This window comes from Hemitrygon akajei, chromosome 3 (genome assembly GCF_048418815.1).
Source record: "Hemitrygon akajei chromosome 3, sHemAka1.3, whole genome shotgun sequence".
Lineage (NCBI taxonomy): Eukaryota > Metazoa > Chordata > Chondrichthyes > Myliobatiformes > Dasyatidae > Hemitrygon > Hemitrygon akajei.
Genome location: NC_133126.1, coordinates 194,602,511 through 194,808,809, shown reverse-complemented (window position 1 = coordinate 194,808,809; position 206,299 = coordinate 194,602,511). Strand labels below are relative to the sequence as shown.

General features: G+C 43.6%; 2 protein-coding genes across 5 annotated transcripts; one reads left to right on the top strand and one right to left on the bottom strand.

Moving 5' to 3' along the window:
• The first annotated feature begins 12,871 nt into the window (after positions 1-12,871).
• Positions 12,872-35,634, top strand: gpr160 (G protein-coupled receptor 160). Of its 3 annotated transcripts, none has more exons than XM_073038965.1 (3): positions 12,872-12,990; positions 13,688-13,765; positions 34,344-35,634. In XM_073038965.1, exon 3 carries the CDS (start codon positions 34,448-34,450, stop codon positions 35,381-35,383), a length of 936 nt encoding a protein of 311 aa, XP_072895066.1. In that variant the 5' UTR covers positions 12,872-12,990; positions 13,688-13,765; positions 34,344-34,447; the 3' UTR covers positions 35,384-35,634. The 3 variants fall into 3 exon arrangements, with proteins under 3 accessions (XP_072895066.1, XP_072895065.1, XP_072895067.1); XM_073038964.1 differs by having other exon boundaries at positions 13,688-13,849; XM_073038966.1 differs by lacking the exons at positions 12,872-12,990; positions 13,688-13,765 and adding an exon at positions 18,419-18,571.
• A 6,369-nt stretch (positions 35,635-42,003) lies between these two features.
• Positions 42,004-205,523, bottom strand: LOC140725772 (polyhomeotic-like protein 3). 2 transcript variants are annotated; one of them, XM_073041658.1, is made up of 16 exons: positions 205,410-205,523; positions 205,198-205,271; positions 161,624-161,803; positions 141,796-141,954; positions 136,226-136,288; positions 130,677-130,835; positions 127,053-127,142; positions 122,088-122,364; positions 114,002-114,597; positions 103,727-103,883; positions 93,988-94,238; positions 80,560-80,728; positions 75,811-75,925; positions 68,086-68,236; positions 58,574-58,802; positions 42,004-54,893 (listed from the first exon to the last, which is right to left on the bottom strand). In XM_073041658.1, the coding sequence occupies exons 3-16, from the start codon at positions 161,738-161,740 to the stop codon at positions 54,739-54,741; spliced, it is 2,688 nt and encodes an 895-aa protein (XP_072897759.1). In that variant the 5' UTR covers positions 161,741-161,803; positions 205,198-205,271; positions 205,410-205,523; the 3' UTR covers positions 42,004-54,738. The 2 variants fall into 2 exon arrangements, with proteins under 2 accessions (XP_072897759.1, XP_072897760.1); XM_073041659.1 differs by having other exon boundaries at positions 205,238-205,271.
• Between the last annotated feature and the right edge of the window lie 776 nt (positions 205,524-206,299).

Sequence of the window (206,299 nt, the reverse complement as noted above, 5' to 3'; positions counted from 1 at the left end):
TTGCAATGGTGTCGACCTTCTCGAAAGTATATGCTAGGATTACAAAGCAAATGTTTACATTGCATTTGTAAATTTAGACCGTCTCCACACAGAGAAAACTTTTTTGTTTTTATTTGCAATATAGTGCTATCCTAACGTTATTCATTGTCAACAGAGCTAAGTGGAAGCTCTGACAAATAAAGCTAACTAGAAGGAATAAGAAGGCCAACGCTGCCTCATGAACAGAATCAGGTTTATTATCACCGGCATGTGACGTGAAATTTGTTGACTTAGCATACATTTATTAACATACAAAGAGCACAGAACAGCACATCACAATGTATACTGCAAATGCTGGTTGGTCTGCAGATCTACTGCACAGTACTGTCAGCTCAGGATGTATTGACATTTCAACTTCTTCCAAGATCAACCAAATGCATCCCTCCCACAAAACCCTCTGTTTTTCTATTATCCATGTGCCTATCCAAGAGTCTCATAAATGCCCCAATGTCTGTGCCTCTACCACCGCCCCTGACAGTGTGTTCCACCCATTAACCATTCTCTGTGTTAAAACCTGCCTCTGACATCTCTTCGATATTTTTGTCCAATAAATATCTTTATTTGTCCAATAAACAGCCATAAAATTATGCCTTCTCACATTAGCAATTTCCATCCGAGGAAAAGGTCTCTGGCTGTCTACTCTGTCTATAATTCTTATCAAGTCACATCTCATCCTCATTCCCTCCAAAGAAAAAAGCCCTAGCTCACCAAACCTAAACTCATAAGACATGGTCTCTAATCCAGGCCGCATCCTGGTAAATGTCCTTTGCATCATCTTCCACATTCTTTCCAATAATGACACAAAATTTATCATCAAACATTCCCACCATCTTGGCCATCCCACCTTTTCAAGGTTTTGAATAGACAGGAGAGACAGAAGCCTGAAGTTCCACACCACAAGGTTCAAAAAAGTCACTTCCCTTCAAACATTCAGTTCTTGAACCAACTCTAATCATTAATGTTGACTGTCCATTTCCCCCCTCAGATGTTGCCTGGTCCACTGAGTTCCTCCAGCTGTGTGTGTGTTGCTCCAGACGTCCAGCACCAGCTATCTCTCAACACTCTTTCTTCTAACTGGTTTCCTTCTTGAATAACTTTGTATGATTTATGTTTAATCCATATCTTTCTTTGAATGTTACTTACATGATGCTATGTCTACTGCTGCAAGTAAGCTTTTCATTGCACCAGCGCATACACAGACTTGTGCAGATGACAATAAGCTTAAGAGGACTAGAATATGAAAGTAAGGGCGTAATGTTGATACTTTATAAAGCATTGGTGAGGTCTCACTTGGAGTATTGTGAGCAGGTTTGGGCCCCTTATCTGAGAAAGGATGTGCTGAAAATGGAGAGGAGATTAACAAAAATGATTCCAGGATTGAATGGCTTGCCATATGCTGAGCTTTTGATGGCTCTGGGCCTGTATTCACTAGAATTCAGAAGAATGAGGGGTGACCTCATTGAAACCTATCAAATGGTGAAAGACCCTGATGGAGTGGGTGTGGAGAGGATGTTTCCTATGGTGGCAGAGTCTAAGACCAGAGGACACAGCCTCAGAATAGAGGGGCGTCCTTTTAGAACAGAGATGACAAAGAATTTCTTTAGCCAGGAATGGTGAATCTGTGGAATTCTTTGCCACAGGCAGCTGTGAAGGCCAAGTCTTTATGTATATTTAAAGTAGAGGTTGATAGATTCTTGATTGGTCAGGGCATGAAGGGATACAGGGAGAAAGCAGGTGATTGGGGTAGTGGGGAAAATTAGATCAACAACGATAAAATGGTGAAACAGACTCGATGGGCCAAATAGCCTAATTCTGCTCCTATATCTTATGGTCTTAACTTTGAATTTACAACTGTGGAGGTAAAGGCTGACATATCATCATGTTAAGTGGATGGTGGTTGTTGTGCATCATGTCCGACAATGACAGGAAACTTGTGCGGAAGTTGAAAAGCTATTGCACTGAGGCAGTTCCACTCCCTTGACCTCTGAAGTCCGGATGCAGTGGTACGAACAAACATCGCTAATTGAGGTCTTGCTTGGTTGCAGTGGATGACCATGCATCTTCTGTACCCTGTGCCTCGTCATGCCCTTCGCTCTCGACGGAGTGTCGCAGTGACACCTTGTGGCTGTTGGATCTCACTGTCGATTCCATCCACCCAGTCTGCCGGAGCTGACTTCGCTTTCTCGGATAGACATGTCCCTGTCTCAACAGGGTATGAGGCTCAACGGCTGCCCTTGCCTATCAAAATAGTGTACTGGGGTGTGGCCACTGTTGCATGCAAACAGCTACTCCAAAGTTCAAAATAATTTTTTATTATCAAGTTACAAGTTATATTATTATCAGATACGATAGGGTCTTTTAAGAGGCTTTTATATAGGTACGTGGAGCTTAGTAAAATAGAGGGCTATAGGTAAGCCTAGTAATTTCTGAGGTAGGGACATGATCGGCACAACTTTGTGGGCCAACGGACCTGTATTGTGCTGTAGGTTTTCGATGTTTCTATGTTCTTTGTTTTAAGCTACATATATATCACCATATACATCCCTGAGATTCATTTTCCTGCGGGCATACTCAGCAAATCTATAGAATAGTAACTATAACACGATCAATTGAATTATCTCATTGAAAGGTTTTGAATGTTGAAAGGCCTAGACAGAGTAAATGTGGAAAGGCCATGGTGGGAGAGTCTAGGACAAGAGGGCACAGCCTCAGGATAGAGGAGCGTCCATTTAAAACAGAGATGCGGAGAAATTCCTTTAACCAGACCGTAGTGAATTTGTGGAAATTATTACCACAGGTAGCTGTGGAGGCCAGGTCATTGGGTCTATTTAAGGCAGAGATTGAAAGGTTCTTGGTTGGACATAGCATCATAGGTTATGAGGAGAAGGCTGGGGAATGGGGTTGAGGAGGGGAGAAAAAAGATCAGCCATGGCTGAATGCAGAGCAGACTCAAGGGGCCAAATGGCCTTGTTTTTCTCCTATGTCTTATGGTCTTTATGGTCAATGAAAGATCAACCAGAGGGCAGAAGACAATATACTGTGCAAAAGGAAATGTAAATAAATACAATAAGTAACAAGAACATGAGATAACGAGATGAAGAGTCCTTAAAGTGAGAACATTGGTTGTAGGAACATTTTAATGATGGGGCAAGTGAGTGTACTTATCCCCTTTTATTCGAGAGCCTGATGGCTGAGGCAGTAACTGTTCTTGAACCTGGTGGTGCAAGTCCTGAGGCTTTTGTACTTTCTACCTGATGACAGCAGGAAGAAGAGAGCAGGACCAGGGTGATGGGGATCTCTGATGACGGATGCTGCTCTCCAACAACAGCATTTCATGTAGATGCACTCAATGTTTGGAAAGGCTTTACCCTGCTAAATGGATAGTCAAAGCCGATAAATATACCCTGGCTGTTCAGTAACACTCTTCCCAAAACGGTCTGCACTTCCTTTTTAAAGGATGCTTCTTTAGAATCAGGTGCATTACCCATGGACAATGCCGTCATAAATGTCAGAATCAGATTCAGAATTAGGTTTAATATAACTGGCATACATCATGAAATCTATTGTTTCGTGGCATCAGTACAGTACAATACATAATATCCTGATGCCCTCCATTGGTCCGGGCCAACCATGGATGTTGGCGCCCTAGCTGTCTATGTGATAGGAAAGCCAAAGCAGTAAAATGTGGAGAGCAGGCTGTTGCCCGTGTAGCAGGTTCACCCTCTCCACGCAGCTTATGAATCCCACGGAGCAGCAGAGACCGATACGATTTGGCACAAGCGGCATTACAGGCATTGGCAGTCAGCACTGAATTCAACTTGGGACTGCATTAGAGACTCCAGCTCCAGATTTTTCCCTCAGTGTTTACCCTGAAGCCTTCCCTTGCCTTGCCTTCTGCAAGGCAGCAGAAGTTTGAGATCAGAGTTTTCCTTCCCCTAGATAGCTACCAACCACGACCTTCCTGAAGCAGTAACCCACCTTAGCCCTTTCTGCTTTTAGTAGAAACATATCCACCGTGCTTAGTAACTAAGCCACATGTGAAGGTCAGGAGCTGGACTTGGTTGTTGGAGGCCATTTCAGATGCACGCCATTGAGAGCATTTAATAGGTAATGGGAGCTTATTCCCACTACCTCCCCGGCCATGACCAAGAGTGCAGTGCTGCAGGAGCTCACCGGAGCGACACTCCGGCACCTCTGTTAAAAAAAAGCTCAAAATAAACGAGCGGGAATTTAACAGTGGCCACATATTAAATAGAGGGAATTTTACAGAAGAGGGGTTTGGTGGCTGGTGGGGAAAATACCACTAATAACATTAGGGTATTTGATCGTTTTTGGTGAAATCCTGGAGCTGTGACTGTTTTTTATTTAGGTATTTGTGAAATACCTCCTCTCTCGACCCGTTGTCCCAGCATACCCTGCTGTAGCCTCCCGCCATTTCACAGATCCTCGGTCTCTCTCCAGCACTCGTTTTTAGAGCATTGTTCACCGAGAAAATAAAAATCTTAGATCCGTAAGGTCAGTAAGAATGAATTTAGCATTCATACAATAAAGCTGAAAGGAGTTGAAATTTGTGGAAGTGTTAATGCTGCCCCTACAGTGGCAAAAATGGTCTCTCTGGTTCATGATAAAGTGCTTGCAAAGACTGAGAAAGCATTAAGTGCGTGGCTAAAGGACACGTCACAGAAGCATATCCCTGTTGATGACAAAATTATGCGTGAAAAAGCACTTAGCCTCTATAAGCACTACTGTGAGGGGGTTGAGGAGAGCAAGAGGAAGGAGTTTAAGGCTAGTAAGGGATGGCTGGCTAGCTATGTAAAGCGCTACAGCCTCAAGAACTTAAAGATCATGGGAGAATCGGCATGGCAGATGTACCAAGCCTCCTATTATGGAGCCAATCGAAGTACACACTTGAAGACTCTCAGAAAAAAAATTGTTGATCACTAACTATCAAAAGCTCACGCTACTGCTCTAAGTGTTGAAAATATAGCTAGTGAAGATGTTCTGGGAAAATGATGTGACACCATGAATACTTTGCATCTAAAGGCAACTTGTCAATTTTTCATTCTGCATATTATTTAGCTCAGAATGACAGACCATACTCTGATCACTTTGGCTTATTGGAACTTCAAAAAGAAATGGTATTGACATTGGATTTGGACTACATTCCCGCACTAGTGCTACAGAGATAATCAATCACATAGCCATTAATATGAAAAAGAAAATTTGCCAGCATATCAAGCAGATAAATGACAAATTTTCTGTTCTCATTGATGAATCTACAAGCCTGAGCATTAAGACCGCCCTAATAGTTTATTTGAAATGTGAAAGTGATAAGAAAGTGATGCACCATCAATAACTCTCGGAGACGTGAGTTAAGGTAGGCTTTTATTGGCTGGAAGAAAGCACAAGCAGCAAGCGACCACCACACAATATCCTGGAGACTGAGGAAGGAGCAGTGCCTCCAATCGCCTTTATACAGGGGTCTGTGGGAGGAGCCTCAGTCAGTGGGAGGAGCCACAGGAGCAGTCAGCCGGGGGGGTGCGTGTCCAGACAGGTATATGTAGTTCACCACACCCATTTTATATTTTTAGATCTAATTGAACTGCCTGATCAGAAAGCTGCAACTATTGCTGAGCATCTATTGAACTGTCTCAATAACCATGGGTTTGATGGCTCTTACTTGAAACAAAACCTTGTTGCTAGTGATGGGGCGAGCGTAATGCTTGGTGTCAAATCTGGTGTTGCTACAATTCTCAAGGAACATTACCCTGATGTGATAAATTGGCTCTGTCTTAATCACAGATCAGAACTTGCAGTCGGAGATTCAGTGAGAGAAGTTCATGGAATAAATCATTTTCAATCATTTATGGACAAATTGTACTCTGTTTACAGTAGATCACCTCTAAATCAAAAGGAACTGCCTGAATGTGCCTCTCAACTAGAGCAACAAATTTGCAAAATAGGGCGTGTTCTAGACACCAGGTGGGTAGCTAGCTCATTTCAGTGTCAGTAGCGTGGTAAAATTATGAAGCACTGTGTTTTCATTTTGAAAAAGCAATGAAGGATGAAACAAGATTTGGGAGTGACAGAAAAACCTATGAAGGTCTGTTGAAAAGACTCTCTTCAGAACAGTTTCTAATGGACTCAGCCCTAATGTATGACACGTTGCATGAATTTGGTTTCCTGTCAGAGTGTTTACAGAAACACACTACTATGATTGTTTATACAGACAAACTGATCCAACAGAGCATAAAATCACTGCAAGGACTGAAAGTGCAACCTGGTACAAAAACTCTATAAGCTCAAGAGGCGGTTGAAAAGGGGAAGTTTGGAGAAATTACCTTAACAAGCAACAATAAAATTGTCTCCATTAATTATCTACAGTTCCTTACTAGTCTTATAAACAACTTGCAGCACTGTATGTTCACGGCAACGTCCTTGAAAGGTCCTCAAATTTCTAAACCTCAAAGTATGTATAAATCCCTGCTAAATGAAATGTGTGTCCTTGATAAAGATAACTGGACTGCTGAAATACACCTAATTATGGGAAGCTGCAAGAGGTTTAAGCTTTCTTCTTCCACTGTAATAAATGCCTTCAGAGATTATGTGGAGGATCGTGAATGCCGCATCCCCCCAGTCGTGCAAAAAAGAGATTAAAATAAAATAGTCATGTAGTGATTATGGATTCAATGTCCATTCAGAAATCTGATGGCACAGGGGAAGAAACTGTTTCTGAAACATTGAGTGTGCACCTTCAGGCTCCTGCACTTCCTCCACGAGGGCAGCAATGAGAAAAGGGCATGTCCTGTGTGATGGGGGTCCTTACTGATGGATGCCATCCCAACATGGTGTGCAGATTATTCTTACATGATACTTTGTAAGTTCAGGTGCAAAATCTTTTTAGAATGCTGTCATACACCTGTCATGCTAAGCTAGCAATATGGCCATAAAGCTGTAACTCACCTGCTCACTTGTTCCTCCTCATATATTGTGAACTGATAGTTAGCTTATTATTGTCACATGCATGAGATGCAGCAAAAACTGGTCTTACATTCCATCTCTGCAGATTATTTCATCACAACTACATTGAGGTAGTACAAGGGAAAACAATAACTGAATGCAGAGTAAGGTGTTACAAGTCAACAATATTGCAGGTCAGCAATACGGAGCAAGGCTGTGACAAGGTAGACTGTGAGATCAAGAGTCCATTTTATCTAATAATGGCAGAATAAAAGCTGTCCTTGAGCCTCATGCTCACTGCTTTCTCACTTCTGTTTTCTCTGCCCAGTGAGAGAGAAGAGAAAATGCCTGGGATGGGTGAGATCTTTGTTTAAGCTGGCTTTTTGACCATGGCAGTGAGAGGTATAGACAGAGTTCATGGAGGGAAGGCGGTTTAATAACATGCTGAGCTGTGTCCTCAACTCTCTGCAGTTTCTTCTGATCATTTGCTGTACTAAGCCATGATACATCCAGATAAGATGCTTTCTACTCTGCATCAATAAAAAATTAATAAGGGTCCATAAGACCATAAGATATAGGAGCAGAAGTAGGCCATTCAGCCCATTGAGTCTGCTCCACCATTCAATCATGGGCTGATCCAATTCTTCCAGTCATCCACACTCCCCTGCCTTCTCCCCATACCCTCTGATGCCCTGGCTAATCAAGAACCTATCTATCTCTACCTTAAATGCACCCAATGACATGGCCTCCATAGCTGCTTGTGGCAACAAATTCCACAGATTTACCACCCTCTGACTGAAGTAATTTCTCTACACCTCTGTTCTAAATGGACATTCTTCAATCCTGAAGTCATACCCTCTTGTCCTAGACTTCCCTACCATGGGAAATAACTTTGCCATCTCTAATCTGTTCAGGCTTTTTTAATATTCAGAATGTTTCTATGAGATCCCCCCTCATTCTCCTGAATTCCAAGGAATACAGCCCAAGAGCTGCCAGACGTTCCTCATACGGTAACCCTTTCATTCCTGGAATCATTCTTGTGAACCCTCTCCAATGTCAGTATGTCCTTTCTACAATAAGGAGCCCAAAACTGCACACAATACTCCCAAGTGTGGTCTCACGAGTGTCTTGTAGAGCCTCAACATCACATTTCTGCTCTTATATTCTATACCTCTAGAAATGAATACCAAATTGCATTTGCCTTCTTCACCACCAACTCAACCTGGAGGTTAACCTTTAGGGTATCCTGCACAAGGACTCACAAGTCCCTTTGGATCTCTGCATTTTGAATTCTCTCCCCATCCAAAATAATAGTCTGCCCGTTTTTTCCTTCTGCCAAAGTGTATGACTATACACCTTCCAATATTGTATTTCATTTGCCACTTCTTTTCCCATTCCCCTAAACTATTCCAGTCTTTCTGAAGGCTCTCTGTTTCCTCAACACTACCCACTCCTCCACCTATCTGTGTATGTATCATCGGCAAATTTAGCCACATATCCATTAATCCCATAGTCCAAATCATTGACGTACATTGTAAAAAGCAGTGGTCCCAACACCGACCCCTGTGGAACTCCACTGGTAACCGGCAGCCAGCCAGATTAGGATCCCTTTATTCCCACTCTTTGTTTTCTGCTGATCAGCCAGTGCTGCACCCGCACTAGTAACTTCCCTGTAATTCCATGGGCTCTTATCTTGCTAAGCAGCCTCACGTGCGGCAGCTTGTCAAAGGCCCACTGAAAATCCAAGTACACCACATGTACTGCATCTGCTTGTAATTTCCTCAGAAAATTGCAGTAGGTTAGTCAGGCAGGATTTTCCTTTCAGGAAACCATGCTGGCTTTGGCCTATCTTGTTATATGCCTCCAGGTATTCCATAATCTCATCCCTAACAATCGATTCCAACAACTTCCCAACCACTGATGTCAGGCTAACAGGTCTATAGTTTCCTTTCTGCTGTCTCCCATCCTTCTTAAATAGCGGAGTAACATTTGCAATTTTCCAGTCATCTTTTACAAAGGAGACATACCAAATTTCTTTAGCCTCCTGAAGAAGTAGAAGTGCTGGTGGGATTTTGTAACTGTGGGGTCTAAGTGGTTGAACTAGGACTAGCTATTTCATATTTGCCCATCTCCCTTCCAAACCTGTTTACTGTTTGTATTTGTTTTCTCATTCAGCACTTGTTCCTTGGAACTACATTTTTTTAACCCAAATGGCCATATTCTACACCAGGCGGGGCAGAATATCTGCAGCAAGACTCAACAGAAGGGAGCAAACAGAAATCAGCAGCTCAAAGCTGGGATGATTTTTATGAAAGGTACCAAGGATAATATCACTCAAGTAGAGTTGCTGCCTCACAGTTCATTCCTGATCTCAGATACTGTCTGACTGGAGTTTTGAACTTTTGAGTTTCTCCCATTTCCTCCAAAATCCCAATAACCTGCAAGTTGGCTGCACCCTTGTCCCCCTCCTCTACTCCCTGTACACTCATGACTGCATGGCCAGATTCAAGACTAACTCCATCCACATGTTAACAGATGATATCCCCACAGTGAAATGTATTCCAAGTAACGACAAGTTCAGGAAAGAGATAGAGAGCCTAGTGACATGGTGTTATAGCAATAACCTTTACCTCAATGTAAACAAAAACAAAAGAGCTGGTCATTGACTTTAGGTGGTGGGGGGAAGTGCACGTGCTCTTGTTTACATCAACAGCTTTGAGGTTGAGAGAGTTGAGAGCTTCCTGTTCCCAGGTGTGAACATCACCAATAGCCTGTCCTTGTACAGCCACCACACACAAATGCTGGTGGAATGCAGCAGGCCAGGCAGCATCTATAGGAAGAAGCACTGTTGACGTTTTGGGCCGAGACCTTTCATCAGGACATTTTGATTCACTGTTAAGTAGATTGTGCATCTAACAAGAAATTTGTAAGAAACAAGTATTATGTCTCATTCTTGACTTCCAAAGAACCTTTTGGATCGCAGAAGTATTAGGATCCAAAACCCTCTAAATCTCCCTTTGAGACCGATTGTCAACGTTTGCCGGATAATGCTCCTGGAAGTCAGTTTGGACATTTTGCTACATCACAGGTGCCATAGAAATGGATGTCGGGACACAAAATACTCAGTGGGTCAGGAAGAATGGGTTGGGAGGAAGTTAAGTGGATGTTTCAGACTGAAACCTGGTCAGAAATGTTGACTGATCATCACTGTTACTTCTAAGCTATGCGGGTACATAGCCACACAGTAACTGAATGCTCCCACACACGTAGCCACACAGCTGGAATTTTTATTTGTATAATGTTAATATCATTTTGAAATTATGCTAATACAATTTTGAAATTTATGTTAATATAATTGTAGAATATCCTGTAATTAATTATGTTAATTAATATAATCCATACATTTTCTAAATAATAAATGTAACACAGCCTTTACTTAGAAACATTTTAGTGCTTCAATGTATTTACATTATCGGTGTTCAAAGTTACATCTGTTATAAATTGCAATAGTAAACACAGAATGCAATTCAGTAGGTTATTGTGAGTAAACCACAGCCCACTGAATGGCAACATCATCCACTCAACATCATGGTATGCATATTACATATAAAAATATTTCAAATGCTGCGAAGTTTTCAGACTGTGTAAAAATTTCCTGCTCAGAGCAATGATTGATCTGTGCAGCTGTAAAAAAGAAATTAGAGAGAATATTGTCGGTCATTCCCCTCAGTATATGCTGCCTGACTCGCTGAGCTCCTTCAGGATTTTATGTGTGTTGCTCAAGATTTCCATCATCAAGGGCATATATTCAGTAAAGTGCTGGAAAAGGGCAGGTGGCATCATGAAAGATACCACCCACCCTGCTCATGGACAGTTTGTCCCACGCCCATCCAGGACGAGCATCCATGCCAGGACCACCAGACTCAAAAGCAGTTACTTCCCCAAGTAGTAGGGCTAATCAACACCCCCATGGCTCCCCAACCACCATGACTTTCTCATTTCCTGTCAGTCATCTTCTGTCACTCCTGTGCACTTTATGGACATACAATCAATCGATCTATATATGTAAGTTATCGTATGTATTTATATTTATTGTGTTCTTTATTTTATTTTGGATATTCTTTTGCTGCATCAGATCCAGAGTAACAATTATTTTGTTCTCCTTTACACTTGTGTTCCAGAAATCAGATTAAACAGTCTTGCTCTTCATCTTGATCTTCAGAATCTTTCGTGTCTCTGAAATGGATATTTTTTATTGAAGTGAGTACTGGAATGTTTGAGGTTCCTTGAAACCACAGAAGGCAATCTCTAAATGGAAGTGTTTTGATTCACTGTTAAGTGGATGGTGCATTTCTGAATAGGTAAAGTGTACACATTCAATGGCTGCTTTATTAGATACCTGCTGTGGTTTGTGGTCGTCTGCTGCTGTAGTCCATCCACTTCAAGGTTTCACATGGTGTGAGCTCAGAGATGCTCTCTGCACATCACTGTTGTAACGCGCGGTTATTTGAGTTACTGTCACTTTCCTGTCAGCTTAAACCAGTCTGTCCATTCTCCACTGACCTCTCTCATTAACAAGGCATTTTTCTCACAGAACTTCCAAGCAATGAATATTTTTGTATTTCTCACCATTCTCTGTAAACTCTAGAGACTCTTGTGTGTGATGATCCCACAAGTTCAGCAGTTTCTGAGACACCCAAACCACCCCATCTGGCACCAACAATCATTACATGGTTAAAGTAATCTCAATTACATTTCTTTCTTATTCTGATGTTTGGTCTGAACAACAACAGAACCTCTTGACTACGGGGGTGGGGGGGTGATTGATAAGTTTGTGGCCTAAGGTAGAAGGAGTCAATTTTAGAAAACCTGGCACATTTATTATTCAACATGGTCCCCTCCTACATTTATGCACTTAGTCCAGCGGTTATGGAGCATATGGATCTTGGACCTTCAGAAAGTGTCCACAGCAGGGGTGATCGATAAGTTTGTGTCCTTCTACACAAACTTATCGATATTTGTATATATGGCCCTTGTAGCTAAAGGGATCAGGGGGTATGGAGAGAAAGCAGGTACAGGGTTCTGAGTTGGATGATCAGCCGTGATCATACTGAATGGCGGTGCAGGCTCGAAGGGCTGAATGGCCTACTCCTGCACCTATTTTCTATGTTTCTATGTTTTACCTTAGACCACGAACTTATCAACCACCCCTGATGAGTTATTAACTTCAAACTTGCTGCATAATCACTCAAAGAGTTGAACTGCATGTGCATGTAACAAGACCTGTATAACACATCTCCTTCTACCTTAGGCCACAAACTTATCAATCACCCATCTGTGGACACTTTCTGGAGGTCCAAGATCCATATGCTCCACGACTGCTGGACTATGTGTGTAAATGTAGGAGGGGACTATGTTGAAAAATAAATATGCTAGGTTTTCTAAAATTGACTCCTTCTACCTTGGGCCACGAACATATCAATCACCCCTCGTATATCTGCCTGTTTATGTGCATTGAGTTGCTGCCACATGATTGGCTGATCCGATATTTGTATTAACAAGCAGGTTGAACAGGTGTACCTAACAAAGCGGCCACTGAGTTTATTTATATTCTAATTTACAAAGAGAGTTGGGGAAGGAATTGCTTAACCTTGGAAACCAGTCACACAAGTAAAGCAATTACAAATAATGTGGTACAGTATATTATTTCTCTTATAGCAAACTGGAGAATGTTTGAGTTGTCAGTCGCACCCCTAGCCTGGGGCACTGGCTTAGTTTGAAATGGGCGGAGTGAAAGGACAAGGGAGTAAGTACATAAGGTCCTCTCCATCCCTCTTTTCTAGTTCTTCTTCTTCCTCCCACATTGCCCTCACCTCTTCCTGTCCCATTGAATCGATACCTGCATGTGGCAGCGAGAGGTGGACTTTTGGAAAGAGAGCTTCTGCTTACAGGACGGGAACAACGAACCAGGACGGAACACTCTTAAGTACAGTAAGAGATGCTTAAACCTTAATTAAGACATTCCTTTTCATTGGCGTGATACCATTAGCTCGGCTGGTAGAGCTGCTTCCTCGAAGTGCCAGTGACCTGGCTCCCCACATCCCAAAAATATTCAGAGTGCTATATAAGTTGCCTTCTGTAAATTGCCCCTCATGTACAGGTGACTGTTGAATATTTGAGACAACCAACGTGAGTGTCAGAAGATTTTTTTACAAATACTACAGTAGCTTTGTGCGTAAAACTGGGCGCTTAAGGGCCGGCATTGGCTTGGTGGGCCGAAAGGCTTGTTTCTCTGCTAAGACGCTCTATGATGAGATGGAGCAATGATTTGTTTCAATGATGTTTGTCTGAGTCTTGCAGCTCAGTTACTTCCAATCAGAATAAATTATATTAAGTGTCTGAAGGGCATTGGCACATGGATGGGAATGGTGTAGGACAGTGGATCCCAACCAGGGGTCCATGGATGCCTCAGTTAATGGTAGCAGTCCATGGCATAAAAAAGGTTGGTGTAGAGGGATAGGAGCCCAATGCAGGCAAGTAGGATTAATGAAGATAACTATCACAGTCTCAGCATATATGAGGTGGATCTAGAGGGCCAATTTGTGGGCTGTCTGATCCTATGGTTCTAAACCACTAAATAACATCTTGTATTCAGCCCAAAACATCAACTGTTTACTCTTTTCCATAGATGCGGCCTGACCTGCTGAGTTCCTCCAGTGTTTTGCGAGTGTTGCTTTGGACTTCCAGCATCTGCAGACTTTCTTGTGTATGTACAATGAACCTAACCTTAATCAACAATGAGAAAGAAACTGAGAGTACTGACGTAGTATTGAGAAAGTAACCTACTGTGGTAAGATTAACTATGATTGTCAATGCAAATGATGTACAGTATTTCACAGTCTGTTTCGATGTACATGTGATAAATAAATCTGAATCCAAACCTAAACACCAACTTACATATGAGGAAGCTGAAAGTGCTGTAATTCTGATGTGCTACAGCTAAAGCAACAAAAGGTTAATTTCCCCAAGGACGAAGTATAGTTTAGAATTTCAATGTAACCCTATATTTGCTGATAATGAGTATTGTTTGGCAAGGGACTGAAGCCAAAGAATTTGAAGCGAGGTAGATCACAGCAAAGAATGCCATTCAGTCTTTTGTATTTGTGCCAAGAAATGCGTTTAACCCACTAAACAGCAGGAGCCCTTCAGGTGGAGGAGAGGATTTAACTATTGATATCCCAGTTTGATCACAACTCTCAATCGTAGGCAGTCATTGGGGTCCTGCTTCTGTCTTCTCTCTGTGGATTGGGAGACACTGTGAAGAATTGGTGGGCTTGAAGGTCTGGGAGTGAGCGAGATGATGGAAGAGAATAGGTTTTATTTTTATTTATCTGGAGATCCTACGCAGTAACAGGCTTTTCCGGCCCAACGAGCCCACACTGCCTAATTACACCCATGTGACTAATTAAACTACTAACCCAGAATATGTGGATCCTACAACCCACCAATAGACAACCCCTTAGGAAAATATCTTACTCGATTCGAATGACCACTACCCATATGTCTTTGGAATGCGGGAGGAAACCAGAGCACCTGGAGGAAGCTCACGTCGTCATGGGGAGAATGTACAAACTCCTTACAGATGACATGGGAACTGAACCGGGGTTGCTGGGCTGTAACAGCATTATGCTAACCACTACACTGTCGTGTTGCCGAGTGTTTATGAAACGTTTTTGTGTTCAGGTAGCTTCTTGGCAGGTTACACAGGATCCAGAAGGAGTGTGATAATGCGTACTGTCCCTCATTCTCCTCATTAAATGTCAGGGTATGGAAGCTTTGGAGAGGGTGCAGAACAGATTCAACAGTTCTTTGTCTCAGTTAGACGACATATGCTATATGCAGAGGTTGAACAAATTTGAGTCGTTTTTTTCTGGAGTGTCAAAGGCTGAGGGACTAGATAGAAATTTATGACATTATTAGATCAACCAGGGTGGTGGGGTGGAGAGGCATCTCTATCCAAGGAGGTTTAAGGCACATTTTCCCTCTGCTAGCCTGGGGCAAGGTGTAGCGCCTGCTTAACCCCCTCCTCTACCTCCAATCAGAGTCATGTGAAGCCATGGGAGTAGGTGGTGGATGACTGTATGAGCAGCTGGTGTATATCACAAGTCCTAATTTTGCAAATACTGATGTCAGGCAGACAATCTGTGAAGAGTATTGATAATGGCTGAGATCACCCGGCTTGTAAAGACACTGCCCAAAAGATGGCAATGGAAGACCACTTCTGTAGAAAAATGTGCCAGGAGCAATCATGGTCATGAAAAGACCATGATTGCCCATGTCATACGACATGGCATGTAATGAATGAACAATTTGATCCACAGATAGCTTAGACAGTCGGAGTCTTTATACCTAGGGTAGAAATGTCAAATAGTAGAGGGCGTGCGCTTAAGGTGGGAGGAGAAGAGTTTAAGGGAAGTGCATGGAGTGTGATTTTTTTTCCACAGTTATAGGTGCCTGGAATGGGATGATCAAATTTCAAAGTAAACATGTCACCACATCCAACCCTGACATTGCTTTCTGCAGGATGCGAGGGGTAGTGGTGGAAGCAGCTACGACAGTGGTGTTTAAGAGGCTTTCACTGAGATACATGATTACATGGGGAATGGAGGGATATGGACCAAGTACAGACAGAAGGCATTTAGTTTAATGTGGCAAAATATATGGCATAGGCACCATAATTTGAAAGGCCTGCTCCTCCACTGTACTGTTTTCTGTTCTAGACTCAGTGGCCAACTTTATTAGATACCTCCTGTACCTAATTTAGTGGCTACTGGGTGTGTGTTCATGGTCTTCTGCTGCTGTAGCCCATCCACTTCAAGGTTAGACATGTTGTGCATTCAGAGATGCTCTTCTGCACACCACTGGTGCAATGCATTTTTGTTTGAGTTACTGTTGCCTTCCAGTCAGCTTGAACAAGTCTGGCCATTCTCCTCTGACCTTGCTCATTAACAAGATATTTTCGGCCACAGAACTGCAGCTCGCTGGATGTTTTCTTTTGTCTTTCACACCATGCACTGTAAACTCTGGAGACTGTTGTGGGTGAAAATCCCAAGAGATCAGTAGTTGCTGAAATACTCAAATCACCCCAACTAACACCAACAATCATTCTATGGTCAAAGTCACTTAGATCACATTTCTTCCCCATTTTGATGGTTGGTCTGAACAACAACTGAATTTCCTGACCATACTGCATGCTTTTATACACTGAATTGCAGCTACATGATTGGCAGATTAGATATTTGCACTAATAAATTTGCATACAGGTGTACCTAATAAAGTGGCCACTGAGTGTATAATTTGGCATTGATCACATAGTTAAACTTTGCCTGGTGTGTTTTAAGTGTAGCTGCTAACTTCTCATCCAGGTTGGTCACTATAACTGAAGTAATTCAACCCACACAGAGCAAGATCTCACAAACAGAGTTGAAATCATCATAGCTTCAATGATGTTAATTGTATGGCACTGGACTTATCAACATGGACACACTGCTGATCTTTGATTTCATCGTGTTCAACGTTGTCTCCAGGATGGCACTGGTAACTAATGGTGACATTTTGCAGGCAGCTCGCAAACCTACTAGATACTCTAGTAGATGTACTTCTGAACTGTGATCACTGCAGTCCACAAACTGCAATTTTCCTTTAAGGGATGTACTTTTGAGTCATCTAAATGAACTGGTGTTCTTGCAGTATCCTGGGAGATTCAGCAAGTAATATTTTCAGGAGCGCTGGTACATTGGGGCAGCCATTGCTGGGAGTGGGCAGTGCGGCAAAGCCTGACAGTAGAAGACAAACCAATGCTCAGCTCCATTTCAACACGCAGATTATAGGGTCAAGCGAGATTAGAATCGTCGAGGCTGAGAGTAGAAGATGAGCAGGTGTTCAGTGCTGTCTGCCTGGATATGACTGGTCTCTCTCTATTCTCACTGGGCAAGAGGGGCAAGAGTCTTGGATCCTGCACTGCTGGGTTGGCCTGTGGGCCAATGCTGAACGGGCTCCGCAGCCATGGAATCACCTTCAGGAACTCCGCAGTTCATGTTCCACATGTTATTTATTTACCCTTTTTTAACTGTGCGATTTGTCTTCTTTTGGATATGTGGTGGTTTTTGTTGTGTGTAGCTTTTTGTGAGTTCCATAGTGTTTATTTTGTTTTGTGGCTGACTGCAAGAAGATGAATCTCAAGATTGTAAATGGTATGCATATTTTGATGATACATTTGAACTTTGATGTTTCACTGTTAACATTTTCCTCTTGCTAACCATTTTAAATCTCAGACCCTTTTCAGAGGATGTATTTACTTTTAACCCCAAAAAAAAGCAGCTTATGTTAAAAGTTTCAAAGATTCAAAGTAAGTTTTATTATCAGAGTACATGTATGTCACCACATACAACTCTGAGATTCTTTCTCCTGTGGGCATACTCAGCAAATCAATAGAATAGTGACTATAACAGGATCAGTGAAAGATCAAGAAGAGCATGGATGACAACAAACTGTGCAAATGCAACTGTAAATAAATAGCAATGAATAACAAGTGCATGAAATAACAAGATAAGGAGACCTTAAAGTGAGAGCATTGGCTGTGGGAACATCTCAATAGATAAGTGTAGTTATCCCATTTTGTTCAAGAGGCTGATTATTGAGGAGTAGTAACTGTTCTTGAACTTGATGGTGCGAGTCTTGACACTCTTGTACCTTCTACCAGATGGCAGCAGTGAGAAAAGAGCACGGCCTGGGTGGTGAGGATCTTTGATGATGGATGCTGCTTTCCTATGACAGCATGTAGATGTGCTCAATATTTGGGAGGGCCTTGTCATGATGTACAGGGCTGAATCCGCTGTGCTTTTAGAATCCTCCATTTGGCATTGGTATGAGGCTGTGATGCAGCCAGTCATTACTCCCTCCACTACACATCTATAGTATTTTGTCAAAGTTTTTGATGTCATGCCAAATCTCTGCAGATATCTAAGGAAGCAGAGGTGCTATTGTGCTCTCTTTGTCATACTTAACCCTCGTGGATGAAGAGCTTACCATGACATGATTACACTGCCGGTGAGCAGCGATGAGGATTTATATTCTGCAGCTGTCTACCCACTCTCAGTACCGATGCAGGATTGCAATGCTTAAAGTTGACCCATTGAGTTTCTCGAGCAGATTGTTTGTGCTCCAGGCTCCAGCATCTGCAGCTGCTTGTCTATTAGAGAAGTCTCTATTTCTGTGATTGGCTAGTGATAATGCTTTTAGCAATGCAGCTGCTAATTGGAATGATCCAATTTACAACCAATTGACTCATGAAAACCCATTTTAAAAACTCCCAATACATCTTGTGACTTGCTTGTTGCTTTCATATCAGATCAATAGTGTAGGGAGTTTGCAGCCCTGTGGTAGAGGACAAACAGTTTTTTTTAAAGCCATAACAAACACAGAGTGTGCTCTACGGGAGATTTAATCACCTCCTGTGGAATCACACACTTGTCTGGCAGGACACAGCTGAGAGATCACCACATCCTGCAAGGTTGGTAATTTGCCATTTCAAGTCTCTGTATTGAAGAAAATTCAGGAGGAAGGTCATATGTGCAATCGCAAAATGTATGATGTTTCAGATTTAGTTATTTAATTATCATTAGAAAGTGAAATGTATTGTTTGTATTAACTGAGGATGTGCTGTGGGCAGCGTGCAAGTATCGTCACAGATTCTGGTGCTAACATAGTATGCCCACAATGTTCAGCAGAACATCACAAGCAACAACTTTTCTTATTCTTTAAATAATTATCCTCATAAGTATTGCATTGTGCAAGTACAATGCACTTAACATTGTCAAGGATCCCTCCCATCCATCCAGCAATCTCTTTGACCCCCTACCATCAGGTAGGAGGTACTGTAGTATTAGAGCAAGGATTTTGGGATCAGCTTCTTCCCCCAGGCGTGAACCTACTGAACTCCTCACCATGACCCAGGTCTCATCGCGTATGAAGTGTCAATAGCATCATACTGTATACTGTTGCCAGTCTTCTGGAATATATTTTTGTGGGAATGTTACTTTATGTGTTGTGTATGTGAGTTATATGTATCGTGTTCCATACCTAGGTCTGGAGGAACATTGTTTCATTTGGAGGTATGATCTATGTCAATAAACTTGAACTTGGAGAAACAGGGGACTTACAGATTCAAAGTCAGAGAAGTATCCTTTCTCTCTGCCTCCAATCAACAAACCACCTTTGCATTAATTATCCAACTCGCCTTGGATCCATTGTGCCTTAATATTCAGGACTAGCTACCATGCCGGACCCACATTGACTGTTTATTTCCTTTCGTAGATGCTGCCTGACTTGCTGACTTCCTCCAGCATTTTATGTGTTACCGTGAAGCATCTTGGAGGTATGCCTAGCCTGAAGAAGTTTAAACTTTCTCTTTGGTGGGAGTTCAGTTAAACCCTTTCACACTGCTCCCTCTCTGATCTCTGCTGCTATCCTCCCATCCCCTATTTTTTCCCAGTCCTGATGTAGGGTCTCGGCCCAAAAGGTCGACTATTTATTCCTCTCCTTAGATGCTGACTGACCTGCTGAGTTCCTCCTGCATTTTGTATATGTTACTCTGGATTTCCAGCATCTGTAGAATCTCTTGTCTTTGTGCAGGGCTTTGTCAAGTGCCTTACTAAAGACCGTATAGACAATGTCTAATACCTTGTTCGCATCAGCCTTCTTAGTTGCTTCCTGAAAATCTCCAGCTGGGACTTTGAGGTCAATGAGGTGTAATGGCTTTACTTTGTACATTCCAGTTTACATAGAGTAATGTACATGGTTAACTGACCATGGAATAGAGTTCCTTGCCTATTCATTCTTTTGACAGGTTATTTGCCTGAAACCCGGTGTACTGGAATAAACTTTGTTTTTTGAATAACAGTGTTTGGTTAATCTGTTTATATTAACAACATAGAACAGTACAGGCCCTTCCGCCCATGATGTTGGGCTGACCGTTTAACCTCCTCTAAATTCAATCTGACATTGCCCATACAACTCCATTTATCTTTCACACCATGTGCTTGTTTAGGGTCTCTTAAATGTCCGTAATATATCTGCCTCTACTGCCACCCCTGGCAGTGCATACCGGGCACTTACTATTCTCTGTGTGAAAAAACCCACCTCTGACATCTTCAGGGACAGCCGTAACCCTGGCAGATACTCGGGCAAAACCCTCAACTGTCTGCTGCCAGAGTCATGAATGGCCAGCGTTGTCAGGCCCAGGAGCAAGTTAACCAGGAGATCCCCCAAAATGAGGACGTGACCTGTGTACTCTTTGTGATTCCATCAGATCTTAATTTCTTGTTTCATAACTAGAAGGGATGAGATGGCCTGTTTCTGTGCTGTAATTGTTATATGGTTTATAAAGGATGTTTATAAACATCTGAGTAATCCCAATGGTCCATCGATTTCCCCGGACTTCCTCTCAAAAGCTCTCCCAACCACACTAGAGCCTCCCGACAGGATTCCAGTAGGCCGAGCAGCATCTGTGCTGGACGGAGAGGATTGATACCCTGCTTCGGGTCTGAGGTGGAGAGGGAAATGGCCAGTATTAGGATCATAAAACCATAAGACATAGTCTTGTGGTTTGGAACTTCAAAGCATAAAACTAATTAAAAGAAAGCATGAAGCTGGGAATAACTTGAGTATGGTTAGTTTCTTTGACTTAAGGCAGGCAAATATGTATGACATGATGGCGCATGCCATTCGTATATTCTTAGATATAACCTTCAATTAATTATGTGAACAACAAAGAATTTTTAATCAAATAATATATTTGCAATATTACTGAAATATTAAATAAACTATACTCCTCCTTGCTTAGCTATAAACGCCAACTCAATACAGAATGGCCACACCTAGATGTGTAGCATATAGCTCCTCCAACACTTCAGCTCTAGCTTGTATGGCAGAGCAACTCACAATACCTGCATGAGGCAACCCCCATCAAGGGCAAGTTCATCCCAGCGCCGGTAAATATGGGAGAATGTTCCAGCCATTTTGTCTTGCCACATAGGCCTGAGACAGTGGGGTGGGGTCTTTTCTGGTTTCCCTTTGGATCATTCCTGCCATAATAGGGAAACTTCTGATTTGTATTCAGGAGAATATGTCAAGAGGAGGGTCCTTGTTTGTAAACTTTTCACATGCTGTATTTCCTTTTTCCAGGGTAAACGGGACAATCGATCAGCATTTCCATGATTAGATATCCCCTTGAATTTGATCTGTCATTGTAACCCCAAGAAACAGAGTCCATCTCTGCATTCTCTAAGACCATAAAACCAAAAGATAGAGGAGGAGAATAAAGCCATTTGGCCCAACGAGTCTGCTCCACCATTTAATCATGGCCGATCCACTTTTCTTCTTGGCCCCATTCTCCTGCCTTCTCCCCGAATCACTTCATGCCCTGATCAATCAATAATCTATCAAACTCTGCCTTAAACTCTACCTGAGCTGTTGGGGAGGATTTAAACTAATTTGGCAGGGAGTTGGGAACCAGAGTGAAGGGAATCGGGAAAGGATAGATGGTAAAAAAGCAAACAGTCTGCAGTCAGACTGTCAGGAAGGGCAGGCAGATGACAGGACTTAATTGCAGCCAGCAGGGTGAGTATCAGTGCATTAAGGATACAGTCTCAACGTGTTATATCTCAGTGTACGGAGTATAAGACACAAGGTGGGCACAAACTTGTTGCACTATTACAGATCATCAGGTATGTTGTAGCTAACTCTTCTCTCTGAATCGTGGCTGAAGGATGGTTGTAGTTAGGAGCTGAATATAAAAGGATACACAATGTATCAGAGGGATAGGAAGGTAGGCAGAGGGGGTGGCAAGGCTCTGCTGGTAAAGAATTTCATCAGATCAGTAGAAAGATGTGACATGGGATTGGAAGATGTTCAATCCTTGAGAGTTGAGTTAGAAACTGCAAGTTCTATTCAGACCTCCCAACAGTGGCTGGGATGTGGATCACATATTACCACAGAAAATAGAAAAGGTGTGTCAAAAGGTCAATGTTATGATAGTCATGGGAGATTTTAACGTACAGGTCAATTGGGAAAATCAAATTGGTAATGGATCTCGAGAGTGAGTTTGTTGAATGCCTACAAGATGGCTTTTTAGAGCAGTTTGTCATTGAGCCGCCTACTACTGGATTGGGTGTTTTGTAATAAACCAGGAGTGATTAGAGAGCTTGAGGTAAAAGAACCCTTAGGAGCCAGTGATCACAATATGATTGAGATCAACTTGAAATTTGATGGGGAGAAAGTCTGATGTAGCAGTATTTCAGTGGAATAAAGGAAATTACAGTAGTATGAGAGAGGAGTTGGCCAAAGTAAATTGGAAGGAGATGCTGGCAGGGATGACAGCAGAAAAGCAATGGCTTGAATTTCTGAGAAAAATGAGGAAGGTGCAGGATAGATGTATTCCTAAAACAAAGCAAAAATTAGCGGGAAGATAGGATTGGGAAGCTTTTAAAAACCTACAGTGGCAACTAAAAGAAACATTAGGAGGGAAAAGATGAAATGTGAAAGCAAGCTCGGAAGCAATATCAAAGTGGATGGTAAAAGCATTTTCAAGTATGTTTTAAAAAAGAGATGAGAGTGGGTATAGGACTGCAAGAAAATGAGGCAGGAGAAATAATAATGGAGGACAAGGAGATCACGGGTGAACTAAATGAGTATTTTGCACTGTGGAAGACATTAGCAGTGTGCTAGATGTTGAACAGTGTGCGGGAAGAGAAGTGAATGCAGTTACTATTACAAGGGAGAAGGTGCTCAAAAAGTTGAAAGACCTAAGGGTACATAAAAGTCAACCAGAACAGATGAACTATGCATCCTAGAGATTGTGGAGGCATTAGTAATGATCTCTCAAAAATCTTTGGATTCTGAAATAATGCCAGAGGACTGGAAAATTGAAAATGTCACTTCACTCTTTAAGGAAGGAGGAACGTAGCAAAAAGGAAATTGTAGACCACTTAGCTTGACCTCTGGTTGGAAGATGTTGGAGTCAATTGTTAAGGATGAAGTTTTGGAGCACAGTACTTGGTGACACAGGACAAGGTAGTACAAAGTCAGCATGGTTTCCTTCAGGGAAAATCCTGCCTGATGAGCCTGTTGGAATTTTTTGAGGAGATAACACGTAGGATAGATAAAGTGGATGTTGTATATTTGGACTTTCAGAACACTTCTGACAAGGTGCCACAAATAAGGATTAAGAGCCCATGGAATTACAGGAAAGTTACTGCCATGATTACAACATTGGCTGATTAGTAGGAGGCAGCAAGTGGGAATAAAAGGATCCTTGTCTGGTTGGCCGGCAGTAGGTAGTGGTGTTCTGTAGGGGTCAGTGTCGGGACCACTTCATTTTATGCTGTATATCGATGATTGCTTTGAATAGATGGCTGTGTTGCCAAGTTTGCAGATGATACGAAGATTGGTGGAGAGACAGGTAGTGTTGAAGAAACAGAAAGGCTGTAGATTAAGAGAATGAACAAGAGAGTGGCAAATGAAATACAATGCTGGACAATGTCCTTGTGTGGAACACCCTAAAGGTTAACTTGCAGGTAGAGACAGTGGTGAGAAAGGCAAATGCAATGTTAACATTAATTTCAAGAGTTCTAAAATACAAGAGCAGGGATGTGATGCTAAGGATTTATAAGGCACTGGTGAGGCCTCACATTGAGTATTGTGATTAGTTTTTGGGTTCCTCATCTAAATAAAGGTGTACTGGCATTGGAGAGGGTTCAGAGGAGGTTCAGAAGGATGATTCCAGAATGAACAAGTTATCATGTGAGGAATATTTGATAGCTCTGGGTCTGTACTAGCCGGAATTCAGAAGGATGAAGGGGGATCTCGTTGAAACGTTCCAAATGCTGAAAGCCCTAGACAGAGTAGATGTGGAAAGGAAGTATCACAGGGTGGGAGGAGTCTAGGACAAGAGGCACGGCCTCAGGATAGAGGGGGCGTCCATTTAAAACAGATGTGGAGAAATTTCTTTAGCCAGAGGGTGGTGAATTTGTGGAATCTGTTGTCACAGGCAGCTGTGAAAGCCAGGTCATTGGTTATACTTGAGGCAGAGCTTGACAGGTTCTTGATTGGACATGGTATCAAAGGTTATGGGAAGAAGGCTGGGATATGGGGCTGAGGGGGGAGCCATGATTGAGCAGACTCGATAGGCCAAATGGCCTAATTTTGCTCCTGTGTCGTACGGCTTCATGGTCTAAATATACATAAAGACTTGGCCTCCACAGCTGCCTGTGTAACAAATTCCAAAGATTCAGCAGCCTCTGGCTAAAGAAATTCCTCCTCATTTCTGTTCTAAAAGGACTCCCCTCTATTCTGAGACTATCCTCTGGTCTGTGCTGATGCTATTAGTGGAACACCCTTCTGTGGTTTGAAAATAAATGTTAGTGGTCAACAGCAGTAATGGGGTTAAACTCTGTCCCATAAAAACATGTAGATATGGTCAAGAGGTTCAGTTGTTCCATCTAACCACCAGATTTGGAAGAAATGTAATCTAAATGACTTTGACTTGGAATGATTATTGGTGCTAGTCAGGGTCAGTTGAGTATCTCAGAAACTGCCGATCTCCTGGGATTTTCACGCATGTCTCTAGAGTTTACAGAGAATGGTGTGAAAAACAAAAAGCATCTAGTGAGCCACATACTGCGGGTTAAAATGCCTTGCTAATGAGAGAGATCAGAGGAGAATGGCCAGACTTGCTCAGCTGATTGGAAGGCAACTGTGGCTCAAATAATGATGCATTACAATAGTGGTGTGCAGAGGAGCATCTCTGAATGCACATGTTAAACCTTGAAGTGGATGGGCTACAGTGTAGAAGAACACTAACATATATGCATATATACAGGAGTGTATTTCTCCCTTAACCTATAATCTCTAGATAATTTTACCCAATGTCTGCAATAAAAGCTTGCTTGCATATACACCACCTATACCCTTCATAATTTGTATACCTGTATCATATCTCCCCTCATTCTCCTACGCTCTGGGGAATAAAATCCTAACCTAGTCAATGTTTCCTCATACTTCAGATTGTATCATCAGCATTGCAACAGCACTCCATATTTATTAAAATGTCTGCTCACCGGAAAATTGGATGAAATGTTTTTGAAAGTATAATGATATACTTTCTAATTTAAGTCAAAATAAGATCAGTTGTTTGAAAATTTCCTCCCCGGAATGTTCAATGCTTTGTTCAATAAGACTGAGATTTTGAGACTTATTACATGATGTCATAGGTCAGAGGTCAATTGTAATTTATTTGGATCAACTGTGCACAGTTGGGAATGGTGACATTTAACAAAACCCTAATTGTTATTACTTATATTTGCTTGGACTTTCCAAGTGCCAATTGATTTTGATTGTACTGGATGCAGTTCAGCAAATATTTATACTAGTGATGGGTTTCTGAAAGAACAATTGTCCATCTCCATGGAAACCACACTGTTCACTCAGTTTGAAACATTTCTTGGGACTACTGCAGACACCTCAAGCTTCTGGCAGTGGTAGGTACCTGGAGCTGGTGGAACAGCTCCTCACCACCTCGTTTCCTTGGATAATGTGCCATACTACTCTCCTTTTCCTGAAGGTAATGGAAGGGATCTTTCCAGCCATCCTGTCCCTTAGCTGAGATGCTGAACCTAAAGTCCCCATCTGCCTGAGTAGATCCCCAAAGCCATTCCTTCAAAGTTTTCCCTAATCTCAACCAACTTCACTGAGGAGAAGGACAGAAGCTGTTGCTCTCCTTAGAATCATCAAGTCATAGAAGAATATAGCTCAAGATGCAGGCCCTTTGGCCCCACCAGTTGCTGCTAACCAGAGTCAATTTTCTGCAATCAGCTAATATCTCTTCCCCTCCATGTACCAAGTGCTTCTTAAATGATAGTATTGTATTTGCTTCAACCACTTCCTCCAACAGCTTGTTCCATATACTCACCACCTCTGTGTGAATAAGTTGGCCCTCACCTCCCTTTTAAACCTTTTCCCTCTCTCCCCGAATCTATATGCCCTACTTTGGCCTCCCCTACCATCCACCTTATCCATGATTCTCATAATTTTAAACATTTCCTTAGGGTCACATCACCCCTCATTCTCCTACATTCTAAGCAATAAAAAAACAAGCCGGGCCAATCTCTCCCTATACTGCAGAGAGAAAGCAAGTCTCTCTCAGGCCCTCTAGTCCAAGCAACATCCCTGTAAGTCTTCTCTGCACTCTTTCCAGTTTAACTGTGTCTTTCCCGTAACAGGCATGACATCTAAAACTTTGACAAAGTTCTGTAGATGTGTGGTGGAGATTATATTGACTGGCTGCATCAGCTTGGTCTGGAAACACCAATACCCTTGCGTGGAAAATCCTAGAAAAAGTAATGGATATGTCCCAGTCTTGTTCTAGTAAAGGTCTCCCTACCATTGAGTACATCTACATGAAACAGTGTCGCAGGAAAGCAGCATCAATCATCAGGGACCCCCACCACCCAGACATGCTCCCTTCTCACTGCTGCTATCAGGAAGAAGGTATAGGAGCCTCAGGGCTCACGCCACCAGGTTCAGGGACAGTTACTACCTTTCAACCATCAGGGTCTTGAACCAAAGGGGATATCTTCACTCAACTTCACTTGCCCCATCATTGATATGTTCCCACAACCAATAGACTCATTTTCAAGGATGTTTCATCTCATATTGATATTTATTGCTTATTTATTATTCCTTCCTTTTTGTATTTGCACAGTTTATTGTCTTTTCCACACTGGTTGAACACGCAAGTTGTTGTGGTCTTTCATTGATTCTGTTCTGGTTATTATTCAATGGATTTATTGAGTATGCCCACAAGAAAATGAATCTTATGGTTGTTCTTGGTGACATATATGTACTTTGATAATAAGTTTACTTTGAACTTTGAAATTTGAACAGGACAACTAAAAACTCTACGCGGTACACAAAGTGCAGCCTCACCAATGACTTGTACAACTCCCATGTTCCAACTAGCACTAGCCAAACTGATGAACTCAAATTCAGATTCTGAGGGAGCAGTGTGCTAATTGTCGTCTTCACCAGCCTGTCTGCCTGCTGTGCTGCTTTCAATGAACTGTCCCTTTTGGAATCTTCAGCAACACACTCAAAATGTTCAAGGAACTCAGCAAGTCAGGCAGCATCTATGGAGAGGAATGAATGGTTAACGTTTTGGGCCAAGACCCTTCACTTGGGCTGGACTGGAAGGGTGCACGAGACAGAACTTGAGGTGGGGATAGGGGAAGGAGTACAAGCTGGCAGATGATAGGTGAATCTGGTGAGGGAGAAGGTGGGTAGATGGGGGAAGGGAAATGAAGCAAGAAGTTGTGAGGTGACAGGTGGAACAGATAATGGAGCTGAAGAAGGAGGAATCTGATAAGAGAGGACATAGAACAAAGGGAAGGAGGAAAGGCACCAGAGGGGGGTGATGAGCAGGTGAGAAGAGAAAGGGGAAGGGGTAAGAGAGAGTAGGAGCAGGCAGAAGGGGAGTCAGAATAGGAAAAAGAAAAAGAGAGAAGGGAAGTGGAAAAAATAACTGGAAATGAGATAAATTGATTTTGTGTGTATTACTCAAGGCTTCCAGCATCCACAGAATCTCTTGTTCTTGTATTCTGTGAGATCTTGTGGTGCACAGATTGTCCCCTACAGATGTGCATTTTTGGCGCTCAGCTGCTTGGGGAAATCATGAGTTAATACATTGTGCAAGCTGTTTACGACAAGAACCCTATGTTAAGGTTCTAGAGCCTCCACAACACAGATGTAGTAACACCGCCACCCACAGACATGTCCCAGGACAGCAGTTTATTGTTACCTTTTATCTGGAACATTGTCATGTTCATGATTGTATTGAGGGTGGACCAGTTTTGAAGTTCCAACTCAGAGAAATATAGAGGGATACAGCACAGAGACTGGCCCTTTGGCCATTGTTCATCAACCACCTTCTTGCATTAATCCCGTTCTTAAAAATTCATTCCACATTCCCGTCAATTTTCACTGGATCCCACCCCTCACCAACCAGCAAGAGGCAGTCTACAGCTGCCAACTGACCTACCAGTCCGCATGTCTTTGGGATGTGAGAGGAAACTCATGCAGTCACAGGAAAGAACATGTAAACTCCACATAGGCAGCACCGGAGATCAGGATTGAACTTGATATGGTAGCCTGGTAGTGGATGCCCTACTGTTGATGGTAGCGTAACAGTTAGCACGACACTACAACAGCCTGGGGTTCTATTCCTAACCCGACTGTAAAAAGTTTGTATGCCTTTACCATGAACATGTGGGTTTCCTCTGGGTGCTCTGGTTTCCTCGCACAGTCCAAAAGACGTACTGGTTAGTAGGTTAATTGGTCATTGCAAATTATCCAGAGATTAGGCTAGGGTTAAGTAAGAGAGGTGGGTGTGCAGACTGTCTCATAGTGCTGAAAGGGTCTGTTGTGCACTGTATCTCTGAAAAAAGTGAAGAAAATAAAATTAATAGATAAGTGAGAAAGCCATTTCCCTGAGATGAGAAATCAATAATTGCCCATAGATTTCAAGTCATAGATTCACCCCAGCTCATCCAAGATGCCCATCTAAAATAGTCCTATTTGCCGTCTCAAACTATCCATTTACCAAGTGAATGAGGAGTGACCTTATTCAGGTGCAGAATTTTATGTACCAAGTGCTTCTTAATGACACTATCATACCTCCCTCTACCACTTCCTCTGGAAGCTCATTCCATGGATGTCCCACCCCTTGTGTGAAGAAATTACCCCTCAGGCTTCTCTTAAATCTTTCCTCCTCACCTTCAACCAATACAAGTAACCTCTTTAAGTAAATAGGGAAAAGTATTAGCTGGGTGAGTTGAGAGTAAAACAAAATGCTGCAGGAACTCAGCAGGTCAGGCAGCCTCAATGGAGGGGAATAAACACTCAACATTTCGGGCTGACACATTTCCTTCCCTTGAGTGGTGAGATGGAGATACATCACTACCTAAGGAGGTGTGAGGCTCCTTCTCTCCATTCACCTGCAGGTCACCCTTGGGCAAGGTGTAGAACTTGCTTAGCACCCCTCCCCCCCCCACCCCTGATCAGGGTCATGTGAAGCCATGGGAGTAGGTGGTGGATGGTTGTATGAGCAGCTGATGTATATCACAAGAAGAAGGCAATGGCAAAATCACTTCTGTAGAAATATTCCCCAAGAACAAGCATTGTTATGAGACAGTGATCGCCGACATGCAATACGGCACATAATAATGATGATAATGATGACCCTTCATCAGGAATCTCCCTGAAACATTGACCTCCATAGACACTGACTGGCCTGCTGACTTCCTCCGGAATTTGTGTGTGTTACTGCGGATTTCCAGCATCTGCAGAATCTCTTGAGTTTATACTCAGTTGTGGGGCTCTAGAACTCAGTTCCAGAAAAAGTGTGGGAGAGTGAAGCTGTTACCACAATTAAACAGGACTTGGATGAGCACATGAAGGTCCCTCTGCTGGCTTTGGTTGGCATAGATTCAATGGGCCAAACAATCTTAGTTTACAACTATAATAGTTCAGTAACATTCTATTGCACTTTTTTCCTGAAATGCCAGCAAGAAAATTAATCTCAAGGTACTGTATGTTAAAATATACATACCTTAATTATAAATAAGTATACATATTTAGGAAGAGGTGACATAGGATTGGGAGATGTAAAATTAAAGTTAAGCTATTGCAAGGGTAAGAAGGCCGTGATGGGAATTATTTACAGGCTTCTGAACAGTTGCCACAATGTGGCCTACAAATTACAACAGGAGATAATAAAAGCATGTCAAAAAGGCAATGTTACATTAGTCATTGGGGATTTCAATGTGGAGATGGATTTGGAAAATTTAGTTGATGCTAGACCCCAAGAGAGAATTTGTGGAATGCCTCCAAGATGGCTTTTTTGAGCAGCTTGTGGTTGAGCCCACTAGGGGATCCACAATTCCGGATTGGGTGTTGTGTAATAAACTGGATATGATTAGGGAGCTTAAGGTAATGGGACCCTAAGGTAAGAATGATCATAATATGATAGAATTCACCCTGTAATCAGAGCAGGAGAAGCTAAAGTCAGATGTATCAGTATTACAGTGGAGTAAAGGGAATTGCAGAGGTATGAGAGAGGAGCTAACCAAAATTGATTGGAAGGGGAGACTAGCAGGGATGACCGCAAAACAGCAATCTGGAGTTTCTGGGAGCAATTCAGAAAGCACAGGATAGGGACTGTACATCCCGAAAAAGTATTCTAAAGGCAGGGTGACACAACTGTGGCTGACAAGGGAAGTCAAAACCAACATAAAACCAGAGAGGGCATATAATAGAGCAAAAAATAGTGGGAAGTTAGAGATCGGTAATTTTTTAAAAACCAACAGGAAAAACAAAAAAAAACATGGGGGGGGGGGGGGAACAGGTAAAATATAAAGGCAAGCTAGCCATTAATATCAAAAATAATACCAAAAGTTTTTTAGATATATAAAGAGTAAAAGAGAGGCAAAAGTATCCCGAAAATGATGCTGGTAAGATAGTATGGGGAACAAGGAAGTGGCAGATGATCTGAATAAGCATTTTGCGCAAGTCTTCACTGTGGAAGACTCTGGTAGTATGGCAGAAGTTCAAGAGCATCAAGTGGCAGAAGTGAGTGAAGTTACTATTACTAGGGAGATGGTACTTGGGGAAACTGAAAGGTCTAAAATTGATGCAGTTCCTATAAAAAGTATTCACCCCACACTCTCTCTCCCCCCCAGAGGTTTTCAACCTATACTGTTTTACAGTATTGAATCACAGTGGATTTAATTTGGCTTTTTTTTACATTGATCAACAGAAAAAGACTTTGTCAAAGTGAAAGCAGTAAATTAAATACAAATATAAAAACAAAATAATTGATTGCATAAGTATTCACCCCCTTTAATATGACACACCAAATCGTCACTGGTGCAGCCAATTGGTTTTAGAAATCACAATTAGTTAAATGAAGATCTGTTTTTGGAGACCTATATGCAGTCAAGGTGTTTCAATAGATTGCAGAAGAAATACACGTGTACCTGGAAAGTCCAACTGCTGATGAATCGGTAGCCACACAAAAACTACACCATGAAAATACTCCAAGCAACTCTGCAAAAAGATTACTGAAAAGCACAAGTCAGGAGATGGATACAAGAAAATTTCCGAGTCACTGAATATCATTTGGAGTACAGATAAGTCAATCATCAAGAAATGGAAAAAATATGCAAAAGCTGTAAATCTGCCTATGACAGGCCATCCTCAAAAATTGAGTGATCATGGAAGAAGGGGACTAGTGAGGAAGGACACCAAGAGACCTGTGATAACTCTGGAGAAGTAACAAGCTTCAGTGGCTGAGATGGGAGAGAATGCACATACAATAACTGTTGCCCAGGTGCTCAACAATTGTAGCTTTATGAGGGAGGGCCAAAGAGAAAGCCGCTGTTGAAATAAAAACTCAATGAAATCTCAGCTCGAGTTTCCCAGAAAGTATGTGGAAGACACTGAAACATAGAAAACCTACAGCACAATACAGGCCCTTTGGCCCACAACGCTGTGCCGAACATGTACTTTAGAATTACCTAGGATTGCCCATAGCCCTCTATTTTTCTAAACTCCATGTACCTATCCAGGAGTCTCTTAAAAGACTCTATCGTATCTGCCTCCAATACCATTGCCACGCCATGCACTCACAACTCTCTGCGTAAACAGATCCCTGAGGCACACCGCTGGCGACGACTTCCATGCAGAATATGACCTGTCTACAGCCACTCTTTGCCTTCTGTGTGCAAGCCAATTCTAGATCCACAAAGCAAGGTCCCCTTGGATCACATGCATCCTTACTTTCTCAATAAGCCTTGCATGGGTTACCTTATCAACTGCCTTGCTGAAATCCATATGCACTACATCTACTGCTCTTCCTTCATCAATGTGTTTAGTCACATCCTCAAAAAATTCAAACAGACTTGTAAGGCACGATCTGCCTTTGACAAAGCCATGCTGACTATTCCTAATCATATTATGCCTCTCCAAATGTTCATAAATCCTGCCTCTCAGGATCTTTTCCATCAACTTACCAACCACTGAAGTAAGACTCACTGGTCTATAATTTCCTGAGCTATCTCTACTTCCTTTCTTGAATAAAGAAACAACATCTGCAACCTTCCAATCCTCCGGAACCTCTCCCATCCCCATTGATAATGCAAAGGTAATTGCCAGAGGCTCAGCAATATCCTCCCTCATACAGTAGCCTGGGGTACATCTCATCCGTTCCCGGAGAATTATCCAACTTGATGCTTTCCAAATCTTATCTTATCCTCTTGCTTTTCACATACTTGTAGAAGTCAGCTGGAAGAAGGTTCTATGGTCTGATGAAAATAAAATTCGCATTTTCGGCGCAAGTCAAACACCACACATCATCAAAAATGCACCATCCGTACCGTGAAGCATGGTGGTGGCTACATCGTGCTGTGGGGATGCTTCACTGCAGCCGGCCCTGGAAGGCTTGTGAAGGTAGAAGGTAAAATGAATGCAGCAAAATACAGGGAAATCCTGGAGAAAAGCCTGATGCAGCCTGCAAGGGAACTGTGACTTGGGAGAGATTATTTTTCAGCAAGAAAATAACCCCAAGCATAAAGCCAAAGCTATACAGGAATGGTTTAAAACAACAAAGATGATGTCCTGGAGTGACTATCTCAGAGTCCAGACCTCAATCCATTCAAGAATTTGTGGCAGGACTTGAAAAGAGCTGTTCACTCACAATCCCCACGCAATCTGACAGCTTTATCAGTATTGTAAAGAAGAATGGGGAAAAATTAGTGTTCAGATGAACAAAGCTGATAGAGACCTATCCACACAGACTCAAAGCTGTAATTGCTGCCAAAGGTACATTTACTAAATACTCAGATTTACTCCTGAATCTTCCCCATGAGCGGGTATAGCCGCAAGGCAGCGGAGGTTTGAGATCAGAGTCTTCCTTCTCTTAGATGAGCTACCAACTACAGATAATGGGCCCCATCTGCCCAAAGTGACTGGGTTTTAAGGCACCAGAACCTGCATTTGCCCTTTCTCCTGTCAGTAGACGTGGTTCCACCAGGCTTAGTAGCCAAGCCACACATGAAGGCCAGGAGCTGGACTTGGTTGTCAGAGGCTATTTGAGGTGCACACCATTGGGAGCATTTAATAGGTAGTGGGAGCTTGTCCCCATTACCACCCCAGCTGTAACAACCTTGAGGAACCACAGATAGGATAGACAAAGGAGAATTGGTGGATATTGTGCACTTGGATTTTCAGAAGTCCTTGACAGGGTGCCACACATGAGGCTGCTAAACAAGATAAGAGCCCAGGGAATTAAAGGAAAGACACTAGCATGGATAGAGCATTGACTGATTGGCAGGAGGCAAAGAGTGGGAGGAAAGGGATTGGACATAACAGTATAATTTGAAAAGAGGTGCAAGGGGATATGGAAGTCCTCGTACAGGATTCCCTAAAGGTTCATTTGCAGGTTGAATTGGTGGGGAGGAAGACGAATGCAATGTTAGCATTCATTTCAAGAGGACGAGAATATAAAAGCAAGAATGTAATACTGAAGGCACAAGGTCTCACTTGGAGTATTTGAGCAGTTTTGGGCCCCTTATTTTTGAAAGGATGTGCCGACTTTGGAGAAGTTTCAGAGGAGGTTCACAAGGATGATTCAGGGTATGAAAGGGTTATCATTTGAGCAGTGATTTAAAAGCTCAGGGACTGTAGTTGCTGGAATTTAGAAAAATGAGGAAAGATCTAATAGAAAACAGTTGGATGTTGAAAGGCTGAGATAGAGTGGATGTAAAGAGAATGTTTTCTGTGGTGGTGGGGGGGGGGTCTAGGACTAGTGAGTGCACCTCAAAATAGAAGGATGTCCATTTGGAACAGATGAGGATTTTCTTTCATCTGAGGATGGTAAGTCTGTGGAATTCATTGACACAGGTGGCTGTGGAGTCGAGGTCACTGGGTACATTTAAGGCAGAGATTGATCAGTTCGTGATTAGTCAGGCATGAAAGATTATGGGGAGAAGGCATGACAATGGGTTTAAGAGGGAAATGGATCATCTGTGATGAAATGGCGGGCCAGATGATGGGCTAAATGGCTTGATTCTGCTCCCATGTCTTATGGTCTTGTGGTTTTTGGTGAGAAATTTTCTTGATCATGGAACTTTAAAATCTGAAGGACTAACTTTCTTTGTTTTTCTTTTAACTTCCAGAAGTTCTGACTACAGTGGGGAGTAGATCCCTTTTGAATTGATCCTGGAGAGAGATCGCGAAAATAGATGTTTATGGCAACAACTGTATAAAAGTTGGCTGCAGAATGTATTTATTGCAAACCTTTGATGCTAGGATGATCCTGCTGGTCATTTTATTTGTGAAGGTTGTCCTCAACTGGCTCATTTTAAGTGTAAATCGAAAGGTGCTCCAGAGTCTAATTGGCTATTTCTGTATCTCCTTATCCCTGATGGACTTGGCTTTGTTCACAAGCGTGGTGATGACTTCATTTCTGAATAACTACATCATAATCGGAGTTCAAAATCAGATCTGCCTGCTCCTGCAGTTCTTCTCAGATATCTACCGTGTCTTGCATGTTCCAATCTGTCTCCTAGCCGGTCTTGACTATTTTGTGAACTTGCGCAATCTCTCCAAATCCTTAAATGAATCCCGGACTTTCACATACCTCTTCACTGTGTTCTTATTATGGATTGGAGCCATAGTCTGTGTTTGTATTGACTACAAGGTCCATGTGGCATGGAAAGTGACATTAGACACCCTATTGTACCAATGTGATATTCCTTTCAGTAACCAGAGCCTACTTCTGTCTGTCTTGATCCTTATAATCTTTGTCCTGGTCTCAATTTATTGCTGGTCTGACCTGACATCCCTTGTCAGATCCTTGCATGTGGACTCTTATTTAAAAGAAATAGTGTTGTGGAGCACCAATCCAGCTGCCCAGCTACAGCCTCAGCCAAGCAAGAAACAGGTTCTGGCCAACATCATCCTTTGCTTTTCCCTGACCTGGATGCCATTTATTCTGCTTCAGTTGGCTATTGTTTTGATTTGGGCGCCACTTCCAGCCTATATTGACTTGAATGTTCCTTGGCTTTGCTTCCTAAACAGCTTCCTCATTGGCACTGTCTACTGGCTGAAACACAAGGACATCCCCCCTGATGTTGTTTCTTTGATCCCTGATGGCTTCTGCCACTGGGATTGCTGTAAGCTTCAGGAAGTTCCCTTTGTGTGCAATGAGAACTAGGTCCATGACAACAAGATTCTAACGGCCTGAACAAATGTCATTGCAGTGATCAGTTATTGATTGTTCCTCATTTTCCAGCCTCACAACTGCAGAAGAACATTTGACAATCATCAGTCTGAATTATCTAAAAATTATGTATGAGTTGAATCATTAAATTGAATTTTATTAAATCTCTCATTGTGCAGCTACCAATTTTTTCCCTAAGGATGCTAATCAGTTTGTCATTGTTTCTATCTGTAATTTCCAAGATATCATTTAGGTGGCATTTTAATTAAATTGATTTATTTATTGAGGAAGCCGAAGAGGCCCTTCTGGCCCTTCAAGCCTCACAGCCCAGCAATCGCCTGATTTATCCTAACCTAATCATGAGACAATTTACAATGACCAATTAACCTACCAACTGGTATATCTTTGGACTGTGGGACCTTAAAACTTTAAAATTTAATAAATAAATAAATTTTAAAATGATTTGTGCTCAGTTACTGGGATTATTTTCTGGGGGCATGTGACCACCATTTGCAATAATACTTTGAAATAAAAGGCTGCAGCTGGTTGGCAGTTTGTCGAGGGCAGTTGGGTAAGACAGGAGGAAACGTGGAAGAATTAAAACCAGGAGCTGGGTGGGCAATAGGTGGAACAGTGGGGTTGGGACCCGAGAGAGTGCATCAAATCTGAGAAATCAGTGGAGTCCAAATTCCAGTGTCATCTCCACCTTAATTAACTGTCCTCAACACCATCAGGAGTAGGGAACCCTGAAAATTCAATACCCTCTGAACTGAACTGAAATATACCTTTTGATTCCGTGTTTTGTATTCTGTAATTGTCACTTTTTTTTGCAGTTTGCACAATTTTTTTGCATGTGGGGGAGGGGGGGTTTGATGTTTGATATTTTTTATTGGGTTTGTTCCATGGTTCTTTGACTCGTGACTGTCTGGGGGGAAGACTGGTTTCAGGGTTGTATACTGCATACACTGTGATAACAAAATAATTTGAATCTTTGAAAAAATTTCTACATATCTTGGGTTAAATTAGAACTAGGGATCATGGGTTAAGGGTGAAAGGTGAAATGTTTAAGGAGAACATGAGTGGGAGCCTCTTCACTCAGAGGGTGATGAGAGTGTGGAATGAGCTGCCAGCAAAAATGGCAGACGTAAGTTTGATTTCAACACTTAAGAGAAATTTGGATAGGTACGTGGATGGGAGGGGTATGCACTGCTCAGGAAGTGAAGGTTGATGGAAGTAGGCAGCACAATAGTTTACCATGGACTAGATGGGCCAAAGGGTCTGATTCTGTGCTGTAACGTTCTATGACTCTGACTCAAAATTTTAATGACTGGCCCGTTATCCTGTAGCTCTGTGTGAAACTTTGAGACTTCTGTGAGAGAAGTACATTATTGTCACATGTACTGAGCTACAGTGAAAAGCTTGTCTTGCACACTGTTCATACAGATCAGATCATTACACAGTATGTTGAGCTAGAATAAGGTAAAACAATGACAATGCAGAATAAAGTGTAAAAGCTACCAAGAGAGTGCAGTGCACATAAATGATAAAGTGCAAGATCATAAGGTAAATTCCGAAGCCATGAGTCCATTAATCAGACAAGAGCACTGTTTAAGAGTTTAATAACAGTGGGGTAGAAGCTGTCATTGAGCCACGTGGTGCATGGTTTCAGGTTTCTGTATCTTCGACCTGATGGGAGAAGTGAAAAGAGAAAATGTCCATGATTATGCTGGCTGTTTTACTGAGATAGAAGTATAGAGTGTCCATAAATCCATAAGACCACAAGAAATAGGAGTAGAATTGGCCATTCAACCCACTGAGACTGTTCTGCTATTCCATCATGGGTAATTTATTATCCCTCTCAACCTGATTCTTCTGTCTTCTCTCCATAACCCTTGATGCTGATTAATCAAAAACATATTGAACTCCACTTCAAATATACCCAATGACTCTGCCTCCACAGCTGTCTATTGCAATGAATTCACTACACATAGATATTGAAATTCCTCATTATCTCTGTTCTAGATAGACAGATAGATACTTTATTCATCCCCATGGGGAAATTCAACTTTTTTCCAATGTCCCATACACTTGTTGTAGCAAACCTAATTACATACAATACTTAACTCAGTAAAAAAATGATATGCATCTAAATCACTATCTCAAAAAGCATTAATAATAGCTTTTAAAAAGTTCTTAAGTCCTGGCGGTAGAATTGTAAAGCCTAATGGCATTGGGGAGTATTGACCTCTTCATCCTGTCTGAGGAGCATTGCATCGATAGTAACCTGTCACTGAAACTGCTTCTCTGTCTCTGGATGGTGCTATGTAGAGGATGTTCAGAGTTATCCATAATTGACCGTAGCCTACTCAGCGCCCTTCGCTCAGCTACCGATGTTAAACTCTCCAGTACTTTGCCCACGACAGAGCCCGCCTTCCTTACCAGCTTATTAAGACGTGAGGCGTCCCTCTTCTTAATGCTTCCTCCCCAACATGCCACCACAAAGAAGAGGGCGCTCTCCACAACTGACCTAAAGAACATCTTCAGCATCTCACTACAGACATTGAATGACGCCAACCTTCTAAGGAAGTACAGTCGACTCTGTGCCTTCCTGCACAAGGCATCTGTGTTGGCAGTCCAGTCTAGCTTCTCGTCTAACTGTACTCCCAGATACTTGTAGGTCTTAACCTGCTCCACACATTCTCCATTAATGATCACTGGCTCCATATGAGGCCTAGATCTCCTAAAGTCCACCACCATCTCCTTGGTCTTGGTGATATTGAGACGCAGGTAGTTTGAGTTGCACCATATCACAAAGTCCTAAATGGATGTCCTTCTATTCTGAGGCTGTGCCTTCTGGTCCTAGACTGCCCCACTATATGAAACATCCTCTCCACATCCATTCTATCCAAGCCTTTCAATATTCCATAGGTTTCAAAGATTTTCTCACTCATTCTTTTTAAATTCCAACAAGTACAGGCCCAGAGCCATCAACTGCTCCTCATATTAACCATTTCAGTCCTGGAATCATTCTCACGACCTCCATTAGACAGTCTCTAATGCCAGTACATTATTTTTCTTAAATAAGAGGCCCAGAACTGCTCACAATGTTCCAAGAGTGATTTAACCAATGCTTTCTAAAGCCTCAGCATTGCATCCTTGCTCGATATCCTATGCTAGTGTCTGTAGGGGGGAGGCTGATTTCAATGATGTGCTGAGCTGTGTCCACAATACTCTGCATTTTCTTGTTGTCACGTACAGAGCTGTTGCCATTTCAAGCCATTATGCATCCAGTCAAAATGGTCTCTATGGTACATCATTAAAAATTGGTAAAAGTTGACAGCACCTTGCCAAATTTCCTTAGCTTCCTGAGGAACCAGAAGTGTTAGTCAGCATTCTTGAGCATGCATCAATGTGGTTGGACTAATATCTACTCTGTTAAGTCTTTTCAAGCCTTGTATATTGTGGTGAGCATTCAGTCCATGATCACAGACGAGAAGAGCTTGTTTATCTCAACTGCTGTTTTTATTGTAACAAGCGCATTAACAGACAGAGTCCCATCACTTAGGACCAACTCAGTCACATACAAGCAGGAAAGATGATTATTATACACCCTGGTTACAGTCAGGGTGACCCACAAACACAAGCAAACAACTATATAACCCAAGCTAAAATGTAACATTAACCTGAACATCTCACCATAATTCCACAAATGCATTTTAAAACAAGTTGAAAATAAGTCAAAGTCCGTATGGTTTCTGTAAAGGGAAAACTTGCCCAACAATATTTGTTAGAATTCTTCGAGGAACTAACAAGCAGGGCAGACAAAGGAGAGGCAGTGGATGTCATTTACTTAGTTTTTCAGAAGGCATTTGATATGGTGCCACACGTGAGGCTGTTTAATAAGATAAAATCCCGTGCTGTGACAGCAAATCTACTGGCATGGATAGAGGAAGGAGGCGCGTGTGCTGTGTGGCACTTTGGCCACTTGCAGGGATATGTGTCAGGAGGGATGCGTGGACAGGGAAGCCATGGGAGTAGTGACCCTTGCGGAAAGTGGAGGAGGGGAGGAAGCAAAGATATGTTTGGTGGTAGGATCCCTTTGGAGATGGCAAACGTTGTGGAGAATGATGCAGAGACTCATGGGGGTGGTAAGGACAAGAGGAACTGTTAAGATGGCACCATCACTGTTAAGATGGCGGGAAGATTTCTTCCCCATTCTGATGTTTTGTCTGAACAACAGCATTGCCCTAATTGCTACATTACCATGACACCCATTATGCATGTTGCAGATAGATACAGACATCGGTAAAGCCATACTTGGAATATTGCGTTGATTTGACTCCGCTGCTATAGAAAAATGTTATTAAACTCTAAAGAATACAGAAAAGATTTACCAGGATGTGCCTGGACATGGGGACCTGAGTTACAAGGAGAGGTTGTGTAGGATAGGACTTCACTCCCTGGAACATAGATTGAGGTTGACTTGATAGAGCATGAACAGGATAAAAGCACACAGTCTTTTTCCCAGAGAGGGGGTGTTAAAACACAAGGGCACAGGTTTATGATCAGAGGCAAGAGATTTCAAAGGACCATCAGGATCAGATCCTTCACACAAAGGATGATGTGCATTTGGAATGAGTTGCTTGAAGATGGTACCAGCCAACAATGCTACCATGGGCGACATCCTTCAGATGGTTCACAAAACCTCCTCTTCACTTCTTTTACATCTTTTTCTTTCAAGTATGGTTCTGATACTGTTGAAGCCTGTGATCTACAATTTGATGTGTATTTTCAAGCCAATTGAACAATCTGGCACTTTGTTGTCTCAAAGAGGATTCTGGGAGGTGAGCGGCCTCCTGGAAGCCAAGAAGCTTGGAGATGGGGCACAAGCCCATTAGTGACTCCATTTCTCGCTGATTAAAGTGTAGACAAAGATCGAAAACATCAAGGCAAGTGTGGAAGGTGAGTATATGTTCAGTGCTATCCACCAACCTCTCACTCATTGCTGCCAGAGATGTCTGTGTGTGATGGTTTCTCTCTCCCTCTCGCTCGCTGCTCCTGAAGGAAGGTTCCTGTGTTCAAGTAACCTCTCTCCCTCCCTCAATGCTATCGGAGGATGTTGCCAGAGCAAGGTTTAATCCATACGGCCTGTGGATTGGACTGTCATTCACATTATGATGTGTTTTCTGGGACTCGTTTTCCTTTGTGGTTTTCGGGTGACTTCAAATGAGGACAGCCTGCAGATATTGAACACTGAGCTAAACTGAATATGGACTCTTGTATTTGTTGTATATTCTGTGTTTTCGCTCATTCTTTTTTGTTGCTATTTGGGTGATTTGTTCTTTGTGCCGGGGGGTGGGGGGGGGGGGGTGAGTGGTGGAGGTTGATTGTTTTTCCTTGAACAGATTCCATGCTGTCTGTGGGGAAGACGAGTCTCAGGGTTGTATACTGCATACACACTTTGATTATAAATGTACTTTGAATCAGTGGTTGAGGTGGTCACATTAACATTCAAAAGCCACCTGGGTAAGTACATGGTTAGGTCAAAGTTAGAGGGCTATGGGCTAAATTTAAGCAGATGGGACTAGCTCATTAGGCAAACACAGCTGGTATGAACGAGTTGAGCATGTTTCTGTGCTGTGTGACACTTCACTATTATTGGAGAATTGAATATCTGTTGCTACATTAGTGTACCAGCATCAGAAGGACTGCTGAAATGTGAACTGAATGTTTGGCCTGTTAGGGCATATCCTAGAGTTATGGTGTATAGCAAATATTAATTTCAACAGCAACCAGTCTGCAGATCTGAATGGAGATTGTAGATTGAATTTAAAATGCAGCTCTGAACATCAGTCTTCCTGAAGCTGTAGATTGGGATTGATTGCAAATCAGAAAACACCCATTCACTTGAGATGTCTGCATAATCATGAATGCAGCTAGAGAGACAATGCTGTTTACCATTCAATCTAGGGTGTCTGGAGCATTAGTGTGAAGAGTTAGATGTTTGATAATTATATGTAACTTAAATGAAGCACCTGTCAACCTGAAGAATTTAAGTAAACAATGTCACTGTAATCAATGAGACTGTATTGAGTTACCATTGATCTTAAGTGTATAAAGATGTGATGTACTTTGGGTTTAGGAGGCCTGTTCTTCCAAGAGTGTCTCCAGTATGATGCCAGCTTGCTTGCTGAATAAAGACTGCTATATCACCAGCTTCGGTGTCTCCCGGTTACTTCATTCACACTCACAACAAGAGACTAGGATCAACCTGGTGCTAGTAAACATATGATGGGTCCAATTGCCTCTTCCTATGTATGAATTTTTATGAAGACTTCAAATGACCGGTATCTTTATGTGCATTGTTGAAGATATGAATTAGAGAAGATAGAAAAGATCTTTCATGCCATTTACCTGAAACATTAATTTTGTTCCTCTCTCGACAGACTGAGTGTATCTGGAACTTCCCACTTTTATTTCAGACTTCCAGTACCTACACTGATTTGCTTATTGATTAAAGATTATGGCATATTTTTAAAAACTTTAATAAACCAAACAAAAAACTTTGTCACACATGGGAGATGGGAAAATAATTGGGCAAGACAGCACAAGACTCCTAAGATCATTGCTTTTGACAGCATTTAATCATGAAATCTTCGTCACAGCTGTGGTTCAGCACAGCAACACCCAAGCAGATGCTTAAACAACTATTGCACATTCAACAGATAAAAAATACACCATTGTACAAAACAGTATATTGCAATTATTCATCTGAGGGGAAAAACTGATACATGATTTGGCAGGGATAGCACACAAACCAACTGGGATTACATCATTGAGGGTGGTATTTGGTCGTACCACCTCAAAGCAACAGAAATGAAAGTCAATGCTAACATGTTCCTTTGGCTGCTCCTGCACCAGATATTGGGCAGCTCTGCACTGTTGGTGGTAGGCCAGTATTACGTCTCCAACTCTAAATCAAAATGTCTTCTCAAAACCATCAGAGACAATATTGGCAGCAGCTCGAAGGGCCTACAAGTGTTTAATGGAATTAGAACAATACTATACATTAGAAGAAAAACACTTGTAAATTGCAATAAAGACAGTAAAGCAGTTTCCAAATGTTAAAAAGTTCACTGTTTTTGCATCGGCTCCTGTGATGTAGTGACAGGGCCAACATAATCTTGGAAGGGAGCTGGAACATAATCCATCATATTTGATGTCTCGGCCTATTCCACCCGCACTGTTTTTAAAATGGAAGTGGCTGTATCTGCAATTGGCCCAGGAGAGGAGGAACTGAATGCACGATTTTGAAGAGCTGTCATTTTGACACGTGTGGTGGACAGGGCTTATTAATCCTCTCCTCTTCAGCCCTGTGCTGAGCCACAGTTCAGTAGAGAATAGTGATGCCAAGGCAGGGGCTCTTCACCTTTAGACTAACCAGCAAACAGCACTGGCCCACTCCACCAGAGTCTCAGCATGAAATGTCATGTTTATTCCCCTCCAGAGACACTGCCTGACCTGCTGAGCTCCTCCAGCAGTTTCTGTGTGCTGCTCAAGATTTCCAGCATTTGCAAAACCTCTTAATTTAATTTAGTGATACAGCATGGTAACCGGCCCTTCTGGCCTGACAAGACCACTTCACTTAATTACACCCATGTGACCAATTAATCTACTGAACCTCACATCTTTGGAAGTTGGGAGGAAACTGGTGCACCCAGAGGAGACCCATATGGTAATGGACAAAAGCAGAAACTCCTTGTAGACAGTGGCAGGAATTGAATCCTGGTCACAGACACTGTAAAGCCATACTATACCACCAGGCATCTTGTGTTTATGATTTGCTGCTCCACTGTGAATTTTGTTCAAGATATGTCTACCCTGAAGAAGTTTAAATCTTCTGTTTGAAGGGAGTTCAGTGAGACCCTCGGTCACTTCCCACCAATCACCTGCCTCCTCCTTTCCAGGCCTGATGAAGGGTCTTGGCCTGAATCATCGACTGCTCAGTGTTTCGACCTGTTTCGACCATCATCACATGCATCTAACTTGAAAACCACCACCTTGAGAGTGAACTTCAGAAATACCTTGTCCTTGTCCAGTGATGTGGATGCCACAGACCAGAAAGCTCACTAGTGCCTCTAGCCTCTCAAGGAATAAAGAAAAGTGACCCTCACCAATTTTTATTGAGGCACCATAGAAAGGATCTCATTCAGATGTATCACAGTAAATGCTCTGTCTGAGACTGGAAGAAACTACAGAGAGAGAGAGAGAGTCCTGACGAAGGGTCTCGGCCTGAAACATTGACAGTGCTTCTTCCTATAGATGCTGCCTGGCCTGCTTTGTTCCACCAGCATTTTGTGTGTGTTTTCCCTTCCATGGACCCTGTCTACACTTTTCACTGCCTCAGTAAAGTAGACAGCATAATCAAAGACCCCACCCAGTCCGGACAGTCTGTCTTTTCCCCCTCCCATCAGGTGGAAGAGACAAAAGATCAAAAGCACGTGCCACCAGGCTTAAGGACAGCTTCTATCCCACTGTTAAAAGACAGCTCCCTAGTATATGATAGACTCCTGACCTCACAGTTTACCTCTTTATGCCCTCGTAACTTACTGTCTGCCTGCACTTTCTCTGTAACTGTAACACTTCATTCTACATTCTGTTGTCTAACCGTGTACTAACTGTGTTGTAATAAAATTATCTGCACGGATAGCATCCAAAGCACACTGTGATAGCAATAAGCCAATTTAACACCTGCAATCCACTACATTTTCAGTGTAATTGTACTTAAAGGGATGTTCAGTCTTAAAGAAAAAAACAATAATTTTGAACAAAATTCTTGTGTCACGAGCCACGTGACCCTTATAATGCACCTCCACTGACAAACATCAAGGTATGGAGAAGAGGGTACAGAAAACATTAATTTTCCAAGTGCTCCATTAGTTAATGACATGAAGGAAAAGTTCTCAAACACAGAACAGAACAGCACAGTACAGGGCCTTTGGCCCATTCTAAAGCTTCCATCTTGCACAGCCCTCCATTCCATGTGCCTATCTAAGATTAAATGTCCCTAATATAATTCCTCACCCACCACCCTTAGCAGTGTGTTCCATGCACCCGGCACTGTCTGTGTAAAAAACCTACCTCTGACATCTCTCCTATACTCTCCTCCAATCACTTCATTAGCCATTTCCACCCTGGGAAAATGTCTCTGGTTATCCACTCGATCTATGTCTCATCACCATAAACACCTCTATCATGTCACCTCTCATCACCCTTCGCAAGGTTCTATTTTCAGTTCAGTGAACTGATTTTCTCTCGGACGGGAATTCCCAAACTTTTTTACGCCATGGACCCCTACCATTAACTGTGGGATCACTGGATACGAGGTTGAGAACCTCTGCTCTAGGATAAAACTAATACCTAACCCAGCATGGCATCTGTAACTGACTACTAATTCTTCCTGTTACTCATTCAAACCAATCCTGAACCATTTGTAGGGAATCACACTCACTGTGATGCCCAGACATCAAGGACAGACGGTATGAGGCAGTGATACTCAGCACACTGTCCTGAGTTGACAGAACCAGCCTTTGAATGTCCTGTCAAAATATAAACCCAACTTGATCAGATAAAGATTAAAGATTAGCTCTAATTGTCACATGTACACTGAAACGTACAGGGAAATGTGTCATTTGCTTCAACAACGAACACAATCCAAAATTATGCTGGGGGCTGCTTTCAAGTGTCACCACACTTCTGGCACCAACATAGCATGCTGTTATGCCCGCAGCCCCCTCCTTTGTGAGAATTGCAAGAGCACTCTTGGGTTGGGTCAGGGGACCCAGGGAATGGGAGAGAGACGTACAGTCTGCCTTGTTCCCCGGCGATGCAAAGTAACGCGACATTGGCCATTGTCTCTTGGAGACACATTTGTGGATTGGGGACTATGCTACGTGCAAGCCCTCGGGCAAAGTGGGCTGGGTGACGGGGAGAGATTGCATCATCACCTCAACCTGATTGACATCTACAACCCTGCAAGTCAGGATAAAAGAGGGGCTGTAGGAACAGCCCCCTCAGATGCACCAGAAGAAACGCTAGCGATCCCGTAATAGCGGGAAGCCATTTGAAGGAAGCCACGTGCATTCGGTTCCCTTGCCTGGGGCCGGTGGCTGATACTACAGAAAACAACTTTGAACTAACAACGGGGAACCACCTCCCCCGACTCAACGGATTGGCCTCATCAAAAGACCCGGGCAAGTTTAAGACTGTCTCTCTCTAAAACCCAAAGAGCTGCATCTTGAATGACATTGACTTTATTTTTCCATCGGACAATATAGTACCCCCTAGACAAACGATAGAGCTATTTCTTATTGATGATGATTATTATACCCGCGCTTTTAGATTGAGTATTGATGACATATATTATCTGAATGTTTGTATTAATCTTATTTTTGTGCCTCTTTATAAATAAAGACTTTTAAAAATAGTACCATCAGACTTCAATGGACCTCTTTATCTTTGCTGGTAAGTGACCCAGTTACGGGGTACGTAACAACTTGGGGGCTCATCCGGGATTTGGTACCAAATTGGAGGGCCAGTGAATCGGGTTTGTAAGTCCAAACTTGGATCTGGTACGCGGGTAGCCAGATGGGAAACCAGCAAAGATGGACGTGGATGAATTTATAGGAAACCTGACTAGAGGTTAGAGGCTAGAGGCGGCCACTTGGTAATCAGACTTGGTAAATTTGGCGAAGGGGTTAAACCTCGCAGAGGTGAGGTCGTCAATGAAAAAGCGGGAGGTGCGAAGGGCCATAACTCAGTATTACATTGAGAAGAATGTGTTTGCAGCTGAGGTACTGGAAAATATCCCTGAAAAGGTACCAGCTAGTGGGACGGCTCAGTTAGAGTTGGAGAAATTAAGGTGGGAACATGAAATTAAGCTAAAGCAGCTGGAAGCAGCCGAGAAAGAGAGAGAGAGAGAAAGGGCCGACAAACAAAGGGAGCATGAGCTCCAGCTAAAGGAGTTGGAGGTAAAAAGGGAGCAGGACAGAGCTGAGAAGCAGAGAGAGCATGAACTTCAGTTAAAAGAGCTGGAAGCAGCTGAGAAGGAGAAGGAAAGGGCCGAGAAGGAGAGGGAGGCAGAGAGACAGAGGAAACATGACTTGGAGATGGAGAAGTTAAAGCAAGAGCAACGAGGTCAGGGGTCGGACCGAGAGGAGCGGTTTGATGTTAGTCGGGCGTTGAGGTTAGTACCCCCGTTCGAGGAGACGGATGTTGATAGTTATTTCTTGCTTTTTGAAAAGGTGGCAGTGAATCAGAAGTGGCCCAGACCACAGTGGGTGGCGTTGTTACAAAGTGTGTTAAGAGGGAAGGCACAGCGGGCATCTGCGGCATTGTCCATGGAGGAGGACTAGGAGGAGAGTTATGACAAAGTAAAGGCGGCCATTCTCCGGGGTTACGAGCTAGTACCTGAAGCATATAGACAAAAGTTCAGAAATTTACGGAAAGGGTGGAATTAGATGTATACTGAATTTGCCCATGAGAAGGGGGTGCTCTTGGACTGTTGGTGCACTGCAGAAATAGTGGACGAGGATTATGGGCGTCTCAGGGAGTTAATTTTGATTGAGGAATTTAAAGGTTGTGTTCTGGAGGAGATCCGGATGTATTTTGAATGAGAAGCCGAATAAGTCCATCTCAGAATTTGCTAGATTCGCAGATGAATATGCCCTAACCCACAAGGCAAAGTTTTCCTCAAATAAAAGTTCCCCGAGAGACCGTGGGGACGATTGAGAAAGTCCGCCGGCTGAGGCAGAGGTCCCGCCGGGAGCTAGTGGTAAGGTTGAGGGGGAAAGGCCAGATGGCCAGAGATTTCCGGGCTTGACCTGTTTTAATTGTGGGAAGAGTGGGCATGTTGCGTCTCGGTGCTTTGCTCCGAGGAGGGAGACGGGAAAAGGGAAAGCAGCAGTCCCTATCGGATGTGCCGTGGTAATCAGTAAATCAACAAGAGAGCCCCGGGTAGACAGAGTACGAGAAGGGTCTGAGACTTGTCTGTCACACGGAACCATGTCTTTCAGGAAGGGGGACCCACCAATTCCCGTACGAATCTGGAGAGACACGGGGGCTGAGCTGTCGTTGATCAGCAGTAAGGTACTAGAGTTTGGTCGAAAAATGGGTATGGTAGCGGTGAAGGGAATCAATAAAAGGATAGAAATGGTGCCCTTACATAAGGTCATTATGGATTGTGCGCTGGTGTCTGGACCAGTTGAAATAGGGGTGCCATCAGAATTCCCGAGAACTGACGTGGACGTCCTTCTTGGTAACGATTTAGCCGGGGGTAAGGTTTCGGCAGCCATGACGCTGATAAAACAGCCTGTGAGTGTTGAGGCTCCGCCCCTAGCTTCCAAGAGCTATCCCGCATGCGCGGTCACTCGCAGCCTGTCCAGAGTGGCAGCTGAGAATGAGAGCAGTTTAAATCTGGCCAGTTTCAATTTGGCCGAGACGTTTTTACCGACCCTGTGCCACGAGGGTTTAGAGGGTGGTAGAACGAAGAGTAGTAAAGTGAAAGAGGGTAAGGGAGAGGAGGTAGATCTTCCCTTAGTGAGGAGCAAGGTTCTAGAGGCAGAAAATAAAGATGAGGAACTGTTAATCGAGTGGTTAAGAGGTCCAGAGTTGGACATGGATGATCTGTCTGGTGTGGCAGACCTATTTGACGAAGTTGAACATTCTAAAGGTGTTCCCGACATTGAAATGAGGGCAGTCCTAGATGAAAAGGGTGCCCTTGCCTTGAAGAAGTCTGCTGGGTTGGCAGATGAGGTTGTTTCAGCCCGTGGGGTTGAGTTTACTCCGGAAGGGAGTTGCCCAGAGAGTAACTGGGAGGATCAGGGGAATTTAGAATTTGAAAAGGGTACGGGCATTGAAGGCCTGGAAGAGGTCAATGTCCCGTTTGAGTGTGTCCAAGATGGGGATGCACGTGGTGCTGAACCTAGTAATGGAGCTCAGAAAAAGTCTGAGGTATCTGATTCAGCTGAATGAGACAGCCGTCCTTTTGGGTCAGACAGACTGGGTTCAGTGAAGAAAGGGTTAACCTTGGTAATAAGGGGAAGTGAGAGTTCCCCGGTGTTTGTGCTCGAAGGTGTGGTGAAACTTAATGCGGAGCTCGAAAATGGGGAGATAAATATTATTATTGAAGGAAACGGAAAATTTGGAGTTCCCAAATCGAATGAGGAAATTTTAAACCCGGCAGATCGCTTACAGACTAAGCCGGGAGATAGCGGAGCCCCCCACACTATTGTTATTCCAGAATGGGGTGTGAAGAGGCAGAATTTGAAATGCTGCCTGAGCAAAAGGTTCGAACTGAAAACCATTAGCCTGAAGGGTCCTGACGAGCAGGCTAGCCACCCGTGTAACCTTAAAGAATTGGGTGGAAATTCACAAGATGGTCTAAGTTCGGGACACGGTGTTGAGAGAATAACCCCTATGAAAGAAGCAGGCAGGAGTTTACCTTGCCAAATTACCCAAGTTCCCCACGTAGGAACGCACCAGAATAGGGGCGACAGTAAATGGGGGGGGGGCGGCGCCATTTTTAAATAGCCCAGCCGGTTGCCCGGGATTTCGACAAAGCATGTGAATAATAAAGACAACCCCCTTGGAAGCCTGCCTGTTAAGTTTGAAAACGACCAAAAGACTAGTCTTTACATAAACTTTTGTAAATGCACGTAAGCTAAGATCACAACTCCTTAGTTTCGTTGCTAAAAAAAAAAGCTGGTTATTAAATTGAAGTCTGATGCTACAAGACTTTAGTAAGGTACAAGATGTTAAAATATTAAAGGAAGTGACACTGTAATTGTTAACTGTTTAGGTGCTGAATTGAATGTATCATTGTGTTACTCTGTAGAAAAGAAAAACTTTGGTATTGTGTTCGCTTCCCCAATCCTGTAAGACTCTGTACTACTTCGTTTTAACCGCTGGTAAAAACGCTTTGAAGAGGGGAGGTGTTATGCCCGCAGCCCCCTCCTTTGTGAGAATTGCAAGAGCACTCTTGGGTTGGGTCAGGGGACCCAGGGAATGGGAGAGAGATGTGCAGTCTGCCTCATTCCCCGGCGATGCAAAGTAATGCGACATTGGCCATTGTCTCTTGGAGACACATTTGTGGATTGGGGACTATGCTACGTGCAAGCCCTCGGGCAAAGTGGGCTGGGTGACGGGGAGAGATTGCATCATCACCTCAACCTGATTGACATCTACAACCCTGCAAGTCAGGATAAAAGAGGGGCTGTAGGAACAGCCCCCTCAGACGCACCAGAAGAAACGCTAGCGATCCCGTAATAGCGGGAAGCCATTTGAAGGAAGCCACGTGCATTCGGTTCCCTTGCCTGGGGCCAGTGGCTGATACTACAGAAAATGACTTTGAACTAACAACGGGGAATCACCTCTCCCGACTCAACGGATTGGCCTCATCAAAAGACCCGGGCAAGTTTAAGACTCTCTCTCTCTAAAACCCAAAGAGCTGCATCTTGAATGACATTGACTTTATTTTTCCATCGGACAATATAGTATCCCCTAGACAAACGATAGAGCTATTTCTTATTGATGATTATTATTATACCCGCGCTTTTAGATTGAGTATTGATGACATATATTATCTGAATGTTTGTATTAATCTTATTTTTGTGCCTCTTTATAAATAAAGACTTTTAAAAATAGTACCATCAGACTTCAACGGACCTCTCTATCTTTGCTGGTAAGTGACCCAGTTACGGGGTACGTAACAATGCCCATAACTTACCAATGTCTTTATAACGTGGGAGGAACCCGGAGCACCCAGATGAAACCTACGCAGTCACAGGAAAACAAGCCAAAACCTTGCAGACAGCGGCGGGGAATTGAACCCGGATCGCTAGCGCTGTAAAGCATTATGATAAATGCTCTGCTACTAAACCGCGCCACAGCTACGTACAGAACTGGAACAGGCCCTTTGCACCTCAATTTCTATGGCAACCATGATGTCAATTTGAACTGCACATCTGTTTGCATATATTATATAATCCCTCTACTCCATAAGAGCATTAGACATAGGAGCAGAATTAAGCCATTTGGTCCATCAATATCTGATCATAGCCGATTTATTATCCCTCTCAAACCCATTCTGCTGCCTTCTCCCCATAGCCTTTCACACTGTTACTAATCAAGAACCCATCAGCCTTCACTTTAAATATACCCAAATGACTTGGCCTCCACAGCCATCTATGGCAATGAATTCTACAGATTTGCCAGCCTCTGGCTAAAGAAATTCCTGCTCATCTCTGTTCTGAGGCTGTGCCCTCTGGCTCGAGACTCCCCCAATATATTTCCTGTCTGTCATGAGCCTGTCTAAATGCTTCTTAAACATGGCTTCCACCACTTCCCCTGAATAGCTGTTCCAGACACAACTCTCCATGTAAAAAAAACTTAGTATGCAAACCTCCGTTTAGCTTTCTCCTTCTCACTTTAAAGCTTTGCCTTCTACTGGATGAGATTTCCACTGTGGGAAAAAGGCATTAACGACTGTGCAGCTGGCTCCCATTCCATTTGGATTAGGAACCAAGACCTTGGTACAGATAGGCAACGAGAAGCTTCTGCACATTCAAACAAGGGTAAATGATCTCTGTCCCTCTCAGCTCTAACAACCAAGACAACAAGCAGCTGCTGGTTGTGCCCACTGGGCGTTATGCTCTTTATGTTCTCAAGGAAACGCTACTGAACAGGTGAAGCACAATGCATGTTGCTGTGATGGTTAAATTAAAGCAGAAAGCATGGAACTTACCAGTTAGTGCAACACTATTACAGCTCGGAGCATCAGAGTTTGGAGTTCTTTTCCGGTGCTGTCTTTAACAAGTTTGTACATCCTTTCCCTGAGTTTCTTCTGGTATTCTAGTTTCCTCCCACGTTACAAAGACGCACTGATTAGTAGGTTAATTGGCCATTGTAAACTGTCCTGTGATTAGTCCATAAGATATGGGAGCAGAATGAGGCCATTTGGCTCCTTGAGTCTGCTCCATTTCATCATAACTGATCCCTGTAGGCCCTAATCTCCTGCCTTCCACCTATAACACTTCATGCCCTGACTAATCAAGGACTGATCAACCTTTGCCTTAAATGACTTGGCCTCCACAGCAGACAGCGGCAACAAATTCCGCAGATTCACCAATCCCTAGCTAAATAAATTCCCACTCATCTCCATCCCTCAATCCTGAGGCTCTGATCTCTGGTCTTAGACTCCCCCACCATAGGAAACATCCACTCTTCTGAGGCCTTTCAATGTGACCACTCCAGCTCATTCTTCTGAATTCCAGTGAGTGCAGGCTCAGAGCCATCAAACACTCCTACTATGATAAGCTCTTCTTTCATATGATTAGGCTAGTGTTAAACAGATGGGCTGCTGGGCAGTGTGGCTCACTGGGCAGGTAGGGAGTGTTCTGCACTGTATCGCTAATTAAATAAATAACATGGTTTGTGGACTTGCCTAACCCTGGCTCTGCGGAATGAGAATCTATTATAGAGATGAGTCCAACTTCCATTCCACAGTTAAACACCCGAAGTTTACACATAATTGAAAACATCAAGCTCTAACGATGAAGGAATGAGCTTCTGGAATGAACTGAGAATATATTAAAATTATTAACAGCTACTTCCCTTCAAACGTTCGGTTCTTAAACCAACCAGCACAACCCTAATCAACACAGTTTAACAGCATTATGGCCCCTGTGATCACTCTGTGTTAAAAGGTACCTCCTGTTTGAAATAGTACTCTTTCTTGTAACAGTTGTCAAATTTATGTTTAACTTGTGTTTTTCTGATGCTGATCTGATGCTATGTGCCTGTGATGCTGCTTCAAATAAGTTTTTTATTGTATTTGTGTACACGTGTACTTATCTATGACAATGAACTAGACTTTGACTTTGATGAAGAAGCAAAAAAATAGTTAGGAACCCCAGGACACAAGGCATTGCTCTCATCTCCCCTTCAGGATGGTAACCTACTGACTGGCCTTTTAAAGGGAGGTCATGTTACAATGAAGAAAGTCTTCAGATATTTTGGACCCAGTATGATCCCTGGATAATGAATTGGCCAGGTCAGACTGCATATACAGAAAGGATATCAGTTACAATTTTAGGGCCAGGTCTGGATATTCAGATGAAGAGTCCTTGACCTGAAATGTTGCATGTTTCTCTCTCCATGGATGCTGCCTGACCTGCTGAGTTCAGTTTAGTTTAGAGATACAGCACAGTGAAAGGCTCATCTGGTCCAACAAACTGCACCACCCAGTTACATCCATTTGACCAAGTAACCCACTAACCCAGACATCTTTGGAAAGTGGAAGGAAACAAGAGATGATAGGTTCTTGATTAGTAAGGACATCAAAGAATACCGGGAGAAGGCAGGAGAATGGGTTTGAGAGGGATAATAAATCAGTCGTGATGGAATGGCAGCGTAGACTTGATGGGCCAAATGTCTTAATGTCTTATGGAAACTGGAGCACCTGGAGGAACAGGGAGTCCTCGTAGTCACAGGGAGAATATACAAGCTCCTTATAGACAGAACTGAACCTAAGTCGCTGGCACTGTAATGGTGTTACGCTAACCGCTATGCTATCGTGCCACCTCCCATTTGTCACCAGGTATTGCCAGCATTTTTAGGCTTTACTTTAGATTTTCAGAAGCTAAAGTTTGCTTTGTGGATTTTCAGTAAAGACTTGGCCATCTGGATTTACAATGTTAAGTTGGGGATAAATACAGGCAGATATCTTGGCCTGAAACAATGGTTGTGAGATCTTTTACATCCACTCAAGAGAGCAGACAGAGAGCCAAGCTTGAAGTCTCCTCCTGAACTGTAACCCTTCCACCAGTGCAGCACTCTCCAACATCTCCTGGGAGCATCACCAAAATCTTTGGCACTTGGGAAAAAATAACGCTGAGCCTCGGTAAAGTGTTTGGAAACTTGAGAGGATTAACATCCCATTCTGCGTTGCTGGACACTACTGTTCTCCAAGCCAGGCAACCTGACGTGCCACAGCTAGATCGAAAGAGCAGAATTTGGCCATTCATCCCATCAAATCTGCTCCGTCATGTCTGATTTATTATCCCTCTCAACCCTATTCTCCTGCCTTCTCCCTGTAACCTCTGACACCCTTACTAACCAAGAACCTATAAACCTCAGCTTTAAATATACCCAATGACTTGGCCTCCACACCCAACCTTAGCAATGAATTCCACTACATGCACTATCCCTTGGCTAAAGAAATTCATCCTCATCTCTGTTTGAAAGGGATGTCCCCAAGATACATCAGTAGCGTTGGCCAGGGTTGGGTTCCAAACACCCGAAAATTGTAAGAGGAAAAGGAACGGAGGAAGTCCAGATGGTGGGATCTAGCGTCACATGCTGGCAGGCTGTTTTGTTACTAGGCTCCAATCACCAATGACCACCACAGTCAGCAAGGAAGGAGTCTGAAATTTCTATGAGATCCACTTCTCCCTGTCTGAGTGGAGTTTCCCTTTCACATGCCTCTGAAACTACAACAGAACAATGTGAAATGCACACACAAACATGTGTGCCCATGTACCCACAAACATGCATGTACATGCACTCACGTACTTTGGTGGGAGCCACTTTTGGCTGAGAATAAATAAATCTAGCATTCCCTCCTGATTTACAAATCTACCCTCCTGAACTTGAGTGGGTACAGACCAACTCTGAAGCAAGCCTCAAAGACTTGGTAATTTGTATGGACTAGTTCAGGCCTGGGGAGGTCTTGGTGTTCAGACAGATTTTTTAGAGCCCACTGAAGACAGAACAAGCTATCTAACTGCACTTCTCCCAAGGGTGGTATGGACATGATGGCTCACCAACTCAAGGGGCAACCATGTTTCTTGTCACTCAATGAAATGGAGGAAAACAACAGGAGGTTGTGAACCAAGAAGTTGAACCAGAATGCCTTTTGATTCCAGTCAATAAAAAGCTGATGAACAGCAATGGCTGGAGGAGGAAGGTCCTGTTGGTTGAGATGACATCACAATTGGGTAAATAAAGCCGCTTTGGCAAAACATGGGTAAGAACTGAATCGTTGGGTTTCAGCATTTGGCAAAGGCCTGTCAAGGGTAACTTCCCTTGAAGAGTCATGATGAGTTTGTGAAGATTTTGTATGTGAAGACGAGGAATCCTGAGGTAATATCCTAGGAATCCAACACAAGGTCCTTGCAGGAATATATGGTATACAATCGTACCAAATTCCTTGCCCAGATCTTAATGTGTGTCCTCTTAAAAATCAGCAAAATGGAAGGGTCTAGCAGCTTTTACACTGGAGACAAGGAAGATTAGGACTCTTTCAGCATGTTGATGCGCGCACAGATCTTCAGTGCTGGACCCAACTTGATGTTCATGGCACTCATGAGATGGTCCTCCTTCAGCAGGAGCAGAGCCTGCCCATCAATCTCCTGCGATCGGAATTCTTCCGCAATGTCCTTACAACCTGCACATGGAAACCATACACAAAATGTCAGCAATATTCTCAGTTAAAACAACGATCAAAGGTCAAAGCAACACACATAAAATTCTGGTGGAACTCAGGAAGTCAGGCAGCATCCATGGAATTGAATCAACAGTCAATGTTTTGGGCCGAGACCCTTCATCACGATTGGAAAGGAAGGGGCAAGAAGCCAGAATAAGGTGTGAGGAGGGGAAGGAGAACAAGCTGGCAGATGATAGGTGAAGCCAGCTGAGGGGTTAGGTAGGTATGAGGGGGTCACTCAGAATAAAATGGGTAATTATTTATCATACCAACATACACATGACAATGTCACACTATATTGAATCTGAATGGTGTAAGGTTAAATTTCTGTCACAGTAGCAGCAAAGAAGTAATGCACAGATTGTTATGTTGACAATATAGTCCTTTTTTCCAACTATGTGTACTAAATATATTCAAACATACAAATTGTATCTGCAGTGAAAAGCCAGTATACCAGGTGAATTAACACCAATAAAATTGAGAATTTTAGTTTCCAAATGTCTCTTTATTCCTTTCTTTCAGTTTCAGGTATTCAGAGAAGTGATCAACATGTTGACGTTGTGTGGAGGCTTGCATGCTTTAAAGACTCCATCAGGTGATGCTAACTCAGGGTTACCCATGTTGGAAGAGCTTTGGATGAGATGCCAGACGAATATTGATCCAATCCCAGCCCCGAACGGATAGACTCATGTCTGCCCCTCCCAGGCCACATTTTATCAAGAATTGAGCCAACTTTTCAATATATACTGGCTCAGTCATCACCCAGAATAAAAAGGTCCATGTTCACAGTGCCCAAGTCCGTTGTGTTTGAAAGGTATACTAGACTCTACAAGCTCAACACCCAAAGATAACTTTTCTAACAACAAACCAGCATGAAGATCACTGGAAACTCAGATCAAAATATTATCATTCAATGTTGAAGGCATGTCAATGGTGAAATGTAAATATCTCTCTAAAATTCTGTCAGATAATGACATTAATGTAATGGCCCTTCAACAACCTCATGTTACCGGGACCTCTGCTCCATCTAGAGACACGATATCGGGATATAATAGAGTGACAGCTGTATTCCACAAGAAATACGGGACAGCTATTTATGATAAAAACTCATTTACTTCCATTTCCATTACTGGCTCTAACATCACACCAGATAGCAATATCCACAACACTGCTATTCAAATAGGTCAAAATCTAACTCCAGTAAATGTCTATAAACCTGCAAATGAGGAATGGCTAAATCCACTGTTACCAAAAATCAAACACCCAGCAATATTCCTCAGAGACTTCAACAGCCGTCATATAGATTGGGGATACTCAGAAAACAACAGCCAGAGAAGCGATCAGTCATTGGTATCGAATAGCGAACTTCAACGACTATATGATCCTAAAGATAAAGGGACATTCATCTCAGCTAGATGGCAACAAAATTACACACCAGACCTCTGTTTTGTAATAACAAACAGTTAACTTGAACCCCTACCAGCTACTCGAGAAATCCTTGGTGATTTTCCTCATAGTCAGCACAAGACCTGTGCTAATAAAGGAATAAATGGATATTTGGATCCCAAATACCCACTCATCTCTCCATCCCATAACCCAGATGGGACTTCAGAAAAGCAAACCCCTGGTACACATTGCACGCACCCACCACTCTGTGTAAAAAAACTACCTCCGACATCCCCCCCCCCATAATTTCCTCCAATCACATTAAAATTATGCCCCTTGGTATTAGCCATTTCTGCCCTGGGAAAATGTCTCTAGCTATCTACTGAATCTATGCCTCTTATTATCTTGTACACCTATATCAAGTAACCTCTCATCCTTCTTTGCTCCAAAGAGAAAAGCCCTCGCTTGCTCAACCTGTCCTCATAAGACAAGCTCTCAAATCAAGGCAACATCCTGGTAAATCTCCACTCCTCACTAAAGCTTCCACATCCTTCCTATAATGAGATGACTAGAACTCAACACAATACCTAACTAGGTCTAACCAGGGATTTATAGAGTACAACATTATCTCATGGCTCTTGAACTCAATCTCCCGACTAATGAAGGCCAACACATTATATGCCTTCTTAACCAATCAGCTTGCAAGGCAAGTTTCAGGGATGTATAGATGTCGGCCTCAAGATCCCTGTTCCTCCACACTGTCAAGAATCATACCAGCAACCCTATATACTGCCTTCAAATTTGAAAGTGAATCACTTCACACTTCTCTGGGTTGAACTCCATCTGCCACTTCTCAGCCCAGCACTGCATCCTGTCAACGTCCACAACTCCACCAACCATCCACACTACCCACAACACCACCAACCTCTGTGTCATCTGCAAATTTACTAACCCATCCTTCCACTTCCTTATCCAAATCAGTTGTAAAAATCAAAAAATGCAGGGGGTCACAAAAGAGATCCCTGCAGAACACCACTGGTCACCCACCTCCAGGCAGATTAGGTTTCACCTGCCTTCTGTGAGCAAAACAATTCTGAATTTACACCGCCAAGTCTCTCTGATCCCATGCCTCCTAACTTTCTGACTGAGTCTACCATGGGGAATCTTGTTAAATGCCTTATTAAAATCCATATACACATCCACTGCTCTATCTTCATCAATATACTTTGCCATATCCTCAAAAATGAAATCAGTCAGGCTCTTAAGGTATGATCTGCCTCTTACAAAGCCATGTTGACTATCCCTAATGATATGCTTCCTCAAATGCTCGTAAGTTTGTCTCTAAGAATCTTCTCCAATAATTTCACCACCTCTGAAGTGAGCCTCACTAGTCTATAATTCTCAGGGCTATCCCTACCCCTCCTCTTGAGCAAATGAATAACTTTGCCACCCTTCAATCATCGGGTACCATTCTTGTGGTCAGTGAGGATACAAAGATCATTGCCAAGGGTGCAGCAATATCTTCTCTCACTTCACGTGGTAACCTGGGGTGTATCATGTCTGGCACCAGGGACCATCAATCCTAATGCTTTTCAAAAGATCCAGCACTTTCTCTTTCTTAATGATGACACGTTCTAGCACATCAGCCTGCTTTATGCTGTCCTCACAACTGTCAAAGTCCTTCCCACTGGTGAATACTGAAGCAAAGTACTCATTAAGGACCTCCTTCAACTCCATGTACATTTCCTCTACTATCACTGATCGGTCCTACTCTCAGTCCAGTCATCCTCCTGTTCTTCACATAAATGTACAGCACCTTGGTGTTTTCCATAATCCTACTTGTCAAGACCTTCTCATGCCTTTTTCTAACTCTCCTAAATCCATTCTTCAGCTCTTTCCTGGTTACCTTGTAACTTTCTGGAGCCCTATCTCCCTCCTCCCTCATCTGCCTGTTGTCCCCCCTCACCTGAATCCACCTCTCACCCATCGGCTCCTGCTACACACCATCCCTTTCACTTTTCTATACTGGCCTTCCCTCCTCTCTCCCCCTCTTCCCTCCCTTCCTTTCTTCCTCTTTTCCTTTGATTTGTTCTTTCTTTCTTTCCAGTCCTGCCGTGGATCTCAATCCAAATTATTGACTGTCCATCTCCCTCTACAGATACTGTCTGACCCCCTGAGCTCCTCCCAATCCTTTGTGCATCCCTCATCAGCCCCTCCCTCAGGGCCAGGCCAAGCCTGCGGGTGAGGGCACACACCTGGCAGCGAGTGTATGAACTCCCACACATGATCGACAGTCCAGGTCGTCGGGTCGGCGTGTAGCACATCACCATATTCCGAAGCCTCCCTCATCCTGAGCTCACGCATCTCCCGCTCCCGCTCATTTTGGCGCCGACGAGTCGTCATAGCGACACTCACAGCCTCCTCAGGCACTGGTGGGTTGGATGTGGCCGAAGCCTCTTCTGCAGGAGGGAAAACAACTGGTGTCTGGGAGAAGTGAAAAAAAGAGATTGTTGGTAGGTTGACTAATAAAATCACAAAGAACTTGAGAACTCTATGGTTAGTTTACAATGAAATCTGATGATTCAAATCCTTTCATCCTTCCTTCTGATCTCACACCACACTCCTCTAAACCTTTCTTATCCATCTGCCAGTCCAAATGCTTTCAAAATTGCACCTGCTTTCACCAGTTCCTGTGGCAGCTCATTCCACATTCCGACCACCCAATGTGAAAAACTTGCCTCTCAGGTCCTCTTTGAACCTTACCACCCTCATCATAAACCTATGGCTTATAGTTCTGGACTGCCTTACCCTGGGGAAAAAGGACTGTAACAATCCACCTTACCTACCACTCATCGTCCCCGCCATGAGAGGTGGAAATGGGTAAGGCAGCCAAAAGGGCTCTAGTGAAACTGTGCAGGCCAATCCCCTGCAGAGTGGATTACAGAAACGTTGGCGTTATCAATAGGTCATCTATGGCCTATTGTCCGCTGGGAGGTAAGAGCTCAAGAAGAAGATGAATCCATCTTATTATACTCCTCATGATTTCAAAGTTCAAAGAAAACTTATTATCAAAGTACATTCTGTTAATGTTTATCATATACAGCCCTGAGATTCATTTACTTGAGGGCATAATAAATCCATAATAGAATCAATGAAAGACTGCACCAGCTTTGGTGCTCAACCAGTGTGCTAAAGTCAACCATATGAGGCATGACTGCGCAGGCGCGTGGACGTCAGCGAATTAGACCAGCAGAAGAATTTAAAAAGAAGACAGCATTATAGAGCGGGCACGAGGTAGAGGGAGACAGAGCAGGAGGGCTTCGGCACAACGGGGCTTCGGCGATAACGGGTTGAAATGAGATTAAGTTACTTGTGAAGAATAGGATTAGGAAGTATGTCTGCAAGGTCGGTGTTCTGTACTAGGTGTCAGATGTGGGACGTCCAGGAGACTCCCAGCCTCCCAGATGGCCACATCTGCACCAGGTGTGTCAAGCTGCAGCTCCGTAGGGACCAGAATAGGGAACTGGAGATGCAGCTTGATGAACTTTGTCTGGTCAGGGAGAGTGAGGAGGTGATAGAGAAGAGCCATAGGCAAGTAGTCATATCAGGGCCTCGGGAGACAGATAAAGGGGGTAACAGTCAGGAGAGGGAAGGGCAATAGTTAAATCCTAGAGAGTACCCCTGTGGCTGTCCCCCTTAACAATAAGTACTCCTGTTTGAGTACTGTTGGGGGAAGTGGGGAATGACCTACCTGGAAGAAGCAACAGTGGCCATACCTCTGACATAGAAGGACAGGAAGAGGATGGCAGCAGTGATAGGGGACTCAATAGTTAGGGGGTCAAACAGGCAATTCTGTGGATGTGGGGAAGAAACAGATGGTAGATTGCCTCCCAGGTGCCAGGGTCTGGGATTCTTCTGATCGTGTCCATGATATCCTGAAGTGAGAAGCTGAACAGCCAGAGGTCATGGTACATTTTGGTACCAACGACATAGGTAAGAAAGGGAGGAGGTCCTGAAAACAGACTACAGGGAATTGGGAAAGAAGCTGAGAAGCAGGACCTCAAAAGTAGTAATCTCAGACTTACTGCCTATGCCACGCAACAGTTAGTATAGGAATAAAGTGAGGTGGAGGATAAATGCATGGCTGAGGGATTGGAGCAAGGGGCAGGGATTCAGATTTCTGGATCATTGGGACCTCTTTTGGATTAGGCATGACCTGTACAAAAAGGACAGGTTGCACTTGAATCCCAGGGAGACCAATATTCTGGCAGGGAGGTTTGCTAAGGCTATTGAGGAGAGTTTAAACTAGAATTGATGAGGGTTGGGAGCCAGACTGAAGAGATGGAGGAAGGGGTGGTTGGCTCATGAACAGAGAAAGCTTGCAGGCAGTGTCAGAAGGAGACTAGACAGGTGATGGAGAAGGGATGCGTTCAGACTGATGGTTTAAGATGTCTCTATTTCAATGCAAGGAGTATCATGAACAAGGCAGATGAGCTTAGACAACACACACAAAATGCTGGTGGAACACAGCAGGCCAGGCAGCATCTATAGGAGAAGCACTGTTGACATTTCGGGCCGAGACCCTTTGTCAGGATGAGCTTAGAGCATGGATCAGTACTTGGAGCTATGATGTTGTGGCCATTACAAAGACTTGGATGGCTCAGAGGCAAGAATGGCTACTTATAGTACCAGGTTTTAGATATTTCAGAAAGGACAGGGAGGGAGGCAAAAGAAGTGGAGCTGTGGCACTGCTGATCAGAGATCATGCCACTGCTGCAATAAAGGAGAAAGTCATGGAGAGATTGTCTACTGAGTCTCTGTGGGTGGAAGCTGGAAACAGGAAGGGGTCAATAACTCTACTGGGTGTTTTTATAGACCACTCAATAGTAACGACGACACCAAGGAGCAGATAGGGAGACAGATTCTGTAATGGCACAGTAATAACAGGGTTGTCATGATGGGGGATTTTAATTTCCCAAATACTGATTGACATTTCCCTAGAGCAAGGGATTTAAATGGAGTGAAGTTTGTTAGGCATGTTTAGGAAAGCTTCCTGACACAGTATGTACATAAGCCTTACAAGAGAAGAGGCTGTACTTGATCTGGTATTTGAAAATGAACCTGGTCAGGTGTCAGGTCTCTCAGTGGGAGAGCATATTGGAGATAGTGATCACAATTCTATCTCCTTTGCCATAGCATTGGAGAGGGACAGGACAGACAGGTTAGGAAAGTGTTTGAGTAAGGGGAAATATGAAGCTATCAGGCAGGAGCTTGGAATCATAAATTGGGAGCAGATGTTCTCAGGGAAATATATGGCAGAAATGTGGCAAATGTTCAGGGGATATTTGCATGGTGTTCTGCATAGGTATGTTCCAATGAGACAGAGAAAGGATAGTAGGGTACAGGTACCATGGTGAACAAAGGCAGTTGAAAATCTAGTCAAGAAGAAAAGCTTATGAAGGGTTCAAAAAACTAGGTAATTAGATAGAGATCTGGAAAAGTATAAGGCTAGCAGGAGGGTGCTTAAGAATAAAATTACGAGAGTGAGAAGGCCATGGCGAGCAGGATTAAGGAAAACCCCAAGGCATTCTACAAGTATGTGAAGAGCAAGAGGATAAGATGTGAAAGAATAAGACCAATCAGGCATGACAGTGGAAAAGTGTGCATAGAACTGGAGGAGGTAGCGGAGGTACTTAATGAATACTTTGCTTCAGTATTCGTTACAGAAAAGGACCTTGGCGATTGTAGGAATGACTTACAGCGGACTGAAAGCTTGAGCATATAGACATTAAGAAAGTGGATGTGCTGGAACTTTTGGAAAGCATCAAGTTGGATAAATCACTGGGACCGGACGAGATATACCCCAGGCTACTGTGGAGAGTGAGGGAGGAGATTGCTGAGCTTCTGGCAATGATCATTCTGGCATCATCCATGAAATTAGAGGTTCTGGAAGATTGGAGGGTTACAAATGTTGTTCCCTTATTCAAGAAAGGGAGTAGGGATAGCCCAGAAAATTACAGACCAGTGAGTGGTTGGTAAGTTGATGGAGAAGATCCTGAGATGCAGGGTTTACGAACATTTGGAGAAGCATAATATGATAAGGAATAGTCAGCATGGCTTTGTCAAAGGCAGGTCATGCCTTACGAGCCCGATTGAATTTTTTGAGGATGTGACTAAGCACATTGATGAAGGTAGAGTAGTAGATGTAGTATATATGGATTTCAGCAAAGCATTTGATAAGGCACCCCATGCAAGGCTTATTTAGAAAGTAAGTAGGCATGAGATCCAAGGAGACCTTGCTTTGTGGATCCAGAACTGGCTTGCACAGAGAAGGCCAAGGGTGATTGTAGATGGGTCATATGGGTCACATGGAGGCTTGTGACCAGTAGTGTGCCTCAGGGATCTGTTCTGGTACCCCTTCTCTTTGTGATTTTTATAAATGACCTGCATGAGGAAGTGGTGGGATGGGTTACTATATTTGCTGATGACACAAAGGTTGGGTGGTGTTGTGTATATTGTGAAGGACTGTCAGAGGTTACAGCGGGACATCAATTAAGAGCAAAACTGGGCTGAGAAGAGGCAGATAGAGTTCAACCCAGATAAGTGTGAGATGGTTCATTTTGGTAGGTCAAATATGATGGCACAATATGGTATTAATGGTAAGACTTGGCAGTGTTGAGCATCAGAGGGTTCTTGAGGTCTGAGTCCATAGGACACTCAAAGTTGCTACACAGGTTGACTGTGTGGTTAAGAAGGCATACAGTGTAATGGCCTTCATCAACCGTGGGACTGAGTTCAAGAGCCGAGAGGGAATGTTGCAGTTATATAGGACCCTGGTCAGACTCCACTTGGAGTACTCTGCTCAGTTCTGGTCACTTCACTAAAGGAAGGATGTGGAAACTATACAAAGGGTGCAGAGGAGATTGACAAGGATGTTGCCTGGATTGGACAGCATGCCTTACGAGAATAAGTTGAGTGAACTCAGCCCTTTCTCCTTGGAGCAACGGAAGATGGTGACCTGATAGAGCTGTACAAGTTGATGAGAGGCATTGATCATGCAAATAGTCAGAGGCTTTTTCCCAGGGCTGAAATGGATAACATGAGAGGGTACAGTTTTAAGGTGCTTGGAAGTAGGTACAGAGATGTCAGGGGTAAGTTTTTTATGTAGAGTGGTGACTGTGTGCACTGCCGACGACAGTGGGGGAGGCGGATACAAAAGGGTCTTTTAAGAGACTCCTAGATAGGTACATGGAGTTGCGAACAATAGAGGGCTATGGGTATACCGAGGTAATTTCTAAAGTAAGCACATGTTCAGCAGAGCATTGTGGGCCGAACAGCCTGTATTATGCTGTAGGTTTTCTATGTTTCTATGTTTATGTTTCACACTAGTCTCATTTACCCATAGGATATCTGCAGATGCTGGAAATTCAAACAACACACACAAAATGCTGGTGGAACACAGCAGGCCAGGCAGCATTTATAAGGAGAAGCACTGTTGACGTTTCCGGCCGAGACCCTTCGTCAGCACTAACTGAAAGGAAAGATACTAAGAGATTTGAAAGTAGTAGGGGGAGGAGAAAATGCGAAATGATAGGAGAAGACCGGAGGGGGTGGGGTGAAGCTGAGAGCTGGAAAGGTGATTGGCAAAAGGGATACAGAGCTGGAGAAAAGAAAGGATCATGGGATGGGAGGCCTCGGGAGAAAGAAAGGGGAGGGGGAAGCACCAGAGGGAGATGGCGAACAGGCAAACAACTAAATATGTCAGGGATGGGGTAAGAAGGGGAGGAGGGGCATTAACGGAAGTTAGAGAAGTCAATGTTCATGCCATCAGATTGGAGACTACCCAGCCGGTATATAAGGTGTTGTTCCTCCAACCTGAGTTTGGATTAATTTTGACAGTAGAGGAGGCCATGGTTAGACATATCAGAATGGGAATGGGACGTGGAATTAAAATGTGTGGCCACTGGGAGATCCTGCTTTCTCTGGCGGACCGAGCGTAGGTGTTCAGCGAAACGGTTTCCCAGTCTGCGTCGAGTCTCACCAATATATAAAAGGCCACACCGGGAGCACCAGACACAGTATACCACACCAGCCGACTCACAGGTGAAATGTCGCCTCACCTGGAAGGACTGTCTGGGGCCCTGAATGGTGGTGAGGGAGGAAGTGTAAGGGCAGGTGTAGCACTTGTTCTCCTTACAAGGATAAGTGCCGGGAGGGAGATCGGTGGGAAGGGATGGGGGGGACAAGTGGACAAGGGAGTCGTGCAGGCAGCGATCCCTGCGGAAAGCAGAAGGGGGAGGGAAAGATGTGCTTGGTGGTGGGATCCTGTTGGAGGTGGCGGAAGTTACGGAGAATTATACATTGGACCTGGAGGCTGGTGGGGTGGTAGGTGAGGACAAGGGGAACCCTATCCCGAGTGGGGTAGCAGGCGGATGGGGTGAGGGCAGATGTGCGGGAAATGGGAGAGATGTGTTTGAGAGCAGAGTTGATGGTGGAAGAAGGGAAGCCCCTTTGTTTAAAAAAGGAAGGCATCTCCTTCATCCTGGAATGAAAAGCCTCATCCTGAGAGCAGATGCGGCGGAAATGGAGGAATTGTGAGAAGGGGATACCATTTTTGCAAGAGACAGGGTGGGAAGAGGAATAGTCCAGGTAGCTGTGAGAGTCTGTAGGCTTATAGTAGATATCAGTAGATAAGCCGTCTCCAGAGATGGAGACAGAAAGATCAAGAAAGGGAGGGAGGTGTCAGAAATGGACCAGGTAAATTTGAGGGCAGGGTGAAAGTTGGAGGCAAAGTTAATGAAGTCAACGAGCTCAGCATGTGTGCAGGAGGCAGCGCCAATGCAGTCATCGATGTAGCGAAGGAGAAGAGGGGGACGGATACCCGTATAGACTTGGAACATGGACTGTTCCACAAAGCCAACAAAAAGGCAGGAATAACTGGGACCCATACAGGTGCCCATGGCTACACCCTCGGTTTGGAGGAAGTGGGAGGAGCCAGAGGAGAAATTATTGAGAGTAAGAACTAATTCCGCTAGACAGAGGAGAGTGGTGGTAGAGGGGAATTGGTTAGGTCTGGAATCCAAAAAGAAGCGAAGAACTTTGAGACCATCCGGGTGGGGGATAGAGGTATATAGGGACTGGACGTCCATGGTGAAAATAAGGCGGTGGGAGCCAGGGAACTTAAAATCATTCAAAAAATTCAAAGCATGAGAAGTGTCACGAACATAGGTGAGAAGAGATTGAACAAGGGGGGATAAGACAGTGTCAAGATATGCAGAAATTAGTTCAGTGGGGCAGGAGCAAGCTGAGACAATAGATCTACCTGGACAGGCAGGTTTGTGGATCTTGGGTAGGAGGTAGAAACGGGAAGTGCGGGGTGTGGGAACTATGAGGTTGGTGGCAGTGGATGGGAGATCCCCAGAGCCGGTAAGGTTGGTGATGGTACAGGAGACAATGGCCTGGTGTTCCTTAGTGGGGTCATGATCAAGGGGTAAATAAGAGAAGGTATCAGAGAGTTGTTGCTGTGCCTCAGCCAGGTAGAGGTCAGTACGCCAGACAACAACAGCTCCCCCCTTATCAGCAGGTTTTATAGTGAGGTTGGGATTGGTGAGGAGAGAGCGGAGAGCAGAGTGTTCAGAAGGAGTGAGGTTGGAATTGGAACAGGGTGTGGTGAAGTCCAGACGGTCGATGTCTCGTCGGCAATTAGCAATAAAGAGATCCAGAGCAGGCAGAAGACCAGAGCGGGGTGTCCATGAAGAGGAGGAGGGTTGAAGACGGGAGGGAGGAGGGTTGAAGACGGGAGAAGGGGTCATTGGTGGGGGTAGGAAAGTCCTTGTCAAAGAAGTAAGCTTGGAGACGGAGCCGGCGGAAGAGTTTAGTGTCGTGGCGTACGTGGAACTCACTGAGGTGTGGGCGAAGGGGGACAAAGATGAGGCCCTTACTGAGGACAGAGCACTCTGCCTTAGAGACTTGAAGGTCGGAGGGAATGGTAAAGACCCGGCACGGATCAGAGGGGGGAGGGAGCCTGGTGGTGTCGGTGGAGAGGGAAGAGTTGGGGTGAGAGGAAGATGGAACCTCTGAGGGCCCAGGAGCTGACGATGGGATCTGAGGGAGAGGGGATTTCAGAGTGGTGGTGGGGGAAGGGGAAACGGGAGTCACAATCGCAGCATGTGAAGACCCGGCCTGGAGTTCAAGGCTGGAGTCGCAGTCGGTGGTTGTGCAATCGCTTTGATACTGTCCATGGTTGCTGGAACCCATGTTGATGGTGCTGGAGTCCGGGTTTTCAATATGCCCTGGGTTGCTGGGACAGCCGAGATCGACGGCGGGGGCCAATCCCTGGTCGTTGGAACCTGCGTTGATGGTGCTGGAGTCCAGGTTTTCAATATGCCCTGGGTAGCTGGGGCAGCCGAGATCGACGGCGGGGGCAAATCCATGGCCGTTGGAACATGCAGTGATGGTGCTGGAGTCCGGGTTTTGAATATGCCCTGGGTATTAACCCATTGTTGGTCTGTATCCCAATAATCCTTTCCTATCCATTATTGTATTTGCCTCGAGCACCTCCTCTGGTAGCTCATTCCACGTATCAACCACATTCTGTGCGAAGAAGTTGCCTCTCAGGTCCCTTTGAAATCATTTCCCTTTGGCCTTAAACCTATACCATCTATTTTTTGATTCTCTCTCCCTGGGCAAAGACTGAGTGTGTTTATGCATTTGTGACTTTATGCATCTATGAAGTTATAATAACCCTTTTAGGACAAAATTATCTTTTATGTTGTTATTGCTGGTAATCTCACAAGACCATAAAAGCAAAATTAGGCCGTTCAGCCCATTGAGTCTGCTCTGCCATTTGATCATAGCTGATTTATTATCCCTCTCAGCCCTATTCTCCTGCCTTCTTCCCATAACCCTTGACGCCCTTATTCATCAAAAACTGATCAAAATCCACTTTAATTATACCCAATGGCTTGACCTCCACAATGTCTGTGGCAATGAATTCCAGATTCACCACCCTCCAGCTAAAAAAATTCCTCCTCATCTCTGTTCTAAATGGACGTTCCTCTATCCTGATTCCAAACTATCATGAATGACTTATTATGAGTAGGTTTGTGCCCCCTATCTAAGCAAGGATATGCTGGCGTTGGAGAGGGGCCAGAGGAAGCTCACGGGAATGATTCGGAGGAGTGTTTGATGGCTCTGGGCCTATACTCCCTGGAGTTTAGAAGAATGAGGAGAGATTTCATTGAAACTTATTGAGTATTGAAAGGCTTATATAGGGTGGATGTGGAGAAGATGCTTCCTGTAGTGGGGAGTCTAGGACCAGAGGGCACAAGCTTTGTTAAACAAAAATATCCCTTTAGAATAGAGATGAGGAGGAATTTCTTCAGTCAGAAGACAGTGAATCCGTGGAATTCATTGCCACAGACAGCTGTGGAGTCACTAGGTATATTTAAAGTGGAGATTGATATTTCCTGATTAGTAAGGGCTTCAAAGGTTAGGGGAAGAAGGCAGGAGAACGGAGGGGGGGGGGGTCAGTGGGGATAATAATAGGCCATGATGGAATAACAGAGCATACTTAATGGGCCAAATGGCCTAGTTCTGCTCCTATCTCTTATGGTGTTATAAGTAAAACCATATTGCAATATGTTCCATTACAACTGGGCATGGATATTATTGATCCCCACTTGGCTTTGTACTCAAGCAACATTAACTAACCCAGAAGTGTAACAAAGCATTGAGCCGGCACTTGTAGTTCTCACATCCCTTGTACCTGTCTCATAAAGTGGTCTCCTGACGCTCCTTCAAGAATGCTGGCTCTCCGCCCCCGTCGACTGAACACATGAGGCTCCGGCTTTCTGTTCCACCGTGAGCTCTTGTCAGACTTAAAAAGCCCCATCCGCCTGCTGCAGCCTACATTGTACCTGGAGGAGAGGAGGAGGTGGGAAATAATTGCTACAGAGAAGCAACACATTAGTTTATACGGAGCAGAAGAACAGGAAAGTGTAGCGAAATCCCTATAGAACATAGTGAGAAGTCAAAAAGAGGACACAGAAACCATTTTTATAAATTGCTGCACAAGCTGAAATTGAATGAGAAACACTGACAGCTGGTGATGAAGACATTCGTAGGAAGGCTTAACAGATTCTTAGATAGGCATGTAGGTGAAAGTGGAAGGAAGGATTCAATTGAATTTGGATTTGGTTAAAAGATTGGCTCAATATTCTATGAACATTGAAAGGAGTCCAGGTGTACAGTAAATTTAACAAAATAGTTTACTTTTAATTGCTTGAGTTTACTTAAATATTTTAATAGTTTTTAATTTACACTCAGTGGCCACTTTACTAGATACAGGAGGTATCTAATAAAGTGGCCACTGAGTGTGTGTTTATGGTCTTCTGCTCCTGCAGTCCATCTATTTCATAGTTCAACATGTTGCGCATTCAGAGATGCTCTTCTGCACACCACTGTTGAACTTTCTGTCTGTGGATCCTTTGTAGCATTGTACTGTTTACTTTTAAAGTTGTATTGTAACTGCATCTTATTATTTGTTAATCTGTAGTAATATTACTTTGTATGTTGTGTGTGAGCTATACAGTACATACTGTGTTGTGCACCTTGATCTGAAGGAATGTTGTCTCATTTGGTTGTATACATGTGTACAGCTGAATGATAATAAACTTGAACTTTTCAGCATTTCCAATGTTTGAACATGATTTAGGCTGCTTCACCAAAATACTTGGACATAGATTTGGAGAGATTTGTTGGGAACAGTCTGCAGCTGCAGAGAGATAAACAAAATTGACGTTGAAGATGCAAAGTAAGGAGAAATGCAAAAGAATAATTATAAATAAAAAGTACTTAAGATGTAAGTGGTGCTCAAGTTGCTTTTGGAGACACAAGAGACTGCAGATGCTGGCATCTGGAGCAACACGTGATCTGCTGAGGAACTCAGCAGATTGAGCACTGTTCAAGTTCAAAGTTCAATGAAAATTTATGGTCAAAATACATATATGCCAGCATATACTACCCTGAGATTCATTTTCTTGCAGACATCCACAGAAATCCCCTTTCGTGCTTCAATGCAAATCAACCAAATCTCCCATCATATTGTACATCTACGTCAATCAGTTTATAGTTTACCTTTTTCTCACAGTGGCCACTTTATTAGGTACAGGAGGTACTTAATAAAATCGTCACTGAGTGTACATCATATCTTCCTGAACCACTTGCACATTCCAACATGATTCCAATTTTCCATGAGGTACTGATGCTAATCCATACATGAGTTTATGCTCCTTTTTTGGCTCCACCTCCTCTCAGGGCAGACTAAAACTTTTGGAGAATTTTGTTCATTCATCACAGATGGAACAATCAAAAATAAATTAGAGGCAAAGCTTTTGATATGACATAGCACTCCAGATGTCAGGAGTTAGCAAGTTCCAAGAAACTTTACTGAAAGTATAACTTTTGTTTTCTGACCACTAAACAGCCTTGCAATGATTCCGGAATTCCACTGCATATTTCCGTGTTTGTGCCTGATCATATTTCAGATCATAATGTTTGGTTTAGTTCAGTTTGTGACGGGATTTATACAGGGTAAAATAGTTTGTCTTGGCAATGAATCAATAAAAGGGAACCTGTAATATCGACACCAGAACCGCTCCCTCTGTCTGACTGTATATTCTGTGCAGAGATGCCAAGTGGAAAGAACTCCATCATAATTAACTTTGCACTTGATTTATTTTCTCCCCACAGAGCTTCAAAAGAAATGCTGGATGATTTTCAAGGTTCTGGGCATGTTAGAAAGCTTGGTAGATCTGCCAATCTGATAGAGATTGCTTTCATCACATCTTTTGGCAACGTTTTGGACTCAGAATGATTGAGACTGACACATGTAGGTCAGCCTGCAGATATTAAGCACAAGTTTGAAAACAAGCTATGCCTGTTTTATGTAGTCACCATTGCCAAGTGAGGAAATTATTTTCCTTTCAGTCTGTTCAATAATCCATGTATTTAAAACAAAAATCTGTTCCACTCCTGCAGTCTGCCTCACATCTATATTCTCGTGTTGAAGCACAAAGTTAAAAATGTGCAACAGACAGCCTGGACTCAGAGAAAGGAATAACAATGTCTTTTCTGTGGCTGTATGTATTCTTACGAAGGAATAATTCTCCTCTACCTCTACAACATTATAAACCAACCAACTAAAAAAAAGCCAGCGAACATAAAGCAAGTTGATAACTCACTCTGCAAGTTCATGTAGTTAAACTTCTGAAAATCGTCCCACTACAATTCGACCCCCCTACAATTCCCCTACCGACACAACCAACCAACAGACGACGCAATAGCCACTACTCTACATACCATCTTTACACATCTGGAGAAGAAGAATGCTTACGTGAGAATGCTGTTCTTGGACTACAGTTCAGCATTCAACACCACAGTTCCTTCCATGCTCAACAATAAGCACAGATACCTCGGCCTTGACCCTGCCTTGTGTAGCTGGATCCTAGACTTCCTGTCAGATTGCCGGCAGTTGGTAAGAGTGGGCTCCCTCATCTCCAGCCCTCTGACTCTCAACACAGGAGCCCTTCAGGGCTGTGTACTAAGTCCCCTCCTTTACTCCCTGTAGACTCATGACTGTGTCGCCACCCACAGCTCTAATCTGCTAATTAAATTTGCCAATGACACTACTTCGATTGGCCTACTCTCAAACAATAACGAGGTAGCCTACGGGGAAGAAGTCATCTCTCTGACACAGTGGTGTCAAGAAAACAATCTCTCCCTCAATGTTGCAAAAACAAAGGAGTTGGTTGTGGATTACAGGAGGAATGGAGACAGGCTGTTGACATCAATAGATCTTGGGTTGAGAGGGTAAACAGCTTCAAGTTCCTCCGCATCCACATTACCAAGGACTTTGATTGGTCTTACGCACCAGCTGTGTGGAGAAAAAGTCACAACAGCGCCTCTTTCACTTCAGACGGCTGAGGAAGTTTGGTATGGGCCCCCAAATCCTAAGGCCTTTCTACAGGGGACACAACTGAGAGCATCCTGACTGGCTGCATCACTGCTTGGTATGGGAACTGTACCTCCCGTAATTGCAGGACTCTGCAGAGTGGTGCAGACAGCCCAGTGCATCTTTAGTTGTGCACTTCCCATGATTCAGGACATTTACAAGGACAGGAGTGTAAAAAAGAATCATTGGGGACCCGAGTCACCCCAACCACAACCTATTCCAGCTGCTATCATCCGGGAAGTGGTACCGCAGCATAAAAGCCAGGACCAACAGCGGGAAGTTTCTTCCACCAGGCCATCAGACTGATTAACTCATGTTGATTTGAGTGTACTCTAAATTATAATGGCTGTTCTGTTTATTATAAATTACTATGATTGCACATTGCACATTTAGATGTAGATGCCCCCTAAGATTTTTACTCCTCATGTACGTGAAGGATGAAGAAATAAAGTCAATTCAATTCAATTCATTAACTGAGTTGACTGCTACGATATGATGGCTTTCTCACTGTTGCGCTCTTCACCAGCTCCACCGTGTGTGTGTGTATGTGTGTGCGTGCGTGTGAGTGAGTGAGTGTGTGAGTGCAGGGAGGGTTATACCTCCTGTATCTACTGTTTGTAATAAAGTGGCCCGAGTGTACGTTCATGATCTTCCGCTGCTGTAACCCATTCGCTTCAAGTTTTGATGTGCTGTGCATTCATAGATGCTGTTCTGCACATCACTTGTAACATGTGGTTATTTGAGTTACTGTCGTCTTCCTGTCAGCTTGAACCATTCTCCTCTGACCTCTCTAATTAGCAAGGTGTATTCACCCACAGAACTCCTGCTCACTGGATTTTTTTGTTTTTTCACTCCATTCTCTGTAAACTCGCGAGACTGCTCTGTGTAAAAAACCCAGATCAGCAACTTCTGTAATCCTCAAGTCACCTGTCTATCACCAACAATCAGTCCACAGTCTAAGGCTACATACACACCAGACCAGATAATTTTGAAAACACCGGTTTTGCGTAAAAACAATAGACTTCCACACCAGGTATTTTGAAAATACCTCCGTCCACATTAAAATGGGCATGTGGGCGAATCTCCTCCTACTGGGCATGCACAGGACACATCTACAGAAAACAAGCAACATGTCTGGTGTTGAATCTCGCCGTGAAAGACTTGGAGCACGTTTGTCCAGTTACAGAATAGAAAAACTTAAAAGGAAATTGCCAAATGACGGACAGCTGTTGGCTCTCGCGCAGGGGGACTTAAAACTAAAAAAACAAATACTGGAACGTATGGAGACAACCAACAGGAAGTTCATGGACAGTATTGGAAACATTTCCTACAGCCATAGACTCTTCACCGATGAAAGGGACGACAGCTACAACTAAATGCAATAAGGCTTGTTACTGGGCAAAACTGAAATTTGCTGTTACCTCATTTGTTTGCCTATACTTTTTCCATGTGTTTCTGTATTATTTTGCTGTATTTAACATGTGCAACAAAATGAGTTACTGGATCTCCCAGTAGCCACATATTTTAATTCCACGTCCCATTCCCATTCTGATATATCTATCCATGGCCTCCTCTACTGTCAAGATAAAGCCACACTCAGGTTGGAGGAACAACACCTTATATTCTGTCTGGGTTGCCTCCAACCTGATGGCGTGAACACTGATTTCTCTAACTTACGTTAATGCTCCTCCTCCTCTTCTTACCCCATCCCTGATTTATTTATTCCCCCCCTTTTTTTCTCTCTCTCTGCCCATCACTCTTTGCCTGTTCTCCATCTCCCTCTGGTGCTCCCCTCCCCCTTTCTTTCTCTCTAGGCCTCCCATCCCATGATCCTTTCCCTTTTCCAGCTGTGTATCCCTTTTGCCAATCACCTTTCCAGCTCTTAGCTTCTCCTATCATTTTGTATTTCCCCCCCCCTTCTTTCAAATCTCTTACTATCTTTTCTTTCAGTTAGTCCTGACGAAGGGCCTCAGCCCGAAATGTCAACTGTACTTCTTCCTATAGATGCTGCCTGGCCTGCTGCGTTCCACCAGAATTTTGTGTGTGTTGCTTGAATTTCCAGCATCTGCAGATTTCCTCGTGTTTACTGGGCAAAAGTGATTTTATTTTTACCTGAGTAAAAGTGAAACTTTCAATTTTCCTGTTTTGGCCTTAACATTTTCATGTCTATGCCAAACACAAGCGACTACTTAAAAATAACATTTTGGAAGTAGTGACAATTCAATCTATTCAATGTTTGCACAAGCAATACATTAATAAAGCACCTTGTTAAATGTATAAAACATGTCTGCATCAGTGTTATCTTGTATTTCCATACAACGTTACATTCGGCTGTAACACATCTATTGTCAGAGAAGTACTTGTATAAATTGGTAAACCACCTTATACAAGCAAGGACAGAAAACAAGGCAAAGTGAGAATACTTACTTATTCAGTAAGTTATGGGTCAAAGTATTTGGTGAGCACATTTCTAACTCTTCTGGCTTCGGTCTCATTGCCGTCTGTTCTGAAATTGTTAGGTTGTTTGGGGGGCTGAAATTCTCTGTCATACTGCAAAGCTGCAGTAACATTCTGCTCAGGGACAGTCTCCTGAAGCTGGCCTCCAGTGTTGTGGTGTTGGAGGTTGCGTTCAAGAAAACAATGAAGTGCTGCGCTGCCGCTACCATCTGTTCCTGCACACCTTGACAGTATTTTTAAAAAGCTTCAGTTACCCCGTACACACTACACCGGCCAATCGGGTGTTTTCAGATTTAAACACTCTGGAGAGCATTTTACATAAGCTCTGTTTTCGGGGCAGGAAAACGCCATTTCAGTGTGGACGGAGGGTCAAAACGAAGAGAAAAAGCTTTGGATACGGATTTATCCGGTCTAGTGTGGACGCAGCCTAAGTCACTTAGATCACATTTCTTCCCCATTCTGATGTTTGCCTGAACAACAACTGAATCTCTAAACCATGTCTGCATGCTTTTATGCATTGTGTTGCTGACAAATGATTGGCTGATTAGATATTTGCATTAATGAGCAGGTGTGCAGGTGTACCTAATAAACTTGTCACTGAGTGTATTTTGGAGAGAAGAGGGCAGTCAGTTAAAACTGAGGTGGTCAGAAATGTCTTGCCGAGGGTAATAAATCTCTGGAATTGTCTATCACGGAGGCTTGTGGAGGCTGGGTAACAGGGGAAAACAGGCACACTTGTGAAGGAGGATGGAATTGAGGGTAATGGGTGACTAGCAAAGGAGTTGAGACCTGAAGCAGATCAAACACAATCCGATTGAATGTCTGAGCAGATCTCTTCTGCTATGTTCTTACACTATCATTCCAACATGGTCTGACATGTACGAAGAGGAGGATCCGACATTTGGCCCCTTGTTATTTACCTTCAACCATCGGGCTCCTGAACCAGCGTGCATGACTTGACTCACTTCAACAGTGAGCTGATTCCACAACCTGTGGACTCACTTTCAAGGACTCTACAACTCATGCTGTCAATGACATTTTTTGTTTGTTTGTTTGTTTATTTATTTATTTTATTATTTACACTGTTTATTTTCTTTTGCACATCAATTGTTTCCTCTTCGTTGTTTGTGTGAGCTTTTTCATTGATTCTATTGTATTCCTTGTATCTACTGTGAATGCCCACAAGAAAATGAACCTCAAAGTTGTATACAGTGACATATATATGTACTTTGGTCATTTTATTTATTTTTATTAATTTTGTTTTAAATTAATCCTTAAAGGCAGCAGTAGGAATTGAACCTTGATCTTACTGCTTGTGCCGTGAAGCACTGTGCTAACTGCTTCGCTACCATGCAACCATCAAGATTTCTGAACAATCGAACAGCTGGTTGTCATGTTACCTGATGGCCAAACATTTTAATTCCCATTCCCGTTCCGACGTTTCGATCCATGGACTCCTCGTGCCAAGATGAGACCTATCTCAGGGTGGAGTAGCAACACCTTATATTCTGTCTGGGTACCCTCCAACCTGATGTCATGAATACTGACTTCTCCTTCCAGTAAACCAATTCCCACTGCGCCCCCCCCCCCGACCTTTCACTTCTCACCTGCCTATCACCTCCCTCTGGGTGCCCTCTTACTTCCCTTCCTTCAATGGTCTGCTCTCCTCTCCTCTCAGATTCTTTCCTCTCCAGCCTCGACATTTTCCACCCACTGGCTTCACCTATCACCTTCTAGCTAGCCTCCTTTCCATCCCCCGACCTTTCTATTCAGGCATCTCCCCACATCTGTCTCAGTTCTGCAGAAGGATCTCGGCCTGAAATGTCCACTGGAAAACTCTTCTCCATAGATGCTGCCTGACCTGCTGAGTTCTTCCATTTTGTGTGTGTAGCCAATTATCAAATGCTTACTGTATCTGATTTAGCTAATGTCCAGGAAATTTATCAAAAGTTACTCATTTGCTTATATATTAACCTTAACCAGCACATAGCAGCACTGAATACACAACCACTAAAGTCGTACCTTTTGGCACAGGACATGGAGCAGAATCGCTTTGATCTTCTGAACTTGTGTGCATAATCCATTTTACCACAGAATTCGCACTTCAGCATATGTGGGTCGCCACCCTCCATCCCTTCTGAAATTTCAATAACAAAAACATCATCATTCTGTGATGTGAGTCAGGTTGTTGGGTGGGGCGTGTTCTACAGAGCGTGAACTACTGTGATCACCCAATTGCTGGGGTGTGTGAATTTCTGCAGTGTGTACCATCTTTAACTGTGGTTCTTGACCTTTTGAAACAAATAGAACAGGGAAGTTTACAGCACCATGTTGCTGGGAGGGTGGTCCAGTTTCTATTTATTTATTTTACAGATGTTGTGCGGAAAAGGCCCTTTGAGCTGCACTGCCCAGCAATCCCCAATAGACCCCAATTTAATCCTTACCTAACCACAGGACAATTTATAACGGCAAACTAACCTTCTAACTGGTATGTCTCTGAACTGTGGGAGGAAATTGGAGCACAGGAGGACTGGCTTACAGAGGACACCCACAGTGAACTCCAAACTCCAATGCCCTGAGCTGCCTTGTGGCAATGACTTCCACATACTCATCAACTTCTGACTAAAGAAATTCCTTCTCATCTCCGTTCTAAAAGGACCCCACCTCTATCTTGAAGCTGTGTCCTCCAGTCTTACCACAGCAAACATCCTCTCCAGATCCACTCTATCCAAGGCCTTTCACCATTCGATAGGTTTCAATTAGTTCACCCCCCTTTCTTCTAAATCTAGTGGAAACAGGCCCAGAGCCATTAAACATTCTTCATTTGACAAGCCAGTTAATCCTGCAATCATTTTCATGAACTTCCTTTGCACCCTCTCCAGTTTCAGTAGATCTGAGAACTCAATTTTGGTTCAGAAGTTATGTTCATAAGTTATCATGTGTTATGTGTACTGCTGTGCTTTACACTTTGGTTCAGAGAAACATTGTCTTGTTTCTATATCCACTACATGGTTATATATGTTATATACGCGCGCTTAGTTAAGTGACAATAAACTTCTCTCAACTTCACTGGAATGCAGCTGTTGTTCGCTTCAATTGTTTGCATGCTTTTAAAAAAAAACTCTTTCTCATGCACATTGAGGTTTGGTCTTTTATTTTTATTTTTATTCTTCTTTTTCTTGCTTTGCAGCTATTTGTGAGGAACAAATCTCAAGGTTGTATAAGTCTTTGACAATAAATGAATTTGAATCTTGAGAATTAATCTCAAATTTGCATACGGTAACACATATGTATCTTGATAATAAATTTACTTTAACTCTCCTCACATCCGCATGGGTTTCCTCTGGGTGCTCCAGTTTCCTCCCAGAGTCCAAAGATGTACCGATTGGTAGGTTAATTGGTCATTGCAAATTTTCCTGTGATTAGACGGGGGATTCGGGGCAGCTCAGCTTGAAAGGCTGGAAGGGCCTGTTCTGGTTGTATCTCTAAATCAATGAAAACTTTGAAACGCTGACAATTCTTCTCCCTCCGCACAGATGCTGCTTGACCCAATGAGTTCGTCCAACTGATTGTTACTATTGATACTAATCCTCCATCTGCACTCCATCCCTACCCTACCACTCTTGCTCCTCCTCTCCACCTTCAGTAATTCTCTAGTGCTCCCCTGAATACTCGGGACCAGGGGTTCCCAATTTGGGGTCCACAGATCTCTTGGTTAATGATAGGGATCAATGGATTAAAAATGGTTGGGGAATGCAAAGTACAGAGCAACTAACCTACCTCATTGTAGCCCTTGCACTTTACTTGTCTACTGTACTACACCTTCCCTTTAACTGTAACACTCAAATCTGTATTTTCTTTAAAATCCTGATGATTTATGTATGGAATGATGTGTCTGAGTGGCATGCAGACAAAAAGCTTTTCCCTGTATCACGGAACACATGACAATCAAAATCAGGTTTATTATCACTGACACGTGTGTGAACTTTTATCTTTTGTTCATTACTGCATCAAAATGTGGTGCCCAGGACAGATCTTCAGAGATGCTGACACCCAGGAACTTGGAGCTGCTCAGCTTATCCACTGCCGATCACTCAATGAGGACTGGTGTGTGTTCCCTTGACTTCCTCTTTCTGAAGTTCACAATCAATTCCTCGGTCTTACTGATGTTGGGTACAAGGTTGTTATTGTGACGCTGCTCAACCAGCCAATCTCACTCCTGTATGCCTCCTCATTACCATCTGAAATTCTGCTGACAACTGATGAGTCATTGGCAAAGTTATAGATGGCATTTGAGCTGTGCCTAACCACACAGACATGGGTGTAGAGAGAGCAGAGCTGAAGGCTAAATATGCATCCAATAATAAACTTAACCTGACACCAAGTCTTTGGGATGTTAATGGAAACTGGACCAGACGGAGGAAACCCAAGTAGTCACAGAGAGAACATGCAAACTCCAGATAGACAACAGCAGAGGATAGGCTCAAATGTGTGCTGTTTATTGGCTCACTTACTGGGAGGTCAGAGGATGAAAAAAGGAAAAGATGAATTTATTGATGGGATGTGTTGGTGGGGACTGAAGATACTTGTGGGTATCCCCCAACACACCCTTAGGTGTATAGGATGTTAACGCAAACAACACATTACAATGTATGCTTTGACGTACTTGGAGTATTCTGAGAAGTTTTGGGCCCCTTTTCTAACTAAGTGACTTCCCAGTCTATTATTAAGGATGAGGTTTCAGGGTACTTGGAGACTAATGATAAAATAAGTCAAAGTCAGCATTGTTTCTATGAAAGGAAATCTTGCTTGACAAATCTGTTAAGAGTTCTTTGAAAAAGAAACAAGCAGGGCAGACAAAGGAGAGGTAGTGGATGTCACTTACTTGGATTTTCACAAGACATTTGATAAGGTGTACACATGAGACTGCTCAACAAGATAAAATAAAAATAAAAAGATACTGGCATGGATAGAGGAATGGCTGATAGGCAGGAGGCAGCAAGTGAGAATAAAGGGAGGACTTTTCTGATTGGCTGCCAGTGAATAGTGGTGTTCCTCAGGGGTCAGTATTGGGACACTACTTTTCACATTGTTTGTCAATGATTTGGATAATGGAATTGATGGTTTTGTGGCAAAGTTTGTGGATGATATGATGACAGGTGGAGGGGTAGGTAGTGCTGAAGAAGCAATGGGATTACAGCAGGGCTTAGACAAATTGGAAGAATGGGCAAAAAAGTGGCAGATGGAATGCAGTCTTGGGAAATGTATGATAATGCATTTTGGTGGAACTAACAATAGTGCGTAATATTATCTAAATGGGGAGAAAATTCAAACATCAGAGGTGCAAAGAGACAGGAGTCCTCATGTAAGACTCTCAGAAGGTTAATTTATGGGTTGAGTCTGTGGTAAAGAAGGCAAATGTGATGTTGGCACTTATTTTAAGGGGAATAGAATATAAAAACAAGGAGATAATGCTGAGGCTTTATAAGATGCTAGTCAGGCTGCATTTCGAGCATCGTCAACAGTTTGGCCCCATATCTCAGAAAGGATGAGTTGTCATTGGACAGAGTCCAGAGGAGGTTCACAAGGATGATTCCAAGAATGAAGGGGTTAACATATGAGGAGCGTTTGGAGCTTTGGGCCTGTACTCACTGGAATTTAGAAGTATGCGGAGGGATCTCATTGAACACTACCAAATGTTGAAAGGACTAGATGGGGAGGATGTGGAGAGTATGTTCCCTGTGGTGGGGCATCCAGAACTAGAGGACACAGCCTCAAAATTGAGGGGTGACCTTTTAAAACAGAGGTAAGGAGGAACTTCTTTAGCCAGAGAGTAGTGAATCTGTGGAATGCTCTGCCACAGACTGCAGTGGAGGCCAAATATGTGGGTATATTTAAGACTGAAGTTGATAGTTTCCTGATTGGTCAGGGCATCAAATGATATGGTGTGACATAAGGTGTATGCGCTTGAGTACGATCTGGGTCCGCTATGATGGAATGACAGAGCAGGCTCAATGGGCTGAATGACCTAATTCTGCTCCTATGTCTTATGGTCTTAAAGGATGTGCACTGGAGAGTGTCCAGAGGAGGATCATGAGAATGATCCCAGGAATAAAAGGACTAACACATGAGGAGTGTCTGAAGACTCTGGGCATGTACTCACTGGAGTTCAGATGAATGAGGAGGGTTCTTCTGTGATAAATAAATCTGAATCTGAATCTTGAGGCAGGGCCTCTGCAGAAGACTGGGAAAAACTACAAAATAGATAAAATGGCCCTACTGTGTAACGCAAAGTCATTCATAGTCATTGAATGCTCCAGCAGAGAAACAGGTCCTTCAGCCAAAATAGTTTGTACCAAACTATTAATCTAACTAGTCCCATCAACCTACACCTGGAGCATAGCCCTCCATAACCCTCCCATCCATATTCTTATCCAAATTTCTCTCAGATGTTGAAATTGAACCTGTATCCACCACTTCCACTGGAGGCTCTTCCACACTTGCAACACCCTCTGAATGAAGAAGTTCCCCTTAAACATTTTACCTTTCACCCTTTACCCATGACTTCCAGTTCTACTCTCACTCAACCTCAGTGGGAAAAGCCTGTTTGCATTTACCCTATCTACACCCTTCATAATTTTGTATACCACTACCAAATCTTCCTTCATTCTCCTAGGCTCTAGGGAATTAAGTCCCAGAGCCATTCCCTTGTCAGAGAAAATTCCAGCCCATTTGCTCCTTTTCTCCCTCCACTCCCCAAGATTTACAAACCTTCGGCAGTGAGGTCATCCACATCGCTGTCGAGGGACTCTTCCAGCGATTTTCTAGCGCTACTCTGGAGCTCCCCAACTGGCTGCACAGGGGCAGGGGGAGTGGCTGGATCCTCACATGGCACCTTCTGTTTGACGGGCTGATCGGTCAGCAGTGAGGAACGGCTCACCTGTTAGAGGGATGGCCATCATCATGTTATCAAAGTCATTGCAATCTCAAACTAGCCGAATCACTGTACGTGGAAAGGGTTAATGCATGAGACCTGCTTCCACTGATCTGTAACCTCTTGAACACAGGTCGTCATCAGACTGAGGTATCATTGGATTTTGTGCGCCACAGTAGCATAGTGGTTAGCAGGATGCTATTACAGCTTGGGCTGTTCCAGAAATCAGAGTTCTATTCCAGTACCTTTCTGAAAAGGGTCTCTGTACGTCCTCCCCGTGGAACCCCTGGGCTTTCCCTGGGTGGTCCGGTTTCCTCCCCCAGACCAAACACGTACTGGATACATTAAGTGGTCATTGTAACTTGCGTTGTAGGGTAAAGTTAATCATGGTTATGGGGTTGTTGGGACGGCATGGTTCGAAGGACCAGAAGGGCCTACTGCTCACTGTCTAAATAAATTGTACCTCTAAGTAAATAGATTAAATAAAAATAATTAGTTAATTATTTCTTCTCCCCACCACAGATGCTACTTTGTCTCCTGAATACCTCCAATATCAGAAGAAATTCACCCAACTGCCCCCTCACCTGGCTTCAGTTATCACCTGCCAGCTTGTACTCCTCCTCCCCCACCTTTTATTCTGGTTTCTTCCCTGTCTTTGAGTGCTGATGAAGAGTTTCAGCCTGAAATGTCAATTCCTTTCCATTGACAAGCAGGAGACAATCTGCAGATGCTGGAAATCCAAACACACGCGTGTCCTCAGTAAGGGCCACACCTTTGTCCCCTTGCAATCAATGTCAGAGAGTTCTGCGCCCACCATGACGCTTATCTCTTCTTCTGTCATCTCCACCTCTGTGCCTACCTCTTTCACAAGGACTCTCCAGCCCACATTGATGACCCCTTCTCCCATCTTCAACCCTTCTCCTCTTCTTGCACAAACTACTCTAGACTTCTGCCTGCTCCGGATCTTTTTATTACTAATTGCCGAAATGACATCAACCATCTCGACTTTCATACACCTCTCTCCAAGTTAAACCTCACTCCCTCTAAATGCGCTGCTCTCCACTCTCTCCGCACTAATCTCAACCTCACCATCAAACTCTCAGTTAAGAGGGGCACTGTAGCAGTCTGGCAGACTGACCCCTACCTTGCTGAGGTCAGACAGCAACTTTCAGATACCTCCTCTTACTTACCCTTGAACAGGACCCCACTTAAGGAACACTAGGCCCCACACAATCACTGACCTCATCAACTCTGGGGGTCTCCCATCCACAGCCACCAACCTCATAGTTCTACCACCTTGCACCTCCCATTTCTACCTATAATCCAAGAGCTACAAACCTAACTTTGCAAGTAGATCCATTGTTTCTGCCTGCTCTTGTCCCACAGAATTTGCGTCTGCATACCTCAACTCTGTTGTATCCCCTTGGTTCAGTCAGTTTCTATCTACATCTGTGACACTTCACACACTCTCATTCTTTTCAATGACTTTTAAGTTCCCTGGCTCCAATCATCTCATTATCACTATTGATGTCCAATCCCTATACATTTCTATCCCCCATCAGGAGGGCCTTAAAGCTCTTTGTTTCTGTCTGGACAACAGAACCAAACAGCTCCCCTCCACCACCACTTTCCTCCGTCTGGCGGAACTAGTTCTCACCCTCAACATTTTCTCATTTTGCTCCTCTCACTTCCTTCAAACCAAAGGTGTAGCCATGGGCACTCACAAGGGTCCCAACTATGCCTGCCTTTTTGTCGGCTACAAGGAACAGTCTATATTCTAAGCCTACACCAGCATCGCTTCCCAACTCTTCCTACTCTACATCGATGACTGCATTGATGGGGCTTCCTGCACCCATGCTGAGCTTGTCATCAACTTTGCCTCCAACTTCCACCCTGCCTTCAAATTTACTTGGTCCATTCTTGACACTCTCTGCCCTTTCTTGATCTGTCTCAATCTCTGGAGACAGTCAATCTACTGATAACTTTAATAAACCCACTAACCCTCACAGCTATCTGGACCATACCTTTTGCCACCTTGTCATTTGTAAAAATGCCATTCCCCTCCGTTTCTACCGCATGTCCTCTCAGGATGAGGATTTTCATTCCAGAACTACTGGAATATCCTATTTCTTCAAAGAAAGGAGCTTCCCTTCCTCCAACATCAACGCAGGCTTCACCTGCACTTTTTCCATTTTGCACACATCACCTCTCATCCCATCTTCCTGTCACCACACCAGGGATATGGTTCTTTTTGTCCTCATCTACCACCCCACAAGCCTTCATGTCCAGCACATAATTCTCTGTAACTTCCGCCATCTCCAACAGGATCCCTCCATCAAGCATATCTTTCCCTCTCCCCTACTTTCCACTTTCCTCAGGGACTGTTGTCTCTACAACTCCCTTGTCCACTTGTCCCTTCCTACTGATCTCCCTCCTGATACTTATCCTTGTAAGTGGAACAACTGTCACACCTGCCCCTACATCACCTCCCTCACTACCATTCAGGGCCCCAAACAGTCATTCCTGCAAATCTGCTGGAGTCATCTATACTATCCGGTGCTCCTGATGTGGCCTCCTGTATATCAGTGAGACCTGACCCAGATTGGGAGACTGCTTCACCAAGTGGGATCTCCTGGCAGCTACCTATTTCAATTCTACTTCTGATTCCCATTCTGATATGTCAGTCCATGGCCTCCTCTATTGCCACAATGAGGCCAAACTCAGACTGGCCTCACCTTTTATTCCATTTGGGTTGCCTCCAACCTGATAACATGAACGTTGATTTCTTGAACTTCTGGTAATTGCCCACCCTCCTCTCCTTCACCATTCCCCATTCCTGTTTCCCTCTCACACCTTCGCTTTTCACCTGCCCATTACCTCCCTCCAGTGCTCCCACCTCCCTTCCCTTTCTTCCACGGGCCTATCAGATTCCCCCTTCTCCAGCACCTTATCTCTTTCACCAATCAACTTCCTGGCTCCTTACTTCACCGCTTCCCGCTCTGTCGGTTTCACCTATCACCTACCACCTTGTACTTCTTCCTCCCCTCCCCCACCTTCTTCATCTGGCTCCTTTCCCTTCCTTTCCAGTCCTGATGAAGAGCCTCAGCCTGAGACTCTTTTCCACAGATGCTTCTTTCCATTGATATCCCCTCACCTGCTGAGTTCCTCCACCATTTTGAGTGAACACCTACAGGAGATTGACTGCGTAATCAAAGACCCTTCCAGCCCCAGAAATTCTCTCTTCAACCTCTCCCACTGAGCAGAAGATACAAAGTTTGAAAATATGTACCACCAGGCTCAAGGGAAGCTTCTATCCCACTGTTATAACTGGCTCCAATATAAATATGTTCCAATACACACGATCATAAGAGGCTGCTGAAGGCTGCAAACTCAGCCATCTCCATCTTGGGCACAAGCCTTCCCACCATCAAGGGCATCTTCAAGAGGTGGTGCCTCAAGAAAGCAGCATCCATCTTAAACAAAGCCAGCCATTTGTGATATAGCCTCTTCTCATTACTACCATCAGGAAGAAGGTACAGGAGCCTGAAGACCCACACTCAATGTTTCAAGAACGGCTTCTTCTTTCCACCATCAGATTTCTGAACGGTCCATGAATACATGAACATTACCTTGCTATTCCATTTTATCACTATTTATTTGTTAGTTTGCTTATTTATCAAAACTCATAGCAATTTTTTAATGCATTGCACTGTCCTGCTGCCACAAAATGACAAACTTCATGATATTTGTCAGTGATAATAACACTGAACGAGGTGAAGATGCCCTAGGTGAAAGGTTCAAAGCTTCACTTTATTATCAAACTATGTACACAGAATACAACTCTGAAATTTGTCTTCTCCATATAGCCACAAAATACCGAAAAACCATGGAAGACTTTAAGGACCCTCCTGTACAAAAAAAAGAAAAACTCACAAACCCCAGACCACCCCCTCAACCTCTCCCTTACACAAAAACTTCAGATCGCTGACCCGGACACTCAGCTAAAACTTCAAACCTCTAATCCTAAACTCCTCCCAGCAAAAAAAAAACAGCCACAATAACATCAAACACCTACTCCCTCCCTCACCCAAAAAGTAACCTATCACCCACCCACCAATCGGCAACAAGAAAGAAAACACAGAAAAACTGAAGGAAACCAAAATAAACTACAGTCCACGTCCATAATTACATTTGTCTTGGAATTTCAAAAACATCCTTCGTCAGCATTGATGAAACTAACAGTTTGAAAAGGAGCCTGAGGTGAAGGAAGTAAAGGAACCTGAGGTGAAGGAGGTAAAGGAGCCTGAAGTGAAGGTGGAAAGGAGCCTGAGGTGAAGGAGGCACAGGGGCCTAAGGGTGAAGGAGATACAGGGGCCTTGGATGAAGAAGGCACAGGGGCTTAGGGTAAAGGAGGAACAGGGGCCTAGGGTGAAGGAGATACAGGAACCTTAGGTGAAGGAAGTATTGGAGCCTTAACCCCTTCCTGTTGCAGGAGCACAGTAGCTGCTGTAACCTGATGCATGAGAGCAAAGTAAGAGTTCAGGTGAGAGGATAACTTCACTCACCTCAACTCTAAACTGGTTCCAAAACCTATGGACCCACATTCAAGCACACTACTGCTCAAGTTCTTAATATTTTCTATCTACCTATCAATCAACCTACCTGCCTATCTACTTAATGTATTTGCATGGTTTGTTTTCTTTTGCACGTTGGTTGTTTGCTCATTTTTGTTTGTATGTAGTTTTCATTGATTCTATTCTGCTTTTTTGTATCTACTGTGAATGCGTGCCAGAAAATTAATCTCAGGATGTTATATGGTGACAGGTGTCAGGTCTCTGAGTGGGACAGCATTTTCAAGATAGTGATCACAATTCTATCCTCTTTACCATAGCATTGGAGAGGGATAGGAACAGACAAGTTAGGAAAGTACTTAATTGGAATAAGAGGAAATATGAAGCTATCAGGCAGGAACTTGGAAGCAAAAGTTGGGAACAGATGTTATCAAGAAAATGTACGACAGAAATGTGGCAAATGTTCAGGGGATATTTGTGTGGTGTTCTGCATAGGTATGTTCTAATAAGACAGGGAAAGGATTGTAGGGTACAGGAACCATGGTGTACAAAGGCTGTTGAAAATCTTGTCAAGAAGAAAAGCTTACAAGAGGTTCAAAAAACTAGGTAATGATAGATCTAGAAAATTATAAGGCTAGCAGGAAGGAGCTTAAGAATGAAATTAGGAGAGCCAGAAGGGGCCATGAGAAGTCCCTGGCAAGCAGGATTAAGGAAGACCCCAGGACATTTTACAAGTATGTGAAGAGCAAGAGGATAAGATGTGAGAGAATAGGATCAATCAAGTGTGACCGTGGAAAAGTGTTTATGGAACCTGAGGAGACAGTGGAGGTAATTAATGAATACTTTGCTTCAGTATTCACTACAGAAAAGGACTTAGCAATTGTAGGGATGACTTACAGTGAACTGAAAAGCTTAAGCATATAGACATTATGAAAGAGGATGTGCTGGAGCTTTTAGAAAGCATCAAATTGTTAAGTCATGATGTACCCCAGGCTACTATGGAAGGTGAGGGAAGGAGATTGCTGAGCCTCTGACAATGATCTTTGCATCATCAATGGGAAGGGGAGAGGTTCTGGAGGATTGGAGGGTTGTAGATGTTGCTTCCTTATTCAAGAAAGGGAGTAGAAATAGCCCAGGAAATTATAGACCAGTGAGTCTTAACTCAGTGGTTGGTAAAGTGATGGAGAAGATCCTGAGAGGCAGGATTTATGAACATTTGGAGAGATATAATATGATTAGGAATAGTCAGCATGGCTTTGTCAAAGAAAGGTCGTGCCTTAGGAGCCTGATTGTAATTGTAATTTGTGAGGATGTGACTAAACACATTGTTGAAGGCAGAGCAATAGATGTAGTATATATAGATTTCAGCAAGGCATTTGATAAGGTACCCCATCCAAGGCTTATTGAGAAAGTAAGGAGGCATGGGATCCAAGGGGACCTTGCTTTGTGGATTCAGAATTGGCTTGCCCACAGAAGGTAAAGAGTGGTTGTAGACAGGTCATATTCTGTATGGAGGTTGGTGACCTGTGGTGTGCCTCAGGGATCTGTTCTGATGCCCCTTCTCTTAGTGATTTTTATAAATGACCTGGATGAGGAAGTGGAGGGTTGGTTTAGTAAAGTTACTGATGACACAAATGTTGGAGGTGTTGTGGATAGTGTGGAGGACCGTTAGAGGTTACAGCAGGACATCGATAGGATGCTAAACTGGGCTGAGAAGTGGCAGATGGAGTTCACCTCAGATAAGTGTGAGGTGGTTCATTTTGGTAGGTCAAATATGATTGCAGAATATAGCATTAATGGTAAGACTCTTGGTAGTATGGAGGGTCAGAGGAATCTTGGGGTCTGAGTCCATAGGACACTCAAAGCTGCTGCGCAAGTTGACTCTGTGGTTAAGAAGGCATATGGTGCATTGGCCTTCATCAACCGTGGGATTGAGTTCAAGAACTGAGAGGTAATGCTACAGCTATATAGGACCCTGGTCAGACACCACTTGGAGTACTGTGCTCAGTTCTGGTCACCTCACTACAGGAAGGATATGGAAACTATAGAAGGTATGCAGCGGAGATTTACAAGGATGGTGCCTGGATAGGGGAGTATACCTTACGAAAATTGGTTGAGTGAACTTGGCCTTTTCTCTTTGGAGCGACAGAGGATGAGAGGTGACCTGATAGAGGTGTATAAGATGATGAGAGGCACTGATTGTGTGGATAGTCAGAGGCTTTCTCCGAGGGTTGAAATGGCTAGCACGAGAGGATACAGTTTTAAGGTGCTTGGAAGTAGGTACAGAGAAGATATCAGGGGTAAGTTTTTTTTACACAGACAGTGATGAGTGAGTGGAATGGGCTGCCGGTGACTGTGGTTGAGGCGGATACAATAGAGTCTTTTAAGAGACTCCTGGATAGGTACTTGGAGCTTAGAAACATATACGGCTATGGGTAACCCTAGGTAATTTCTAAAGTAAGTACATGTTTGGCACAGCATTGTGGGCCGAAGGACCTGTATTGTAATGTAGGTTTTCTATGTTTCTCTACATCAACTTTGATTAAGAAATTTACTTTGAACTTTGACTCTAATTGCACAATGAACTCTTTATCTTTCAGTTTACACTGTCAAAGTTCAAAGTAAATCTACTCCAAGCTAAGGCAGAGGATAGAATGGAGGGCGGAGCTTAGGATGATGGCGCCTAACAGCAACTCCTATGCTTGCATCTTCGGAAACAGCTCTTTTTCTATCTTTCATATCTCTATACGCTAAGATGGTAGCGCGATATTAATACGCAGCAGCCTCTCCGGACTCTGGATTGGGGATTGCCAGACGTTATGTGGATTTTCTGGTGTAGTCTGTTTTGTCATGTGCTTTTGTGATATCATTCTGGAGGAACGTTGTCTCATTTTTTAACTGCATTGCATTTGTGGTTTCTAAATGACAATAAACCGAAATTCAATTCAATTCTATTTTTTCCTTTTGAAGACATTGACCCGGAGTTACACACTGACGTAGGTTCTTTGTGGAAATGGGATCCGTTCTCAGGCACTCACAATAGGCCGCTTTTCGGACGCAGCCTGGAAGACTAGCGCACCTTCAGGGTGCCAGATTCTCATGGCTATGGAGGCAGGCAGATTCGAGGTCGGTGCCGCTGCCTGGTGTGTTGTGGGAGTACACAGAAGATAGAAAGCAGTGAGCTGGCTGCTGGTTGTATGCCCAGAGACCCGAGATCTTTGGGCATAGAGCTTGGAAAAAGTGACTCAACAGACTTGTAACACCATAAATTGGTAAGTTGTTTTGTTATGTCTCCCCTCTCGCTGTGAAATGGGGACATATCTTTTTCCCTTATTAGGGGGAGAGAGCCTGTGATATGTTGAATTACCAAGTAGTCTTTGGTGTACTGCAAACCTGTGCCTTTACTGATGCTTTGCTGTACACTTGAGCGCTCAATGGGGGAGGCGCTGATGCTTTTTTGCTGGCTGTCGTCACTTTGCTGCTGCTTGTGCATGGGACGGGGGAGCTGGGGGGGGCTTTGGGGTTCTAACATTTAGCTGTCATTCATTCTTTGGGGCACTCCTCTGTTTTCGTGGATGTTTGCGAAGATAAAGAATTTCAGGATCTATATGGTATACATTTCTCTGACATTAAATGTACCTACTGAAACCCATTGAGATATGTCCCACAGAAGAAGTTCTCAAATGGCAAGCGTAGGGGACCGTGGCTGACAAGGGTTATGAAGGACTGCATAAAAGTCAAGGAAAGGACATGCTACTTAGCGAAAGTGAGTGGAAATTGGAAGAATGAGAAACTTTTAAAATCCAACAAAAGGCAACTGAAAAAGCTATAAGGGAAAAGATGAAATATGAGGGCAATAATATAAAGCAGGATACCAAACATTTTTAAGTTATATAAAGAGTACAGCAGAGATGAAAGTTGATATTGTGCCACTGGAAATGGTATGGTGCTGGTGAGGTATTAATGGTGACAAAGAAATGGCAGATGAACCTAATGGGTTCTTTGCATCTGTCTTCACTGTGGAAGACACCAGCAGTGTGCCAGAGCTCCGTGAGTGTCAGGGGGCAGGGGTGAGTGTCATTGCAATTACAATGGAAAAAGAGCCAGGCAAACTGAAAAGTCTTAAGATAGATAAGTCACCAGGACCAGATGGACTACATCCCAGAGTCCTCAGAGAGGTTGCTGAAAAGATAACGGATGCATTGGTCATGATCTTTCAAGAATCACTTGACTCTGGCATGGTCCTGGAGGATTAGAGTATTGCAAATGTCACTCCACTCTTTATGAAGGGAGGAATTTATAGACCAGTTAGCCTAATCTCAGTGGTTGGGAAAGCATTGGAGTCTATTATTAAGGATGAAGCTTTGGGGTATTTGGAGACTAATGATAAAATAAGTCAAAGTCAGCATGGTTTCTTTGAAGGGAAATCTTGTCTGACAAATCTGTTGATGTTCTTCAAGGAAGTAACAAGCAGGGTGGACAAAGGGAGGTAGTGATGTCATTTACTAAGATTTTCTGAAGGTATTTGATAAGGAGTACACATGAGGCTGCTTAACAAGATAAAATCCAATGGTGTTACAGTAAAGATACTGGCATGGATAGAGGAATGTCTGTCAGGCAGGAGGCAGCGAGTGGGAACAAAAGGGGCCTTTCCTGGTTGGCTGCCGGTGACTAGTGGTAAACACAAAGTACACTGCAGATGCTGGGGTCCAAAGGGTCTCGGCCCGAAACGTTGACTGCTCGTTTCCACGGATGCTGCCCGATCTGATGAGTTCCTCCAGCATGTTGTAGTGACTAGTGGTGTTGCTCAGGGTTCAGTATCGGGACCGCTACTTTTCACATTGTTTGTCAATTATTTGGATTATGGAATTGATGGCTTTGTGGCAAAGTTTATGGATGATACAAAGATTGGTGGAAGGGTAGATAGTGCTGGGGAAGCAATGCGATTGCAGCAAAACTTAGACAAATTGGAAGAATGAGCAAAAAAGTGGCAGATGGAATACAGTGTTGGGAAATCAGAGGTGCAGAGGAACTTATGAGTCCTCGTGAAATAGTCCCAGAAGGTTAATTTACAGCTTGAGTCCGTGGTAAAGAAGGCAAATGCAATGTTGGCATTTACTTCAAGGGGAATAGAATATAAAAACAAGGAGATAATGCTAAGCCTTTTTAAAACATTAGTCAGGCAACATGGAGTATTGTTAAGAATTTTGTGCCGCATATCTCAGAAAGGATGTGCTGTCATTAGAGGAAGTTCACGAGATGATTCCGGGAATGAAGGAGCTAACATATGAGGAGTGCTTGGCAGCTTTGGGCCTGTACTCACTGGAACTTAGAAGAATGCGAAGGGATCTCATTGAAACCTACCAAGTGTTGAAAGGACTAGATAGGGTGGATGTGGAGAAGATGTTTCCTCTGGTGGGGGCATCCAGATCCAGAGGGTACAGCCTCAAAATTGAGGGGCAACCTTTTAGAACAGAAATAAGGAAGGAGGATTTTTTTTTTTAGCTAGACAGTAGTGAATCTGTGGAATGCTCTGTCACAGACTGTGGTGGAGGCCAAGTCTGTGGGTATATTTAGGGCAGATGTTGATAGTTTCCCTGAGCGGTCAGGGCATGAAAGAATATGACGAGAAGGCAGGTGTATGGGGTTGAGTGGAATGCCAGAGCAGACTCGATGGGCTGAATGGCCTAATTCGGCTCCTAGGTCTTATAGTCTTATGGTCTACTACCCTGAGATTTTATTTTCTAGCGGACATTCACTGTAAATCCAAGAAGCATAATAGAATCAACAAAAGACTGCACCTGACAGATGAACAACCAATGTGAAAAAGGCAACAAACTATGCAAACATAAAAGAAAAAAAGAAATAATAATAAATAAAAAAGCAATAAACATCAACAAGGTCAGACGAAGAGTCCTTAAATGTGAGTCCATATTTTGTGGGAACAATTCAGTGATGGAACACGTGAAGTTGAGTGAAGTTATCCTACTGATTCAAGAGCCTGGTGGTTGAGGTGTATTAACTGTTCCTGAACCTGGAGGTAGGAACCCTGAGACTCCTGTACCTTTCTCCTGATAGCAGCAGCAAGAAGGAAGCTTGACCTGGGTGGTGGGGTACCTGATGATGGATGTTGCTTTCCTGCGATAACACTCCCTGTAGAGGTGCTCAATAGTGGAGAGGTCTTTAAAACCTGTGATGGACTTTGACCCACTACTTTTTATAGGATTTCCTGTTCAAGGGCAGTGGTGTTACCATACCAGGCTGAGATACAACCAGACAACATACTCTCCGCTACACGTCTATAGAAGTTTGTCTAAGCTTTAGATGTCCTACTGAATCTTCACAAACTTCTAAGGAAATGGAGGTGATGCCGTGCTTTCTTTATAATTGCATTTACTTGACTCTTGCATCTTATTGTCAAGCTGCAGTGCGCTTTCTCCTTTCCCATCAAGTGGAAGATACAAAAACCTGAAAGCACGTAACACCAGCTCAAGGACAGATTCTACCAGCTATAAAACTACTGGCCAGTTCCCTGGAATGATAAATTGGACTTTTGATCTCACAATCTTCCTTGAATTTTATTGTCTCTGTACCTGGGATTATTGCTGCTTGTCATTTGTACTACCTCAATGTACTTATGTTTGGAATGATCTGAATGGATGGCATGCAAGTTGCTGGTCTCCGCTCTAATCGTTGCAGGACCTCTCTGACTCTCTCTCAATGGAGAGAGAAAGCCTGTCTGAGATACTAAAGAGCTGGGTTATGGACTGTAGTTTTGATGCACTCTGAATCAGGGTCTCTTTGGGGGGCTTCTGCTATTGCTTGCATGATGGGAGAGTGGGGGGAGCAGTGCTTCTGCTGGCACAAGTGGGCAGCAGAGATCATTGTATATGTTGGTACAAACGACACAGGCAGAACAAGGGATAAGGTCCTGCAGAATGAATATAGGGAGTCCTCATCTTCATTCTGAAAAGGACGCCCCTCTATGCTGAGGCTGTGTCCTCTGGTCTTAGACACTCCCACCATAGAAACATCCTCCCCACATCCATTTTATCAAGGCCTTTTACCATTCAATAGGTTTCAATTAGGTCATCCCTTATCCTTCTGAATCCAATGAACATAGGCCCGGAGCAATCAAACGGTCCTTATATGACAGGCTATTTAATCCTGGAATCATTCTCATGAACCTCCTTGCTAGGAATCTCACTACATATTGCCTCTGTTTGTAAACCAAGTATCTCATCTTCAGCACTATCACTCTGGTTCCCATTCCCCTGCCAAATAAGTTTAAACCCACCTGAATAACTCTAGCTCTTGTTCTCTGATCCCTAATCCTGAACATCCTACTATTGGGAACATCCTTCCTGTATCAAATGTATCCTAAACACAAGAAATTCTGCAGATTTTAGAAATCCTGAGCAACACACACAAAATGCTGGAGGAACTCAGCAGGTCAGGCAGCATCTAAAGAGGGGAATAAACAGTCAACCTTCAACTATTTGTGTCAAGACTCTTCTTCAAGATGGGAAAGGGAGAAGAAGCCATAATATGAAGGTAGAAGGACGGGGAGTACAAAATAGCAAGTGCCAGAAGAGACCAAGTGATGGGGAAAGTGGCTGAGGGAGGGAGGAATGAAGTAAGAATCTGGGAAGTGATTAGTAGAAGAGGTAAAGGGCTGAAGAAGAAGGAATGTGATAGGAGAGGACAATGAACCACAGAAAAAGGGGAAGGAGGTTGGGAACCAGAGAAAGATGAGGAGAAAAGAAAGGGTGAGATGATAAACAGAATAGGGAATCGCAAGAGAAAGAAGGAGGTGGGGGAATAATTTCCAATTAGAGAGACTGATGGTCATGCCATTAGACTGAAGGCTACCCTGACAGAATATGAAGTGTTCCTCGTCCAACCTGAGTTTAGCCTCATCAGTAGAGAAGGTCATGGACAGACATATCAAAATGGGAATGGGAAATTGAAATGGGAGGCCACCTGGAGATCCTGCCTTCTGCAGTGGTAAAAGGCAGGATCCTTCCTATTCTGTCTATCCTGACCTGTTCACATTCTGTAAAATTCAATGAGCTCTCTTAGCCCCTTTCATTCTTCTATGCAAATCAACTAAATTGTGATATACTCAGTGGCTACTTTATTAGGTACACCTGTTCTTTGATGCAAATTTCTAATCAGCCAATCATGTGACTGCACCTCAATGCATAAAAACATGGTCAAGAGGTTCAGTTGTTATTCAAACCAAACATCAGAATAGGTAAGAAATGTATTCAAAATGACTTTGACTGTAGAATTGTTGGTGCCAGATGGGGTGGTTTGAGTATCACAGAAACTGCTGATCTCCTGGGATTTTTACACAGTCTCTAAAGTTTACAGAGAATGGTGTGGAAAAATAAAAAACATTTGGCAAGCAGCAGTTCTGTTCATGAGAGGGGTCAAAGGAGAATGGAAAGACTGGTACAGGCTGACAGGAAGGTGATAGTAAGTCAAATAATCACACATTACAACAGTAGTACGCAGAAGAGCATCTCTGAATACGCAAGATGTTGAACCTTGAAGTGGATGGGCTACAGCAACAGAAGACCATGAACATGCACTTAGTGGCCACTTTTTTTTTGGCACAGGAGGTACCTCATGAAGTGGCTACTGAGTATATGAGGTGGACATAATTTATAAAGATCAAGCTCTACTCACGGGAAATGGCTCCAGTCCCTCCTGGATCACAAATCCCTCGATGACGTGTGTCAGGATCTGTGGTTTGACGATGGCCTGGGGTGGCTTGTTGTCGGCTCCCGGCAAGTTAGTCGGGGTGGGAGCGGCTCCGCTGGGTTTCAGCTTGGCAGGCGGGCTGGCGGGGCAGGTGGTGCTGGACAGCTGCAGAGAGTCAGCAGAGGACCTGATGACTGAGGCACTCGCCGGTGTTATGACCGGCGTCCCCACTCGTTCTGCAAGTCAAAGGTGGATGGAGCCATGAAGTCCTCCTTTAATAGGAACTGCATTTATATGGCACCCTTTGGCACCTCTCAGCCGTAAAACAGCAGGGGAATTTGTACACAGCAAGTTCCCACAGCCAGCAATTTACACTCAGTGGCCACTCTATTAGGTACACCTGCTCGTTAATGCAAATATCTGATCGGTCAGTCATGGGGCAGCAACTCAATGCAAAAACATGCAGACATAGTTAAGAGGTTCAGTTGTTGTTCAAACAAAATATTAGAATGGAGAAGAAACATGATCTAAGTGACTTTGACTGTGGAAGGATTGTTGGTGCCAGAAGGGGTGGCTTGAGTATTTCAGCAACTGCTGATCTCCTGGGATTTTCACACACAACTGTCTCTGTCTAGCATTAACAGAGAATGGTGCAGAACAAAAAAATCCAGAGTGACAGTTCTGTGGGGAAAAGTGCCTTGTTAATGAGAGGTCAGAGGAGAATGGCCAAAGTGGTTCAAGCTGACAATAAATCAAATAAACATGCATTACAACAGTGGTGTGAAGAAGAACAACTCTGAACGCACAACATGTAAAACTCTGAAGTGGATGGGCTACAGCAGCAGAAGACCACTCAGAGGCCACTTTATTAGGTACTGGAAGTATGATGACCAATTAATGTTCTGCACTCAGTGACCCTTCAATAAGCATGCGGAGAACTGACCTGAAAAACTGACCCTGTTTCTCTCTCCACAGATACTACCTGACCTGCTGTGTGGATCTGACATTTTCTTCTCGTGTTTATGGTTTCCAGCAACTGCCTTGTCTTTAATCTCAGCAGAGAGAATGATTCCTCCCATCCTGCTCAGGAAATGCATGCTTCACTCCATCAGGAAAGAGGTCATGCAGCATCCATGCCAGGACTCAAAACAGTTACTTCCCATAAGCTGTCAGGCTGATCAATTCCTCCACCCATAAACCCAGCCCACTACCTCTTCTCAACTTATGGACAGAGTCAGCACCTGCACCATCACTTTATGTACTGTACATACAATCAGTCTATGTAATATGTACTTATGCAGTATTTACTGTGTTCCTACAGCTTATAGTGTTTTTTATGCTGCATTGCACCCAGTGAAGCAGCCATTTCCTTCTATGCACTCACGTACTGATGAATGACAATAAACAATCTTGATCATTGAAAAGATTTTCTGGAGGAAATATGAGTCTAATATGAAAACGTAAGAGAGAAAGTTTTAAAGTTAATAATTGTTTTTTTTATGTATGTGGGCGAGAAGTGGGGGTTGATACTTGATGTTTTTTTTGAATGGGTTAGTTCCATGGTTCTGCTTTGTTTCGTGACAGTCTGTAGGGAAGACAAATCTCAGAGTTGTAAACCCCACCCCACTTCAAGGTAGTGCCAGAAGATCTGACTTATCCAGCTGAGTGGGAACAGATGTGATTCATTGTTGAATCTGAGAAGTGGCACCTTGAACAGTGCAACTCTCTGTAGCATCTCTAATTGTCTACAGTGGGGTTCAAACGTACAGCCTTCCAACTCAAGATGTATCCCCCAAAACATAACGTATGATGTAAAATGTAACATACACAGCAAATTTAACTTTAACAGTCTAGGTGAATTCTGCCTAATGAAATTAAGCAGACCCCCAGAATTCAACCTAGTAGACAAAGTCAAAAGAGTTGGGTCCCACAAAACGGCTGAACCTACTCCTGCCTTCATGGGTAGGTGCTGGGGAGGAAGAACAGTCAATGTCAGAGGTCTGGAGGTGGGAGGCTGGCCCCTCCACGAGGGCTGTTCCACTTCCCCTGGAGAGTCCAGGTCCAAATGGGCAGGCTTGAGATGATCCACAGAAACACTGTCCAGGATACCTCCAAAGTCCAGCGTAAAAAACTTATCCCACGCTTTCAACACATGGAACTGGCCATCATAAGGTGGTTGCATGAGATCCCAATGTCCATCATGATACACAAACACATATTTCACCTCCCACAGACCTGGCAACAGCTGTGACCGCCGCAGGCCATTCTGTGCAGTGGGCACCGGAGTGAAGTTTTGCTGTTGCCTATAAAAGCCGACCGATGCTGCAAAGTGGACCCTGAGACCATGGATATTGGGAGAAACTCTCCTGGCACCTGCAGGGGTTGCCCAAAAATGTGTTCCACAGAAGAGGACTGAAAGTCAGCCTTAGGGGCCATCCTCAGGCTCAACATGACCCACAGCAGTCTGTCCACCGAACAACCATCACTGAGACAAGCATAAAGCCGCTTTCATTGAACTGTGGAACTATTTGCACAGACCATTGGCCTGAGGGTAGTCTGGTGCAGTTTGACCCCTAGATCATGGACAACTGCACACCAAAGCTCAGACGTAAACTGCATCCCTTGGATTGAAGCCATATCCCATGGGACGTCAAACTGAGCGATCCACAAGCCAATGAACACTCGGATGGGTGAAATGGACAACAGCGGCGCTGCCTCCAACCAACGTGTGGTTCTATCAGCTATGGTGAGGAGGTGAATACACCTGCATGAGGGGGACAATGTGTCAACCAAATCCAGATTCACATGGCCAAAACACCGCACAGGGACCGCGTAAAGAGCCAAATGAGCCAACCTTTATGTATTGATACATAAAACAAGCATGAGTCCAGTCCCTGACATCATTTATAAGCCCATGCCACACAAACTTCTCTGCCCGCAGTTTCTGCAATGCCCTCCGGCCCAGGTGAGAAAGCCCAGTGACCGCATCAAAAATGTGCTGCCGCCAGCTCACCGGCACAACCGGCCTGGGTCGCCCCAAAGACACATCACAGCAGTGAAACGCCACTGTCACCGAAAGTAATGTCTGCCAATTTCAACCCTGTGTCTGCCTGCATGCTAAGGTCCGAAATCTGGTCTGCTGCTATCTGTGCGTTGTCCACACCCAAATGACAGCACCAGTGAAGGACTAGGAAAGGCTGTCAGCCTCGAGGTTATGCTTCCCCGTGACATGCTGGATGTCCGTGGTGAACTCTCAAATAAAAGAGAGATGGCGCTGCTGTTGAGCAGACCAAGGTTCAGAGACCTTAGCCGTGAAAAGACAGCCCTCTAGGAGAAAATGAAAATGCCACGCTGCCAAATACAGGCCGAGAAGCTCACAGTTGAATGTGCTGTACTCGCACTTGCAGGGGTGAAGCTGACAGCCAAAAAGGCGAGAGGCTGCCAAACGCCATTGACCAATTGCTCATGCACCACGCCGACCGTGCAATCCAACGCGTCCGTGGTAAAAGCGATCAGCGCGTCTGGGAAGGAGTGCACCAGCAGCGTTGCATTAGACAATGTCCGGTTAATGTCTGAGAATGCCTTGGACCTTTCCTATGTCCAGTCCACAACGTGCTTGGCCACTTTGCCCTTAAGGGCCTCACAGAAGAGTGCATGAGCTGAGCTGCTTTGGGGATAAAATGGTTCACCATGCCCAAAAACTTCTGCAGGGCCTTGACAGTGACTGCCCGAGGGAAGCACTTAACAGCCTCATCTTTAGCTGGCAGGGGAACTGCCCCTGCTGTATTCACACGGTGTCCGAGAAAATTGACCACGGACAGTCCAAACTGGCACTTCACCTGGTTGACGATAAGACTGTCCTGACTAAGGTGTTTGAAAAGGGCTCTCAAGCGTAAGAAACATTCGTCCTTAGAAGAGCTGGCTACCAAAATGTCAACTACGTAAACAGGTATGGTAAATCACTGAGAACACTGTCCATGAGACATTGAAAGGTCTGTGCCGTGTTCTTCAGCCCGAACGGTATCCAAAGGAACTCAAACAGACTAAATGGTGGAATAACAGCGGTGTTAGGAATGTCACTTGGGTGGACAAAGGATAGAGACCTGGTGATAACTGCGAATGAGGTCCACCTTCGAGAAAAAATTTTCCCTACCAGGCAGGCAGAGGAATCCTGGATGTGCGGGATCGGGTGTCAGTCAGGGGTTGTGGCGTCATTGAGGCGGTGGTACTCAGCACATGGAGACCACCCACCCCACCTTCCCCCACCTGGTTTTCGCACATAAGCCCATGGACTGCTGGACCACCTGATGATGCCCAGGTGCTCCATGGCGTCAAATTCAGCCTTAGTGATGGCTAGCTTCTCTGGGTCGAGGCACCTGGCACGGGTGTAAACGGGTAGGTTGGTGGTGAAGATGTGCTGTTCCACCCTGTGTTTAGTGATGGAGGAGGAGAAGGTGGGCTCGGTCAGGTCCGGGAACTCAGAGAGGAGGTGGAGGAAGTCGTTGGAGGTGGAAAGGGAGCTGGACAACTTTGAAGTGCCGGTGACGCTGCGTGTGCCGGAGAGGGAGTAGGAAGTGTCTGCATTGACAAAGCACTGGCTCTGGACATCAGCGGGAAGGCTGTTGGTGCAGAGGAAGTCAACCCCCGGCAAGGTGTAGACATTGCCGCCAACTCAAAATTCCAGCAGAACTTCTGCCCGCCAAAGCACAACACCATCTCACACTTACTAAAAGTCTGGATGGCGTTGCTGAGTGCCGCCTTGAGAGACAGTCCATACTCCTCAGTTCCTAAGTCCAATTTAGACGCGGGCAGGATGCTCACCTGAGCATCCATGTCACAGAAGAAACAGCACCCAGACTGTCTGTAATGAACAACAAACTGCCTGACCTGCCGACGCCCACAGCAGCTAACAGGCGCTGGCCATTCTGTTTCCCAACTCCTTGAACACACAGGGTGGGCAGCACTTCTTAGCTCTCAGCCCAAACCTCAAGTGGTAGAAACACAGGGGAGGAGACCATTGTTGAGCCCCAATGATTCTCTCATGTTTAGGTGGCGGCGAGGCGGTGAAGTTGTCCAGCCACATGGTCACACAGGCCATCTTGGTGACAGAATATACCTGTCAGCCTCTCTCGCTAGAACCTAGAGGTCTTTCAGGGGACAGGCAGCCAGAGCTGACTGCACCTCGCCTGGTAGTTGTTGCAGGATAAGCTCTCTGAAGATGAAACAGGCTGATGTCTGCCAAGAAGGGACTACATGTGGTCCATCAGCTCCAACGGCTTGGAGTCGCCTAAGCCGGGCAGTGAGAGGAGCCGACAGGTGTGCTCAGACCCGTAAGTTCGGAAGTCTCTAGAAGGAGTTGCTTAAGGGTCTCGTACCTGCCGACTTCCAGGGAGTGCTGTAGGAAGCTCATCACTCTGGTCACCACAGAACTGTCTAACGCTGTGACACATAGTAGTATTTCCTCTCATCTTGCAAGATTCCCCATACTGCGAACTAGGCCTCTACCTAAGCAAACCAAACTGCGGCATGTTTCTGCCAGAAGTCAGGGAGCTTGAGAGCAATGGCATCTGCAGTCCTGATTGTGAAACAAGTGAAATCACTCCAGAATCGTCCAGAGGAATGTTGGTGTCACCAGTGTAGGAGTGTCAACAAAAATCAACAAGAGTGTAACTACTTCTAACATACAGTTTATTCCCCTGTCAACAAATGGCGACATTGTCTATATTTATAGAAGAAGTAATAATGTACAACGTAACACATACCATACACGGCAAACTTAACCCTTAACAGTCTGGGTGAATTCTGCCTCATGAAATTCAGCATTTCCTGATGTTTACCCGTGAACTGATAACAACACAGTGAATGATGGGGCACTAAGTGCGTGGTAGAACAAAGGGATCTGGGAATACAGATAAAGAATCCCTTGATAGTGGCAAGGGTTGTAAAGAGAGCTTTTTACACATTGGTGTTTTAAGAGTGTTGGCGAGAAAGAACCCAGACTACAAATCATTTGGATAAATCAAGGGCAGTGGAAGTAGTCAAACCAATTGTCTTTATCCTTGCTTGGTGCTTGAAGATGAAGGCGGCTGATTTGTGGGACTATCCTTACAGCCGTCCCATTTTGTGAACACTTTGATGAACTGTTTCTTGCTCCGGGATAACTTAATCAGAGTAATTGTATGTGGACAGAAGGAGTTTCAGCTAATGACCAGCTAAACCTCAGACCATTCTCAGGCAAGTAGTTATGTATCATGTAAATTGGCAGGCTTGCAGGAGGAGGCTCAGTGCCTGGGTCACCTGGTTTGACTGGTTTGAATGAGTCAAAGTTGAAAAGAACAAAGGCATGAGACAGGTTAGATACCGTACAATCCTGGCCATTGCCCTGGACCAGAGCCAATAAGAAGGTGACCCAGGTAGGTCAGGGGTGAGGAACACGATAAGAGTTAAGAGCTTCAAATGCAACTCTCCAGAGACCAACCATCGCAATGTGGAGGACCCCATGGACACATGGAAATCAGAGTAGGACCACAAGGAACATATGGCCACCATAGACTCCTTCCCCGGGTAATACTTTTTGTCTTTATTGACTATTCATGGAGGGTCAGGGAATCCTAGTAGGTCTGTACACAGGTACTCAGTTGTGTAAATTAACGTGCTCTTCATTTGAGATAGTAAAGGTCCTTGTAGGTAAAAAACAGATACTCATTGTGCCTCTCTGATCATTATTACTAAGGGGTTAATCCTTGTAACAAGAGTATTGAGCACAAGGATTGGGATGTTATGGCAAAAGAAGGCAGAGCAACATGATGCTGACACTAAACCACGACTCCTTTGCTTGCATCTTTGGAAACAGCTCTATTTCCATCTTTAATATCTTTATTTTTCCCTTTCAGGGCTCTTTTGAAGACCCTGACCTGGAGTTACATGCTGACTATGGTTCTTTGCAGGAATGGGACCCGCTCTCGGGCTTTCATAACTGGCCGTTGTTCGGAACACCAAGGGTTCGGACTGAGAGTCCAGCTCAGCTTTGGAGGCCTAGGATCTCAGGGCTCCAGAGACGGGTGGATCAAAGGTTGGTGTCACAACAAGAGACCCATGTGTCATCAGGGGAGTTGGAATATCTACGGCTGTGTGCCTAGATCTTTGGGCAGAGAGCTCAATAAAAGCAACGTAATGGACTTTTAACATCATAAACCAGCGAGTTGTTAGCTCTGTCTCCCCTCTCGCTGTGAAAACAGAGACATCTCTTTTTCCCTTATTAGGGAGAGAGAGAGCCTGTGGTATGTCGAATACCGGGTGAAACGCTAAGTCTTTGAGGTAACTGCAAGTTTGTGTCTTTGTCGTTGCCTTGCTCATGCTTGAGTGCTCAGTGTTGAGTGCTGATGATTCTTGTTTGCTGGTGGGGGGAGGGGAGTTGATTTAAGGTTGAGAACATATATCAAGACTTTTACAGGATTTTGATCCTTTCCTCCTGCAGACACAGCTCAAGCCACTAAGTTCCTCCAGCAGATCTATTAAACAGATGATCTGGCTATTGTGGGATCCTGCTGTGTGGTTGCAGCATTTCTGCAGTGCCTAAAACTACGAAGTTATAATATAGCACTTTATACATCCTGGGGCTTGGAGTTCCATAGATACAACCTGTTCTTTCAAGGGGACAATTTTTCACTTGCTTTTATAAGAATGCAAGAATTTGGCAGATCGTGTATCTGAACTTCACAGCAGAATCAAGGATCAACCTAATTCACCATACATATTTATATTCATTAGGAATATGTTGTGTTGTGCTAGTCAGGGAGCAAAATGCAACCAAAAGCATTCATTTCCAAAGGATTAGAACATACTGTAAAAGAAAGGACGTATGAGGAGTGCTTGATGGCTCTGGGTCTCAACTCACTGGAGTTTTTAAGAATGAGAGGAGATCTCATTGAAACATAACAAATATTGAAAGACACAGATAGAATGGATATGGAGAGGTTATGAGAAATTTCTTTATCTAAAGAGTGCTGAATCTGTGGAATTCACTGCAGCAAACAGCTGTGGAGGCCAAGTCATTCGATATATTTTAAGTGGAGGTTGATAGGCTCTTGATTAGTAAGGGTGTCAAAAGTTATGGAGTGAAGGCAGGAGAATGGAGTACAGAGAATGAAATCAATCATGTCGGAATGGTGGAGCAGTCTCAATGATCGAAATGGCCCAATTCTGTTCATATGTCTTATGGTTTAACATAATTCTTAATTATAAAGAATTAAGGTTAAAGTATTGATAGGGATTAAAATGTGCATAAATACATAAATACCAGCATGTACTTACAATGTAAGCAGTTTTATAAAAATTGGTTTAAAGTGTTTGTAGTGTAGTACAGTAACTGAGGTAACAGATAGAGGGGTGCGGGGGAGTAGAATGATTGAACTGACTGAAGAAACTTTTAATATGGTGTGACATTTTTGTTTCATTACCGCTATATAACTTTCCAGAAGGGAGATTTAGGAAAAGGTAGTTTGCAGGCATTAGTGCTCCTCTACACCTAATCCCCATAGAACCCAAAATCCTATTGAACTGAGTGTTGAATATATTCCTTCACTGAGCATCCTCAGTCCCACAGTGTGAAGAATAACAGATATACAACCCTCCGAGTCATCTGAACTCACCTCAGTCTGCCAGTTCAATACAATTTCCTTAAATAACCCTGACCACCCTTTTTCCACCCACCACAAAGGCTCTAACTGGTTTAAATAATCACCAATCCTGTGCTAGCTTTGACACACATGAAGAGGGATCACCAGCAGGAATACAAAAAATCATTTCATGCTGGGATCCTTAGCTGGGGGGGAGGCAGAGTAAACCTTCTGTTACATAAAACAGTACAGCCCTTATGGCCCATGATGTGCCAACCTTTTAAGCAACTCCAAGATAAATCTAACCCTTCTCTCCTACATAGCCTTCCATTTTTCTTTTATCCACGTACCTATCTAATGTTTCTTACATATCTGCCTCTGCCACCGCCCCTCACAATGTGTCCCATGCACTTACCATTCTCTATGTAAAGAGTGTACCCCTGATTACTTCCCCCCTCCCCATACTTTCCTCCATTCACTTTAAAATTATACCCCCTTGTATTTGTCATTTCCTTCTTTGGGAATAGGTCTCCGGCTGTCCAATCTATCTGTGCCTCTTATCATCTTCTACATCTCTATCAAGTCACCTTTCATCCTTCTTTACTCCAAAGAGATAGATCCTAGATCTAAACCTTTCCTCATAAGACATGCTCTCTCGTCCAGGCAGTGTCCTGGTAAATCTCCTCAGCACCCTCTCTAAAGCTTCCATACTTTTCCCATATTGAGGTGACCAGAACTGAACACAATATTCCAAGAGTTGTCTAACCAAAGTTATTATACAGCTGCTACATTACCTTGATACTTTGGAACTCAATCACCCAACTAAAGAAGGCCAGCACAACATACACCTTCTCAAAAACCCTATCAACTTGCACAGCAACTTTGAGGGATTTTGAGGGACTTTGCTCTACAATCCGGGCAGCATCTTGGTGAATCTCCTCTGCACCCTCATTAAAGCTTCCACAGCCTTCCTATAATGAGGTGACCAGAACGGAACACGACATCCAGGGCAGTACTAAGCCCTGTTTCTATTGAGCTATTTAGTAGCTTCCCTTGCCAAACCATTTTCTCATGTTTGCATTTATTCTCTTGACTAGGTGCCTGACCTTGGCAAACGTCCTCGGCTGTCTGTGCTTCCCCTTCAGCTGCCGAGATGGAGGATTCAGAGTGGGAGGTGGGTGGCGAGGAAGCTCTCTGCACCGCGAAGCACTCGTCCTGCTCCTCCCTCATCTCCTGGTCGCAGGTGTCTTCTACCGAGCACACCTGATGGAGGCACAAGGACTCACTGTTAAAGCACAGGACCCAATGCGGAAAGGTCCTGTCTCTAGTAACACCTGAAACAGGCAGAGCTCAGTTATCACAGACCACTCCACATGGCATGTGCACGGTCTCACATACAATCTAACCCTTTGACAGGCACTGAAAGGAGATGTCAGCAAACAGGTAACAACATCAAGAATACTCAGTATAATAATAATCAGTACATACTTCTCAAAATTACTGTTCCACTTCTTTTTATTGTTCCCGTTCTTAGTTCCAAGTGACCTTCACTACCATATATTTTGAAGTCTAACTCCTTAAAGCCCTCATCATAATCTTAGATCTGTGAATACAAGTTTGCTTAGTGTTCCTAGAGGCAGTCATGTAAGAACTGGTGAAGTGCCCCTTTGTTCTTATGCACCAAAAACCTGGAATTCTCTACCAATTGAGAGACTTCAGACTAGTACTACGGATAATGGCTGTGATCACCAATCTTGTAAAGACACTGCCCAGAAGAATGCAATGGCAAACCACTTCTGTTGAAAAATTTGCCAAGGAAAATCATGATCATGAGACCAGGACCACCCATGTCATACAACACGGCACGATGTTGATGACAAGTACCATGGAACGTTTCAAAACACTTCTGAAAACCTACTTTTTAAAATTTGGCCCACTTATAGGATTACTTAATGCCTGTTGATGTTGATACATTTATATAATTTGGTATATTCAATTACATTTTATTCTATATAATATTGTCTTATGATTTTTAATTTTGTCACATATTTTTATGACTATATTGATTAATCTTTACAATTTATGTAAAGCACTTTAAGCTTGCATCTTACTGTATGAAAGGTGCTATATAAATCAAGTTATTATTACTATTATTGTTATTAAGTAGTGTAGCAGTTAGCTCATTGTTTTACAGCACCAATGCTAAATGATTGGGGTCCAATTCCTGTGAAGATTTTGTACATTCTCCCCATATCTAAGTGAGTTTCCACAGGATGATCTGGTTTCCCCCACATTCCAAAGACGTACATGTGAGGGCTAGTGAGTCATGGGCATGCTGTGTTGGTGCCAGAAACATGGTGACACTTACGGGCTACCCCCAGCTCATTCTCAGACTGTGTTGGTGTTGACACAAATGACACATTTCACTAATGTTCCAATGTACATGTGAGAAATAATGCTAATCTTTAATATATTTTCTCTTTTATCTTTTAAGCTTAATAAAGCTCAGGTCAGGCCACATCTGAAGTATGGCATTCAGTTCCAGTCACCCCCATTATAGGGAGAATGTGGAGACTTTGTACAGAAGAAACTTACCAGGATGCTGCCTGGGTTTCCTGAGAGCCACTGGGCACAGTGATGATCTAGAGTGGTTATAAGGAGATAAGCTACAAGGAGAGGTTGGGCAAATTTGGGTTGTTTTCACTGGAATAGCTAAGGCTGAGGGGAGATCTGATAGAAGTTCATAAGATTATGAAAGGTATAGATAAAGTAGACAGCTGGTATCTTCCTCCTGGATTTGAAATTACTTATATTAGAGGGCATGCACTTAAGTGAGAGGAGGAAAAGTTCAAAGGAGATGTACAGGATAAGTATTTTTTTTTACACAGAAAGTGGTGCAGGCCTGGAAAGCACTGGCAGGGGTGGTGGTGAAGGCAGATACGACATAAGTGTTTGAGAGGCTCTTAGATGGGCACATGAATGTGCAGGAAATAAGATATGGAGAGGTATGGAATTAGTTTAGTTAAGCATTTGATTACTGTGCTATACTGTTCTATTTTCTATGTTCTGTGACCACCCTAGACTAGGGTTCCCAATCTTTTTTATACCATGAACCAATACCATTAAGCAATGGATCCATGGACCCGAGGTTGGGAACTCCTACTCTAAAATCTGTTAGGACATTGAGCACAAGAGTCAAGAAATCATGTTGCAACTGTATAAAGGTTTCATTATTCTATATTTGGAATATCCTGTACAGTTCTGGTCACCCCACTACAGGAAGAATGTGGGAGCTTTGCAGAGCTGATAGGATGCTACCTGGGTTGGAGGGTATGAACATTAAAGAGAGTTTGGAAAAATTTGATTGATTTATCTGGAGCTTTGGTGACCTGATAGAAGTTTATAAAATTGAGAGGCATGCACAAGTCAGGTGTTCAGTCTTGTCAAATACAAGAGGGTTTAGGTCTAAGGTGAGAAGAGTCAGAAAATTTAAGAGATTGGTGAGGTAAGTTATTTTTACTTGGAGAGTGTGGTTGCCTAGAATGTGCTGCCAGGGGAAGTGGTGGAAGCAGATGCATAAGCAAAGATTAAGAGACATCTAGACAGGCACATGAACAGGAAGGGGATGGAAGAGTATGAACTATGATGGAGGATGAGATTAGTTACACTTGGAGGCCATTTTATTAGGTATATCCGTACACCTGCTCATTAATGCAAATCAGTCAATCATGTGGCAGCAACTCAACACATAAAAGGATGCAGACATGGTCAAGAGGTTCAGTTGTTGTTCAGACTGAACATCAGAATGGGGAAGAAATGTGATTTAAGTGACTTTGACTGTGAAATGATAGTCAGTGCCAGATGGGTTGCTTAGAGTATCTCAGAAACTGCTGAACTCCTTGGATTTTCACACACAACAATCTCAAGAGTTTACAGAGTATGGTGCAAAAAACAAAAAAACAATTCCAGTGAGCAGAAGTTATGTGGTTAAAAATGTCTTATTAATGAGAGAGGTCAGAGGAAAATGGCCAGAATGGTTCAAGCTGTTAGGAATGCAGCAGTAACTCAAATAAACATACATTACAACAGTGGTGTGCAGAAGAGCATCTCTGAATGCTCAACACATCAAACCTTAAAGTGGATAGGCTAGAGCAGCAGAAGACCATGAAGCTAATAAAGGTTCAGGAGACACCTAATAAAGTGGCCATTGAGTGTAGTCTATCAGAGCTGAAAATTTTTTAAATATTGATGTTATTTTAACTTGGAGAGTAGTGGGAGCCTGGAACATACTGCTAGGGGATGTAGTGGAAGCAGATGCAATGGCAACCTTTAAGAAGCATTTAGACAGACACTGAACAGGAAGAGAGTGGAGGGATTTGGACCAGGATGGAGGAATATAGATGAGGTTAGTTGGACTCATTGAACTATGCAGCATGAAAACAAGACCCGTCAGCCCAAATGGTCTATGCCAACCAAGAATTTAGTCCCACATGTCCACTTATGGTCCACAGCTTTCTTAGTCTTTCCAATGTATGTACCTGTCCAAATGATTTTAAAAGTTGTTATTGTACCTACATCAAGTAATGTCTAATACCAGAGGGCATGGCATTTAAAGTGAGAGGAATAAGTTTAAAAGTGATGTGCAGGACAAGTTAAACAGAGTGATGGGTGCCTGGAACGTGCTGCCAGGGGTGATGGTGAAGTCAAGTACAATAGAGGTGTTTAAGGATCTCTTAGGTATGCACATGGATGTGCAGTGAATGGAGAGATATGGACATGGTGTGAGCGGAAAGAATTAGGTTAGTTGGACCTTTAATCTATTTTAATTAGTTTGGCACGACACCATGGGGCAAAGGGCCTGTTCCTGTCCTATATTATTGGTACCTGGTTCAACCACTTCCCCTGGCAGGTTGTTTCATATGAGCATCACTGTGTAAAAAAAGTTGTCCCTCAAGTGTTTATTAAATATTTCCCCTCTTACGTTCAATCTACAATACCATGCAAAAGTCTTAGGTATGTATATATAATTAGAGTACCTAAGACTTTTGCACAGTACTTTTATGTATCGCACTGCTGCCAAGAAAAAAACATATTTCATGACATATGTGAGTGATGATAAACCTGATTCTGATATGGGTCTCTATCGTGGACTGACAGTGGGAAGAAGCAGGGAGAGGGGAATCATGGCTGGGAAAGAGGGAAGGGACAGGGAGGGACTGGAAATCCAAAGAGACATGATCTATATGATCAATAAACCAATTGTTTGGAATCAAATGACATTGACTGGTGTCTCAGTGCTGAGTGTGTCTGCACCCACCCCATCTTCCCCAACCCAGGGCTGGCACATGTCCCACACACCTCCCATGGCACTCCACCCTCGCCATTCCCAACATCCTGTGCTCCTGCCAAATTTACAAACTCGCTGTCCACTTCGCGTTTCTTAGGCACCCCAGCTATATATATGTGCCCAAGACATTTACACAGTACTATATGCCCTACTGTTCTTGATTACTCAATCCTGGGAAAATAATGTGAGTTCATTTTTTTCTCTCTATAATCACCTCTCAGTCTCCTACGCTCAAATTAAATTGTATCATATTTGGCACAGAGACACAGAACAGTACAGCACAGCACAGGAACAGGCCCTTCAGCCCACTAGTGACAACACTAATTAAACTAGTAATTAGATGCCTAACAAATCTAGTGCCACTTAATGACTGTGTGAAAGCTGCAGCAGGGGAAGGGTTAAGATAAGGAGCTGACAGAGGCATTGTGCAGACATTGTTGTGACTCCAGTGGAACAAGGCTACCAAGCAAAACTCAAATCTTGAGAGTCTTGTTCCTCTTCGCACAGCTTCTTTGCTCAAAGCCTGAGAACGAAGGGCACCAGACACACCCGAGCAGATAAGGATGTTCACGGAAGCTCTGTAGCATTTTCTAGCTATTTGGACAGTAAGTTTCTGATTTTCAAAGATTTGTGGTTTTTAATGCATATATTTTATTGGTTATTAACACTTAAAATATGTATTAGAACATAAAACATGAAACAGTACAGGCCCATCAGCCCGCAATGTGGTGAAACTGTACAGCACAGTACAGGCCCTTTGCCCAAAATTGTGGATCTTTTTTGGTTGGGATCAACCACAGAGGTTGCGTCCCAGCTGTCTACGTGATATGCAAGCCAAGGTAGTATGATATGGAGAGCAAGCTGTTGCCCACGTAGCACACTCTTCATGCAATGATGAATCCAAAGGAATGGCAGACACTGATACAGTTAGGTACCAGCAGTGTCACAGTGCCAGTCAGCGTTGAACTCAATGTAAGACTGCCTTAGGGACTCCAGCATGGATATCAGAACTTTTCTTCTCCTAGATCAGCTGACAACAATGGCTGACAAGCCCCATCTACCCAAGTGAGGTGCCAGTAACCTGTCTTTGCCCCGTTTTCTGTCAGTAGAAATGGTTCCACTGGGCTGAAGCTTAGCAACATGTGAAGGCCAGGAGCTAGACTTGGTTGTCAAAGACGATTTGAGATACACATCATGAGAAGCATTTAATAGCTTGTGGGAACTTATCCCAACTACCACCCTCTGCTGTAACAACGCTAAAGAACCATGACCCACCATCCGCCCTCTCATTATTATCATTTCCACCCTAGAATAAAAGGTGTAATTCTGACTATTTATGATAAAAATGCTAAATATGCAAATAATTAGATCAAAGGTGCACCAATTTTATAAGTGCATAAGACCATAAGACCTAGGAGCAGAATTAGGCCATTTAGCCCATCAAGTCTACTCCATCATTTAATCATGGCTGATCCTTTTTTTTCCTCCTCCTCAACCCCATTTCCTGGCCCTCTCCCTGTGACCTTCGATACCACGTCCAATCAAGAACCTATCAATCTCTGCCTTAAATACACCCGATGACCTGGCTTCCAGATGCATGTGGCAACAAATTCCAAAAATTCACCACCCATTGGCTAAAGAAATTTCTCTGTATCTCTGTTTTGAAAGGGTGCCCATCTATACTGAGGCTATGCCCTCTTGTCTTAGATTCTCCCACCATGGGAAACATCCTTTCCACATCTACTCTGTCTAGACTTTTCAATATTTAAAAGGTTTCAATGATCCCCCCTCATCCTCCTAAATTCCAGTGAGTATAGACAACCCTTTGAAAGGTATGATAACCCTCTGCAGGTTTTTGAAAACTTCCCAATCCTCTACCTTCTCACTAATTATTGCTTTGTTGTATGCCCTCACTTTTGTTTTCACATTAGCTTTGACTTCCCTTGTCAGCCACGGTTGTACTATTTTGCCACTGGAGTATTTCTTTGTTTTTGGAATACACATGTCCTGCATGCACCTTCCTGATATTTCTCAGAAACACACGTCATTGCTGCTCTGCTGACATCCCTGCCAGGATCTCCTTCCAATTTACTTTGGCCAACTCCTCTCTCAATTCCCCTTACTCCACTGAAATACGGCTACATCAGACTTTACTTTCTCCTTATCAAAATTCAAGCTGAACTTAATCATATTGTGATCACTGGTTCCTAATGGTTCTTTTACCTTAAGCTCCCTAATCGCCTCCAGTTCATTACATAACACCCAATCCAGTATAGCTGATCCCCTAGTAGGCACAACAACAAGCTGCTCCAAAAAGCCATCTCTTAGGCATTCAACAAATCACTCTCTTAAGATCCATTACCATCCTGACTTTCCCCAATCGACCTGCATGTTTAAATCTCCCATAGCATTGCCTTTTCTGTTTCCTGTTGTAATCTGTGGGCCACCTACCAGTCATGGTTGGAAGGCCTGTATATAACTGCCATCAGGGTCCTTTTTTAACCTCGTAGTTTCTTAACTCAACCCACAAGGATTCAACATCTTCCAATCCAATGTCACACCTTTCAACTGATTTGATACCATTCTTTACCAGTACAGCCACACCTCACCCTCTGCCACCTTCCTATCCCTCCAACACAACACATAACCTTGGACATTCAGCTCCCAACTACAGCCATCCTTCAGCCACGATTCAGTGATGGCCGCAACATCATATCTGGCAATCTGTAACAGTGCAACAAAATCATCCACTGTATTTCTTATACTTGCACACTGAGATACAACACATTGAGTACCATATTTGCTACCCTTTTTGATTTTGCATCCCTAATGTACTGATTCTCAACCTGTCTTGTCTTGTCCATACTGCACCAACCACCGCCACTGGGCTATAAACGTGCAGGAGCAGTGTGTGGTAAAGTGCCTTGCTCAAGGACACAAACACTGCCTCGGCTGAGGCTCGAACTAATGACTTTCAGATCACTAGCCCAAAGCCTTAACCACTTGGCCATGCGCCAACATTGTTGGCTGTGACCATGTCCCATCACCTGCCTGCCCTTCCTAACAGTCTGACTGCATGCTATCTTCACATTTTTTACCATCTGTCCTATCCTGAGTCCCTTCACTCTGGTTCTCACTCCCCTGCCAGATTAGTTTAAACCCTCCCCAACAGCTCTCACAAACCTGTCCCCAAGAATATTGGTCCCCCTCGGGTTCAGGTGCAACTCCTCACTTTTGAACAGGTCATACCTCCCCCAGAAGAGATCCCAAAGATTCAAGAATCTGAAGCCCTGCCTCCTGCACCAGCATCTCAGCCATACATTTATCTGCCAAATCATCCTGTTTCTACCCTCACTGGCATGTGGCACAGGCAGCAATCCAGAAATTACTACCCTGTAGGTCCTGCTTCTCAGCTTTCTACCTAGCTCTCTAAGATCTCTTTTCAGAACCTCTTTGTTTTTCCTTTCTATGTCATTGGTACAAATATGTACCAAGACATCTGGCTGCTCTCCCTCACTCTCCAAAATGTTATAGACATGATCTGAGATGTCCCTCACCCTGGCATCTGGGAGGCCACATACCATCCAGACATCCCAATCAACTCCACAGAATCTCCTATCTGTTTCCCTCACTACTGAGTCCCCTATGACCACCGCTCCCTTCTCCTCCCTCTTTCCCTTCTGCACCATAGATCCATGCTCAGTGCTTGAAAACCGGTTGCCATGGCATTCCCCCAGGAGGTCATCCCTCACAAAAGTATCCAAAGCGGTATACTTGTTTTTGAGGGAATGGCCACAAGTGTGCTCTGCTCTAACTGCCCATTTACTTTTCCATTCCTCCTGACAGTCATCCAGCTACTCACCTCCTGCAAATTTGAGGTAACTACCTCCCTGTAACTCCGATCAATTATCTCCTCACTCTCCCATACAAGCTGAAGGTCATCCAGCTGCTGCTCCAGATTCCCAACATGGTCGTCAAGGAGCTGCAGTCAGATGCACTTCATACAGATGTAGTGCCCTGGGAGACTCTGGGTCTCCCAGGACTCCAACATCTGGCATGAAGAGCACACTACACCATTTACTATACCAGGTACAGTCAGAGAAAAACAAAAGTAAAACCTACCCAGAGCCAACACCTCCTCCGAGCCGAAGCATCCTTTGAGCCAAAGCTGGACACTTTTCAACTGGGTCAATATCTGTATAAAACTGGTAATTTTGATCTGTAACTTCAGAGCATTTTGGTGACAAGGGCCATGCTCTTCTCCTCATGCATAAGTAAATGAAGTGTGATTGAGGAACAAGTGCACTTGTCAGAATCCAGTTAACTGGTGATGACAGTGGTAATTAAATGCTGTTTTATGGTGGTATTATATTGACACAACTCCCTCAAATGCAGGAAGCCTCCCATTTAAGTTTTGCTGTAACTGGACAGAAATTACCACAGATTCCTGTGGAAAGGGCAAGATAGGGTGGATGTGGAGAGCATGTTTCATATAGTGGGAGAGTTGAGGACCAGAGGGAACAGCCTTAGCATACAAGGAAGTCCCTTTGGAACAGAGATGAGGCGGTATCCAGAGGATGGTGCATCGATGGACTTCTTTGCCACAGATAGCCAGGGAGGCCAAGTCATTGGGTATATTTAACGCAGAGGTTGATAGGTTCTTGATTAGTAAGGATGTCAAAGGTAATGGAGAGAAGGCAGGAGAATGGGATTGAGAGGGAAAATAAACAGCCATGATTGATCGGCAGGGGTCTCGGTCATAGCAAGGACTAGGCCTCAAGCTGCAGTGTCGCCTGTTTGCAGCCACCCAGGGAGATGCATGGGAGTCGGGTGCTCCTCTGGAGTGCTGGAGAATGTGTGGCATGGTGTCCATGCTGGAGTCAGTGCTGCCACTACTCGGAGCTCACTCAGCAGAAAACAAGCTGTATTGTGTTTGACTTCAGACTGCTGAAACACTGATGGACTCAGGGGCTTGGACTACATCTTTTCGTGTGACTGGATTTTACTCCTATCTTGTATTTGCTTTCTATCTTATATATGCCTGCTATCGATATGTGCTATATGTACCATGTGCTGTGTATGACTGTTGTTGGTGTGTTGTGCCTTGGCCGCAGAGTAATGCTGTTTAATTTGACTGTATTCGCAGGTATTCATGTATGGATGAATGATGACTAAATCTGAACTTGAAATTGAAAGGAAGAGCAGACTCAAAGGGCCAAATGGTGTAATTCTGCTCCTACGGTCTTATGGCCTTTATTTCTTGATTTATTTATTTATTGAGATACATGTGGAATAGGCCCTCTGGCCCTTCAAGCAGCAGCACACTGCAACCCCCGATTTAACCCTAGCCTAATGAAGGGACAATTTACAATGACCAATTAGCCTGCCAACCAGTACGTCTTTGGACTGTGGGTGGAAACCGGAACACCCGGAGTAAGCACACGTGATCACAGGGAGAATGTACAAACTCCTTACATACAGTTGTGGGAATTGAACCCAGGTAGGCTCGATGGGGCAAACGGCCTAACTCTGCGCCTATGTCTTATGATCTTAAATCAGCCATGATGGAATGGTGGAGCAGACTTGATGGGATGAATGACTTGATTCTGCTCCTACAGTATGTCTCATGTCTTATCATACGCCAGAGACTCAAGGACATAGGAGAGGCTGCGTGAGTGCTGCAGTGATAGAGGTGACGTCTCTCAGATGCCACATATGTCTTTATTTTACTTAATGTTTACTTATTTAGAGATAACATGCCCCTCGTCCCATCAAGCCTGGACCACTCAATTAATCTACATACCTGTACGCCTTTGTAATGTCGGAAAAAACTGCAGCATCCGAATGAAACCCTTGTGATCACAGGAGAACGTACAAACTGTTGACAGGTAATGGCGGGAATTGAACCTGGGTTGCTAGTGCTGTAATAGTGTCATGCTAACCACCGCTGCTGTGCCACTCCCATACTTTATTAGCAACAACATCACCGCGTGAGTTTTTCACGTGACACGGAGAGAGGCTGAATGGTTCCTACCAGGGGTACGTCCACCGGCGGCGATGCATGGACCTGTAGGTTGACGGCGATGGTCTGAGGCGGAGGTAGGGCCTGGAAGGGCATCTGGACCAGGGCCTGGGCAGCGGGCATCTGCTCCCTGCAGTGCAGCACCGTCTGTGGCAGGACCTGGGTGGGGGAGACAATCTCAGGGGCCACAGCCAGTGCACGCACAGGCTGCAGTGGGAGGCGCTGGAGGGGGGTGGGGGGCCGGGTCTGCCTCAGGGGTCCAATCTGGGCCACTGGCGAGCGGTGGGCAGGAGGCTGCACAATGATGCCGGCCTGGGCTGGGACGGGGGGAGGGGGTGGGGGTGAGCGGGACAATGCTGGCGATACCACCACTGTGTGCTGCTGGCCCTGGGGGTGGGAGCTCAGTGGCTGACTGTGCGCCTGGGTGGAAACACAGTGAGGTGGCTGGACAGGAGCCTGTGGTGGGCATGACTGAACGGGGTCAGCCTCGGAGGCTTGCACCTGGAGCGCCGGGGGCAGACGGTGAGGTGCCTTGGGCGGGGAGGGTTGCTGCTGTGTCAACGGCGGCTGCTTGATCAGCTGGTGAGGCTGCATCGGGGTATACGGGGCTGTGGAGGATAAACACACCAAATTAGTACATGGCTCACTCCGTCCCTCCCTCCATACAGAACAGTGTTCAGAGTCCAAAATAAATTTATTATCAAACTACATTTATGTCACCATAAACTACTTACTTTGTATCCAAACAGAACATAGAACACAGAATGGTGCAGCACAAGAACAGGTCAGTTGGCCTATGACGTCTGTACTGGAATATTTTAAGTTCACGGCACTAAATCCTCTCAGCCTACATGTGAGGTACAGGAGCAGAGCGAGGTCCATTAACCCATCGAGTCATCTCCACCTTTCAACTGGGGTTGTTTTTTCAAATTTTCAGTCCTTATCTCCCATCTTATCCCTGTAACCAAGAGCTGGAGGAACTCAGCTGATCAGTCAGCATCTATGGAGAGAGATGGACAGTCTAAGCAAGATGAAGAGTTTTAGCCTGTTCATTTCTCTCTAGAGATGCTGTCTGATTCACTGAGAATCTCCAGCTCCTTTGTGTGTTGATCCATATTTTCTTTATTCTTTTGTGTCCCTGTAATTCTTCATCCCTCACCCATCAAGAACTTCACAATCTCTGCCTTAAATAGACCCAACGTCCTGACCTACACAGTCCTTTGGAAAGGGTCCAGAGGACATTCATGAGAATGATTCCAGGAATGAAAGGATTAATGTATCAGGAGCATTTGATGGTTCTGGGCCTGTACTCACTGGAGTTTGGAAGAATGAAGGGGTTCTCATTGAAATCTATTGAATATTAAAATGCCTAGATAGAGTAGCAGTGGGGAGTTGAAATAGTGCAGGAGTCTAGGGTCAGAGGGAAAAGTCTCAGAATAGAAGGACATTAATTTAGAACCAATATAAGGAAGAATTTCTTTAGCCAGAGAGTGGTGAATCAGTGGAATTTATTGCTACAGACAGCTGTTGGGGCCAAGTCACTGAATGCATTTAAAGTGGAATTTGATAAGTTCTTGATTAGACAGGGCATCAAAGGTTACAGAGAAAAGGCAGGAGAATGGAGTTGAGAGGGATAATAAATCAGCCATGATGGAATGGCAGAGCAGACTCGATGGGCTGAATGACCTAATTCTGCTCCAATGTCTTATGGTTTTCTAGCTGAAGAAATTCCTCCTAATCTCAGTTTTGAAGGAAATTCCCTATTCTGAGGCTGTAGGTGATGGATTCCCAACCTGGTGTCCCCTAGGTTAACGGTAGGGGTCCATGGCATAAAAAAGATTGGGGACCCCTGCTCTAGACCATGATCCTAGACTCGCCGACTAATGAAAACATCCTCTGGATATCCACTCTATCCAGGCCTTTCAATATCCTCGTCCCTCCATTCTCTGTATATTCATGTACCTGTCTAAGAGCCAACTGGTCCTGGCAGCACATTCCAGGCACCCACAGCTCTCCACATAAAACTACCTGCCTCACACACCTCCATTCAATTTACTCCTCTCACCGTCAATGCATGCACTCTAGTATTAGATAATATAGCCTTTGGAAAAACACACTGGCTGTCTGGTCCTACAGTTTATCAAACTGAAGGTTATAAACTCTATTAAGTCTCCCTTCAGCCTCCAGAGGAAACAACCCTAGTTTGTCCAAACACTCTGTGTAGCACATACCCTCGAATCCAGGTAGCATCATGGTGAACCTCTCCTGTATCTTCTCCAAAGCCTCAACATACTTCCTACAATAGGGCAATTATAAAGGTGCAACATAACTTCCTGACTCTTTAACTCAATGCCTTGACTAATAAAGCAAGCATCCCATATGACTCCTTAACCATTCTACTGACTGTGTAGCCACCTTCAACAAGCTATGGACTTAGTCCCCAAGATCTCTCTGTACGTCAGTGCTGTTAAAGGTCCTGCTATTAACTGTATCTTCCAAGAGGACCACAACCTTGACATGGTTTGGAGGTTTGCACGCCTCAATGACCCGGAGAGCTATGCTGGCTAGCGTCAAAGCTTTATGCTTTGGTTCTTGGTAGGGGAACCCATGCCAAACAGGTCAAAGGGTAGAGGCCAGACGAAGAGTGATCCACCGGTCCTCCAGGTTTGGGAGGTCCCACTCAGGGCTGACAACCCTGACAGGTCAAACAAAACTGTTACGGAAACAGCAATAAAGAATCCTTCTACATCAGAGTGCGACGCTATTCCTGAGTCTCTACGTGGGACTTGCATGACTGACAGTAGTGAAAACTGAGAGGAAGTTACAGACACGATGAAGGAAGCCCTGAACACCACAAGAGATGGAGAACCTTCATTGCTGTTCTAAACACCAGCAGTGTAACTGGCAGTGAGTACGTAAAAAATTAACTGTGTACTTGCCCTTTACATTTGACCTGCTAAAGTGCAATAACTCACATTTGCCTGGATTAAACTCCATCTACCAGTTCTCCGTTCACATCTGCAAATGATCTATATCCTGCTGGTATCCATTGGCAGCCTTCTACACTATCCACAACGCCACCAAACTCTGTCATCTGAAACTCTACACACTAACATATCCACATTTTCATCAAAGTGATTTATATACATCAGAAACTGAAGAGATCCTAGTATTGATCCCTGCGGAACACCACTAGTCACAGACTTCCAGCCAGCATAAGCCTCATTGAGCAAGCCAAGTCTGAATCCAGATGGCATAGTTGTTCCATATTATCATACAGACTGTAAATGAAGCAAAGCCAAAACAAACCCGTAAACATTAACTAGTGCAGAGAGTAGAGCTGCTGCCACACTGGTCTGGAGAACCAAGTTCAATCCTGATCTGTGGTGCTGTTAGCTTGTTTGGGATTGGCATGTTCCCCTTGGGAGGGCATTTTCTCCAGGTGCTCTGGCTTTGCAGCAGCAATACAATACAATACATAATAATGGGAAAAACTGTGAATATATATGTATAAAAATAGTTAAATCAAATAAATAGTGCAAAAATAGGAAATAAAAAAGTAGTGAAACAGTGTTCGTGGGTTCAATGTCCATTCAGAAATCAGATGGCAGAGGGGAAGAAGCTATTCCTGAATCGTTGTGCCTTCACCCTTCAGTAGCAATAAGAAGAGTGCACACTCTTGGTGAGGGAGGACCTTAATGAGTTGATGGCAATGTTGGGAGAATAAAACGGGCAAGACAATAAGACCACAGGACATAGGAGCAGAATTAGGCCATTTGGCCCATCAAGTCTGCTCTGCCATTCAATCATGGATGATCCTTTCTTCCCCTCCTCAGTCCCACTCCCCGGCTTTCTCCCCGTAACCTTTAATGCTGTGTCCAATCAAGAACCTATCAATCCCTGCCTTAAACACATCCAACGACCTGGCCTAAACAGCTACCGGTGGTAACAAATTCCACAAATTCACCACCCCCGGTTAAAGAAATTTCTCTGCATCTCTATTTAAATGGATGCCCCTCTATTCAGTGCAGGTGGACGTGGATTCGGAAGGCACAAGGCTGTGTGACTTTCAAAGCTGTAACCCCTGGTGGAAATGCTGAAACCTGAAATAAAGGATGTAACGCTCAGTTTTGAAAGGCATTGGTCAGACTGCAGTCAGCCCTCTGTTCTACAACACTTCTCAGCGTCCTACTGTTCACTGTAAATATCCTACCTTGAATTGACCTGGAAGTATGAAATGCTGAGGCTTTATGAAGCATTGCTCAGACCGCACTTGAAAGTTTGTGAGCAGTTTTGGGCCTCTTATCTAAGAAAAAATGTGATTGCTTTGGATAGCATCCAAGGAGCTGTGTTGGGGGCTGTGAGCCTCACATCACAAATTCAAAGACGTCATTAAAACAATAACCAACATCCAGCTGAATCGGAAGGACATAATGGTCAGTTTTGAATTTGTGTCCCTTTTCATGAGTGTTCCCATTAAGGATAACATGGTCCTCCTGTGGTCAAGGTTTGATAAGGGTTCCATTGACCTTTTTGAACACACCCTTACATCAACGTACTTCCTCTATAAGGGGAGCTACTATGAACAAATGGACAGAGTGGCCATGGGATCGCCCTTGTCACCAGCAATTGCTGGTTTCTACATGGGACTATGAGGAGAGGGCTCTGAGTTTATTGCCCTTACGCCTCAAATGCTTCTTCAGATACCCTGACGACACCTTCGTAGTGAGGCCTCATGGAATCCAGGCACTCCAACAGTTCCATGACTATCTGAACAGTATACATCCAAACATTCAATTTTTGGAGAAGAGTGGTTGCCTCCCATTCTCGTACATTCTAATATGAGAGAAACTGGATGATAGCCTCAGACATGGCATCTATCAGAAACCCAATCACACGGACTTATACCTCAACAATAACAGCCAGCATCTTGCCTCCTCATGTAGAGTGGTTCTCTCTATTTTGACTAACTGTGTGAAAACTATTTTGGACCCAGAGTCTCTCCCCAAGGAAATAAGATGACTACGCATGACATTCCTACAGATTTCCTCCGTTGAAAAATGAAGTCACCTCTTTCTCCCTTATTAGGAGAGAGAGAGCTTGCAGCATGTCGAATTATTGGGTGAACAATGTAGTCTGTGGGGTAACTGCAAGTCTGTGTCTTTGCTATTGTTTTGTTCACACTTGAGTGCTGGTAGCGGGTGCACTTTATTTTGGCCGGTGGGGGGAGGGGGATTCACACGGAAGGAAGGGGAGCTGGGGGGAGACTTTGGGGTTCGAATATTTAACTGTCATTCATTCTTTGGGGCACTCCTCTGTTTTCGTGGATGGTTGTGAAGAAAAAGAATTTCAGGATGTATATTGTATACATTTCTCTGACATTAAATGTACCTTTGAACCTTTGAATGGCTACAAGGTGAAGGAAATCAATCAGGCCCTTAAAAGGGCTGACTGAAAAACCAGGAGGAGGAACAATGAGGAGGAACCTGTCACTACTGCATGTCTTCCCTATATTTCCATGGTTTCTGGAAGGAATGCCAGGATCCTGAAGAAATACCATTAACAAGCCTGTAAGAAAGTTCAAATCACAGCTTCTCCGGGTCAGAGATTACCTGGGACTCAGGTCGACTGGCGTTTACAGGATACTCTGTGAATCCAGAGCAGCGCATATCAGCCAGATGGAACACATGGTGGAAACCCGCATCAAGAAGCACAGGAGGTGTATCCATTTGGGTTACCCAGAGAAATCAGCAGTAGCAGAACATTGCATTCACAATGGCCATAGGATTGACTTCAACAGCACAAAACTACTGTGCTGCGCCAATGGCTTTTGGGACCGCTTGGCAAAGGAAGCCATTGAAATAAACTGAAAAGAATTTTAACAAAGGCGAAGGTCTCGCTCTATGTAAAAACAGGAATTCAATTAAGTAACGTGGGAGAGTCAAAACCTGTTGGATGAGAACTAACCAATCAGGAGGGATAGACTACAGGGATATAAATACCACCGGACTAGACATGCACAGACATCATCCTTAATGAAGATGGCAGAGTTTGTCATCAAAACGTTGGTTATAATCGATACCTGTACTAGGCTACAAGCCTGAGAAGAGTTTATTTGACATATATGCCAGTAAAGCACTAGATCCTTTGTCCAGAGGAGGTCATGAGAATGATTCTGGGAAAGAAAGATTTAACATACTAGGAGCATTTGATGGCTCTGGGCCTGTACCTCTCCGAGTTTAGAAGAATGAGAGGAAATCACATTGAAACCTATCAAATATTGAAAGACCTTGATAGTGTGGATGTGATGTTTCCTATTGTGGGGGAGTACTGCCTCAGAATAGAGGGAAATACCTTTAAAACAAAGATGAGGAGGAATTTCTTTAGCCAGATGGTGGCGAATCTGTGAAATTCATTGCCATGGGTGTCTGTGGAGGCCAAGTCAAGGTATATTTAAAGCCAAGGTGGATAGGTTCCTGATTAGTAAGGACATCAAAGAGAAGACATCAGAGAGAAGGCAGGAGAATGGGATTGAAAGAGATAAAAATCAGCCATAATGGAATAATGGAGCAGATTCTGTGGGCCAAATGGCATAAATCAGCTTCTATGTCTTATGGTCTTAAATGCAGGGAGCGCATGCAAACTCTACCTGCAGACAAGTGTCGGAGGTCAAGATCGGACCAGATTCACTAGAGCTGAGAGAAGCAACTCTGTAAGCTAACCCCAAAGCAACCTAAGGTCAACCTGTAAGCCCGTTCACCAACACTTGGCCTGTAGCCATCTGTAAAGATCAAAAATAACCACAGATGGTGAAAAAAAAAATTAAAAACTGCTGGAAACACTCAGCATCTGTGCAGAGAGGACCCTCTGTCTCAGACCTGACATATCAACTGTTTCTACTTAAACAGATTCTGCCCAAACTACTGACAATTTCCTGCAGTTCCACTGCCTCTTAAGGCTTGACCATTCATTGTGTTGAGAGATTATCTACCCCCTCCCCTGTAATAAAATTTGCTGGTGTGTTAAGTTAATGAATGTGCATTAGTACTTTCCCCATCACTAGTGTGAACCACTCAGGGAGAATGCCCTGGTGGCCCGGTGGCCAAGTATGTTAATTCCTATCCCCATTCCCATTCCGGCATGTCAGTCCATGGCCTCCTCTTCTGCCATAATGAGACCACTCTCAACGTGGAGGAGCAACACTTCAAATCGAGTCTAGGTAGCCTCCAATCTAATGGCTTGAACCCTCTTTTACAATTCCCCACTCTTAAACTTTTCTTCTCACCTGTTTATCACCTCCTCTTGGTGCCCCTTCTCCCATGGTCAACTCTCCTCGCTTATCAGGTTCCTTCTTCATCTCTTTACATTTTACACCTATCACCTTCCAGCTTCTTTCTTCATCCTCCCCTCCCCCACCCATCTGGATTCACCTATCACCATCAAGCTTTTACAACTTCTCCCCACCCTTCTTATTCTGGCAACTTCCCACTTCCTTTCCAGCCCGAAACATCAACTGTTTATTCCTCTCCATGGGTATTCCCTCACCTGATGAGTTTCTTCCAGGAATTTTGTGATTGCTTGCTGTTCAGGTGTTACCTACATGACCCTCTCTCCCTGTTCTCCAATTACCTTCACCCCTCCCCTCTCTCAAGCCCACCCTCCTTCCAGTAGTGCGAGGAATTTGAGACATAATGTTATCGTCAAAAGAAATGAGAAGCAACTAGGCCATTCATTCCTGTGCCAGCCATTTGAAAGGTCTTTCTCCTTCCCCACTACTGTAGCATTTTTGATTCAAATGTAAATTCACTTCTCCTTAGAAGTCACAATTGAACCTGCTGCATTCATGCAGTACAAACCAGATTATATCAACACATTAGTAAGAAATACTCTGTTGAAAAAAATAAATATAATAAGTCTTTGACCTGGAAGGTCCCAAACCTTCACCAGTGTTTTAAGAAGCTGTTCATTACCACTGTTGAAGCAGATTGTTTGATATCCAGTCTGGCAAAAGGGGACCTCACTTGAAGGGTGGTGTTGTGATCTGTGCCACAAGATGTCTCAGCCCAGTTTTCCCTTCTTACACCCCGCTGCTGCTTACCAGGAGCTATGAGCTGCTGCGTGCTTGCCGGTATCGGCAGCCGGGTGACCGCAGAGACACGTAGCTCAGGGCTGGTCGGAGTCACACTCTCCCCTTTCTTGGAGCTCTCAGAGCCCGAGTCGGTCAGGCTGGCCTTGGACGAGGCACCCTGCCCCGCTGCTTTTGGATGACTCATTGGGAGCGGCTGGGTCTGGCAGGTGCTCTTCAGTGGGACGCTCTGGGGAGACACAGTGGGCAATGCTCCAATCTGCTGGCTCCGAACCGCTAGATTCTGAACCTAGCATCCAGGAGAGAGAAGACAAAGATCCACAAGGTCAGTGGAGGCAATGAGCTGGATTTTAAATTTTAAAAACTGAATCACTTTACTAACGTAATAGAATGTAGCATAATGGCTAGTGTAATGATTTAGCGATCTGAGTTCAATTCCCAGCACTGTCTGTAAAGAGTTTGTATGTTCTCCATGTGACTGCATGGGTTTCCTGTGGGTGCTCCGGTTTCCCACCACATTTCAAAAATTAATTATGGTTGTGGGCATGCAATGTTGGCACCAGAGGCATGGCGATACTTGTGGGCTGTACAGCACATTTATTTATTTATTCATCAATTTACTGAGATGCAGCTTAGCATAGGCCACCCTAATCATGGAACAATTTACAATTAACCAACCAATCAGTGCATCTTTGTACTGTGGGAGGAAATTGGGGCTCCTGGAGGAAATCGGGGCTCCCAGAGCAAACCTACAAAGTCATGGGGAGAATGTGCGAACTCCTTACAGTCAGCGGCAGGCATTGAACCCAGGTACAAACAAGCTGGATGAACTCAGCAGGTCAGGCAGCATCCGTTGAAATGAGCAGCCAATGTTTCGGGCTGAGACCCTTCGTCAGGACTGAAGAAAGAGGGGGCAGGGCCCCATAAAAAAGGTGGGGGGAGGGTGGAAAACCAATCAGAGGAAAGATCAAGGGGTGGGGGAGGGGAAGCAGAGAGGGGATAGGCAGGAGAGGTGAAGAAGGAATCTAAGGGGAAAGCACTATGGGTAGTAGAAGAAAGCAGAATCATGAGAGAGGTGATAGGCAGCTAGAAGAGGAGACAGAGGGAAAGTGGGATGGGGGAAGGGAGAGGGAGAGGATTACCAGAAGTTGGAGAATTCAAGATTGGAGGAGCAACACCTCATTTACAGTCTGGGTAGTCTCCAGCCCCTTGGTACGAACATCGAATTCTCCAACTTCCGGTAATTCCCTCCCTCTCGCTTCCCCCATCACACTTTCACTCTGTCTCCTCTTCTAGCTGCCTATCACCTCTCTCATGATTCTGCCTTCTTCTATTACCCATAGTGCTTTCCCCTTAGATTCCTTCTTCACCTCTCCTGCCTATCCCCTCCCTGCTTCCCCTCCTCCACCCCTTGATCTTTCCTCTGATTGGTTTTCCACCCTCCCCCCACCTTCTTCAGTCCTGATGAACGGTCTCAGTCCGAAATGTTGACTGCTCATTTCAATGGATGCTGCCCGACCTGCTGAGTTCATCCAGCTTGTTTGTACATGTTGATCTGACCACAGCATCTACAGTGTCCTTTGTGTTTATTGAACCCAGGTCACTGGTACTATAAAGTGCTGAGCTAACCAGTACACTACCATACTGCCCCAATCCTCGGACTGTGTTGGTCGTTGATGCAAACAACACACTTCACTCTATGTTTTGATGTATATACATGTGACAAATAAAGCTAATCTTTATTATTAAATCGAATCACCACCATGTACTTTATTAGTGTGAGGGTTTTCAATACAACAAATAAGAAACTAGATCCTCATTAGAAGAGGCTTTAAGATTGACGGCTGCTGATATGAGAGCAGACCAAAGATTAGGTAGATCTTCTACTAGTCTTTGAGTTGCTGTGAAGGGCAGTGGATGCAGTTTCAATGGGAAGTCACATCTTAACAATTACAGAATACAACAACAATAAATAAGACTTCTTTGCAACAAGCCAGTGTTAGTTTTTTAGTGGAACTATCCAATTCATTCTGTATCCATCCCTACTCACCCAATTGTTCCCCTCCTCCTTTCCATTCTCCCATGGTCCATTCTCCTTTCTCATCAGATTCTTTGGTCTTCAGCCTATCACTTCCACCTATCACTTTTCCCCTTCTTACTTCATTTCCCCTGCCCCCCAATTTCTTATTCTGTACCCTTCTTTCTAAACCCTGCTGAAAGGTCTTGGCCCAAAATGTCAACTATTTCCCTCCATAGATACTACCTGATCTGCTGAGTTCCTCCACTTTTTTTTTGTGTGTAGTTCTACTCCACTACCCCTTCCTCATAATCTTGCAATTTTTATTCCCACACTTAAATTATTCAATCGCTCTTTATAGTTGCTATTGACCCTGCATCTCCATCTCAATAACCACAGCTCTGCCTAAGACCACAGGAAACTGCAGTTGTGGACACAGCCACGCATATCATGCAAACCAGCCCGCTCTCTATTGACTCTGTCTACACTTCCCATCACCTTGGGAAAGCAGCCAATATGTTCAAGAGCTCCTCCTGGCCTGTTCATTCTCTCCTTTACCCCCTCCTGTCAGCAGAAAAATCAAAAGCTTGAGAGCACATAGCACTAGGTTCAAGGACAGCTTCTAACCTGCTGATGTCACACTCTGGAACAGACCTTTCAGATGCCAAGGGTTAATCTAAACAATCCTTGAAAGATAATTGGCAGCTCAGCTCTTTTGAACTATGCTACTAAACTGTGGAATCCAGTATCTAAAACTATAAAGGATGCAGACTCAGTTGCCACTTTTAAATGGTACATGAAAACCTATTTATTTAACCTTGTTTTTAACTACACTGTCTTTTATTTTCATGTTTATTTTTAATTTTATTTTCATGTTTGCACTTTATCCTATTGAAAAACACTTTGAACTGTACTATCAAAGCAGATTGTTTAACATCCAGGTTGGCAAAAGGTCCTCAGTTGAAAGGTGGTGTGGAAATCTCTGCCACAAGTTGTCACAGCCCTACTTCTTTCCAGAGCTGTGAGCTGCTGCGTGCTTGCCGGTACCGACAACTGAGTAACTGTGGAGAAACACAGCTCAGGGGTCACTGGAGTCTGTACAAAGAATGGTCTATAAATGTTATTGTTGAATTAGAGAAGATCTCTTGAACTCCGATCTACCTCATCATGACCTTTGTACTTTATTGTCTACGTGCACTGCATTTTCTCTGTAACTGCAACACCCTATTCTGCATTTGGTTTTCTTTAGACTACCTTGATGTATGTAGAAATAAGTGCATGATCAGTTTGAATAAATAAATCACCCATTAGACCAAGTATGTGCTTTTAACAGTGACATTCTTAAATGCCTCTCTATTACAGTAAGATGGACTTTTGAGCTTGTTACAACAGAGAAAGTGTGGTACAAGTAAACAATAAGGTGCATTGTGTTTCTCTGTACCTGTTCCAGTCTATTCTGCACTGTTATTGTTTTACCTCATTATACCTTAATGCACTCCTCCAAGAAGACCACAACCTTGTTGTGGTTTGGAGACTTCTGTGGCTCAATGACCTGGACAGCTCTGCTGGCTGGAGTCAGGGCTTTATGCTTTCCTTCTTGATAGGATCACCTATGCCAAACAGGTCAAAGGCTAAAGGCCAGACTAAGAGTGATCCACTATTCCTCCAGGTTCAGGGGTTCAGTACAGGCTAACAACCCTGACTGGTCAAACAAAACTATTAAAGAAACAGCAATAAAGAATCCTTCTACATTTGAGTGCGACTGTAGTCCTGAGTCTCCACCAGGACTTTCATGACTGACAGTAGTCCAAGAGGAAGCTACTGGTACAATGAAGGGAGCCCTGAACACTGCCCGAGATGAAGGATCATTACTGCTGTCCTAAACGCCAGCAGTGTAATGGATTGTTTAATTATCAGATCTTTATGAACAGCATGGAAGACGTCTTTCTCTGTATGTCAATATAAATGGAATTGGAATAACAAAGTACAGTTGACATTTTGGGCCAGAACATCAGCTGTACTTTTTTCCACAGATGCTGCCTGGCCTGCTGAGTTCCTCCAGCATTTTGTGTGTTGCTCAGATTTCCAGCATCTGCAGACTTTCTGTTTGGAATAACAAATTTCAATTTCAAAGCTATCAAAACCAACACCGATTATGAAAACATTGGAAATTGTTCCTTACATAGTATATTTGTCCTCAGAATCTACCTTTTCGTGGCCTTGCACCATATTATCTCCCTTTGCTGCACTTTCTCTGTAACTTAATTTTTTATTTATTTAGACATACAGTGCAGATCAGGTCCTTCCAGCCCAACGAGCTGTGCTGTCCAGCAACCCACCTTTAACCCTAGCCTGAAAACGGAACAATTTACAATGACCAATTAACCTACTGACGTGTACTTCTTTGGACTGCAGGCAGAAACTGGAGCCAGAGGACACCAGAATTGAACTCCGAACTCTGATGCCCCAAGCTATAATAGTGCTATGCTAACCGCTACACTACCGTGGGGACCACATTTTATCTCCTTTTATGGTTTTTGCTTGCACTACCTCAATGCACTGATGTGATGAAATGATCAGTATGGATGGTACGCAGTGTAAGGTTTGTCACTGTACCTCACTATTCCCCTCTCACACTGTTTAACAATTTTTATCATAACTTTTAGGAATTTGTACTTGTACTGCTGCCTCAAAACACCAGATTCCACAACCAATGTCAGTGACAATTCTGATTGTGATTCTAACTTGGTCCATCAGAATTAGGCCATTCGGCCCATTTGAATGCTCCACCATTCCATCACGGTTGATTTATTTTCCCTCTCAAACCCCATTCTCCAGCTTTCTCCCTGAATTCTTATAACACTCTATAACTAATCAAGAATCTATCAACCTCTGCTTTAAATATACCCAATGACTTGTCCATGGCTTACATGAGACAATAATAAACCAATTTAGTTTACCTGAGAGGGTGCAGACACCGAGGAAGAGGAAGAAGCAACAGGAATATCAGGCTGGACAGTGGCTACAGTAGCAGTGGGAGTGAAAATCAGCTGTAGAGATAGAGAGAAAATCGGGAAAGAGCAGGAACAAATATGAGTGTCAGAAACAAGCAGATTATGCTGCTTCCTACAGGCTAACTTTCTTTGAATGGTCGGTCAGGAAGCACAGTGACCCCTATCACTGTGGTCAGTTCATGGTTCGAATCCCACGCCAGAGACAAAAGCACAAAAAATCTAGTATTGCAAAAATCATGGCTCTGATGGAGGTGCTATCTTGAGACAGATGTTCCAATGCCCTGGTACTACTGGAAAGTCGCTCTATTACAGTGTGCAGTGTCTCCCTCCAGCTCCAATCCAACACCAATGTACAGCAGGAGTCTCCATTCATTTCATAAGTGGATTCCAGGAGACAATAACACATTGGGGCAGAATTGGGCCAAATTTTATCCAACACTTGATGTTGGCTGATCCTTATTTCCTTCTCAACCCCATTGCCTTGCCTTCTTCCGGTAACCTTTCATGCCCTGACTTTCCAAGAATCTGTCTGCCTCCACCTTAAATATACCCAGTAAGTTGGCCTCCACAGCTGCTTTTGGCAATGAATTCCACAGACTCACCAGCCTCTGGATAAAGAAATCCCTCCTCATCTCTGTTCTAAATGGATGACCCTCTAATCTGAGGATGTGCTCTCTGGTCCTAAACTTCCAGTTATAGAAAACATTCTCCACATCCACGCTATCTAGGCCTTTAATTTTCTTTTCTTTTTCATAATCTAGAAGGTTATGAAGAAAAAGGAAACATTTATTTCTTACTAAATTTGCTTTAATATTCTTAGTTACTTAACCACAGAGGGTGAGGAATTCTTGGCCAAGAAGGTTGAGAAGACTGGATCACTAGATGAAGAAGACACATTTTTGAAAGATCAGAGAACTGAAGGCAATGGGGAACTGTCACAAAAGAGGAGATGAGGACTCGGCAAATCAACAATAATTTACTGAAATGTTGGCAGCCCTGAGGGGCCCAATGGTCTATCCCTGCACAATTTTCTTAGTTTCTTATACATTCTGTGGCCACTTTACACCTGCTCATCTGGACACCTGCTCATTAATGCAAATATCTGATGTGGCAGTAACTCAATGCACAAAAGCCTGCAGACACAGACAAGGTTCAGGTGTTGTTCAGACCAAATATCAGAATGGGGAAGAACTGTGATCTAAGTGACTTTGACTGTGGAATGACTGGGGTCATTTGAGTATCTCAGAATCTGCTGATGTCCCAGAATTTTCATACACAACAGTCTCTAGAGTTTACAGAGAATAGTGCAAGAAACAACAAAAAAAACATCCAGAAAGTGGCAGTTCTGTGGGTGAAAGTGACTTGTTAATAAGAGAGATCAGAGGAGAATGGCAATACTGGTTCAAGCTGACAGGAAGGCAACAGTAATTCAAGTAATCACACATTACTATACTGGTGTGCAGAAGAACATCTCTGAACACACACGTCGAACCTTGGAGTGGATGGGCTAGAGCAGCAGAAGACCATGAATGTACAGTACACTAAGTGGCCACTTTATTAGGAACAGGAGATAACTAATAAAGCAGCCATCTGCTGTGTGTTCATCTGTCCTACTTCCTTCTGTTTCAGTGTCATTTTATAAATATTTAAAATTCTTATTAATCTTTCACATTTTTGCTTCAATCCCTTGAATCTCTGAATATGACAGGCACATAGATACTCCTAAAGCCCGAACAGCAGTGGCAAGCAACAAGACTGAGAGACCGGGTTAGCACTCAGTCAGACCGTGAGGGCTGACAGGACTTAGCCATACAGTCGTAGAGCTGTGCAGCGCAGAAACAGGCTCTTCGGGCATCGTGCTCGTGCTGACCAAACTAGTCCAGATTAGTCCCCTTCAGCAGATGCATTTAAGGTGAGAGGGGGCCAAGTTTAGACCACAAGACCATAGACATAGAAACAGATTTAGGCCATTTGCTCCATCAATTCTGCTCTGCCATTCTTTCATGGCTAAAATTTATCCCCCACAACCTCATTCTCCTGTCTTCTCCACATAACCTTTGAAATTCTTACAAATCAAGAACCTATCAAGCTCCACTTTAAAGTATACCCAGTGAATTGACTTCCACAGCAGCTCGTAGCAATTAATTGCACAGGTTTACCACCCTTTTAAAGGGAATGCGCAGGGCAAGGTTTTTGGCACAGGGTGCCTGGTATGTGTTGTCAGGAGTGATGGTAGAAGCAGATAAAATAGAATCATTTAGGGCACATCCAGTTGCAGGAAATGAGAGCATATAGGTCATGTGTAGAGATTTAGTTTAATTTGGCATTGTCTTTGACCCAAACACTGTGGCTACAGGACCTGTACCTGCATTGTGCTGTTTACTGTTCTATCTACCAGCACTCCTTTGCCTTGGTGACTCAAGTGCAACACTTGATGTTTAAATATAGTGTCAGAGGGATCTGGGAATACAGATCCATAATTCCTTGTAAGTGATGTCACAGGTAGATGGAATCATAAAGACTATCACCTCATCTTTTTTTTCTACAGTCCTGATGAAGGGTCTCAGCCCACAACATCGACTATGCTCCTTTTTGTAGTTGCTGCCTGGCCTGCTGAGTTCCTCCAGCATTTTGTGTGTTTTGCTTACAGTCATAAAGAAAAGTTTTGGCACATTGGCCTTCATAAATAAATGTATTGAGTACAGGAGTTGGGTGGTTATGTTGAAGTTGAAGATGTTGGTGAGGCCTAATTTGGAGTATTGTGTGCGGTTTTGGTCACCTACCTACAGGAAAGATTGAAAGATTGAAAGAGTGCAGAAGGAATGTACAAGGATGTTGCCATGTCTTGAGGACCTGAGTTATTCAGAAAGATTAAATAGGTCAGGACTATATTCCTTAGAGCATGGGAGAAGGAGGGGGGATTTGATAGAGGTATACAAAATTATGAGGAGTACAGACAGGGTTTATGCAAACAAGCTTTTTCCACTGAGGTTGAGGGAGACTACAAGTAGAGATCATGGTCTAAGGGTAAAAAGGGAAATGTTTAAGTGGAACATGAAGGGGAACTTCTTCCCTCAGAGGATGTTTAGAGTATGGAACATGCTGCCAGAAGATGAGATCAATTTTAACATTTAAGAGAAATTTGGATAGGTACATGGATAGGAGGGATATGGAGGCCTAAGGTCTGGATGCAAGACAATGGGACTGGCCAGAATAATAGTTTGGTATGGACAAAATGGGCTGAAGGGCCTGTTTCTGTGCTGTAGTGTTCTACGACAGCATCTCTCTCCAGCACCTCCTCAGGCAGCATATTCCAGATTCCAACCTCTCTTTTGTAGTAGTATCTATTTTTATATATTATGGTAATTTAAAGTAATTTTAGCGGCTTGCATTGTACGACTACCACAAAACAACAAATTAAACAACCTATGTCAGGGGTAATAAACCTGATTTTGACTCTGGGTTGCTTGACCAATGGAGATCAAGGATTAAAAAGGCTATGAACTCTTGCCACTTCTTTTTGCAGGCAGGTGTTTTTCACGGGCGTTTGCGTTGTCACATGCCACTCACCATCTGGGCCCGGAGGTACATCTGAGCCTGGCTCGCTGTCAAGGTGGGGGTGGTGTTGCCAAGCAACATGGCCTGCTGGGTAATCCCACTGGCTGAGGTGTTGGCGCTCTGGCTGCGGCTCATCAGCTGAGGTGCAGCAGAGGAGGGAGAGAGATTAATCTGCACGAAAGAACCCCGAGAAATGCATTAGAATCAAGTGTATCACAGAACCAGCAAAGAACATTAAATTTATTTTTTAATTTATTTGGAGGTACAGCACGGTAACAGGCGCTTCCAGCTCAATGAGCATAAGCTGCCAAATTAGACCATAAAACATAGGCGTAGAAATAGCCATTCAGCCCATCAAGTATGCTCTGCCATTCCATCATGGCAGACTTATTATCCCTCTCAACTCCCTTCTCCTGCCTTCTCCACATAAACTTTGACATCTTGACGAATCAATCTCCGCTTTATATATACCCAGTGACTTGGCTTCCACGGATTCACTACCCTCTGTCTAAAGAAATTCCTCCTCATCTCTGCTCTAAATGGATGTCCCTCTATTCTGAAGCTCTGTCCTCTGGTCCTAGACTCCCCCACCATAGGAAACAATTGCTCCACATCCACTTTATCTAGGCCTTTCAATATTCAGTAAGTTTCAATGAGATCCCCCTTTATTATTCTAAACTCCAGAGAGTACAGACCCAGAGCCATCAAGCAATTACATCCATGTGACCAATTAACCTACTAACCTGTATGTCTTTGGAACATGGAAAGAGGCTTGAGACTCAAATAAAATCCATGGGGTCACAGGGAGAATGTACAATGTCCTAACAGACAGCAGCAGATTTAAACTTGGGTCGCTGGTGCTGTAAAAGTGTCTATTAACCACTACGTCACCATGCTGACCAAAAAGTATGGTTCCTGAATGTATCACAGGTCAGAGCTTAGTCAGACCACATACTGACTTCGAGCAATCTTGATGGTCACAGCCCATGCTATTGGAATCGGTTTATTATCATCGCATGTACGAGATATAGTGAAAGCAGCCTGTCCCAATCTACACTTGCCAGATCCATTCTGAAACTATTAAAATTGGCCTTTCTCCAATGCAGAATCGTAACCTATGGGCCGGACCTATGTTTCTGCATATATATTTACTTTGAAGCTAATGGCATTGTGATCACTAGATACCAAGTGTTCACCTACACAAACCTGCCATGTCACGCTCTCACTGGGACTTCTTGTTGGAACTTTCCTGAACATATCTGACAACTTCTATCCTATCTAGTCCTTTCACTAGGGAAGTTAGAGTCACCTACCATAACAAACTTATGTTTCTTGTAACAGTCTGCGATCTCTCTACTGATCCTGAAGCTGGTGGTGTGGGTCCTGAGGCTCTTGGTCTCCTTGCTGATGGCAGCAGTGAGAAGAGAACATGGTCTGGATGGTAGGGGGGATCCTTGATGATGAACACTGCTTCCCTGTGACAGTGCTCCTTAACTAGGAACCTGAAGAGATTCTGTCTTTGGGCCAAGGTAACCTACCAAAGCAGCAAGTCTTTGAGGTGTCAGAAGGAACCACAGCATTCAAGTAATACACATATGGTGTCAGGGAGAAGGTGCAAACTCCACACAGACAGCATCGAATGATCAAACCCAAGGTCCCTGGTGCTGTAAGGCAGCATCACTACTTGTTGTTGTAGTCTGCTGTCCGCTGTGGCTGGGTTTGCTATGTATTACTAGAACTCCAAACTGTACAGCTTTCCCACATCTATAAGATGACTGCATGGTAGGAATACTACATTGAACTCAATGCAGCAAGTTTCTGAGGGACACTCTACAAATAGAAGCTTTTCATCTGATAAACAAAGTGAAAAAAAACTATATGATAAGCAATAATCTTTAAAAACAGAGAAATCCTCCTGTAAATGGGAAGAATATATGGCAATATATTTAAGAATGCAGTGTGACCTTCCTGTAAATGGGAAGAATATGTAGCAATATATTTAAGAATGCAGGGCAGCATGTTAGCATAGTGGTTAGTGTAACACCTTTACAGCATCAGTGATCTGGGTTCAATTCCTGCCGCTGTCCATAAGGAGTTTGTACATTCTCCCTGTAACCACATGGGTTTCCTCTGGGTGCTCCGGTTTTCTCCCACATTCCAAAGACAAAAGGGCTAGTAGGTTAATTGATCATATGTGGGCAGCGTGAGCTTGTTAAGCCGGAAGGACCTGTTACTGTACTGATTCTCTAAACTAAATAACATAAATTTTACAATGAATATATACATAAGAGGTAAAGTTTATTTCTGGGGTGGTGAGTCAGGAGACTTGCAGGGTTGTAGCAGCTACTGAGAGATCAGGATAAAGTTGCCCTTTTAAAGAACAGCATCTTTATTGGAGTCCCACAAACTGTACCAGGACATTTCAGTATCCAACCTAACCAGTGATTCTGTGATCCACCTGTCCTCACAAAGTTTCCCATCAGATGGCAGCACAAGAGTTTGGAGCAGCCACTTAAAAATTTCCTATGAAAACGCAATCATGTCAAAATACGAGGGAACAATGAACTGGCCATGTTGCTGTGGCCTGCAATCACTGGACTCCTGGACTGGCTGAAGTGCTGAACTGGCTCTGTGGCTGTGGCCTGTCGCCACTGGGATCCTGGACCGTCTGCAGCAATGAACTGGCTCTGTGGCTGTGGCCTGCAGCCATTGGGATCCTAGACTGTCTGCAGCAATGAACTGGCTCTGCGGCTGGGGACTTTGCAGTTCATGATCTGTGTGTTATTTGTTTTTTTTTAATGGTTTGCACGATTCGTTCTTTTTTCACACTTTGGGTGTTTGACAGTCTTTGTTGTGCGTGTTTTTTAGTGGGTTCCATTGTGTTTTTTTTTTGTGGTGGCCTGCAAGAAGATGAATCTCAAGGTTGTATATGGTATACATACTTTGATAATAAATATACTTCGAACATGAACTTTGATTCTGTTAAAACCACAGGCAAGGTCACTTCCTATGAACTGTTCAATTTGGTGGTGAACATCTCCTGTCCATTTCACTCCAGAAATACTGTTCCTATAAAATCCTTAGTTATACTAAGCACAGCTCCAATGCCATGTTTAAGTTTGCTGACGACACCACTGGCATTGGCCAAATCAGAGGTGGTGACGAATCAGCACATAGGAAGATTGAAAATTTGGCTGAATGGTGCTCCAAAAACTCAAAGACATCAAAATCAAAGAGCTGATTATTAACTATAGGAGGAGGAAACCAGAGGTCCATGATGTAGGAGATCGGAGGTGGCGAGGGTCAGTAACCTTAAATTCCTCGGTGTAATCATTTCAGAGGCTCTGTCCATGGCCCAGCATGTAAATTCCATCACAAAGAAGGCACTGCAGCACCGCTACTTTCTTTGAAGCTTGTGAAGATTTGGAATGTCATTTAAAATTTCTGAACTGATTCTATAACCTATGAACTCACTTTCAAGGACTCTATCACTCATGTTCTCAATATGTTTTATTTACCCATTTATTATATTGTATTTTTTCCTTTCTTGTACTTGCACGATTTCTTGTTTTTTGCATATTGGTTGATTGTCTACCTTTGTGTTTTTCATTGATTCTATTGTGTTTCTTTGTATTTACTGTGAATGCCTGCAAGAAAATGAATGTCAGGGTTGTATTTAGTCAATCATCAAGAAATGGAAAGTATATGGCACAGCTGTAAATCTGCCTAGAGCAGGCCGTCCTCAAAAACTGAGTGACAGTGCAAGAGGAGGACTAGCAAGGGAAGCCACCAAGACAACTATGGAGGAGTTACAAATTTCAGTGGCTGAGATGGAAAGACTGCATATATAATAACTGTTGCTTGGATGCTTCAACAGTCGCAGCTTCATGGGAGAGTGGCAATGGGAAAAGTCACTGTTGAAAAATAACTCACATGAAATCTCAGCTAGAGTTTGCCAGAAGGCATTTTAGAGACACTCAAGTCAGCTGGAAGAAGATTCTATGGTCTGATGAAACCAAAATTTAACTTTTTGGTCATTAGACTTAACGCTATGTTTGGTATAAGCCAAACACAGCACATCATTAAAAACACACCATTCCTGCTGTGAAGCATGGTGGTGGCTGTATCATGCTGTAGGGATACTTCACTGCAGCAGGCCCTGGGAAGCTTGTGAAGGTAGAGGGAAACCTGATGCAGTCTGCAAGAGAACTGCGACTTGGGAGAAGAACTGTTTTCCAGCAAGTCAATGGCCCAACCATAAAGCCAAAGCTACACAAGAATGACTTAAAACAACAAAGTTAATGTCTTGGAGTGGCCAAGTCAAAGTCCAGACCTCAATCCAATTGAGAACTTGAGACTGGACTTGAAAGGGGTTGTTCAGTCATGGTCCCCAAGCAATCTGACACAGCTTGAGCAGTTTTGTAAAGAGGAAAAATTGCAGTGTCCAGATGTGCAAAGCTGATAGAGACCTATCCACATAGACTCAAGGCTGTAATTGCTGCCAGAGGTGCATCTACTAAATACTGACTTGAAAGGGGTGAATACTTATGTAATCAATTATTTTGTGTTTTATATTTGTAAATAATTTAGATCACTTTGTAGAGATGTTTTCACTTTCTGTTGATCAGTGTCAAAAAAGTCACACTAAATCCACTGAGATTCAAGGTTGTAAAACAATAAAACATGAAAACTTCCAAGGGAAGTGAATTTTTTTTTAGGCACTGTAAGAGGGCCTAGGAGCAAAAGTTCATTAGAGTTCTTAGAAGGTCTTGGACATAAAGCTTTACCTGTTCCTCCATCACAGGTAAAACCTTCCCCTCAAAGTACACATTTACATGGAGCGTTGTCGCAGGAATACAGTATCCATCATCAGGGACCCCCATCACCTAGGACATGCTCTTTTCTCCCTGCTACCATCAGGAAGAAGGTAAAGGAGCCTCAGGACTCACACCACCAGGTTTTGGCTCTTGAGCCAGAGGGATAACTTCCCTCAACTTTACTCACCCCAACAATGAGCTGATTCCACAACCTATGGCCTTACTTTCAAAGACTCTACAACTCATGTTCCTGATATTTATTGCTTATTTATTTATTATTATTATTTTGTGGGTTTTTTTTCTCTTTTTGTATTTGCAGTTTGTTGTCTTTTGCACACTGGCCATTTGTCTGTCTTGTGTGCGGTTTTTCATTGATTTTATTGTGTTTCTTTGTGGTTACTATGAATACCCACATGAAAATTAATCTCATGGCAGTATATGTTGACGTAAGTGTACTTTGGTAATAAATTTACTTTGAAAGGAATTGTCAATGTTTCAGGTTGAAAGCCTGTGCATTCACTGTTTGCAAAGGGAGTGACCGATTTTTTAAAATGCTCTGGTTGCCAAGGCAACAAACCTTCTTCAAGCCCAGCTTTCCAGACAGACTTGCATCAGCACTTGACAAGGGTCAGAGCGTCAAGGTAACCAAGTTGGGACCAGCTACAGTGTCCTCAAAGAGTACAGGTAAGAATGAGAAGTGCCAGTATCCATACTATCACATCGAGAGGATTACTTGTAACTTACAGAAGTCTGTGACACACTTGATTGCTGGCTCCCTGTAGGAGAAGACGACTGGCGTCCGGTGGCCTAAAAGCACAGTATAAAGAATCATTAGAAACAGACAAGAGTGGGGAAAAGCTCTCTGGTAGCTTACGCTGGTTATGAGAGTGTTGCATCTGAGGTCCAAGACTTCATTATGAATACATTTTCAAAGTTCAGCTGGAATATATAGGTACTGTATTACCAACAAGACTGAACACAATTTAATTATCTTGACCAGCTGAGAAAGTAGGATGAATACTAGCAAATGGAGTTTAATACAGATTAGTGCGAGGTGCTGCGTTTTGGAAAGGCCATAAGACCAGGAAACATAGGAGCAGTATTAGGCCATTTGAGTCTGTTCCACCATTCCATCATGGCTGATTTATTATCCCCCTCAACTCCATTCTCCTGCTTTCTCACCATAGCCTTTGATGCCCTTACTAATCAAGAACCTATCAATTTCCACCTTAAATATACCCAATAACTTGGCCTATACATCACCCTCTGGCTAAAGACACACTTCCACATCTCTGTTCTAAAAGGAACGTCTCTATATTTTGAGACTGTGTCCTCTGGTTCTAGACTTCCCCACTATATGAGGCATCCTCTCCATATTCACTCTGCCTAAGCCTTTCAATATTCAATAGGTTTCAATGAGATCCCCCTCATTATTCTAAACTGCAGCAAGTACAAGCACAGAGACATCAAACTCCTCATACGTTAACCTTTTTATTCCTGGGATCTTTCTTGTAAACCTCCTCTGGACACCCCCCCCCCCCCCCACCACCTCCAATGTAAGCACATATTTTCTTAGAAAAGGGGTCCAAAACTGCTCACAATACTCTGTGTGGTCTGACCAATGACTTATAAAGCCTCAGCATTGCATACTTTCAAATCAATTCAAGATAGGATGTTCATAGTGAACAGTAGGGCCCTTGGAGTTCAGGTACATAGTGCCCTGAAAGTTGAAACAGACAGGGTGGCATGCTGGCCTTCATCAGATAGGGCACTGACTATAAAAGTTGGGAAGTTATGTTTCAGTTCTGCAATATACTTGAAGTATTATATTCGGTCTTGGTCACCCTGCAATAAGAAGGTAAACTGGAAAGGGTGCAGAAAAGATTTACAAGGATACTGCCAGGATGAAAGGGTTTGAGTTACAGAAAGAGAAGGGACAAGCTAGGACATTTTTCCTGGGAGCATGGAAGACTGAGCAGTGGTCTTAAGGAGGTGTACAAAATCATGAGGGGCATAGATCAGGTGAATGCACACAATCATTCTCCAAGATTGGGGAGTCAAGAATGAGAGGGTATAGGTTTAAGGCGAGATGGGAAAGATTGAAAGGGAACTTACAGGACATTTTTCTTTATTACATAGAGAGCGGTACCTACATGGAATGAGCTGCCAGCGGAAGTGGTGGAGGCAGACACAACAACACCCTGTACTTGCCTCTACAACTACGCTACAGTGGGGTGGTGGTAGCACAACGCTTCCACGGTCCAAAGACATACTGGTTGGTAGGTTAATTGGTGATTGTAAATTTTCCCATGATTAGGCTGGGATTAAATCATGGGATTGCTGGATGGCGTCGATCAAGGGGCTGGAAGGGCCTATTCCATGCAGATCTCATTAAATAAATAATAAAAACTTTTGAAAGGCAGATAACTGAATAGGAAAGATTCAAAAAAGGATATGGGACAAATGCTGGCAAATTGGTCTCACTTAGAAGGGCATCTTGGTTGGCATGGATTAGTTTGGCTCAAAGGTCATGTTTCTATTCTCTGTGGCCAATCATCTCCTTTCTTCACGTTATTATATCATTGTTACTATCTTATCTTACTATGTTAGACACAGTGTCATAGAAAAGTGTAACACAGAAACAGGCCCTTTGCCCCAGCTAGCCCATGCCGAGTACCATCGACCTGCACCCAAACATCTTAATCAGCCCCTCCCTCCACACCAGTGCCCAACATGATGCTGGGGGGAATAAAATGAAATACATGTAAGTGGGTTCTGGATGGTTGGTGTGGATTCAGTAGGCTGAAAGGCCTATGACGCTACAAAACCACTGCAGCAACATCACCAAGATTTTCCAGTCATCACCTCACAAACTCCAGTCCCAAGCCATGTCAAAGAACAAGGGCATGACGTGCAAGGGAACGATACTGACTACAAACTCTCTGCCAATTCCAACACAGTCCTGAATTAGAAAAAGATCCTTTCTTGCTGCTGGAAATCTAATCCAGGGTGAATGCGCTGAGGATATTTCTTATAGTGAGGGAGTCTAGAAGCAGATGGTAAAGACTCAGAATAGAAGGGCATCCCTTTTAAACAGAGATGAGGAGGAATTTATTTAGCCAGTGGGTGGTGAAACTGTGGAATTTATTACTATAGAGAGCTGCAGAGGCCAACTATTTGGGTATATTTAAAGCGGAGATTGACAGGTTCTTGATTAATTTGGGCATCAAAGGTAATGGGGAGAAGGCAGGGGAATGGGACTGAGAGGGATAATTCCATGATGGAATGGTGGAGCAGACTCAATGGGCCTAATGGCCTAATTATGTATCGCATGGTCTAATCCTGGAATTCCCTTCCCACCAGATGCTCTGAGGGATGGGCAATAATTTTATTTATTTAGAGATACATCATAGTAACAGGCCCTTCCAGCCCAATGAGACCACACAATCCAATTCACCCATGTGACCAATAATCCTACTAACCTATGCATCTTTGGAATGTGAGGGAAAACCAGAGCCCTAGAGGAAACCCATGTGATCACTGGGAGAATGTACAAATTCCTCACAGACAGCAGCAGAATTGAAACCAGGTCGCCAAGATGTGATATTGTTACATTAACCGCTACGCTACCATGTCACTCATAGCCTTCTTACCGATGTAAGTATATTTTTCCAATGTGAAGCATTCCTCTGCTTGGATGTCTCAACAGATTGCTCCCTTAAGGCTCGCAAAACATTGGCCCCAATCTGTGAACTATCAATCAATCCATGTGGGCACCTGAAAGACCCACACCTTGAGATTCAACATCAGCTTCTTCCCCGGTGCCATCAGGTTCTTAAACTGACCTAAAAAACCACAAATCTGCCTCAGAGTACACTTCCCTCAACTTGCACCAGTGTTGTTATGTCATTTTTGCATATTTTGCAAGTGTTGTCTAATTTATGTTAATATATGTTAATTTATGCAGGTCATGATTGTAACGTAGTGCACTGCCTCTGCTGTTGCAAAAAGCTAATTTTCATGGCATTTATACAAGTTATCCAGAGAGAGGTGGTGATCAAGTTGCCAATAGTTTGGTTAACAAGTTGTCTGGAGTGTTTTGGTTAATGAGTTGCCTGGTCTGTTTTGGTTAATCAGTTATCTGAACTGCTTTGGTTAATGTGTTCTCCAGTCTGATTTGGCTGACAAGTTGTCCAACTGCTTTGCTTAACCTGAGTTGTCCAGATTGTCTTGGTTAATGTTACGTCCAGCAAATTTTTTTTGCACTTTGGCTAAAATCACTGTTGGGAGCTTTACAGGCAGTTAACAGGAGTTTATTGCCTATGACAATAAACTCAAAAGATGACTCATCCCAAGGACAATTAGGGATAGATGATATATTCTATCCTTGCCAGTGTAGAGAGCAAGAGTATGTTATTAAAATGGAGGATTGGCCAGGATTGTATTGAATGGCACAGCAGAGAGGACACTCTGAAAAGTCAATAGACAATAGACAGTAGGTGCAGGAGTAGGCCATTTGGCCCTTCTAGCCAGCACCGCCATTCACTGTGATCATGGCTGATCATACACAATCAGTACCCCGTTTCTGCCCTCTCCCCATATCCCTTGACCCTGCTATCTATAAGAGCTCTATCTAACTCTCTCTCGAATGCATCCAGAGACTTGGCCTCCACTGCCTTCTGGGGCAGAGCATTCCACATATCCACCACTCTCTGGGTGAAAAAGTTTTTCCGCATCTCTGTTCTAAATGGCCTACCCCTTATTCTTAAACTGTGGCCTCTAGTTCTGGACTCACCCATCAGCGGGAACATGCTTCCTGCCTCCAGTGTGTCCAATCCCTTAATAATCTTATCTGTTTCAATCAGATCCCCTCTCATCCTTCTAAATTCCAGTGTATTCCCAGTCCTCCTTCCTATGCTTCTCTGTAACAAATTCATCCTTCGAATTCTCTCTCAAAAATTCTTCATACCTCAAGAACATTTGACATCTCTGAACCGATACTCAATAGAGCTCAGAAGTAAGAGGGGATCTTGTCAAAAACTACCAATTCCTGAAAGGCCCTGACAGAGTGGATGTGGAAAAGATGTTTCCTATAGTGGGAGAATCTCGAACCAGAGGGCACAGCCTCAGAATAGAGGGGATGTCCTTTAGAATAGAGATGAGGAGGAATTTCTTTAGCCAGAGAGTGGTGAATCTGTGGAATCCATTGTCATGGAGGGCTCTGGAAGCCAAGTCATTTAAGGTAGAGACTTTTAGGTTCTGAATTGGCAAAGGGGGGGTTAAAGGGTTATGAGGATGAGAACCAGCCGTGATTGAAGGGTAGAGCAGACTCGATGGGCACAATAGCCTAATTCTGCTCCTGTGCCTTATAGACTAATGTATATTAAACCCATTTTTATCAGTCATCTCTAGAAACAAGGCTGTTTAGCCCCTCGCTAACAAGCCAATGAACTCCGGGCGTGTAGGATCGATATGACTTGGGTCCCATGAGATCAAGTGAGCCAGAATGTCTTGACTACCTGCACTCCAATCTGAGCGAATACTGTGTAAATGCTGCCCACTTGCAATTAATCTTCGACAAGAAATAACAGATTGTACATTGCAAATTTCAGCTTTATCAAACAGTTAGTAGGAAAAAGAAAGGAAAAAATATAAAAAGGGCCCATTACAGTTAACCCAGTCCAAAAGTGCACATAGGCTGGAGCTCATCTTGAAGTTGTTTTTAACTCATGCACTGGGCCCACGGTCTGCAGATACCACCTTCCAAATGTCGCTTGAAATCCATCTTGAACAAACAGACTCCCCCTCAGGAGTACTGGTCCTTCCTCCTTGAAGCCATTCATCTGTACAAAGCACCTTGTGTAACAGGGATGGCATTGTCAGCCATCTTCCATCCTGTCTTCTCCCAACTCCCACCAAAAAGACTTCGTCCCACACCAGTGCCTGTCACTAAAACCTCTCCGCCCAGCATTCTCTAGAACCTTCTCCCAGTTCCACCATCCTGATTGGATGACTCAATATTCCAAAGTTGAACAACATAGTCCCTTATCTGTAGCTCAAAGCCAAACATGCTGATGCAGGACAGACTGCTCTTAAAGAACTGCTAAAATGAAATACCTACAGCACAGCAGTAAAAATCTTAACCTGGGTGTTTCATATGTCTCAATGAATATGGTTGCACGGGGGCTGTCTAACTGTTGTCTGCCCAAGACATCTGAACATATACTCCACCCCCAGAAGGAGAGTCCAGTTCTTATCTCCCGTCTCCCACCATCCCTTCCACTATGTTGGCCCCTGATCTGGGGGTGCCTCACCTGCTGGACGGCTGCCAGGCTCTGGAGCTGGGTGCTGCTGAGGTGCTGCTGCTGCAATGCTGCCGTCTGAAGCATTAAATGCTGTTGCTGTGCTGCATACATCTGCTGTAAGTACTGCGCTGCAGTGCTGGGCTGTCGATGAAGAGCTTGCTGGATCACCTAAAGTGAGTGAGACACAGTCAGACTTTAAATGGAATGCTGCGTCCGAGATCACACTATCTTAAAGATAACCTCGATGGTGGGGAGGGTTGTATGTGCAATGGAGCTGGCTGCATCTACAACCCTCTTTAGTCTCTTGCAATGCTGTTTATTTGTTTGTTTGTTTGTTTGTTTGTTTGTTTGTTTATTTATTTATTTATTTGGCTGCGGTGTGGAATAGGCCCTTCCAACCCTTTGTTCCGCACTGCAGCCGATTAAATAAATAAATATTTATAAGCAATCCCGATTGAATCCTAGCCAAATCACAGGACTATTTATAATGACTAATCAACCTATCAACTGGTACATCTTTGGACTGTGGATGGAAACTGGAGCATCCAGTGGAAACCCACATAGTCATGGAGAGAATGTACAAACTCCTTACAGGCAGCAGCAGGAATTGAACATGGGTCACTGGTGCTAACCACTACTCTACCATGCCGCCCCATCAGGAGCTTCCGTACCAGGGCGGAGATGCAGAATGCCACAGTATGTGTATAGAAATTTGCAAGAATCTTTGGTAACATATGCTTGGCAATACTGATCTATTTTCCTTAACAGAAAGTGCAAGAACCAAGCCAGAGGTCTGTAGTAATTTCAAAGACTTAACAAAATCTTAGTTTATTTTGTTCTATGTAATGGTAAAAAGATTAGAGTCAGAGTCATAGAGCAATATAGCATGAATGCAGGCTCTTTGGCCCCTCCATTCCATGCCAAAAATGGTACCCACTCAGGTAGTTCCAATCAAGGAAATGATTAACGTTTTACATGAAGGTGAAGAACACACTAGCCAACAGCCAATTGAATCAAACATTCAGTGCACTGAAAGTGTCCAAACCCTCTAGGCAATGGATCCAGAGTGTGAGAGTGTGATTGGAGGCCCTTTTTATTTGGCCAACACAGATGAAATGGGCTAAAAACAAACCACTGGACAGGCAGCATCTATGGAGGCAAAGGATTGATTGTAGATGTGCAGAGACACAACAATTAGTGACAAGTACAAACCTGAATGGAGAAAATATCACAAAGTGCACCAACAGTTACGGCATGAAACGGTGAGAGGTAAGCAGTACAGAGAAGGCCTTCATAGATGCTAACAAAGGCGTGAGTACAGTGTATAGTAACAGTGAAAGATATGCTGAATATAAAGTGAAAACTGGCTTCAGTTGGGAAAGTTGACAAATTTGATAGCACTAATGAAGACTGGGAATCGTATATTGAGAGGATTGATCTGTATTATAATGTGAACAACGTGGAGGAGCAAAAGAAAGCCCCTACACTTCTTAGCTTGTGGCATGAGACTGCAGCAAAGGCTGCAGCAGAACTACAGAAAAAGAGGTTAGAATGTGAAATGCACAAAATGTCCCTGAATCGTGCAAAAAGCCAAAAATGTTATCAATGTGGGAAATCCTCCCATGATGCAAATGACTGTAAGTTCAAAAAAAAAGTCTGCAGAAAGTGTCACAGACAAGGTCACAGAGAGAATGGGCAAGGCAGACAAAAAGCACAGCCGGATGAAATCTCAAATTCAAAACTAAGCAAATACATAATGTTACCGAATGTAAAACAGAATCGGACAACAGAGAGTCTGACAAAGGTGAACTGTCATGCCTTGAATTGCATAGTAGTACTGAAGCAGATCACAAAATCATATGGATCAGAATAGATGTGGCTGGTATAAAACTGAAAATGGAACCGGACTCAGGGTCAGCTTTATCTATCATTTCAGCGGCTGACTACAATTACTCTGTTTTCATTAGAGAAGACCTCAATGATGCTAAAGACCTACACAGATGAAAAGTATCTGCCAAGGGCAAATTGAAGGTAAATGGGACACTTGGAGTACAAACTCAGCAGTTAGAGCTTTATATATTTTTGAAGGTGGAGGGCCTGCACCTTTCAGACGTGGATTGTTGAGAAAAATCCAGCTAGCCCAGCACTCAATCAAAGCTCTCAGTGTGATATCAACAGGTAACGACAGCCCAAATGGAAAGCACTAACCAGAGACTGTCACAGCTGCTTAATGCTGATGAGAAGGTGTTTCAGAGGGTATTGGAAAACTCAAAGGCAGCAACACCAAAATTCCATAAAGCACATCCAGTGCTTTACGCTCTAAGCCCTAAAGTGGGTGCTGAACTTCAGAGCTCAGAGACACCTGGAATTTTCTCCAAAGTTGAGTAGAGCGATGGGGCCACACCCGTTGTCCTAATGATTAAGAAAGGGAAGGCCAGAGCCGTTCGCAAATGTGGAGATTACAAGGTGAAGCATCAACCCAGTGCTATGTACTGTGCAGTATCCCCTGCCACAAATAGAAGACATTTTTGCATCTTTGTCAGGCAGGGAGAGGTTTTCAAAGATTTATTTGCCACAAGCCTATCTGCAAATGGAGTTTGAGGAGTCAAGCATTAAGTTCTTCATAATCAACACTCACAAGGAACTGCTCCAGTATAATAATCTCTTCTTCGGCATCGCATCAGCTCCAGCAATTTGGCAAAGACCAATGGACCAAGTGCTCCAAGGTAGCCCCGGAACACAATGTTACTTTGATGACATCATCGTGACTGACAAAAATGATGAAGAGTACCTCCAGAACCTTGGTAAATTACTTACCAGGCTGAGTGAGTATGGTCTGCATGCAAAGGGAGAGAAATGTGAGCTTTTCAAGAAAGAAATCTCAAACTGTGGACATGTCATTGACAAGCATGGCTTATTACATAAGTCACAAGAGAAGACTGAAGCAGTGTTACAGGCACCCAAACTGGAAAATGTGTTACAACTCAGGTCATACTTGGGCCTCGTAAATTACTACCACCAGTTTCTCCCAAACATTGTTTCAGTGCTGCATCCAATGAAAGCACTGTCACAGACAGGAGCAAAGTGGGAATGGACAGAAAGATGTGAAAAAGCATTCAAGGAAACAAAGACACTAATAACATCTGATGAACTGCTCATCCATTATGACTCAGTCCTGCCCATCAGACTGGCATGCAATGCATCCCCTTATGGCATTGGAGCTCTTTTGTCACACATTATGAAAGATGGATCTGAATGCCTGGTTGTGTTTGCTTTGAGATCACCGATGAGCGCAGAACGCAACTATGCACAGATCAACAAAGAGGCCCTTAGTCTAGTGTGGGGAATAACGAAGTTCCACCACTATCTCTATGGCTAAATGCTTGTGACAGATCACCAGCTTCTTGTGTCCATTTTCAATCCCTGGAAGGGAATTCCAGTGATGACTGCAACTCGGTTACACCAGTGGGCACTATTCCTAGGAGCCCACTCTTATGACATAGATATTAAGGGTACAAAACAACACAGCAACTCTGTGGTTTGACACATCTTTCATTTTTGGCAACTGAAGAAGAAAAGTCTTCATACTGTGACCCAGCAGAAGTGCTCCACACCACATTGGTGGACCAGTTGCCGGTAACAAATTCTGAAATACAATGGGAAACAAGGAATGACCCGACATTGTCAAAAGTCTAGGAAATCCCCATGCAAGGATGGCCAGCTCACAGTAATCCTATTTCCAGAGTTCTCAATGAGACAAGATCAAGTGTCGATATGTCAAAGAACACTGATGTGTGGATCTCATGTTGTGGTTCCCTCCAAATAGCACACTAGGGTGTTAGAAAATCTGCATGAAGGACACTTAGGTACTGTCAAGATGAAGAGTTTCACCCAGAGCTAGGTGTGGTAGCCAGGAATAGATAAACAGGTTGAAGACTTGACCAAAAGCTGTTCAGGTTGCCAAAAAGTTCAAAGTGCACCCTATGGGAGTGGTTGTCATCCCCATGGCAAAAAATATAGATTGACTTTGCTGGGCCATTTATGGACTCCATGTTTCTGATTTTTGTGTATACTTATATGAAGTGAATGGAGGTTATACCAATGAAGTCAACCACCTCAGTGAAGACTGCCTCTGCTCTGAGAACAATCTTCATCAGAAACAGCTTAGCAGAACAAATTATGAGTGACAAAGGACCACAATACATGTCAGAAGAATTCCGACTGTTCATGAAGAAAAATGGCAACAGACATTTCAAGTCAGTTCCTCACCACCCAGCAATGAATGGGGTAGCTGAAAAATTTATCCAAACTTCAAGAAGTCCATTAAAGTGATGGACAAGCAGGACATTTCTCTATAGCACAAGGTGGACATCTTCCTTTATGTGTCGCAGAACTCTGTTCAAGCGATGACATATCAAATACCTGCAATGCTGTTCATAAGACTTCGCATAGACCTCCTGAAATCAGACATCCTGAAGGAAGTACAGAATAAGCATTTCAGCCAGTTGCCAAGCGAAGCAACAAGGAGATTCAAGATTGAACAGAAAGTCCTAGCGTGTGATTACCAAGAGCACCCAGCTGGATAGCTATAAGAACTGGACCACTGATGTACACAGTGGATGTTGGAGATCAGACATGGAGACATCATGTGGACCAGATATTGAATGCTCAACCGAAGAACAACCTGGGGCAATTGCATCCAACAAGATAGACACATTACAGTCACCGGACTTACCTCTCAGTGATGATCATGTCACTGACAGCAATGTGACATGGGAAACCAAGAATGTTGCCTTAGACAAGACACCTACCAAACCCAAAGCTACTCCAAAGGTCCAGAGGCACGACGAGAATGTGATCATTGACAAGACACCTACCAAACCAGATGCCACTCCACAGGTCAAGAGGCGCCTGAAAGAAACAGAGCGCCACCAAAAAGACTGAACCTTTAGAACCCATAAATTAGCTATGGACTGTTACTGCGAAAGCATGTTTATTTGGAATATGGGTTTATGAAAGGGAAGTTGAATGTTTGGCACATTTACAGTTTTATGTTGCGTTAATCTAAAGGGGGGGGGCAATGTAATGTATGGATCTATTCCTTTTAGAGCAATGACTCCCCCTTAGCACTACATATTGATCTGTTGTCTACTCATGCACAGTGTTTTCTCTCTCTCTCTCGCTGCAATGTGAATACACCAGTTAAAGCCATCTACCGTGTGCATACTTTTAACTAATTGATATGTAGCTGTGCAAACACAACATCCACCTTCCCTTTTTCCTACGGTCCACTTTCCTCTCCAATCAGTTTCCTTGCTCTCCAGCCCTTTCCCTTTCTCACCCACCTGGCTTCACCTATCACCTTCTAACTAGTCCCCCTTCCCCTCACCCCACCTTTTTATTCCAGTGTCTTCCCCCTTTCCAGTCCTGAAGAAGGTTATCAGCCTGAAATGTTGTGCTTGGATGCTGCCTGACATGCTGAATTCCTCCATCATTTTGTGTGTATTGTTTTGGATTTCCAGCATCTGCAGAATCTAGTGTTTAAAATATGTCTATAGTTGTATGGGTTGAGCAGGTCGGTCAAGATGGTGCCGAACTGCATTCTCCTTCAGGGTTGTAGCTCAGGCATAGTTGTGTTTTTAGGTTCACAGCAGTGGATTTGGCAACACGACTGAATGTTGCAGCAGACTTAATGGGCCAAATGACCAAATTCTGCTCCTATGTCTTATAGTGGGCTGGCTGGTGATATAGTGGCATCAGCACTGAACTTCAAAGCAGATGACCCTGAGTTCAAACCCAGTCGGGTCCCAAACTGGGCAGCAACAGTATCTGCACAGAACAAAGGCCTGGCAATCTACTTCCATATCTTGCCATGAAAACCCTCTGTAAATGGTCCATGAGGTCTCAAAGAATTGGACTCGACTTAACGACTGAACATCAACATGTCTTATAGTCTTATGGAAATTGGTGCAACTCAGAAGGTAGTATTACAAGATGATACACAAGATTTCCGTAGGCAGCTGTGGAGGCCAGATCCGTGGGTGTATTTAAGGAAGAGGCTGATAGGTTCCTGATTGGCCAGGTTTTGGAGAGAAGGCAGGAGGATGGGGTTGAGATGACAACTGGATCAGCCATGATGAATAGGCAGAGCAGACTCAAAGGGTGGAATGACCTAATTCTGATCCTATCTCTTGTAGTTTTATGGTGGAGAAAGTTAGCTCATCAGTCAGCATCTATGGAGAGAAATCGATAGTCGACGTTTCAGCTCAATAGGCAATAAAACAGTATAGCACAGGACCTACAGTCCACGATGTTGTGCCAACCTTTTAACCTACTCTAAGCTAAATTATATATTTAAAAGAAAAACAGAACAAATTAGAACACCATCAATACTACTACAGTACACTGTGTATTAGTGCCTAATAGTTATTGACAGAAGAATTCACCTAGTGTATGCTGCTGTTTTCTTTTTATTGATTGTAAATGAACAAAATCAGTGCAGACACCTAGTGTAGATAAGAGTCTCTCTATACAATGATTTTGATGATTGCGTCCTCCAAATTTTCATGTTCATTGTAACATTCAAGATGATTAGTGATACCTTAATATTCTTCATAGTTCCTAACTTGCTGAACCTCCGGCCATTTCTGGCATCTCCAAGCTTGTATGTTTGAAACCACAGTGAGCAAAACAGTTCTGAACTATCTTCCTGCTTATTTCTAGTCAACTATCAGTGACAAAAATCACTGTTTTTTTAAGCAGAAATACATGTAACTGACCCTATTTGAAAACTTATCACTGTAAGTACGGTGTAGAGTCTAACAGTCGCATAAATGCATGTGACAGACGCTACTTAGAAACTGTTTGACAAGTCTCCTTTCCCAATTAAGCGGCATAGTGACCCAAATACATATAGGGAACTCTGGCCATTTTCTCAATTAGTTTTTGTTCTTTAAATGTGTGTATATATCTCACACACTCACACTCTATATATGTCACCAGTTATCACCTAGGATTTATTTTCTTGGAAACAATCACAGTGTATGTTGAGAAACACAATAGGATCAATGAAAAACTATACACAAAGACGGAACAAACAACCAATGTGCAAAAGAATACAAAACAAAAACAAGTAATATTCAGGAGCCTGATGGTTAAAGGATAACAACTGTTCCTGAACTCTTTCTTTTCTCTCGTGCATCAGACAGCAGCAGCAACTGTGCTTCTACAGCAGGAAGGAACAGAAAAGACAAGAGCCTAAAGGCTCAAAATGGCGAGAATTCAATTTTTATTTTATTTATTTAGAGATACAGTGCAGAACAGGCCTTTCTGACCCAACGAGCCATGCAGCCCAGCAATCCACCTATTTAACATGAGCCAAATCACAGGATAATTCACAATGACCCATTAACCTGTGGACTGTGGGAAGAAACAGGAGCATGCAGGGAAAACCCACATAGACACGGGAGGACATACAAATTTCTCACAGATGACACCAGAACTGAACATCAACTCTGTTGCCCCAAGCTCTAATAGCATCACGTTCACTGCTATACTACCATCACGTCCAATGATTTTACAATGATTTCCTCTAGTTTGATCCATCACTCCCCCCCCCCCCACCCCACAGACACATCATTTCCACTGTAGAGGTGCCACGGAAGATGAAGTACTTCCAAGACACTGTTTATTTCCCACAGGGGGAGTGAGCCACTGCTTCTGAGAGGGAAGACAGAAACCAGCCCCATTAACAGTGGCAGCAGTGTAATGACGGAGACACTGTCATGGAAACAGGTAATGCAATTCTTTCATTGCAAGCCAAGCCCAATGACCTAGGTATTAATTTACTTTTTTTCTATTTTCCTTTCAGGAGAACATTTAACTTCCACTCCAGAACAAAGTAGGACTATTTCTCCAATTTCTGCCTGAAACTGTTTATTATTTTACATTTTTCCTGCACCCTTTCCTTTCACTTAAAACATATCAAACCACAGTGCATGTTCCCATGCAGCAAGCTTAGTATTGAAGCTTTGCACTACAATGGGATTAGTATTTTTGATCCAATTTCAAGTCAGAGTCAAAGTTAATTCATAATTAAAGTACATATTCACTCAGTGGCCACTTTACTAAATACACTTGCACACCTGCTTGTTGATGCAAATATCTAACAGCCGATCATGTGGCAGCAACTCAGTGCATAAAACCATGCAGATATGGCCAAGAGGTTCAGTTATTGTTCAGATCAAACATCACAATGGGGAGGAAATGTGATTTGACCATGGGATGATTGTTGGTGCCAGATGGGGTGGTTTTAATATCTCAGAAACTGCCGAGCATCTGGGATTTTCACACACAACAGTCTCTAGAGTTTACAGATAACAGCAGAAAAAAAACATAAAACATCCTGTGAGTGACAGTTCTGTGGGTGAAGATGCCTTGTTATTGAGAGAGGTCAGAGGAGAATGGTCAGACCAATTAAAGCTGACAGGAAAGCAACAAAAAAATCAAATAACCACGCATTACAACCTTGAAGTGGATGGGCTACAGCAGCAGAAAACCATGAACAAACTTTATTAGGTGGCCACTGAATAATGACTGACAAACAACCAATGTGGAAAAGACAAACTGTGCAAATAAAGTAAAAATAATTAATACTGTGAACATGAATTGTAGCGAACTTGAAAGTGAGTTCTGTTACGCCTGTGCCCAACTCTGAGGGGTCGAAGGGTCCCAAAGTAGCCCCCTCCTTTTTGAGAATCGCAAGACCACTATTAATTCAGGTCAGGAGACCCAGGAAATTAAAGAGAGACGTTTGGAATGTCTTGGCCCCTCGGCGATACAAAGCTACGGGAAACGGCCATTGTCTCTGGGAAACGGCCATTGTCTCTGGGAGATGGAATTGTGTATTGAGTACTGTGCTTTGTGGAAGCCCTCAGGCAACGTGGGCTGGTTGGGGGATGGCATCATTCCACCCTGATGGACATCTGAGACCCCGTGAGTGGGGATAAAAGAGGGTCTGGGGAACGGCCCCTTCAGACGCACCAGAAGAAACGCTAGAAATCCTGTAACAGCGAAATAGCGAAAGCCGGTGGAAAGTCCACGTGCGTCCTTTTCCATTTGCCTCGGAATTGGTGGGCCTTGCCACGGAAGAACGGCTTTAGCTAACACAAAGGAGAAATCAGCCCCAATGACTCTCGAAAGATTGACATCATAAAAGGAATGGGCAAGTTTAAACTCTCTCTCTTGACTCCAACCAAAGGCTGCAGCCTGCAGCTTGAATGAACTTGAGTGGCTTTTATATTTCCATCGGACAATACATTATCCCCTAGACAACGATAGAGTTATTTCTTATTGATTATTATTATACCCGCACTTTTAGATTTAGTATTGACGACGTACATTATCTGTATGGTTGCATTGATATTATTTTTGTGTATTTTTATCAATAAATACTGTTAAAAATAGTACCATCAGACTTCAACGGACCTCTCTATCTTTGCTGGTTAGTGACCCAGTTACGGGATACGTAACAGTTCAAAGGTTGTGGAATCAGTTGATTGTTGAGGTGAGTAAAGTTATATACACTGGTTCAGAAGCCTTATGGTTGTAGGGTGAGAACTGTTCCTAAATGGCGGAACAGACTCGATGGGCCAAGTGGCCTAATTCTGCTCCTATACCTTATGGTCTTATAAATGTAGTGGTGTGGAACCTAAGGCTCCTGTGTGTACTGTCTAAAGGCAGTAGCGAAGTTAGCACTGCCTGGATGGTGGGGGTCCTTTTTGATAGATGCTGCTTCCTTGTAGGTCTACTCTATGGTGGAGAGGCCTTTGCCTGTGATGATTGGGCTGTATCCACCACTTACTGTAGCCTTTTCAATTTGTGCATATTAATGTTCCCATACTAGGCAGTAATGCAACCGGTCAGGATTCTCTCCACTGTGCATTTGCAGAAGTTTGTTCTTTTCTATATAATTTATATTAATTTATGGTTTTCTTCTGAATGTTGTTTACCTAATGGTTCCTTAAGATTGTCATAGCCAGGGGGGAAGTGGTGATGGATAAGCTCCCACTACCTATTAAACGCTCCCAATGGTGTGCATCTCAAATAGCCTCTGACAACCAAGAACAGCTCCTGGCATTCCCATGTGGCTTAGCTACTAAGCCTGGTGTAAACATTTCTACTGACAGTAGAAGGGGCAAAGGCAGATTACTGGTGCCTTAAAACGAGTTGCTTCAAGTAGATAGGGCTCATCAGCTGTGGTTGGTAGCTCATTTAGGAGAAGTGAAACTCTGATCTTAAACCTCTGCTGCCTTGTGGCTTTACGCACTGATGGGGAAGGCTTCAGGAGTTCACCCCAGGAAAAATTTGGAGCTGTAGTCCCACAGTCCAGGCCTGTACTAGAAAACCAGGAATGATCTGCAGAGGGCTCTTTCAAGGGCGAAGAGACAATTTTTAATGAGGTTAAAGGTGACATCGGATGCACAGCAACTCTGGCAGGGTTTACAAGACATTACTTCCTACAGTAGCATGAATGGCAGTGATACTTCACTACCAGATGAACACAACGCCTTCTATGCACGCTTTGAAAGGGAGAACACAACTACAGCTGTGAAGATCCCTGCTGCACCTGATGACCCTGTGATCTCTGTCTCAGAGGCCGATGTTAGGCTGTCTTTAAAGAGAGTAAACCCTCGCAAGGCAGATGGAGTATCTGGTAAGGCTCTGAAAACCTGTGCCAACTAATTAGCGGCGGTATTCAAGGATATTTTCAACCTCTCACTGCTATGGGCAGAAGTTCCCACTTGCTTCAAAAAGGCAACAATTACACCAGTGCCTAAGAAGAATAATGTGAGCTGCCTTAATGAGTATCACCCAGTAGCACTCACATCGACAGTGATGAAATGTTTTCAGAGGCTGTATATGACTAGACTGAACTCCTGCCTCAGCAAGGTCCTGGACCCATTGCAATTTGCCTACTGCCACAATAGGTCAAGGGTAGACGCAATCTCAATGGCTCTTCACACGGCTTTAGACCACCTGGACAACACAAGCACCTATGTCAGGATGTTGTTCATCGACTATAGCTCAGCATTTAATACCATCACTCCCACAATCCTGATTGAGAAGTTGCAGAACCTGGTCTCTGTACCTCCCTCTGCAATTGGATCCTTGACTTCCTAACCAGAAGACCACAATCTGTGCGGACTGGTGATAACATATCCTCCTTGCTGACGATCAACACTGGCGCACCTCAGGGGTGTGTGCTTAGCCCACTGCTCTACTCTCTATATACAAATGACTGTGTGGCTAAGCACAGCTCAAATACCATCTATAAATTTGCTGATGATAGAACCATTGTTGGTAGAACCTCAGGTGTTGATGAGAGGGCGTACAGGAGTGAGATATGCCTACTAGTGGAGTGGTGCCACAGCAATGACCTGGCACTCAATGTCTGTAATACGAAGAGCTGATTGTGGACTGCAGGAAGGGTAAGACGAAAGAACACATACCAATCCTCATAGAAGGATCAGAAGTGGAGAGAGTAAGCAGTCTCAAGTTCCAGGGTGTCAACATCTCTTAGGATCTAACCTGGTCCCAACATACCGATGTACTTATAAAGAAGGCAAGACAGTGGCTATACTTCATTAGGAGTGTGAAGAGATTTGGCATGTCAACAAATACACTCAAAAACTTCTATAGATGTACCGTAGAGAGCATTCTGAGAGGCTGCATCACTGTCTGGTATGGGGGGGGGGGGGGGGACTACTACACAGGACCGAAATTAGCTGCAGAGGGTTGTAAATCTAGTCAGCTCCATCTTGGGTACCAGCCTACAAAGTACCCAGGACATCTTCAGGGAGCGGTGTCTCCGAAAGGCAGCATCCATTCTTAAGGACCTCCAGCACCCAGGGCATGCCCTTTTCTCACTGTTACCATCAGGTAGGAGGTACAAAAGCCTGAAGGCACACACTCAGCAATTCAGGAAGAAACAACTTCTTCACCTCTGCCATCTGATTCCTAAATGGTCATTGAACCCTTGGACACCACCTCACTTTTAATATACAGTATTTCTGTTTTTTGCACGTTTTTTAATCTATTCAATTTATTTATTTACTATTGTTTTTTGCTTTGTTTTCCTCTTCTGTATTATGTATTACATTGAACTGCTGCTGCTAATTTAACAAATTTCACATCACATGCTGGTGATAATAAACCTAATTCTGATTCTGACACTGAGTTCAATGCTGACTGGCAATGGCTGTGACGCTGCTGGTGCAAAATGTCATCTCTGCCGTTCCTTTGGCTTCATCAGCTACATAGAGAGGGGGAGCCTGTTGCATGGGCAACAGTATGCTCTCCATATTCCATTGCCCTGGCTTGCATACTTAGTAGCATATCACATAGGAAGCTAGGAATTGAACTGAATTGACTTTATTTCTTACATCCTTCACATACATGAGGAGTAAAAATCTTTACGTAAACACAAAGTACACTGCAGATGCTGTGGTCAAATCAACAAGTACAAACAAGTTGGATGAACTCAGCAGGTCGAGCAGCATCCATTGAAACAAGCAATGTTTCGGGCCAAGACCCTTTGTCAGGACTGAAGAAGAAGGGGGCAAGGGCCCTGTAAAGAAGGTGGGGGGGGGGAGGGGAAGCAGGGAGGGGATAGGCAGGAGAGGTGAAGAAGGAATCTAAGGGGAAAGCACTATGGGTAGTAGAAGAAGGCAGAATCATGAGAGAGGTGATAGGCAGCTAGAAGAAGAGGTACAGCGAAAGTGTGATGGGGGAAGGGAGAGGGAGAGAATTACCGGAAGTTGGAGAATTCGATGTTCATACTGAAGGGCTGGAGACTACCCAGACGATATATGAGGCGTTGCTCCTCCAACCTGAGTTTGGTCTCATCATGGCAGTAGAGGAGGCCATGTATGGACATATCCGAATGGGAATGTGAAGGAGAGTTGAAGTGGGTGGCAACTGGGAGATCCTGTCTGTTGTGGCTGACGAAGGTGGCGGAGGTGCTCGACGAAGTTGTCCCCCTATCTGCGTTGGGTCTCGCCGACGTAGAGGAGGCCACACCAGGAGCACCGGATGCAATAGATTACCCCAACAGACTCACAAGTGAAGTGTTGCCTCACCTGGAAGGACTGTTGGGGCCCAGAATAGTGGTAAGAGAGGAGGTGTAGGGACAGGTGTAGCACTTACGCTTGCAGGGATAAGTACCAGGTGGGAGATCTGTCAGGAGGGACGTGTGGACCAGGCAGTCGTGGAAGGAATGATCCCTGCGAAAAGCTGAGAGGGGTAGGGAGGGTAAGATGTGCTTAGTGGTGGGGTCCTGTTGAAGGTGACGGAAGTTGCGGAGGATAATATGCTAGATCCGGAGGCTGGTGGGGTGGTAGGTGAGGACAAGGGGAACATGGTCCCGGTTGTGGTGACGGCCGAAGTGCGGGAAATGGAGGAGATGCAGGTGAGGGCATCATTGATGACGCCAGAAGGGAAACCACGATTCTTAAAGAAAGAGGACATTTGAGATGTCCTGGAACAGAAAGCCTCATCCTGGGAGCAGATGCAGCGGAGACAGAGGAACTGGGAATAGGGAATAGCATTTTTACATTTGGCAGGGTGGGAAGAGGTATAATCAAGGTAGTTATGGGAGTCAGTGAGTTTATAGAAGATGTCAGTGGACAGTTTTTTCGTTTACGTTATGTCTCTGTCTAAATGTGCATTGCACAATTTGTAATAATTAGTAATAAATAGTATGTATAACAAGATAGTCAATATAGCATAGAAATACAATTGTATCAGCATAAATTAATCAGTAAGATGGGCTCATGGAAGAAGCTTTCCCAGAGCCTGTTGGTCCTGGCTTTAATGCTGCAGTACCATTTCCCAGTTGGTAGCAGCCGGAACAGTTTGTGGTTGGGGTGACTCGGGTCCCCAATGATCCTTTGGGCCCTTTTTATGCACCTGTCTCTGTAAATGTAATGAACAGTGGGAAGTTCACATCTGTAGATACGCTGGGCTGTCCGCACCACTCTGCAGAGTCCTGCGATTGAGGGAAATACAGTTCCCATATCAGGCAGTGACGCAGCCAGTTAAGATGCTCTCAACTGTGCCCCTATAGAGAGTACTTGGGATTTGGGGACTCATGCCAATCTTCTTCAACCATCTGAGGTGAAAGAAGCACTGTTGTGCTTTTTTCCACCATACAACCGGTATGTACAGACAACGTAAGGCCATATGTATGCCAAAGAACTTAAAGCTGTTCACCCTCTCAACCCTAGATCCATTGATGTTAACAGGGGTTAGCCTGTTTCCATTCCTCCCGTAGTCCACAACCAGCTCCTTTGTTTCTGCGACACTGAGGGAGAGGTTGTTTTCTTGACACCACTGTGTCAGGGTGATGACTTCTTCTCTGTAGGCTGCCTCCTTATTATTTGAGATTAGGCCAAACAATGTAGTTGTAGTGAACTACATATACCTGTCTGGACTGCTCCTTTGGCTCCTCTCACAGACCCCTGCTGACTGCTCCTGTGGCTCCTCCCACAGACCCCTGTATAAAGGCGACTGAGGCCTGTTGCCCAGCCTCATTCCCCAGGATGTAGTGTTGTTCATTCTTCCAGTCAATAAAAGCCGATACCTCGCTTCTTACGTCTCAGAGTGAGTTATTGATGGTGCATCAGTAGTATCGTCAGCAAATTTAATTAGTAGATTGGAGCTGTAAGTGGTAACAAAGTCATGGGTATGCAGAGAGTAAAGATGTGGGCTTAGGACAGCCCTGAGGGGCTCCTGTGTTGAGGGTCAGAGGGCTGGAGGCAAGGGAGCCTACTCTTAGTGCCTGCCGGCAATCTGACAAGAAGTCCAGAATCCAGCTGCACAAGGCAGGGTGAAGGCCAAGGTCTCTGAGCTTCTCGTGAAGCCTGGAGGGAATCCTGGTGTTGAATGCTGAACTGTAATCCAAGGATAGCATTCTCACACAAGCATCATTCTTCTCCAGATGTGTAAGGACGGTGTGTAGAGCTGTGGCTATTGCGTCATCTATCGATCAGTTGTGTTGGTAGGCGATTTGTAGGGGGTTCAGTGTGGGTGGTAGCATGCTGCAGCCTCTCAAGGCATTTGCTTATTATTGAGGTGAGTGTAGCAGGACGCCAGTCGTTCAGACATTTTGTCGTGATCTTGGACACAATATCCACGGTCGATGATGACCAGCAGAGGCAGGGTATCAGTGTGTCACTAATGTCATGTGCCTGCAATGCTGCTGCAAGTTAGTTTTGCATTGCACCTGTGCTTACATGTAAGTGGCATTTTACAATAAACTCAATTTTTGCATGGATGGTACTTGGTAATCCCGTTACAAATGGACCTCGCGTATACATGTCCAAGGATTCCTGAAGGAAGCAGCACAGGTAGATAATGTGGTTAAAAGGCAGACACAATACTCATCTCCATTTACCACAGGATAGGAAGTAAAGGCAGGGTGTAGCCAGAGAATAGTGAATCTGTGGAATGCTCTGCCACAGACTGCAGTGGAGGCCAAGTCTATGGGTATATTTAAGGGAGAAGTTGATAGTTTCCTGATCAGTCAGGATATGGTGAGAAGGCAAGTGTATGGGATTGTGTGGGCTCCAGGATCAGCCGGGATGGAATGGCGGAGCAGAATTAGGCTGAATGGCCTAATTCTGCTCCTTTATCTTATGGTCTTATCATACAACAATAAGAACCTCAGTTAGACCACAACTGGAGTTTTGTGTGCAGTTCCGGTCACCATATTGCAATTGCAATGGAGAGGTCCAAGGGAGATTCACCAGGTTATTGCCTGGGATGGAGTACTGGTTCTTTGGCCTGCAGTGTTGTGATGACAATTTAACCTACAATCTAACATTTCCATCCCGATAACCCTCCATTTTTCCTTCCGTCTATGTGCCTGTGTAGTCTATTAAATTTCCCTAATGTATCTGCTTCTACCATCACCCCTGTCAGTGTAAGAAACCTACCTTTGACCTCCTCCCTTTACTTTCCTCCTATCAGCTTAAAATTCTGCCCTCTCGTATCTGCCACTGCTGCCCTTGGAATAAAAGCACTGGCTGTCCACTCTGTTTATGCCTCTTATCATCTTATACACATCTATCAAGTCATCTCTCATCACCCTCTGTTTCAAAGGGAAAAATCCCAGTTCACTCAACCTATCCTCTCTAATCCAGGCAGCATTCTGGTAAACCATCTCTGCACTAAGAATCCAAAAGGTCAAATAGGCTAATCCTATGCTGAACCTCTCTGAAGATCTATCCTGGTCCAATGTATTGATACAATTACAAAAAAGGCATAACTGCAGCTATACTTCATTAGGAGTTTGAGGAGACTACCAAAGACTCTTGCAAATTTGTACAGATATACCATGGAAAGCATTCTAACTGGCTGCATCACCATCTGGTATGGAGGGGCCATCATATAGGTTCAGAAAAAGCTGCAGAAAGTTGTAAAGTCAGCCGGCTCCATCATGGGCCCTAGCCACCTACATCACCCCCCTCCAAACAGACACAATCAAGGACATCAAAAGGCGATGCCTAAAAAAGGCAGCATCCATCATCAAGGACCCCCATCGCCCAGGTCATGCTTATATCTCATTTCTACCATCAGGGAGAGATACAGGGAGATTCAGGTGCCCTGAGACAAACATTCAGGCAACACACACATGCATGAAATGCTGGAGGAACTCAGTAAGTCAGGCAGCATCTATGGAAAAAAGTAAATAGTCGATGATTCAGGACAAGTCTCTTCATCAGAATTTTATCTATAGATGTTGCCTGGCCTGCTGTGTTACACAGAACATAGATAGAACATAGAATAGTACAGCACATTACAGGCCCTTTGGCTCACAATGTTGTACCAACCCTCAAACCCTGCCTCCAATATAAACCTCCACCTTATATTCCTCCATATACCTGTCTAGTAGTCTCTTAAACTTCACTAGTGTATCTGCCTCCACCACTGACTCAGGCAGTGCATTTCATGCACCAACCACTCTCTGAGTAAAAAACCTTCCTCTAATATCCCCCTTGAACTTCCCTCCCCTTACCTTAAAGCCATGTCCTCTTGTACTGAGCAGTGGTGCCCTGGGGAAGAGGTGCTGGCTGTCCACTCTGTCTATTCCTCTTAATATCTTGTATACCTCTATCATGTCTCCTCTCATCCTCCTTCTCTCTAAAGAGTAAAGCAGTAAAGCCCTAGCTCTCTTAATCTCTGATCATAATCCATACTCTCTAAACCAGACAGCATCCTGGTAAATCTCCTCTGTACCCTTTCCAATGCTTCCACATCCTTCCTATACTGAGCTGACCAGAACTGGACACAGTACTCCAAGTGTGGCCTAACCAGAGTTTTATAGAGCTGCATCATTACATCACAACTCTTAAACTCTATCCCTCAACTTATGAAAGCTAACACCCCATAAGCTTTCTTAACTACCCTAGCTACCTGTGAAGCAACTTTCAGGGATCTGTGGACATGTGCCCCCAGATCCCTCTGCTCCTACACACTACCAAGTATCCTGCTATTTACTTTGTGCTCTGCCTTGGAGTTAGTCCTTCCAAAGTGTACCACCTCACACTTCTCCGGGTTGAACTCCATCTGCCACTTCTCAGCCCACTTCTGCAACCTATCAATGTCTCTCTGGAATCTTTGACAATCCTCTACACTATCTACAACACCACCAACCTTTGTGTGGTCTGCAAACTTGCCAACCCACCTTCTACCCCCACATCCAGGTCATTAATAAAAATCACGAAAAGTAGAGGTCCCAGAACAGATCCACTAGTCACAACCTTCCAAACTGAATGTACTTCTGAGAGATCTATGACATGACCCGGTTTGTTACTTAATACTAAATCTAGTATGGCATTCCCCCAGTCGGCCTGTCAACATACTGTGACAGGAATCCATCCTGGACACACTTAACAAACTCTGCCCCATCTAAACCCTTGGAACTAATCAGGTGCCAATCAATATTAGGGAAGTTAAAGTCAACCATAATAACAACCCTGTTATTTTTGCACCTTTCCAAAATCTACCTCCCAATTTGCCATGCGGTATCTCTGCTGCTACCAGGGGGCCTATAGAATACCCCCAATATAGTAACTGCTCCCTTCCTGTTCCTGACTTCCACCCATACTGACTCAAAAGAGGATCCTGCTACATTACCCACCCTTTCTGTAGCCGTAATAGTATCCCTGACCAGATCCTCCAGCATTGCGTGTGTTTGTTACCTGGATTTCCAGCATCTGCAGATTTTCTCTTGTTTTCAATATTTCTTCTCCACTGCACCAGATAATGAACCCATGTACACTACCTCAGTATTTCTTTTTCTTTTTACTCTCTTTTTGCACTATTCACTTCATTTTATATATATTTTATTGTCATTTATAGTTATTTTTATTATTATGTATTGCACTATACTCAGCGGTAAAACAACAAATTTCATGACAAATTCTAGTGATATTAAACCTGAGTATGAATCTGATTCTGAAAATACCATCATTGGATATTAAGAAATTTGATGCAATTAAATAAGCAATTAAAAAATTTCTTTGTGCTGAAAGTAAGAGGGGAAAACCTAAAGGGAGAAGTGTGGAACAAGTTCTTTTTTTCTTTACACAGCCTGGATGGTGCTTGGAATAGTACCTGCAGGATTGGAGACAGATGTTTCCAAGGTTTTTGGGTAGGCATATGAGTCAGGGAAGGAAGGTATATGGATCATGTGCAGGCAGAATAGATTTAGTTTAATTTGGCAATGTACGATGTTCAGTACAGATGCTGTGGGCCAAACAGCCTGTTTTTGTACTGCACTGTTCTATCTTATGTAGGTTAGTCAATTTGAGAAATGGGACCAGAAGAAGCTGACGGAGCTAATATTGCTGCATCTAATTCTTTGGGTCACAGGGTGGCAGGGTTGGGCAAGGAGAAATGTTTCGGGTGGTGAGGAAGATAAACAGAAACTTTGGGTCATTCAAGATAATAAAAAGAAAACAGACGCCTCAGATTCTCTGTGCAAGATGATAGGGTGGTTAAAATGGCATATGGTGTGTTGGCCTTCATTTGTCAGGGGACTGAGTTCATAAGCAACGAGGTAATGCTGCAGCTCTATGAAGCTCTGGTTAGAGCACACTTATACCATATTCAGTTCTGGTCACCTCAGTACAGGAAGGATGTGGAAGCTTTAGAGCTTTAGAGAGGATGCAGAGAAGATTTACCAGGATGCTGCCTGGATTAAAGAGTATGTTTTAGGAGGACAGGTTAAGCAGGATAGGGTTTTTATCTTTGCAGAGGAGGAGAAGGATGAAAGATGACTTAATGGAGATATACAAAATGATAAAATGCATAGATAGAACGGGCAGCCAGAGACTTTTTCTCAAAGCAGAAGTGGCTAATACAAGGGAGCTTAACTTTAAGGTGCTTGATGAAATTTTAAGGGGGATGTCAGAATCAGTTTTTTTTTTAAAACACAGAGAGTAGTGAGTGTGTGGAACACACTACCAAGGCTGGCAGTAAAGGCAGATACATTACAGACATTTAATAGACTCTTAGATAGGCACATGGATGAAAGAAAACATGTAGGACTATGTGATACGTGGGAAGGAAGGGGTAGATTGATCTTGGAGTAGGTTAAAAGGTCAACATAACATTGTGGGCTGAAGGGCCTGTGCTGTACTATGTTCTATCTCTGGGTATCTAATGCTAGGTACTCCAAGCCAGATAGCACCTTCAGACATAATCCCACAATATGTAATTGTGGACCTTTGAAATAGAGCAGGAGAAGCCAAGCTGTATCACAGCTACATACCTGGACAGCTTGTCGGTCGGAGCTGCTGTAGACAGAGATCTGTGGCGCCTGTGACCTGGGAGATGTATTGACAGTAGTGGTTGTGGTCGAAGTTGTTATGCTTTGATCGTTCTCCATGGCTGCGCACTTCTTGACAATCAACACGTCAGAGGCAACGATTGGTGACGTGAGGCTTCAAAGCTGCAGGATCAACAAGCAGGAATAAACTTAGCATTCACATCCTTAACGTTGTCATCGAGGGTTACTGTGGCAGTCTCTATATTGGGCACACATTACTGACTACTTGCCAAGTCAGTTCTGATGAGAGTTGCTTATATAAAGCACATTGGATATCTTAGGCTCTGCACTGACCTACTGAAATAAATATCAGAAGAAAAATGAGGTTCTAATTCACTTACACCCTTTTGCACTGTCACATAATGTTAAAATTCACCATAATGCCATTCCATACATGTAATATGATTTCACTCTGGAGGTTTTCAAGACCTGCCTGGCATGATTCATATACAAACTGGAATTTCCTCACCATGTCAATAGGGTTTGAGAAATTTCCTTTGACAAATGGGTTCCAAACATATTGAACCAGCAGCAACACTGGCTGACAACTCAATACAGCCGACCAGCTAAAGCACTGAGGACTTGGACCAAAATCAGAAACAACTCAGGGATTGGAAACTATTCTCTGCGGATTGGAATGTGCCCAGACAGTGATAATTAAGTTCAATGAGAAAAATAATGATGATTAGTGATGCAGTTAGCAATCAGAATCCACCAGAACATATTTATGAGCTGACACACAGCACCACAGCATCATTGCTAATGTGTTGCTGGAGCCACTTTAGTTGTGAGAAGGAGAAACTCCTGCATGTGCAGATTATCTGACGGGAAAGAAATTTAGTAATATATTCTTACCCAGCACATTGAGGCCCTCCGTTGGTCAGGGTTGACCGTGGAAGTTCCATCCTAGCTGTTTACGCGATATGCAAGTCCTTGCAGTAGGATATGAAGAGCAAGTTGATGCCCATACAGCAGGCTCCCCATCTCCATGCAGCGCACAGAACCAAAGGAATGGCAGAGACTCATACAGTTTGGCACCGGTGACATTGTAGGAGTTGCCAGTCAGTATTGAACCCAACGTAGGATTGCTTTAGTGTCTCCAGCTCCAGATTTTTTCTCAGGGTTTACTCTTGAAGTTTTCCCTATGAGCAGGTATAGCCACAAGGCAGCGGAAGTTTGAGATCAGAGTTTTTTTTCTCCTAGATAAGTTGCCAACCACGGCTGACGAGCCCCATCTGCCTGAGGTGACTGGTTTTAAGGCACCAGTAAACCACCTTTGACTCTTTTCCTGTCAGTGGGAATGGTTTCACTGGTTTAGTAGCTAAACCACAGGTGGAGCTGGACCTGTTTGTCAGAGGCTATTTCAGACCCACGCCATTTGGAGCATTTATTATGCAGTGGGAACTTTTCCCTTCTACCCCGCCTCCCCACCCACCCCACTTCAACAACCCATAAGGAACTCTGTACATTATGCTCTAAAGAAGAATCAATAAAACTGACAGGAAGGCAGCAAAATTCAACAGGGTGGCATGATAGTGTAGCTGTTGGTGTTATACATTACAGTGCAAATGATCACAAGGCGATAAGACACACGAGCAGAATTAGGCCATTTGGGCCATCGAATCTGCTCCCCCATTCAATCATGGCTGATCCTTTTTTCCCCCTCCTCAGCCTCACTCCCCAGCCTTCTCCCCGTAACCTTTGATGTTGTGTCCAATCAAGAACCTATCAGGCTCTGCCTTAAATACAATCGACAACCTGGCCTCCACAGCTGCCTGTGGTAACAAATTCCACAAATTCACCACCCTTTGGCTTAAGAAATTTCTCCGCAACTCTGTTTTAAATGGATGCCCCTCTATCCTGAGGTTGTGCCCTCTTGTCCTAGACTCTCCCACCATAGGAAACATCTTTCCACATCTGTCTAGTCCTTTCAATATTCAAAAGGACCCCCCCACCAATCCATCTAAATTTCAGCAAGTACGGACCCAGATCAATCAAACGTTCCTCGTATGATAACCCTTTCTGCATTCCTGAAATCATCCTTGTGAACCTCCTCTGAACCCTTCCTAATGCCAGCACATCTTTTTTTTAGATGAGGGGCCCAAAATTGTTCACAATACTCATGGTGAGGCCTCATCAGTACTTTATAAAGTCTCAGCATCACATCCCTGCTGTTGTATTCCCTGCTCTTGAAACAAATGCTAACATTGCATTTGCTTTCCTCACCACTGACTCTACCTGCAACTTTTAGGGTGTTCTGCACAAGGACTTCCAAGACCCATTGCATTTCAGAATTTTGGATTTTCTCCCCGTCGGAGTTCAATTCCTGCCGCTGTCTGTAAGAAGTTTGTACGTTCTCCATGAGACTGTATTGATTTCCACCAGGTGCTCCAGTTTCCATCCACATTCCAAGGACGTTAAGAACAGGTTAGGGTCAGTAAGTTGTGGGCATGCTGTGCTGCTGCCGGAAGTGTGCCCACAATTGCAGGTTGCCCCCAGCACATCCCTGACACAAATGACATATTTCACTTTTTTCAAATTTCTGACGTATATGTGACAAATAAATCTAATCTACCATTCACCTACACGATTTACAGTAGCCAGTTAACCTATCAGCCTACATGTCTTTGGGATATGGGAGGAAACCAGAGCATACAGAGGAAAGCCACAGAATTACAGGGAGAAGGTGCAAACTCCACACAGAAAGTAGAGGAGGTCAAGATCAAACATGGGTTTCTGGTTCTAAGGCCATCCCTCTGCTAGCCATGCCACCGATTAGTCCTTTTGTGCTTTACTGCAGGACGTCCAGTGGTCAAGTTCTTCAGAGTTTTAGAATGCCTAGGTTTGCATTCCTCTGGGCCGAGATAGTTGTGCTAACCAGGACCCCATGCCACAGTGTCGCCTGTTACAGCACCCAAGGGAGGAGGTGTGAGAGGCAGTGTGGGAGAGTACAGATGTGTGGATGTGTGCTGGAATCCGCACTGGGTTGCCCCATGCAGGCTAGCTTTCCCATCAGTGCTGCTCTCCAGTGTTCACTCCCTGGAAGACAAGTTGGATTTCCTTCATCTGTGACTGATTCAGTGTGAGATGAGTAACTGCTGTGTGCTTGTTCCTGCAGAAACGTAGCCCCAGGACAACATCCATGCACCATCAATCTTCAGGCCATGACACTCAAGGACTTCTTGTGGTAAACCATGTATATAGGTTGTAACTGGGTTATCTGTCTGGACATGCCCCTCTGCTGACTGCTCCTGTGGCTCCTCCCACAGACCCCTGGATAAAGGCAATTGTGTCATTGCTGCTCCCACTGTCCAGGAGAGAGATACAGCATGGTTAGTAAAAGCCTTTCAGTATTTACTCTACTTCCAATCTTTTGGAGTAATTGATAGTGCATCACTTCTGCTAATATTATTTGTGACTGTATGTGCTATCGTTACCGTATATGCTGTGTGTTCTGTGGTTTGCACCCTGGCCTCATTTAGCTGTATACATGTGTGTGATTGACTGATAATTAAACTTGAACCTGAACTTAACGGAAATTTGATGAAGGAGGTAAAAAATTCTGATTGATCTCAAAAGAATAAATCACGAACGAGGTAGCAGAAATGTATTCAAATCAGGGAGCTACTCATTTACACAAACCCCGTTTATTCTTCTAATATTCCCATCAACTCTTCAGTAGGAGTTAGTGAGGTGTGGCTAATAACAGAAGTACTGCGTCATTCTTCAATCATAAGAGCTGTTGGGAGAATGATAACTGGCTTCACATCGCTTCCGGTATGAAATCCTGCATTTATATGAAAATTGACATGATGTCGATTCTGGAAATCCAAAATAAAAATACTGCTGGAGAAACTCAATGGAATAGGCAGCATCTATAGAAGTTCAAGTTTATTGTCATCCAACCATATGCATTTACACCGCCAAATAAAACAACATTCATCAGGACCAAAGTACTCAACACAGTACATAAAGTATCACTACAACAAATAAATTAACAAATATTAAAATATATTCTGGAAAATTGACATTTTGCACAAGGTGCATTTACAACACAAGTTTAAAAGTAAACAGTATAATGCTAGTGGCACTTCATACATGGTGAGACCTGGGTGGTGGCAGTGAGTTCAGAAGTCTCACGGCTTGGGGGAAGAAGCCATTTTCCATCCTAACAGTTCTTATCCTAAAACTACATTACTCCTGCCTGACAGTTGGATCCTTAATACTAAGAGCCCTGTGTATGCAGTACTCCTGATACACATCACAAATGTGCTGAAGAAAGACCCCGATGATCCTCTCAGGAGTCCTCACAATCCTTTGTAGGGTTGTACGGGCAGATGCCTTGCAATTCCCGTATCAGACAGTGATCAGTTGGTCAAGACATTCCCAGGAAAGTGAAAGAGTTAAACGTTTATAGATTAACAGCAAGGATCCTAAGTCAGAACTGAGAAACAGGAAGAAACCAGCTTGTTCTCAGTAGCAGAGGTGGCAGGGAGAGTAATGGGTAGTACAGAGGGAGTATCTCTGTTAGGACGAGACCAAATTTAATTGCATTTTTGCCATATTAAGAGCAACACACCCCACACAACCATAATCTGACAATCAAGATACATATAAGCATATTAAGACTGAGAAGTAAGATCTCAGTGAAAGCAAGGAAGGGAGAAAGCTAGAGAAGTATCCAAATTTCTGAAGATCAGGGTGTGGCTGCTGGTGATGAAAATCCAAGATATGTAGAGATCACAACTGCTGGAATACTGATGTGCAAAATAAAACTGCCCTCACAAAAGTGCCGACTGCTAAACCATGTTTCAGAATGAGAGGTGACCTGATAAGAGGTGTATAAGACAATGAGAGGCATTGATTGTGAGGACAGTCAGAGGCTTTTTCCCAGGGCTGAAATGGCTAACATGAGAGGGCACAGTTTTAAGGTGCATGGAAGTAGGTACAGAGGAGATGTCAGGGGTTAGTTAGTTAGTTAGTTAGTTATTCATTCATTCATTCATTTATTTTACACACAGAGGGTGGTGAGTGCGTGGAATGGGCTGCCGGCGACGGTGGTGGAGACAGATACAATAGGGTCTTTTAAGAGACTCCTGGATAGGTACATAGAGTTTAGAAAAATGGAGGGATATGGGTAATCCAAGGTAATTTCTAAAGTAAGTACATGTTTGGCACAGCATTGTGGGCCGAAGGGCCTGTATTGTGCTGTAAGTTTTCTATGTTAGAATCTGTTCTTGCTCAGGATACAAATGTAGTCATGACCTCAGCGAGTAAGATTCCAAGTGTGCAACTGCACTAGGTTGGCTGTATTAATTTAATCCCTGCCAAAAAGCTAGCCAGGGCTGCTCTGATCTCTGATGTCATCTGTACACAAACAGAAGCTCAGATTTCAGGCACCACAATTGCTGAAGTATGTTTATTTACCAGCCAGAGGAGATAACCAGTTCTGAGTGTGAATAAGCTCCTTAGGCTCTGGTCAATAATGGGCTGCAAAGATTCGCTGAAATAAATAGAAAGACCAGCGTTTTTGTGCCACAGTGCCAATTGACAGCCTTATTAAATTGTGTACTAAAACCAGAAAATGCTGGGAACATCCAGCAGACAAAGTAGAACAAGTGGAAAGTTAATGTTTCAGGTCTGAGCCCCTTTATGATTCTAAACAAAGCTCCTCATATTTCAGGCTTCATTTTCCTGAAGTAAGAACTTTTTCTCTTCCCAGGATCAAGGATCCACTTTATTCACTATACAGGTTAAGCACCCCTTAATCTGAAATGCTTGTGACTGGAAGTGTTTTGGATTTCAAATTTTATTTGGATTTTGGAATATTTTCATCCACATAGGTTCAAAGGCTCAAAGTATATTTATTATCAAAGTATGTATACAGTACGCCAACCTGAGATTTGTCCTCTCACAGGCAGCCAGGAAACAAAGAAACACCATGGAACCCACTCGAAGAAAACATCTAACACCCAATGTGTGGGGAACAAATCATTTAAAGGACAAAAAGCAAGCGAGTAACACACAGAATATTAAACATCAAACCACAGAGTCCTCAGAACAGTCCAGGAGTGTTCAGTTCAGTTTAGCGCCATGTCATGCATTGACCTCAGACAACACAGCCAGTCCATAAATGTCATATAATGAGATACCTCAGGTAGGGGACCAAAGTCTGCACATGAAATCCACTTACATTACATATACAGTTTATATGTACTGTATACCCTGAAGGTAGTTTTATGTAGAATTTTTTAGTAATTTTGTGCATGAAACAATTTGTATATTAAACAATCAGAAAGGTAAGGTATCACTACCTCAGCCACCCAGGTGGACAGTCAGCGGCTATTTGGCATCGTCATCATTTCTGACTCAGAACTTAAGTGCTACCAGTAATCAGTCTTTGTCTCACTCTTGTTCATCACACACATGTACTAAAGCAGCCATTCAGAATGTTGGATTTTCAACAGCAACAATATTGGCAAACTCAATGAATTTCTCTTGTGCTTCGTGACTAAAGATGCTTATCACCACAAATCTTTAAAAATTTAATGCCATCCCTTTTCTTAAAACTCTGCAACCAGCCTGCTGAATATTCACAATTACCTTCAGTTTTCAGTCCATTGAGATAGATCTTTGCTTATTTCATGATCAGCTTACTGTTAAATGGCATTTGTTCACTTGCCGACAAATCCATTCTTTCACTACAAAATCAAGAATTGAAGCGGTGTGCTACACACAGCGCTGGAATAACGACACGCAGACGGTGAGTTGCAGTTGCATAAAAGATTTATTCAAACTTCGCAGCCTCGCTTCTAAGCCTTCCCATTTCCGCCCTCCCCAGGACGGAAGGCTATAGCAGGCGCAAATTCACAGTCCCGCACGCGGGCTTTTCCCCTTGCTGGTGAAGAAGGCCTGGGGCCAGCCTCTCTGCCGGCGCGTGCCATTTTGTGAGCCGGTTCGAGTGCGCTGGAAAGTGGGTCACCAAAGAACTTTATTTTTACGCTTTATGCAGTGAATTTCTATTTTTCATTAACTTTTGTTAATAACATATGTGAAGCCACTTATCAAACCTGTCTGTTGTGCACAGAGACCTGCACACCACAGACAGTCAGAGGAGCAGATATAGCCTAGTCCATCACGGGTAAAGCGCCCTCCACCATTGAGCAATCTACATGAAGCATTGTCACAGGAAGGCAGCATCAATTATTAGGAACCCCCATCACCCACGTCATGCTCTCTTCTTGCTGCTGCTATCAGGAAGAATGTACTGGCACCTCAGGAACAGATATTACCCCCCGAACCATCAAACTCTTGAACCAAAGGGAATAACTTCATTCAACACTTCATCATTAAAATGTTACCATGCAACCTATGGACTCACATTAAAGGACTCTTTATTTCATGTTCTTGATATTTATTGCTTATTTATTTATGTATTTTTCTTTCTTTCTGCGATTTGCACAGTTGTCTTTTGCACACTGGTTGAACTCCCAAGTTGGTACAGTCTTTCATTGATTCTCTTATGGTTATTATTCTATTAAGGGTGTATTGAGTATGCCTGCAAGAAAATATCTCAGGGTTGTACATAGTGACACTTACATATACTTTATTAATGAATTTACTTTGAACATTCCCCAGGAACCTTCCCAGCGCCTTGTGGAATTTTTGTGACACCACTCAAAAACATTTTGGATTTCAGGGATTTTCGGATTACAAAATTTCAGCTAAGGGGTGCGCAACCTGTATATATTTAGACACGACTTTATAAGGTACATCTGCTCGTTAATGTAAATATCTAATATTTAGCAACTTAATGCATAAAAGTATGCAGACATGGTCAAAAGATTCAGTTGTTCAGACCAAATACCAGAATAGGGTAGAAACCTGATCTAAGTGACCTTGACCATGGAATGATTGTTGGTGCCAGATGGGATAGTTTGAGTATCTCAGAAACTGCTGATCTCCCTGCATTTTCACAGACAAAAGTCTCCAGAGTTTATAAAGAATAATGCTAAAAACAAAAAAAAAACATCCAATGAGCAGCAGTTTTATAGGCAAAAATGCCTTGCGAATAAGAGAGGTCAGAGTAGAATGGCCAGAGTGGTTCAAGCTGATGGGAAGGTGACAGTAACTCAAATAAACACACATTACAACTGTGGTGTGCAAAAGAGCACCTTTAAACACACAATGTGCTGAACCTTGAAGTGGATGGACTACAGCAGCCAAAGAGCATGAACGTACACTGTGGATTCCAGTTTATTGAGCCATCAGTTAATGAGAGCTTATTTGGGATAACTCTTAAAGAACAAAACATAATTGAGAAAATTGTCAGGATTCCTTTCATTTATTTGAACAATATGCCACTTAATTGGGGTAGGAGACTATTGCTGAACAGTTTCTAAATGGTGTTAGTCACATGCACTTGTCTGGGCATTAAGACACTACAACGTGTTTAGAAAGATTAATTTTTAAATAGTGTTCATTGCGTGTGTTCGTATTCAAAATGCAGTGAGTTTTGTCACTGAAAGCTGGTGAGAAATAAGCAGTAAGACAATTCAGAACTGTTTTGCTCACCACAGTTTCAAGCAATCAGGCATTGAGATGCCAGAAACAGCCAGGAGTGAAAATGGAACGATTCACTACTTCAACAAGTTAGGAGCTATGAGGATTTTGAAAGCATCAAGAATCACCTTGAATGTTACAATGAAAATGAAGATTTGGAGTATGCAATCATCAAAAGCATTGTACAAAGGCAGTCCATTATCTACACTAAGCGTCTATACGGATTTTGGTCATTTGCAGTCAATCAAAAGAACACAGCAGTGAGCACTACATGAACTCCCCGGTTGATAAGACCATAAGATTATAAGACATAGGAGCAGAATTAGGCCATCTGGTCCATCGAGTCTCCTCCGCCATTCAATCATGGCTAATCCTTTTTTTTTCCCTATCTCCTCAACCCCAGTTCCAGGCCTTGATAATTATTAGGAACTAATACACAGTTTTATATTACTGTGGTATTTTGGTGGTGTTCTAATTTGTTCTATATTTCATTTAAATACAGAATTAGTTACTCAGTTTGTTTATTTTTTAAACGTTTTAAGTTATTTTAATTACTTCAGCAAATTGGGACAGCAGCTTAATTGGGCTTGATCCCAACATGTCCCAATTAATCGGTATCCACTCTATTAGAAATTTGCTGTGGTGTGTTGGTCAGGGTATAATATGCAACAAGAAACAATAACATTCAACAATTATAGAGAATAAAGAATTATATAAAAAGGTAAAGTTAGAGGTTAAAATATGGATATGGAAAAAATGCCCATAAATACATAAATATCTACATGTCTTTACAATGGAAACATCATAAAAGGCGTTTTGAAGTGTTTACAGTGCAGTGACAGGGTTTATTGATAGAGGGGGATGGGTTGGGAGCAACTAGAAAGGTTGATCAGATTAAATGCCTAGGGAAAGAAATGTTTAAGATGGCGTGAACTTTTTTTTGCTTTAACAGCCCTATTTTGCTTTTTAGAAGGGAACATTTGGAAAAGACGGTTTGCAGGGTGGGTGGTGTCCACTATGAATTTTCCTAACCGCTCCTTTGTCCTGGACACATACAAGTGCTGCAGTGATGGTAGAATGCAGCCAATGATCTTTCTGCTGACCTGACAGTTCTCTGTAGCTTTTGTATATTGTGAGAGGATGCTGCACCAAACCAGACATAACAGCTGATGTGAGGAAGCTCTCTATAAAGGCAGAATAGAATTGCACTAGTACGTTCTAGGGAAGATGAAATTATACCAAATGTCACAAGAAGTACATCCTCTGCAAAGTCTTTTTGTTAATGAAAGAGATATGAATTTCCCACAAAGTCTTATGAAATAATGATGCCCAGGAACCTGAATGGTGAAACAGAGCTAACTGTAGAGTTGTTGATGATGAGTGGGTGGAGATGTTTCCACAGATGCTCCACTTACTGTTCCGGTTACTGATAGAATCAGAATCACGTTTATTATCACTGACAGTATGTCATGAAATTTGTTGTTTTGTGGCAGCAGGTCAGTACTATACACAAAAAGAACTATAAAATACAATAATAAATATATATAGTATTCTGCAAAAACCTTGGGCACATATATGAGGGGTGATTGATAAGTTCGTGGCCTAAGGTAGAAAGAGATGAGTTATTAACTTCAAACTTTTTGCATAACCATTCAAAGAGTTGAGCTGCACATACATGTAACGAGAGCTGTGTAACTCATCTCCTTCTACCTTAGGCCACAAACTTATCAATCACCCTCGTACTGTATATAGCAAGGATACCTATGACTTCTGCACAGTACTGCAGTAATTTAATGTATTGCACTGTACTACTGCCATAAAAAGCCAAATTTCATTATACACGTGAGTGATGATAAACCTAATTTGATTTATAAAGGCCAATGTACCAAAAGCTCTCTTTACTACCCTATCTACCTGTGATGCCACTTTTAGGGAATTTTGTATCTGTATTCCCAGATCCCTCTGTTCTACTGCACTCCTCAGTGTCCTACCATTTACCTTCTATGTTCTACCTTGGTTTTTCCCTTCCAAAGTGCAATACCTCACATTTGTCTGTATTAAACTCCATCTGCCATTTTCAGCCCATTTTTCCAGCTGGTCCAAATCCCTCAGCAAGCTTTGAAAACCTTCCTCACTCTCCACTACACCTCCAACCTTTGTATCATCAGCAAATTTGCTGATCCAATTTACCAAATTACCATCCAGATCAATGATATAGATGACAAATAACAATGAACCCAGCACTGATCCCTGTGGCACACCACTAGTCACAGGCCTCCACTCAGAGAAGCAATCCTCCACTGCCACTCTCTGACTTCTCCCATTGAGCCAATGTCTAATCCCATTTACTACCTCACCATGTATACCTAGCGACTGAATCTTCCTAAGTAACGTCCCATGCGGGACCTTGTCAAAGGCCTTACTGAAGTCCATGTAGACAACATCCACTGCCTTCCCTTCATCCACTTTTCTTGTAACTTCCTTGAAAAACTCTAATAGATGTGTTAAACATGACCTACCATGCACAAAGCCATGTTGACTCTCCCTAATAAGTCCCTGTCTATCTAAATACTTGTAGATCCTATCTCTTAGTACTGCTTCCAATACTTTACCTACTACCGACGTCAAACTTACTGGCCTATAATTTCCCGGATTACTTTTAGAGTCTTATAGATGGTACTTGAGCTATACCTAGCCAGCCTATGGCTATGGGAAAGAGGCAAGAAGAGGGGCATCATAGTTGGGAAAGCAGAAGGGAGAGGGGAGGGAGCAGGCAGCACCAGGAAGACATTCTGTAATGATCAATAAACCAATAAATTACCTTGCCTGGTGTATCAGGGCTGGGTGTTGTCTGCACACACGCCATCCCCCAACCCGGCACTCCTTCTCTGCCACCTGTACCACACTCTTCCTGCAGCACTCCACACTCAGCATTCACAACATCCTTTGCACCTGCCAGATCTACAAACTCAGTCTCCACTCCATATTGGCAAATTCAATACTGTGCAAAAGTCTGAGGCACCCTAGCTAAATACAGTATATGTGCCTAGGATGTCTGAACAGTACTGTAATTAAAATAGATAGTGCATAAAGAGGGCAATATTAGTTCACTGTCCAACCCAAGGGTTGAATGGTTAGATTCAAAAATATGATGACGGAGGGCAAGAAACTGTTCCTAAAATGTTGAGTGTATGTCTTCAGGCTTCTACACCTCCTCCTTTATGGTAGCAATGAGAAGAGGGTGTGCCCTGAGGAATGGTGGGTCTTTAATCATGGATGCTGCCTTTTTGATGCATTGCCTTTCGAATAAGTTCTTGACTCTGGCGCACCTCACCAAGTGTGTGCTCACCCCACCGCTTCTACTCTCTGTATACACACAACTGTGTGGCTAGGCATAGCTCAAATACCATCTATAAATTTGCTGATGATACAACCATTGTTGATAGAATCTCAGGTGGTGACGAGAGGATGTACAGGAGTGAGATATGCCAACTAGTGGAGTGGTGTCGCAGCAAAAACTTGGCACTCAACGTCAGCAAGATGAAAGAGCTGATAGTGGACTTCAGGAAGGGCAAGACAAAGGAGCACATACCAATCCTCATAGAAGGATCAGAAGCGGAGAGTGTGAGCAGCTTCAAGTTCCTCGGTGTCAAGATCTCTGAGGACCTAACCTGGTCCCAACGTATCGATGTAATCATAAAGAAGGTAAGACAGCAGCTATACTCCATTAGGAGTTTGAAAAGATTTGGCATGTCAACAAATACACTCAAAAACTTCTATAGTTGTACCGTGGAGATCGTACTGACAGGCTGCATCACTGTCTGATATGGAGGGGCTACTGCACAGGACCAAAAGAAGCTGCAGAAGGTTGTACAGGCAGTCCCCGGGTACGTACGAGTTCCGTTCCTGAATCCGTCTTTAAGTAGGATTTGTACGTAAGTCAGAACAAGTACACCCGGTATTATTTAGCGTCAGTCAAACGTTTGTCTTAGTATATAGTATATATTTTACCTTTCTATGCATATAAAACACTTAAGAAACGTATGTATTCCGATAATTAAATCACTGCGTTGCTTAATAACAATTGTAGTTTTCATCAGGGCAGGGCCTTTCACGTGCTCCATTATTCTCACCTTATCCGTTATCCTTTAAAATTGATCCGATCGTTGACCGACTGTAGCCTAATGCTTTTCCAAGGCGTTTCTAAGGCGTTTCACCTCTTTCCAAACGCTTTATTATTTTCACTTTATTTTGAATCGTGATCGCTTCCCGTCAATGGAACAGAAACACTGCGAGCGGCAGGTCCCGAGCTGCGCCGGCTTTCGAGGTCCACTGGGTCCTAAGGACCACCACATTAAGACAGGCTAAATGGGACAAGTGCTGGGTCAGGCTAAATGGGGCTGTGCTGGGTCAAGGTATTTGATCCTCCACAATATTCCGCGTGGAAATTTAAACAGGAGGTGGCAGCGTTTTTTTTTACGAGGTCGATTTTCGAGCTCAACATCAACCCAGCACAGATGGTACGGGAGTCACTGCATCGACATCAACCCGGCACAGGACTGGTCTGTCACTGGATCGAACTCGAGCCCGGCGCTGATCTCACTGCGCCACCAGCCAACCAGAACGGGGGGGCGGGATCAGGGTGAATCTTACTAAGAAAAATTTAAGCCAAATACAAAGTTAAACACTCAACATAGTGTCAAAAGCAACAACTTAAAATGGCGGACAGCATCGCGATCCGACTTAAGTGGCAGATGGCGTCGCGTTCTGACTAAAATGGCGGACGGCGTTCTCCTTCCTCGGTTCATAAGTACGAGTTGTCCGTAAGTCGGACGTTTGTATCTCGGGTACTACCTGTAAATCTAGTCAGCTCCATCTTGGGCACTAGCCTACAAAGTACCCAGGACATCTTCAAGGAGTGGTGTCTCAGAAAGGCAGCGTCCTTTATTAAGGATCTCCAGCACCCAGGGCATGCCCTTTTCTCACTGTTACTGTGTTGCTCTTACGGCATTTGTTTAGCTTTATTACATTTCTGCTTTAAATAATTCATTTGTAACTATTTTCTAGTTAAAGGTTGAAGGTAAATTCATTACTGTGAGGTATCGCAGCACGCGATGACGTCACACCCAGTTTCGCCACGTCTTGTGGGTAAGTTCCGGTTTTGGGGGTTCTGAAGTTGGGGGCTTGCGTGTGCAGGATCAACATGAGGAAAAGCTCCATTTCTACCCACTAAGAAATATCATAGAAGCAACGCCGTAAGTTCATATGACAGTCGATATGTTGAAGTAAAAATGTTAACGCTGATTCTGTTAAAAGAAATGACGGTTAATGAGGTTTATTTTCTTGTGCTATTGAAAGCATTGCTGGAAAGTTTGTGGTGGAGTCTATCTAAAGCTGTTGATGGCATAGGCAGATTCTGACCGTATGTTGTACTTTAATGAGACTTTAATGTAATATAGTTCGTTGTAGTTTTACTTTTACAAGTATTAATGACGCAAATGTGATGCCAAGAAGGAAACAGATACTGTACAGTCGGCCTTCCTTATCCGCGAGGGATTGGTCCCGGGACCCCTGGCGGATATCAAAATTTGCGGATGCTCAAGTCCCTTATTCAACCTGTCTCAATGCGGTGGATCTTAGGACCCAGCAGAACCCCAGACCTTATTTAACCTGTCTCAGTGCGGTGGACATTAGGACCGGCGCCAGAGCTCTGAATGTGCAGTGTTTCTGTTCACAAAAATAACCACGATCACGATTGAAAATAAAGTGGAAATAATAAAGCGATCGGAAAGAGTTGAAACGCCATCGGTCATTGGAAAAGCTTTAGATAGATAGATAGATAGATAGATACTTTATTCATCCCCATGGGGAAATTCAACTTTTTTCCAATGTCCCATACACTTGTTGTAGCAAAACTAATTACATACAATACTTAACTCAATAAAAAAAATGTGATATGCATCTAAATCACCATCTCAAAAAGCATTAATAATAGCTTTAAAAAGTTCTTAAGTCCTGGCGGTAGAATTGTAAAGCCTAATGGCATTGGGGAGTATTGACCTCTTCATCCTGTCTGAGGAGCATTGCATCGATAGTAACCTGTCGCTTAAACTGCTTCTCTGTCTCAGGATGGTGCTATGTAGAGGATGTTCAGAGTTATCCATAATTGACCGTAGCCTACTCAGCGCCCTTCGCTCAGCTACCGATGTTAAACTCTCCAGTACTTTGCCCACGACAGAGCCCGCCTTCCTTACCAGCTTATTAAGACGTGAGGCGTCCCTCTTCTTAATGCTTCCTCCCCAACACGCCACCACAAAGAAGAGGGCGCTCTCCACAACTGACCTATAGAACATCTTCAGCATCTCACTACAGACATTGAATGACGCCAACCTTCTTAGGAAGTACATTCGACTCTGTGCCTTCCTGCACAAGGCATCTGTGTTGGCAGTCCAGTCTAGCTTCTCGTCTAACTGTACTCCCAGATACTTGTAGGTCTTAACCTGCTCCACACATTCTCCATTAATGATCACTGGCTCCATATGAGGCCTAGATCTCCTAAAGTCCACTACCATCTCCTTGGTCTTGGTGATATTGAGACGCAGGTAGTTTGAGTTGCACCATATCACAAAGTCCTGTATCAGTTTCCTATACTCCTCCTCCTGTCCATTCCTGACACACCCCACTATGGCCGTGTCATCAGCGAACTTCTGCACATGGCAGGACTCTGAGTTATATTGGAAGTCTGATGTGTACAGGGTGAACAGGACCGGAGAGAGTACAGTTCCCTGCGGCGCCCCTGTGCTGCTGACCACCGTGTCAGACCTACAGTCTCCCAACCGCACATACTGAGGTCTATCTGTCAAGTAGTCCACTATCCAATCCACCATGTGAGAGTCTACTCCCATCTCCGTTAGTTTGTGCCTTAAGATCTTGGGCTGGATGGTGTTAAAGGCACTAGAGAAGTCAAGGAATGTAATCCTCACAGCACAACTGACCCCCTCTAGGTGAGAGAGTGATTTGTGCAGCAAATACGTGATAGCATCCTCCACTCCCACCTTCTCCTTATACGCAAACTGAAGAGGATCCTGGGCGTGCCTGGTTTGTGGCCTCAGATTCTGTATTATCAGCCGCTCCATGGTCTTCATCACGTGCGACGTCAAGGCAACAGGTCTGAAGTCATTCAACTCCTTTGGTTGTGGTTTCTTCGGTACCGGGACAATACAGGATGTTTTCCACTGTCTGGGTACTCTTCTCTGCTCCAGGCTCATGTTGAAGATGCGCTGTAGTGGTTCTCCCAGCTCAGTCGCACAGGCCCTCAGTAATCATGGGGAAACTCCATCCGGTCCAGCTGCCTTGCTGGTACAGATCTTCCTCAGTTGACCTTCCACCTGTGCAGCCGTAATCCTGGGCGTGGGCAAGGTCTCCTGTGAGTGGCTATTTTCCTGTGAGGGAAGTAAGCCTGGTGTGGATTTCTGCGGTGAGGATGAGATTGAGCTGTCGAACCTGTTGAAGAAGTTGTTCAGCTGGTTCGCTTTCTCCACATCTCCACCTATGTTCGCCCTCCGCTTTGCACCGCATCCGGTGATGATCTTCATCCCATCCCACACCTCCTTCATGCTTTTTTTCTGCAGCTTTTGTTCTAGCTTCCTCCTATACTGCTCCTTTGCCCCCCTTATCTGTACTCTGAGTTCCTTCTGAACTCTTTTAGGCTACATCGGTCAACGATCGTAACAGTTTTAAAGGATAAAGTGGGAAAGGCCCTGCCCCGATGAAAGCTATAATTATTACTAAGCAATGCAGTGGTTTAATTATTGGGTTTTGGGGTTTTGAGTTTTTGATCCCCCACATCAACCCACCATGGATGGAGAGCACACTCGAAAGCAGTCTGTCACTGGCTTGCACTCAGGAACAGTTCCCGAGCCCGGCGCTGAAACATACGTTTCTTAAGTGTTTTATATGCATAGAAAGGTAAAATGTATACAATATATACTAAGACAAATGTTTGAGTAACTAACGCTTAATAATACCTGATGTACCTGTTCCGACTTACTTAGTAAGAGAATTTCCGATTTTTTTCCATCCCGATCCACGATAACCCATGCACATCCTCCAGTATACTTTAAATCATCTCTAGATTACTTATAATACCTAATACAATATAAATGCAATGTAAAATAGTTGTTGTACTGCATTGTTTAGGAAATAACAACATGAAAAAAAAGTCTGTACATGTTCCAACAACAAGTGCTGGAACAGCACTTCTGGGTTTTCGAGATTCTCGGTTGGTTGAATTCGCGGATGCGAAATTCACAGATAAGGAGGGCCGACTGTATATATTTTGTATTATTTTATCAACAGTTTTCACCATACGTTAATGTGGAAGAGTGAACAGTAAACAGTTAATCTTACTGCGACTCTGTCTTCATTGGCTTCGGTTAACTTGGTGTTTAGTTCAGAGTTTCTACACACTGCACGAGAACACTACAGTTACCATCAGGTAGGAGATACAGAAGCCTGAAGGCACACACTCAGCGATTCAGGAACAGCTTCCTCCCCACTGCCATCCAATTCCTAAATGGACATTGAAGCTTTGGACACTACCTCACTTTTTAAAAAATATACAGTATATCTGTTTTTGCACATTTTTAAAATCTATTCAATATATGTAATTGATTTACTTGTTTATTATTATGTTTTATTTTATTTATTATTATTATTATATTCTCTCTCTGCTATATTATGTATTGCATTGAACTGCTGCTGCTAAGTTAACAAATTTCACATCACGTGCTGGTGATAATAAACCTGATTCTGATTCTGATGCTGGGGAGACTACTGTCCATGATGGAGCTGGCTGAGTTACAACTTTCTGCAGTTTTTTCTGATCTTATACAGTGGCCCCTCCATGCCAGGTGGTGATACAACCAGTTAGAATACTCTCCATGCTACATCTGTAGAAATTTGCTAGAGTCCTTGGTGACATACCAAACCTCCTCAAACTCCTAATGAAATGCAGCTGCTGGTGTGCCTTCTTTGTGATTGCTTCAACATGTGGGACCCAGGGTAGAGCTTCAGAGATGTTGACACCCAGGAACTTGAAACTGTTCACTCTTTCCACTGCCAATACGTCACTGAGGACTGTTGTGTGTTCCCTTGGCTTTCCCTTCCTGAAGTCCACATCAACCCATTGGTCTTACTGACATTGAGTGTATGATTGTTGTTGCAATACCACTCAACCAGCTGATTTATCTCACTCCTGTATGCCTCCTCATCATCATTGTATCCTCACTATTCTATTGGGGTTAGTTTATTACCGTCACGTGTATGAGATGCAGTGAAAAGCTTTTATATGTGTAATCAGATGATGATCTCGATCCAGGACATTCTCACTCCTCTCTCGCCCATCAGGCAAAAGATACCAAAGTCTGAAATCACATTTCGCCAGGCTCAATAAGAGCTTCTACCCACTGCCATAAGACTACTGAATCAACCTCTTGTACGATAAGTTGGACTCTTGCCCTTATAGCCTTGACCTTGTAATCTACCTTGCTACACACTTGGACCTCACTGGCTGCCTGCACTGCTCTTTCTCTGCAGCTGTAACACTCTATTCTGCATTTTTTCATTGATTTTTCCCTACGGCTGCTTTGATGTACCGACTACTGAAATGATCTGTATGGATGGCTTCCAAAGAATGTCCATCGCTACATATGACAATAATAAACCAATTTACAATTAAGATTAGGCCAGCATGTTATAATGTAAACAGCATTATAAAAAATGTTTACAGTGCAGTACAGTGACGGGTAATAGTTAGAGGGAGTTACTTCCTTAATAGAGAATGCCTGTGCAAGACTTTGTTTAATGTGGGGAGGCTGATGCATGGGTAGTCACCGCAGAGTCCTTGACAGATCGGGGTCAGAGTCCAGTGGCATGGAATGCAAGACAACTGGGGACCCTTCATTGTTGCAGCCTTCCTCTGTCTTCACTGCCGTTATGATGTGTCATTATCATTCGCCAGCCCCACCGCTGAGGTCTCGGTTGGATCACTCTTTGTCTGGGTCCTCCCCTTTGACCTTACTGCCATGGGTGACAGAAGTAATTAGGTGTCCTAACCATTATGGAGAGCTATAGTCCCAGTGCAGGTTGATATTACGCAGTATAAGTGGCTTGGCAGAGACTATATAGGCCACATAGCCTGTTTAAGTACTGATTTTTCTAGCACACTTCTATTTAGAAACGTAATAGAAAACCTACAGCACAATATAGGCCCAATGCTGTGCTGAACATATAGTCATAAAGTGACACGAGGTACAGGAGTGTCTGTACATAAGGTGACTCTGACAGGACAAGATAAAACGGTGGTGAAGATATTGATCAGCCTGACTGCTTGGAAAAATAACTATTTTTGTGTCTGGTGGTACAGTCAGGCTCCTCCCCCTAGTACCTTATTGGACTGTGTTGGTCATTGATGCACGCATATTTCAAGTGACGAAATATACTTCACTGTATATTCTGATGTACTGTACATGTGATAATAAATGTAATCTTTAATTGTTCCTGTTTTACCTGTAGCTCACACGTATCACAAGCTTACAGTTGCTCTTTGCACCAGGTCTATGCAGAACACTTCTTCAATGAACAATGGAAGAATAGGGAACTGCTGCCAAATTTGCTCAGAAACATGCCTTATATTGTATCATTCCCAAGTATGACTGGTTCAGCCACATTCTCAGGTTCAGAGCCTGTATCTTTTCCTGTTAGAGGCTCCAAACCATGTGCATTCAAAGACCAACATAAACTGTGACACGTTATACAAAAACATACAGTTTCCCCACAGTATGCCTGTACAAGATTTTATTTTATATTAGAGATACAGTGCGGAACAGGCCCTTCTAGCCCAACAAGCATCACCGCCCAGCAAACCACTGATTTACATAGAAACATAGAAAACCTGCAGCACAATACAGGCCCTTCGGCCCACAAAGCTGTGCTGAACATGTACTTACTTTAGAAATTACCTAGGGCTACCCATAGCCCTCTATTTTTCTAAGTTCCATGTACCTACCCAAGAGCCTCTTAAAAGACCCTATTGTATCCACCTCCACCACCGTTCCCAGCAAGCGACAGCCCATTCCACGCACTCACCACTCTCTACGTAAAAAACTTATCCCTGGTATCTCCTCTGTACCTACTTCCATGCACCTTAAAACTGTGCCCTCTTGTGTTAGTCATTTCAGCCCTGGGAAAAAGCCTCTGACTATCCACATGATCAATGCCTCATTTAACCCTTGTCTAGGCCCAAAACAATTTACAATAAACAATTAACCTACTAACAGTACATCTTTGAAATATAGGAGGAAACCCACACAATCACATGGAGGACGTATAAACTCCTTGCAGGCAATGCTGGAATTGAACTCCGAACTTTGATGCCCTGAGCTATAATAGTGTCCTGCTAACACCTACAATGCTGTGATGCCCTCTCTGAGATGTTGCTAAGGCCACAAATGAAGCACTTACTTACAGTTCTGGTCGCCCTGCTGTGGGAAGGATGGCAATAAAGGGTACAAAAATGATTTACGAGGATGTTACCGGAACTGGAGGGCTTAAGTTATAAGGACAAGTTGGCTAGCAGGGAGTTGTTTTCTCTGGAGGTCAGGAAGCTGAGGCTTGATGACACAGAGGTTTATACAATATTGAAGGGGGTAGATAAGGTGAGTAGCCACACTCATTTCCCCAGGGTTGGGATTTTTAAAACTAGAAGGCCTAAGCTTAAAGTGAGTGGACAAAGATTTGAAAGGGAATAAAGGGGCCTTAGGCCCCACACCACCAGGTTTAGAAACACTTACTACCCTTCCACCATCAGACTCCTGATCCAGTGTGGATAACTTCATTCACCTCAACACTGAACTGATCACTTAACACAACCTATGGACTCTCTTTCAAGGACTCTACAACTTATATTTTCAGCACAGGCAGTCCCCGAGTTATGAATGTCCGACTTACGGACAACTCATACTTACGAACCAAAGAAGGAGAATGCCATCCGCCATTTTAAGTCGTTGCCATTGTCACTGTGTTGAGTGTTTAACTTTGTATTTGGCTTAAATTTTTCTTAGTAAGATTCACCCTGACTGCCCCCCTCCCCCCCATTCCAGTCAGCTGGTGGCGCAGTCAGATCAGCATCGGGCTACAGAACGGAGGTTCCCGAGTTCGATTTAGTGACAGACCGGTCCTGTGCTGGGTTGATTACTGATCCAGTGACTCCCGTACCATCCATGCTGGGTTGATGTCAAGCTCGCAACTCAACCTTGTTAAAAAAAAACACTGCCACCTCCAGTTTAAATTCCCACGCGAAATATTGTGGAGGATCAATTACCCAAACCCAGCACAGCTCCCACTTGTCCCATTTAACCTGCCTCAGTGCGGTGCAGTTTAGCACCTGGGGAACCAATTCTGTGGTCCTTAGGACCCAGCAGACCTCGGGAGCCAGCGCAGGTCGGGACCCGCCGTCTGCAGTGTTCCTGTTCCATTGACGGGAAGCGATCATGATTGAAAATAAAGTGGAAATAATAAAGCGTTTGGAAAGAGGTGAAACGCCATTGGTCATTGGAAAAGCGTTAGGCTACAGTCGGTCAACGATCGGAACAATTGTAAAGGATAACAGACAAAGTGAGAATAATGGAGCATATGAAACGCCCTGCCCCGATGAAGGCTACAATTATTACTAAGCAACGCAGTGGTTTAATTATTGGAATACATAAGTTTCTTAGTGTTTTATATGCATAGAAAGGTAAAATATATACTATATACTAAGACAAACGTTTGACTAACTGACGCCAAATAATACCAGATGTAATTGTTCCGACTTACGGACTCAGGAACGGAACTCGTACGTAACCCGGGAACTGCCCGTATTTTTATTATTTTTTTATTACTATTTGTTTTTGTTTGTATTTGCAGAGTTTCTCTTTCTTTGCACGTTGGTTGCTTATCAGTGTGTAGATTTTCATTGATTCGATTGTATTTCTTTGTTCTACTCTGAGTGCCCACACAAGGAAATGAATTTCAGGGTATGGTGAGATACAGCACAAAAATGGCCCTTCCGGTCCAGCGATCCTGCAATTTAATCCTGGCCTAATCATGGGGCAAATTACAATAACCAATTAACCTACCAACCTGGTATGTCTTTGGATTGCGGAAGGAAACTAAAGAACCTGGAGGAAACCCATGCAGTCACGGGGAGAACATTCACACCCCTTACAGGCAATGGCAGGAATTGAATACGGGTCACTGGGACTACAAAGTGTTGTTCTAACCACTATGCTGCCATGTACTTTAATAATAAATTTACTTTGAACATTTTCACAGAGAGGGTGGTGGGCAGACAGAATGACTTGCCAGAGCAGATGTAGAAAGGGTACAACTAAAAGGCATTCGGACAGATGAATGGATAAGGAAGGGACATGGGCCAAATGCAAGCAAATGGGACTAATGTGGTTATGCAACTTGTTCGACATTTTATGAATTTATGTATATCTCTACTTCTATCCATATGGGAGTTAACTCTAACTTTCCAGCAGCTTCCTCACTATGACCTACATCAAATACAACTCTGTTAATGACTACATGGAAATGAACCTCAGGGTAGTATCTGGTGACATTTACACGTAGTGGCCACTTCATTAGATACACGGTAGATGCTCGGTAATGTAAATATCTAAACAGCCTATCATGTGGCAGCAACTCAATGCATAAAAGAAGGCATACATGGGCAAGAGGTTCAGTTATTGTTCAGATAAAACAGCAGAATGGGGAAGGCCTAGATTGAGTGGATATGCAGGGGAGTCTAGGAGCAGAAGACACAATCTCAGAATAGACAGGTGTCCATTTAGAACAGAGATGAGGAGGAATTTCTTTAGCCAAAGGGTGGTGAATCTGTAGAATTCGTTGCCACAGACGGCTGTAGAGGCCAAGTCATTAGGCATACTTAAAGCAGAGGTTGATGGCTCTTGATTAATCAGACGGAAGGAGAATAAGGTTGAGGGGGGTAATTAATTAGCCATGGTAGAATGTCAGACCAGACTCAATTGAATGGCCTAGTCCTGCTTTAATGTCTTATGAACTTGTGATTTAACATTGAACAGGGGCTTCAAACTTCAAAGTTCAAAGTAAATTCATTATCAAGATACATATATGTCACCATATGCAAGCCTGAGATGCATTTTCTTGTGGGCATACCCAATACATCTATAGAATAACCATAACAGAACCAATGAAAGACCCACCAATTTGGGTTTTCAGCAGAGTGCAGAAGAAAACAAACTCTGCAAATACAAAAAGAAAGAAATAGTAATAATAAATAAGTAAGCAATAACTATTGAGAACATGAGATGAACAGTCCTTGAAAGTGAATTCATAAGTTGTGGGAACATTTCAGTGATGGGGCAAGTGAAGTTATCCCCAATGGATGAGGGGTAGTAACTGTTCCCGATCGTAGTGGCATGTGTCCTGAAGCTCCTGTACCTTCTTCCTGATGGCAGCAGTAAGAAGAGAACATGGCGTGGACGATGGGGGATCCTTGATGATGGAAGCTGCTTTCCTGTATCAGTGTTTCATGGTGGTGGGCTCATTGGTGGGGAGGGCTTTATCCATGATGGACTGGGCCATAACCATGACTTCTGGTACGATTTTCCATTCAAGAGCACTGGTGTTTCCATACTAGGCCATGATGCAACCAGTCAATACACTCTCCACCACTCACCTATAGAAGTTTGTCAAAGTATTAGATGTCATGCCAAAACTCCGCAAACTCCTAAGGAAGTAGAGCCAGTATTACGCTTTCTTTGTAACTACACTTACAAGTTGGGCTAGGACAGGTCCTCCAAGATAATAACATAAAGGAATTTAAGTTGCTGACCCTCTCCAGCTCTGATCCTCTGAAGAGGATTGGCTCACGGACCTCTGGTTTCTTTCTCCTTGGTCCTGCTGACATTGCTGTTATAGTACCACACGGCCAGATTTTCAGTCTCCCTCCTCTATGCTGATTCTTCACCAAACAGTGGTGTCATCAGCAAACTTAAATATAGTATTGGAGCTGTGCTTAGCCTCACAGTCTTAAGTATAAAGCTAGCAGAGCGGTGGATAAGCACGCGGCCTTGTGGTGCACCTGTACCAATGGAGATCGTGGAGGAGATGTTACTGCCATTCCGAACTGACTGGTAGTCACTTGTAGTAAGGAAATCTAGATCTAACTACACAAGGTGGTATTGAGGCCAAGGGCTTGGAGCTTATTAATTTTGAGGGGATAAAAGTATTGAATGCTGAGCTGTAGTGATAAGGAGCATCCTGATGTATGTATCTTTACTGTCCAGATGTTCCATGATTGCATAAAGAGCCAATGAAATGGCATCTACTGTGAACCTGTTGTTGTAGCAGGCAAAATGGAGTGGATCTAAGTCACTTCTCAGGCAAGAATTGACATGTTTCATCACCAAGTTTTCAAAATACTTCATCATTGTGGATGAAAGGCCTGCATGCTTTAATGGTTAAATATTGTTGGGATTTCTGTTTGACATTCGGTTGCACTGACACATGAAGCAAATCTGATTTATAACTCACATTCACACTGCACATAAACTCTGTTCTGTAAATACATTTGCTCCAGCCAATTTAGCATTGTGATCTTGTGATGTTGGTATTGGACACTGTTTATGATCAGGCACCTGATTAAGCCTGTTTTTGGAACCACTGTAGTTGGTGAGTGATCCCATCACTGTGATCCACATACTCTAACGTTCCCCATTTATCCAAGTCCTGTTGAACCTGACCCAGATTCAGATTAGATTATTGTCATAGGGAGCAATGAAATTCCTTGCTCCTCTGAAGTTAACAGTCATAGAGCATGACAGCACAGAAGTATGCCCTTCAGCCCATCTAGTCCATGCCGAACTCTTAACCTGCCTGGTCCCATCGACCCACACCCAGACTCTAGCCTTCCATACCCCTACCATCCATTTACTTACCCAATATCCTTTAACTGTTGAAATTGAACCCACATCCATCACTTCCTCTGGCAGCTCGTCCCACACTCTCATCATCCTCTGAGTGAAGAAATTCCCCCTCAGGTTCCTCTTAAGTATTCACCTTTCACACTTAATCAATTGATTCAGTCACAGCTTGTAAAAACAAGTCTCATTTCTGGTTTAATGTGCATACCAGTCTGTTCACAAGACTGGGCATCACTGGAAACGCTAATATTTTTTGTCTCTTCCTAAATACCTCTAAGCTTCAGAGTGCCTGTGGAGTCCCACATACATGACATGGGATGACAGATTTCTTTCACTAAAGTGAACCAGATGGGGTTTTTATAACAATTCTGCGGTTTCACAGCTTAATCTTTCAATGCAAGATTTATTTTGTTACTTGAAACCAGAAGGGAATTTGAACTTGTTTAATTACTTGCTCTGATGGGATTTGAATTCATTTGATAAATTGTCCACAGCTTTGGTTGCCAGTCCAGTAACTTAATCATTATACCATCCTATCTTGGATACCATTCACCTGTCATATCCCATAACCCTTAACAATCAGTAACCTATCAATCTTTGCCTTAAATACACCCACAAGTAATACAGAACCTGCAGATGCTGGAAATCCAAGGCAATTCACACACAAAATGCTGGAGGAATGCACCAGACCAGGTAGCATCTATAGAAAGGAACAAACAGTCAATGTTTTGTGCCAAGACCCTTCATCAAGACTGGGGAAGGGTCTCAGACAGAAACATTGACTGTTTATTCCACTCCACAGATGCTGCCTGGTTTGCTGAGTTCCACTACCATTTTGCATGTGTTTCCTTAAATACACCTAATGACTTGGCCTCCACAGCCCACTATAACAACTAATTCCACAGATTCATCACCCTCTGGCAAAAGAAATTCCTCCTCCTCAGTTTTAACGGGATTTTCCTAAATCCTGAGACTGTGCTGTCGGGTTCCAGACTCTCCCATTAATGGAAACATCTTCTCCACATCCACTCTATCCAGACCTTTTAGAATCAGAATCAGAATCAGGAATCACCAGAATATTGTTGTCTTTGTGGCTGCAGTACAATTGAATACTTTTTAAATTGCTGGTATCTATTACATTTCAATTGGAGCTCCCCTCATCATCTAAACCCCTTCCACTACAGGGTATTTGAACATTTGGGAGTGTCTCCCATTTAGATGTGTAACTCAAAAAAGCATTCACAAACACAGTGAGATTCTGGAGATGCTGGAAACCTTGAGCAATACACACACTTTTTTATATTATTTCTGTTTTGCACTATTTTAATTTAATATTTAATAAATATTTAACATATACACTCACTGTAAATTATTTACTTTTTTCTATATTATCATGTATAGTCTGGCACTGTGGCTCAGGGAACTGAAGAGGATGGGAGCAGTTATATGGGATTCTATAGTCAGGGGGACAGACAGCTGATTCCATGGATGGTATTTTTCCTCCCAGGTGCCAGGGTCCAAGATATTTCTGAATGCATCCACGATATCCTGAAAGGGAGGGTGAACAGTTAAAAGTCATGGTACATATTGGTACCAATGACATAGGAAGAAAAAGGGACGAGGTCCTGAAAAATTAATATACAGAGTTAGGACGGAAGCTGAGAAGCAGGATCTCAAAGGTAGTAATCTCGAGATTGTACCACACAACAAGGATAGGAATAGAATGAGGTGGCAGATAAATGCATGGCTGAAGAGTTGGAGTAGGGGGCAGGGATTTAGATTTCTGGCTAATTGGGACCTCTTATGGGGCAGGTGGGACCTGTACAAAAGGGATGGGCTGCACTTGAATTTGAGGGGGACCAATATTCTTGTGAGCAGATTTACCAGAGCTGTTGGGAGTGGCTTAAACTAATATGGCAGGCTGATGGGAACCAGGATGATAGAGCTGAGGATGAGCCACCAAGTTTACAGGTAGATGATGGGTGTAACCCGGATGAAAGAACGGACAATCCAAAGACTGGATACAAATGCAGACAGAGCAAAGAGTTAAATTGTACCACAGAGGCAAAATTCAAAACAGTTTAGAATGCAGTGCTGTACTTAAATGCATGTAGCACTCAGAATAAGGTGGACAAACTTGTGGCGCAATTTGAGACTGGTAGGTATAATGCTGTAGACATTACTGAGTCGTGACTGAAGCACAGTCAAAGCTAGGAGCTTAACATCAAAGGATATACTTTGTATTGAAAATACAAGCAGGAAGGCTCCATTGGCTCCATTGGTAAGAGATGGAATTACATCTTTAGAAAGAGGTGACATAGGGTCAGAGAATGCTGAATCTTTCTGGGTGGAGTTAAAAAATTGCAAGTGTGTGAGAAAACCATTATGGGAATCATATATAGGCCTGCACATAGTAGCGAAGGTGTGGGGTTGAGATTGCAAAGGGACCTGGAAAAGGCATATAATGATGGTAATGACACAATTGTAATGAGGGACTTCAATATGCAAGGGGATTGGGAAAATCAGGTTGGTGTTGGATCGCAAGGGAGGGAATATGTTGAAAGCCGACGAGATGTCTTTTTAGAGCTTGAGCCTACTCGGGGAAAAGCCATATTAGATTGAGTGTTGTGTAATAACCCAGATCTTATTAGGGAGCTTACTGTAAAGGAACCTTAAGAGACAGTGATCATAATATGATAGAATTCATTCTGCAATTTGAGACGGAGAAGGACGACTCACATGTTACTGTATCGCAATGAAATAAAAGGAATTACAGAAGCCATGAGAGGAGCTTGCCCAGGTTGATTGGAGGAGGATACTGGCAGTGATGACGGCAGAGCAGAGATGGCTGAGGTTTCTGGGAATAGTTCACAAGGCACAGGACAGATACGTCCCACAGAGGAAGAAGTTCTCAAATGGCAGTGGTAGGCAACCATGGCTGACAAAGGAAGTTAAGGACTACATAAAAGCCAAAGAAAGGGCATATAAGATAGCAAAACTGAGTGGAAGTTGGAGCCAACAAAAGGCAACTAAAAAAGCTATAAGAGGGGAGAAGATGAAATACGAGGGCAGGCTAGCCAATAATATAAAGCAGGATACCAAAAGTTTTTTTTTCCAGTCATATAAAGAGTAAAAGGGAGGTGAGAATTGATATTGGACCACTGGAAAATGATGCTAGTGAGGTATTAATGGGGGACAAAGAAAGGGCAGATGAACTTAATGGCCACTTCACATCTGTCTTCACTGTGGAAGACACCAGCAGTGTGCCAGAGGTCTGTGAATGTCAGGGAGCAGGAGCGAGGAAAAAGTGTTAAGCAAACTCAAATGTCTGAAGGTGGATAAGTCATCTGGGCCAGACGAAGTACATCCCAGAGTCCTGAAAGAGATTGCTGAAGAGATAATGGATGCATTGGTCATGATCTTTCAATAATCGCTTGATTCTGGCATGGCCTCAGAGGACTGGAAGATTGCAAATTATCACTCCACTCTTTAAGAAGGGAGGAAGGCAAATAAGACAAAATTATAGGCCAGTTAGCCTAACTTCAGTGGTTGGGAAAGTGCTGGAGTCAATTATTAAGGATGAGGTTTCAAGGTACTTGCAGATTAAGTCAGCCTGGCTTCTGTCAAGGGTAATCTTGCCTGACAAATCTGTTAGATTTCTTCAAGGAAGTAACAAGGAGGGTGGACAAAGGAGAGCTAGTGGATGTCATTTACTTGGATTTTCAGAAGACTTTTGATAAGGTGCCACACATGAGGCTGCTGAACAAGATAAAATCCTATGTTGTAACGGGTAAGATACTGGCAAGGGTAGCAAAATGGCTGACAGGCAGGAGACAGTGAATGGGAATAAAAGGGGCCTTTTCTGGTTTGCAGCCGGTGACTAGTGGTGTTCCTAGGGGTCAGTATTGGGACCACTGCTTTTCACATTGTTCATCAATGATTTAGATAATGGAATTGATAGTTTTGTGGCAAAGTTTGCGGATGATACGAAGATAGGTGGAGGGATAGGTTACGCTAAGGAAGCAATGCAATGTAGCAGGACTTAGAAAGATTGGAAGAATGGGCAAAAAAGATGGAATTCAGTGTTAGGAAATGTATGATAATCCATTTTGGTGAAAGGAACAATAGTGCAGACTAGTATCGAAATGGGGAGAAAATTCAAACATCAGTGGTGCAAAGGGACTTAGCAGTCTTTGTGCAAGACAGTCCAGAAGGTTAATTTACAGGTTGAGTCTGTGGTAAAGAAGGCAAATGCAATGTTGGCATTAATTTCAAGGGGAACAGAATATAAAAGCAAGGGGATAATGCTGAGCCTTTATAAGACACCAGTCAGGCTACACTTACAGCACTGTCAACAGTTTTGGGCCCCATATCTCAGAGAGGATGTGTTGTCATTGGAGACAGTCCAGAGGAGGTTCATAAGGTTGCATATGGGATTGACGGGGTTAACGTATGAGGAGCATTTGGCAGCTTTGGGCCTGTACTCCCTGGAATTCAGAAGAATCCGGGGCGAGCTCATTGAAACCTATTGAATGTTGAAGACTAGGGTGGATGCTTTTCCAGAATGTTTCCTATGGTGGGAGTATCCAGAACTAGAGGGCACAGTCTCAAAATTGAGGGGCAATCCTTTAGAACAAGTAAGGAGGAATCTTTTTCTTTTAGCCAGAGAGCAGTAAATCTGCGGAACGCTCTGCCAACTCCATGAGTGTATTTAAGGCAGAAGTTGATCATTTCCTGATCAGTCAGGACATCAAAGGATATGGCGAAAAGGCAGGTGTAGGTGGTTGAATGGGCTCTGGGATCAGTCATGATGGTATGGCAGAGCAGATTCGATAGGCTGAATGGCCTAATTCTGCTCCTATGTTGTGCAGTCTTACTGTATTCTATTGTACTACTGCTGCCTACTGAACAGATTTCACAACATATGCTGGTGATATTAACCTGATTCTGATTCTGACAAAATGCTGGAGGAACTCAGCAAGTCACACCGTATCTACGGAGGAGAATAGGATTCAGGCCCTATATGTTGACTGTTTATTCCTCTCTATAGATGCTACCTGACTTGCTAAGTTCCTCCAGCATTTTGCGTATTTTGTTCAAAGGAAGTATTGTCAGACTCAGAACATTGAAACATTATAACAATGGAAATTGTATTGAATATTCTGCTGTTACCTTTGATCTTAAGGGTATAAAATGTGATGTATTTTTAACTTTGGACTCTACCAAGAGGGTCTACTTATCATTAGCTTTGTATCACCAGTTTCAATGTCTTTCCAATGACTCAGATCACAGTCATAAGGTCACTGGGTCCCTCAAGTCTGTCCTACTTTTTAAAATGCCTCAACTCTTCTTCTGTGCCAGTTCCCTATCTCTCTCATTTCCATGATCCTTCACTCAGGATGATTTACTGTGAAGTCATTACAAGGTATATCACTCAGTACAGAATCCATCTTATTTTACTGGGGAACCATTCAATGGTCTTCTATCAGCAAAATACACCTCTCCTCCTAATCTGAGCAATTCTAATCTTCCATTGTCCCTTAGGGTTGCTATACCAGGGGTGGTGTTGAGGATAAGCTCCCAATGGCGAACATCTGAAATAACCTCTGACAACCAAGTCCAACTTCTGGTATTCACGTCTGGCTTAGCTATTAAACCTGGCAGAACCGTTTCTACTGACAAAGGCAGTTTACTGGTGCATTAAAACCAATCACTTCGGGCAGATGGGGCTCATCAGCCATGGTTTGCAGCTGACCTAGGAAAAATAAAACTCTGATCTCAAACCTCTGCTGCCTTGCGACTACACCCACTCATGGGGATGGCTGTGTGAGTAAACACCAAGGAAGAATCTGAAGCTGGAGTTCCTAAGGCAGACCTATGTTGAGTTCAACACTGACTGGCAACTCCTGTGATGCTGCTGGTGCCAAACTGTATCGGTCTCTGCTAAACCTTTGGGTTCATCAGATGTGTGGAGAGAGGGAGCATGCTACATGGGCAATAGCTTGCCCTCCATATTAGACTATCCAGGCTTGTGTACCTAGACAGCTAGGACACAACATCCACGGTTGACCCTGACTGATGAAGGCCTCACTCAAACTTCTGATCTGTACCAATCTTATACAATTCCTCCTGTGGAATGCTACTTCCTATCAAGAACCAAGCTACAGATTCAACTCAGTGTCAGAAGTAGTGGATGAGCTAGGCAATGGAGAGAACTTAAAAATATTAAAGTTTAGCTTTATTTGTCACATATACATCGAAACAAAAAGTGAAATGTCTTGTTTGCTTCAAAGACCAACACTGTCCAAGGATGTACAGATGGTGCCTGCAAGTATTGCCATCTTTCTGGTGCCAATAAAGCATGTCCACAACTTACTAACCAAACAGGAAACCAAAGCACCCAGAGAAAACTCATGTGCTGATGGGGAGAACGTACAGGCTTCTTACAGACAGCAGCGAGAATTAATTATGTAAAGCATTATGCTAACTGTGATGCTAATGTGCACGAGGCACGGAATTAAACTTATGGAGGGATGGAATGGGATATCATTGTCAATCCCATTTTTAATGGGAGATCTTACTGATACCTATTGAATGGCCTTTATGGAGTGGACGCAAGAAGATGCCTCCCATAGTGGGGGAGTCCAGGACCAGAGGGCACAGCCTCAGAATACAAAGATGCCCCTTTAAAACAAAGATGAGGAGGAATTTCTTTAGCTAGAGGTTGGTGAATTTATGAAATTCATGCTACAACTGGCTATGCAGGCCAAGTCATTGGGTATATTTAAAGTGGAGGTTGATTAGGTTCTTGATTAGTAAGGGCAAAGGCAAAGGAATGCCAAATGACCTAATTGTGCTCTTAATTGTCTCAGAGAATCCAGTGATGAAAACAACTCTCTGTACAAGCCATGTTGAAATATTACCATAAAACCATAAGATAAAGGATGAGTATTAAGAAATACAGTCCATCTAGCTGCTGTCTCATTACCATTGCTTATTTATTATCCCTTTCAAAACCGTTCTCCTGTTTCTCACCATAAACATTGCCTCAGTGCTCAGAAAAGGAACGTGGAAGTTATCTGTTACTTTAACTTTAGAGCTTGCAAAGCACCTTGTACAAAGAGATCTCTGGCCTTGTGCCACTGCATTTCCCAGTGTCAAATCTTGACATCACACTACAAAAAGGTAATTCTGGACATTGTGCTAAGCCAAGCAGTGATTGATTATAACCTTACTCATATGGACACAAAACCCTAATTTCTCCTTCTCTCCAAACTGAAAGATGCCTTTCCACTTGCAAAGCAGAATGCAAATCAGTAAACTCCAAAGTCTACTTCCCAGATTGCAGAGTCCAACGCAGATTGCATGGTTTATGTTCCCTGGAGTTCAATAAAATGATGGGGTGCTGGATATAATTAAATACTTAAAATTATTGATGGACATGATAAGATTGCCTGATAAAATATACAAAATTGGAATTGGCTGTATTAAGTCGTCAACTGATAGGCTCTTGACTGGCAAACACGAGGAAATCTGCAGATGCTGGAAATTCAAGCAACACACACAAAATGCTGGTGGAACGCAGCAGGCCAGGCAGCATCTATCGGAAGAAGTACAGTCGACGTTTCAGGCTGAGACACTTCATCAGGACTGACGAAGGGTCTCGGTCCGAAATGTCGATTGTACTTCTTCCTATAGATACTGCCTGGCCTGCTGTGTTCCACCAGCATTTTGTGAGTGGTTCTTGACTGGTATGGGTTTAAGAGTTACAGGGAGAAGGTGGGAGAACGGGAGAAAGAAAATACAGAGTATTAGTAAAGTACAGTACAGAAACAGGCACTTCAGCCCATCTAGTCTGTGTGAACCATTTAAATTGTCCAGTCCCATTGACCTACACCTGGACGATACCTCTCCATACCCTGCCGTTCAGGGTAGCTATCCAAACTTCTCTTAAACTTTGAAATTGAGCTCACATGCACCACTTGCGCTGGCAGCTTTTTCCATACTCTCACAACTCTTTGGGTGAGCCTTATGTTCCCCTTAAACTTTCACCTTGCACCCTCAGTTGTGGTCTCACCAAACCTCAGTGGAAAAAGCCTACTTGCATTTATCTATACCCCTCATATTTTTATATACCTCTGTCAAATTTTACGTTCTATGGAATAAAGTCTTAACTATTCAATCTTTCCTTATAACATTGTAATAATTGAATGGTAGACCAGACACAACGGGCCTAATTCCGCTCCTCTATCTTCTTGCTCTCAGCACAATCTCATCATGCCCATTACATTAGACTACAAAACATAGGAGCAGAATCAAGCCATTTGACCCATTAAGTCTATCCCTACTAATTTCTTTGCAGTTTATTCTCTCTCTCTCCCCCTCTCCCTCTCCCTCCACCCTCATTCTCCTACCATGAAACCACATCAATGAATGAGGTAGGTGGTGCCTACCAGGACACAATATACCTCATTATAGTCTTTAAGAATTTCCAGTACACAAGTGTAAAGGAGATTGTAATAATTGTTACTCTGAATCTGATGCAGCACAAAAACACACAATAAGATAAAGAGCACAATAAATATAAATACATAAAATAGACTATATACATAGATTTACTGTTTGTCCCTAAAATGATGCTAGGCTCAGGAGTATCGCATGTAAGGTGACTCTAAGAGGAAATGATAAAGTAGTGCTGGTGGGGTGTGTTAGTGAGTAGAGGTGTTGACCAGTCTTACTGCTCAGGGAAAGTAACCGTTTTTGGTCCTACTGTGGATGCTATGTAGCTTCCTCCCTGATGGGAGTGGGACAAACAGTCCATGAACCTTATCAGGGGTGTCAAACTCATTTTAGGTCATGGGCCGGATTGAGCAAAATGCAGCTTCATGCGGGCCGGATCAGTCGGATGCGTGCGAACGCAGCTTTCGTTGCCTCCGTTTTTTCAGCCTGCTCTCATGTGTCTCAGTCTCTGCTATAACTACAAAGTGTTTCACTTTACAAATTCCATTTCTTATGAAGAAGACTGCCGAATAAACACTAAAAACCCTGAAAACCTGGTACCTGAATAAACTCAGCATTAGCCATATCATACGCCATAGGCGCTTCGATTACTGGGGCCAGCTTTAATAGTAATTAGATATTATCTCGCGGGCCAAAGATAATTCCACCGCGGGCCGAATTTGGCCCACGGGCCGGATTTGGCCCGCGGGCCTTGAGTTTGACATATATGGCCTACATTATATTTTCTCTGTATTCTTTATTCTGCATTCTGTTATTGTTTTACCTTGCATTATCTCAATGCACTGTTGTAATGAATTGATCTATATGGATGGTATACCAGACAAGTTTTTCACTGTATCCCAGCACCTGACCATGATAAACCAACTCCATTTCCATGGGGCCACTCACTGAAATTGGAGATTGTCAGGAGGCTACCTGCCTCCTGACTTTTAGGGGTGGCTGTCTCCCTGAAACTCCTGTCTATTTCTGCCTCTGCCTCACAAATGATCCAAAGTTCATCCAGCTCCAGCTCCAGTTCCCTAACTCAGTTTGTCAGGAGCTCTAGCTGGATGCACCTTTTACAAATTGTACTGTCCCAATTTCCCACCTACTGCATATGGAGCACTCTACTGCCCTAACTGCTGCCTCCATTACTTACTCTTGTTAATTAAATTAATTAAAGGAACTTATCCGGCCTTACCTCACTGGGAGCAAGCTTGTCCTCAGCCTCTGCTTGCCAAAGCCTCAAAGCTCCACTCCTACCCTTAGCCACTCACACACTGGCCACCCTTCTTCAGTTACCCCTTCTTTTATTTGTCCCTGACAATTTACTCACTCCCTCTAATCAGAATCAGAATCAGAATCAGACTTCAATCGCCAAGTACCTATGCACATACAAGGAATTTACTTCCGGCAGATGTCCTCTCTCTGCTCATAACAATAATAATGATAAATATAAATGAAAATATAGATTATACATACAGGTAGTGCAATCCAAGTAATAGTTAGCCGACAGTTAACCGGCAGTTAACTGTTCAGCAAAGTGACCGCAGTAGGGAAAAAACTTCTCCAGTGCCTATTAGTCTTAGTCTGGACTAATCAACACTCTGCTTAACCGTTCAGTTGCCCTCCACGCTCCTTTTAAAGCACACTCACCTCAGCTCCTCAGCTGCTTCCCAGCACTCAGTGCTCTCCCGAGAACCTCACTCCTCCTCCTGTTGCGACAGTCCCGCGATCACACTGTCCTGAGTCCCCGCTCCGCGTTCCACACTCACATCAGCTCCTCAGCTGCTTCCCAGCACTCAGCACTCACTTTGCTCCAAGAAATAAATCCCTAGATAGCTCAAACTTACCTCATAAGAAAGCTTTCCAAATTTTCCATCCACTTCACGGTTTGACATATTTTGCATTCAGAGATGCTCTCTAATCCAACCAGTATCCTGGTGATCTCCTCTACACCCTCTCTAAAGCTTCAACATCCTACTTATAATGAGGTGACCAGACTCTAAGTAAGAATTTGTTAGATGAATTCTTGCCTACATCAAAAGCTAGAGCAATCAATGTCCCACTACAAAGAGATTTTTTATTCATTCATGGGATTTAGATGCTCACATCACTCAGTATCCAACTCTGATTGCCCCTTGAACAGAAGGTAAAATACATTCAGTGCCCACTTTATTATATATCTCCTACGCCTCATAAGCCACTAAGTATATGTTCATGGTCTTCTGCTGCTTTTGCCCATCCACAAGATTCAACATGCTGTATATTCAGAGATGCTCTTCTGCACCACTGGTGTAACGCATGGTTATTTGAGTTACTGCCATCCTCCTGTCAGCTCAAACTGGTCTGACCATACTCCTCGGACCTCTCTCATTAACAAGGCCTTTTCACCCACAGGACTGCCTCTCAATGGATTTTTATTTGTTTTTAGCACCATTTCCTGTAAAACTCTACAGACTGTTGTGCATAAAAATCCCAGAAGATCAACAGTTTCTGAGATACTCAAACCACCCTGTCTGGCACCAACAATCATAAACAGTTAAAGTCACTTAGATCAAATTTCTTCTCCTTTCTGATAGCTGGTCTGAACAACAACTGAACCTGTTGCTATAATGCATTGAGTTGCTGTCATATGATTGGGTGATTAGATAATTGCATTAATGAGCAGTACCACTGAATATAAGTTTTACTTGGTAGGCTGGAATCACATATGAAGAGCACTGGGTAAGAAAGGCAAATTTCCTGTCTGAAGGACATTAGCAACCAGATACATAATGCACACAATTACAGATGGCAGCTTTTTTTAAAAAAAATTCAGACTTAGAACATAGAGAATATTCAGCAGTATGGCCTTGTTGTGCCAAACTAATTAAGCTAATAAATAATGCTTCATCCCTTCTGCTGGCATGTGGTCCATACCCCTCTATTCTCTGCACATTCAAGTGCCTGTCTAAAAGCCTCTTAAATATTTCTATCATATCTGCCTCTACCACCAATCCTGGCAGAGCATTTAGGCAATGACAACTATGTAAACAAAATGTGCTCAGGTTACCTCCTTTAAACTATGCCCTCTCACCTTAAATGTACGCCAAGTAGCATTTGGTATTTCTACTGGGAAAAAAAAAGATTCTGACTATCTATTCTATCTCTGTCTCTCATAATGTTATTAACTTCTAATCAGCACTCCCCTCTGCCACTCCAGAGAAAGCAACCCATTTGTCCAACCACTCCTAGCGTGGTAGTGTAAAGTTGGCAAGGTAGCATAACGCTATAACAACACCAGTGATCCCTGATGGGGATTTAACTCCTGCTGTTTTCACAAGAAGAGTGTACATTCTCCCAGTGACTGCGTGTTTCCTGCAGATGCTCCAGTATACTCCCACATTCCACTGGTTAGTGAGTTATGGGCCTGCTAAGTTGGCACCGGAAAAACGGCAACACTTGTGGGTTTCCCAGATCAATCCTCACTGATTTGATTTCATGCAAACAACGTATTTCTCTAAATGTTTCAAAGTTTTGAATCAATCTAATCTAAGCACAAGCCCTTTAATCCAAGTTGCATCCTGGTAAAACTCTTCTGCACCAGAGCCTCCATAGCCTTCCTATAAGGTGGCTACCAGAAACAAATGCAATACTCCATATCCGGCCCAGCTTGATTATATAAAGATCGTACATAACTTCCATTAATTTCAGTACTGGAATTTAACCACAGACTGTCATAGTGGAGTTCAAACACGTCTCTAGGTTAATGGTCCAACTCTTTCAATATCAGTTCAGAGGTTTAGTCACCATGGCTCTGCACTCCCATGAGTATATTATCCAGGCAGACACTTCAAATTACAAAGTTTGTACATTGAGGAAGTGTTACCTTCTTTCTGACAAAGTGTTCAATCAACTCCCCATCTATCCTCAGCACATGTGTAAGTTCACATGGTTTACTTGTTCAAAGCCCAAAGTAAATTTATGATCAGAATACGTATATGTTACCATATATTACATTTATCTTCCTGCAGGCATTTACAAGATAAATATAATAGAATTTTACAAAATTATATAAACAAAGACTGACAACAACTAGTGTGCAAAAGAAGCCATACTGTGGGAATAAAAATAATACTGATGTAACGCCCTGGGAAAGGTTTCATTGCTAATGTAATAGCTTCTCCGTATCAGCAGTGTTTGGGTTATGACTAGAAATAACGAAGGCTTTGGAATGTGAGACATCCAATGAGGGAAGTGTTTTTCTTTCTTGTGTACCTGACAGCGAGGTACTTGTGGGCTTTTGTTTGGTGGAAGATGGAGAGAGAAGATGCCAGAACAGAGAGGTCGTAGACTGTAGGACTGAGTGGACATGGAATGGGGTTGGGAGTCGACGACACCCGGGAGAAATCGATGGAGAATGAATGGATGGGAAAATCGTCAGCTCCAATGTGCATATTAGACTGTTTCATTAAAATGGGCCCTTTTCTTTTTGTTTTCTTTACTAACCCTCTAGTCAAATTAAGAATTATAAAGCTCAATCGTTTAATTGCATATGGTGTACTGTTTGTTATTTTGTGGTACTGATTTGTAACCGAGGAAAACATACACAACATCCACACAAACAAGATTTCACAAGTCTGGCGGGCCGGAGAGTGTCTTACCCTAGACTAATGCCGCTGACCGAACCTGAGGATTACAAATGTGGGGGCTCATCTGGGATTGATTGATTTTGTTGGATGCTGTGTGATTGCCCTGAGTATTGATCTGCTTTTGAGGAACTGCATGGCTGCATTGGGCCGGATAACAAGTTTAGAGGAGGGACTGTGTGGTTCACCCAGTCCAGGCCAATCGTGTTAGGCCGGGGAAGTAGCGAGAGTTTGGGAAACCCCAAATTTCCAAAGATGGCCCAAGGGCGAAGCCATCTTAGTAGATGCTCCGGAAGACCACAAGCTGGAATCCAGTAATGTCTACTGTCCCTGGAATCCAGTAATGTCTACTGGAGAGAAGATATTGGAAAAAGGGAGAAGGTTGACTGCTGAGTCATTCAACTTTGGGGACTCCCCGGTTACTACGGTTTGGAAGAGGAGGTTGATAGAGAAGCAGTTGAAGCTGGAAGGTGTCTTTTCCAGTTGTTCCAAGAGCACCCATCACACTATCCGGGTGACCGGGGACACCCCATTCAGAGAGAGGTCGCAGCAACTACCTCTGCAGAGGTGGAAGACATTCAGTAGCATTTGTTTAAGTTGAATCAAGCTGGGATCATCACTGAGACTCGAAGCCCCTATGCATGCTCAATAGTAGTGGCCAGAAAGAAGAATGGGAAGGTGCGGATGTGTGTGGACTATAGGACTCTGAAAAGGTGTACCGTCCCCAACCAGTATACTGTCCCAAGGATCAAAGGCACGCTAGCCTGTCTGAGGAGTGGATATTACCAGATCCCCATGAGTGAAGCTGACAAAGAGAGGACGGCATTTATACATCCACTGGGATTCTTCCAGTTCGAAAGGATGCCCCACAGCATATCGGGCGCCCTTGCAACCTTCCAGCATGTCATGGAGAAAATGGTGAGGGGTGAACTTGCTTGAGGTATTGGTGTATCTGGATGACCTCATGGTGTTTGGGTCCAGCTTGGAAGAGTATGAAGAGAGGCTACTGAAGGTGATGGGTGACTGAAAGCCGAAGGGTTAAAACTTTCACTGGACAAGTGCCAGTTCTGCAAGACGTCTGTCAGCTATGTTGAGCACAGTCTCACGGGATGGAGTAACTATGGATCCAGCTTAGAGACGGTGACCACCTGGCCAAGGCCCCAGACTGTGAGTGCTTTGCACTCGTTCCTTGGGTTCTGTGGTTACTATCGGAGGTTTGTGAAGGGCTACGTGAAAGTGAGTCACCCTTTAAACCCTCCCTTGGGGAAGAAAGGGAGAACAAACGGAGAGGAGGGTAAAGAGTATCTTTGCCCTTCGGAGCCTTTTGGACCAAGGTGGGATCAAAATGTGAGGAGGCCTTTCAGTTGCTGAAGGAGATGCTGACCCAGGCACCTGTGCTGGCTTTTGCGGACGCCCCCCCCCCCCCCACCGGTTACCATATATACTGCATATGGATGCCAGCAGAGAGGGCTTAGCGGGTGCCCTGCATCAGGATCAGGGCACTGAGTTGAGAACTGTTGCGTTTGTCAGTCAGAGACTGTCACCCTGAGAAAAACTGTCCCTCGCACAAGTTGGAGTTACTGGCATTGAAATGGGCTGTGTGGATAAGTTGAGTGACTACCTCTGTGGTGCCAAGTTTGAGGTGAGGACGGACAGCAATCCCCTAACTTATATCCTGACCTTGGCGAAATTAGATGTCACAGGCCATCGGTGGTTGGCAGCATTTGTCTGCCTATGATTTCAGCCTGAAGTACTGGCCAGGAAGTAGGAACATTGATGCTGATGCTTTGTCCTGATGTGCGCTTGAAGGGCTGCACAGGGACGAAGAGTGGGAGAGTGTTCCTACCTCGGGGGTGAAAGCCATGTGTCAGTTTGCCATCACGGTGAAGGCGGAAGGCAAGGACAAGCAGTAAATCAATTGGGAACTTCTGATGATGCCATTCCACAAGTTTACTGTAACCTGACTGCTCTGAAGACAAACCAGTTACCGGAATTAAGTCCTGGGGAAGTGACAGCTGCTTGGCGAGATAACCCGGGGATCAGTACCATTTGGTCGGCGGTCAAAAAGGATGCCAGCAACATGGCGAATGTCTTAGTCATCATGGATCACTACACCAGATATGTGCAGGCTTTCCCTACCAAGGACCAGAGGGCATTCACGGTGGCCAAAGTGTTATGGGAAAGTATTTCATTTATTATGGCCTCTCCAGGCAGATACAAAGTGATCAGGGATGGGATTGTGAGAGCAGACTCATCCGTGAGTTACTGAGCATGCTCGGAGTCAAGAAGCCAAGGACTAATCCTTATCACCCCCAGGGTGATCCCCAGCCCGAAAGGTATAATCGGACCTTGCTAGACATGTTCGGAACCTTGGAGATCAGCAAAAAGAGCAGATGAAGTCTACATATTGGACATCTGGTCCACTGCTACAACTGCACCCAAAATAAAGCTACTGTGTACTCACCATATTATCTGATATCTTATATTATCTGAGGTTGCCCAATGACCATTGTTTTGGGACTGACGAAGATGACCTACCACGGAAGACTCATCAGATATGAGAAGGGAGCTGAAAAAGGCTTATGAGTTAGCATAGATCGCAGCTGCCAAGCAGAATCAAGGAAATAAGACAAGGTATGTTCAAAAGGTTAGGTTTGTCCAACTCATGCCAGGAGACCGAGTCATCATAATGAACTTGAGGCCACCTGGGAATATAAGTTTGCTGATTGCTGGGTGGCTATGCCTTATGTAGATGCGAGTCAGATGCCAAACATACCAGTTTACTGGGTGAAACCAGTGGATGGGAATGGGCCTGTCATGATTCTCCATCGGAACCACCTTCTGCCTCTGGGACAAGAGGTACAGGTTGACCCAGAGACCAACCTGGAGCCTACACCTCGTAAGAGGACTCTGCAGCGACGCGGGGTGACTGCAGGACCAATAGCGGAGAGATTAGACCAGCCGCCGCCTGAGTGGGATATTGATTCAGAGGATGACGACATGCTGTCATTTGCTAACTCCCCACTGATTGAGGAAGAGACTCCCAACCCTTCTCACACTGAGTCACGTGATATTGGGGCCAGGGGGGAGCTATCTGTGGGACCCTGCATGGGATGAAGTGGGCCTCAAGCCAAGGGACAAAGGGGTCCAAGTTGTAGGTGGGCACAAGTGATAGGCTGGCAGAGGCCTTGCCAGGTAGACCAGAAGAATCCCCAGTAGTGTCCGAACATGAGGAGGTAGATGAGGGGGTACGGAGGTCTCACAGAATCATGAGACCACCAGATAGGCAAGCCTATGTAACACCGGGGAAACAGAGTGTGGCCCCTACCGCTTTGGGGAGCTATGTCACTGCCTTTTACACGTGGGTTGGACTTTCTGTTTTGCAGGAAGGGTTGGCAAATGATCTCAGTCACGTGGACATGATTAAATTTTGTGGAGGGAAGAGTATAATGCCCTGGGAAAGGTTTCACTGCTAATGTAATGGTTTTTCTGTACCAGCAGTGTTTGGGTTATGACTGGAAATAACGGGAGCTTTGGAATATGCGCTGTCCAATAAGGGGACTGTTTTTCTTTCTTCTGTATCAGAGAGCGAGGTACTCAATGGGCTTTTGTTCAGCAGAAGATGGAGAGAGAAGATGCCAGAACAGAGAGGTTGTAGAGTGCAGGACTGCGTAGACTTGGAATGGGAGTCGGGAGTCGATGACGCCCAGGAGAAATCGATGGAGAACGAATGGACTGGGAAATCATGAGCTCCAATGTGCATATTAGACTGTTTCATTAAAATGGGCCCTTTTCTTTTTGTTTTCTTTACTAACCCTCTAGTCAAATTAAGAATTATAAAGCTCAATCGTTTAATTGCATATGGTGTACTGTTTGTTATTTTGTGGTACTGATTTGTAACAGGGGAAAACATCACGCAGCATCCACACAAGTTTGGCGGGCCGGAGAGTGTCTTCCCCTAGACTAATGCCACCGACCGTTACACTGAGAACATGAGTTGTAAAGAGTTGTTGAATATGAGTCTATCAGTCATACAATCAGTTCTTAGTGAGAGAAGTTATCCACACCAGTTCAGGTGGTTGATGGTTATAGGGTAATAACTGTTCCTAAAGCTAGTAGTGTGGAACCTAAGGCTCCTGTACCTCCTTCCCAATGGTAGCTGCAAGAAGAAAGCATGGCCTCCAAGATAGTGGGGTCTTTAATGATGGATGCTTCTTTCCTGCACTCCTTGTAAATGTGCTCAATGGTGGGGAGGGCTTTGCTAATGATGGACTGGGCTGTATCCATCACTTCCTGTAGCTTGATGAGCTCACTATGTATCCGGGCAAGAAGAGAGCATGGCCTGGATTGCCCAATGATTTGGCATCTACAGCAATCTGTAGCAATGAATTCTACAGATTCAACACCTTTTTAGTGCAATAAAAATCCTTGTTTGAAGTGAGGCCCACAGAGTAGCAAGTATCTGTAGTCTAGTGTTGTTTTTTTTTTCCCTCTCTGTGTTGTTCTTTATGTAGCTCAGTCTAGTTTTTGTACTGTGTCATGTGACACCATGGTCCTGAAAAAAGTTGTCTCATTTTTACTGTGTACTGTACATAGCAGTTATGGTTGAAACAACAATAAAAGTGACTTGACTTGACTATCAACACACACAAAATGCTGGTGGAGGCCTCCAACCTGATGGCATGAACATTGACAGTGCTTCTCCCTATCGATGCTACCTGGCCTGCTGTGTTCCACCAGCATTTTGTGTGTGTTGCTTGAATTTCCAGCATCTGCAGATTTCCTCGTGTTTGACTTGACTATACTCAGTCAGCTCCATCTGTAGCCATCCACGTTCATTTAATGCCTCTTCCAATACATCCTGGGACAGACCTTTTGTTAGCTCTTCTCCTCCCCCTCTCTCTGCTCCTTTAATCCTGTTTTTCATCTCTCACTATTCCCAGTTTTGGGAATCATCGATGTGATTCATAAACTTTATTTCCTTTCCTTTCCTGACTAACCTGTTAAGTATTTCCAACACCTTTTTCTTAAACGTCTTTATTCATTTAAGAATAAAAAAGAAAAGATTGAATTAAATAATTCCGAGAGTAGCGCGCACTATTATAACGAAAACTGCAGCACTAAAACGACTTTAAGAATGTATTAAAAAAGAACTACAAATCCCGGCAAACACTGCACGCGGCGCGCAATCTCAGTGGGTCCCGTCTATATTAAGATACGTCACATCTTGCATTTATTCAATAATGGTATTTTTTCTCCTGTGACATAAAATGCATCATTAAAACCTTAAACGTAGTCGTGCATTTGCGGAATAAATGAGATGCGTGGAATCAATATCGCTCCTCATACATTGCTACAGCCCTCTCCCCTAATCCATCCACCCCCTTCCCCGTTTCACCAAGGTGCTAAGACCACCAAAGGATCAGCGTTAAGTCCGCTAAACAAAGCTGACCAATAAGAGGTGGGCTCTTGCACCACAGCTCTGACAGGCTGTGTGCTAAAAGGATTATTAAAAATGTGCAATTAAAATGCATTTTTCTGACTGCATTGTGCGATTCGCATTCGTGAATCACAACTCAAGCCTACAGCTTCCGCTACTCGCGGGGGTGTCTCCAATTCGGAATAATCCCATTAGTGAAACCCTCATCAATATTCCAGACGTCTTAATGTATATTTTTATTATGTTCATCCCACAGCCGAATTTTCCACGGGAAGGATTTTAGACGGGAGACAGCCCCGACAGAGACATAAACACAAACTCCGGCATCACTGAATCGAAAATCCAATTATTTAAAACAATTTGAGTTCATACCATTATTTTTTTTCTTGATAGATTATCAGGCAGAAGTTACCTGGAATTTCTTCGGGATGAGACTCTGCAATCGGCTGCAATTATAAGCAAGAATATGCACCAGCTTAATTAGTTAATATAATAATTACCCGCAATATATTGCTTGATACATGAAGCGTGGCAAAGATGAAAATGACTTCATGCATTGCATTGCGATTAGTGCATGGGCTTACCTGCATCGGACCGGTGTTACGGTTCTTGCATATCTCTCTCTCTCTCTCTCTCTTCCCCCTCTATTTAATAAGAGCAGACGAAGGTTCCAAATACATTATCCGAAGCGCAGTCACGTATTGCAGTGCGCAGAGTCTGGAGCGAGCACAGGGAAGGGGAGGGGTCGGAGTTTGGTGATCTGCACATTAACAAGAAAGTTGGGTTTTGAAATGTTAACGCACAGCACCACGCAGAGCACAGGAGGAAGCAGAACAAGTCCGACGATGGTAACTACAAACACACACACACACTCAGCGGCCACTTCACTAATGTACCTCCTGTACCTAATAAAGTGGCCACTGTGTATGTTCTGCTGAAGCCCACCCACTTCAAGGTTTGATGTGTTGTGAATTCAGAGATACTCTTCTGCACACCACTGTTGTAATGTTGGAGAGGGTCAGCAACTTAAATTTCTAGGTGATATCGCTACAAAGAACCCGTCCTGGGTCCTGTAAGCACTATTAGGAAGAAAGGGACATGCCTATTACTTCCTTAAAAGTTTTCAAAGATTTGTCATGACATCTAAAACTTCGTCATCCTTCTACAGATGTGTGGCGGAGAGCTTATCGACTAGTTGCATCACAGCCTGGTATGGAAGTGCCAATGTCCTTGAATAAAAAACCTAGAATAAGTAGTGGATATGTCCCAGTCCATCACTGGTAAAAACCCTCCCTACCATTCAGCACATCTACATGGAGCGTTGTCACAGGAAAGCAACATCAGGGATCCTCACCACCCAGGACATGCTCTCTTCTCACTGTTGCCATCAGGAAGAAGATACAGTAGCCTCAGGACTCACACCAACAGGTTTGGGAACACTTATTACCCCTCAACCATCAGGTTCTTGAACCAG

Bases quoted from the DNA above. Each gene is read 5' to 3' on its own strand.
- gpr160 (XM_073038965.1), top strand. From the start codon at position 34,448: ATGTATTTATTGCAAACCTTTGATGCTAGGATGATCCTGCTGGTCATT.
- LOC140725772 (XM_073041658.1), bottom strand. From the start codon at position 161,740: ATGGAGAACGATCAAAGCATAACAACTTCGACCACAACCACTACTGTC. The intron at 127,143-130,676 runs GTGAGTGGCATG...CTATCTCTACAG, and splicing joins TGTACCTCCGGGCCCAGATG to CTGATTTTCACTCCCACTGC. The intron at 75,926-80,559 runs GTTTGTAAATCT...TTGAAATTTCAG, and splicing joins GGATGACCTCACTGCCGAAG to AAGGGATGGAGGGTGGCGAC.